The sequence below is a fragment of the Leptosomus discolor genome, chromosome 14 (genome assembly GCF_034619465.1).
Source record: "Leptosomus discolor isolate bLepDis1 chromosome 14, bLepDis1.hap2, whole genome shotgun sequence".
Taxonomy (NCBI): Eukaryota; Metazoa; Chordata; class Aves; order Leptosomiformes; family Leptosomidae; genus Leptosomus; species Leptosomus discolor.
In genome coordinates, this window is record NC_141404.1 from 17,933,920 (window position 1) to 18,222,277 (window position 288,358).

Genomic DNA, 288,358 nt, shown 5'->3' on the forward strand with positions numbered 1-288,358 from the left:
CTCCCAGCTCCACTCTTGGCTTTGCATTCCTGCTGTCCCTTTTGCATTGGAAAACAAACTCACTAAAAAACCCTCACAAAATCCCAGCCCTTTTCCTTCTGATCAGCCAAGTCACCAAATTTAATACAAGCAAGAGGACAGGAACTAGGAGCAGGGACAAACTACTGGAGGGAATGCAAGCTGCTGATTTTGACAGAAACCTACAGTTGCATCAGATTAAATGTAATGCGAAATTCCTGTGGTAGCACTCCTTGAGTGGGAAAGGTGTGACATGAGCATGTGTTCAGGTAGATAAACTTGCTGTCAAGGGAATGTGCTGCTCACACACACTGGAGGTCTCAAGACAGACTCATATATGTAAATGGACTCACCTTCTCACAGAGAGAGCATACTCTGGAGCTGTTCTCTGGGGTGACACATCAGCTCAGGGGCTGGGGACAGCCTTGCCCTGGCAATGAGTATTGATGGTGGCAGCCCTCCTGCCTGGGAGTCTGTTAGGAGGACCAGCCTGCTGCCTGTACTGAATCTGGCTAGTTTAATGTCAGTGCCACTTCTGGCCATCACCCCCTGGCATGGCAGAGTTGACATGCCCCTGGTTTGCTGCTGTCAGGCGTGTTACAGCAAAGCCAGGAAGCAGTCAGTTCAGACATCAAACTCAACATTGAGATTCACATGCAGACTGAATTCAGATTAAGCGTGCAATCTACCTGGAGTCATAAATGTTAGTGCAAACAGATGTCTGTGATAATTAATTAAATACTGCTGGTGAATTCGTAATAACTGAGACAGGCACAAAGTGCCATTATTCAATGTGCAAAACAGCACCTCTAGCAGCTGAGGGAAGGCTGTTGCATGACTGTTTGGCTGTGCCCATTGCAGTTCAAAAGCTGCTGGTGTTACATACGGGAGCAGAAAGTCTCCCTGCAGCGGCTCCCATCCAGCCCCCAGCCCTGCTGACCTCTGCTCCTGCACTGGCAGCACGTGAGCGGTGCCCCACCGAGGGCCACATCCTCCTCTGACTCATGTGAGACCTGTGGCCAAGGCTAGGTACACAAGGACCTCAGTGAGAAGGTTTAGTAACCTCACCGTGGGCTCCACATGGCCAAAGCAGTGGCCTGGGAAGTGCCATATCTAACAGCTTTATGCTTGTACTTTAGATCTTTCCTTAGAGAGATGCAGCGCTGGTTCCCCTCTCCTGTTTTCCACGAGCTAGACAATGGCAGTTACTCCCAGGCGTTTGGGACAGTGCATTTCAAGATTACAGTTCAAGGTGCTCAGGTTAATTCAAAACAAATTTTGCACTTACTGGTCTAACTGCTTTCAGGTTCAAACCCTTTCACTTTGATGACTATGATTGTTTGAATGCCAGTTTAGGTATCACTTTTAAAACTGCCGGTTTTAGATTGAAGCGGTGCTGAATCCTTCTCCAAACGAAGCTGCAGCCTTGGGGCAGGGGCTAAAAGCAGGGTGTGCAGGAGGGCTGTGGGCTGTACAATGAGGGGCTGTGGCAATGGAGACGGTGTACTGGACTGGGGCGCTTGTCTTGCTCTCCTCCCTCCCCAGGGCACCCCCAGGGTGCTCTTGGGACCAGATACTACTCAGGAACTTCTGGGGTGGGTACAAGCTTGGGGACAGTGTGAGGCTGTTGGGTCAGGGGCATTGTACAGTTGGGACAGGCACAGAGCACCAGCAGTGCTGGATGGACCCAAAGGAAGGGGCTACATCTGCCCTGGTATGCAGGGTCCTGTGTACAGCTTGGGGGTCGCAGCCCTCTGCATCTGGCATGCACATTTGTCTGAGAAGTTATCCTGTTGCTCTGGAGATGTCACGACGTTCCATGCTGGCCGTGGTCTGTACAGCTCCTCAGGCAGTGCTTGCTCACATGAACTCCAGGCTCTGGATTTCCACACAAGCAGCTCATCCTAAACTGAAGTAAAGGTGCCTCAATCCTGGCACACAACTTCAGGGCACTCCGTGGTGGATGATGCAAACAGCCAGGCAGCAGCTCCCTCTTTTCTGCTGAGGCTGGGGCATTCACAAGGGGTGCTGTAACGGTGAATTGTTCAACACAACAGCACCTCAGCTTTCAGGAGGAAAAAGGGAAAACCTTTGTTCCCTGTATTACTTCTAAAAATAATGGGAAGCAGCATACTTGAGAGAGGTAGGTAGCCCGTGGTCCTTCTGAGAAGTAGGCTATGAGTGGGTATATGTGTGTACCAGAACATAAAGGTGCCCTTCATCAGAAATGCAATCCCTACCTGCTCACAAGTGGAAGAGATCACATAAGATGTTTTCATTTGCAGTGTCCTAAAAATCCGTTCTGCCTTAACTGTCAGTCTTAAAAAAAATAATAAAAAGAATCCGTTGATATGAGTTGTTAGTTTTGTTAATACAGGGAATTGAGCTCATGTAATATGATTCATGAAGTTTTCTAAGGTATAAAAAATGCTACCACTCATCTAGTAATGACTAACAGCTTGACTGGCTGAAGATGAGCCATGCAATTTTCTCTCACTGCAAAATATTTTTCTTTGGGACTGTCTGTGCACTGTGTAGTTTCTGTAAGTGGCATGAGAGGAAGGGATGGGTTAATCTTTTCCAGCTGAAACCTCTCCGATGCCTGCAAATTCACTGGTGTTTGTATTTTTAATTAACAGCTCCACACAGAGACACAGTTTGGGATGGTCAGTGGGTGAGGAGGGGTACTACTTCTGAGCGTAACATAAATCATACGGTTTGCCTTTTTTTCTTGTCAGACTTAAAACTTAACTATTTTCTGCATGGTTCTTGTGTCATTTTCTCCACTGGGATGAAATAAAATAATTTCACGCGTAATAAAGAAATTCCTGGTCAGTTCTGTTCAGAGAGACCAGTGTCAGAAGCTTTAGAGCAAGATAAGTGAAAAGATGACATAACTTTTCAATAGCTATTTCAAAGACTTTTTTTCCCCTACTTAATCTTCAAAGACTTCTATTTTGTCACAACTGACATAGTTTTGATCACTGGTGTATCCACAATGCTCTCTGTACAGATTGTGGGCATTCAGAGGTGATAGGAGGTGGAGTCTATCCTTACTGACTTGGAGGCACTGGTCTCCTGCAAGGAAAACTGTGGTCTCCAGTATTTGCAGTATCCTCTTATGCACAGGTAAAATCAACAGGAGCCTGGCATTCAGTGTAAGCCTGACAACAATCAACAAAAACATCCAAACAAACAATCCCCCTTGCAACACCCCAGGAGGCATTTGATTGAAAGCAAGTGGTTTGGAGATTAATTTCTTAGAAATTTCTGAATGCAGAAAAAGCTTCACGCCTTTGAATACTAATTGGATGAAAATCTAGTGATTTATGTGTGTATTTGTGACAGGCAGTGATTGCCAGAGTGATGTACTGTGCTGCTGGGTGCCCAACGGACTGGTGCTGGCCTCACAAGATGGATTTTGTGTCTGATGTCGGCTCATCCCTCTTGGGCGAATGCTGCACACTCTGACTGCAGGTCACCAGTAGCTTTTCTGCGCTGTCCTGCCCCATCTGGTGTTGTAGGAACTCCTGTTACACCTGAGACCAGGGAATTTCAGTGCTTTCCCAGACTGTGTCTGAAACAGTTTCCCCATCCCATGAAACTGAGTGTTGGGCAAGTTCTCAGTGCTCAAATCCTGCACACCCCTGGGCCCCGTCTGCGGCCAGGCTGCCCAGGGGCGGGGAAGGCACGTGCTGCTGTGAGACACCCCGGGCATCACAGGAGAGCCATGACGGACAAAATCACCTGACTGCTCTCTCACAGCAAGCAGAGGTTGATCATGCTCTGTCGTAAGTGAGCTCAGATTCAACCTCTGCCTTTGAAAGTGAGCAAAGCCTACTCAGCCTTCCTTACAGCTATTCATCAAAACTTCAAAGAAGTAATATTTCTCCTGCAAGGTAGGGGCACAGCCTCGCATCCCTTTTTCCCTATTTACTTAAGGCAGTAAATCTTCATTTTCTTGGAGCTCCAGGAGCAATTTCTCATCTCCATATATCCCTGTTTATAAAGACGTTACTTATGCAGGCATCTCTTCTGCAAAATCTTTTCTGCCTCAAACTCGGTACGCTTCAAGCACGATATTCCCCTTTTAATGTACATCTTGTTTCCAGCCCAGCACCCTGCCTAGCCACAGGACTCTGCCTTCTGCTGCGGCTTCAGCCTTCTGCTGACAGCAGGTAATTTGCAACTTGTTCTCCTCCATGCAAAAGCAAAGCTGATCATCAGGTTCTTCCAACCCATCACCTCTTACCTGAGATAAAAGGCTTCTCCTTAACAAGGCAGTGCAGGAAACGTAGCAGAAGAGCAGCATATCACACGGCCAGACTTGTCGTGTTAGAGAAGAGTGTGATCCTCTCCTTTGGGACCTGTCATTCCATGTTACAGACCAGCCCAAGCAGCTGCAGGGCTCTCTCAGTATTCACTGTATTTAATGCAAAATTGTAGAACACTGAAGTCAGATGAAAACAGTCTGCCTAAAGTTACATGACCAACTGCAAGCTATCATAGCACGACGTGCTCTTACTGCGATGGTGGAGCAGCATTAGGCCAAACCTGAATGCTTCTGGCAATCCTGTCTGAGTTTTATTCAGAAATAATTTGGTAATACTCGTGGGACTGAAGAAACAAATATCCACTTACCCGTTGGCGTTTGCTGGGGGTATTTTCAGGCACCCTCTGAAGAGGCTGTTGAAAGATGCAGCAGGACAAAGGAGAGAGCTTGGGGTGCTGAGCGCTCCTGGGGGGCTGAGTGGCCTCAGCCCAGCAGCTCTGATGGGTGTTTCTGCCCTGGTTTGATTCCACACTTGCCTTGCACTAATTTGAGTTCAGTGACTTCACCAGGAGGCTTCCAAAATTATAAGTGTAAGAAAGAGGAAAATTTGACCCTGGCCATGATCACAGTAGAAATACTGGCACTTGTGTCTTACAGGGGAGGGGAGGAAAAAGAGGGGGAAAAGAGCAAAGACTGAGCAGACGTGCTGTCTATAGGCTACCTCTAATAGCGCAAGTGCTGGCAAAGCAAGGCATGAAGTTTTAATAGCGGTCAGACCTTAACAGGGTGAAGCCTGGTGGCTGTAGGCCTCACAGTAGCAGGGAGGCTTCACTTAGCTGACCTTTCCCCACTCAGGACTTCCCTAATTCTAGTCCAGGCGCTGCATTTGTCCAGCTCGTAGTCAGTCTTACGCCACGTTTGTCATTCTGGTCTTCAGACCTGAGAAGCCTGCAGGGAAGCGGGCAAGAGCCGTCAGCTCCATCCCCAGCTCGGGGCAGGCCTCAGGCAGGTGCTGCCCAGGAAGGGGCTTTGCTCTCCCTGCTCAGTTACTATTTTGGTACCTCCAGCTTTGCGAACCCTCCTCGCACGGGCTGGTTCTTGGACACGTTAAATGCCACCGTACTGTAAACACACCGACAAGTTCCTCAGGGCTCAGCTACATCAGTGAATGGCACAACTTGTAATTCAGCCTGTCGATAAGTGGGTGTGTTAATCAAGGGGAAAATCTGTGCAATTGGCTGATCTTGATTCCAATTAATTTTCCATTAACAGATTTCCTAAATCATTAGCAGAATGCCTACTTACAGATGATGCCAATAACTCTTTGGCACATATGGCCTTCCTGCTATCATGGGAGGGAGTGGGCTGGCTCAGTCAGAAGGGAGAACTTTGAGGATCCTGGTGCCTTTCTTAAAGTAAGGATTTTTACCTGACTATTTTATAGAGTGGTCTGCTTGCTGGAAGACCTGTGTCTTGATTGATCTCTTTGTAAAGGGAAATTTGGTTTTGCGTGATAAGAAGCAAAGCTTACAGTAGCATGTGTATTGTGAAGTTTGATAATTTTGATTTCTACCTGACATTATTGTAGCTCTATGGAAATCTGAAGAAGATCCTGTTCCATTTGTCTCCCTTGCTTTTTTTCCTAAATGGTGAGGACTTTTCACAGCATAAATACTGGGGCGGGGGGTGGGGTGGGGGGGGTGGTGAGTACTGTGAGTGAAGTGTATCTATCCTTTTCTATCCATCCTAAAAAATTCTTTGGGCTATGGAAAAGCAGTTTAGAGCTGTTAATAACTGGGGGTATTGATTAGGTAGCAGGGAGTCAAGATCCTGGCTTATGATCAGATCTCTAAAATGTGCAGCACTCAGTATGTCAGAGTAGGAAGAAAGTTTTATGATACTTGGGTATTTTAAAAGTTTTATTGTGCTTCAGGTTCCTGCTGTTTTGCAGTGCTCCACTGTTGAAGAGTTGCCTTAAATTCAAGCTACAAAATGGACACCTGCAGCTGAGAGGAAGTTTTAGGAGGTGAGACTTGCTGGGTAGGGACTGCAGGTTCAGACCATGAGCACGATGGCATAGCAAAAAGAGTTAATTTTCAAGGAATCTTTTCATAGTGCTGGGTATTTTTAAAAATACTGTCTTTAATATATTAGATTTCAGTTGGTAGAAAAAAGGTCTTTTTTTCTTCATGGGGGAGTTCCTGGTGCCTCTGAAGTCAGTGGGAATTCTGTTGCGGATGACAGCTGCTGGCCCATGATTTTATCCTTCAGCTTCCTGGTTTGCAGTGAGGCACCAGTGTTCACCTCTGCTCCTGGACAGTCCCATTTGGGCTGCTCTTGGCTTCTAGCTGTGCCACAGACCATTGAGTAAGGACTCTGCTATTGAAAAAGAAAACCCTTAGGACTAACCCAGTTAAGAATGGTATCTTCAGTTGTGGACACTTTATTCAGAGGCTCCATCTCAAAAGTCCTTGATGTCATTCTTGTCACTGAGGGTTGGTTCTGGTAAGAGTTATTATGCCTCTGTTTTCTACAGGTTTGTTGTCTCTTTCTACCTTGAAATCATGTCTGAGGTCTCTTGTTTTCTGGGTTTCTGGATGTGTGGCAGCCCCCGCTGTGCTGTAGTGACTGGGTACAGGCAGATCACAAGTCAACATGCAATGACTTAAATAGTCCTTTGACTTTATTATAAATGGCGGACTTCAGTTTAAATGTGATTCTCTTTCAGACTCGGATGCTTACGAGTGCAGTTTAGGCCCCTCGCAGTGCAGGCAGCTTTGCTAACGAACGCTGCCTTAACCAGCAGCCCTGGGAGCAGCCACTGAAGTAGGACCTAACGGATCAGTTACACAACCTTGGAATTTAAAACAGCAGCATGAGTAAGAAGGAAAAAAAAAACAAACCCACAGCACATAGTCTGACTGGGGGGAAGGAGAATAATTTTATTTTATAATTAAGCTACAAAGCAGGATGTCAGGCTTTATAAACTGAGTCCTGTTTCCCTAGACAAGCCAATTAATGTACATGGTTGGAATGATACATGTTTTAACAAGCAGCATGAAAAATATTGTGTTTCAAGTTAGGAAAGTAACACTCGAAGCCTTTAACATGCACAGTCAGCTAGATACAAAACGCCAACAAATCTATCTTAACAAGCTTTTAAAATGTATTTGGAGTAATAAGGAGAAAATATAGGAAGACTTATAAACACACATGAAAGTAATTTCAGCAGTTATAGATTGCGTAGCACAGTGAAAGCATTTTAGTTACTGAGCAGCAGTAAAATATGTTGGCTGTTTAATTTGTGCACAGTTTTATTTTATAGCATTTTGAAAGTTGCTTTTTGGCAGACAGAATACATAAGGATGTAGACTTATTGTAAGGCAGATGACTGACAAGAGAGCTCAAGTTGTCTTCAAGGTTAGAACTGTTGTAGGAGGATAAAGCTCCTGAGGATCTGGGATGTACGTGGCTGTGTCTATAATCAATTCCAGTTACGGATCCCGTCAGCAAAGGCATACTTGGATTCCTGCAGTTCAGTACCAGCTGTGTGTCAGGTGCTTTGCCAGGGCCTGATCCCAGCCTCGTGCTGGACAGCCTGCTCTTCATTCAGTGGACCTTAGATGGGGCCTGTAATGAGAAATTGTCTTTTTGCAAATGTGCTGAATCAAATGTAACAGGTTCCTCGTTGCTGTTTGTGAAATGACTGTGACTTCCTGCATATTCTTTTTAATCTAACCACCACACAGGAGTCCCAGAGCCCTTATGAGGTCTAGAAATTCATTACAGATAATTTTACAGTGGGTATCTTCAAGCGTAGCCCACTTTAAAAATAATGCACTTTGAATAGTATATAATAGTTCTTTACCCTGGCTGAGAAGTTTGGGGTCCACCCTTCCATCTGAGAAGCAAGTGCTTTTGACCATAAAAGCAGTAATTAGCAAGTCAATAACAAATGATATAGAAGTACTCGATCATGTATGGAGTCTGTGTAGCAACGTGGGCAGTAGTTATGTCTACTGCGTATTAGAAAAGTGAAAGATGACAGTAACGCTTAACTGGCTTCAAGTCTCAAGAGAGGAGGCATCAATCGGTAATAACTAAATGGCACTACAAATGGGCAAGAGCAGAACTTAAACTTTAATAGCCGAGCATGATGCTCTCTGCATGCTGTGAGGCTCATTTATGATGAATTTTCTCCTCCCCTACCCTAGCAATATCTGAGGAGAAGGCCTGAGCCAGGGTGTGCCCCTTTCACCTGCCTTCAAATCAGACGGAGGGCAGAGCTGAGCTCCTCTGAATCCAGCAGCCCTGGAAGTGCTGTGCCACGGCTGTTGCATTCTGTAACGAATGCTCAGCCATTTGGACTTGATATTGCCAGTGTTTCAACTTGGAAGGTGTTAGATCAGGGGTCGCAAATCTCATGCTCTCATTTGTTGCAAGTGTTAAGCTGTTGTTTCTCAACTGCTCCCAGCTATATGCATGTGATCAGCAGCTCTGATAAGCAGTATTGATTTTTAGGCTGTTCTTGGATGGGGTTCACATGTGACTCCCAGATACCATAGGCACAAGACAAGGAGTCCTGGGCAAGCTCTGTACTATCAAACCCCTGAAAGACTCTATTCAGTTGTGGTTTTAGTACTGTGCTAACGGCTAGTGAAAAGTTCTGCTCTACTCAAGATTAATAAGAGCTCTCAAAATAGCAGCCCAAAATTTACCTCTCTGTGGTTTGGTGCAATATCCTATGAATCAGTGGCGGTTAAGGCTGTTTCCATCTTTTTTTTTTTTTTTTTTTTTTTTTTTTCCCCTCCGTGAGATGAAAGTCCAGGGCCCCCACGCTTCTTAAGTAATAAAGTTTCACCAGCAGTTCCTCTCTGCATGCGGATGGAGGAACCGCCTTCCCCGAGTGGACAGCCAGTTTCCAGCCATCTCCAGGCCAAGTTAGGCAGTAGCATCTGGTTGTCATTACATAAAAGCAAATAGGCCTGTTTCTCCATCTCTCTTACATATGTTAATATAGCACAGCTGGACTCCAGAACGCGGAGGGAAGCTCTTTGCAGAAGTGTGAGACCAGAAATTTGCCACTTTGTCACGCACTGGTGGTGGGCAGGGTCAGTGCTACCGTTCCTCCCAGGGGTTAACCTGCTGCTGCAGCCGAAACCCGGCCTTGGACCCCACAGAAAACGCTCTGTATTGTTATTGCTGCTGACATGCACTGTTCAGATGGAGCAGAAAGCAGCCTTTTGTGAAAATTACTGAGGAGGGCTGCTGTTCCCATGCGGTTGCTCACCCCCATCACCCGGTATCTGGGTGTGCAGTGCTGGGAACCACCTGCAAAACAGCTCAGAGAGGCTTCCGAGCAGCACAGGTACCCTTCCCTGTCAACGTTTCGCCTTGGTTGCTTTCTCCGCTGCCTAACTGCTAGGTAAAAGAAGTACCACACCAAACTGCTACAGCCTCCATCTGTTCTCCGTTAAGCTCTAATCCCATAAACCAGCTCTGCGTGTGTTTAACGCTCAGCGTGGTCCAGTCATCTCGCTGAAGTTAAGGATCTGGATGTTCAGCCACGTGCAGGGCTTGTATGGGAATACCATCACAGAGCAAGCGGTGTAGGCAAGCTGCCACCTTTAAAGCCAGATTCGGTAAATATCCTTGCTGTGCTCTGGTCTGTGCTTCTTCCCAGCCCTTAACATCTACTGGTGTCTCCTGCTTATGTTCCCGTTTGAACCACAACGCACCAAGCCTGTGCCTGTTCTTGCACTAAAGGGAAAGTAACACGGAGGTGAGCTCGACTTCCAGGATACACAGAAACCTTAAATGTAACCTGACGTCCCTTGATGACAGTCCCTTAAATGCAACCTGAAAAAAAGGAAAACAGATCACTATTTCAGTTTAAGTTGGTAGCTTCATTTCTCTTATTTTCTACGTGTTTAATGTATCTCTACATTCAGAATTCCTCATGCAAATTATCACTGACTCTGTTTAACTCTGCTTAACTAATTGGTACTTATATATGCAAGATTAGTGATTAACTATATTAATATTATTGACCCCGTTTGCCTCTTAGTGCTATGTGGTTTTCCCAGGTGAATGCAATTAGTGTAATTAATTATCAAATAGCTATGTTCCTTTTATTCCGAACACTGTAACAATTACACACTGAGATCGGCACAAAATCCTCAATACATAATTCATTGTTTTGTGCTTTCCCCATAGAATCTGTGGGAGATTTGCTAGAAAACAGACACAAGTAGTTGTTACATAATGCATTTAAAGACCTATAAAAGTTTCATCCTTGAGGATTCACTGGGAATAGGATGGTTTGAATTTAACTTTTAATTGTATAGCTGAGAAATGAACTACAGATAAAGGGATGGTTACTGTAACTGGCACCGGACCAAAATAAATGTCAGACCCAGCTGTCCACAACCTTGAATACATGAATAACTTTATGCTCTTGGGTTGTTTAATTGGATTCTGTGGGACTGTGAATTTGAGTAAACTTATCCATGCATGGGTATCTTTTCAGGATCAGGCTGTTGCAAGTAGGCTCATTGTTGAATAGAAGAAAAAAATTCACAATGTCTGTAGACGAGGCCACACGTTTGACTCTGGGGGTGTCAGGTCTGCTCTTGCCCAGGGAGTGTTCTCGTCCATCCTGCACTGGTACCCAGGAATCCCACCTACCTGAGCATAGCTAACTCTGCCAGTGCTGAGTACTGTGGCCTTGGCATGTACTAGAACTGCAGTGTTAGAAGAAGAAATGATTTCTGTCCTTTCCAAGGCCAAATCTAAATGTAAATTGGCTTCTTCGGTTGAAGTAAAACGGGTGACAGGATAGGAAGCCTAGGTACTGGGTAGAGGTACTTGCCTCGCCGGCCATCCAAACCACCACGGGCCAGGTGCTGCATCACCTTACGTATCTTGTCCAAGCCCAGCCTGGACACTCATCCTGGTGCAGGGTGCCCCGTTCTTCGTCTGCTGCTGAGCGCAGAGGTCCAGTGCCGCGGGGGGAGGCTGTGCCCACAGCAGTGCAGAGCAGGAGTCAGGCCCTTTCTGTGCGTGCTCAGGCGCCTTCAGCTTTCCCACCTCCCAGTCAGGGACGCAACACACTTGGGGATTCAGGGGGATGCATATGAAGTGTGAATATGGCCTGTTTACCTCGGGTAAAAAGCTTTTTGACACACTGGGATTAAAAATGAGATGCATGCTGCAAGAGTTGCAGGTTTCATTTCCCCCTTTAAAAAGGCATAGGAGAGCAGACCAAAAGAAAAGGGTATGTTTGTGGAGAAAGATTGGCAAGAGTGAAGAGAGGTTGTGGGGTGTGCCCACAAAGCAGACTCCGAATTCACTTACCCCTGACAGCTGTGCCTGTCTGCAGAGGAAAATGCAACCAGGCAGTTTGCTCGGGGGGTTTCTCCACCTTTCCCGTTTACAAAGCATTGGAGCATGCTGGACAGGAATGCAAAACATCTCGATTTTTCTGTCTTTGTCTGCAGTAATTTGGATAAATTGGTTTACCCCTGTGTATCCAAGATTTTCTGTTAGTAAAACAGGGACAGTAACATGAATGTCCTTTTTGTAAAGAGCTTTGAGATTTATTTTTATTGCTGTGACAGTCTGGGATCTGAGCGCACAAACATACACAGTCTCGTGAAGCACAGTGTTTCTCTAAACTTAAATTACTGTTCTGAAGCGTGGGTTTAAATGACAAAACGGGGGAAGAGGCTCTCTTTATGAGCTCCGGCCTGTTCCCTCCCCAAACTCGTTTATTAAATCCTGAGCTCAGTGACTTGGGCCAGCCAGGCCTGCTCGCCGGGCTGCAGCGAACAACAACAGGCGCTTTCTGAAGGCTGGAATATGCCGGTGTCTGGGTCGGTTTTCCCTCTCGGGTCTTCTCCGGTCCTCGGCCCTTTCGGGTGTGGGCGCAAAGCGGCCGAGTACCGGCGAGCGGCGGCCTGCTTCTGGTCGCAGCGCGGGCACAGGCGGAGGGTGCGGCCCCGACAGGCTGCGAGCTGCCGGCCCGGAGCAGCGCTCACTGCTCGGGGACGGACCGGCGGGCGGGCGGGCGGACCCACCCACGCCGGTCCCGCGCGGGCCCCCGCCGCCCCAAGCCGGTGCTGCGGTGCCACCTGGCGGCGGGCGGCAGCCGTGGGCGCGCGCAGGCCGCCGGCCCAGCCCGGCACCCGCCGCCTCGCGGAGCGGGGGCGCTGTGTGCGCGCGCCAGGGCCGGCCCGGTTGGCCTCGGGGCGCGGGCGGCTGGTCGGGCCACGGGCGGGGCCGCTGCCGCGCCCCGCGCTCGCGGAGGGCGCCGTGGGTTCGCACTCGCGTGGCGCGCGCGCCAGCCGGGAATCGGTACGCGCGGGAGAGCGGTGCCCGCCCTCCGTTTCAGTCGCTCTGCTAGAGGTTCTCCGCGCGTGGTGCCCTGCTGCTGGGCTCGGCTTTCCGCGGCGGGTTTCGCTGGTCTGAGGTGGAAAGTAGCTGTTAAAAATGAGAAGGTGGAGAGGGAGGAAAAGGTCCAGAAAACACCCCAAAGTCTGGCGGTGACGGGTTGGGGTACAGTGAGCTGGACTGCTCCTGGCTGGGAAGCCCCAAAATACGGAGGGCTGGAGGAGGTTGTCAGAACGGTATTGCAATATATTCCGTATTGCCCCTGCGTTTGGGTTGGCAGGGATGAATAAGCCAAATTTTATCAGCAGAAGCGCATGAGAGAGTTCTGCGTGGAATTCTCCCTCGTTGTGGTACTTGATATGTGTTTTTTAGCAATAACATTTATTTGAATATGCGCTGGGCAGTCTTAAAACATCTCCACGTACCTGTGATGGATGCCTGACACAAATTAGGCCAGAGGATTTCAAGTTTTCATTCCGTTACTGCTCTTCTTGCCAGTTTGTACAGCTGAGAAATTGCGAACCATGAAGTCTGGCTTCCTAATACCCATAAACACATCCCGGGGCAGAGAGGATGATTCCAGGTCTGTCAACCTCGCACGTGGCCTTCATGATTCTAACTTCAGTTTTCTCTTTGTCAGAATCTGAACCGAGTAGAGCAATGAGCCAGTCTGTCTTTAACTGGTCCTTCTGATTATCAAAGATATCAACACAGGAAGGTAAAACTTCTTCCCCTAAATCAAGAGGATTTGCTGTCTGGCTGTCATGTCAAAATAACTCCAGAACAATATCTGGAGATACCACACCTCTCCTCTTTCAGTTGTATCACCTGGAATTTGCTCATTTGCTGAATTAAGGTTATTCAAGTCTTAGCTTGACCCACGGCTCTGGATTACGTAGGGTTTATACCGCTGCTCTTCAGTGGGATTTGCACGAGAAAAGATGATGTTCTCCACCCTCAAGTACTTTCATTTCTGCTTCTCCTTCAGAGGTTTTTTTAGCTTTTTGCAGTTCTAAGAATTGCTTTTCCTCTTTGTTGAGGGAAGGCTGTTGTCTTTGACAGCTGCCAAGGTACACATACTCTGTCACTCACAATAGCAAGTCACAACAACTAAAATTCTGGCTGCCTCTCTCAAAATAGGTTAGGTAGTTAGCAGACGCATTAACAGAGCCATTCCTTATAAATTATGATTAACTGAGCATGAATTATGAATTATAGTTCACATTTGGTGCTCAGCATGCAGCTTAAGAACACTCGTCACATGTGGTACTCTTCCATTTTCCAGAAGGAATTAAAGGATGTTTGTAGAGGAGAAGGAAGTATTTTGATGTTACTGTGACATAAATTGGAACAGCTCCACTGTTCAGTGATTTTTAGTCTGGATTTCATCCAGCATTACTCAAGGGATAATTTTACCCAATTTTTATTGCATTTCTTTCTTCAGATGTTGTTGCTGTTGTTGTTGTCATCATTCTTGTTGGTTTGTGGGTTGTTTGTCCTCCCTCCGCTCCCATTTCAAGTGAGTTGCTGATACTCGGCTTTGTGACTTCCCCTTTGTTCCTAGTCCATATCTGGTAGGGCAGGTCGATGACACTCTGCTCTGGGGATGGAGATCAGGTTGTGGGCTTTTCATCTGTTTTTTTTGAACCTGGCAGAAAATGAGAGCTTCAAAATCGATGTTATTTTACTGTAGCATTAACATAATGATAATGATGAAAGAACTATAGTGAGCACAGAAGAAAAACTAAAAATGTGATACACCGCATTAGGTGTAAATCAGGACAGGTATTTAGTCCCGCTTAAAAAAAAAAAAAGTCTTGGTAGGCAAACGTAACTACGAACTGGGACTGAAGACGTTCTGCTCTGGTGTTATGCTAATGTAAGATTTTTCAGCTGAGTTCTACACAGAAGAATTCTGACTAAATTCAGAAAAAAAATGTGGTCATTTAACCAAACTCACCCCAGTTTATGAATCCTCTCATCTCAATCCCACTCGGCTTATCCCTCCGGCACATCTCTCTGTGGTACCTCTGTCCTCTCTGCCCCACCTGTGACCTTCTGCTCCCAAGGCAGCTCCTTGTTGCACGGGGAATCCTGGTGGCAGAAACTAGATTGGTTGGGCCGGAGGCAAAAGCTGATTTAAGTCCAGTGACCTTTAATGGCCAGGTCCTGGGAGGGACTTTTAGACCCACACAAATGCTTTGACTGTGACCTAGCAGCGTCAGTTTATTCCAGCCTGAGGGGCTGGTCCAAACCCTTGTGGCAGTTTCACAGATTTACACTTCATTACACATTACAAATCACCTGTCATCTTTGGGATTTGTTCTCTCTTAATCTTTGTTATTATTAAAATAATCATCAACACTTACAGGTCCACAAGGGGATGAGGTGGGAGAGTTCTTCAAGTCACTGATTTCTTTTGGAAATAGTGCTGCCCTACACTTACTTGTACAAGTGAATCCACAGTCCTCATTAAAACGGCTGTAACTGCATGTGCAAATGTAAGTGGACGTTTGCCTACACCCTGGAGGTGCTCATACACAGGTCTTGAAACTTCTTTGTGAGCCTCATGGCTCTCCCATGGGATGTTCTCCCCTAGGATAATCATGACTTGGGTAACCAAATGCAAAGCACAAATTCTGGCAGTGAAACAAGTTGCAATAATCCATTTGTTAGGTAATTGTCAAGAGCGAATTCAGAAGACAGTGTAGTTTGCTTGCAGAAAACTCCTGATCAGAGAAAGTGATTATGCTTTGGAACTGGGGGGTTGTTGAAAATGGTTCACCCAGATCCCATATTTGTCCCTGGGCTGTCAGGTTGAATCTCTGGGTGGGGTCAGTATGGGGACCACGAAGCCAAAGGCTGTGATGGCAGCAGCATGGCTGCAGTTCTCTAGCCCACAGGAATTACAGGTGACACAACTGTTATGATGAATATTTTGAGCTGTAATTAAGTCTGTGAGTACTTTGACATTTTTGGCACCTTTACGCCCCATCAGTATCTACGTTTGACAGCTATTCCTCTAGTTAATGTTTCTGGCACAGATGATCTACAGAAGCATATTCCAGAGGCCCAGCAGAAGGCCTTACCAAAATAACCCTTGCTGCAATTGCCCAATGAAAGAGGCTACCATTGATCTGGCCATAGAGGGTTGATCGTCGGAGCTGGAGCTAAAGCTCTGGGGGTTGGGAGGGACAGTCACGCATTGGAGATGCTGGAAGACAGCTGAGACAGGGGGAGGAAAAACCCTGAAGACTTTTTTTTTTTTTTTTCTGGAAGTCTAAGTGAGCTAGATAGCCCCGTCCCACGGACATTTGCTTTCGTTTGAGACTGCCACAAATAAGTCACTGCACTGGTGTAACAGGGTTGTTTCTGGGACCAAAACTAGTATCTCCATACCATACCTTGTGTGCTGTGCAGACAGACACATCATTGAGATACAGCCCTGACAATGGTTGCTTTTACCTTCTTCGCAGTATCTTTGGATTCACTTAAATTAAGTTCCACCAGAGGAAGTAAGAGTTAAAGATTGTGTTCTGCTTAATACATACCTTTCAACTGAGAATATTGCTAAAGTTTACACTAAAAATTCCCATAGTAATCTAAATAAGCTCTTAGCCTTGAAATTGCTTAGCTTATTCACAGTGTGGACTTTTGCATCCATGCTTCATTTCCTCTAGACAACGTTATCGTTAACGTGTTGCCGAGTGCTCTCCCCTCGCTGTCCCCGCCCCCAGCTAGCTCACTAAATTGCCCCCAATTCCTACAGACAGGACTCTGACCAGAATACAAGGTCCCACCACAACCCACCAGCCTGAACAGATTGATTCCCATTTCAAGCGCATTGATTTTTGCGGCGCTCACTATAGTAACAGCATTCTGCTCTCCATGTTCTGTACCCTTGACTGATCAGTGTTAGTCTTCAGCTGGAAGCCTGGATGGCTCTCTGGTGTGAGCTGCAGCTCTATGTTCATTTAGAGCTTACAAGCCTGAGAAGTTTCAGCCTGAAATATGACAGTGACTTATTAGCAGCTCAAAAAGGAGGTTTGTCATGAAAATATGTAGGAAGCTGAGCAATTGCTGGATCAGGTGGATCTGCTGTGTCTCCAGCCACGTCTTCTTGTATTACAGTCCGCTGCAGTCATGCTGACTTCGGCAGTGAGAATCAGTATAAATGAGTGCTGTCTCCTGACCTGACATCACACCTAGCACAGCAAAAAAAGAGAAGTTTTAACTGCCTTGTATTACTCTACACCCTTAAGTACTGAATTAAAGCTTCTTCTAGGGCTTTCTGTCAGTCTTTTGGTCCGCAGATATTTTGCCTGGAAAAGTATCCTGTTCTCCCTCTGCATGTAGTAGGCTAAATGTATTTAGAGGCAAATATCTGCCAGAAGAATACAGGACATAAACCAGGAAATGCAGAATCACATTGACGTCGGAATGAAAAGATCCTATCGGTGAAGAATATTCAAAGAAGATACAAGGAAGGGTCATCTGGCTGTTACCCACAGATCCTCCTAGAGACATGTCTTGACAAGCCTAGAAAATAAATGTTATTTATTAGCTAAGGGTTAAGAGTACCATAGCAGGGGAAATGGGACATATTACATCAAATCTACATGTTTTAAAGGTCGTTATTGTGTAGAACATAAATATACATTAATAGAATTCTTGAAAGGGTGGAATCGGATCGCTCTGAAGTTCTCAGTGCCTACAAACCGGCAAGCCCTACCTATCAGTACTTAGTGCCACACTATTAACTTGTCCTACCTCATCATAATTTTATTAATATTTGTTTCTGTAACACTAATTTTAGTAGTTGTAACTTTAAGCATATGAACTAATCAGAGATTCTTTATAATTAAAGTAGAACATATCACTAAAAATTGTAATCTGTCTAGAACAACCTTTTTTCCTATATTCATAAATGAAAAAAAAAATCACAGGGATCATTTTTTGTAATGTTCCCTCAGCTTGCACAGACATGACTTGATTATGTCTTGGACCTTTTAAGGGGATTTTTTTTTCCCTAAACCTGCTTTGATTTGACCTGAAAAACTACAGGTGATGAAGATAATTCCCTAAGAGTGCTCTGTAGGTGTTCTGTAGGCTATTGCGATCACTGCTGCCAACCTTTCCTTAAGATGCCCAGCTGCAGTGTCAGCCAGCCTGTCCTGCTGACCTGGTCTGCCGTGCTGAACAACCTAGTCTCAAGTTTTTGTCTGAATTAGGAACAATGATCTTAATTCTCTTTTTATGTGAATAAACATTTTCAACCTCTGGAACCTTTCAGCGGAAAGGGTGTTCCTCTTACGCACACACACCCCCACACCCACACACACACCCCCTTTATTATTCCTTTCATTTTGTTTTGTTATACCTTTCAATTTATTCACTTCACCCACAGAGGATTCTGGTGCTGGATATAGTCTTCTGACAATGGCTGAGACAGTATCGAGTCAATATAACTTATTGTTCTTTAAATGCTCGAGGCACATCAAGGTCATATAAAACTCTCTTTATTTTGGCCAGGAGGAAGAAGGAAGATGGCCTGTGCCCACAAGACTTCTGCAATTTCTGTGTCTACTGTATTTGTCTGAACTTAGATTGGACATTTACTGCTGCTACATTTTCTTGCAAAGGGAGGATATACTACAGTACTTCATCTTCTCTCTGCTTGTGCTGGCTCTCGGGGGAAATTTGGTCTTTTTAGTATGCAGTTCAAACGCTGTCTGAAAAGGCGTCATGGTTTGGATAATAATGTTTCAAACAAATTTAATACACTGATTTCCTTGGGATGAAGATCAAGTATTGTTCCATCCAAGATGCACCTAAAGGGCAACTTGTTTGAGTTAAGTTTACTGAAACAGAAGTGACAGAATATCAATTTGTTTTCTAACTTCATGTCATATTTGAGGATCAAATAAGCAATTACATGAGAGTAAATTGGATTTATTTCAATATCAGATTTGCAGCCCACTTGTTGTTTTATTTGATTGAGATAAAATAGCCCTTCATTTTACAGTAAAAATGCTCAAATAGTATATTTCTTCCTTGGCTTCTTCAGAGCTTGTAGTTTCTCAGCCTTAAGTTGAAAACATTACCGATACATAACGTGTAACCAACTTACTTAACACTGGAAGCCTTCCGTGTATTAAGGTGATGAAGGTGACAAATAGTCCCAGATCTCTTTCTTTGCGATGAGGCGACTTGCAAACTGGTGCCAATGTATTCATGTCAACTTCTTCCGTCATTTGCATTTACCAAAACCCCAAATTTGAATGTAAAAATAGGACCTCACACAATGTATTTGCTTATTAGTCCATAGATGCAACCATGTGTAAATACAGGTAAAAATTATGTGACCCAAAAAGGGGACAATTTTATCTCTTGTTTTAGAAAATATGGCGTTTTCAGATTCTTCCCAGACTTTTCCAAATGTTCAGATGCCTGCAATTAATCCAAATTGTCCTACTTAAAGGAAGCAGATTTCAGCAGTCTCCTCTCTGTTGTTCATCAAAGAGCTTTTACTGTAATTTGGTTTGTTACTAGATACAATTTACACAAATGTTTCTGCTCCCTAGCACTATGCAAGGATCCGAGACAGCTCAAAGGATTACGGGAAGGAAACAGGTGGTTCACCTCTTGGCCTCCTGCTCAAGGTTAATGGTAACAGAATTGGTTCCTTCCTCTGCTTTCACCCACCACCTATTTTGCAAAATGTGTCAAATGAGACTCTTCCAATTCCATATGTTTTCTGAATCTGAATTAAATCCCATGGTGGGGAGGCAAAGACCATTTTGCTTTTGTTTTAGTTCATCTTAGACAGAATTATTTTGGAACATATTCTATTACAAATTACTTCTGTATCAAAAAGCACACTCTTTATCTAGAATTGTAACGCCCCTCTAGGCTAAACAGAATTTTGGTGAAATATGTGAAGCTCCTTGCCAAATCCCTGAGCCACTCTGAGTCAGTCCATTCTACACAAATCAAACTCATGCATTTATAATAAACATTAAAGAAACTCCAAACATGACAATTGAGGTTTTACCAGCCTGAAAATTATAGCACAACCATAATAACTGAAGTTCTGACAGCAATGAAACTGACATTTGGCCACCAAAAGCTGTATTCCATTGTACATTCTAATGGTTGTGATCACCATGAATTAGCGATACCAGTCCAGAAGTAGCCGCAGTGCGTGCAGGGTGCATGGAACAGCCAGGTATCTACCTGCAAAATAACAACTGTCAGCCAAAGGAACGATCTCGGTCAGTTAAAGGCTACATCAGTCTCCTAAAGGAGCTACTCAAAGCAGTTGCCTGCAAAGGCCTAGGCTGAAGCTCGTCAGTACTGCGGTATCTCCTACTGCCGTTGCCCGCTGGGGCAGTAACCGCAGTGCTTGCTCGTTGGGTGCTGCCAGCCTTTCAGAAACACTGACTTCACGTCTCCTTTTTCTGACAGATAAAGAATGCACTTTGCAAACGTTTCTTAAGCCATGATTTGGACCTTCTTATCCCAATTGTTTCTTTAGATCCTTTCAGTAAAATTGTACTGTTTATTAATATATATAGCTGTGAAAGTATTTTTCTAGCATCCTACCATTTGCAGTCAGGAAACGTTGAATTCATCTGTGTTTCCATGTGGAATTGGCAGGGCTCCTGTCCCTTTCGTTCACCCGCTAGCGTATTCTGTAGAATCATAGAACATTGGGTGGGAAGGGATCCTGAAAGTTTGTTTTGCCCTCAGGGAAAATCAGAAATGCTTAAGCCATTCCTGACAGCTTATTTGTCTAACCTGTTTTTGTGGAGACTTCCCAACCTCCCCAGATGATCTTACCAGTGCTTAGAAAGTTTTCCTAATGTCTTTCTAAATCTTTTTTTTGTTGCAGTTTTCTTGTCCTATCTTCATTTGGATTCAGAGAATTATTACCTTTCTCTTTGCAACAGTCTTACGTATATTTGAAGGCCATTAGCATATTTAGTAATATTTTGTCCAAGATGTATAATATATATTTTCATTTTTGCATCGCAGGACATGCAGTCAGATAGGCTGTGTCATAGAATTACCATCTCCAGGGTTACTCCGTGCTGCGTTAAGGATTTAAAGAGTTTGCCTGTTGGCTTTTAGCAAGAGGTGGTATAAAGGCAGATCAGATCAGGAACAGGCTGAGGATAAAGTTCCTGCTATTCTACCTTCTTGGGTGCCCAGTTGCTTCGGTTTATACGCTGTTAGCACGTTACTTCCCAGATGCAGGGACTGAGTAATTATGGCGTCTTTGCTGGTGGCAGCAGAAAGGATTAAAACCCAATCTTTTGCCCAGATCTGGTGACAGTGGGGAAGAGAGAGGAATGGAGATTAATTGGACTTCAGAGACAGTTCTTTGGTGTGCTGGCCCAGGCAATACTCTGTTCAGAGAGTGGAGGAACTGTACACAGTGAACAAGAGACTCGTCTTGAGACTTACCTTAATTATTATTTTTCTTGCCGGCATCTAATATTATTTAGCAAATGAAACTTCCCCCTCCCCCCTCCTTTTCCTGATGAAGCTATGGGTACGTCTCTTGACCACAGAAGGTAGGTCAGAGCCATCATTAGGGTCTACACCTGCCTAAGGGCTTGGCTTTTTCACTGTGTACCGATCTCTTCAGTTGCTGGAGCAGCTCACCAAAGCATGTTGTTTCATAAGTCGTGTGTGTCTTTATTGCCTTGTGTTGCCTTGGTCCTACCACCTTTCTTTTTCTGACTTCTCACCTTTCTTATCTCTTCAGCAATACCCCACAATTCATCAGCTGAACTATTCATCTATAAAAAAGAAGAAAAGCCATTTTGAGATTTTCGAAGCTATTTTGTCAACTTGAAATATTTTCATTATGTATTTATATGTACTAAGTGCAAATATATTATATGATTCTCTCTTCTAATGATTTATGGCCCTTTTGTGATATTGCATGTCAGTTTAAATTTGCACCACTACTGAAGATATCTGACAGTAAGCTGTAATTCTGACATGCAGTTACAGTGGTGTAAACAATATCTTGTCTTACTGGTAAAGAAAGGCAACCTCGGAAGCTCCTCTAAATGACTAACACGATAGTAGATGGGTATATATCCTGAGGTGCTGTAAAGAGTACAGGGCTTTTTGCTCCAACGGTTTTTGATAGTTCCCACGATACTTGTGCTTTTGTTGTCAGGTCTCAGTTATTGTGCTTGGTGGATGATGGTATTTCACAGTTAATCCAAAAGAGGAACCAAATTGCCAGAACCAAGCAGTGGCAAAGCTAGAGGGGTTCCTCCTTGTTCAGGGTACTGGGTTTAATTTCTCTGTAGTAAGACTAAGTACTTTTTTTTAGCCCTTTTGCACAATTATTTAGAAACCCAGGGAGAAGTTTCTCTTTTCATTCCTTTGTACTTCCTTCCCGATCCAGCTGTGTCAGAAGATGAGGTCACTATCCTCAACTTACTACTGCTCTGAAGGAGAGCAGTTTGTGAGGATGCTGTCTAATAGGCTTCTGACAGGCAAGTTTAAACAGTTTTTAAATGGGCAGTCTGAGCTATCTGGGACAAATTTGCTTGAAGAACTGTAGGAGTGTTCCTGTAAATGCATTCGGTAGAGGTATCTCCACCAGGGAGCGGTGACAAGTGGCTGGCATTGAGGATCTCTCCCACGAAGACAGCTGGGTGGGGAGATGATGTGTGTCTCCAGCCCAGTCCGCAGGCCAGCAGTGAGCGCCGCTGGCTGTGTCTTCAGGGGGGACTTGTCTGTGTATGAATGTTTTATCAGTCATACGCTCTCTCATCCATGCTGACTTTCTCAGTTTAGTGTTAACCTTTCCCTAAATACCTTAAACACAAGACCCCGTTATCCCTGCAGGAATTACAGTCTTACAAATAGTAATGGGGATTTACACCTGAGTTTAGTCCATCATAACTTTACCTTGCATCTTGAAACTTACTGTGCATCATCTGAATTACATTAACTTATCCTATGTGTGCTCTTAGCCTACGATAAACTTGGTGATTTCATTTCAGTCATGCAGTAATAAAAATAAAAACTAAATATACCAGATTATTTAAAGGCACTGTAACTGCTTCTAAATGAATACCCATCTATTGTTTGTAAGGAGATGACTTTGCTATTTGAACAAACACATTGAATTTGAAAATTAGAGGTAGGAGAGAGATGGGAAGAAGCACTTAAAACTGGTCTTTTCACTACAGTATGCCCAGCAAAAATGGATTAAGGACCTGCTCCCGAGTTGACAGTAGTGACTGTGATTCATACCAAATTTAAAATCTATATGATGTCTAGTTTAATCATGTTTAATTTTTGGTGAAATATTTTGTTTATAATGACACACATGCCAAATAAATAAATAAATGATAAACCAAGGTAGTCATGATAAAGGAAACATGAGAGTAAAATGACAAATTTGGTGGAAATGCAGTATTATGAATTTCACCTATATTTGATCTGCAAGTATCCATTGCATCTTGTGCTTCTATCTTTGGAATCCTTCCTCTGTATTTCAGAGCTCATATGGTAGAATGATTCATTTCATCATCATCAAATCAGGTAGCACTTGAGGCTGCTTAAGCAGTGCAGCGATTAGAGTCAGTGGGGTGACATCACCTTTCTGACACCTACAACACTTGGTACTGTACCATGTGAAACTGAGAAAACGCCTATGGCCATTCACCAGGTTATTTTGCCGTTTAAAATGCCCAAATTACTGTATCTGGCTAACAAGTGCCTATGTGTTGCGGTAGGGACCGACACCGACAAAAATATATGTAAGAAGGCAGCCTTTATTAAGTTACAAAATGCCAAGGTGGCTGAGATGGCACAGCAGAAAAAACATACCCTTTTATAACCTTTCTTATCTGTCCACCGGTTCATGCACTAAGGCTGCTAAAATGATTTGCTCAGTACCTCTGTCCATGCACCTCTATTCACATACTGATAGGCTGGAGCTACTACTGTATCTCCCACTTCATTCTCTTGCCGAATTTCAGCTCTGTGGTATTCACTTGTTTAGTCTCTTCTTGCTCAGTGTTTTATTACCTCCTCAAACCTGTTTACAACATTCTTCATCCACTTCTTTCATCATATTACGGGTATACTGGGATGCTGTTGAGGCCAATTTCATCTTCCTCAGTCAGGCTATCCCCGACACCTATGTTTCCATTCCATATACTATGTTAGCATTGCTTATGCAGCAAAGTTTACATCATCTTCAGAGAGACTTAAATTGGTTACATGCATTCAACGTCCATTGAAATTCAGTGGCATTTGAACACCAGATTCACTTGTGCACCTTTAAATACTTTAGCCTTAATTAGCAATAACTTTTACAATACTATTTAATCAACAAGTGATTCTCCATCCAGTCTGAATTTTTTTTTTCTAATCTCTTACTCTGTGTGTGAAATAAATGGAACTAATATCAATAGACCTATTAATCTGTTAATCTAGCTAGCTTTTGTGTTATCAATATGAGCCTGGCTTTCAAGCAGCTCCTTCTTTATGTTTTGCTTAGGGTTCTAGTATTTGTACTTAATGTCTTTGATGGATTAATGAGTAAAACCAAGCCTGTTGTGATATGCCTCTGGATCTATGTCTATTACAACTTTTCCTTGCGGCAAAGACGGTTCATAAGGTTTCAGAGGCACAGAGAGCAGTGAGATTATTTAATATGTACTTGGCTAGAATCTGCATTTCTTTGGAAGAAAGATTGGCTTTTCTCCAAGTATTAGCAAATTTGCTAGTTTAGAGTCGGGGGAGGCAAGGGAGATGCTAGCAAGCCATGGAGGACATAAGAAAAATATGTTGGACCCGAGACCCAGAAATACCAAAGGCTCAGAGCATGCTACAAGACTGGTTTTAGGGGAATGCTTACAAGCCCAGACACTCTGAATACTCATCAGCCTTTTGAAAAGGAAGGGTTAGAAATTTTTCACCAATGTGAAGTTAAGAGCTGATGCCCCTAGAGTCAGTCATTTATTGCAATCTCACTTGCATTGGTGTAAGTCAGGAGCAAGCACAGTGAAGTCCAAAGATACATGCTGCTGTAAGAGCAGAATCAGGCATCATTTCTACATGCTGTGGGATTTATTTGCTGTTCGGAATTTACAGTCATCTCTGACAATTGCTTCTTACAGCCCCAAAACCAAGTACATCCTACACTGAAGCACAGCAATAACAAGATTTGAATGTCATTAGGGGCTGCTCCTACATGTCTTGTATTGAAGCAGCTAAGTGTTTAACCCATGCATAGAGCTCCTATTATCTTTGTTTTTGAAATCTCAGTATAGATCACTTAACCACTCTGCAAGAAATCCCATGAGACACCAACAACAGCAGGGAACAAAGTCAGGCAAAAAGGATTGTATCTGCTAGAGCTTTTAAAACGTATTTTTCATACCAGTGCAGAGTCAACTTGAATTTTACTCCTAATATAGATTAACCTAAAACAGATTTCTGCAGAGCATGAGGCTGTAAGAGAATTTGACCAGATACTTGTTCACTGAAAAGCTCTGCCAATTATGTGCAGCAAAAAGGAGATATTAACGCATGAAATGCATAATATGCCTCCTCCTTCACAACACGGGGCTTAAAAAGAAATGTTACAGATCCTATTTGCATTTTCCATCTGTGCTCAGGTAAATCCAAGTCTTGAGATAAGAATCTGTTTCAGCGCAGTTCCTGTGGCAACATGAACTATCAGATTTGTGGGTTCAATTTCCAGGCAAGAATGTGGCCATTTGAGAGGTTTCAGTGTTGTATAGGGTCAGCTACAGTCTCATCAACAGTCGTGCAAATCTGGGGGACTGGGGTTGAAGAGGTAATAGAAGTGTGAGATCTACCTGTATATACCTGGCTGAGAAGAAACCTAGAGCCTCTCTGCTGGCTAACACAAAAATTACCTTATTCACTTAAATATGTTTTATGAATCATAACTGATCATTAACAAATGTATAGTACCCTGGCTTTTTACTTATGTTTTAATGCTTAGAACAGATGTCAGATTGACAGTACATCAAACAAATATCCTTCTTTGGTCACAGAAAAGTTATGTACTAAAAACGATGAAAAAGTCTGGGTTTTTTTCTCTGCCCTTAACTCAGTGACTTCGAAGGACTGACTTGAAGAGGCTCCTTCCAAAGGAAGACAGGGTCAGACTCCAGCTTCATCTTGGCATTCCTTCCGAGATTGCCAACAGATAATTGTAATGACCGCAGTTGCGTGCAAAGTGAGGTGGAGAGATTAAGGGTATGAAATGCAATCAGCCTATGCTACCAGCCAGCTGCAATCTACTCTTTTTATGAGTGTATTTGCAACAATGTTTTAGCGATAGTTTTACAAATTAAATGTAAGGCTATATATTAAAACAAACGGGCTTGCATGTGCATGTGTAAAATCTGTGTTAAGAGCTGGCTATATCCTGCTTCCTGGAGCAGCAACAGTGCTGGAGAACAGATTTGGGATCATGACTGTGCTGTGGAGCTGCCTGCACAGCAAATCAGAGCGTTTCCAGAGTACTCTCTCCATGATCTGCTTATGGACTATACTAGCTCTCTGTCCAGATGTCACCATGGGACTTGGATACAAACACATCTCTCATGAAATGTGAAGACGTTTACTGTTAGTCAAATGAATTACAGAAGCTCTTTTCCTAAGCAAAAACTTAGCAGGCCACTGCTAAGCAAGGAGAAACACGGGTGTTGACTCCCCCACCCTATTCTGCTCCTCTGAGGTTTTCTTTTGTAGGTCTGCAATGGAGGAAAGCGAATGTCTGCTCAGGTAAATGGGATAAGGTTTTGTTGAGCTGGGCAGTTTGTTTCCTAGTTTGGCCACAGGCAAAGCTCATCCAGAGACAGTAAGGGGTTGCATATGAATTTTCAAGAAAAAACACCTCACACCTACTACTGAAAAGTAACCCGAAAAATGTTTTTGAATATGCAGGTAGGAAAAGAACAACTTTAAAAAAACATACCATTATTTTACAAATACATGAAAAAACCAAGAGCCTAAGAAATCAATGTTGGTCAGTGGTTACATTCACTTTCAAGCCAAGTTTAGTTTCTGAGTATTTTTAAAATGATTTGCATGGCATCATTCTATAAGGCCTCAACTCATCAAAGCTGACAAGTATATGGTTTATTTGAAGCCCTTGCATATGGCACCAAATTCAATGGAATCATACATGTTGTTAAGTGCTTTTCTGGGTTGAGAACTAATTCTTTGAATTCCCAGGAATTTCCAGGTGCTTATTTAGGTCACAAGAGATATTTTATTATTATAAAATATTTTATTCTAATAGTTCTTCAGGAAAAGAAAAACCTAATGCAAAACTTTGCTTTCACTAATCATCAAGGAAGGTGGGTCCCAATGTTACACGAAACTGCAACTACATATTAGAAACCATTCTAGGGCAAAAGAGAGACATATATTGTAACAGTCACTTTACTGAGAATGTAGGTTGTATTGAACTGGATCATTTATGTGTTGCCAGAATTTACTACATGGTTCAGAATTAAAATTCACCGTAACGTAACATTTTGTTTGATCTTAAATGTGGCTTGCACATTGTATACAAGTAACTTGCTATATGAACTTCCTGAAGAATTTATTTTATACTGTAATTTAGTGTCTAAGACTTAGAGACAACAGGAGTATGTTTGAATTGTTTTAAGAGCATAGTGCAATCACTGTAGGGTCTACTTATTTTCCCTTTCACTGAATAGTATTTAGGTTTTTTTCTAAATCTTCACTGCCTTTACAAGGGAGGTAACACTATTCCTGGGGCAAACTATTGTAATTTCAGTTCCAACCCCTAATCTGTATTCTGTGAGCTAAGGTGTTTTACCCATGGCATCTATCTGTCTATTCAAAAATGCCTGTACACTTACATGCCTGAATTTTGCACATATAAACATTTAGCTATTTGAGTAATTTTGCAATATAGGACATGCATTATGCACCTATGGTGGGTTATGGGGGAGTGCATTATTTGAGTTCTGACATGAAAAGTGGATGTGTCCTGCGCATGATGTCACTGCCAGAACCGTTACCCTTCGTGGGTACCCTTTTTGGCCCTTCAGAGCAGAATGTTCTCCAGGCAATCAAGTTGTCAGACATGTGCCATATCCACAACTTAATAATAAATGGTTGGAAGGAAGCAGTAATTTCAGCATTGAGCTGTCATGGCAAGAACCCGTACTACCCAAAAGGCAGAACTACAGTCATGTAAGTATCTCCATCTTACCAGGCAGACCTGAAGGAAGTAGAAGCAGCAGGACTTAGTACCTTGTGTGTAATCTCCCTTAGTGAGACCACAGAGAACAAGCAAGCCACTACCTCCAGTGGCCCTTGCTGAAGAGTCAGTACATCTACAGTGCTCTTATGTGAGACAAATATCAGTTTTCAAAATGGACGGAGCCATGATGGTGGGCATGAAGCCACACTTTTTCCTTAAAGGTGGTTACAACAGTATGTGGTCTAACTTGGTCGTGTCTATACCTACGTAATTTGTGCAGCTGCAGGCATGCAAACCAGCAAGCAAACCACTGATTACATGTGCATGCCAGTGGTCACTACGTAGGAGCCACTGCTTGGGCATGGTCAGCAGCATGGCTGTGGAAATTGCAGGCCGCTGGCATGTTTTGTATGATGCTGGTGATGTGGACAGATTGGTTTACCAGCTCTTTTTCCTCCCAGTCCTTAAGTTAATCAAAGCAGAAATCATTATGAGGCCAAAACCATACATATGTAGATCATTTCAAGATACTTCTGCTGTCTGCTACTGCAAGACTGCTGTTAGTTAGCTAGCTCACGAGGATATTCCTCTGGCTCCTCAGTCTCTGTAGGGCTTCAAGAACCTGCCTTCTTGTCTGCAAATATAGGAACTTGTTCCCTAGAGGAGTATGTTTGCAAGATTCTCAATGAATGTTGCATCTTTTGGTCCTATTTATAGATAAAAGATGGTGCTTGAACCGTTAAAAATAAGAGTAATTCTCAAAGATTGTAAAGGAGGTATCACCTTTACCCAAATCTTCCCTGATTCAATACGAAGCGTTTACAGTGTGTTACCAGTTCTATGCATTCAAAAGCTATTAAAATGAGAAAACCTATAAACCTATAGTGTATGACGCAGTCATCTTTGCTGTACATGGACTAAAACCTTACTCTTCCGAAAACTGTATTTCTTTTAAGGCACATCAAATATCTTGTCTGAATACTTCCCTTTCTTTTAGCATCCAAATTATAGCCAAGCAGGTTTTGCACCTGCTTTTGTTAATGCCTATCTAAATATAGGAAGATTAATGACCATTATCAAGCTTGTTTGCTTAAATTTGTATAATTGTCTTTAGTTTATAATATCCTTGTTAAGCCTGTGGTGTTGACAGACCGATTTCAGAAGTAAACTGAAACACTTCTATGCTAACTCAGCTGCTAGGAACTGCAGCAGGAAATGCAGCCTACCTGTTATGCTCCTCTCTGCCAGGGGGAAACAGAATATTCAAACCCCCACCCTGGGCAACTTGGTCCAAGGATTTGGAGAATTTATGCAGAAGTTCAGCAAAATTTCACTGTCACGCTTGGGCATACAGTACCAGCTCCATCGAGCACACTGTTTTCTGTGGGACTGTCCACTGTGGTCAAAGGACACAAGTGCATCAGTGGCAGGCAAATGATGTGTTGAAGCTGCCAATACCGGGTTTGACATAATGTCATAAATAATGTTCCTTGACATTAAAAGTTGTATTAAATCAATTACCACAATGTTTATGAAGAACAGGCACACTATTTCATTAGATATTTTTATAGCAAGCTTTCATACAGATGAACTAAGAAGCTTAAGAATAAAATTCTGTCTTTAAAATAATGTATTTTTCAGTGTTAGGCCAAATGAAATATTGAAATCTTCTTTTAAAAGCTCGTCTCTTTTCTAATTGTTGTTTCTGCAGCAAACAATAGCGGTGTCTCAATAAAAGTTTATACATGTGGAAAATGTTGCAGGTGGCTAGTGGAAGGAATCTCTACATCTACTTTGCACTGGTATGTCACTGCAATAAATGTTGTCTAAAAAATTGTTGGTGTTATGAAAAACTGGCTAATTGTGCAAACACAGTCTACAGTGTCACTCTTCGTGAAAAAATCTTTTTTCTTCTCTTCCTCCCGATTTTCCTTTTTTGGGTACCACCTGTCTTTTTCCATCAAGTGGAAAGACACACACACAAAAAACCAAAACCGAGAATGAAAGCCAAGCCAAAGAAACCAGTTCCTTCTGCATCTAAACAAAGTGCTATTTGCAACAAGCAGTGGCTGCTTCTAACTTAGATAATCCAAAGTAGGTCACCTTCATGAGCCTTCCAGACTTTTCAACTTAGTAACTCAGAAGGATAATAATACAATTTTTAGTTAATGAGAGAACATCAGAAAAAAGAACTGCAGGAAGCTGTGAACTGCAGTATCTCCTTAGTGAAGACAGAATGCCACATGGCAAGAACAGATGGGTAATCCTTCGGTGATTATCCTCAACCACTGGCTGAAAGAAAAAGCTGTCACAACACCGAGGGCTGTATATAAAGTACATACACATGACATTTCCTCTCATTGGTACGGAAAGGTTATATATGCTATGAGACTATAAAGAAAAAGGGATGTTTTAATGTGATGGTGAAGGGAATAATTCTTCCATTTTCCTTCACTTTCTGAAGTAGAGCATATGCCGAGGTCCTGAACTAAATTTATCTCTCAGAAGGAAGAATTCATATATATTGCACATAGGTATTACGTATTTTATATTACTTGAACATAGAAGAGTACCTGCTTTTATTGTCTTTGACTATTCTGACCCAGAAGTGAAAAATAAGGATTATGTGTGTTGCTAATTGATAGATACTGTTACCAGAATGAAACACTGGTAATTTGGCGTTTGCGTATACATTCACACCTGAGTTTGCATTTGCAAACTATAAAGTGGCAAAATGGAACAAGAGTGGATTAAGAATGTCTTGCTGGAATCTCAAGTTTTACTAAACCACCAGAACTGAAGGCATTTCTTGCACACAATGACCACATCTCCATTGACTCTAGTTCTGCCAATACACGCTAAGAGAGAACCTGGCTTTTATAACTTATTTGGAGAGTAGCAGATGTAAAATGAGTACATAGCAAGGAATCCTGGGGTTTTGTTTGTTTATGAATAGGAGAGATAGAATAGTGAATATTTGTGGTACAGTATACCTGAGTGGTGACGAATGTGCATGTAAACCATAAAATGACTGAATTGGAGAACACACAGTAAGTTAATGATGGTGCTGTAGTTCCCAAAAAAATCAAGATACATTTCCCCTACCTTTAAAGTATAGCAGTACACCAGTGTTTAAAAACAAAAAGCAATGAGTTGGGAACTTGTTGCAGAGCAGACACTGAACTGTAGCCTGAGATGGTGAAATTCTCAAAGAGTAATTCCCTAACCCCTTTTGCTCTTTCAGACTTGATGTGTAGACCGGTAAGACTGCCAGCCTCCCAGGGAAAAGGTACGTCCTCCACATGGACAACGCTTCACTAAGATGATTAGGGGTGGTATGTCGTTCCGGCTAGTGATAGAAGAAAAAGGAAAAAAAATAATTTGCCACGTCAGAGGAGAAGCTCAAACCTCAGGAAGATACCTCTACCACTAGTGCAGATTACTCATAAAACACTGCTCATGATTGTGGCCTGTTTTCAACCTTTCTATTCCTAAGGTGCATTCCTTAGCCGCTATGATTTTTTGAAATCATAGGAATATATACAAATTTGCTAATTGTCCTGGATTCTTTGTAGATTTTCTTTTAAGATTGAGTATATTAGAGATACCTATCCTTAGACGAATCAGTTCATTCCAAGATATGCTTTTTTCCCCTTCACCCTGATAACACGTATCTGAAATCTAAATTTTGATGTGATAGGGATATGACTGTTTTTAAGAAAAATGCAAATCTTCACTCTGAAATAATTTAGTCTTTCACTGATTACAGAATGTGCTTCTAAACCGCCTGTGAGTCAGCCTGTGAGTTGGAGTTCAGATAAGCCTGTAGTGTTTGTTCACCAGATGGACCATAAGCTCTTCAAAGTAGAGGAAAGGATATTGCTTATTAACATTGCTCTCAACTTTACTTATTTCTTTGTACAATGTCTGGTTACTCGATTAAAATTTACACTGTATCTACACTGTAAGGAGGAGGAAATGTATTTTTATAACAGGATAGGTAAAGCTAGCAAACTAGATCAGAGTCAAAATGTTACTGGAATGGAGTATGGTTATTTTTTTACATCATTCTAAGTAGCCAAGATTGATACCCATCTCCTCTCAAACACATGAGGCTGAATTCACATACCTATGTAAAGTTAAAAAATATATTTAAGCCAATTATCTGTTAGGATTTTGGAGCAAATTAGCTAAGTCACATTAGTTATCCTTGCTTAAAACACCATCTCTTTGACAGCTGAGTACAACCGTGACAATACTTGTCTATTAAGAATCAAATCTGTTTTTTCTCTTATATATTTTATGCTAGATAGTGATAGTCTCACGTAATATGGGCCACATCAGGAATTTTCAGAGTGGTAACTCTCTCAAATGTCCTCTGTGTAAACAGTTTAAATATTTTCTGATGCAACATACCTCATTCGAGATGCCATTATTTATGAATGTGATAATAAGAAAAGTCTATGTTATGCTTTTAACGTTCATGTAATTTCTGATTTTAGTTTGTTTTTTGGATTTGTACAGTTCTGGTTTTCAGTTTTTGTGATTTTTTTTTTTCATCTTCAGATTCTCAAGAAGCTCAGCCTTGCCCTTTTTTACTTTCCAGTTTGAATCAGCACAGGAAAAAATTAGTTAATTTATCCTCCTTCTTACTTCTATTTGGCTGCTTTCTTTAGCAACAGATGAAGGATGTTTTGAGCAGTTAACGGTTATTGGTCATAGCATGCTTTAAAAATGAATGCCATACCTACTGCACTCTCCTTTCCAGATTTTACATAATCTCTATAAATACAGGGAAAGCAGGATTTTGTCAGAGAGGAAGCCTGCTCCTCTCCCCACTCTGCTTTTTCACTCAGTGCAGAAGTGTCTCATGCTGAGGCTCCCACCCATATACATGCAGGGCTGACTTTACACTGAAGACTCAGATCTTTATGGCCTATAAATTACTATGGTTTGGATACAAATCTTCTCTCCAGATGTGCTTTCAGTAGGACACATGTGAGACTGAGCATGCACCATTGTTCCTCACTGCCTTATCAGTCACAGTAATTATACAGAGATTAGGAAAATCCAGACATCTTCTGGTATAAAAATTGCCTCTGAAAATCTGGAGGAAATTTTCCAATAGGTCATAAAAATTTTAAGGAACATGGATCACAATTAGGTAATAATTATTGCTGTGCTCCTTTTATAGAGAGCAATGTTGCCTTGTATTAAAGCATTGCCTGGCTTGACTGTTGCTTTTAGGGCTTTTAGCTGTTTTAGGACATCTGTTTGAATGTGTCTCCCCTTTCATAATGAGGTACAGAGGATCAGAATCAGGTCCTGAGGTCTGTGGCACTTCAGAGCTCTTGGTGATTCGGCCTGTTCAAAGTCTGGTTTCTTCAGGCTCCTTGAGAACCTCCTGCCCTCCAAAAAAACCCCAAGGGACAGCTGCATGGGGCAACCACATGCTAAGACCACAACTTCCTTTTGAAGAGGAAGGCACTTAATCCCAAGTGGAAGACACTTCTGTCTAGTATTTGTCAGCAGATTTGCTTGAGTGTATTTATAATGGCCAATTATGACGGTTTGGAATAAAAATTATCCATCAGCTTCCCGAGCTGTGCAGACTCTGTCAGAATATTCAAGAACACTTTGAATCTTTTTTGCTTTTTTGTTCAAATAGCTCACTTTTTGCTGTACTGTGTCACCAGCAAATCCGATGCATGCGCAACTGGTGTGGAAGCCTGGCACTGTCAAAATTTGTTATCACGGGCTCTCTGCCCATAAAGAGCAGTTTGCCATCACCACAGATGGCAAAAATGGACGCTGTCCCATTGCATGAACAGAAGGTCAGCCAGCGGATGCTCGGCCTTCACACAGAAAGAAGCCTTTCCATGCTGACTTTCCTGGAAGTTACTAACGATGTATTTTGACCTCTCCATTTAGAGACACCTAGAAGCCAGAGATACTCTGACTGCGACCCTGTTCAAAACTGCATGTGTGTATTTGGGCCCGATTCAGATCTCACTACTCTGTACATGAGGAGTAACTGCATTGCATCGATGGTTTTACACCAGGACAGAGTTGCTACGAAGTGAGTATCCAACAGCGTCAGAGGACAGTACAGGAGCAAAGAGATCAGGAACCACCGTGTATGGAACACCACCTTGCTTTTTTTTCTTGAGGATATAAGAGGAGACTCACTGGAGTCTCAAAATTCATGTGTTAGGAACAACAGAATATTTATTTTCAAACATGACTCTTCCATCAGATCCATCCATCAGATGACAAGATTATTATTAAAAACTAGTTGTAGTATTAGAAAGCCTGTTTGTCCAATCATGCACATCTCTGTAAAGCTGAATACTTGCACAAAGCTTCTTACCACTAACCTGCTGCGTACTTCATCTGCTCCCGTAACTCTACAAGATACATCCTGTGAAATTTTATTTGTAGCCTCACTGGATCATGAGGAATATTCCCTTAATAAAGGATGCTTCTCAATCTTACTACTTGTCTCATTGTTCTTCAGAGCAGAAAGTAAAGCACTTCCAATGCAAACAGAATCCTGCTGGTCCGTGCAAATCCTACTTGGCTATCGTTTAGAAAAAGCAACTGTCCTTATCAGAAGATATTATTTTTCACCTTTGGATTTGGTTTGTAAAGTGGAAGTAGGCTTACAAAAAGAGGCACTGTGCGGGTAGATTAAAAAAACTCCCTACTTCACTACCATCATCAGATAACAAGATCTTTCAGATTAGAAAGCAAATAGTATGGGAGAAAAAGGCAACTGAAGTCATCCATTACGTAGACTTTCAGAGATGCTGGGCATTTAATTACAGTCACCTTGCGCCTATGCCTAGTACTTGCAAACCTCGCAGGGCTGTGGTGTTGCACCTTGCTCTTGTTCTCACTCCGCTGAGGCAAACGCTGCTAGTGACCCTTTTGCTTCAGAAAAAAAATCTCTTGGGGGATTCGGACCATTTTTGTCTGTGAAACGGTTTGCATGCATTCATGCCAGCGTCTTACATGGGGACTGCTGCTCGCCAGATGGGGGGAAACGACAGTGTCTTTAACGGCGTACCTATGCTGCAGGCAGTCGGACCAGTGGGCCGTTGCCAGGGCCCACCCAGGCAGAAGGCCCCGCGGAGGGAGCATCACACTCAGATCTACTTTGAGCAGAGTCAGAGCCTTGCAGAAGTAGACTGCCCGATAGCTACATTCCAGGGAAATTAACGAGTATACGTGGAGTTGTTGATAAGCTGTAGGAATTTGACGATTTACAGACAAAATTTTGTTTCATTAAGGTCAGCAAGCTGCGCTGCCTTTTTGCTGCAGCCATTTTTAACGCAACCGCTCGAAACGAAAAAGCCCCGTCTGAAAGGGCTGCAGGGCAGTTCGGCGCGAATTGGCTCCACGTCGGTTAAAACAAAAAATAGTAATAACAGAAAAAGGGCCGGGAACCAGCCTTGGCAGGGGAAGGGTCTGTCGGGCGGGAGCGGGGGAAGGCGGGAACCGGGTAAGGCGGGAACCGGGCGTGAAGTGACGGGCGCGAGGCGGCACCCTCGTGCCGCCTCGCGCCCGTCGCCTCACGCCCGGTTCCCGCCCGCCGGCGCGCGGCAGCCTTCCCTCAGAAGATGGCAGTCGCCGCCCGCGCCGGCCGCCCCCTCCCCTCTCCCGCCTTCCCGCCCGCCGTGAGGCGCGGAGCCGCCCCGCCCCGGCCCCTTTCCCTCACGCAGCGCCGGGGCTCTCCCGCCGGCCGGCGGCAGCAGCAGTCGCCGCTGCTGCTCCTCCTCCGTCTCCAGCCCACCCTCCTCCTCCTCCTCCTTCCTCTTCCTCCGCCAACCCCACCCCTCGCCCCGGGCTGGCCCGGCCGCGGGCTGCCGCGCCGCCAGGGCTGCCCGCCGGCTTTCCCCATCCCCACGCGCCGCGCACACCTCCTCCGCCCGCCCGCCCTCCCTCCTTCCCCACCTCCGCCCTCCTCCTGCTGACGTCTGGCTCTGCCCGGCTGAAAACTCCGTGCCGCGGCGGATGCGGCGGCTCTCGGGAGCGCGGCAGCAGCGAAGATGGTGGCCGCTCCGTGCGCCCGGCGGCTGGCGCGGCGCTCCCGCTCGGCGCTGGTGGCGGCGCTCACCGTGCTGCTCCTGCAGACCCTCCTCGTCTGGAATTTCACCTCCCTCGACGCCGGCGAGGAGCAGCGCGGCGGCGCCGCCGGCCGCGAGAAGCGAGACCGCGGCGGAGATCAGCAGGCGCACCCGCAGCGCCGTGGACCCTCCGCCCCGCACGGCAAGGCGATGGTAGGCGCGGGCGGGGGGCGGCGGGAGGGCGAGCGGCTGCGCCCCTGTCTCACGGCGGTTCCCTCCACTTCTGCGGAGGGGCGGCCCGGGAGGCGCGGGGAAGTTGAGGCGAGCAAGGCGCGGTCGCCGGGGGCTCGCGTCCCCCCGCCCGCCGTGGGTGCCTCCCGCCGCCGCGCAGGTGCCGCGGTGCGGGTCCGGCCCCGCCGCGTGGGCTCCCACCCGCGGCCGCGGTCCTGGCCGCCGGCACGGCCAGCGGCGGAGGGGCCGCGCGGCGGGAGCGCCCGGGGGCCGCGGCTGCAGCACCAGAAAATGCATCAGTGGGATCCTCTCCCCGGTGCCCCTTCGGCGCTGCCTGCCTCTGCAGCGGGCATTTCAGCACCCCCGAACTTCGCTGGAGAGCCGCCTACCCGATACGTTCCGAAGGGTTTATTTTACTGATACTTATTTTTTTCCACCTGAAAACCGCTCAAGCGCTATTCTTTATTGCACAGCTCTATCAGGCCCAGTAGGTGACAGGCAATGAAATGTAACGCGAAAATTTTATTAACTGCTGAAAACTCAAGGATACTGAAACTGTGACCTCTTGCCCGATCTCTTAGAATTTTCTTTTGCAAACTCCACGGTTTTCGTTGAAATGACTCGGGCCTGGAACCTCAAGGGGTTGCAGAGCTGGCCCTATTGCCAATTCCATTTCTGAATTTTCTGATAGGTGTGTGGAAAAGCAAATTAACAGTGTTCTTGCTCAATTAATACATGTTGGTGCGTATCACTGGTATGTAGCAGTCTTCAGCTCAGGAGAGGCTTCCTTTGGTTTTCATTTAATTCTTTTAGTAGTAGCCTTACGTTAAATAAGTGTTGCCTCTTAAAGTATGCATGCATATTTTTGTCCAGTTTTGTATTTCTGTTTACATCTTGAGAGAAAAAGCAAGAGCTTGGGGCTCAGAGATGACTTACCCTCATAAATGTCTGTGGGTGTTTCGGCCACGGAAAGGCTGCAGAGAACCATGCCCTGAGCACAAGTGCTCTGTCACTAACATTTGGGACAACTTTCCTGAAAGATAGTACATACCCATCCAGTGTGTGCTGTGCTTTCTAGATGTGAAAATTAAAATTCTTGGTTATTGGGTTCAATTTTAGTTTCTACACGTAATCTTATCTTGGTACTTGCTGTGTTCATAAATGTAACTATTCAGGCTCCACTGTTTTTCCTCCAGCACTCTGCCCTATCCCTCTTTTCCTGTCTGTCTAGTCTTTTATTCTTTTGTCTTTCATTCTGCTCCAGCTTTTTAGCTTCTTGGTCTCTTATGTGTGTGTTATCAAAGGTTGGGGGGTGCTGGTACCCAGGCAGGTGGGGGGCTGGGAGGGAGCAGCCTGCACCGGGGGCTCCAGCCCCACTGACCAGCTCACTGGGCTTTCTAGGAAATAATCTTCTTCTGTGGGCTCGAGGGCAGTGTCAGAACCAGTACCGTTAGCAGTTGTCCTACAGACTGTATCTGGTTTGTGCCCAGTGCGTCGGAACAAACACTGAGTTAAGGACCGAGAGCTCATTGTTTCTGTGCTGGCAACATGCGGACGTAGAATATGATGGCTTTGATGCTGGCCGTTGTGAATCATGCCTTTGCATACAGACTCGATCAAAGACCTAAAGATGCAGCACTGGGGTTCTGAGTAGAAAACGTGTTTTAAAACACATGCTGAGTGTACCTGTTTTCCCCTCATTATCTAAATGGCCGGTATGGATCACACTGGGTTGTCCCACAATATCTGACTTTGGTGTTAAAAAAACCCCACCAAAACAATGCTCAAAACAAGTGTCAGTGTGCCTGACAAAGTACTTTGTGAAGAGGTGATTTGGCAACACTTCTTCAAGCTGACTTTATGGTACTTGTGGCTTTGCTTAACCTGCACACTGGGAGGTGGCCGCCATCCTTTGTTACTTTGTCAGAATACAAAACCCCACACTTAAGTATCTATCTATTGATTAAAATGTATGCTTGGTGGAAAGGTGATAGGGAAATTGGATTGGTGCACGTTTCTGCCTTGACAGCCTCACAGCTTTCTTAAATTGGTAGGTGAAGTTCCCAGACACTCCCAGGATGCGAATGTTGATTTGTCTAACTGTGCCTACGTGGCCTGTCTCTGAGGCAGGTCCAGTTTTGATTTTGGATTCAATTCATGAGGAAAATCTCTGTTTAATGGAATTACACAATACAGAATCTGTGAAAGAAGATTTTTTTTTTTTTTCCCTGTTGCTTTGTTTCCACATTACAATGCAATTTCTGTCTCACCTGAGCAAAGTTGTTATCCTTCTCAATGTAAGTTTACTATCATTTGTGTATGTCAGATTGTTTTGCAGCAGTTGGAGAAGCTGGCTGGTGTGAATACAGTAGTCCCGTTATGTCCAAATGTCTTTGGGTTAAGCGCGTCTGAGAGCCCCTCCAAGGATTTTTTTCAAAGATTTCTCAGTCTTGCATTTTAACCAAAAGAGGGTATTACTTTTAATGTATCTTTGGTCTGTTAATGGAGTGGTGTGTTTAATATATATTTGAGGAGTATTTTCTCGAAAGGCTGCTAAATGTTTGTCTGTGATTTAGGCTTGATCACTTTTTTCACTGTGTAGAGTCTTTAACACATGGATGTCCTGCTAACTGCCTTTGTAAGAGCCTTTATACTAAATGGTTAGGCAAACCAGATTTTGGACACTTTGCAGAATGTAGTGCTTCTCAAACCTATGTCTGAAAGTTGCCATATGAGGTTACAGTGGTTTTATTTATTTTATGTTTTCTTTGTCTCTGACCTATGTACAAGACTGAAATGGTGGTATGCATTTTACCTTACTGAGAAGGGCATAAGTTGTAGTGTGAGGATTTGGTAATTTGTGTCTGTGGGAAAAGAAACGTAATCCTTTGAACCAGGTGTTTAAGAGGTATTTAGATTTTTATTAAATGCTGTCAGATACGTGTAATAAGCAATTTCATTTGGAAAATGAAATAACATAGTACCATAGTAAAAAATGTTGCCACTGTACCTGTGCATAATTGAATATGAATTGCCAGCTTGGCAGGAAGAAACAATTTTAAATTGAGCTGTTTTGCAAGGGAAAACATTCACTGTGCTGAATCCCCTGGCCAGCTTACATCTGGAGCTTTCATTACTCATAAGCAGTTTCCCGCAGTTGTTCCATATTTAATTAAACCAGCTTATAGATATCTTTGAAGAAGTATGAATTTTACCGGTAGCAGTGATTTCAGTGGGTGCTTGCAACCATGTATGATTTTTTTACAGCTGTTCAGCACCCTTTGCACAAGCTTTGTTCATTCAGCAAAACTCAAGTATCGAAATCATGGAAGAATTAAGCTACCTTCTGAGAATGGGTTGATTTTTATGTAAGGATCTCTGTCTTTGAAAAGTATCCAACAGCTTTTTGTGAAAATACCACAAGCATGCTGCTTAGTCTCAGACTTTTTTAGTGCAGCCTGCTAGCGATGGTGGAAGGAGCTTGTTGGTAGATGTTGTGCATTGAGAGCCCAAAGGGAAGGAGGAGGAATGGAAATCCCCGCTTCAGGGCTGCTGGTCATGAGCGGGATGCGAGAGAGAGCATCTGCCGTCATCTTACCTCATGCCCAGCGTTGCACTGAGAGGCAGTTGTGCGTCGCAGTGATGTGCTCGCGTTACCCAGCTGCCCTGGTAACGCCTTGGAATTAGGCGTTGAAGGCGAAGTCTGTGGGTACGTAATGCTCCTTCCAGCCTCGTGGCACTGTTGGGTTTTCGTTACTGCCCGTTTTACCATAAAGCAAAAACGCCAGTGCATTGTTACTGTGTCTGTTGAGTGAAATACAGCTCTTGCCTGCTGGTGTGGGATCAAAGCATTTCTTTAGTCTGAAATCTTGTGTATTCATTTTAAAGAAATGGCATGTTTCTTTCAGCATGAAGCTGTCAAAGGAACCGAACATAACTGTCGATAGCTCAAAATGTTCAGATCTGTAAAATGAGAAGAAAGTGCCGTGTATTTGGGGACAGTGAGGATTATCTGTTTTAATTCCAAGCAAAAGTTAAGCTAGGGAGGACAATCCTAGGGATCACTAGTGCCTCTTCTCCCTATTTTAATTTCTGTAGTGGGAAATGTGATACTACTTCTTCTCCTGGGAATGTGGAGAGTGAGGCTGGGTCCACTGCTCCTCTATGGGTTGGTCAGCTGAATGTGCTCAAGCAGATTGTATTTCTTCTTGCTTGTTCCTTCTGTCCATGTTCCTTCCTTGTCACATCCTGGTGATGCATGCTGAGCTCCACCAGATTAAGGATGCCAGAAGTTACTATAATGTGTGCCTAAACTCTGTAATACCTGTCGGTTACTGAAACTAGGAAAGGCGTCCAGCTGCTACTCTACTCAACACTAACAGTTATGAAAACTGTGATCAATTGTTGTAACCGAAGGCAAAGTAGCAGCAACTTTGTAATGCTGGAGAAAACTAGGGGAATCGTGCTGCAGAGAAAAGCTGGGAAACTTTACTTCGCTTTTTCTAAAGTCCATCCATCAAATATTTCCTGCACCTCTTCTGAATGCTTTCCCAAAGTAAGAACAGTGCAGAATTCACCCTGCATATCAAGCAGAAGCTTGGTGTTTTTTCAGGTTTGGAAACGAGGGGTTTCTTCTGAAGGGCGTTTGCCCCTCTAATGTTCAGATGCTGCAGGTGGATTCCCAGATCTGTTTTGCCAGAAACAAACACACAGCCCGGACCTACCCTCTGCCGAGCATCTGTGCGTTATCCCTGTGGGAGGTACTTCAGTGAGTGTCTGCACTGTGCACAGGCTTCACTGTAACACCTGCATTAAAGCATGGCTTTGCACTGGAGTGGTGGCAAGGCAGGCATTGAAGGAGAGAGCTTCTGCCTTGGGCAAGGAACTGGGCTACTGCTGGAAGACTCGCTGTAGTTGCTGGGAGTTCACTCTACGAAGCTGCACTTAAGCATAAAATAATCTATTAAACTCCAGAAAACAAAAGTTTTCAAGGGAAAAAAAAAAAAGAATTATTTCACCCCTACTTTATCCTTTTTGCTTAAGTCAGTGAACGTACACGTTCTGTATGTGATGACGCAACCAGATGGTACTTATTTAAACATTGTCCTCTCTAAGTGGCTTGTTGATGTAGACATGTGGTGTCAGTAATTTCATCTCTAAATACAAGAAATTAGGGGGAAAAAGGTTTTCAGAAAAATATGCAGACCTGAAAGGTGTAAGGGGGCTTAATGTGAGCTAATCGTTTATGTGTTAAACTTCAGTCCAGTGTGAATCAAGCTCTGGAAACTGGGTCCTCACTTGTTTTAGTATACCTGCTGGTCTCAGTGAAACAGCTTAGTTAAGGTACCTTAGGTCCTGGAAGAAATTAATGGCGTTGAGCTATTATGTGGCCAAAAATGATATATTTCTTACAGAATATGTCTATGGTACACACTTGACCGTTAAGTACAGTTTTGCTTGTTAATGGGAGCTTAATCACGTTGCAGTGCAGCTTTAATAACAATGGAAAAGGAGAACGGAGATAACTAAACATTTTGTAATGGGAAAGGGGGAGATAATACATCTGCAGCTAGAAGCTGCATAATGATTTTTACGAAGTCTTAGCACTTAACAAGGCACATGTTAATAAAACAAACACATCTTTTCAGTAACAGAGAACTAATGTATGCATTATTTAAGAAGAGTATTAGAACCAGATTAGATTGATGGACTCCTGCAGTGGTTACCTTGTTAAGCATCTTCTCTGTGGGGATGTGGGAAGGTATTATGTGAAATGGATCTGTGTTAATTGGTTATGCCATCGGAAGTCTTTTTCAGGCCACTGGTGTATTTTCGTTGTGTTGGTTTTTTATTCTTTAATGCATGATGGGATTTTGCAGATGTTCCTTTGAAATAGAAGCATTTTCATTTTTTAGCAAGAGAAGACCAGCTGTTATACAGGAGACACACAAATTCTATTTACTTTTTGTTAGCTATTGCAAAAAGGGTACTTTTTGGTGTAAAAGGCCCTCATTCCCTGCCATATCTCAGCTGTATTGAGAAATATTTTTCAAATTGTTTTTTCCCTTCAGCATTTATAGTCCATAGTATGTATTACAGCATCTTATTTGTGCTTGATAAAGGGACAGGAGTACAATGAAGGCATGATGTGAACTTAATTTGTAGGACCAGTCAAACTGTATAACCTTAAGGATTAATTTTAATCAATACTTCCTGATTTTTCTTTAGAGTGTTAAAATTAGGTCTGGCACTTCACTGAAGCTTTTACAGTGACTCTTTAAGTGGGATAAAATGTCCTGTATTTTTTCTTCTAATTTTGGCTGATGGGGCATCTGATTTCATCAGATGCAGGAGTATCCCTGCATGGATACTCACAGAGTGCATGAGTGCTGGCATATGTAACTGTTTGTATTAGTGCAGTTTATGAGGAGTAGCACTTTCAAGTGTTGGGAACCTCAGACCCTCTTCATTTTTATTTAAGTAATAGTAGGCCTTTGATGCTGTGCTACAGAGTACATGTTGAACAGGCGAGTGCTCAGTAGGAGCAGGGAAAGTCGGAGTCCTGGTTGCCTTCTTCCATCAGTCATCTCTTGATGTCTGTAAGAAAGCGTTTAGAGCCACATAGCTAGAAGTGATGTGTAGTTTTAGGGTTTTCAGTTATTTGCTGTCCAGACTCGTCCTCTTTGGCCTGATAATTGTGATTTGTTGTTTTCCTCCAGAGTAGCTGAGCTCTGGCAGGTTCCAGCTTTATTTGTTGCTTTCACGTTTGGTGCTGGTGACTATGGCTGTCCTCTTTCGAGCACTTAAGCCCAGGCTGAATCTCACAAACACTGGGGTGCTAAATTCAGACAGTCTAAGGCCTTCTAATGAATGGAGAGATGAGTGCCTCCAGAAGGCTTGAGGTCTGGATTTGCAAAAGCCTGCTCTTCTGCGCTGGTGAGGTGGGGGGGCTGTGGTAGTGATGCTCAGATAGCTGCCATTCTCGTTGTAGGAATCCGTTCCTTCACACGCCAGGTCTGGCATTTCTCTTCTTCAGTCTGCAAAGTGTGCTTAATTAACTTTCCATCTTTCACGGAAGTGGTGTGGGTTTGGAGTAATCAGTCCTTGTGAAATAGTTTGAGATCTTCCGCAAAGACTAGGACCAGCTTGTCAGCTGTCATGCATTGGCATAGCTCCATTAAAGTCAGTACAGACCAGCTGAGGATTCTGGACCCACAAATGTAATTATTGTTACAATAATAGCGTCAAACAAGTAATCATTATTTTTACTCTCTCTTTTCATTTCAAAATGAGAAAATGATTTCCTCTTGGATCAGTGAAAGTAATTTGCATTATGCACAATAATAGTCTACATGGAAATATAATTATTATTCATTTGTATGGCACCATCTGGGCACTAGAAGCTTTACAGACACATGTGAGGAAAGGTCCCTGCCTTGAAGAGCTTGTAGGTTGAATAGCAAGTATAGCTGCTAGCACTTGACAAGAGTCATGGGTGTAACTTTTGCAGTATTACCATCAGGGACCTGTTCAGCGTAGGACTTCCACAAACTCTTCTTCAGTTTTTCTTTCTGCTCACTGATCAGAATTTCTCTGTGATTGGCACTATACAGGCTGAGGGTAGGATGAGTCAAAGGACTGATTAGTGTGGATGGATCAAGAAAGAAGTCAGCAAGAGGCTAGTATTATAAATTGGCTGCCCAGCTGTTTTCAGGCATATGAAGGAGATTTCCAGGCTTCACTTGGAAGCAGACAATGATTGTCTTGATGCCTTGTGGATCTGTGCCCCCTATGGAGTTACTCCCAAGCTTTACATCAGGTACAGGACTGAATGGTTTACTGAGTTTGAGTATGGGCTAGGAGCGAAAGGACCAGGCTTTGTAATCGTGTGGATATAAAAATTGAGCAACATGTAACGTTGCCTAAACTCTTATATATGGTGTAACCTTGCTGAGTTCATCCTTTTATTTGAAGTGCCAAAAGAGTCAGTGCAGGTCACTTAAATCATGTGACTTCTTATTTTTAGAGATGATTAGAGGATTCCTCCAAGGGATGAACTGTTTATAGCATGTCTATAATTGGCGGCTTTTTTTTTTTTTGGTGGTAATGAAGTTAAACTTCACAATAAATGAATATCAGTTTAGTAAAAAAAGTTAGCTAAAAACGATTTCTCACTAGTATGTGGTTGACTCAGGTCAGATCTTGAATGCTTCTCACATATATCTTGTTTTCAAGCTACTGCTCTATTGCTGTTCTGTTATATTATTAGAGAGTAAGTGGGATGCTTATTTAAAACAATTCTACAAAGCTGAACAATGCTGCAAACTTTAGTTCTTGGATTTGGTTGAATGAGTCATGGGCACTCGTTTTTACTTCATACTGCAGCCTTTGCTTGTCCTTCAGATGCACTTTTTGGTTCAATTATGTTAGAGTCTTTTCTTAGAGCTGATGCTATTCGCTGACTTTTCTTTATGGTGAGTTTTAGATTTCAGGCTCTCTCAAATTCTGAGAGGTCTTCCGTTTTGTTCTTAAAACTCAGCCTGTTTGCAGTTAGCTTAGTTCTTTATAATTGCATTCTTTGATTCAGGAGGACACATGGTTGAGTCAAAACATCTTCTTTGAAGGAAAAAGCAATGGGGGTCATGGCTGTATTGACTAAAGTGAAGCGAGTTCCCTGAGACAGTATCAGGCCTATTGACCCTTACTTGGGAGATGAACAGACAAACCTGAAAAATGACATTTCCATGGCAAATTTTTGGTTCTTCAGAAATGTGCAGTCACGTGTCAGAGGCAAGTAGAGTCCCTGTGTCACGTGTTCTGTGTGTAATTTAGCTGGATGACAACTGGCCACCCTTGATGAAGAGCTCCACGGCTGCCAGGGTCATTAGTTATCTTTTTATCTGAGGAACTTTTTCCACAATCTTGCAGTGTACCTAGAGCTGTAACTAAATGGTTGTCTGCTAATTACAAAATTTTAAATTGGACTTCTGTGTACAAATGGACTGTTACGAGAGATCTGGACTGGGGTCATCTTGAGCAAGCAAGTGAAGAAAAAATAATCTGTTATCAAGCTAATGTTACCTGGTAGAAAAAAATACTCTCATGAAAAATAGTAACTTGTTGCCTGCAGAGGTCCACACTTGGGTAGCTGGAGATAAATCTAGGCACCTAATTACATTGACCTAGATGCCTACAGGCTTGCTTATGCACTTGAAATTTTCTGTGGGTGCCTGACACAGATGTTTAAATATGTAAATATGGATTCAGATAGCTACCTTAAGGCATCTAAGTTCAGCAACTTGGCCTACAGTACGTAAAACCCAGGGAAACAAGCAGAAGATGAGTAAGTGTAGTAAACAAAGCTGTTAGTGTGTATACACCAGGAGAATAATAATACTTTGCACAGCTACTGTGCCTCAAATTGCTTACATTTTGGCATTCACTTGAATTGAGTTTAGTCACTCAGTTGCATAAATAGAAACTTGGAGGTGCTGTCTTCTAGCAGCGTACATGGAGCGGTACCTCAGCTTTTTGGCAGTCTTACAAGAAAAGATGTGCAAGTCTTCAGTGCAATATTTTGATAAGTCATTGGTTCTTATTAAAATAATAATTATGGCGATAATTATAACTTAGTTGGCTCTGACTGAGCTGCTAACTGAGTAGGGGGCGGTGGGAGGAGGATTATGAAATATTCTCCTAAAACCATCTGAATCCTGCTCTTTTAGCTCTGTGCACACAGATGAGGACGTTCGTGTCTGCATTTCTGGCGTGTCGTGTGCCGGTACGTGGCAGTGCCTGTGTGCTGTGTGGCTCCCCATAGGAGGGAGCTGGAGATTCCCGTGCAGTCTGCCTTACAGGCTGATCATCATCCCTGTGTTCGTGTTTCTAATAACAGAGATATGATCAAAACAGGCGGTAGTATTTTACAGCAGTGATAAAATGGTGTAGTAAACTCATGGCTGTCTGGCTTTCTGTGGTTAGCTCTGTGACGTTTGCTGTGTCCGCGACTTCATAGCAAGATTATGCCCAGGTCAGGCCCTGATAGTATTGAAACCAAAGGAGTTTCCATTAGCAGGTAGCACTCTATCTATTGATGACACTTTCCTAAACCTTTCTAATCTAATTCAGTATTAAACATTTACACTAGCCAGGCTGCCACTGCATGACCTCCTGTGCTAAGTGACTACAAGGGATTAATGGCTATTAGAAAAAGATAGTCTCAAACATGCTCATTTTCTAGACAGTGTAAATAGTGATTTCCCCTCCTCACCCCCAAGCCCCAGTTATAAAATATGATATTTTTCTGTTTGGTTTCTTTTGAAGTTGAATTTTCTCACCCCTGGGTATCTAACAAAAGCAGACAGCACTTGACCATTGCCTGCCCCCCTTGTGTGAAGCTGCAGTGGGCATCTGGAGTGTGAGTTTTGGGATGCTTGCTCCCCTTGCTGAGGGCTTCAGCAAAATGCCTCATGAAATGGGCAGGAGAGTTCAGGTTTTAAATTGCAGGACAAGTTTCTGTATGGGGAAGAACAGAAAGTTAGAGGTAAAGTTCTGTGGGACCTCTGGGAGCACAACCAGTTTAAAAATTGGTTAAACCTAAATGCATTTGTGAAGCTTTCAGAGCACAGGCATTTTCCAGAAGTGAATCTCTTAACGAGTGCTCATTTTGAGGGGTAGTTGACGCAGAGAAAGAACAAGGTTTATTTGGTGTTTTGGGTAGGTTCATGTAGCCCGGGACTTTGGTTCTGCAGTTGCTGTGAGATCCATGGTTTTATGCACGTACTCCACACAGTAGAATTTGACCCACAGGTGTTTTATGTGAAAGTTAGGTTGTAGGGTTTGTTTGCCTTTGTACATCCAAATGTATAAGTAAAAAGTGCTTTGCTAGAGTTCAGACAAGTTTGACATGGTTATTTGAGGCAGTTTGGTTTTTGTCCATTTTAGTACCATCACCAGTCTGTCAGACTGACCGGTGATCTCATGCTGTCAGAATGTTACCCATAGGATATTTCATCCTATCGTCTAGAAGTTCTTCAGGGTTTTTCACTTTCTAGTTGTGCTAATACAAATTATCGGTAATTATCATATCAAGGACCCATAAATGAATGTAATTGTGGAGGAAAATAAGGGTCTCCCAGGTCAAATGGTTCTTCAAGGACTCTATATTGGGACAATGTGGACATATCAAGGACTGATGGAGCATTTTGTTGCTTTCAAGGTGTCACTGTAATTTTGTAATGAGGGTTCAACAGTTATGTACTATGCTCTAGATGCTTTCTATTTGTGGAGTGTGTGTCATTTGGAAGGGATAAGTGAAAGGAAGCCCTTGAATTTATCTGTCCTGATTCAACTTCTGGGTTGTGTTTCCGGTTTACTTACCAGACCTGGTGAGGCTTTGAGCGTAAGTCTGCCACCTAAACAAACCTCTTCAGTGCTTTGAAGCCTTTCATAGTCAATGAGCAAGGTGCTATTTGTTTTGCTTGTTAGTGAATGTCTGATTTTGTTGTTAGTTTTAACATAGTCTTGTGTATTAACTTCTTTCTCCTTCTTGAACAATCACTCCTGTTTCTGGAGTAGTTGCAGAGGCTGGTTCAAGCTCTGATTTGAAGTTGTTGCAAGCTACAGTGTTGACTTCAGTAGCTCAGCTGGGACTGTGTTGGTAGCACAGTTGCTTAGGAGGTGGATTAATGTAGTTGGAGAGGAAAATATTTCAGGTCTCTATTAGATGCTTGGTAAATAGTAACTCTGTTATGGAATGCTGTTTCTCCTTGGAATAACTTGGTGTGGTTTTGTTTTTCTTGCTTGCTGTCATTGGTAAGCTGTTTTCTTCCTAACTTGTAGTTGCCCAGTTTGAAAGACTTGTTTCCTCTTTGCTTAAAATAAACACTTCTGTTTCAGCATTCAGCATTCACCTATTTCACGCTTCCTGCAGACAGCAAAATGTGTCCTCAAATGTTTAAATCTGTTGCCATGGTTAGGATTGTAGTTTTGTCGTAACATAGGGACGCTATAGGAGTTCAAATCGTCTTTTTAGTAGAGGGTTGTGGTTTGGTGTTTTTTTGGTTTCCCCCCTGCCTGTTCACTAGGATAAAATGTGTTCAGGGCTTAATTTTGCAATTCTTAAGCAGAGGCATGTGTGCATACCTGTACTCCATAGTGGTCGAATATCTGAGAGTCTCGATGCCGATTAATATGAGTTGCCCATTTGGGTGATTTGGCCAGGATTTTCCAGACTGACTGTTGCTTTGAAATATTTTGCTTCGCAGTATCCAGTTTAAATGAGCCTAGGACTTGACAAGTCAACACTTTTATCAAGTTTGTGATCTTTCATTAGCCAGTCACTTTTGAAAATCTTTGCATTTAGTGCTAGTTCAGACTTTAGTCATTATCCTGTGTAAGCATGATGGGTGAGAGGTTATTGTACAGGACTAATTTTGAGACACCTTTGCTAACTAAATTTCACCTTTTTCAGCATACTCACGTTTGCTATAGGGTGGATACGTAGGTGTGCAAGAGCTCGAGTAATGCAGTACAATTGAGAATACCCTGTGGTTCTTCAGAGCCACTGAGGGTCTTCACTAGGAGCTGGAGTTCAGATTCAGATGTAAAATAAGGCAAGAGTAGTCTTACGAGTATGATTATGTAAGGGTTTTTTTATGTAGCTTTTTAATATTCATTTAAGTTTTTAAACTGAAAAGGGTCTTAAAATAAAGGTTGTTCTGTTGTCCAAAGTGTTTCATGGTATTAAAAAAAAAAAAAGGAAGTATTTCATAGCAACACTTCTTTAAATAGGTTTCATAAATATTGGTTCTGTAAAACCTAAACCGAATATAAATCTGATATGATTATTTCTGTTAAGCAGTAACTTAAAATCAAAGTAACATACAACATTCTTCTAACTTTTCATTCCTGTTCTATGTTCTGAATGGAGATTACCTGTGACAGGAGAGATTGATGGGGCTGGACAGGTACAACTAAAGTTCCTGCATGTTGCTGTTGGCAGTGGTGGAATTATTTAACAATCACTGTTCATTTTTAGTGTTTTTAGGAGTACTGAAACTTATAATTCAGGATTTTTTATTTTTAAAAGGCCCTTAGTATTCTGCTGGTCTTGTTGGGTCTCAAGTTGTGCAATGTTAATGATTTCATCCTGTGCTGAATTATTAAAGATGCTCATGCAGGAGGACTGCAGTCTGAGTTTTGCATTATGCTTGATGCATGGAAATACTATGTTGATGAAAGGTGTATTAAATCCATCTATGTTGCATGATATTTTACCTCTGATACTCTCAGTCAGCTTTTAAGAGGTCGTATGCTTCAATAAGTGTTTTCACTGTGGAATTCTTTGGGCCACCTTTGAAAGGAATGTGTGGGGTTTCTGAATGGGTTTAAAATACCCACTTTGCATTCAAGTGGATTACCTGTATTAGAATTTAATTTAAATGTATTGATCCCTACATAAGGAGGTATCCAAATTAGCTGTACATGGTGGTCTGCCTGGGGATCAGCCAATGTTAGGGTTGAACCGCAAACGTTTATGTTGAAGGACTGTGTTGTATTCTGATCAGCTTGTACAGTGTGTCAGCTTTAACAGTTGTTTAATGGTGATTTTAACAGTTGGACTCAATGATCTTAAGGGCCTTTTCAAACTGAAATGATTCTATGAGTCCAACTTTGATAAAAAATAAAACAATACCTCAGAGTCTAGAGGCTGTGTGGCAGCAACTGGATGTAGATTTAACTCCCAGCTTTACAGGATGCTGCTTGTGTGGCCACCTCATAGAGGAGGCAAATATGAGGCTGGCTGTCTCTGCTTCTTGTTAGTCAAACAGAAGGACTAAGTCACTGGATAGTGGACCTGGTTTGTGTGTACTACTTCCTGCAGAAGATGCACTGAGAGGTGATGTTTGCCAAATATCCTTGTCTGACATTTTATTTTGGTGGGGGAAAGGTGACTATCCTGGATAGACCAGTCAACCAAAGGAGTTTGAGGGTTTAAGGGGCATTCATAACCTGTTAGGTGACTCATGGGGGAATACAGAAGGGAAGGTGTATTCCAAGAAAAGCATAAGTTTTTTTTGGTTTGTTTTTTGTTTTTTGGTTTTTTGCCACAGTATCTGTTGGGGATTACTGTGATGTCCTGATTGCAGCTGCGATAGAGTTAATTTTCTTCCTAGTAGCTAGTTCAGTGCTGTTTCAGATTTAGTGTGTGAATACCGCTGTTAACACACTGATGTTTTAGTTGTTTCTAAGTAGCGTTTGTTCTAAGTTAAGGATTTTCCAGTTTCCCATGCTCTGCTGGCGAGCAGGTGCACAAGGAGCTGGGAGGGAGCATGGCCAGAACAGCTGACCCGAACTCGCCAAAGGGATATTCCACACCATAGGGTGTCATGCCCAGTATATAAACTGGGGGAGTAGGCCAGGAGGGTGGATTGTTGCTCGGGGACTGTCTGGACATTGGTCCGTTGGTGGTGACCAATTGCATTGTGCATCACTTGGCTTTTCTTGGGTTTCATGTCTCCCTCTTTCTGTTATATTCCTTTTCATTACTATTATTAGAATAATAATAATATTATTTTATTTTAGTTATTAAACTGTTGTTATCTCAACCCATGAGTTTTACTTCCCCCCCTCCCCCACCTTGATTCTCCTCCCCATTCTGCTGGAAGGGGGTGGTGTGAGCAAGCAGCTGTGTGGTGTGTAGTTGCTTGCTGGGGTTAAACCATGACACGTGACTGAGGAGTTTGTGTAGATGTACTTTGCTGTGATAAATTCTTATTCCAAAACCAGTGCAAAAAGCAGCTGTTTTATACAGCTTCTGTGTGTTAACTGTGTGCCCGTCGTAACCTTGTGCAGGTCTCCCAGAAGCAGACAAGTTCTCTTTGTTTCAGTTTGAGTCTTGAGTTTGTTTGAGCCAAAAATAAAAATGACTCTTGATAAAACAGTTGCCAGCCCTTATCCAACCCAGGTGGGTTGTGCTAGCCTCTTTCCTGCCACAACAGAAGAGACCCTCCTGCTTCAGCTGTCTGATAGACTCTGGTTTGGTGGAATGGATGGTCCAGGTCTGGTAAGTGGTAGTTACCACTTGCCAGTTAGATTTTGTTACTAGTGCTATGGGCTAGGGTTGTACCTCATTTGCCTCACAGCATCTATTTCTGTTTCAGAGCAGCTGGTAGGAGGGAACCCATTCTATCTTCTTTCTGCTACCTCTGTAATCAGGATAATTTTTCCATGAGCTGCACACATCTGTGGCCTAAAACCTGTGCTCAGCCTCGAGGTAGTCATTGGAAGGCAATGTTTCCCACAGCCTGGCGTTCACTTGCCATTAGTGGAAGCTTGTGCTGCTTCACTCTTGCGCATTTTATTTTTAAGGGTTCAACACTGATATTTATGAAGTCCTTTGGTTTGCACATACCAACATAAACATGAGTATCTTCTGAACATACCTCATGTATTGCAAACCTAGTATTTCTTGGAGGATTACTAGTCTCCCTAAGTAGTCCTTTTGTGTGTGTACAAAGGGAAAAAAAAAAACCAACACAAAAAGAAACCCAAAAACCTTTGGCTATTCCAGCTGCTGAGTTGTGAGCACTAAGTCCTTGAGAAGCTTTTCGATTATCCCTAATGCTCTAAAGCTAGCTGAATAAACAAAATGAACACAGATGTTTCCTCATGGTGATACAGTTCATAAGACTACACCACTAAAGGCATTACTCAGCTGCAACTTAAACTTCTGTGTACAGAAATCTGTTGACCAAACAATTCAGTCTTACTCAAGAAAACTTCCTGCAAAGTTGAACAGGCTTGCTAGATAATACTTTTTCTGTTAGCAGTTTATTAACCACTTAATGAATTACCCAGATGTGTTTAAATTAGCCAAAAAGCTGTTTTCTTGCCATGTGGAAATGCTGCGAGGACACTGCGATGTGCTGCTGAGGTTGTGCCTTGTTCCTAGAGGAGTGGGCTGAACCATGTGAACAGGCATTTGCCTGCAGTTCTGGGGAGTAGCTATCTGGTTTATACTTGAGTGAAAACAGAATCAAAATTGGTGCTGTACAGAAACCTTTACAGGTGTTTTAATTCCGGTTGAACTCTGATTGTGCCAATTTTAGCAATTTTGTAAGAAAATTTCTTCACACAACAAAAGAGGAACAACTATGAATTGGTTGCAGCCTGTATTTAGTAACAAAGCAACCCTTTTCTGATGCACTGATCAGGCTGCCTCCCTGCCCACTCTTTTTTCCACTTGTTTTACTTGTTTAGGCAATTTTTCCTGAGAATCTTTAGGTTTATAGACCAGAGTTTCATGTAGGTGCAAAGGGGAAGCCAGAAACAATGCCCAATTCTTCAGTAAACTTGAGCCCCAGTGGTGGATGTGCCCTGGGAGCAGAGGGTGCTTCCAAGATGCTCTGATCTTAGACAGCTTTTGCAGCTTGCCTAAAGATGAGGTCATGGTTTGTATAGTAGAGCAGGTATATGTTAAAGCTTTAAGGCAAGCTTGAGAAATGTGAGCACTTACACTGTGATTGTCACTATAGGACCTGCTATTGTGTTTAAAAAAAAAAAATTATAAAAAAGAAAGACTACTTTCTTGGTGCATGTGTGTGAGGACTTACAGTTTAATAATTATTTCAGAGTATGTTTTGGGGATTTTACAGATATTGATTGCTATTGGAATGAAGATAACGTTAGTCACCTAGCTCATGAATTGTTCGAAGCAACCTGTGTGGGATGTCATTATCTGAGAGCCGCTGATTTCTGTTACTGCTCTATTAACTCCTGACTCTTCTTGGTAACTCTGTTGTTGCTCTTATCCCCAACTCCCTTTTCGTTGAAAACTTACTCCTTTATTCCCACATCAGGCTGAGCTTGCTGTTGTCGCTGTTTCTGTTAGCCCAAGGCAGTGACACATGGAAACATTCAGCTGTGTGTTCAGTTGCTGCACTGTGACATGGCTGCTTCCCAGGGCCCACATATGTGACCAATTGTACAAGGCTGTCCAGCACTTTGCCAAAGTTGTATCAGAAATGCTGGAGGCTTGAACTTCAGCCACACCTCAACCCACACAATGCGTCTGATTGACCTGCAGGACAACTCATCACTGGTGCAGAGATGAACTTTCTGTTCCTCAGTGCGCCATGGAAACTTGGTTTCACGTCTATGTCTATGGTCCCTCTCTGCTGGCACCTTTTTTCTTTCTAAAGATCAGATTTTGCTGCTCTCCTTTTAATTTTTTATTCTCACTGATGTGTGTCTCTACTTCTGTTCCTCTCTCATTTTTCCGAACAAAGAACATTTCTTGTTTCTAAGCATTTGAGTAACACAGTCTTGTTCCCTTTTTGTAGAGATAGACCACCTTTGATGAATAGCATAAGCAAATGATTGTAGAAATTCACATTGTGCGCTTCTGGCATACTCTGTAGTGTCTTTGTAGCTGGTGTTTAGCGCTGGAAGTGCATCTCTGGCATGTAACTTATATTTGTCTAGCCGGAGACCTTGGCGAATGTTTCATGTTTGATATGAACCCACAGTCCTTTTAGATATTGAATAATATAAATAAGGACTTATGGACATGGGAAAGTGATGGCAAAATAAGTGAAGGTGTGAGTTTAAACCTTGGTAGTTTATGAGACACTAAGTCCCCATGTGGACACTTTGATTCCAAATGTTAGGGTACTGTTCCGAGAGTTTTGTCTCATCTGCTCCCAAAGCTGGCTAAGTTCGGCTGATAGGTGATTTTACCATGGTTGAAAGCCACCACATAGGAAGCAGATGAGGATTACTCTGGGCTGTTGACCCAAGTCCTGCGTATATGACTTGTTCCAAAATATCAGTAGTTTTGATCATTTATTCTTTATATAAATGAAGCAAAGACCAGTTAAAAGAAGTGTTTATCTTCAAACAAGTTGCTATTTTTAAGCACATTCTTCAAGAGTATTTTTAAACTAGTATTTACAGTAAGTTATGTTATTCATGAGAGAAACTGTGTGGTTTTTACTCTAAATCTAAGTTAAAAAAAAAAAAAATTTGTTATTTTTCTGTCTCTATTGTTTCTTCTTTGGATGACAGCTGGAGGGGTCAGAGGTGATAGGAACCAACAAAAACTAGTACTGGGAGACACTTCATGGCATATGTTGCGTTAACATGCGATTATTTCACTAGCTGCATCTGTAATGCAGCCTTTGCTTGCTTTGACTGATTTGTAATGTCTGACTCCTCGTTTGCATCCAATTTTGCACTGATGGCATTTTTGCGCCATGTTGACACTTGTTTCTGTGCAGAAAGGCAGTGCAAATTCTGTGCCAAACTTATTCAAAAGACCTTATCAAACCAAGTTATGGGGTAAAAACAGAGCAAATAATGCAAAGGAATTTGTCATGACTTTCCACTCCAAGGTGAATTTTTATCCTAAAGTAGAAAGTACCTTGGAAAGTCTGATCTGAAGTCACTGTACACAGAAGTGGAAATGTGAATAATGGGGGGGCACATCTTTTTCAGTCGGTTAGAAAAATCAGGTTTGATAATAATGGAGGCTGGAGGAAAATATATTGATGTGGCTATCACTGAAGTCCTGGGGTTCTAAGTAATGTGCTTCAGGAAATAGCTGCTCAATCCAAAGGCCTGTTGAGAGGGTGTAAGCACGCTTCTGAGGCTGTGAAAAGTCCAAAGTGTACTCTAAAGAAGCAGGATAAAACATGCACGCACTTTCCCCCCCCCCGTCTCCCTGAAAATTGCTTCTTTCGCATGTGTATGTTCTTTATGATACCAGCTGCTTTATGAGAAGGATCTTTCTGTGTTGCTTTTCAGTACTAGTAATAGGAGAAGGCTGGTAGTTACTCATATGGATGTTAAGAGCCAGTGGAAACAGCGTGTAGCGTATTTCTTACATTTTGTAGGTAGTGTTGTAAACTAAATTTCAGCTTTGGGTCAGTGTGTATCTTGTCAAAGAGCACTGCAGTTTGTGCCCTAGAGGGATGGCATAATATGGTATAAGGGGAAAATTCCAAGCGGTATTTGAAACAGCATATATGTTACTAACGGTAAAAGCAATTAAATGTGGAAGTGATTTCTTGGGAAGATGGTGAATTTTCTGATGTCGAAGTCTCTTAAATGAAGACTAGAGGCTCTAGGGTGACTAGAAGTTAGTGCAGGTATCACGGGGTAATGTTCTGTGGCCTCTGCCATGCTGGCCTTAGTGAGATGAGTCTGTGCAGGTGATGTGTTGAAAGGTCAAAGGGGAGACAGAGATGGTGGAGTCCAGGCTTTAGGTGTAATACTGTCCTTGGATACATCTGGACATTGACATGGATGTTCACACATATCACTGCAGGAGCTTTACCTGGTGCTAGTGTTTCTGTTAGCTAGGCTCAAGGACGCTGTGCTACTTGATATTTCTAATTTTTGCCTTTTCAAGATCACTTAGAGTTAAATTAAAATGAAAATTTCCACTGTGCTTTACTATGTAGTGTCCAGTGTGAATTTGCAACTCCTCTGAAGCTGGTGGAAAAATTCCCAATTGCTTTGGAGCAGTTAAGATTTCACCTTAAGGCTTGTTTTCTCCAGCTTTTGTCCTTTGAGCGATAAACTCCTGACAAAAGCTGTAAGACTTGAAATACTTAGTAGTGATTGGTAGTGACTGATTGCAGTCAGAGTCACTTTGAGCGTTTCACCAATTTGACTTCTGTTTTCTAAGCCCAGGTTGATGTTTTCTTTAACATTCCTTGCTCAAAATTGGGTTGAGTTTTGATTCACATTGCCAAAGAGGCATTACAAATTCTGTCCTTATCTAAAGCCGTGTGCCATGATGTGACATTTATACGATGGCAGATGCATGGACGTCCTGAGCTAATGTTTAGGGTTCTCTTGCCAATGCAAAGCATTTATGGATTTTTCTCCCTGCTTATGAACTGCACTTGTTCCAAACATGGCATAAGCAAATACATCTAGAATAAGTGTTTTTTCCCTGTGCCCCATTTATTGACAAAACAGCCAGCCTTACTCGAATATGCTTATACATACATATATATGTGTTTATATGCACACATTGCCCATGGCCTGTTCAAAAGCCTGTGGGAGGAGGTTTCTTGCAGTGTGAAAGTCAGAGATCAAAGGGTTAATGCTCTTCCTGAAAGGCAGTAGGGTGTTAGCCCATTCCAGTTACTGTATAAAAAGATTGATGCAGGACTTCAGTGCTGTATGAAGCAGCTTTAGAATCCCAGTGAATACTATGTTTTGTTGCATAGAGGAAGGCAAGGACACTACATCTGTGGAGAGCAAATCTTGAGGAAAAAAGAACTTCAACAGATAACAAGGTGTATTCATACATGGCTCAGGTATTTGTAGAGTACAGGCTGTACGCAGAGTTGTGCTACTGTGACAAACTACCTTTTTGATTCTTAACAAAATTGTTCCTATTAGTCTTTTGCAATACATCCAAAAGCTCTTGTCACATTTGATTTCAGGTTAAAGCTGTGCAAAGCCTTCAGGTTCTTTTTAAAGGAACATACTTAAATTTTCCTGCTCTTTTTAGATGAGAAGCATGTCTGTCTGCTACTTTTTTTTTCTTCTTGTAACTTTTCTTCTTGGTGATTGTAACAAAAACTGCCAACTAAATTTTATTTTGTGTTTGCAACATAACAAAGTACATCCTTGGCACAAATTCTATATAGCTGGAACAGAAAGCACAATAAAAGAAGGATTTGGAAAGGAAAGTAGCCTGTCTTTATCTAAAACACATGCTGATAATACGGTGACCTTTTTAACAGCATAGAAGGGTGATATCTTGTTACTTACTTGCAGTCTCCTTGGTTATTGAGGTTGTCAGTGGGATCCTACCCATGTCTTGCCAATTTCTCTGTGTGTGTTTGTGTCCCCGCCCCTCAGTGTTTTTATATGTGTGATCAGGAGTGTGGAGCATAAACAGTTCAGTTTCTGCAAAGGAAAATGAACTCTTGCTAATCTGCTAGAAGTTACTGGCAAAATAGGTTATAAAGAGGGGAAGATTACTACTGCGATGTAGTAATGAGCAATTCCATTCCAGAGCCATTGTCAGGACGCTGCTAGAGAAAGTAAGTTGTCGGGAAGTGAGGAGCAGCATCCTGCCATGATTAGGCGTTGTCTGAAAGATTATAGATAAATATTAAAAATAAATTATCTGGTTTTTATTGTTGCAAAACGTATGTTGAGGGTTTTTTCTGAGGTCAAAAACTTGGAATAAGTTTGTTAGCACTACTGAGAGAGAGGGACTGTGTGCACCTTGGTCCTTGTAACAGCTACTCACTCCTCATATGCCTGAGCCCACTCCAGAGAAACAACGTACCTTTAAACGTCTTACCATTAAAAATAGATACCGCACCGCTGCTTCCTGGCTTGCTCTCCACCTGGGCAGCTGTGCATCCAGGACTTCCTTAGCCCGAAGCAGTGGCCTCCTGCTGGGAGACAAGTGGGCAGCAGAGGTATGGGAGAGGGAGGCTTACTGGGGGCAAGCAGGAGGTTGGAGGAAATCCAGGGTGGAAAGGATGTAGTCTGTCTGTTGTGGTGAGCCTGGTAGTTTTATTCATATATGCTCCTGAAAAACCTGTGGATACTCTGACTTCTATTTATCTGTAGCGACTCAAGGGGATGCTCTTGCTCCTCTCCCTCTCTGGGTCTTGGACCTCGAGTCCCTGTTCCCTGCCAGCCATGTTCCCCAGCCCACATGCAGAACCAGCAGGTTGCCAGCCTGCTGCCCTCCTGATCCAGTTTTTCGATGCAAAGGATTGTTAGGTCTCTGCTTAAAATCCAGTTAAAAGTTAGGACTGTAGAAGCTCAGGAGGAGAGGAAAACGGGTTTGACTTTCAGTTTGTGCTTTTGCACAAGTAAAACCCCAGAAGGCCAAGCAGAAGGCCAAGCAGAAAAACAATCTCATTCCTTCTTGGGGCTACTTCTAACCTCTGCTTTGAAGATGTTGAAGTGGAGTTGTTCCTTCAGTTCCTAAAGAGTGATTATTCTAATACAGACCAGCAATTCAGTGCATCACCAAGATGATAACTTTTTTTAAAGCTGTATGAAAAAACTCTTTGACAAAGAAATAATTGATCCTCCTTTCTTGGCTTGCTTTTTTCCTCCAATTTTAAGAGATCTCAAGAATTGTTTTCCTTGTACATATGAGTTGCTTCTCAGTACCAGACGGGGCATGTTGTCATGAAGTATCCTCTTTGTAAGGAGTGCATGGAACATGTTATGGTTGAGCACACTCATATAACATGAGTGGTATATGGCAAAACTTGGTAACCTCAGCTGAGGTAATGACTAATCAGAAGTACCACCTCAGATGTAGGGACGTGATGCCAGTTAAAACCACACAGGAACTGATGCACAAAGTAACTCTTGTTTAGTTTTGATGTGCCTGTTGACATCTTTCTAGCTTGAAAAAATGAAAGGGCAGATATGAAAGCAAAACGTGACATACAAGGGCCTCAGAGCCTTCTTTTAGAAGTCAAATGTGCTTGCAGTTAGACAAGCGTGTTATTTTATGCCCGAAATTAAGTCCTTTAGAAAACCTCGAGAAATAACAAGATGACATAGCAAGGGAGGTGCTGACTTTGTTAGTTTATCTTTGTCATCTGGCAGTTTTTCAGCAGCTATCACTGTATGTATTATTTATTCACTATTTTAATAGTTCTTGCTGCCACCTTACTGTTGGTAGTGTCTTCTATAGAGTTTTAAACCGTATTTAAAACATAGTATCTTAGGGTAAGAATATATACTGAATTAATCACTATTCATGATAAAGCAGCCAAAGATGGATAAATTAACATTATGTTAATGCTCTCTAGATTTATAATTTCAAATTAATTCATAGCCTGAATTATTTTTTTATTACTAAAGCATCGATAACTTACTAAACCTTGGATTTCTGAGTTCTAGCAATAATTTCAAATTAATGTTACAAGTTGCAGTTCAGGCTCTCCAGTGAAGTTGTGAAATATCTCTGCAGTAACTTTATGTCAGTTAAATTAAATATAGAGTGATCCTTGTGCTTGATTCCTATAGAGAAGTGAACTTACACTTAAGCCTTGTGAGGAAGACTACATACGCCTGACTTCTGTTCTGCACAGTGCAAGAGTAGCTTTTTTCATTGTCCTATGTCTCCTCCTGAGTTCAGAGTATGTTACACTTTATTACTGGGAGTGGGAGAAAGGATCAGAAGACACTGGGAGACCTCTTGACTCTGCAGGGGTAATACTGGCTATAGGAGGACAAGACTTGTAAGTTTTACTCTTGCTGACCTTTTTTGTGGCCTTCACTGGGCTCTGTGCCTCTGTTTCTTTCTGCATTTAGTCTTTTGTCTCTACAAAAAGTTTTCTTTGAAGCAGGAATGTTATTTTACTATACGTTCAGCACAGAGGGGCCCCACTCACACCAGGGGTATTCAGGGGCTTTTGTGTTAACACATAATGATTGGTCTGTATTGTAAAAAAGGCAAAGTAAACAAACTAAGAGAGGAGAGTGTATGTGTTTCTGTTTTGAAGGCAGGTTTGTGCATAAATATCTGTTCAATTTAGGAAACTGAAGTGTATTATAAAAGAAATGCTTAGGTGTAGCTTTCCGCGCATTTAATTTTTTTTTTTTTTTTTTTTCCTCTTCCTCCCTGCATCTAAATTGTCCAGCAAAATGCCTCTTCCAAACCACTATTTTGCTATTTTAACATACCTAACTGGTCCCAGGACTTTTATGAAGCTATCATCATAGGCAAACTGCTTTCCTTCTATTCAAGCTTTTTGGTATTTTTTTGTAACTTGACTGCAAGACTCTTAGAACTTTATTGTTGTCTCCTGAAGTTGTGCTTTGTGTGTTTTGCCTTTGCATTCTTCTGTCAGATTTTCTTCAGAGCTCTATGTCATCCTATTTGTATCCATCTTTATAGAAATATTCTACAATATACTCTTTACTAGGAATTTTTGTTTCCCAGAAGATTGATTTACAGACATTGACTGGTACATGTTGCTGTTTGCTGCTGTCAGAAATGCAGTCATGTTAGAAACTGTGCAGCATTTTGTTGCCTAACTATGATGGTTAAACCAATCCTTGAACCGCAGGGATGGTAAACCTTTTAAAAATTGAAGTGTATCTCGTAGAGGCCTATTACTTTGTGAGAAAATAAATTACTTCTTTGTAACATTTTCTGTTAACATATTCATCTTTCAGCTTCCTGATTATTCATCAGCTTGTCAAATGCTTCCTATTGCCATTTATCCTTTTGTTTTAAATAACTCAGAAGTTTTGATTTTGCCGAATTTTCCTAGTTTGGAAGAGAACAAGTTTGGGAGCTCTGAAACAGTTGCTACAATACCAACCCCCAAGAAAGGCTGTGGTTTTCAATACTGACTCAAAGAAAAATTGGTTGGGAACACTATTTTTCTGTTAAATGCTGTTACATAAAATTCTCAGGGATCTCACATAAACATTTAATTCCTACAGCCAAAGCCCCGAGCAGATGCTTTATCTAACTCATTCAAAGTTAAAAAAAGAATTAGTACTCTCTTTGGAGTGAACGTGCAGGAGTTTGGAAAGTTGCTCTCTTAATGTGATTGATTTTTACTTCAAGGATAAACCTTTCCTTTAACACCTTAGTGCAAAGGTTCACACGCCTGCATGGAATAACTAAGTGTGCACATGATTTGAAAGTCTTCAGGAGGCAAAGGAACAGAGTGTTTCCAAACAAAAATTCCTGTTCTGTTTCTTCGGAGAGTGAGAGGCTTGGTGTGGACTCTGGGGGGGGAATCTTCTGGTAGGCTTTGTTTCAAGATAGTCAGATGGGTTTCCATGGAAGAAGTGTGCAGCTCTTACTCTGGGGACTCCTGACACGGTGGCTTGATCTGCATTTGGCCAGTTTTTTGCAGGCACTGCTTGGGATGTGATGCTTCAGTCATCTTGCAAAACCACAATAATAAATATTGGCTTATTCGCAGTGTCTCAGAAAAAACCCAACACTGTCAAAATTGTATCATTACAAAGCCCAGCGGCGCAGAATAGCAGTGGAGAGCCCATCAGTATTCCCCCCACGTGGACCTGCCTTGAACAGACCATGCTGATGGGCTCTGAATGAGCCCAACTGCCAGCCGCTGTTGGATGGCGCAGGGCTGCAAACGCTGCTGCTTGTGAGCTACAGCAGCGTGTGCCTAATAGCACGCTCGGTCGGGTCAGGAGGCAGCTTAAGGTGACATCCATCAGCAGCAGCTGTGCTGGTGCATTCTGCTGAGGCAGAATGGTGTTCTCAGAGCACATGCTGCAGGGAAAAAGGGGTGTTAAACAGTGTCTGCTGTGCTTGTGTGGGAGCGCAGAGAATGGAAGCTTTAAAAAATAATTTGCCTTTTTTCTGCCAAAATACTCTAGGCATAGCTGATGGAAAAAATAAATTAACTGGGCTTTGATAAGTATGTGGTTAGCCTCTGTCTCCATTGTATCTTTGTACTGGTGGAACATCTTAGAAGTTTTGCTAGTCTCATCCAAGGTAAACAGGTTGTGCGTCCTGCACACCTGCAGGTTTTATTTGTACTCTGAACATTGCAAGCAGTTTCTGTGTTAGAGTAATTAGTTGTAACAGGCTGTTGTTATGTTGGTATCGATTTCTCAGTTGCAGCAGGCTTGTGTGTAAGGTGATGGTCCAGAGATGTACTACTCTTGCTCCTTACTGTCTTGTTTGGAAATACTTCCAACGTTGCTTAGGTGCTTTTAAAATCTCTATTTCACACTGTATGGGTTGGTGTAAGAGGAGCCTTCCATGCTCCTACTTAGGTAACGAAAAGATGAACACCTAAATGTTACTAAATGACAAAGTAGGAGTTTTATTGGGTGTAGGGGAGCCATTCTGTGCTGGTACATTGCAGTTTCACCTGCCTGTTGAGAAAAGGATGGTTTTCTCATACAGTTTTTCATTGCAAATCTAATTCATGCATGGCTGGAAGTCTTGTGCAAAGGAATTGGAGGATTCCCTGAAGAAGATTATGACAAACAAAGCAGCAATATAGGTTATTGGATGTTTGTTACATGTTTGTAGGCCTCTTTTTTTTTTTTTTTTTTTTTTTTTTAAAAAAAAAAAAAGGGTATTTTAGAGGTGTTATGCAACTGCAGATTTTGAAACTCTGATCCGTTGGATAAGATAAGAGGCGTATCTTTAATGAAAGCTGTGTTGGAAACAGCTAGGACTATGTGTTTCCTAGTGCTTGAAATGATTGATGGAAGGAGATGAGCAGAAAAGTGAACAGCAGAGGATTATGTTTCAGGGCAGAGCTTAAGCTTTTGGGAAGAGGAAGATTTTATTTTTGCTGAAGTGCTTGTCATGGAGATGATGTTAGTGTGCGGTACTTCGCTATGCTCTGCCAGCCCCTGCAAAGCAGGTAGATGCTGAAGGAGATGAGGTCATATCTGTGCTTCCTGTAAAAGTCTTTCTCATCTTCCCTCTTTTAAACTTCTTATGTGATTTTTCTCATATCTCTACCTCTTCTTCTGTTTTCCTAATTGCTGCCTGGATGCTATCACTGTTCCTCGTTCTCTAACTGCTCTTTCTTTTTTTAAAAAAATTTTTTTTTTGCTTTTCCCCTGTAAATCCTAGCACTGTGTGTGCTGTACTCGCTGCTGTAGCGCTTCCTGTTCAGGGCTTCTGCGAGGAGCCTCAGCCCGGCTTTTGGTGAGTGCTCATAGCAACCCACCACTGAAGCACGGCCACGGTGGAGCCAGTTCCTCTTTTCTCTCGGCGCTGCACGGTGGCCACAGAACAGCACGGCTGTGAGCCACCCAGCTGGCATGTTTGTTCTCCTGCTGCTGGGGGAAGCTTGGAGTTTAGGAGTGTTACGGACAATGTGTCAGGCAAGTTACTGTCACGGACCTCTGGGAAGGTGAGACTCAAAAGCCTCGCTTCTGCCTTCCGGAGGGGCAACGTTTTCTACGGGGAGGTTTCCTCGTGGTTGTTGGCAAATAGAGTGAATTCTTGAAACTAGTAATTCTTGCATAAAGTAACTGCCAGTATTTTCAGAGGTAATAAAATCAGCCATAATCTGTGTCTCGGCCAGGGTCTCCTGTAAGGAATTTCACAGATAGAGTAGGTAGCGTAGAAGATCTGGCTATTTATTTATTTTTTTAACAGAGCAGTTGACATTGGAAAATGCTGTTTTGCTGAGAACAGCACACTTGGCATGTGTGAAAACTCCATGTAAGATTTTTAAGTAACTGGAGACCGGAAGAGGCACTACTGCATTGTCACCCTCTTAGCATTGTTGTCGTCCTTCGTTCTGTCCCGTTAGTTGCAATATAGTCTGAATAGACAGTACCTAGTAATAACTATACGTGAATAATGTGTGCATTGGACCGACAGAGTAGATTTTTTGATGTCCTTAAAGTGAGATGCATAGAAAACATTTAAGAAATTTTATCTGGAATTTTTGTAGAATGAAATTTAAATTTTTCAATTTGTTTTGTATTAAGAATTGCAGTTAATGCAAAGCATCTGACTTGGTTTGTGCTGGAAGATCCATTTTCTGTCCATGTCTGCAAACAATAGCTGAGCAGATACATACTTCAACTCTAACAGTAGTGAATGGAGTTTTATTTTATTATTTCACTATGTGGAAAGGCATAAGACAATGTCTGTGTTTTTACCAAATGGAAAGAATTTCATCAGGAAATATCTCCACTCCAAATATGTTCAGGTTTTCTTCAATCAATACAGTTATTCATGGGTTTTTGCTCCCAGCTCACTTGTGGCTATATTTAACATATGTCATTGTACTAGGCTACATCATTTTAAGAAAGCTTTTTATTGTTGTACAGATGTGTGTTGCAATGAGGCAGCGTTGTATACAGCCAGAGTGCTGTATAAATCTGTCTCCTGCTCCTGTAAACATGAGCAAAGTTGCTGTGTGTGTTGGGTTTTGCTGATGGTTGATGTCTGTTTTAAATTCTGGTAGTGGCTGAAGCCAGCTCAGCAGATCATCCTTGGAGTATGTTCAGCAGCTTCACAGCTTTGCATAAATAATTGTTCAGATGATCTGCATAGTTCGTGTAGTGCTGAAAATAATTTGCTTTTGATGATGATGAGGCCTACGGCATTATATATCCACTTGTGATGACGTGTCCTCTTAACAGAACAGATCCCCCCCCCTTAGGAATTTTGAGTCTTCTGGAATGAAATGACTACTTAATATTCAGTGCCTACTTTCTTTTAAAGGTCAACGGTTACACAGGCACAACAATTAGGAGCATCACTGCTGTTCTTATTGACAGGGATGGACAAACATTATATATGAAAAGCAAATAGTGTATTTTTTTCTTTCTTTCCCTCTCCTTCTCTCACCTGTTGCCTCCAGATGGTTTTCTGTTGAAATGTGCTGCTAGCCAGTAAAGTTATAAGATTTAAAGCAAAGTCTGCTCCCAAGCTGAGCTTTGGGATTTTTGGGGTAATATGTGGGACCAAATTCTTAGGGGTGCCAACTACCCATGGTTTTCAAGAACTTCAGTAAAGACTGAAGATCTCTGGCACCATCCAGAGGGCATTTGGCGCCTTTTAGTTAGGTCCCAGTTGAATATTTGTAAACGCTTGTCATTTTGAAGAGTCTATGACACTTAAGTGTATGGATACCATTAATTCTGAGTGAAGTTGGCTCCTTTTGAAAATCTCAACTGTGTGTCCTTCAGTGCTAACGTTGGGATCACCAGTTGCTTCTCACTTATGCCATGTTGGGATCCCCTAGTTTATAGCATGCATTTTCCCCCTTAGTAGCCTGCCAGCATTACTTGCAAGAAGTTTTACTGCTCCATTCTACAAAAAATTGCATTTAAACTAAAGAAAAAAACCCTATCTTTTGTATTGCATATTTGCTCAGAAAATGCTGTTATGCATGGGGTCTGGGGTGAACACCTAATTTACTCAGTTTAGGCTTGGGATAGATGTAAGTACTGTAGCACTCCGTGTTGTGTGCTTCCTGTGGCAAGGCGGGGGTATGAACACTGGCCAGCCACTCTGCGGCTGTTGTGAAGCGCTCAGGGGGCTGTGTGTTAAGAAATGCCATCAGAAGCTGCGAGGGTGTTTGTGGCTTTTCAAAGAGATGTTTGACACACATAGTTACCTCTGGAGTGAATATCAATTCAGAAAGCTGGGGCTGGTAGACATTTGATGGGTAGTAGTGGTATAAATTGGTTAATTTCCACACTGCTGTTTTAACAGGGTGCAGCTTACTAAGGCAGAGAGCATGGGCTGGCTGAAAAGCAGCTTTGATTACTACAGCGAAATTTCCATCTAACTGTAGGTAGGAATGAAGTTCATTTTTATTACGAACTTTTATCCCCCTACAGTTATGATGTAATAGGCCAACAGGGTGTTGTATTTATATTCATTTCAGGTGTCATCCCTTTAGGGCAAAGCCATATTACGTGATGTTGAAAACGAAGATAAATGCAGAGATTATCACAAAAGTAACTTTTGTCATTTCAGTTGCTCTGCTGCAGACTACAGATTGCAATTTGAGAAGAAAATGGGGTTGCAGCCTTTTTTGAAATGCTGTCACACCTGTTTTTGTGGTAACCCTTTGAACTTGGAAAGGAAGAGAGCCCTCAGGTGGAAGAGGTACCTCTTTGTCCCGTTATATTTTGCTGAGGTTGGGCTGTAGTATGAATTTGAGGTATCTCAATTTTTTGCCATCAAAGTGTTTTAGATTGGATTAAGTTAGAGTAATCCACTTCATAATAATGCTGGAAATCTGGTAAAATGACAGATCATGATTCTTTTGTTTGTTTGTTTCCTTTCCTTTCAAGGGAGTGTGTAATACCAGCAGTAGCAACAGCAAATACTTCAGAGATTGCAAGAGCAATAAGATTTTTCTTTGCTTTATTGCATTCGAAGCTTGCAGTAAACACTGTGGCAAAATTAAGACTCCTGCTTTTCTTTGACCTCAGTACAGGTGTAATGCCTTGTAAATGTGCATGAGTATGTTGCCACATCTGATGAGGAAACTGCTGCAGAAAGGTATGCCTGAGGCCTCGCAAAGGTTTGGTGCCAGATCTAGAATAAGAGATCAAGAACTTTTGACTACCTGAATCTGCCCTTATTTGTCTGGATCTATGCTTTCTTTTCATCAAGGACGACATGTATCTCTCCACACCATCCACAGGTAATGTCGCCTTTAGCCACTGCAGCAAGACTCAGCAGTTTTGAAAAAATCCCGGTTATTCACCAAGGGAATGAAAAATGTGTTGGAGCTGCAGGCTGTTAAAATTGTGATGCAAGGCTGTGGCCGAGTGTTGGAACACTGTCAGCAACTGATTTTGGGTGCATGCGTGCAGCATTCGTCTTAACCAAAACTGAGTCGTCTTTCACTTTCTGGTTGCAGTGCCTTGTGTCGCAGCCCGGCTCCCATCAGTGGGGCGGGTGAGGCAGCTGTAGCCTGTTGCTTGAGCTCTCCCACAGGAGAGTCTGCGGGATACAGCTGCAAAGAGGAACAAACCTGTTCTATAGGAGCGACTCAGTTCCTTGTGGTTTTAACTCAATTGCCTGAACTCTATTGTCTTAACCCTCCCCCCTCTTTTTTTAAATATACAGACTAGTCTGAAAGTGGAAGTATGACTTTAGTGCCTGAAGTGATATGGTTATTGCAATAAGGATTTCTCATTTTACTCAAATCACTGCTGGCCATACTGGGCATAAATTAAGCTCTGTGGTCAGTGCTGTGTAACCTCCCTGACATAAAAGGGTACATCAAGCAGAAGTATTTATGTACACCCTGCAAAATCCCAAACAAGTCCTCTCCTGCTAAGCACTCTGTGCAGGTTGGCTTAAGTTACTAACAACATTGATTATCCTTGTTATTTACTGATATGTAGGCAGGCAGTTGGTATAATTTTGTGATCTACACAATCCAAATTGTTCTTGGCCAGAATTTGTAATGACAGCGTATAAAGGTTTTTAAGGAGCACCTGCATGACCTTGGGCTGGCTTTATGGTTAAGGTGGCTGTGACAAGGGGTATCACTAGCTTCCAGCTGTTGGCTGCTGTTGGGAGGATATGAGTAAGAACATGTTAATTGATAGTCTGTGAGTAATCAACTTAGTCATGTTATTTTTGTATGAGGCAGACTAAAGAGCTGTTGCATTACATATTGAAGTGTAGGAGGGTTTTGCTTCTTTTTAGCTGGAGACCCTTTTAACCAGTTTTTGCTTTCAGAATACTCCATGGTGGCATGTCTCAGACTTCGGCCTCTTCTCATGCTCACACCTGACAGTTAAAAACACTTGTAAATTATGTTGCATGCCTAATATCACCATTTTCTGTTTTGCATCTGAATAAATGTTTTAAGCACTAGACCAAGCAGGATGCGGTAGCTCTTGATCTGCTGACTAGACTGGGTTTGCCCTTGGTCCCAGTGGAGCAGTGCAGAGTGCTTCTCCTTTGCCCCACCACACTGTGTGCCTCCTGCATCAGTGCAGATTGCTTCCACTCATGTCCATCTCCCTGCACTGCTCAAGAGCCACTGAGTATGTTGCTCTTTGCAACCGCTCTTCTTTGCAACATCTTCTTGTTGCAGAACTTGTCCTGGGCTTTGAGCAGCTGTGAGGTTGGTTGGTTTGGTTTTTTGTAACAACAGTCCTGTTTCTGGGCTCATCTGCAGTCATAGGGTGGAAGTATGTTTTTACTTTGTGGCTGCATGTAGGAACATAAAATCAAATGTCAGGATATGTGCTGCAGGAGAGACCAACAGTGAGAATGAGGCAGGTTCATGTGGTGTGGGGAGAGAAGCAGCAAAAAACTGTGTTGCCCAGTTGAACTTTTTTTTTTCCCCTCTGGAAAAATCCTTCTTCTTCACCAGTCTTGGAAGTGACATCCTCTAGCAAGCATAGTGATACCCAGATGATGGAGCTTTGTTCAGTTTGCAGTATGAGCAGAAGTTTATGGTTGCTTTACCTAGAAATTAAATAGTACTGCCACTGAACTTTGTTTCTGCAAACAGAATATTTATTACAGGAGGTTTTGAAACTTGCACTTAAATGTTTGCATTTATAAACTTTGAACTTAGCTTGGTATCGAGGCGAGATACTTTGAGATATAACCATGCTATTTGCTGGCAATCAAAGTCAGTTACGTAAATAATTAGCACAATAAAAAAGCCAAACCAGCAAAACAAATTAGTCAAATGTGTTTGCCACTGTGAATACATTATCTGGATGAAATTGTAACAGTGTCTGATGTTATGTCAGAAATATTTAAATATACAATTGTGCAAAATTTTAGGTCTGGTATGTGTTCAACATGCATCTGTTTTGTATTGTGAACTTGAATGGGCTTGGCTGTTTGTGTCTGTGTGTCCATTGGAAAGTGCTTGGAAAATACCATTCAGCGTCTTACATTTACACAAAAAGTGTTTTTGGCCTCCTAAAAATTGAAAAGCAAACACCTCAGTTGTTTAATGAAGCATAGCCAAAAGGGAAAAGTTTTGGCTAGTATTTTGTAAGAGCTATAGACAAAGTCTTGTGTAAACATAGTGAGACAATGTGGCAGATCTTCTGCTAGTGCCTCAGATGTAGCTCTGTCTCAGCTGCACTTGGAGCAGCTGAAGATTGGATCTCTCTATAACTGCTGACTTCAGGAGTCAGTACCAGCTTTCTTGGCCCTACAAGTGTTACTGCGTGGCGTTCAGTGAAATAATTTTTTTGTCCAAGAAAAAGAAGAGCAAGGCCCCATTGCTTTCATAACTGCTTTATTTAAAACTTAATAACCATTATTCATTTAATTTGGCCAACACATTTTTTAATAATCCCAAGTGTTAACATGTCACTCCAGGCTCTCGCAGGTGAGTGCAGTTTGACAAGGAGCCCTCTCTCTGCCCCTGCTTCTCTGGGACGCTGCCTGAGCAGTCTGTGCATTGGCAGGCACACTCAATGGGCTGCTTTCACCAAAGTGTAAAACTTGGCTGTAAGGCAGGTTTGGAAAGACACACTGCCTTGCTGTTGCACAAAGAAAATTGTTGCTCCTCAGGGAAATAGCAAAGTTAGCGCTCTGGTGCCAAATGTTATAGGATGCCGGCACAGCAAGTGTTTGCATTCTGAGAGATCTCTGCCTTGCCATTAACAAGGACTGATTGTGCAGGAGGAAAGCATTTGCTTTGCCTTCAAGACCTGTGCAGCAGTGAGCAGAATTGTCATTAGAGTCTATTAGAGTTTATTCATTGCCTGATACTTTTTTTTTTTTTCCTTAGACACCATCAGCTGGCATATACTTGGCTTTAAATTGGAAGGAATTAGTTTGTAATAGATTGTTGTAAAGTGATGTAATAATCTCCCTGTTCAGTAAAAGTCTGATTTATATGGCATTGTTTTCAACCTAGGATGTACATGTGAAAGGAAGAAGCATCCAAATTGCTCCTACATCCCATGCAGCATGAAAGTGCATTTTGGAGAAGTTAATGCTAAAAGCAAAGTTGCTGAGTAGTTAAATGTATTTATAATGTGTTAAGCATTTTACGAAATACCCTTTTTTGGCCGCTGAGTAGGTGATCAACCTATGTTACTGGATGTAGAGCTTTCTGTTAAAATTGCATTTTTATTTTTTCATAAGAAATCATGTTCAAGTCTGTCTTACTGCCTTAACAGAGTTTTTTGAAAGCACAAAGGGCCTTTTCTGGTGAATTCAGAGAAAGGTTTTTAAAGCTGCTGTGATGCAGAATAGGAAAGACAATAACCCAGTCCATCGGAATTTTTGTGAGAGCATCGGTTAGAAAAGCATCACGGTGTATCTCCAGATAGAAGGGGTGTGGAGAGCTTGAAATGCTCAGTTTCTACAGAGTAATGCTCTGAAATGGAGACTTCCGTACCTGTGGATCTAGATGGAACAAAGGACTGGAACTTCCTAATGGTAAAGAGGCATTTTGGGCTTACTGAGAGTAGTGCTGCAGCACATCAGCGTTTGAATGTATGTGTTTGAGTGTTAAGAAAGAATGATACTTCCTTTCTTCTGCAGTGCCTTTCTCCCCTGACTCTTGCTGAAGCACATTCCAGTGAAGTACTCATCAATTACATGTTTCATACCTTATCTTAAGGTATTTTTTTCTCCTCCTTAGTGATGTTTTCTCATCCTGCCCAGTTATGTGCAGATCTGTGCTGTAATTGGCAAGTAAAACTTTGTGAGTTCTATAACTTACATTATCAGCTCAGACTGGAACCTGTGATCAAATTAGTGGCAGGTGTTAGTTGCTAGAATTGTACCCAAGATTAATGGAGATCATTAACTTAGCAGATCTTACAACTGCAGTGTCTGGTTTAGAAAAATTACAGAAATTGAGGAATAGAGGTACTTTACATTTTCTCGCAGCGCCTGAGATATAAAATGTAGCAACTTTGAGTAGAATTAAATCTGCTCATACTAGCTTTGACGAAAATATTTTATGATAAATCAGTGTTACAAACTATAGCAGAGAGTTTATAGACTGTAGGATTCAGCACTCCACTCAAATATTTTTGTTGTGTTTGATGATTGAGTTCGACTCTTCATAGATTGTGTTTTGCGTTAGGAGATATAGCATATGTGTATCCCAGCCTGCAAAAAAAGGACTATACTTCCATATCCTGGCAGAGAGTTTTCCAGGATCATGTGGGAGTGTTTTCCATTTCTTTTTTCCCGTTTGACATACATGGTATGAATTCACACTCTTTTGCCCCTGTTTCCAAGGTACAACAGCTTATATGTACTTTGCTTTGAAATCTCCCTCTTTCACAAACTATCTGCTTGCTATGGGCGAATAAACCATAAGAAAAGGACTCATCCCCCTTGTAAAGCACTACAACATCTATTTGTTTATGGAGTGGGAGTAAGTCGGTGATTTTTCAGGTATACACACACATCCTTTCCATCTCCCGTTGTTAAATCCAACTCTGGATCTTTCATTACTTCCAGAAAACTGTGGCCAGGATTAATATGAGCCAGACCACCCTGGCCTCTGCTTCTGTTCTCCTGAGGTCAGTCTCCAGGTTTTAGCTGTTAATTACAGTACTTGGAGTCATCTTGCTTTAACATTGTAACTCCTTCTTTTTTAGGATTTTTATATATTACTTTTCCTCAGCTAGCAATCAAAAACTCAGAGGCTCATTTCCTTGCTTCCTTTTTCAGAAATGAGTTGTCTTTTTTTAGCTGAACTTGAGGATAAGGCCTATACATTACTATTTAACGATCCTGCTTACCACGTATTAAGGAAAGTCATGGAGTTTCTTAACCTTCAGTCTATTAAAACAGCTCTAAAGGGCTGTGCATTAATTACATTTCTGCTTCACCTAGTACAATGGTACTTCTTGCTTACTGAGAAAGCCCTGACTTCAGATAGCATGAGCTCCACTTCAGGTGCACAGGACAGGTTTTCTCCTGGTCGTTAAGGACTGAATGAATTCAGAGTACGTGTTTGGTTGCATTCAAAGACATCTGTTTAAAAAAAGCCAGACCGCTATTCTGATGATCATTTCTTTAGAAACATCCCCACCCTCCAAAAGTCAGATCTGGTGACTTCCACCTTTTTTTTGTCCAAATTAAAAACATACCCAACTCAGCCAGTCAAAATTCTTGGCTGATCTGGCATGAGTAGTGTTAGTTCATATTAAAGTAGACTTATGGTTTATTTCCCCTGAAATTTTCAGCTTCTTTTCGATCAAAGTAGTAACGAGACATTAAATGTTTTATTAAAAAAAAAAAGTGTATTAGTAGTCTTGAAAACAAAAGAAGCCGTTGCCTTAGAAAGAACTGAACACCCTTGATTTGATTGACAGATTTTGCTGTGGAAATTTTGTATTTTAAGTCATTCAGTAGAAAAAACTTTCTTGTTATCTCTGTAAAAGTATAATTACTCTAGGTGCTAGATAATGTTGAAAAACTGCATTATTTTTCAAGTTTAAGAATCTTGTCATTTATAGTTTGAGAGGTGTCTGAAATATGTTGCCTTTACTTAAAGGAACTGTTGTTCATGGAAGCTACCAACAGAATGAGTTGAGGTATCTTTCCTCTTAGATAAAACTGAATTTCTTATCTGCAGCCTGGCAGTCACCTGTCAGTTGCAGAATAGTTAGAATGAGCAACACCTTCCTTTGATTTTTAATACTTTTTTTATGAAACGCTTGCTTCTTGGATGATATTGCCATTAGCAAAGTGATGTTCAGTAAATTATCTGCCGTTCACAGAGCAACAGCGTTTATGCTTTAGATCAGTCATGATATCTTCAAGAAAAGATGATGTATGTGTAGCAATTTTGAGGTGGTGTTTGTTGTTTTGTTGGTTTTTTGTTTGTTTGGTTTGTGTTTTTTCTCTTTTCTTTCCCTTTTTTTTTTCTTTTTCCTTCCCCCCTAAGCTTGGATAATTAGTCTGCACTCATCTCCAAAAGTGCTGGGTTTGTTCCAGCAAGTAAGAAACTTCCTTATGCTTGGGTGACAACCTGCCTGCAACATCCCATTAGTTTACAGTTTCCATGTTAGTTTACTTTAATGTGTCACATCAGAAACTGAAGTACATATTCCTCAGTTTTATTAAAAAAAAAAAAAGTGATCACTTTCCCCAGATCCAGGCTGCCAATTCATGGTTCCCAAACAGTAAAAAACCCCCACGTTTTTCTCTGTGAGCGTCCCACAATAGTTACATGTAGTGCTTGGACAGTGAAAATTTCGCATGGTAGCTGAGAATAAATTGTTGTGCATGTAGGTATAGAGCAGCCCTGAGCCAGGAGTCATGTAATCATAACTCACGTAGTCCTTTTAATCCTTACTTTCTGGTAGCTCCTAGCCTTTCAAAAACAAAAATCAAACTATGAGAATAACCCAGTGACACTGAAATTCAGCCCAGAAGAGGGAGATTGCTAGATACAGAGCATGAAGCCTACTGGGAAATTTGCACTTGCTTGCTTGTTCCGTGGAAGATGCTCAAATACAGATGAGTGTCAGTAGAAATCTTCTTTGATAGTTTTCCATGATGATTTCCTGCTTCCACAAAATAAAATATAAGAGTTTGCTTTTTCCTTTGTGTTTTGTCCAGAGGGATGGCAGTCCAGGTAGCACAGTCAGTTATTTCTTTTCACCTGTTATGTGTCAGAAAGAAGAGCATGCGTGTGTATTAGCCTCCTCTCCTGTTAAAAATAATGCTCGATCTGGAGTGGAACATCTGAACATCTGAAATTCTGTCCTCTGGGAGTTTGGAATGAACTGACTTCATCCATCCTGCCTTTAGTTCTAGTCTGAGTTTTTCTGTGCAGCTAAGATGTGCACAGGATGTTTGGAACACTCTTGAAATTTGGGTAAGTCATTCTTGCTGTACTGTCATGTTTGTCATTTCTGCTGTAGTAATTCACTGTCCCAGATATCAGTGCTGACTTGCTGGCAGAAAGTGTACAGGGCCCATTTTTGTGGCCAAAAGGCATACTGAATGCCAGAGAAGCAAGGGCTCTGTGCCTTAATGTTCAGTGATACCATCTCAACGGATTTCTTGGCTATGAAGGAGTTCCTCTCTGAAACAATGACGTGCTGTCTGCATCCCCTCTGTCTGTATGCTGTTATGAATACCATGTGTTTTCTTTCACAAATTGAAAGGAAGTTGTAGTTTCACAAGGACCTACTTGCCTTTCATTCTGTAAGGAAGAAGATGGAATTCGTTTTGTTTGAGGTTTTTTGGTTTTTTTTTTTCATTACTGGGTCAGCTATTATATCATAAAAAGGATATGGCTGCAGTGATTAAGATGAATTAGCCAAAACATTTATCAAGCTACTAAAGCTATGAAATCATACAATTAGTTGTGAAGTGGCTAGAACAAGTTGGGCTTTCATCTCAATACTGTACAGATTTTTCATTCAGAGAACTAGAATAGAGAGTAGTTATAACTACAACAGAAACCTTGGGTGACCAGTGTATTTGTAAAGGTATATATTTGCACAAGCAAACTTTCAAAATTGAGAAATGCTGTGGGTAGTGGAATACGCTTCACTTTCAGAGGTGATTATGGAAACTGCATGCTGCACAGTTGTAATTGTATGTGCAAACAAGCGCTGTCCAGGCTCGGCAACTTACTGCTAGAGTGCTTAGCCCAAGACAGACTTAGAGAGGAGCTTTCTCTGATGGGATGTTCTACATTGTGTTTGTATTATTCCACAAAGATACAACCCTTAAAAATGCAGTCAAGTCAGTAGGAGACCAGAGAGAAATAGGTTCAATTTCAAATAGAAAATGAAAGCCAGTTTTAAATGTTTCTGCTCCAGTGATGTCCAACTATCTGTTGTAACACATATGTTATGCAAGAGCTTTGCATCTTAAAGCGGGATACTATGAGGTTTGATTACTGTAGTTTCAGGCTAAAGGCTGAGCCCTTGTGGCTAATTTGAATGCCTATTTTTGTATCGCACATGACTTGATGTTACGTGGAGGTAATATGCCTCTGTGTCAAAGTGTGTTGATATCCTCATGGCATGTCTTCTGCTCTCAGCATAACCTGAGAATATTGTAGCTCTGATCTACTTAAGCAGCTATTAGATTTATTTAGATGTGCTGTTACGGGATTTACAGAGAGCCTGTATTAGCCCTTAAATTCAGCCTTCAGCCTCCCTTAAACAAGATACTACAGAGGAAGACCTTTCAGTGCTGGATCCTGGATGCAACAATACTTGTTTATATGGTTTTTCAGGCTGCATTCAGAGATGCAAATTCAAATGATGATTTAATTGTTTACAAGTGAATGTTTTCTGCAGCATACAAAAGAGATATAAACTAATCCCAAAAGGCTTTTTGATATAACTTGAACAGATGATATCCTGACATTGTTATATATCCTGGTTTAAGGCGATGAATAATTAGCTATTTAAGTTTAAAAAAAAAAAATACCTTGAGAACTAGATGTCAGATGAAAAGCTGTCAGTAATTTGGAACAGCTTTGCATGTCAAGTTGATTATAGCAATGAATAAAAGGAATTACAGGAGAATGAACCATGCAGTGTGCAGTTTTTAACTTCAGTCTCCTCACAGTTTCTCCCATCTCATTCTCCAGATTCCTGGGGTGATTGTGATATTATCAAGCTGTGGAGTTCCCTTTCACAAAATCCTTCACTGTGGGCAACTCTTTCTTGCTATTTACTCCACTTCATCAATGTGCAGTCACTTGAAACTTTACATTCAAGGATTTCCCCCCTCCAGACCCAAGTGCCATTAATAGCATCTTTTGTCTGACTTCCTGAAATATGGAAAGCCACTTACTGCACAGCTTCAGTTCCAGGTGACTGCCTGGGACCAAGCAGCTCAGCTGAGGGCAGTGGGTTCTCTCCTGCATGTCTAGGAAGCTGCCATGTTTATCCTCTAGTAACAGAGGTTATTTTATGTTTTCCAGAGTGGACTGGATGGGCACATCCTCTGTGCAGTTAATAACAGAGCAGTTGCTAGGTCTGAACAGTTTGCAGGCTTAGTGGGATGGTACTATGTGAATTGTAATAGAGGGTTTTGGAGCCTTTTTAACAAGAGCATTAAATTGTTTTTGACGGTCTGAACCCTGCCTGTGGCTGTGCATAAAAGGGCACTATGGACATACAAGCTAATAAAGGTCTTAAAAATCTGGTTCATTTAAGCAGGTGGGACTGAATTAATGCTCTTTGAATTATTCAGCTTGAAAATAAAATTGTGCATCTGTATTAAAGTTAGATGGGCTGAATCTCCTGACACCTACACGTGTGGAAGCAGTTCTGACTGCAGTGCGGTGAATGGAGATGCTTTGGCAGGAATTGCAAGAGACTATTCATGCTCTTATATGAGCAGTCATCACCATGGCATCTGAAGGCCAGTGCAAAATGGAGCTGCTGTAGGACCATCCTGTGTCTAGATGACAATAGCTATTTACCAACACAGAATATCTGTCTTGATATGTTGAAGTGGCAGACTTCGCCTTTCTCCCATTGTCACCACTGTAGTGAGCCAAAGCAGTGATGGAAACCTGTTCCAGAAGAGGCAGCTGTGCTGTTTATGAAGAGGTGGCTTATAGAAGATAATTGTAGATGGTCTGACAGCAGTGATGCACAGGAGAAAGGGGGGAAAAAAGGAAAAGCTGGAAATTAAGGATGGGGATGAGAGGTTCCTCACTGACTGCTTCCCTGTACAGACAGTGAGTAGCAGTGAAATTGCACTGTGCTGGGTATTACTGCAACCTTTCTTTTGCCTGTGCCTGTTTCTTGCCATACCATTTAAATGCGTGGTGCGGAGCAAGACTTGTTCAAGAACGCTTTAAAATCGTTGGAATTGGGCATGTGTCCCGTTTTAGTACAACCATGTTGGCTTCAGCTGGTCAGTTGATCATGTGGGCATGTTTCACCTATGTTGGAAATAAATGATCATTTTGGGCTGCAGTAATTTTCACACTGATGCAGCATAAATGCAGTGGCAGTGCATAGCAGTATAGTGATACCAATGTGGTGTATACTAGTATAGTGATACAAAACCAGACTCTTACAGTGTATTACTAAGTATTTGGCTGTTTATGAGGGGCTTAATGGCATCACATGAATGGATTGGTAGCTAAATGAAGGATTGACTAAGCTAATCTCGGTGAGAATCCTCTTTAATGAGTTAATGAGGTGTTCCTATGGGCTCCCTGCACACACAGATGCTAATGAGAGTTTTTCCAACTTACCAAGTGATGAAACTTGGATCTGCATCGAGGCTGATAATAAAAATGATGGATAGGTTCTGTTGTTTGGGAAAAATGTTTTAGTTCTGGCATGAAACTGCAGAAGGGAGCCAAAACTACTGTTCTACCTGCATATTCTTTATCTTTTCCTGTAGTGTATTGGTTAAACCAAAGCCTGGTGCTAAACTCTTACTACTTCCAAAGCTGAAAATCAGCAGCTCTACTTAAAAAAAATTATTTATCTATTTCATCCTTTAAAGATCAGCATTACCAAATTCTGTGTTCAAAAATTTCCCAGGAAGACCCAGTTTTGGTTTTTTTTGTTGTGTTCTTTTGTTTTTTTTTTTCAGGGTTTTGTGTTTCGGTTTGGTTTTTTTTTGTGTGTGTGTGTTTTGGGTTTTTTGTTGGTTTGTTTTGTTTTGTTTTTCATTTTTTTCCTTTCTTAAAGGTTGGAATGTATTAAGTTTGTGCAGGGGAAGTGTCTGGTCCTACATTGATTTATCAGGGACGTTATTGCGTAAAACCAAAATTTTTTTAAGCTGTACCAGGGAAATGAAAAAAAAAAATCTTAGTGGGATTTAAGGCGTGTTATTTGTGGGGGTTGGATTGTTTGTTTTCTGGCTGTGCCTAAACAGGAGGTCTCACCCTTCTTGCTGTCAGTGGACTCCTGCATACCTGACATCTGCTAAAGACTAAATTTCTGCCATGCATCTCATTTGACTTGCAGGAAACAGAAAGTTATGTTTATTTACAGAGTAGCGAGTGGTGGGGGAGTTGTACAGCTCATAGGTCTGTGTGAGCGGGGCAAGGGGGATGGATGGGTGATGAGTGGCTGTGGCTGGAGCATGTCTGATCTACCTGCCAAGGATCTGGGGCAGTATCCTGTGCTGGACGTGTCCTCTTTACCTTAGGGCAGGCTTGCGTCCATCAGACACAATCTGGCTTTAATGCAATCTTCAGATTTTCTTAGCATGCTTTTTACCCTTGTTCCAGGTCATTAGTGAATTTGTTCAATATGACCTCCCCTCAGCTCAATACAGTGCCATTTATCATTCTCATTTGTTTACAGTCCTGCAGCCAGTTCTCAATTCCAGTGCTGTGCATTGGTCCTCCTCAAGTCTTTTTGAATTAATTTTTCAATTAGGATTTTGTGAGACACAGTATCAGATGTTGTCCTGAAAATCCAAAAACTATGACCTCCACTGTGTTCTTTTAATCCACTGTCTGTAACTATCAAAGAACAAATAAAGCAATTAAATTTGTCTGGCAGGCTTTATTCTGTATAAAGCTATACAGGCGGCTTCTCATTCTATTACCCTCAAGATTTTTAGCTGGATTTTCTTAACACGAAGCTGACTTACCCTTTTCCTTTTTTTTTTTTTTTTTTTTTTTTCTTTTTCCTTTCCCGTTTCCCCTCCTAAAGACCTAGGGCTGCGTTCCCAGCCACTTGCTGTCCTCAGTTTATTCTTTTGAAAGATCCTGTGCATGAGAATAGCAGGATGGAAGCACTCGGGACATTGAGCCAGGCTCTGTGCCAGGCTGCGCCCCTCTCTGGAGGGGCCCCGAGGGATTGCAGAAGGGTGCAAAATGGTGAAGAGCTGAACCTATGCTCACAGTGTTAAATGACTCCACAGCGTGGCTGTCACCAAACATCCATGCTTCACTCTGCTTTGAGACCAGGGATTGTGTGGGTGTCTTTTTCTCTGTGCAGTGCAAAATCTGGTAAAAATGTCCTTACTTTCTTTTGTTGTTGTTGGGGTTATGCAGACACCACTTAAACTGGCTACCACTGTATCTCTTTCTTTTCCGTGTATCTCTTTCTTTTCCACGTGGTTTCCAGCTCTATTACTTGTGATAGCTACAAGTGAAATGTGCAACTCTTCTGCTGACTGGCTGACTTCTGTTCACACTGTAGCAGTGCCTCACTCAGCTTTGAAACTCGTTGTGCTTGTCCTCTTAGGCTGTTCAGTTAAGTTTTGAACATGTTCCTTAGTGCAGGCTTTAATTTTCTTCTGGTAACTTACTTGTCTGTAAACTTCAAATGAGCCCGCTCTTTGAATTTGGTCACAGCCTTCCTGATGATTTTCTGCACCGTGTCCTGTTTCAGATAATATTCAAGCAGAGCGGTTTGAGATCGTTGTTGTAAGAGAAAACAACTGCAGTGGTTGTCAGCCAGGACAATTCTTTTTTCCTTTAAATGCTATGCTTGTACACTGAACCGAATTAGTGTCTCTCTCCATGTGCTTTTTTGTATGTAGCTTTTTATAACACTTGGTTACCCTATAAATATAGACTCCTCTAGCTCTATTAAAGTTGTGAAAATGTTGCATGTATTTTTTTTGTTTTTGCTTTTCTGTCACTAGGACTACAAATAACTCATATCCACGTGCCTGAATATAGTTATATTCAAAATCATACCCAGGCTATACCTCATGGGGTGCCCTCTTGAAGGCCTCCATGACAGCATCTGCTGGAAAAGTGGGCATGAAACTGCATTTCACAGCAGCAAGGAGCTGTGGGGCTTCCAGAGACAAGCTGGGGCATGAAGGGGGAAATGTCTGTTTCAGTATCATCTGGTATACTTTGCCATCTCTAAACAACCCAGTTATATTGATCCATTAAATTAGTATTCCCTATCTTTTTACACATTTGCATGTCATGCTGAAATTTGTTTGCTGCCTGAAACAAACTGTCTTGACTGTTAGGACAACTGAACAACACGGCAAAGCTACTGCTCCTGCCAGCTCTCAATAAATTATTAAAGAAAGCAGCACAGTTGACCCTTGCTCTGAATCAGTCAGATGTATCATTCTTAAGCACAGATTTGAAAAGTTGGTGTCGGAGCAGCTATACTGTATTAAAGTGTCAAGGCTGAAAGATAAGCCTGCCTGGAGTTAATAAGTTAAAACACTGACTATTATTGCAGGCTAAGGAATAGTAGGTCTTGCTGCAGTTGTTGTTCTGTAAATGACTGTATTCTTCTGTGAACCTCCTGTAGACCAGAAAACTTTTATCTTTGTGGAAAAGCAGGCAACTAGCAGATCTTAGATTGAACTGAGCTGCCCTTCAACTGCTGGATAACCATGCGATTGTTCATTTGGCAGAAGACACATATACTGTGCTGAAACCCCGCAGCTTTTTGGCTTTGAAGGAGCTACACCGATTTACTTTACTAGCCAAGGATTAGAGCAGTTTTTACCAAAGTCATTGGCTATTAAAGAGACTGCAGTTGTTTCTGGTGGTGAAATATTCAGAATTCGTGTGCAGAGGCATCAGGCACATCAGCTTTTTGACCAGAACAGTATGTTCTAGCAGTTGGTATGTACCTCATCAGCACAGAGGGGCTAGTCTTCACCAAACTATATCAAGCTACTCAAGGACTAAGTAGCTGTGAGATACTTGTTGTAATGTCTCAAGTCCTGCTGACTTGTTTCAAGTTAAGAAAACATGAAAGTACTGCCCTTTCCTACTAACTGCCCTGTGGCTGAGTAGAAATGACCTGGCAGCTCTGGCCTCTTCACATTTCTAATACTGTTGTCACAGGCTTAATATCCAAATGCTTTCTAATGCCCTTTCTTTCACGTGGAAGAGCTGTCTCTGTGTGACATGGGGGGGGGGGGCACGCTAAGCCTTTGCCACACTCAAGTATGTAGTGATAAATTTATGCACTATGCACTATTGTGCTATTTCTGTTCTCTTTACCATGGATTATCTTAACCCCTCTGTAATCCAGACAGAACTCCTGATGCACTTGGAAATGGAGCGGGGAGGAAAGCTGTAAGCATTCAGGGTCTCCAATTTTGCTGTTTTGTATTGAATGTTTGTATTGCAAATGGCGTCTCTGCAGAGTTCATAGTCTCTGTGGTTTTTGCTGTTTGTGCTGCTTTCCCCTTTCAGTAGGTTTCTTTCTATGGTTTGTTTCTTCCTGCCTGTGCTCCAGCCTTGGTCAATATCCTGGTCTTCCAGAGGATTACGAGTGGTCTCAATGTATTTATATTATTCTTATTTTTCCTTCATAGTATTTTTTGACCTGGGCCTCTCTCCTGGATGTGCTACAACTGAGGATAGTGAGAAGAGCTCAAAGTGTGCCGAATAAGAACCCAAATTCAGTGCCTGTATTGTCTACTTAAGGGTGTTGACCAAGATAGTACTTTTAAGGCGCTGATCATGAAATTATGTTTCTTAAATTTTAGTGAATGTCCTGGCTTAATCTACACTCACAGTCTTTGCAGTTTCTCAGCAGACTAGATGAGGAAATGGTCCTGCTCAAATGTGTTTTCCCCAATGGTTTGTTTTAGTTAGCATCAGTACTTCAATTTGGACACAAAAACACTTCGTTTGTCAAAATTAAGGGCAGGCAGAGGCCACGTGGGCTGATGTTGCTACTAAAGAACAGGTTCGTTAAGCTGTGTACTAGTGAGGCTATTAGTGAGCACACAAATTGCAGCTCAGTGGTTTGGAGCAGCCCCTGCACGTTCTGGCATGCCGAGAGCTTGCAGGAGCTGCAGGACCACCCAGCACGTTTGACTGGGCCTGTTCCACCTCCTTACACCACATCTTGTCACTGGCACTAGTTGAGAGAGGAGCCCCTAGGAAGTGTCTGCGTCTTCCTCGTGCTGGCTTTGATGTGAGAGTTCTCCCCTCTTCTGGGGCTTCAGTGTCGGTCAGTGCCATGCATGGGACTGACTGAGAGCAGGGCTGAGACCTGAGCTCGGGTCTGTACCAGGTGTAGCCACGGTGGCTGTCAGGCAGTTGAGAAGCAGCTATTGTCCTGCCCTGGCACTGCATGGCCGGCAATGGGGCTGTACTGTCACTGGGTGGCACGAGTCCCTGCTGCTGGAGAGAGGGAGCCAGCAAGCAGGCCTCAGCCTGGCCTTACTGGTTGTCCCAGGGGGTTCCTTCACACTAACTACATCTTTCGGTGTTTCTGCTCCTCAGAAGCTGTTGTCATTGCTTGCACGCTCCATCTCTCCTCTGCTGTCTTCTGTCTCTTCAAAGGACATAATAAGTGTCTGCGGCTCTTTGTCATATGAAAATTCGGGTGTGTGGCTTGCAGAACAGACAGGTTGGCTGCCCCTTTTCTGCACCATTAGTTCATGTAACGGGAAGTTGTACACGCTTCAGGCTTGGCTTCTGCCACCGCTTGCCCTGGCTGAAATCCTGCCTTCACTAAACGTTTGTTTCCAGACCATTGCAGCTGTAGTAAGTGGTGGAAAGATTGGTATATTGATAACACAGTGGTTTCTTCCTGAGAACTACTATTCATTCAGTGTTGGGGGTGGGCGGGAAATGGTGCAAATGTGCTAATTTCCAGTCTTGGCATTTCAAGATCAGTCATTCATTGAATAATTGTTCTTGATGCTTAGTAGGAAATATTCTCTATAGTCCTTTTCCTTTGTTCTAGTTGCCTTTTGGAGGAGGGAAAAAGAAGTCAAATAGTAGCTTTTACACCGGTGTACTAGAGCCTCCTGGATGCATGTTAAGATGTGTGGCAGAAATAATAAAATTATGATTTATGTGGTCTGTGATGACAAGCTGAGATTTTTATGGAATTGGTGTGTTTGCTTGAAAGGATCCTTTGCAGAGTGGTTACACCCTGGCTCTGAGTACATTAGTACTAGAGTCGTTCCCATCTTTTTCTCTTTATGCCAACACTCTTATGGAGCCTGTGAAGTGATGCTAAGACCAGAAAAATAAATAAAAAAGTCAGGCTAGTGCCACGCAGAGCAGCCTGGTAATGTTCACCCTTCTTACCCTTCCCCTTGAGTCAGTGCTCACAGACGTTGGTACAGCTTGTGATGGTGGGCAGAGTGATAAAAAGCAAATCTGCAAGAGCATTTTCGAGTTCTATTTTCTTGATATCTAAGTGACATCCTGTTGCGCAAGCCCTGCTCCTTAGAAAGTGCCTCAGCACATTGGAGATGTTGCTGCCATGACTTCTCTGCCTTGCAGTATGAGGACGTGAGCTGGGTGACTTTAGGATTGCCTGTACCCCTGCCTGGCAGCTCCTGCCCGGGCTAGCGGTACTGGTGCTGTTGTAAAGTCTCTCTTCCCCGAATAAGTCAGCTTGTACCTGTGAGCTAGCTGGTGGTGTAGGAGGCGGCTGTTAACGTGACTTTCATCTAAGAGTTACAATTAAGGTTACTGAACACTTCCTGTAATAAGGTGCTGGGTTTCGTGGCAGGGACATGCCGCACCCCCTCCATCTGCAGGGAGACTCTGTGCCTTGGTGCCCAGGGTGCTGCTCCGAGTGCTTGTGCCACTGATGTCCTTGCGCTGTGGGGGAGGTTACCTGACTTGTGTTCCCCTCGCTAGTGGAGAGATTGTCAGAAATGTGGGGAGACCAGGGCGTCCATTCCAATCCTGTGGGTTTTGGTTTTTTTGTTGATATGTTGTCTCTGTACAAACGTTTGAGCCGAATTTGAGCACAGGACAGAAACCACAGGCTGGCAGGCTAACAGACCCTGGGTCATGAAATGAGTCAGCAGAAGAGACAAAGCCACAGTGCCCTGGGATAGCTGTAGCCCTCAAGTGCAATTTGTAAAAACAGCACTGCCCACACAGGGAGCTGCTATTATGTGGTCCTGCCTTGCAGGCAACAGAGCTGTTGGAGAGGATGTGTGAAATGTCATTTTTAGGTGAATGTTTTGTGTCTTTGTCCAAAACTGTGGTTTTATGAGAAGAAGTATTTGGTGGTGGTGCTGGCATTTGTTACATGCCTCTTTACCCTGTCCCCAACTGCTGATTCTTCCTTCATGTCCTCCCCTTTCCGGCTTTGCTGGACACCCATCTGCTGTGCCAGCACAGTTCACCTTGCTTTGTGTCATCAGCTGGCTGAAGGAACTGGTTCAGCTGTAAAATGACACAAAACAAATAAATAAAATTTGAAAAGAGCATTTCAAGCTGGTTCAATTTCCCTGAGCAGGTCAGGGCCCGGCTGCACAAAAGGTGGGTGGAAAACCTTCTGTGGCACAAGTGCTGCAGTTCTGGGGCAAGGGCACCTGCAACTGGCACTGCTGCTGGGGAGCCACCACCCTGTGGCAAGCCACAGGCAGATTAGTGCTGCCTCCAAGGGTGGAGAGAAGTGACTAGAAACTGAGTGAAAATCAGCCCATCAAGCGGGAAAAAAAAAACAAACAAACTTTACAAGTTTTTCATCAAAGCTGAACAGAGCTGTGGGGGAACTGAAAACACTCAGTCCAGAAGTGATGGGAGGGGCAGCGTGCAGAGCGCTTGTCTGCAGGATTGGGCCCAGTGCAGCCAACAGCGCTCTGCTGAGTCCAAGCACTGGGCTTTCCTGCAGCCAGTCTTGGACCGTCACCAAAACTATGTGTGATTAGATTGAGTTCCTGTATTCAAACCTGAGGTCTCCTGAAGTCGTGCTAGAAAAACATTTTTTGTGGCATGGGAGAGAGACAAGTCTTGTGGTCAAGGTCCTAGACAGTGACTTGTGGATTTCTCTCATATTTCCTGTGTGACTTTGGAACAGTCGGTTTATTCGTCTGTACCTCAGTTGCTTTGAGTCTTCCCATTCTGTAGTTTTGTTTTGGAAAGGTTGCAGGGTCTGTGAAAAACAGCTATCTCTTTCCTGTATGTGTGTGAGACATTAACCCTTTATGAAAAATCTGATAACCAAACCCCAGACCAGAGCTGCTGTACTGAGTGTCACCTTTCAGTAGTAAACAGAGACTTACCCTGATCAATCTTTAAACATGATAAATGTGTCGTGCCGTTTATACAGCAATGTCATACTGTTTACACTCCAGTTGCACTAAAGATGTCATTTGATCACAAGCACTGGAGCTTAATGATTCATAGCACTTGAAAAATGGCAGTCTGAAATTTGAGATGGGATGATTGCCGACATCCCCGGGGTTTAGTTATAACAACTCCTGTGGTACTGTGGCAGGCTACTGGAACCTTGTAGAGTTTAAGTGGAACACATACAGACCAAGCAGAGCTTTGCTCAGAATGGTGCTAGTTTTTCTACTGTTTGTTCCTAAGCGTTTCCATGCATAGATGTGGATGAGCGATAACTTTGCTCTCTGACCCAGGCCTTTCATTAACAGCTGATAACCAGTGAGAGCAGGAGGTTGGACAAAGCAGAGAGGTTGTAACTTCAAAAAAAAAAAAAGTGCATACGTTCATCCCTCACACGTGGGCTGTTCCTGTGCACGTTACCGTACATAACCATGCATCAGGCCACACGAAGGAGCTGGAGAAGAGCAGTGGGTTTTACCCGAATGTAACATATTTATTTGGCACTAGTGATAGGTGGATAATTTTAAGGGCATGCCTCTTCCTGCAGTAAGAGTGAAAGCCTTTCTTTCAAGTTATTGACATTGAGCTCAAATTTTAAAACTATTTTTTGCAATTGAAAGCTGAATTTGACTATGTTTATGTCCTCCCTCCTTCTCTGCCCTCCTCAGCTTCCTCATTGTTGCACTTTGAAGAGGAGAATTGAGGTGTATTCTCTATGGTTCTGTTTTGGGGACCTTTAGGTCAGCTTTGAGAGCTGTGATGAGTGTGGTACCTGTAACTGCATGAGCGAAACTGAAAAGTAGAGCACTCAGTTGGGCACCAAGTGAAAGAAATAGCCTCTGTGCGAGGCAGAGGTGACATCCAGAAACACACCAGTGAAGTTCCTTCATCTTTGTTTCACGGTCAGTGAATGCTGAGAGGCAGCAATGTCGCACTGTTTGAACTGCTGCTGGGAGAAAGGGAAAAAAGCCCCAAACCTGCACCATCTCTAGCAGTTGTCCTGGTGCAAAGTGTGAGATGAGGAAGGAGACAATAACCTGTGTTGTACCTCCTTTTGCCCAAAAAAAGCTAAGCTTCATTTTTTGTCTCAGATAATTCAGAAGTGAACACAGGATGATGTGTATGAATGGTGTGTGTTTCTAATGACAGCAGAAACAGGTCCCCCCACAGTACTACAGTACAGGTTCCCTGCACAATGGCTGCAGTACAAGTTAATACAAGTAACCAGGGCCAAAATGAGGAGGAGTAAAATAAACAGGTAAAACTGTACCATCACAGTTTAATTGGCCCATGCTGATGCACCATGTTCCACATGGTGAAATAATGCTATTCAAAACCTGGGGTTTATTTGCAATTTTCTTTAGTCAAGACAGCTTTTGAAATTAATAATTTCCAAAGGAAATCTATTCTGTTCAACAAGCATTGGACTTTGTTTGTCTGGCTTTTAAATAGTCTGAAGCCTTATCTATTACAGGACTCCCCTGATCTTTCCAGGATGTTTTATACATACAGTAGCTGCTTCCTCTTATAGAAATAATGTCATTTGGAAGTGAACAGTACGTGCTGAAAAAGCTTTTGTCTGCAGTCAAATTGGCAATGACTGAGAAACTCCAGATGATCTCCCAAAGGGAAGTCTGTGCAGCTGGGCTGTTCTTTGTTACAGTAGTATTTTGCTCTTTCTGTTTAAACACATTTTGTATTCTATCTGCCACACACACCTGCCAGTATTGTGATCTTCCTGCTATGATATAAATATGAGTGGAACAATGTAGGACAATGTTGTGACCAAACTACATTGCTTAAGAGTCCAGCTGCAAAATTGATGGATTTATCCCTGCGAAGTCTGTAAGAGAAGAACTGTGAGTGCTGACGTCATTTGTCTTTAGAAATGTAAAGCCATCCAAGGACAAGATTCCTCTCGCCTCTTCTCTCACCTTCAGATGATTTCTGCCCCGCTCCCTCCCAGCTTAGCTGGTGAAATGGTATTTAGATTTCACTGAGGTTTCTCAGTCTCCTTCTCCGTCTTCACATCGTTTGGCCAGTTGTCAGATAGTATCTACTACATGTGTATAGTAATGGTACTCTGGTGTTAGAACATGTTGATGAAAGATTATGTTTAAGTTAGGCAGCATGACAGATAATCATGGACTTTTTTAGATGGGCACAGCATGCTGCTTGGCCTGTGACTTACTGAGTGGAGGAAAGATGTATCAGGGGTTTCGAGGCCGATTTCCTCCTTGACTTTTTTTTATTCTGGGTTTATAGCTTGCTTCTTCATTAGTATATTTACACTGAATATCGAACCAAAAGCTGCTTTATAAGCAGAATTAAAAGGAATGTGTAGTGTCTTGGAGCAAAGCCAGATTTTTTTTTTCATTATGTTCTGTGGTTTAGCCAAAGTGAGAATCACAATGACCTGAGTATCTGGAGATATCAAACCTCAAAATTAGTCTCAGGAGCTCGATAATCTGGCAGACAAGAATTTACTTTACTAAACTAAAGCTGTCTAATTTCAACAGATGTGATGGATTAAAGAGTGAGCATCATTGACCTGGTTCCACTCTTGTTAGGCTTTCCAGTTAAACAGGATGTTGTAGAAAGCGACACCTTGCAGAGTAATACCTGGACCAGCAGGACTGAGATTTTAAATGTCCCATATACTTTAAAAGATGTTCCTGTAAAGATTCTACTTGAGCACTAATCCCAGAACACTAATGATGGAGTCTCCTGTAGGGATGTTACTCTCTTTCTAACCTCTTAATTAACTGGCTAAATAGACAATTTTTGTGGTTTCGTGTTTAGAAGCTCTTTAATGAGGTTTGAATCCTCTGGCCAAGCCAAGTTAAGAGTTCAGATTTCAACACCAAGGAAGATGCCAGACTGCAGAAAATGCACGGTGCACTTGCACGTATAATGTGCAAAGCTGGAGAGAGGCATTCGTCAGGGTGAAATTTTAATGGAAAACAAAACAACCATGGCGTAACTGCAGCTGTTGGGAGGAAAAATTTTGACAAGGAGGTGGCCCACTCTATCATCATCAAGTCCTGGTGAACTTTCAGAAAAGGTTCTAATGCCTTGAAATTACAGGAGCACGAGCCAATTGTCAACCAAGAACGAAATGTTACAGAGCGTTAAATCAAAATGCAAGGGCCTTTGTGTGGCCTTGAGTTGTTCTGTGGCTAATCTGTCTCTGATACACTCTGGTTACTGCGATTTCTTTCATTCATCCAAATATTGTAGAGATCCTGTAATTTCTGTGCGATGGTAGGATTTCTGGAAAAGGAAGATCTCTTAAAAAAGAAATTGAAAAAAATCCTGTCATCCTTGTTCAAGCAGATGTGATTTTCCTAACATCGTTACTTTGGACCAATAATGGCTCAAAACACCTCCTTTTCCCCTATTCCAGAGTAATGGCTGTTTCTGTCTGCTCTTTTTGTAGATCGAACCTCCTAGTCCCTACACCAGCTTGGAGACTCAGGTTAGTACCACCCCACACACACTTCTTACAAGAGATTCACTGAAAGAGAGGGCTGATCTCTGGTTGCCCGCCATGTTTATGATATTTAAGCATGTTGGTGGCCCTGGAGAAGGTGCAGCTGTAACAAGGGTCGCAGTAGCTCCCAACATGACTGACTGGGCAAGGAGAGAACTGGACTTTCACAGGAAACAGTAGGTGCAGATGATGAGGAAGGGACCTGGCATACAGTTGGACAACAGCAAAAGTGACTTGTGTTTGTTAGAAGAGAGGATGCAGTCCTCAAGGCAGTGCAAGCATCCATTCATGGGATTCTAATTCCTTTTTGTACACTCAGCTTCCTAGCTTTTGTTATGATCCTGATGCTAGTGTATTACTCTAAAATACTGTTGTGCTGCTGATTTCCTCTTCAGACATTACAATGAATGGTAATGAATCTGTGGAGATGCCTGGCATCAGAAGGTCAAAGTGACAGAAGGGATTTTACATAGTCACTGATGCTTTGATTTGTGTTTTTTAACAAGGCAGCATCATTGATTTCTGTTCTCGCTGATCTCTGGGAGACAGCGAAGGCAATGGTACTTGCATACTGAAGATGAGTGTGTATTCAGAACACACATTTCCAATGTCCCTTAGTGACTGCATAAATATTTCTACCTTTATCTTCTGCTGGCCTTTCTCTGAGGGAAGCTTTTGACTGTTTTGTTATTTCTTTCAACAAGCCCATTATGTCTTTTATGGACCTCACTTTGGAGCCAAGCCTTTGTGAGTTGACACTGGTAGGGAAGGATCACCCAAAGATTGTTATACTCAGTGGCATTACAAAGTAGCATCAAAACACAGGTTATATAATAAAGTACTAATCTGTACATGATGCAGAACTAGACATATACCGTAATAATGAAGACTTATTTTATTACTGACTTAAAATAGCATAAGAACATCAGTGTTTGTCAGTGAAGGTACTAGGGAGAATACACATGTGAGTATGAGCAAGAGAATTTCACCCTTGGAGGAGAAGGAAGTGAAAGGGAGACCATCAGCTCCAGCTGGTACAGCTGCCAGCTGCAGCAGATTACTGGCTGAGGTGATGCCTTCAGCCCCAGCTTGCCACCTCCTTGTCCTGCCCTGCCAGTCTGCATCGTCCCTGACCTGCATGTCATTTGCTCCTCTGGCCCGTTACCTCCTTGCCAAGACTGTCAGCAGGTGTGACAGTCAGGCCAGGGGACTCCGAAAGTTGCTGTGTTTTCAAGGGGCCTTAGTATTTTGGGGGTCAGGGAGGGCATAAACACATTGCTTATGAATGATTAAGGTAGAAATTAAGTATATGGTTGTATGTGGTGATATTTATTTCAGTGTTACTGAAAGCCGTATCCACTTCTGAATCCATTTTCTGTAGAAAGCTGCTTACTTCTGACCTTGAAATAGATGAGGAGCGCCAAAACTAGCTTCTTATGGGCGATGCACTTATGTCCCAAAGCGTTCTCGACTGCTGGGGCCTGTTCAAATGTAGGAGCTGAGACCAGGAGATATCCTGGGGTGGGGAGGGAAGGGACTGTCTCTTTCCGAGAGGTCAAGTAAATCTGGGTATCACAGCTGAAGGTTTGGGTGTGACTTTGGTTTCTGGTGAAACCAGATTTCTCTTTAGGTGAAGTGGTCACAAGCATTTGGATTAGCAGTGGAAGTTGTTTTATACCTAGACTAAGAAGTTAGGAGTTTGAGACTTGGTCACAGTCTTAGCTGCAAGTGTCTCTGTTTTGTTTGCTATGAAAAAGCACTGTGAGAAAAATAAAACCAGCAGTTTTAACATTTTGCCGACTCTAACAGGTTGTTAACTAATATGGTTAATAAAGAATCCCCACATTTGCAGAAGTTTACCCACATGCTTTATTCTCCTCCTTTTTCTTTGAGGACAGATGGGAGCAGAGAGTAGCACTGCATTCATTTGAGACATGTTGAGTAGTAGACTGGTGAGCAGCTTCTCTGCTTTGGTGGTTTCCTGCACAATCTTGGGATGAATTGGCTCATTCAAGAATTTCTCTCCACTGCCCTCTGGTTTCCTGTCTCGGCTCTGATTTGGTTGGTATTTTGAATGTTGACATTTCAAACCCATGCAGTGTGTTGAAAGGGGGCTGTATTCTGGAGGCCTTCTCATGAGTTTTTCATATCATTTCCTCTCCTTTCCCTAATCTTCCAATCAGCTGTACAACTGTTGAAAATTTTACAGATATGGCTGCAAGTGATCCTCTAAAAGAGAGAATGGGTACTCTTCCAACTAGCTCAGCTTCAGCAGTCTCTTTGAATTCCCCTATAAAGATGTATTTTGGGTTGTGTGTAAGAGAACAAAGTATTTACTTGAGAACTAAGGAAGTGTTTTTGGCTGATACTATTCCAAGGAAAAAGTTTCTGCAAACAAATTATTTTTTGCACAATTCCCTCATGCTCTTCTGTCTTAGAGGCATATCAAAATACTTTGTTCAAATTGGACCTGCCAAATCGCACTCCTTATGTTATCAAATAGCAGTATGTTGGGGATTGGTCTGATTTGTTTATACCTACCTATGTTGGGACAGTGTGTCAAAAGATGATGCCATCAGGCAGTTCCTGTTCTCACTGTTCTTTTTTTGTAAGTGGGATCATATAATTCACAAACCACTATTCTTTAGCTTTTTCCCATGTTAAATGGTGTGTAACAAGTGTGAATCGTGTGATGTATAAATTTGGTGTGGCCGATTTAACAACTACTTTATCAGCTGTGTTCGAGGGAGTAGGATGTGGCAAATTTATTTGCACTGTATTGCAAAATAATACTCATCTAGGGTTCAACCCAGAAACTTGGTCTTTACTGTGTTGTAAAAAATATTTTGAAAAAAAAGACCCTCCCATCTCCTATCTCTAAATCTCACTGTACGCTAATGCCAAAACCAGATACCCCTAAGCATCCTTGAGGTGATTGATAAGGTCATGTTGTCAGGATTCTTTTGGTGGGTTCAGGTGTGTTTGTCTGCACTATCACACAAAGAGAAGTTGAGTGTAATTTGGATAGAATGAAGAAAATTAAGAGAGAATGAAAGCTGTTTTCAGCAGCTGAGATGGTAGTACATTACATCTGAAACAGCTATGATTCTGTTTGTGACTACTTTTCTTGCAATTTCTGAAGTTATCTCCATCAATGAGATTGTGACTGTTTGCATTTCACACTTAGCACCCTTCATTTCACAAAAATACCAGGAGTTAAATGTAATGGCTTCATCAGCAGTTAGCCCAGAGGTGAATTTTGGCCCAGTTTTTCTTTCTCTTGGAGCACTGGAGTTTGTTACCATCTTTCAGTCAGAGAGATCATTATCAGTCTCCTTCCAAAGCTGTAGCTTTGTGTCTGTTAAAAGTTGTGTGATGGGATGCTAGGAAGCCCTCTAAGGCCTTCTGATGTAGGACCACAGTATTGCAGGTGGCAGTGGAATGGGGCTCTGTGTGGGAGGTCAGAGGACTGAGTAATCAGTGCAGCAGTTGCAGTCCTTACCACTGCCTTCACCTGCAGGAGGTAAACCCTGACATGTGTTTTCCTTTCACCAGTGCCATCCCCAGCATGAGTGTGCTGCAGTGCTTGCCCCGAGAGCCGCTGTCTGAGGGGTGCCAGGCTAAGCCTGTGGCAGGCAGACGTGCACACTTGTGTCTGTGTGGTAAGCGGTTGGTTTTCCTCCGCTTAGAGGTAGCAGCATCTCTAAGCTTATGGCAATAATAATAAAAAAATAGAATTCTTCTTCTTCCGAGAATACAGAATAACATTTTTCCTTTGTTATTAGAAGTCAAAATATGAACTGATTTTTGCTGTGCAGTTTCCTGAAGTTGCTCTCACTGGGGTAGCTTCTGTCAGAGTAGCTGGTGGCTTGCAGCCTCCCTTTAAGGGATGGGTGCAGTTCCCAGGTGCTGCTGAAGTGTGAAACTTGGATATTGCTGAAATAACATGTGCACTCAGAATCCAAACACAAGAAGTGTGTGTAATGCATATGCCACACCAGGAGGATTTCAGCTGGAAAGTTACCTTAGCCAACAGTAGTCCCTGGTCCAGGGAGGATTATGTTGGCAGAGAGCCAGGGTGAAAGATGCTTTGAAGGCTTCTTCCCATGGAACACAAGTGCTCTCCCATGTTGGTGAAGTAAATATTGATGCCTGAGTACTGGCAGCAGTGTGCTTGTCATAATACAGCAAAACCAGACTGCTTTTTAATACCCTTCTGTAATTAGGATGTAACCTGCCTGCACTGTAGCAGCTCAATACCTCTTACCCGTGTCAGCCTCTTGTCTCTGAGAACAGCTCAGATGATGATCACTCCCAGAAAAAAATATGTATTTTAACAGAAGTGCCTTTAAAGAGACTAAGGGAGAAGACTGCTTGTTCCTGTCCTCTCTACCATTTAATTTATTTTTTTCTTTTAAAGCTAGGTCTTTTTGGACCAAAAATGCCCTACCATGGAGAGGGTTGTGTAAGGAACAAAAATTGTCACATTAAAATATATTTATTATCCTGTAATTCCTTTCTCTGAAATTGATCTGGATTAATTCAATAAAAGACTCGGAACTGAGGGTTCATGGTGTGCCACTCTGTTATGGATGTTGCTCTTCACCGTTAAGTGGCCACTTTGAACAGCAAAAACATACTCTTGGCACATTTTTTGCAAGTGCCTGGCAAGATGCCTTTGTCATCAGGTGCAAATCAAATAACTTCACTACCTATAGGACTCTCTAAATAATTGGTGTGCTTATTTGTTTGACCTTTAATTATTTCTTCTGTTCAACCCAGAAATTTAAAATTGTGACCCTCAGCTGTGGGTGCCAAGAGGGACTCAGGTCTGTCACCTGCCCGCATAGCCTGCAGGCAGGAGAGAGGCTACCGGGAGGCACACTGCTACCTGGAAAGCTCACGCACCTTTTAGCTGGTTCTTGTCTGGGAATGATGGGGTGCTGTCAGCCCTGCTGGGATCCAGAGCACAAGTATGGCGGCAGCAGCGGCAGCTGTACAAGTTGCCTCATCATGCACCTTAAAACGGCGGTGGTTGCCTTTGCAGGTAAGTGAGCGTTTTGCTCTTTGTGCACGGACTTGGTCAGCATCTGCTTCCCTGGGGGCTGCACAGCTGATCAGCTGATTTCACGTGAGTGCCACGTAATCAGCACTTCCCAGTAAGAGTAGGTAAGAATCGCAAACTTGAAGGTACTATATCCAGTACTAAAAGCAAACATTCATTGTGTTATTTGTTAGACTATCATATGGAAAAAAATAATTAAATAATTGGGAAACTGTTTTTTAAAAGAATGTGACTAAAAATAATACTCTGAATCTTTTGTGTCTCTGGTTTTGGATATGTTTGGGTTTACTTTCTGAGTCTTATGGTTACCTCACAAGGTAGAAATTTGGGAATTTTTCCAGTCGTAATCAGTATTCATGGAAAAAACCCCACAAATTCAGGAATCTTGGAGCCTGTAGAAAAAGCGTCTTGCAATTTTTGTGACAAGATGATTGTTATTGGAAACCATAAACACAGAGTCTTTAGTAAAATCAACTTGTGAACATAAAGTAAACTTCCAGGGTATTTAGCTTTTCAAAATGCAGATTAATATTTTTTTTCCAACTTGTCAGTTTGGGGGGTGAAGAGGGGGCATGCACCATTTCATAAGGTGCTAAGTGAGTAAAGAGCTGAAATGCTGATGGGATATGTGGCCATTGGGGAAAATTCTGCAATTTCTTGTGGTGGCTGTGCTCATTTTAATTGAGGATTTTGCAGTATGCTGTCAAGGCAAAGAGGAAACAGCACGTTTTCCTTCCTACTGAGAAACATGAAAATACAAGTAGAATTCATGGGTTTACCTCTGAAATCTTCATAATGCAGTCCCGGTAGAAACATCCAATGCAATCAAATTGCTGAGCTGTTACTGTCTGTTGATCAGATACACTGATTTTGACAAAGATAAGCCCAGAAACACAGCGGCTAGAAATGTCTCTGTTGTTAAATCACACAAGGAGAATTTAGGCCTTTGTTAAGAGAATGTGTCTTCCAAATGTGTCTGCCGAGGGGGTCTTTCTTGGGTATAGGTGGGAAATACTCTGCAGTATTAACTGGATATTATTTCCATTGAAGATACCTAGGTACAGTCTCCTGCAGCATTTTGGGAAGTTTTAACTTTTATTACGCACGCAGTCATTGCATCTGATTTGCCATGTATCTAGAGAGAGAAAGAAAGGAAGAGCATATGGCTTTGAACTCACATCTCTATCCCTTGTTTTCTCGATTATTTCTGTGAACAAAATCTGGGAAGTTTGGCATCGAAGGCCAGTGGAGTCCTTTGCAACAGTCTGTTTCATGAAGAGGGTACACACCGCATGTCACTTAAATTCCTTCCTACCAATGCTGTGAAACTTGAATTTTATGTGAAACTCCTTTTTTTAAAAAAAAGCCCTATATAAAGCTTTCTAACTTAGCTAGGAAAAAAACCCAAACACCTAGCTGTCAGCTCAGAGTGACCTGGGTGCTGTGTAATAATGTAATTCCTTTCTCTTGTTCTTTGGAGGATGTTTGATATTTTCAGCATGTTTTCAGTCCGCTTGGTGCTTGTAAAAGCTGTCTCTTGGACAGCACTGAGAATGAAATCTCTTTGAGAGGTACAGCCTGGGCAAACTTCCCAGACACAGCACATGTGGAAGGGAATTTCTGTGATGGACAGGATGGTATTTTTGACTCTTCTCTGAACTCTACATCCAGAGCTTGCTAAGCATCTTTGCTCTTACTTAATTGAGCCTGAACTACCGCTCCTATTCTCAGGATGTCAGCTGTGGGCTGGTGGTTTTTTGTTTGGGTTTTTTTTTTTCTGTTGTTCCCAGAAGTGCTTCTGACCTGTCCAGTGGGTTGTCTGTCCCTTTTAATACTCATTTGAGAAAATATTCTTGTCCTTTCTGGAAACAGGGAAGTTTCTAATTGTCCGTAAGTCCATTCATGCATGATGCAGCTTCAGGAACATGAGGTGCTCTTATGCAGTTATCTTAATTATGAATATTTTTAATAGTACACCTCCCAAGCTAAGATCTTAAAAAGATACGAGAATTGTGGGATTTCCTAGCAGAAGCTGATTTGCCAGTACCCATTTAATTTGCACAGCATTCAAAGTGCTTACCAGCAGTAGCTAGTTTTTGTGAAGTGTTTAGCCTCTGATGGAAACGGAATTCTAAAATTTAGTTCTGTGCTTGCCTGTTTTTATTGTATAGGACAAATTGGCCGAAGGGAAGATATGTACATTATGTTAATTATAATCAATTACCATCAGAACTAAACAGTTCATTATGACCCTGTCCCTGCTGTACAGTAAAGCTATTGTATGCTGTCATGCTCTGCACCTCAAATGACATCACAGAACAGGAAAGTTCTTGATTATTCCAGAATAATGGTAACAGGCCTAAGATTAATATTTGGTAGCATGAGGTCTGGCTGATTGCTTAAATAAAGCTCTATTGCAGAACTGTTCTGATAGCAAATAGAGAATTGTGCCAACAAACCAAAATATTCTGAGACTAATTTGGTATCTGTTCCATTCTTTAAATGAAATACATCTCCAAGTTGTTCCGATAAATATATCTAGAAATAAATACATACTTCATATCTCTCAGATTGCAAATGCTGTATGTTTGTGGTGGCTGCAATATTGCAGTGAGGGGCTGTTAAGAGTTTTACAGCTGTTTCCTTTCTCGTGTGCATCCCTTGCTGTCAGAACAGCAAGATAGGAGGAATTCACACATTATTTTCCAGTCAAATGTTAGGTAGCTCTCCATTCAACACCACCTAGGCTAAAATTAGAGAGCATGCTTAACTATAAGCACCCACTTAAGTGCAGCTGATTTCAGGGGGACTTTTCCTTGAAGTCCCACTATGTATCACACCTGCATTTCTTACCTGAAACCAAATTTCCATTTCAGTACTTTAAAATACGTTTTTATCTTTGGAGCCCTTTTACGTACAGTGGACTGGATCATCTGGTGAGTAATTCACTGTGCCGCTCCTGACTGAAGTGGAGCAGTGTCAGTTATCCTGACTGAAGAGGTGACTTACTGTATTCATGTGAGCAGTCAGTAAAATGCAGGTCAACTTGCTGGCCTGGCAAGTTGTCACCACTGTGACTGGTGCATAGTTGTGGAAGGTTGTGCCGCAGGCACAATGAAAAGCTACGTGCAGGCAACCAGTGTCTGTTGTTACTGCTTGGGTGGCATTCTCTGTGCAACATTTCTTGGGAGACATCTGGGATGCATTTCGCTTTGTGATTGGTTTGAAATTATACTGAAATGTGGGGTCTGGTTTTGGTTTATTTCATTTTCTGTAACAGCTACAGGTAAATCCAACTGAAAGGGCTTTTGTGATGCCGGTTTGTTTTGGTTTGAGGTTTTTTTCTTTCCCCCTGCAATTTTCTTTTCCTCTGGTTACGCTGGGATTAGACCTCAATGGCATAAATAGCTCTTGTGCAGCAAAGTGGTTTAAAGTGATAATTCCATTTTGACAGTGGTGAAGCATAGCACAGAAAATAAAAATGCACAAATAATTTATTAAAAAAATCAGGTAATAATTCGATAAATATAGACATGCACAGCTGTGTTTTGCATGCAGCATTTTTCTAGATGTAGTTACAATAATTTTGTAGCCAGGGCAACTTCAAAGTTGCTACATCCACTTTCATTTAACAGACTGATATTTTTCTGTTTTTGTAATTACCTATTCCTTCAAGTACTGAAGACCACAGTACAACGAGAACCTACTTCTAAAACTGTTGTTCTCGATTTACAGAAGTAGGATGAATTATGCAGAAGGTTCTTTGCTCGCATGCCTGGGCTGCTACACAGATCGCACATCCACTTTTTCACATTAACCTTCCTCTTCCTACGGCTGCCTTGTTTTACAGACTTGTTGATATAGCTGTACAGTCTCTGTAGTTTTGCCTTGTTGTCAGAGTTCGCTGGTATTGCTAGGAGAGGAAGTAACTGGGCTCTAGGCTGGCAATAAAAGTGTATTAGTAGCTGGTAAATCCAATGGAGATACGGAGGTAACATCTGTATCGCATGCTCCTGTGTTTTGTGTTGTGATTGGGAAAATGCCTGAAACGGGATAGATTGCAGTGCTGAAGCCAAGGGAAGATTTAAAAGAAAAAGACACAAATGTTTTATTGTCTTGACTTGCAACAATGTTTATTGCTGCTGTTGATGACAACACTGAGGCAGTGGGCTAATGAGTGACAGTCGGTTGGTTGTCACTCCCAAGGGTGCCAGCTGGACATACGAGGAAGTGATGGAAGTTGTCCGAAAACACTTTTCCATGGGAAATTAGGAAGTAAGCTGATAATCTTCGATTACTTGAAATCCCTATATTTGCTCTTCAGGAAAAAGAAACCAAAATTGTGACTTGCTGGTCTGGAACCTTGTTAATGCTGGTGGGAGCTGTGTGGTTCAGTGTCGTTTCTGTGACTGAAAATCTTGCGCTGGCCCAGGCCAAACAGGGCATTTTGGCCATGGAAATGGCATGTCTCATGCACACCAGCTGCTCTCACTCCCGTTCAGCACTTTTTCGTGGCATCCCAGTCATGATGACAGACAGGGGTGGCCCTGGCTGTGAACCATTGCATCTGGTCACGTAGGCAGCCCTGCACTCCTCTATCAGTTACGTTTCGACTGCATCCAGCCTCAGCAAGCTATGCATTAGATCATGTTATGTGAAGAGTCTGAGCATTTGGAAGTTGTGTCCAGTAATTGGCAGAGCATCTGAATTTGAGGCTTGCCTTTCAAAGCTAAAGCCAGACCCTGTATTATTGCCTAAGCTCCATGTATTGTGTGTGTGTACAGAGCTGACAGCCTCTGAACAGGATTAGCAAAATCTGTCATGCGGTGAAAATACCGAGAATGTGAGATTTCTGAATCTCACACCATTACAGCCCTCGGGCAGAGCCATAATGTGCCCTCTCTGGCTGTTTGGCATTCTCATCCCATCACCCCAGAGCGTTGCTTATGTCCATTCTCAGAGCAAAAACAAAACCAAAGACAAACACTCTGCCAAGACTAGCTTCTTTCTGTGAAAGGTGTGGGACTTTCTCCCATGGAGAGCACTTGCCTGAGAGGTGGGAGCCCCAGAAGGACTCCCTGCTTAGGCTGGGAGGGTGCAACCCCCCTGTGCTGGTGTCCTGGGGTGCCCTGGCCCCGCTGTCTTGTGCAGCCCAAGTGGGGCGGTGGGACTTTGGAGAGTGCAAGCTGTGCTGTCCCTCACAGGAAGGGTCAGTTCCCTGCTCCTTGTTGCAGGACTGTTTCTCTATTTTATTTGTGCTGCTAAACTGGAGAAAAAAATCTGCAGTTTGAAGATTCAAATCAAGATCAAAATAGCGATTGGGGAGCCTGTGGTGCTGGCTTCTGTTAAGTAGCAAGTGCCAGCTGCTGACACTCGTAATGAGTTAATAATTTGTATGCATTACAGCAAAGCCGAGCTTGAAGAGGAACTTCCAAGAAGGATTGTGCTACAAGCAGGTTTGATAAGCTTCTGGCTCTGCTTGGAGAGTCAGCTTTAAAACAATTGTAACCCTGAAACAGTTTTCTTCTTGCTGTTTATGTGTAATGTAATTTATTATACATATTATTCCATGACTTTACAGGAGCCAGAAAGAATTTTTATTGTTTCCCTGTTCCTGTGTCTTTTGGCATTTAATTGTACTTTATCCTACGTAGTAAATGTTACCTAACATTTGTAATTGCTTAGGATATGACTGTCTTCTAATGTTTGAGTTTACATACAGCAGACAAAATATTTCTAATAAATGCTGATAATATAATCATTATATTAGAAGAGCAAGCACTTACTGCCTGTAAAGTGACATTAAGTTCATCATTTGTAAATTATCTAAGTGCTAATTTGGTTGTGGCCTTCAACAGCGTTGGGTTTCGTAGTAGGCAGGAAACATGCAACATTTCATTGCTGCTTCCAGAGCACCTTTCTGGCAGCTTAGCTTTGAACTTCTGTTGGCACTTTTATCACGCTTCTTGGTAGTTCAACAAAGTGTCTTACAAAGGTCAAAAAGTTAGTCTTGACTAATAGTTTGGTAAACAAAAAAAAGGCAAAAAAGCAAAAGACAATTTAAATAACAAATCAGTGAAGCTTTATCAGTAAGTGCAAGATCAGGCACATGGTAACCTTTCCCAAGGACTGCTGCCTATTCCTTTGCCTGTGAAAACACAGAAGTGTAGCATAAAGGAGTAAATAAAGATCATTGGCTTTTTATTTTAGACAGCAAATTGATGACTGACATATTTTTCTCATTCATTGTTTTTTCTCCTGTCAAATAGCTTTGTGTTCTTCATAGCCCAGCCTTTCAAAACTGACACAGGCGTAAAACCATTGATGTTTGTTGTTTTATTTTTAAATTCTGGTGTGGAGCTTCAGTTAAAACACACCGGCGTCTCTGTTCCAGACTTCTTGTGACACCCTGTGCAGGAGTCCCTTTCTGACTCTTCTGGTTGTATGGCAGTTTGGTGGTCTGGGCCAGAAAGTGCTGGCGATGTGCAAGTGCTATTACTGCCAGTGATTTGGTTGTTTGTGTGGAAGATTTAGCTCGCGTGTAACTTGGCCATTCATAAGGAATGGTTTGATTCAGCACGGTGAGGTTTATTTAAAAGATACATGATAGATCTAATCAGGTTGTGCTGTGCAGGAGGAGCTGCCCTGCTTGCAGCTGGGGAGGTCTGCAGGTTTTCAGTGGGTGGAAGTTTGCTGGACAGAGATCCTCTGGGCTTCCTGTGGGAGGGCTGTGAATCCCAGCACAGTTCCAGCTCACCTGAGGCAAACCAATAGGCTTGGAAAATCCAAAAGCTTCAGGGAAACTAAAACTCAAATTAAACTCTTGTTTGATATCATACTCTGCAGTAGTGACCGTGAGGAGCTCTTCCACAGGAGAGTGTAAGTAGTCTACATATTTGACTAAGCATCTGGCCCCTGTCTCCATGGAATACAAAGGTTTTTTTGTGTAGCTGTTTCTTATGACAGCAGAAGGTGGAAGTCCAGGTTGTGTCCACTGCCTATAGGTCACCTCAAGTGACAGCGAAACACTGAGTAACTTCTGTGGAGGTAGCAGACCCTGTGTGGTGCCTGTGAATCCAGGGGTGTGCAGGCCTCGTTCATGTTATAGATTGTGTCTGTATATGTACTATATAGAAAAAAAATTAATATAAATTTCTCACCATTTTGTCTTGTACTAACATTGATATTTTTGGTAAATTCTGGTTCCAGCTTAGAAGCAACAGTTTTTCCCTGTACATTGTACACCACGATAGACACACCAAAGCTGTTCCTTTACTGTGCGGTGAAAGAAATTAGTAAAGACTTGTTTGGTTTTATTTTTACACAGAGTGTCAGTGTCATGACTGATCCATGGGTCTATGCCACTTTTGACCGTTACCTGAAAATTCACTCCGGAGGCCATGCTGTTAAAATATGAGAGCATTATTTCAAGTTACATTTACTCCAGAGGTAATTGGGAGGCTTTGGCATAGCGCCTAGTTTACACTAAGCCTGACACCAGAGGAAGTTAATCAAGAATTGTTGGTCCAAGGTGAATTCTTCCTCTGGTTTAGCTTGAATGACTTTCTACAGTAGACAGTCCTACATCTTGAGCTAATCTATTCAACTCCAGGATTAGGTTGTGTATTTTCAAAAGCATCATTTCCTTGAAGACACCCCTGAAAGAGCCAGCTAAGCCTGTCTGCTCCCTTATTCTGATTGCTGGGTGCAACCAAAAGCTGCAGCACCAAATATTGGCATAATTTGGAAAATGTCATCCGTTTACTGTGCTGAATTGTTCCATGTGAGGGAGTGCGAGCCTGAGGCTCCCCAGTGGGAGAGAGGATGTTGCAAAGAGTCCATCAAGGACCTGGGATGTCATGGCTGGCAATTTTCCTTTTTTATTGGGATCATCAAACACCTACACCCCCAAGATCTTAGCTGGTCATGAAAATACAGCATTAGCAAGCTTTGGAAGGTCATTCTGGGAAATTCAAGCTGTAGGGGGTCAACAGGGCTTGCCACTTGGCTGAGAGGGAGGTTTGCTGTCTAGCAGAGATGCCCTTTCCCCAAAATAATGTTTAGTTCTTTAAGTGTCCATGTACTTCTTCAAAACCTTCTTGCCCTCCCTTTTCACCTCCCGACATTACTGTTGTGGCTCTTGACAACGTACATTTTTTTTCTCTGCAATTTCATGTTCTTAATTAGGTTTTAACTTTTAGTTTCATGTTTTCCATTATCTGAATGATTTTCAAACTGAGATTTCTTTTGCTTAATGTCTGTCTTCCCTCTGTGGCAGTTTATTTTGTTCCGTATAGGTAAATGTGCTGGCTGGAGTAGAACACCTTCTTGATGTCCCTATTTCCATTATTGTCTGTTTTTATGATACTGTGTGTGTCGGAATAACAATTTTGAGGTCTGAAAATACAGTGGAAGCTAAATTCTGTCAGTGCCATTTGCTTGGAAAATGCAGTATTTTTCTATTCATATTCAAGATTTAGGCTGAAGTTAGACTGGTAGCTTGACTTTCTAGTTATGAAACTGTTGTTTTCACTAGATATTTTGAAATCTTGAATAACTGTATGTTTCACAAGGGAAATAATTTACAGAGCTGGGTAACAGCCCTTGCTCAGTAAAACACAAGAAGACTTGCAAGGTAGGCAGTTGCATCAATGTGAATGCTCACATGCTTTGAATTGAAGATGCTGTTTAAGTGTTTCCTTGAGTCTGGCCCTTGATGCAAAAACATTTGCTTATAATTTCAGAGAATTGGCTTTTGCTGTCTTAATAGGCTTTTTAATTATTTATTGGCAGTATGAAAGGGAGTGAATTTCAAAGATGCATGCACTTAAGTCAACACTTGCAAACAACTGCATTTAAAATGCCTGCTTCAGCTTTCAGTAGGGAAGAAGGATCCATTAGGCCAGTCACAATCACAGGAGTGCAAACGCTGTGCAAAGATGTACAGTGGAATTCCTAAAAATGCTGAAGAGTGTTTGCCAGAGTGCTTAAATGCATTTTGTTGCCTTTGAACGAGAGGGTCATAGAGCTGCATAGGAAAAGCTTTTCTTAGCAGTTACAAGTTTTAGAGATTTGAAGTGGTTTTTCACTTCAAAACAAAACATGATCTTTTGATATTTTCATAAAAGGTGAGCAGAAGATACTCCTTAAATTCAGTGCTGTGTTATGTGTTCATGTACCAGAGGAGTCCTAGAGGTTCAGACGTTCTCCCTGCTGACCTGCTGCGGAGCACGAGGCTGCGTGAATAATGGCAGTCACCAGGTAATACAAATTTCAGAGGTCTGATCTTTACCAGTCTTTGGAGCATAGTGGAAAGGCATCCCATTGACAGAGAAGTGGCAGGTGTGCTGCAAACTCCTGTCTTAGACATCCATATACCCCCCCGAAATTATTTGGAAATTAAAAAAAGGGAATGTTAGAGCAGGAATTGTATTTTCTGAGTCTCCTAGTTGTCATGTTTTTGCCATAAACCTCAACCTCAATCTTGCAATAGCAAAGATTGTATGTCTGCCCAAAGGACCAATCTGCCTCAGCCTGAGAAATATCAAAAGTGTGTATTTCACAGAGGGTCAGAGGTCTGGCTCAGAGGCTGGGCAGTAGAACAGAAGTGGTAGGTGGTATCTCTGTAAATGCAAGTGCCAGGTAATGTGACTGATAGCCAGAGGCAAAGTCTTACATTAAAAGTTTAATTAAAGAGTCTCAGGGAATATGCATCATCTGAATGTTGTAACGCTCAGTAGGAACTTTGAGTCAAAGCCAAAGGATAATAAGAATTAAACTACATTTTAACATGTGCATTACAAGGATTTATGTTCTTTGCTAGAGCTGAATAATGCATTACAGTAGTGCCGTAACTGGTGTTATATGTATGACCTATAAAATGTTGTGATCCTTTCCAGTATTTATTATTAAGTAAAAACCGAAGTATTTTTTTTTTCCAGTTATCCCACTTTCATAGTTTTTTCCAAGTTTAGAATTTGTTTTGGAACATAGCCTGGAATGAACAATTACACTAGCATCATTATTTTTGGGAAAATTTGCATAGCTTACTTCTACACAGTAGAAGTGTGGAATGGTACTAGATGTAGAAGGATAGCTATGAAGTGCTTTGCTCTTTTTTGCCAAAACTTCATTTAAGCGTGAGATAATTGTCTCTGGGGTTGAGAACAAACTTTTAATTTCAGAGCAAAATATGAAAGCTGCTTCTTCAGTTTTAGACTTCTGTTATGTGTTACCAGAGACTAGTAAAAGTAGTAGGAAACAATAAATAGCTTAAAATAAAGAATATCTCTTGTCGGTGTAATAAAGCTTATGTGCATCTAAGCAGGAAAGTGGACGAAGAGGAATCATCACAGTCATTGTCAATCACCATTTGATCAGGTGCAGGAGAAACAGTCACAGAGCGCTTGCAGCATCTTCAAGATCACACTGTGAGTGACTAGCCAAGTCACTAAGTTTGTTCATTAGACTTTTTGGTTCTCTTCTCCTGATACTATTACTTGACAGCCACTTCTCCTTGCAGCCCTTTATAAGGGAGATGTCTGCTTTACTGACTGCTGCTGTTGATTTCTAGGCAGCGTAGGGTGCTAAAATAATTTTTGAAGTTTGTCTTAGGTAAATGAGGTTAAAGAAATGGAGCTAAATGCAACAACTGATCCTAGCTCTGGCAATGTAGAGAATAAAAGATGACAGTTCAGGATGACTGGGCAAAATAGATGGTGAACTCACAGTCGAATCTGAGGCCTCTAGAGTTTAGGGTTTGAAAATCCTCTGCAAGTTTTGAAAATGTCACCAAACTCATGTACTAAGCTGAGGTAGGACTGTGATCGTTCATGTGCGTACCTGTCTATCTCTGTAGAAAGAACTGACACTTGGACAAGAGAGCGCTGCACTGGCAGACGATACAGCTGCACTGTCCTGGGCTTGTCCCCTGGTGGCAGAGGGTAATGGAGGGTTCTCAGGAGATGCTCCCCACCTGTCGCTGTGATGATATTTTCATAACAAAGGCCAACACAATGTTTGTAACATTTATGTGCCCAGGCTGGTTGTTTCTTGGATACCTGAGCATTTCCTACGAGGTACGATTGTGCTAAATGAGCTTTTCCCACAAGGACCTTTATTATAATTTTACTTTTCTTTTAATTAACATTGAGCCAGCCTTCCATACGGTTCCCATGACATGTGGCTAAAGCAGGACTGCTGTAAGACCTTATGTAAGTAGAAAAAGTGTATATTTTCCCTTTCTTTCATCTCTCTAATGATTTTTCCTAGCAGATATTCTGCCCTGTAGCCCAAACTTTCAAATGTTTACCAAAAACTTGGAAAGGCCTTGTCTTGGAAAACTTCCTCTTCATTATATGCCTTCCTCTGGATCATCTGGCAACACCACCCTGTCCCTTAAGCACTTCTCTTTAACGTGAGTGTTGCTGGTGCAGAGTGCAGTCTCCTGCTTTTTATTATTATTTGTTGTTGTTTGTTAAATATATTTACCTAATATATAATGCTAAAAATAGTTTTGCTTCAGAAGAAATGTGGTGCTTTTTCTGGTTTAGAGTCCTGGTGTAGCTGTGTTGTACCACATCATCTTCCTATAAGGTATACCCAGTTAGTGGGATCACTGACGATGAGTTAATACTAATTCTCCGCAAAGCTACATTAATACAAAATTTCTTGGCATTAGTTTTAAAATTTTAACAAGATCCCCTGTTATTTAACAAAGCATTAAGTACTTGTCCAGAAAGCCCCGTAACAACCTTCAGGCAGATTTCTAAACACCAAAACAAGCTTAAGGCAAGTAATTTGGTATTTCTGCATCACCCTTCATGTCTTATTCTTTGGGTTTGTTTGTTTTCTTACTGTTCTTGTGTGACTCAGAAGTATATAAGCAGATGCTAGCTAAGAGTAACATTATTATTTTTATTATCATCATTATAAAGTAAAGCTGTGTAAGTCTGTCTGGGTAACTGCACTTCTACTGTAGCTGATGCTGTGTTCTGAGCATAAGAAAGGGATACACTGATTGCTTTTCTGTAACTGGTGTCTTATAGCAGACAGAGTACCAGATAATCTTGGACAAGGCTTGATTCTACTTACATTTTTGCCCTAACTGGGCAGCTGGAAATTTATCTTGAACTTCTAGCTGTCACAGAATAGCTGCTATTTGTGCCAACTCTTCAGCCCTTCAGAGTCTTGGTGAAAGGGGTTTGAGCCTCATCTTACTCTTTAACAACGAGCTGAGGTGTCACTGGGTGCAATTCCACCTTTTCCACACAGGACTTCCAAATTTTTATGCCGGTGTTTAAATCTGAGCTCAGTTGTTTCTAGTGTTTACATGACATCTTGAACAATGATGCCTTTGGAAGGGACGTTGATGATTTGAGTAGCTCATCAGGCCCTCCAGTGACTAGTGTCCCACACTCTACGCGAAAGATAGCAAGCTGTGACGCAACTGCAGCACAAGACTGCATATCCAGCTTCAGCTAAATAATTTGCTGTGCGCTGTTTCTCTGTTTATGATTTGGTTTTAAAGGCCCTTTTAAGTGAAATTGGATACACTACAAAGTGTTGGTTTCATGTGTTTTATTTGCAGTTTAATCAGCGTGATCCAGCTGCCAGTGCAGGGGAAACCAGAGCTCGATTTTTAATTATCCCTGCTTTGCCTGAGTTAGGAATTCCCAGTAGTGCTGTCTGAGAAAAGATGCCAAAAACCGCATTGTTCTTTAATTAGCTGTTGTAATTGTTTCAGTCTAATCTCCATGATTAGCAGCACCATTAAATACAGCAGTAAGAATAGGCCTGCCCTCTTTGTGCTGCCCTAGTAAACACAATATTCTTACTTCTGGTAAGGGACATAATATAAAATCAATTAGAAGCCAAGTAGTGTTGATTGGAAAATGATAAAGAGCAGCTACCATGAAGTGCAGATTGCTTTGTAAAGTTGGTTTATAACCTTACTTCTGGGATGGCTTTATTGCCCAGTTTTGGGACAAAACACCAGAATAACAACCTCTGTTGCAGAGAAGCCTTTGGGGATCTTGCAGAGACTCCATCCTGCGTGAAGTCCTAATCCAAGCTTCAGAATAACCCTCGCTGTCACTAAGGTTAGTGCCAGTCCAGTTTTTAGGAGACAGTCGTTCTTACCAGTATGCAAGGCAGATGCATTGTCAAATACGAACAATAGCAGAATATTCCCCAAACAAATGAGTTTTTATTGTAAGTTTATCTGAGTTTTATTCTGAGACCCGAAGGTGCTCTGCAGGGGTACGTTTGTAGTGGGGAATTCTGCTTTGCAAGGAACATTTCTGCACAAGCATATGTGTTAGATCTGTTTCAGAACAGATTATGATATTTAGACATGTAAAGATACAGGAAAACTACTTCATGAAACAAGTACAACTCCCATGCCTGCTTTGGTGGTGCTGAGGTACCTGCTAAGGTAGCAGTTATTATCTCTAAATCCCTGAAAATACCTTTGTAAATTTGGCTTTAAGTATCATTGCATATGGGAAAAGTAGAACAATACTCTTGGAAAATGCAGACTTAAGGTAGGTCATGCAGTTTAAAGTGAGCATTCGTGAGTGTAAAATGAGCACTTCTAGAGAAATGTAATTGCTGTAGTAATGGTTGTAGTCACAGGCTGTGGAAATGTGAATATTTTGGCTGATGCTATATTTTTGTAAAGTCGTAGATACAACTTCTTCTGTCTTTTGATGACATCTGTCAGAGCCACTATGCTTCACTGTCACCAGCAGAACAGGCCGTTTAAGTTCAGGTTTTGTACGTCAGAATGCAGGTGTGGTAATGTAACAAGTTTGTGTGTGCGCGGCAAGGTTTTGGTAGCGGCGGGGTTACAGGGGTGGCTTCTGTATGAAGCTGCTAGAAGTTTCCCAATGTCGGATATAGCCAATGCCAGCCAGCTTTAAGATGGACCCACTGCTGGCCAAGGCCGAGCCCATCAGCAACGGTGGTTTCTCCTCTGTGATAATGTGTTTAAGAAAGGGAAAAAGTTATTGCGCAGCAGGAATTGCAGCGAGTGAGAGGAGTGAGAATATGTGAGAGAAACATCCTGCAGACACCAAGGTCAGCGAAGAAGGAGGGGGAGGAGATGCTCCAGGTGCCAGAGCAGCGATTCCCATGGCCGGTGGTGAAGACCATGGTGAAGCAGGCTGTCCCCCTGCAGCCCATGGGCAGTGGAGCAGATGACTGCCTACACCCCGTGGAGGGCCCCCACGCTGGAGTAGGTGGATACCTGAAGGAAGCTGTGACCCCATGGGAAGCCTGCACCGGAGCAGGCTCCTGGCAAGACCTGTGGCCCGTGGAGAGAGAGAAGCCCACGCTGGAGCAGGTTTGCTGCCAGAGACTCTATGAGGGGGGCCCACGCTGGAGCAGTCGGTTCCTGAAGGACAGCACCCCATGGAGGAGACCCACGCTGGAGCAGTTCATGAAGAACTGCAGCCCGTGGGAGGACTCATGCTGGAGAAGTCATGGAGGACTGTCTGCCATGAGAGGGACCCCACATTGGAGCAGGGGAAAGGTGTGAGCAGTCCTCCCCCTGAGGAGGAAGGAGCGGCAGGAACAGCAGGGTGATGAGCTGACCACAACCTCCATTCCTTGTCCCCCTGTGCTGTTTGGGGGGAGGAGGGAGAGAAATCAGGATCAAAGTTAACCCCAGGAAAGAAGGGAGGGGTGGGGGGGAAGGTGTTTTAAGATTTGGTTTTATTTCTCATTACTCTTCCCTCAGTTAATTGGTAATAAATTATATTTTCCTGAAGTCAAGTCTGTTTTGCCTGTGACGGTAAAAGTTGAGTGATCTCCCTGTCCTTATCTCAACCCCCAAAAGCCTGTTGTTGGTTGTTTTTTGTTTTTTTTTTTTTTCTCTCCCCTGTCTAGTTGAGGAGGGGGAGTGATAGAGTGGCTTTGGTGGGCACCTGGCATTTGGCCAGGGTCAACCCACCTCAGTCACAGACCTGGGAAATGCATCCGGGAAAGCTCAGGGGCTTGAAGAGTTTATTCTTAAGCCGTATGAAGTAAGGTGATGTTATCCTCATTAGGAGATCAGAGAAATCAAGTTTTGTTGCACCTAAAAACCAGATTTCCTGAGTTTAAACCCAGTGCTTTGGACAAAACAAAACAAAACAACAAAAAACCCCAAACCAAAAAAAAAACAAACAACCCCATAATCCAGCTGAACTTCCACAAAAGCAACTGTAATCATGGGTGACCTAATGAAAGAAGTGAGCTTTCATCTGTATCAGATTACTCTGTGTATATCAAGATTACTCTAGTTTACACATGTAAAAACTGATCATTTTCTTGTCAATGAAATTGAAAGAAATGGCACAATTTTTTGTTCAATGCTTTTAGTTATCTGAAGGGTTCTCCCTGATTTTTGGAAGGTTCAAATTAATACCTCCAAGCCAGTGTCTGATGCCTTGTTTGAGTAGCACTGCAGAGGAGTTAGTTGATGCAGGCTTACAGTAGAAATTCAGTTCAGTTAATCCCCTAAAAAAATCAGACTTTTGTACTTGTCCAATGAGAATTAAACTCAACTAAAATCTAAATGTATTTATTAGATTATTTCATTTGAAGATACATTGCATGAAAGACAAAAGCTACCTGTGCACTAAAACAAATCTTTTGTTACTGTGGAAATCACTGTGCAAGTGCTTAATATTGTGAAGCTTGATATTACCGAAATCTGAAACTGCCCATAGCAAAGGGCATTAAATTAGGTTTGGCTTTATATAACCCCTCTTATTCTTTCTGCCTATTGTATAGATATGGAAGGAGAGAGGAAGAATGTTATTTTTTTTTCCATTGGTTTATCTGTAATTTTCCAGTTTATAGACCTGATTGAAAGTAGAAAGAGGAAATAACCATATGCAATCCCAGTGACCTTAAAAACACGTGTAACCATCTTTGCTCTATCAAAACCAGCACTTGATAGATCCAATTTACTGCCAATTTCACTATTTGCTTTGCAGTAACAATATTAAAATTGATCAGTTGAAGTTGGTTCTGTACCTGGGAAGAACTGAAAGCTAAATACTGCATGGTGGTGACACAATCTTCCCATACCATTTATCATCCAGGGTTTCTTGTATTTTCTTTTCACAGTGGTGCAATACCTCAGCCTATTTATGAAAAACTTTTATGGTTCTGGTTGGTTTTCAGTCTGAAGATGGTAAGTTCCAACATGTGCGACCATTACTGTTGTACAGAGGACCATTTCTCCAAGCAGCCTGTCTGTCCAGTTGAACTTTACTGCTAACACAATCCAGCTACCAACAGACTTCTGCTGTTGTTGTGTTTCACGTAGAACTTAAGACACCTGGTAATGAGCCAGAATGCTGCTAGGTCTTGTATGATGTAGCAGCAAAGGGACACTGACTTACACTGTAAGGAGATACTAAGCAAGTTAAAATATTGAAATCAGAAAAGTTGAATCAACACAAGATGGAAAAGGTTGGACAATTAAGTCTGGTTTCTTTGCAAGAAGCAGTTACCGCTTTCAGTCACAGGAGGAGGCTGAACTAGGCGTTAGTTAGCTGACCGTTTATGTTTATGCTGAGGTGTAACCCTGGGAAGATTTGCTTAAATCATTGTAAATAAGCTGGGCTAGTTTTAGTGCTTCCACAGTTAAAACCGGAGGATTTTGGAATAGAGGAATTCTGAGATGGCAGTAAATGTGTGACCTGCTACAGCAGTTGGGTTTCTGGATGTGATTTCAGCCAGCATTTAGGAACCAGTGAATGACAGGCATTGTAGAGTCAGGATGTCTTCCTACCAGCCCTGCAATCACAGTAAATGGAACCAACTTGTTTTATTTTACTGCTTCTGACACAGTATGTTCATACTGTTTTGAATTCCCATAAGAGAAAATACAGACTTAGCAGACTACATGCTAAATATATGAAGTTCTCTGCACAAAAGCTGAAGGGAACTGTGTTAATTACTATGTTGCCTTCCTCCACTGCCAAAAATTGCTGATTTTGCTGTAAGTTGAAATGGTTGCAGCATTTTGTTAGCTTCGAAATTCAGGAAGTGTCTTGAAAACAACAACAAAAAAATGGGGCAGTTAGTAAGCTCAATACTCCTCATACCACTGGGGTGAGCTGAAAATGGGCAGAGAATTCCAAAGTACAGAAAACACAGCAGCATCAGATTTTTACATTAGTCATTTCACCTCAGAGGTAAGCCAAAACACTCTTCTCCTGATGGAAACTACTGTTCTTCCTTCTAAGGAGGAAAGATTTTTGACTATCCTAGTTTTCAGTTTGTCACACTTTACAGAATTTCTTTCATAAACCCCCTGAAATTTCTGATTGGAATGAATAGAGAGCAGCAGAGTACTGTTGTGCAGCTACGGGAATCTTAGCTTTTATAAATACTTAACGTATGAGACATAGATACATGATATGGTCAGTATAAATGCTCCCATTGTTGTAAATGTACATTAATTCTGCAGAACACTGCTAGAAACTGAAGTCGAAGTTGCCTAAAAGAAATGAAATGGAAGAGGCCAGCAAGCAGGTGTGTTCCTGGCAGGAATGACCCATGCTCCAAGTGGGAATTGCAAATTTGGGGCAGTGGGAGACAAATGCTGCCACACATCCCTTCTGCCAGTAAGTGCTCTCCGGTATTTGTCTGGCACCCTGCACCTCCTGGAGAGACCTCTTGGAAATAACCTTGGAGGGGTGGACTGGTACTGCATATGGATTTTTAATGTGTATGTGAAGTTAAGTAATTCTAATGTCTGTCAAGCTTACCAGCAACGCATCTAAACAGCGGGATTGTGAAACCTGCTTTATGTTCCGTGTAGAATCACCTGCAATGTCATTGCACTTGCATAATCCTGTCTTGTGGCCGTTATTAAAGAAAATGTGTTTCTGAACACGAATTTAAATAACTAATTACTATGCAAGCACTGATTGCATAAATGCTACAGAGGTCCTCCTGCTGCTTTCAGCAGTGGCTGATCCGATTGTGGGCCAAGGAGGGGGAGGTACCATCCTTGCAGCGGCTCTAGCAGCCTTGGCAGCCATGCAAGGAAACTCTCATTGCCTAATCTTGCTCTAGAAACAAGTGATATGCAGTAATTGGCCGCCTAAACTTTTTGCAACTGTTATTTTAAGATTTTTTTAGTTAGCAACCAAGAACATGAAACTTTCTGTTCCTTGCTTCTTGGGTTGCAGTGCAATTATGCCACTGATGTGCTCATTATAATTTGTCTCCAGTAATCCTTAGGGACTCCAGAGAGCTGCTTCCATTAGACTATTTTCAGGCTTTACCAACTATATCAACCAGCAGAATTTCTCTTTAGAGCTAAAACTGCGTTACAATCAAAGTATGTTTATTTTGAATCTCACACATGCACATCTTACTGTGGGACTCTCTGTGGAGCTGGTTGAAAAGTTAATACTTAGTTTTCTGTTTAAACAGGCATCACTTTGCTTGTTGTTTCATTGTGGGCTGCCATGAGCTGAGGGTGTGGAAGAGATGATTTCATCAGCCGCAGAGCCAGGTCCTTTCCCAGCCAGGGCGCACCCCACCCCTTCCAGTACAGAGAGCTCCTGCAGCTCTGAAATGCACAAGAGTCTTCCCAAATAAATATAATTCAGCCTTAAATTGTAGGAATGTCTGTGGCATTCTTGCTGGCAAAGTGCTTTATAGTGCTTTGTATCATGAAGTACCCCCAAAATTTTGGTGTATGTTTGAGAAAAGCCACTGCCTTCGAGAGCAAGCACATAATCTAAAGTGACTGAGGTCCCCAAGGCTCCCAGGTGGTGCCATTGCCATGTGAAGTGATGTGAGAGCCTGTCAGGCCACTCAGGAGGACTGGGAAAATTTTGACTTTCTTTCCTTTGTCACCATCACTGCCTATAAAACAATGGAATGAAATAAATGGAAATCAATTGACTCCATCCGAGCATTTTTCTGGTTTAAACTTGTTCTTTACTGAGCAGTACAGCTTCTCTGATTTACCAACTGAAGATCTGCCCTGACAGGGTAGGTTTTGTGTGGTTGTTTTTGGGTTTTTTTCCTGTACTTTATTTTTTAAACATAATTGCTGAATGTTGTGTGACTTTCTGAATTCTTGCAGGAGCAATCAAGGGACATTGAAGGCTTCTATGGGAAGCAGCAAACAAGCTTATTTTTAGAGAATTATGTTGAGAGTTACACTGAAAAGGTTCATGGTGAGATTGTTTTCCTGCAGTTAACAGGGGATGGTAACAAAACCCATGATTCTGAGACTGGTTCCTCAGAGCTGGCCTGGTTTTTGGACTCTCTCCCCTCCCAACAACACGCCATCTGTGCGGAGGTGCTGGGTGGGTGGCTGCGCCAGGCCGGCAAAGCTGGGCGCTTCCTGCAGCCGCAGCTGGGCTCTGCCCTCCATGAGCCACGGCTGGGCACTGAAAGCACCTCTGTACTCCCGCACAGGCCCTTTTTGTCTAGAGACCATCCCGAGACATCCAGGGCTCGCTCAGGGACCGCTTCGCAAGGCTACGCAGGGAGGATAACGATTGCACCATGCAGCTACTGCTGCGGGGCTGCAGCTGCAGACAGGGTGCTCTTTCAGCAGCTGTGTGACAGTCATGTTATTCTTTCAGAAAAAAACAGGACTCTAAACAAATCTTCAAGGTAGATCTGTGGAAGGATTTCTTTTCTATAATAATAATAAAAAAAAAAAATTAGCAGTGAACGTCATTTTTTAGTGGAGTCCAACAGTATCCTGTACCAAAGGAAACCTGTTTGGTCTCTGGTTTGCTACTAGTACTAAGAGATGTTTCTTTTTTAACTCCAAAAATATTTGCATTGATCTGTTCTGTGTTTTTACTTCAGCCACTTAATGACATACTAGATCTTAATATCATAAAATCCTGATTGCCCTCTTGCCTGCTTTGCTGTCACATCATGGTGGTTACAGTTTTGCCTCCTTCTTGGGTGACATACAGTTTCAGGTCCATCTCTGCTCAAAATATCAACTGCAAAGAGTATTTTGAAACCAATGAGAAAGAAGGGGTGAGGTAAAATTGGCAGACTGCTTATCAGGAGGATACAGAAATGAGTTCATATTTTATAGCCTGCATGGCCTCAATATGAAAGTTAAGATCTTTAACTAGGAGCATAAACCTGTTGTTACTCAGCATATTATCCTTTGGATGTATCACCTGATAGTGTCTTTTCTGGCCTTCTGGTAAGGGTGAAAGGCAAATACAGAAAATCCCAGTTCTTTAGGGGAAAAAAAAAAAGTGGTCTTCATTTTCCTGATCATCTCTATATCACATAAAGTAAGGCTGGAATAAAAGTTGGTTGGTTTTGGTTTTTTAATTAGGATTTTACTCATGTCTTTCTGCTAGTCAGAGTGGGGCTTTTTATAAATATTAAATCTGTTTCTCATTTATCTTCTTGTTTAAAAAGCCACTAAATTAGATGCTAAGAAATCACATAAGAGTTTACCCTTTATAGCTTGTGTATAAGCTATAGATTTGCTGAGGAGCTAGAACATGGGCAGAACCCACGGAAATGTGCCGGTGCTGAGCCACCAGGTTGTGTCCAGCTCCTGGGCTCATCTGGCACCACAGAAAGAGCTGGCTTTTTGACTATTGCTCTGTAGAGGCTGTTAAGAGTAACAGTAGCACATGAGTATAATTTTGATTAGTCAAACATACTAACTAGGAGAAATAGCACATGGGCAATTCTTTCTCCTCCAGGTTTTCCCACATCCCTCCTACTTAAGGAATGAAGTACATCTATCTCCTCCCCAGTTCTTGAACTTCATATCCTTGACCATCCTCCTTTCTGTGTATATTTATGTGAACAAATAAGGTAGAGAGGGTTTGGGAGGTACGGATCTCATAGACCAACTGTTTAAAACTTCAGTATGTGTTGGGACCTACTTGAGTCCCTGATTTGATTAATTCTTTTTCTATATTAGGAAACTTCTTCACATGGAAAAAGTCCCTATGTGGAGTTAAAAAGCATTTTTGTAATAGCTGATTTCTTAAAAACCTAGGACCTGCAAAACAAAAAACTGTCATTCATTAGCTCTAAGTGAGCCCTTGTGCTCCTTCAAATCGCAACAGGAATTCAGAGCTGTGCAAAATAGCATTTTACAGCTTGTCTCAGTTATTTCTCAATTTGTGTTATTCTTCTTGCATAGCAGACTACACATTTTAAATGATGCACATTCCTATCATTTCCAAAAGAAAATCTAAACAAAAAGAATTTCCCAGCTGACTCAATCCGACTGTGTGTTGCCATGCAGTTAGATTCTCCAGGATGGCAAACTGCTGCATTTTGCCATGCTAGTCCATGCCAGGAGTTTCACTGGCTTGTAAGGCCAGTCGTTCATATGAGCCTATGGAAGTTTCTGCAGGAAACTTAAAATCATCTACAAAGAGATAGTTCTTCAAAAAAGAAGGTTTCTGAAGATGGTGTCTACCTGTCAGCAGTGATCTGGCATGTCCTCGGAGGCCTTTGCTCAGAACTGTTCTGTGTGGGAGGGATGTGCACCGTGTGGGAGGAGTTTCCTGCCCCAAAGAGCTTGTAAGACCACTGGACAAGGGTTGTGATTGGAGATAGGAATGAAGATGTTAATGCGTTCCTGTCTGTATGTTTTTTTTGTAATAGCTACTAGGAGGATATCAGGTGAAGATAATCATCTTGACGAAGTGTGTAAATAATTCCTGGAAAATACCTCATTTTGATACTACTTTCTATTTAACCCATCTTAACCGTGTGGGGAAAATAACGTGAGTTCGCTGTGCTTTACATGAGAAATACGGCATTGTGTGTTTTCTGTTGTACTCCAGAAAGGTACAACTACTGAAATGTGCAGGCAGTTTTGCTGGAGGGCACGTGCGTGGGCTTCTGCCATAGCTGAGGAGGTGGCCAGCCTGTTCAGGCAGGTGGCTGCTGTAGCCACCAGTGCTTGCTGGCTAGCTAAATCGCAAAAGGCAGTGAGGAAACTTGGCGTGGGGGTTCCTTGAGCTAATGAAGGACTGGCTCTGAAGGAAACAGCAGTTGAGAATGACGACTGGCAGCAATTACCAGGTTTAGCTCAGGTATGCAGAGAGCACGCGGGGTGTGTCAGCGGCTGGACTGCCCGGTTGCAGTAACACATGTGCGTTACATGAGCTCAGTAGACACCCTGTCGACAGTTGCTCAGCCGACAGCGGGTGTTTCACATCTGTTGTCTGCATAATTTTTCTGCATGTGCTGTGACACTTACCGCTTGCTGGTCTCCAGCGCTTGTTGGGACCAAGCGATGTTGGCAACTAGGTAATTAAACAGTCCCTGACATAGTGTGACAGTTATCATTTATTTGCTGTCAGTTAGCTGTAGTCACTTCAAACTCATCTGAAGTTGTCTTCTGAAGGCCCTAACATACAGAAAAACATGATTTCCCTGCTTTCCTTTTCTTTCCTCTTATGTTTCTATCTTCTGTCACTTCTTTATGTGCATGTGTGGTTTTCTATTTCTTCACATCGCATTGAGCAACAGTATAGACCGCAATAACTCAGTGATGGCCATGAGCTATTGGAAAGCTGCTTGGTCCTGCTTTGTATGTCATTGAGTAACCAGTGTTACTTGACAAATCATTCCTTGCTGCAGAGGAGCAATCAAGATGGCAGGGACTGCTAGCTTCTGCTCAGTAGTTTATAAATCAATGGTGTTATCCAAGTACAGCAGTTGTATCTCTTATTATAGCAACATACATTTGCTTTACTGGTGGCTAAAATCAGCTGTGGACCATATGGGTGGCTTCTAAGCTCTTTCGGATTTGCTGAAGTACTGCTTGACGATCATGTACTCAAATGTCTGGCATCACAATGTCTATTATTTGACCTATAAAATCAGTGAAACACAAACTGTCAGCTGCCAGAACTCTACCAGAAAGACTTCATGACTTATCTAAATGTAATGTCAGTGCACATTCTCATTTCTAATTATATGGACTTCGCAAGTTGGTTGTGAAGCCTCCTTTATGCAAAACGAACTAAAAGCCCAAGTGAGATTTTGTTTAGATTTTCTAGACAGGGAATGTTGGTTATAGGAGTCCTGTTTTGATATTTATATAGGATGTCTTAACTGGAAAGTCTTTTGCCCACAGCTTTCCAAAACAGTTCAGGAAGGTATTTTGTTTTATTTTTTGGTGGAAATTATTTATTGCTTGTACTAATACTGAAATGCACTATATTTCAGTGGAGATGTGTTTTGTGGAGTATTTGGGATGAAAGATGCTGTATAAGCATTAGACACTTACGCATTTTAGTGAAAGCTGGCCACAGACTGCAGCAAGAACTCAGAGATAAATCATCCTTGTTTTCTCCTTTTGAATTTGCTGAATCTGCAGATTGAATTTGCTGCCTTCTGTTTTGCTTTAGATGAGCTGTAGTTTTCTCGTGGAAAATGCCTTCTGTTTCTCGTACAGGTCTGGACAACTGTCTCCCCTGTCTCTTGTCATTGTTTTTTTGGATTGTCACAATAGTAGGTCAGCCCTATTTAGTTAGATACCTACTGCTTCATGATTGTTCTACTTACAGTGCTGTACTACGATATTCATATGCCTCAGGCCTCACTCTGGATTGACTTGTGTCTGTGTCTAGCACAGTTTGCTGCTGTCTGAAGGAAATGCCTTCTGGCTGGAAGTGAGCTGCTGGAAAACCAGTGTGAACTGGTAGCCTCCCAGAGCTGCTGCTGGTCTGTGCAGGCTGCATAGAGCTGGTCATGTAACCGTCTCTCATCTGACTCTAATATTTTTGTTTTATTTGCTATTTTACGCACATACTAGTTTTAGCGGGATGAGCGTCAGCTGCATGATTACAGCTGCCCTCTCTTCAGAATAAAAAAAAATGACACCAAAAAGCCTTAGGCTTCTTTGGGAGCCCAGGCTTCGTCAGCAGCCATGAGTCACCATGAATTGCATGAATGTATGAGATAAAGCAAACGTGATGAATTTTTCTTTTTCCCCTAACCTTTTCTGAATAAGCAGCAGGAATTGCCTGTTTGTGCTTTAGCACCTTAAATTTCACTGGGGCATGAAAATCTTCTTGTAATTCTTAGACATAGTGTTCAAATACTCAGAAAGTGCCACATCAGCAGCTTTATCTGTTGCCATTGCAAAACAGAGTAATTTTTTTTTACATTTTAACTATTTGTTTGAATATCCAACTTCCTTTAACTGGATCAGCAAAGAGGATGCCTGTCAAAAAGGTTTTTAGGTTTTTTTCCTTCCACCCACTCCTTTGCTTATTTTGTTGTAAACCGGATTCTTCCTAAGAGAGGCTGAAAATTTATGAGGTTGCAATGAAGACAAACAGGCTTTTTCCAAGCTTTGCTTAAAAAGTTATTTGGTGCGTAAGTCTGTTGATATTTGAAAAAATATCAGGAAATGTCTAATATGTAAATGATATGTGAAATGTAAATACGTGAGTATGCATAATAATGACATCTGCTTTTTTTTTTTTTTTTTTGCTTAGGTATTCAGCATATGTAGTATATTTCAATTTCACAGTTTTATAAATATTTCCATTTTGTGTGCATCTTCATAAGGACTGTAATAGTACTTGAAAAGTAGGAGGAACATCTCCAGCGTCAATACGAGCCCATTTGAGGGAGTGATAATTCAAGAGCAACTGGGACCATGGTGTTGGAGATAGCGAACTAAAGGAAGGCAGAAAGTTGTGAAAACACTGTGTGCTCTTCCATGTCCAGTCTCCTGGCTGAAGGTCATTATCAGCAGGACAGGCAGAGACTTGCAGGGAGTCAAAAATTTGATTAAAATGTCTGGGAAAGTAACAAGGAATCCATTTTTATTTGCTTTCTGTGGTGACCTAAACCAGATTTTAGAGGGACAGAAAGCTTTTGGACTGGAGTAGCTTTATCCTGACTTTGAATTGCTTGATTAACTCTTCATTTTACACATGTGAAAATATTTCTGTTAAATAATATGTGCAGTCTGCATGCATTTTTGAATACCTCTTTCTTGTCTTTCCAAGACCGCTATCATGTATGTAGGAGGGAGATTGATTATTAAAACTTCTGTAAAGGTGGTCGACATAAACAATGAGATAGCATTATCGGGCAAGGAACATAACCTCAAACCATTTTCCCTGTAATAGGAAAAAAATACATGTTTCTTTGAACTTTGTGAACTGCCATATCCTTCTGTGGGGGTAATAAATGCCTGCTAGATCTGGCAGGTGCTTTGTTGCTGTAGTTAGCTGGCCTGCAGCACCGTGACGTACAAGGCTTTGGTTTAGGACGCTGTTAGCCTTTCCAGCGACTTCTGTTTTAATTTAGCCCCTGCCACCTTCATACCAACATCATGGTTGCAGCTGCAATACTGCTTAAATCTGCGCTTCGTGGCAACTGGGGGAGCCTGTGTCCTGCAGACCAGCACAGCCTGCAAATTCATTTCACGTGGCCTGTAGCCTGGTGGATGGAGGCTGTGTTGTTCCAGTGGGTGTCTCTGAGGTGTATTGCAGCATGCAGCCTGTGTATTTGGTAAGCCCTAGGAGCCCTCAGCAAAGCCAGGACTCCCATCCTCATTTCAGCTTTGCAGGGTGCAGGCTTGAAGCTTGCTCCAGTACTTTGACAACAGTGGAAATACAGCCATGCCCTGGGGTGTTAACTGCTAGAAATGTCAAGTCCGTGTTTTCATTTGTACTCAAATCACTTGCAGGTTGACCGCAAGCCTTCAGATCTAAACTGCTAAACTCATTGTGAAAATGTTATTTTATCTAGAACTTTGGAAAGAATAGTAAGAGTAGAAGAAAGCAAGTATTGGTGCCAATTTGTTGGGTCACTCTGAGAAAGAAGAGTAAGACTTTGAGCTAAAGGGTTATTAGGGAGAAACCTCAAAGTTTTGTTTGACGAATTTCATTGCAGACAAAGAACTAAAAAATACTGGTATCTTTTTTGACCCCTGTATGCCTCTTGGTGGTTTTGTTCAGCGAGTCTTGCAGGGCAGGGGTGTTGGGTCATGATGAGCTCCTGAACTGTGCCAGCACTGAGGCCTTCATGTTGGTGCAACTCTGCTGGTCCAGCGGTGCAAGTGGCAGCTGCACGTAGGTGGATGTAGTGTGAGGATGGATGGGGTGGGGAACTAGTGCAGTTGTCCTTTGCTTTGGTGTTCTGGTCCTCACGTGAAGCTGTGTTACAGCTTTAAGGCTGAAAAGGTTTTGGAGATTTCATCTGCTTTCACCAGCAAGCCGGCAGATGAGGAAGCCTGACTCATCTTGACAGCACTTCACAGAATCTGGCCGCTGTCCTAACTGGGAGTGGAACCTGACCCATGGCTATTTTTATGTTCCCTTATCTGTTTAGAAAAGAGTCTTTTGTTCCTTGTCTGACAGGTCTGCAGATCTGCAAAGGTAGGAACCTGAGCAAGGGCAGCAATCGGACAAAAAGTGAACTATTGAACACCAAAGCAGAAGCCAAGAGATGTGACAAGATTAAAAGACAAACACAAAGGGCATTGTATGAGCCGTAGATGGCATCTGGCAGGAAGGATGCGCAACAGAAAAGTTCAAGATCGGGTCAGAAATTACTATTTGAAGGAGATTGAGGGCTAAATAAGTGTTAAATAGACTTAATCCATAGTTCATTTCTTTAGACTGTCTGTGTTCTCTAGAGAATAATCTTATTATTTATGGAACTCCTCATTGTTTCTCGTTGTTTATACTATGTGCATTCTGATGAATGTGTGTAACTTTTGTTACATATATATTTACTTGTATTACATTTTAATAAGCTGTTTGCTTTATATTTTTCTTTCTTCTTGCCCGATTTTGTAAAATGCTAAGGATCTTGGAGGTCGGGGCTCTTAGTTTAACATTTCTTAAAGCTGACTATCTACCTTCACATTGGCATGTGCTGATGTCAGAGCCTGCACTTCCTTGACATAAGTTTTTACTGAAGATTTTTTTTCCCTCATAACTCCCTTTTGTGAGTCATGCGTTACTTGTGCTTTTGTACGTTTTGCCGTTAAGTCTGCTTGACCATTTTTGTATTATCAAGAGCTAAAATCTTTAGCCTCTGACAGTCTTTCAGAAATAAATAAATAAAATCTACCAGACACTTGAGACTGTACCATCATCTGCATGAGAGGTGGGTTGAATAGTCTGTTGTTGGCTTACTTGCCAACGCAGAATTGAACAAACAAAAAACAACAAAACAAAACCACCTTGTTTTCAGAATTCCTTCGAAATAGTGCTCCTAGACAAAGCATGGCACAGGATTTTCTAAGTCCAGAAAACTGTTTCAGCCTTGTTATTGTAGTGTTCCTTTTGCTTCATATTCTTTGTAATGAAAAGTGACAGTTGTTTTACATACTGGAAAATCTTGCATGATTGGTCTCAGTTCAATATCTGCAGGAGGAAATTAAGATTACAATACCCACACATTAATGACGAGGTTCCCTTGGCTTTTTAATGACATTTTACTTTAAATACAAAGACACTGTGTTGGTGAACAAGATCACTACAGTAAATCCTAATGATCATGATCAGATCATATTTGTATTCATATGATCTGTAATTAAAAGCTACTGCTTTGTAATAGCAATTAAAACATTCCGTGAGTAATTAATGCTGCTTCTTAAAGACTCTTTTTTGCACTTAATGAATGTTAGACTGACAGTCAAGAGGACTGGTGTTAAAACAATTTCCTGCAAATACTTGTCAAATTAGTTTTTTCATGTCACGTAGTTCCCTCACAGTTGGCAAGCTTGGCTCTGCCCTCTCCCTGCTCGTTGAGCTGTGTATCTGTGTTTACTGCTGTATGCGATGGGCAGGCCATTTCCTAGCTCAGACTCAATTTATATCAGACTTCATGTGTGGTTTTTGTCTGGTGTTGGATATTCTTCATTTCACCATTCTCCACTGCTCTGCCTCCCCATCTGCCCAGAAGAGCAGTGGAAGTAAATACACTTTTCTGCTTTCGTTATGACTACTTTGATTCAACTGCTGTCCTGTTAATACCTTGTTCCTATGGTGAAGGGCCCATGAGAGATCTCTACTCCTGTGGTGGATCCCATGTTCCTGGGACGTGTTCCAGTTTAGGTGCCTCCTTCTGCAGTGGATGGAGAGGTAGTGAGGAGATGAATTGCAGCACAGACACATCTCCAGCTGTTTTATTTGCTTTGAATTCCACCATTTTCCGCAGTCTCCACTATGTGCACTGTTCTCCACACGGCTTGCACGAATGTAACTGTAGAGAAGCTGGTGCACAGTCTGTGGCAAAAGTATTTTTGTGTAATAAAAGCAGTGGTGTAAAGAACAAGGGAAGGGGAAAGCTCACTCTTTGGCAAGTTTCTCATGAGATGTCATCCTGTTTTGTTAGTGGTTCTTTGCTAAGAGTGTTATTTTGGACATACTGAGAGGCAATTTCCATTTTGTAGATGTGTTTAGAGCTCCAGAAATTTGTCAGCCAGTTCGCCAAACATCTTTTAAAATATCTGGAGATACGTTTTACAAAAGCAATGATTCCTTATAGGAGATTACATTAAAATATGGGCATTGTATAGAATAATTAGCATAACAATCCAATTGCTCAGTACCGTTAAAAACATGTACTTAATCCACTTCTTTGCTTTCTGCCTATGCGTTTTTGTTAGTGATAAGTAATACTCTAGCTTTAAATTAAAAAAGGAAAAAAACCCTGTATTTTTCAGAAGTTGCTGTTTATGATTTAAAAAGCAGTTCGTGATTGGCATCTTTGAAGGGACCAAGGGCTGAATTGGTGTTGCTGCATCACCTGTAGAAGTGCAGTTCTGCAAGGTGAGAGACAGGTGGCTGGTGTGCTGTATCCGGCTGCATCTGCCAGTTGGGCACTAGGCACATACAGCCAGTCATGATGCTGGCCGTTGGAGCTTTGATGGCTGTGGATTGTAGCTGGTGATGTAGATTTGCTCTAAGTTCAGTCACTGACCCACCGATAAAGACTGTTAGGTATTTTCAGAGCAGGACAATGCTCTCATGTGCTGGATCTGCATGGGGACAATGTGGCTTGCTGGCAGCGAAAGGCTGACTTTCTCCTTTTCTGTTGACTTCTGGGTGGGGACTGCCAGAATTTCACCTTGATCTGTAAAACCTGCACTGAAGTAATGTACACGGGAACAGTCTTGTTGACTGTACAGAACAAAGGAATGTGTATTTATAGCTGTTGCATAAGGTTGTCATTCCTTCTCTCCATGGACAATTGATGGCAGATAAGATGAATAGGGTCTTTTTTTCAACCACTACTCCTGTCTTTCTGCAATATTCTGTGTCAACAGGGACTTTTGGCTAACTAGCACACATTTATTCATAAACAGGGAAGGAAAAAATAATTCAAGTGACTATTTATTTTAATCACTTCTCTGAAATTATCACAAACCACTTGTTTACTGGAAGCAGCCCAGCTCATGCATTGGGTCAAAGAGTTAAGGATGATAATGATCTTGTTGTTTTTTCCAAGGCATTCATTATCTCAGAGATTTGAACGCAAAGAGAAAATGTTGCCTAATAGATTCCTATGTCTGCTCTTTTTGAATTTCCTTGAGCAACTCTGTGAGCCAATAATAGCCCATGTACATTTTAACAGTCATTCCAAGTCTTTACTTCCAGAGGAATGTAAAATTTATTTGGGCATAAACTGAGAATCTGGGCCATAGACAGAGCCTAACATTTCTTCTTGATAAAGGCTTTTGCTGTTATAAAGGACAACACATGAATTAAACTAAGTCAAGATGACAGCTGATCCTTGGCTTTCATTGCATGCAAAATGCATCTTTTCACATCAGTGTTTACAGCAGTCTTCAGCTTGCATCAGTGTTTTTCAAATCTGCTTGGCTAACATAACTTGATGCTAATAAAGAATAATAAAGGGCAACAATTTCAGATCTGCTGACAATAATTAGTGGTCCTGCCTTTATAAGTGATAGGAACCTAGAGCTTGTTTTCCTAGAGGAGCCTCCTGTATCAGAAGTGCTGATCTCTGATACCACCACGCTCTGAATTACAATGTGATACCTGCTGGGAAAGCTCATCTCCGGCTGTTTGTTTCTTTCGTGGCAGGGGTTTTTTTCCCCTCCTTCCTGTTTGCTGTTAAGCTCATTGCTGGGCTGCATTGGTATTCCAGCCAGCACAGTCTCGAGTAAACATTTCTGTCCCATCGTTCTTGTGCAGCAGGGCCTGCCCAGCATGGGGCGGTGGGGAGGGAAGTGGGGAGGCAATAGCAGGGGAGCTGTTAAAACTCTGTGTTTTGGCATCTTTCCCATGCTTTTTCTCCTTAAACTCCCCAAAGTTCAAAAAGGGAATTATGTGCAACCTGTCACCACAAGAAGCTTTTCCGCACAAGTGTTGAAGCATCTGTGGGTTTTACAGGCAGCTTCCATGGGAAGCGATCTGTTGCCTGACAGATCTACACAAGAACCCAAAGCCCGGAAACTTGCTGAATTTGCTTCTTTCATAGCAGCATTATGTCACTGTGAGGCAGTAGGTAATCAGACAAAATAAGACGATAATAGTCTTTTTTCTTGGAAAGCACCAACCAAACGACCAAAGCCTGCAAACAGACAGTACTTTATCTGCGCTCATCATAAAAGGTGCACAGTGCGCGTTGGTATTGCTTCATGTAGAGCTGTTGATATATCCACCCTTACAAACCATGGATTAGAAACTGTTAGGTTCAAATCGTTAATGCAGATAGTTCCCTTAGGCTGATTTCTGGCAGTGCCCTCATCTTTGCAGCTTATGTATGCTAGATAAGACTTTAGAGAGAGATTTTCTTAATTTCGAACCCTTGAAAATACTACTCTGCTGAAGCATTATTGTTATGTTGGTAAATATATAGCATTATACTTGCCAGGTGTCACTTTGATATTTGGATTGGTTGACATAGTAAAAATACTAAGGAGAAATACATGTTTTGGAAGCTATACATAGCATGATGTATGCTCTGTCATCATACTGTCTCTGCAAATGAAACTGTATTCCAGCAGTCAGAAAATTCTCAAAACAAGGTTTCTTTCTAAAAGATGTATTACAGCAGTATGTACACCAAGGTCCTTGAGGAGGAATAAATATGCTTGTAAAAGAGAACTCTCCCGTGTATAAAAGACCAAATCCTGTCCTTCACACAAGGCTTGAAACATAAAAACAGAGGGGAAAGTGTGATCGAATTGCCTGTTGGCCCCATGAGAGAAAGCACTGCCGAATGTGTGGAGTCACTGACAGCTTGTCACTGTAAACAGAGTACTGACTGAAAGGTGTCTTTGCCTTTTCCCATATCACAGTGCTTGTTGGGAGTTGGAGTGCTGCAAAATCAAGAAAAAAAATCCAGATGACCAAAGAGTGAGTGGTTAGAAAGCCAAGTTCTGCTACCCATTTAATTCCAGTTAAGTGGAAATAATGCCACTGTTATGTATTGGTAGCATTATATTTCTACACTCAGCTTGTTTTGGACAAAGCCTTATGCTGTAGAAGACAACCTACCAAAATCTCAGGTGAATTTGATAAAATTCACACAATATCTATTTGTAGACCCAAATTTTAAATTTTCCATCTTAATTTACATTATTTTGTTGCTTTAGAATAGGTTGATATGGGGAAGATACAAACAAGAATTTCTTGACGGACAAGACCTGCTTTTCATTACTGTTTCTGTGTATGTCAGTAAATATTTTTTTTTGGTTTTTTTTACAAAGGAAATTCTACTACTGTAGAAGAGGCTGGTCCATCGAACCTTTAGGTGTGCAAGTTACAGGATGCTCAGGTTTGTGCTGCTGAAGCTAATCATGTGATTTTTCACATATTGCTTGTGGGTGAGGTCTGAGAGAGCGTATTGTGTGGAGCTGCTACCACATGCACACACTCCTCTGCTGATGACTGAGCAAGCAAATGACTGTAATACAGCCCAAAGCTGCTGTTTTGGTCAAATATTTAATTAGCACTTATTTGTGGTTTCCTCAGTGGCAGGTAGATCACTGGGAGAATGAGAGGGGATATTCTGGGAAAAGTGCTGAGGGATGCAAGTTGTTCACAGCCTGTATGGAGCAGGTTTTCATGGTAGGCATCCAAACCATAACTTTAGTTCGTTCAATATTTAGGAATGGTAAATGCCGCAGGTGGAGAGTTCGAATGGCGGATAAATGTGAGTATGTATTAGTATAACCAAGTGAGCGTGCGTTTGTAGTACTAGAAATAATAATAAAAAAAAATTAACCCTCAGTCAAGAATACATCTTGACAGTAATGCATGGACTCTGTTGGGCTTATGTGGAAGACAATTTTGACGTTGTAAGACAGACCAGGATCATATGATGGAGGACTGAGTATAAACTCCAAAACTTGCCCAAGAGTTAGGGAAGGCTTCAAAAGAGGCACTGGAGAGTGTTCTGAGCCAGGGCCTGAAGGAGGGTGTTGCTTATGCTGGTGTGTTCTCCTGTTGTACGGCGTTGTATAGCTGAGCATGTCCCTGCAAAAGCGTTGGGCTCACTGTCAGTAAAATGTGAGTAGCCATGTTGCAAAGTAAGACATTGCAAATTTGTTGCATGCGAGGAGTTACTGAGTTATGTGTCCGCCAAGAATGTAAAAGCCTAATAGGACTTGAATTTCCACATGCTTTCAGAAGAAGCTGGTATACTTCCTTAAGGTCGCTGGGGTAATGTTTATTTTGGATCACATGAAAAACTGCTGATTGCAAATAAACCTTTGGCATAGTTGTAAGGCCAGCGCTTGCCCTTAGAAAGAAGTGTTGTGATGTGGTAGCATAATGAAGTTAGTTAAAACAATGGAGTAAATTGTGATTTGAGTTTCCTGCATGGCATAGTCTATGAATAGCGGCTGGCTAAGTTAACATTATGCTGTGCTGTTGATCTAGTTCTGTCAGTTGAGGCTGTGTGTATGCTGGGATATGATCATTGACTGTGTGTGGAGTGATTCCTTGTTTCTGACATAATTGTAAGTGGGGAGTTATGGAAGTATGACCATTGTTAAATGCAGTGTAATTATAAATCACTGTTTTGACAGCACTGTGCTTAGAGCATGACTGAAAGGCTGTTATGTGGCTAAAGAAAGTAGGGCACTATACAATCTAGCGTTTGGCTCGCATGTAGTCAGCATGTTTAGTGCGGTACAGAAAAAGGTTTTGGTCTGCAAAATGAATATCCATTCAAGTAAGGGTGGAGGGCAGTTTCCTGGAAAACGTTTTGATGGCTTCTACTAATGCATATATTTTTCACAGTGTTTACTGGAGCCAATAAAATTAGAAGTTTTTGAACTTAAGGTGCATCTTTTTCTCATGTCGGAAATCTGTATGCTGCTACATCTCTTAACCGCAAATCTTTGTTGTATTTCGTCATGCTGTTAAAATGGCTCATTTGTATAGCTCTTAAGAATGTATTTGCAAGGACAGAGAATGCAGTACTGCATCAGGAACCCTTGCTGAGGCCAGGTCCCAGGCTGAGTTTTCAGGAAGGCAGAACTGCTGACAGGGGAGCTAAGGCGGCAGGTGGCAGAGACCATAATAATATCCTCTGGCCTTTTCAATTTGTGTTTTATTAATGTAACTTACTGATCATGCAGAAGAACCTCCTGTGAAGATATAAACTAGTATCTTGAAACTTCTTTTCCCGAGTTGCTTTGTCATGAGTCTGAAAGTCTGTCCTGTGGCCAAGAGGACAGGACACCTTCCAGGATTAACATCCACACCAAAGCTTTCAATTTACAGAGAAAAGGTAATTTTAAAAATAATCTCCTAGCATTGGCTGGTACACATCCATAAACCTGTAGGAATCATGGAAGTTTATATGTGCAGAAAATTTGGCTGTAGGATGCAAACCGTATGCAGTTCTGATGGGAGACAGAATTTCCCTGTTGCCCAGTGCAGGGCTGGTGTGAGAATTGTGCCAGCCTGCGCCTGGTTGTTGCTTTACCAGCACAGCGGGGACGGTTAAGACAGAGTTGCACAGAAAGCTGTGGAGTGACTCTGGAACAACTCGTGAGGATGGTGACCTTGAGGCAGTCCTTGGAGGAAGAAGGATAAAAGAGTCAGTCTTTCCACCATGCCATCTCTCTGTTCAGGGGAATGGGCAGGGGAGAGAAGAGTTGGTTAGAAGTAACCTGGCCTCCATGGCTAGAAATGAAATGGTAGAAGTGGAGTTTGTCTTTCACCATCAAGAAGTGGTGACAGCTTCACTGGGTCTGTACTAGCAAGTGTTGCAAATGCCCACTCATCTCACCCAGTCCATAGGGCCCCGGAGCAGTGCTCTACACTGGCATGAAAGGCTCTGTTTGGCTCATTTCGATTAGTAGATACAGGGTAATGTATTTGGGGCCCGTGATACAAACTTTGTGTTACCACATATCTAGCGCAGTATAACCATTGCTAACCTGTGCTCACCCTCCAGTGAGCACGCAAACTGAAGTGTTCATATTTGTCTTACCCAAAACGAGAGGAAACATGGAGGCCTTTCATTCCTGCGTGCTTGGTTCGAAGGCTTCTTGTAGTGCTGGGCAGGTGAAGAGAGATGTGAATGAATCTATTTCTTTTAGTATAGCTCATATTAATAGGCTTTGCTCTTCATGCTTGTAGTATTGTACTTCTGATTTAACAACATTTATCAGTAGAAGATCACTGCAGGGTCTTTGATGATTATAGTTCTTCAAGCTGATAGTCTGAGACTATTAAATAAGCTCAAATTACTTCCCATTTATTTGTGTTGTTTTTTCCCTCCAAGTAGCAAAATGTAATCCTGAAGTTCATTATTATTCTTTGCATTGTATTCATCTAAATAGATTTTCTACCTAATTAAGGCTGAATATGTTTGTGCTAAAGTGACCGTATTTTACAAGGATGTTTTCATTTGTATGTGGTGAGGGCGTCTTTGGTTTCTACCATCCATATTTTAATTACGTTTAATTTCTATAGCTGACAGAGATCCTATTGTGTGTCTCAGCAATTCACCCTGTGCAGCTCAAAATTGTTTAGAGTGGAATTGGAATAGGCCTCCAGATGAATTTAGTTGGAATCTAGTTAATAACAAGTCACTAGGAAGCAATTTCAAGTGTTTACTGCTGCTTTGAAAGATGTAAAGTGTATATTAGCAGAATTTTGGATGAAAGAAATAGAGATGAAAGTAGAGGAATCCAGTTCAGATTAGCCATGTTATTTTGTTATGGGGTAGGTCACTGAGAGGGGGAAGTAGGAAAAAAAATTGATGAACAGGTTGGCTGGTAATGGGTATTCAGTGTGGTTATTGCATCCATATTCTGAACATTCAAATGATTGAGCCTTATTCCTATACTTACTTTGTGTTATTTATTTATATACAGTCTCTCTGGGGCACTTTGTCAAATGATGAAGCAGTACAATTTGCTGATAAAAACACAGAACATCACATTTTCGTTTCAGTATTAGAATAAACATCAGGAAAAACAACTACGTAGATATACCACTCTTGATCTTACCTGCTGAACTCTCCCACACCCCAGAAGATGTCGTTGTGCAAGCCCAAGGCCCAGCCCCGTGAGATACAGGTGCTGTGCTTTGCCATCCCCTGGGTGAAGCCTTCTCAGGAAAGAGAGAGAATAGCACAACCAGCCCTACGCCTGTTGAAACGTTGTGGGGCATTAGTATCTGCTGCTACTCTACAAAACTGCATGTCTTTTCAAATGCTGTTTGAGGGTCCTGTTCAAGAACCATGAAGTGATTGACATTATATAAAAAGTGGCTTAGCCTTTTCTCAAGGGAAAGGTAATTTGACTTCTTTATAAGCTTTTTCATGTCTGAACTCTTTGTTGGAAGGCTTATAAGATCCATTTTCTCTTGGGAAGAACCTGTAGGAAAATAAACCTCCAGGGTATTTGTGAGCTTCCTCAGAAGCCCCGTTTTGCACTGTCAGGCCAGTCCTCCTCCATCTCTTTCCTACTTTTGTGGTGAATTCTGTTTAAAGATGTGGTTAAGCTGAAATGAATCCAGAAGACTTAATAATGCTGGTAAATGTTCCAGGGCAGTTGCTCACAGTGAACAGTCTTTTAAGGGTTTGTTTGCCTGGGAATGGACTGATGTGTCGTGTCTTGTAAGGGTTGGGTTCCTTTGCCTGCATCGAGCAGAGCTAACTGCACTCAAAGCAGAGGCAGAAACCATTAAAATATGTGTGTGCGGGTATATGTCTGTGTGCATATGTATGTATATGCAGGCAAAAAAGCCTGCCCGAACTCAGTTAGTGGTGATGTTACTGTTGGTGAGTTTGACTGGGAGGGACCTTTGCCAAGAGAAGGGCTGCATGTGTTAGTCTGGAGCCTGTTAATGAGATCAAGCATCATTTGAAAGGGTGCAATATGCATAAAGTGGGGGCAGTTGCTGGTTATAAATCAAGTTCTGTTACAGACTGAATAGATTTGACAAGTCTGTGGTGTCTTCCAGTCCTCCTGTGTAAGTACAAATTTTCCTGAGAAGTTTAAATTAGCAGAAAACAAAGTTGTCAATTTTTGAAATACTATGCATATATGCTTTCACAGCTCCCTCTAGCAGTATTCTGAACTTTTTAATAAACAGATGAACCTTTGAAATTACTGTTCGTACAGTATGACTGTTCATATGGTTACTGTGCTAAGCTGGAGCAAATGTGAAAATCTGTTTGGGCTCTTGAGGGGTGCAATATTGTTTTACTCCCTAATCTAAATCACTCTGAAAGTAAGTCACATGTAAGCAAGAAACAGAAAAATGGTTTTGAGGAAAGCAGCCAAAGTCTTGAAGCTGTTTTCATTCTATTTCAAACCAGACGTCTTTCCTTAATGTACAAATGTTATGTATGCAAAAAAGGAGTCAAAAAAAAAAAAAGCAACTTCTATTAATGATATTTTTACGATGTTGGATGTAGTGTTTTGGAACATACTGCTGAAGTTGATATTAAAAAAAATAATGGTAACATTTTTGGAACGGAAAAATGATCCTCCAAATAATCACTTACCAATGCAGATGTTCCAGTGTGGGATCCCCTATGTCTGCGCAGTTTGTGGTGATCCATCTGTTACTCTGGGTCCTTGAAATGCAGCTGTAAAAATGTGGGCTAGTGGTGCCTGTAAGTATTTGTTAGCACTGAATCCTGAAGGACTTATGCTTTTCAAAGTATCAGAATCCCCCTTTTAATCCAAATGATAGTTTTTTCCTCATAATCTTTTTACATAACAGAAAGGACTGTATTTGAAACAATTACATCTTTCTTCTTTACCAGCTTGCAAGTTAAAAGTCAATAACTTTGTTTTCACCTTTTGTATCTCCCTCTTTAATGTCAGGCATAAAGTAACTTAATGTATTACTCACAAAATGTTTCTCACAAGTTTTCTGCCACTGACAAGTGAAATACAATGTACTTATTACAGCAAAACAGAAAAACATATGGAAAAAAATCTAACTACATTAACATCTGCTGCCTTTTTTCCATCTGCTCTCTTTGGCCGTGCCTTTGTCTAAACCTGCCAAAAGTACTAAGTCTTCCACGGGTCTCATGGCACGTCAACCATGTCTTTGACTAAAGTTCGCAATTTCTTGTTCATTTTGGTGGCACAGCAGAATGTCTGCCTCCCTGAGGCTGTATGACGACTTCAAGCAGAGCAATGGTTATTTTGTACTTTGAAATATGTGGCTGTGATAGGACAAGCAAGAACAGGATGAGTACTCTATCTGGAGTTGATTTTGTAATGGCAGGGTCCTACCCTAACTGGGAAAACACCTTCTTTGACCCAGCAGCCTTCTGAGCTGTTGAAACAAGTGTCTGGAGGATGTCAAAATCTGTGCCATTGAGCACATGAGATGATACCTGCCGTGGTGCTCAGCCTCTGGACCACGGTGAACTGCAGCACACAAGTGAGGTGCCTGAAGCTCCTGCAGAGCCAGCAGTGTGTCAGCCCCGCACGCTTGATCATCCTGGGGAATGGCTTACGTGCTGTGACCGTGAGAATGGAGAGAGGATCTAACCCATTCTCCTGCCTTGCTCAGCAATTCTTTGCTGTGATTTTTTTCTTTTCATTGCTATTTATTATTCTGACGGTGAACATCCTTCTGTATGCATCTAGCAGAAGAGTGAGTGTTTGGACAATTCCAGGCAAATGCCCTGTAGTTTTACTTTGCAGTGATAGAGAAAGATGTTTTTTCTTGGACTCTTGCAGAAAAGGAGAATAGAGCAAAGCTGCTTCCCATGATGGCCTCGGGAATCAGCTGTGGGCTGAAGTTGCCATGCTCCTTTGTTTGGCAGCCTGCAGCTTCCCATGGAATGGGTAGTCTGAAAAGGTTTCTTTGGCCATGTGCTAAGGGAGACAGGCACCCAGCTGTTCAAAAAAGGGGATGAGATTGGGTTTTTGAGCCCACTGGAGCATGAGGAGTATTTATCATTTCTGCTCTTGTTCTGAAAACCACAGTGTAATTTTTGTAGTCCTGCTGGGGGGGAAAGGTTTTGATTTCAACTAAGAAGTGGCCTCAAATACACAAAGTTTAGAGCAGAAAGAAAAAGGATTTAATCCAGGAGCAGCCCTTGCCTGTAGATACACCATCCTCTGACTCCTCTAGCAATTTGGAAGGTATCATTATTGAATAATTAACAAGCATTACGAAATCATATGTCACAGAGGTGTAATTAATATTGAATAGAAACTTGTTTTAATTTTTAATTATCTTCTCATAATGCTGTTTAAATTCTTCTTGGTCACAGGACAGGTAAAATAGATGGTCCTGTAAAAACTGACCAGGTCGCTTCGAGGCTTTGACATGTGAGGCAGGTTTTGAAGCTGTTCATCGCCTCCTCGAGCTGTGAACTGGTTTGGAGCCTGCAGCGGCACAGCTCACCCTCCCTGTCTGCACCAGCTCCAGGCGCTTGTTTTGTCTCAGATGTGCGTGATCCTGCATGACTACCCAGTGATTGTGTATTTTCACATGTGATCAATAATTATTAGGTATTTTATTATGTGACAAGAGAAGAAAAATATCTGGTTTTTTATAGTACAGGGGTTTGATTTATACCTGGCCTTCAAGGCCAGCATGACCAGTACTTTGTATTTAGAGAAAAGTCTGTGTGTTTTATTGTTGCTCAGTGTGTTGCACATGCGTATTTTTTGTTTGTTTTGCTGTGTCTTTAAGGTACCAAGCTTTGCCAGGGGAAGAACATGAGAATATGTTGTCTATACAAAAAGACAGAAAATCTCTTCATGCTGAGGAGAAAATCAGTTGTGTCAGATAAACTGAAACTGTGAACATTTGCCATTCAGGGCTTGATTGCACGTGGTCCATCCGTGTAGTATTTATAAGACTTCCTTGATACAGAAATCATATAATGAATAACTTTTCCTGAGAAAGGAGCATGTTCTTACTGTCAGGAGGAAATGCTCTGCACAATACAATGAACACCTTTCAGAGGGAAATGCAAGCTCTTACTGTGTGCCTTTGTGAACTGATTAGGGTTTTCTTTAACTTTCCTTACAAAGCCTCTACAAAAGGAACCATCTAGTGACACTGTATTTCCGCAGGCTTGTAGCGGGTGATGCTGGAGCCGTGCTTGCCAACATGGTATGGGTTCTTGCCCTTGGATTTGGTGTCTAGAGTTGGGCCTCTCAGCCACACAAAGTCTCCATGTCCTTGCTGTGTGCAGAGCTGGTGTGCATCAGGCCTCTCATGTTTATGTCTCTGTTGATTTGTATGCACATTAGGTTGTCTCTTTGAAAGCAGATTTGAAATTGGTCTGGTGTTGGCTTTTTGTATATTGCAAAAATTACCCGTCATACTGCCCAATCCTGGCTGTTGGTGGAGGCACCCCTTCCAAGGTCAGTCTGAAAGGGCAAATTGGTTCCTAATGGCTTTGTAGCGTGTTCTAGCCTTACAGCGGGATACCCCACAGAGAATGTGCTGGCTTATTGGAGTTTTCCTGTGGTCAGTATTGCAGCCATAGTCTTTCACCTCCTGCCTTTAGGACTCAGGATAGAGAATTGTACCTGAAAGATTATGTGAGAATTTGTGACCTAGATTTTCTAAACTGGGCAAACCCAAATGCAAATTTATACTTGAATGTACTTAACTTGGAGGCAAGTATACATGACAGACGCAAGTGAAAAATGTGTGGAGAGGGGCATTCTGTAGGTAAGTAGACTGCCTGACTGGGCAAGTGTGTGTTGTACTTGCAAAGCCTTTGACAGTGGTAACAGCCTGTCATTAAAATCCATTTGTCTCATTACAGATGGGTGTACAGTTCATCCAAATTCTCTGTATTTGTGCTAGGTACAGTGAGCGGCAGCTGCTGTTGGGTCTGTAGTAGGTGACAGCATCAATTTGTTCCGTGGTCTTCTCAGCAGATCGCAAAGGCTCTACCTGTGTCTCCGCAGGAACCCAGGCTTTCTCTCTTCAGATAGATGGGACTTTGAGTTCAATCAAGCTCACAGTACCTGAGCCCCAGACCCTCAATCACCATAGATACAGCAGCTGATATACCAAAGAGCACACATTTTGTGTGACAGATTTTAATAAAATACATTAAAGGTGGAGTTTGGAGAATTACAACCCGTGCGTTCAACAAGGAGCAGAATTTGGAACAGAATTCAAACTCCCTTGTTACATGCAGTGGCTCTGAGTTTAAAATGTTATTTTTGCATTAATGGTATTTTATTATTTTTAGCATCAGTGGCAATCAGTGTGTAATTGGCAATGATCTTATGCACACTCCTGGGTACAGACTGTTCTTTCCCAGTTTGGGAGTATTTGCTTGTTACTGCTGAATTGCAGCGTGTACACACGCAGAAGAGGCTCCACAGTCATTAAAATTCTCCTTGCCAGGACTCTTACTATTGAGTACTCAGCAGTTAACCTCTCCATGTTATCTTCTGAGAACTAGATAAAGTTAGGACTGAAAATTTCTGTTTCTGGAAATCTTCTCTTAGGCCTGTGTTCTGTGATAGATATCCACGGTGTCACAACTGAGCTTTGAAATACAGTGCTACAAAGTGATGAAAAACTTCCAAAGGTTTGTTTATAAAGGCTGTGAACAGAGTTGGCTTTTGAAATGTAGGAAAAAATACTTTGACCTGATCCTGCGCTTCTCTGCGAGAGTAGAATGGCTTTCATTGGTGTCAGCAGCAGGAGTGGGTCATTACTGAGCTACAAACATGACCTCCCATGGGAAGGGTGCACCATTGTCACTGTTAGACCTGAAGAGAGGCTGTGTCACTCTGGGGCTGCTGGAGAAGTACACCTAGGATCACACAGAAGAGGAGTGTTTTGCCAGGAGTGTCATGGAAGCACAGTTGAAATACATGCTCTTGTGCAGCATGTGTTGTGTTTGAGACCTGTAATATTGGGTAATTTTTGTAGGGTAGCCTCACAAATGAGCTGGCTTTGGATAGAGACTCTTCTGATCTATGTCCGTTCTAAAGAGAATTGCTCTACTGCAAAGACCAAAATGGTGCTTTCCATAATAACACTTTTTGTGTGTTCTGTGGATGAGATTAAGTCTATACAACAATAAAAAATAGCAGTGTCAGGTGTTGGTTTGAAAATACCGCTTTCATCTTTGACTATGGATACGTACAGGCTATATTTACAAGTTCTCTGCTTCTAATTTGGTCCTGGTATAACCTTCCATTTTTTCAGTGTATTTAATGTGATTTGCAAACACAGAGATAAGAAGGTGCTACTAATAAAAGCTAGACTAAAGTTGAAAAAGATGGTGTTTGAAACTGTGAACCTGCTGATGCATGTCCCGTGGTACTGCCAGAACCAGGAAAGCCTGGTTTCAAGATCATCTTTCTCCAGGATGACTTTGTCCTGACTTGAATGTTTGAGACATCCATGGCAAATACAGACTGCAATTAATCAGGCACTGTAAAAATTAAATATTGCAGAGCAAGTAAAACCCATCCTCATGTAGCCAGCTGAAAACCACATGTGCTGCTTTTGTTTGTACCCCTGAAGTTCACAAATGAACACAATTTACGGTCAGCAGCTGCTGCTCTTTTAAGCTCGGAGTGCTGAGCTTCATTTCCCCTGCACTGCAAACATGTGTATGTTTGGCTGTCACATATGGATCCTGTCTTGAAATCATTACGCAGCCCTAAAAATCACTCTCAGCTTTGGTGAAAGTTACCGTGAGAGAGAAATGCAGATTAAAGGTGGAAGGAGATTTCTGGTTTTGTGGTATTCAACACTTGCATCAACAGGTGTGGGATCGTGTGAAGCCGGAATTTGACTGTCCAACTGTGGTGTTTGTTACACGTCCTTATTTTTCAGTGTATATATCTATAGCTCTTGGCTGGTACAGTTGTTCTACAGACTGTGCTTTATTTTTAGCCCTTGTTGCTCCCAAAGAGATGTTTCCACAGACATCGTGTGTCCTCTGTGGTCGTTTTATGGTGTTCACTGTCCCTGCGGGCCGGGAAGAGTTACAGCTGAGCTTCGTTTTGTGTCTGCTTTTGGAGCATTCAGTATCCTTTTGTCTTTTTCATTCCAGTATGTAAACTTGGAAAAGCATTTCCCAGAGGGAGGGCAAAGCACTTGAAGGAGGAAAACAGTTTAAAGAGGTGAATCTTACACCAGTAAACCTGCTGTTTACTTTGCTTTTTCCTCCTGAGGTTTCAGCACAGCTTTCTGCTGCTCTCTGGAAGCTGGGTACGTTGGGTGGGAACATTCTGCTCGAACACCCGGAGCTGCAGCTCCCGCTGGTCCGTGGGAGCTGCACGGCTTGACCGGCCCCTCTGGGACACAAGGGTGGTAATACGGAGAGCAAAGATCCCAACTGAATCAGCACATAAGTATCATGTCAGATATTGTTTGAAACAGGAATGGGCCCAAACCTCATCCTTTGAGGCTTTTTCAAGCTACAGAGAGGTGTGGATGGGGTGGGAGGGTGGAACATGGGGCAGGGCTGTGCCTGTGCACTGCTCGGGCCATGGAAGCGTCTGTGCCTGTTGCTCTGGTTCAGGCCAACGTCTCATCTGTGGGTAATAAGAATTACCACAAAAAACTGACAACAGTGAACATCTCTCTCTTCCTTTCCCCTTTATCAACTTGCCATTTCTGTACAGATTAGGATTTAATTCTTTTTAATCTTAAAGAGAAAAATTGTTTAGCAAGAGTCAGACTGTGAGAGGGAATGTTGCCAAGATACACAGAAATATCCTATCACAGTATCGCCTTTAGAGACCTTGGAAAGAATTGAATGGAGAAGACAGATTTTTAGGGGTTTTTTTTCCCCTATAGTTGCAGCTAGGTATTTTTGCCCTAAGTTGCAGCATGAGAGAATGCTCCAGTTACAGATAAAAAGTACTTTTAACTGTATTAACGATAAAAACTAACAATAGGGATTCTTTGCATTACTGTGGAGTGGTGTCCCTGTAGCTCTCTGCACACTGCTGCTGTTGAAATGCAAAAAACGAAGTTCACATTTGCTCTTTCGTAGTTTCCTTCATATTTCACTGCTTAATCTGTTGAAGTTTAAGGACTACTTACAAAGAATAGCTTAGGCTGTGTTTGGGATATATAATAACATCTTGGATGCCTCTTGTATTTTAAGTTTTGTGTAACTGGGGGACCAAACAGTTGAAAGGGACAAGGGGAAGCCCTGGGTGACCCGCTGTGGTTATGGATTCCACCACCCACACAGATTTACCTCAACCCTTTTGTGTCTCTTTTAGTTATTCTCATTTATCCATCCAAATATCTGCACCTTCAGATAGCTCTGTGTGTTCCTGCGTATGTTGTAGGGCTAGTAGAATGTCCTGCTGTCAAAAAGGGAGCAGTATGTATGTGTTAAAGGGTAATTGCTGCATGTTTGTTCTGATTCTTTGTGATCACTTTAATATAGCTGTATGTATATACATAGCCATATATATGTACACAAGAGTGCAGGGCATCTTGCATTTAGTTATTTGATGAGGGAAAAAAGGTGAATTCCAGCACCAGCTTAGAGGAAATGTGACAGCACAGCAGTTAAAGTTTCTGAGATATTTTCCATATACAAATCGTAAGATCCAAGTGCATTAAAATAAAGCAAGTCAAAACATACAAGTGGCATAACTAAGCTGAGGTTTTTGGGTTGGCTGAACAAAAATGGGAACAAGACAGCTATCAAACATCTGAAGTCTTAGAGCAGCGGAACCTCAGTGGAGGTGTTTTGGATATGATGTTAAAAAGCTTTAGGTTTGTCTTGCTCTATTTACAGTTTGCTGCTGGATTGAGAGGGATCTTTTCATTTGAACGTACACTGGAGATACAGGCTAAGTGAAGGGAGCTGGGCTCTGAAAATAATTAGGGCCTTATTTTAGTTTCGTCATTCACAGGAATGAGAGCTGTCTTGAAACTGTTTTTTGTTTGTTTTGTTTTCTCTTTGGTGTCCAAAGAAGAGCAATGACACTGGTGAAGGGTCTGGAGCACAAGTCTTACAAGGAGCAGCTGAGGGAACTGGGGCTATTTAGCCTGGGGAAAAGGAGGCTCAGGGGAGACCTTATTGCTCTCAACAACTACCTGAGAGGAGGGTGTAGTGAGGTGGGGGTTGGTCTCTTCTCCCAAGTAACAAGTGGTAAGACAAGAGGAAATGACCTCAAGTTTGGTGGCGCCAGGGGAGGTTTAGAGTGGATGACTGGATATTGGGAAAAATTTCTTCACGTAAAGGGTTGTCAAGCACTGGAACAGGCTGCCCAGGAAAGTGGTGGAGTCACCATCCCTGAAGGTATTTAAAAGACGTGTAGATGTGGTGCTTAGGGACATGGTTTAGTGATGGACTTGGCAGTGCTAATTAATAGTTGGACTCAATGATCCTGAAGGTCTTCTTCAATCTAAATGGTTCTATGATTCTGTAAAAATACTATTCTTTTTTTCTCCTTAAAAGAAAAATGCAGAAAAAATAATTTGATTTAAAAATTAGAAAGATAACAATCTCTCCAAACTAGAAATATTTTGTTTGCAAAATGTTTGGTGTTTGGTTTGCATGTTTGGGTTTTGGGGTTTTTTTAAACATCTCTGCATTCCATTGTGTCTGATAGCTAAAGCTACTTGTGAGCTGGAGATATTCATGGAGAATCGCTTCAGTCACTCATAGAACCACATCTTCTAATTAGCAAACTATTCAAATATTTCTCATTGCTGAGCTGCAGAGGTCAAAGTGATACTGACTCCCTGCATGGCCTTGGATAAGTCATTATCTGCCTCTCCTTCCTCTGCAAAACCTGACTGTTAAATAGTTCCTTGCAGAAGAGGTGTGAGAAACAATTAGCTAATGCTGGTAAAATGTTTTGAAAACAAAATGTGGTTCATAGGTGCTAGGAGTGGCTCCCATCAGTCATCATTAGCTGATGCTGTCATTTACCAGCCTCTGATTTTTGGTTGTTGGGTCTTTTTCTAGTGGAAAGAAAACAGGACAGACTCAAAAAGTCCATCAATATTTATACTCCTGTCTTCAGGTATTTTAATAATAATTCCCCATTGATTTCATCTACTGTTGATCATTTTAATAAGTGGAGATACTTCATCTTCCATGGTCTAAAAATTGTCCCCCACTAGCCTGAGGACTAATTTCTGTGGTCTGATAGCCACTCCTGGCTTTCAGACAGGTTGCCATTTGATCATAATATACACATATAAATGCCTCTTAGTTTTGTTCTAGTCTCTCACATCCTCCCTAGAGCAGATACCCATGTTCTCTGTTGCCTCTAGGATCCCTGGCATAGTCCTTCTTTTTCTTTGGTGTTGTAAACTTGCTCTGCTGTGGATGGGCTAGGATGAATTCCCATGGTAATAGGTGGAGGTGGGGGTGAAATTGTAAAGCAAAGCGTTATTCTACATCAGACAAATACTTTACATGGTCTATGCCTTTTTCTTTATATGATATATTTTAAATGTTGCGATGTTATGGTTTGTGTATTTATCAAAGTGCACCCAATGTGGAGGTGAGGAACATGGTTGTTAGGAGCTGATGTCTGAGCCTGGCTCTGACCCTCCTGGAGAGCCTGAGTGTCTGCAGCTGCTCGCCCTTTCATGTAGGGCTTGTTGCTGCCACAGCTTCCCACCTGCAGCAAGGCTGCAGTGCACTCTGTGGAAAACTTCTCCAAAGTTGTATTATGTAGAAACTCAAAAAACCCCAGAATTACGAAGGGTTTGGTTTGTAGCAAAGTTGCTTCACTGAAAGAAAGCTTGGGCTGTGAAGTTGTGTAGTGCTTTCTGCAGAGGAACAGGGCAGTTCCTGGGATACCAAACTATAGTCCTTCACAAGGAGTGAAGGAAAGCATTGAAGGACCTGCTCTCGCTCCATTGAAACCTGTGTTGGTTTTTCCATTGATTTTTAATGATGTCAAAGTGAAGTCTCTGTTTAATAATTGCTCACAAACCTGTGTAAGATTTCCCTGCTTCATCTGAGATGGGGATTGGACTCTGGCTTGGTGATGAAGGGGGTGCAGGTTGCACCTACTTAGGCCGCTCGGAGGCCTCTCTCAGATCTGTCTTTCTGTTATGAACCCTAACATGGGTTTTTGCAGTGTGTTGGATTGTGATTGATTTATGTTTTCATGTAAGAAATTCTTGTAATGCATGGACTGTTACTATTTTTAGTAAGATGAATATAATTTTTCTCCCCATTTATAGGATGGCTATTTTTCCCACCGACCGAAAGAGAAAATGCGAACAGACAGCAATAATGAAAATTCAGTCCCCAAGGACTTTGAAAATATTGATAACAGTAACTTTGCTCCCAGGACTCAGAGGCAAAAACACCAGTCTGAGCTGGTGAAAAAACCCCTTAGCAAGCAAAAGGAGCACTTGAGAAAGAAACTGGAAGAGGAGAAGACAAAGGAGAACTTGCTGCTGGGGAAGAACTCCAATGAGGTGGTGCAATTCAGTGATCACCCTGAAAAAAACAGCAGCAGCAGCAACAATTTGAAGGAAATTCACAAGTCTGCCAAACAGCATCATTTAAAAAAAAGTGGAAACAGCTCCCCTGAACTGAGATATGACCAACCACCAAAGTGCGAGGTAACAGGCAAAGAGGCAATCTCAGCCATGTCCCGCTCTAAATCTAAGCAGTGTCGGCAGGAGATCACAGAGGTGTATTGTCAGCACAAGCATGGAAAGCTGATGCCGGAGAAGGTGACACGTTTCTGTACGCTGGAGGGTAAGTTGGTAGATGGTGAAGGAGAAATAGCACAATATGTTGGGGGAAGGATTCTATGTAATTGAAATGGCCTTCTGATGACAAATTGACTTTATTGTGAGAATGTAGAAAGTACTTAGTCTGTGAAAATGAGGGAGGATGTTTTAAACAGGTATTTATATGGATGTCACAAGATCTTTGGTAGATTCCTATAGAACTTCTTTTCACTTCCACCAGATTTTTATTACACTATGTAATCTAGGTATTCAGCTGCTACTGCTGTTTCTTTTAGTTCTTAATCTACAGACACAGAGAAGTGTAGTCTAAGTCTTGTTATTCTGTATAGGAGTTGCATGCTTTTTGGGGACTGGGGAACAGCCATGGTGAATTTTGATGCCTTATGCTAACTGGTAGATGAGTAGCATTGCCGTTATGGCCTTATGGCTGTTTTTCTGGCATAATGAAGTCCTAGCCAATAACCAGGACTGCTAAGCATTTTGATAACCCAGATAATTATCAAGAAGTATAATTGAAAAAAAAATTTTAAAGTATGGGAAAAAAATGCAATTTTGTGGCTCACTTCTGTTTTTAATGTTCTTCAGTCAGCAAAAGTAATTCCAGAATCACCATTGGAGAGAGTCAGTTACCTCTGCTAGCCTAAGCCAAACTTTGATTTGTTGCTTTTGGTTTCTCCATGCAGTCAGATACAGGAGGTATCTCTCAGCTTGCTGTTGGTTTGCATGTGAGAGCTGACCTTTTCCTACTTTGCAATTGCTTCGTGTACCGCTATTCATTTAGCTGTAAGTTTCCCAAAGAGTAAAGTGCTTTTTTTTTTAATAAAAAAACATTGATCATTTGGTCAAAGTAGGTATTGATCAAGGAACAGCATTATCTGCAACAGCACTTTTTTATACAGCACTCCAAAGTCCCCATCCTTTAATTGGTGCTTCAGCCCATGCATGTAAGGATATGCCAATGTCTTTGAGCTGAAAGTGCAGAGGGACTTTCACAAACAAGAGAATAGGTCTTGCTTTGAGATGGTACAGTAAACATGGTGAGCCATGGGGATTAGGGGATGTTTACTTTCTTTCATTAGAAATTTTTAGTTAAATCCTCTGACCCCCATGGCTTACCTGTTTATTGCGCTATCGGAAAGTAGTGGTTACTGTTGGGTGGTTTCAGTGTGGGAGGGAGGGGTATCTATCTTGCTGTTGCCTAAATTAGGAGACTAAACTCCCTGTACAGACAGTGGAAAAAAGGAGCCGCCTCAGAGGATGCTTACAAACAAGAGCATCTTTCTGTAAGACAAAGCTTAGGTTTTTGATTCAGGTGGTGCATGTTACCAGGATGAATGGTGTGAGCACCCCATTTCCCACGCCAGTGCATCTGTGACTGCTTTGTTTTGGTTTGTTTTTTACCATGTCTCTTATGGTGTTTTTTGTCACTTTCTTATCATGGTAATACTCAAAACCATTAAGCCAGTTGGACAGACGTTGGAGATAAAGAATTAATGGAGCAGGCGGAAGACTTGGTATTGAGGGGGGAAGCAGGGAGAGGGACAGCAAAGGCAGCAGAAGTTGAAGGGAGGATAAAAGAACAGTAGAGAGGTAAGAACTGTGCAAAACCAGACATCAGTGACAGGCTGAGCATCACAGAGTACCCCCCGGGTCCCTCTGAGGTCCCGTTGGGGTACCACTGGTGGAATCCACTTTGACAATCATGTGCCTGGTATCATTCCCTCTTCTGACAGGAGGGTCAGCTCTGGTCTATGAGAGAGCTGATGGAGGTCAGCAGAAACTGTCCTACGCTTTTTGAGATCAAGGAGCTATCACAGTAATGTCATCAATACCTTGTGTAGAGTAAATCCATCACACACACAAATATACAAGTGATATCCTGGAGAGAGCTGGAAGATGTGTTGTCATTAATGTGGGCACACACTGCATCTCTGTGTGATTTTGCACACATCTATGATTCCATCCCCTGCCTGGTAGTCTGTCTCCCAGAGATGCAGAGTGACTTTCCAGAAGTTCTAAATAACTACCATTCTTAAAAAAAAGCCTTCTCAAGAAATAATTTTTGCATCTTTTATAAACACAGAATTTATTTTATATGCCCAGCAGTCAGGATAGAACTGCAGAACCAAGAATGGTGTCACCTTTTACACTTGAAGCCTTTCAGCACATATGTACATTGCACATAATGCTTCCTTTGTAATAAGACGTAGTAAAAGGTCCAAGAAAACTGGGAGATACAAACATGACTAGAGAAATGGAAAAGTTGTCCAAATGCAGTTTTATTGTAAAACACACTTGAGTTTAGTCACAACTCATGAGGTATGGATATATACTACATTAAAAAATTAAGTGTAGATAGACTGTGGCTGCAATTTTTAAGTTTGCAGGGCTGGAGTTTCATTTAGATTTTTATTTTAGGGAATGATGCTTGTTTAAAAAGAATAATTGGGGGATGTTTAAACTTACCTAGATAGATCCTTGTGGAAAATACTGACTTTTCTTTGCTTCAAGGTTATTTCCTCCTGCCCATGCTGACAGCTGAAGTTAACCACTCCAACAGCCAGATTTCCTTGACAGAAAATCTGAACATCCAGTGTTACATACAGGCTTGCTCTAGAGCAGATCTGGGAGCTTTGCTGTGGCAAAGTGATAAAGCAGCAGCATGTTGAATGGGACATGAGTTGCTTATAGAGGAGGCACCAGTGCACAAGGAGATTGGGACATCAGCCCTGTGGAGGAGATCCAGACTTTGAAGTCACTTCTCAAATGTCTGAATACAGGTCTAAGACAGACATGTAGGAACCCTGAAACTGAAGGTGCCCAATGCCTACCAGAAGGCCTTATGTATATATTTCTTGGTAGGTCCCTTAACTTTTACAGCCCTGTAAAGATATATTGCCTGAGTTTGTGTGTTGTGGTCTCAGATCTCTCCACTGCAGAACACAAATACTGCTATTGTTCACTCACAGACTGGCTCTATCCCTCATCAAGGGTCTCTTCATCAACTCCAGAGGTCCTTTAAAGAAGCTGAACTTAGTTAGGAGATGTCTGTGAAGCACTGGCTATCAGCTTTTGGGGATATAAGACATCCCATCGTTAGGATTGCTGGTAAGAGTAGGTCTGGGTAGACGTCTTGCCACTTTATGCATCAAAAAATCTATATGCCGTTTGTCAGCAGAAGTCAGACATCCGGGGGCTGAGTCTGTGTATTCAGCATGTGAGTGCTATTCCATTCAGTTTGGTTTGAAAAAAGGTTTCCTGTCTGTTTTCAGCAGAGCTGTGAAGTATAAATATTTATGCATTGGAGCAGCACACTCATCTGTTATCCCAACATATAAAAGTGTTCCCAGTGCTGTGGTTTCCATTGAGATGTCATCCAGCATTTAATCCCTTTGGATCCTGTCTCAGCTGATCAAAACCGCAAAGTTGCTAAGTGTACCTATCAATCATGGGCATGATTCCATCCAGCTGGATTGTCATAAATGTTAAGTGATGCACTCACTTGAGTGGTTATCAATGGGAACAGAATCCTACAAGTTGTTTCTTTTTTAAGTGTTTTGTTGTTTCTAAAGGCAACAGGCAAAAGAAGTTGAATGTAACTATCTTCAGTGAATAAAAGTAAGAATTGTTAAAACCAAGACCATCATGTTTACTACCTGTTTGATGTGAAGGTGTTATTTCCATGAGAACAGGAGGACATGGGCTACAGTCGCCCTAAGGATGTTACAGAGAGACAGCACTGCTGAAGCAGCAAAACAGGACACAGCAACTTCGCCAGTTACCTGACTTGCAAAGCATGTGAGCTGGCATTTCCCAACAAGCCAGTCCTGAAAACAGGGCACAAACACTACAGAACAGGGGATTGGTGTCAAAGGCTTTAGGTGCAGCCTTATCCAAAGTCATTGCTGAGATCAGGGCAACAGTTCATTCAGACGGGAAAGTCACCGTTCGTTCAGAAGAGAATGTTTGGGGTTTGTAGAAGCCTGTTTTGAGGGGAAATGCAATCAATGAAAGGGAAAAAGTAGGTTCAGCATGAGATTAGATGAGGAAAGGGCAAATCCAGTCCTGTGCATGTTGGGGAGAGGGTAAAGGGAGACACCCCTTTAGAGATTCATTTGTTCTCGGGAGACAGGATATTGGAGATCAGCAACCTGTGGACAATGTGGCAGATTGTTTCCTTGCTGGGGCCATCTCCAGGCTGGTCTTAATAAAGGCCAGACTAGAGGCACTGGTTCCCCTGGTGTGCCAGCCTCCCTTCTGCTCACCAAAGCTGTTGGTGAACCTGGACCAGCTGCCTGCCTTCCTTATCCATCATCATACAGATCCCTCCTTTTGTGCAGAGGTACTGGGAAGAAGCAGAAGTTTCAATGTGAATTCTTGGCTCTAAAATAATCTTCGCTGTACCTGGATAAACTCAACTTTGGCAAAGCCCAAGTGACCTGATCTGTGCCACATTTCCCCTAGCAGAATCCCTTATTACCATGGGCAGGAGTACAGTTTAGAACGGCCACTGTGACCCTGGCTGCTGAGATTGCTGCCCAGATTATTGGGCAGGAATGCAATTACAGTTACATAATTCCACATTTCAATGTGCGTATTCAAAATTGTGACTTCTACTTGCAGTCTTCCTTCTGCGATGGAAGAAAACCAGCTTCTGACCCACTGGCTGGATTCAGTCCCTGGATTCTCTGCTTTTCACTCCCACGTGGAATGCAGCAGTTTGTAGATCTGCTCTGAATCCCTTGCCTTGCAAGTTTGCTGGATGTGCAGGACAGTTCCTTCTTAGTCATTGGTACCAGGTCCATGAGTCATCACAGGCATGGTGCCAAGCGGTATCTGCATCAGCTGTCTGGGCCAGTTCTCTAGGCTGCCATATCCTCAGGGGGGACTCTGGCCTAATCCTTGCTATTAATTACCTGGCTGGATTTTGCTTCACCCAGATCTATGGCCCTAGATAGACCAAAAGTATGTAACAGGTTTTTTTGAAGGGTGTTTTCTAAGATGTAGTTCTGGCAAAAGAAAAGTCCCTGGGAAAGCAGAGAGCCTCCAGTGAGCCTGGTTTATTTCCCCTTGGCTCTTCTGTTGTCTTTTCTTAGTTTATAAATCAAACAGGTTTTCTGCTACCTTCATCCCTGTGGGGTAAACCCAACTCATAAATAAAGCAGAAAAATAACCAAGCTACCCTCGTTCCACATAATTCATCAGCCCTGAAAGAGTTCTTTGCAGATTAGACTGCTTTCTCCCTGGTTGCTTATTGATAATGCTGCTCTGGCACATTGAAGCAAGAGTTTTCAGTTTCTTACAAGCTGCTGAGAAGAAAATTTTCCATTTCATTTTAGAAAACACAGCCTTCCTTTAGTTTTAAAACTGAGAGAAAAGGGCTCTGGAGCTCTATTTACTGAGTAATACGCACCGGTAGTAGCAATCTGCATGTCTATAGTGTTTTCGTCTGACTACTTCAAAGCACTCAACAGGAAGAGGTATGATTTGCAGGAAGGGAGAGGATAAGCCACTAAGATGCCAAATACTTACGGGTTAGAGCAGAGCAGTTCTTCAAGGCATAGAAATAAAAGGATCCTCTATATAATTTTAAAAGAATGGGAGCTGTAACTAAGCAAATACAGAATTTCATCCGCTCAATATGCACGTGTATGCACACAGTGACAGATTAAATGCATGGCTTTGTTTAGCTTTCACATTTTTGGGAATGCATTTTTGGACTCATTGGGTTTGATCTAAAGATTATTGAACCCCAAATTTTTCTTTTTCTCCTGGTTTCAGGATTCAAATGACGTTGCTGCTGCTGCTGCTTTTCTGTATGTTTAGTCTTTTAGTGTGACAAAAATTACTGTAGTGAGCTATACATAGGTTAAGGAGTATGTAAGAGCCACTGCACGTGCAGCCCAGACAGCATTTTAATTTGCTGCATCACAGATGACTCTCGTTGCAATAAATTTGCTGTGTGTAGACTAATTGCAAAATAACCTTAATTGAGTAGTTATCAGTGAACAACATCCTGTGGAACAAAACTGCTTACAATTAATAGCATTTAAGCCATACACTGGTATGCTGCAGAACGCTAAGATGTGATTACACTGTGTACAGAGATTGTGTTCTGTTCTGGAAACCATGTTTCCAGTACTTCTTTCATTATAAAGGGCGGTTTCAAGATTCAGTACTTGCATTTTAGGCAAAATGAGTTTATGAAATGTGGTGTGTCTCTCCTTTCCCCTTATATGTGTAAAGGAGAACCAACTCTGATAAAATCAGTGATGCTGTGGCACTGTAAGGAGAGAAAAATGAGATCTCAGGAAGAGTGTATGTTGCCAATGATTCTCAGATTAACTGTTATTATGGCCACATGTGCAAGTTTGGATAGTTAAAATTAATGTGTAAGTGATGAAAAGATGCTTTATTGTTTTGGCTGAAGATGGACCTTACCTCATTGTATCTATGAGGACTGGAGTATATCATTTATGTGATGAAAATGCATGTAGATGCTAGAACCGAAAGTGCACATAAGCCCCTGTCACCAGACTGGATGTGCAGGCAGGTGTGTCCCACTGTAGGGCTGCCTGAGTTACTGTTGGGTGACCAGTGCACTCTGGTCATTTGAAGGAAGTCCTGAGGCAGTCTTGATATAAGAGCTGCTGAAACGCTTCCCCCTGCTCACAGCTGAGTTCTTCCCTGGGCAGAGGGCCAAATGAATGAATTATCCTTAGAAACTGGATCTGGCCAGAGGGTCAGAAACTGGACAAGTTTCTTTGCAGAAGGAAAATCGTGTACGCCTTGTAAGGGAGCTGGAATTGCTAGAAATGTCCTTGTGGCATCCCAAAACAGGGTGACTTTTGACACCTCCCTGCATCTCTGGGGACAGCTGCAGTGTAGAGGACAGGAGACTGGTGTTTCCCGGGGATGGGTGAGCTTGCGGTGTTGCAGAGCTGAGGGGTTCTTCTCAGAAAAATAAGTCCATTATGACCCAGGCTGGCTCTGTCAGCGCTGTCTTGTGTAGTTTCAGCTTTAGTTTTAGAAATTCAGTGAGGGGAAAACTGTGTTGGGTGTCTGTGCCAATTAATCCTTTAATTTAAATACAGACAGTTCCTGTCTAGATTATCCTCAAGTTTAGAAGTGGGAGAATGAAATCAGACTGATGTTGCTCTGTTTTTTCCATGTGATGCTACTGTCTGGTCATGTGTTTTCCACGTTAGGCCTGTCTGGTCACCTGTGGATCTGGTGGCTGCAGAGTTGCTCCCTGACAGGCCAGGGCAGCAGACTTGCAGAAAAACAACTTGACAAATGGCATCTTAAGGAAATGCCGAGAGCAATGCATGACACAAAGAACGGAGGGCAAAAGGGCTGGAAAATTTATGGTCAGCAGCCCTAGTTCTCACCAAGCCTCTGTTTTGGAAAATGATACCGTTTTATGGAGCATTAAAGGGGGAGCACGGCCAAGCGTGGGAGAGGATAATGGCGAAGTATGTCCTCACTGCAAACCTCCTGGGAAGAGAGCACAAGGGTAGCAGAAGCTCAGTGAATATTTTGATAAAGATTACTGTGTATGTACTGAGATGAAAGAAAAGTACTTAAGTAATCACCAATGCTTCACAGTGATCCTGAAACGTGCGGACAGTGTTGGGGGAGAGAGTCAACTATAGCTAGAGAAAATTATTTGTACAGTTGGTACAGTGGTAGAAGCTGGGGAAGAAACAAGTGGAAAAAAAAAAAAAAAAAAAAAAAAAAGGAAAAAAACCCCAACCTCGAAACAAAACCATCAAACCCAACCTCTGCCTAAAGGAAAACTTGAGCTGTGTTGGCAGTCATAGGGTTTTTTTTCATATAAAGTAGGTGTTGGACCTCCGGAGTGGACTCATGACAGTGACTTTAGTAGACAGACCTTTAAGAGGAAACATGGCATCTAATTCTCTTATTTTTATTCAATTCTAAACAAGCAGCTGTGTGATACAAATGCACAGTAGTACTGAACTGAGTTTGAGTTAATGTTGCACAAGCAGCCTTAATGTTATATTCTTTTCTAATTTGGCTTTGCAACCGTGACAGAACTCTGTTAGAGTGTCATTGTTATGTACTAATTGTGAGCAGGCAACGGCAACTTGTAGATTTGCTTTTTCATTCAAGACTAAAACATCATCAAGGACACAAGGAGATTTTTGGGGCTGACTCACTAGAAATTCAGCCCTGCCTTTCTAAGTGTTGCATTTCTCTAAGTACCATTACATAGCAAATCAGTACTCTGTTTTCACAGGAATCTACAGCTGATTGTTTTGAGATTGGGGAAGTGTCATGTCCCAGAAATCCCATGCTAGCTGCAGCTCAAGGCTGCTACAGTTTGGTTTGAAGTCAGTGGCACTTACTGTATTACTTTTATAATAACTGGGGGGAAGAGTCTTGACACTTAATTTCCTCATCCTGAGCTGGCGCAAAGAATTTTCCTCTTTTGTGGCTTCTTGGAACAGACGCCTTAACTATTTACAGAGCTTGCTACAGGATTAAGTATATAGTTGAAGGGAATGCACCACTTTTCAGACAGGTTTTTGAAAGAGTACGTTCATTTGATGTCTTTCAGGAGTCGCTGGGCTTTATGAGACCACTGACTGTTTTGTAATGTCTTTCCTTGGAAACGAGGAAGCGTTGTTTAACAGATCTACTCTGAATTAAAATGCCAGCAGTCTAGGCATGAAGCGAATCTTACAGGACATTAATGCCATTTTAAGACTCCAAACCATAATTTAGTTGTTTCTGTTGCAGATATTTCCTATGCAGAAGGAGGTTTTAAAACATCAGTCTTCTTTCTCCCTTGATAATCATGACTTCTATAGAAAAAGTGAATGACAAGAATCTGTAGCTGAGCAACCTTGGAAAAGATTTTGAAATTGCTCAATGTATATTTAGTCTTCCAAATAAACGCTCATCTTTGATAGTTTGAGAGCATGTTAGAAGTGAATAGCCCTGATTCCCCACTCACGGTATTTTAACATCCATGATATGTCACTGATTTATCATCTAGTTGTGTCAAAGAAGTTATTCCTGATTGGCACCTTTGTAAGGAAGAACAGAGTACTCCCAGCTCCCAGTATCTACTTCTGTCACCATTAGTCGAATGCACGTTAAATTCTGAAGTATTCTATTTTAAGTTTTACTGTAAATTAAGATACTGGTTTTAAAGTCCTGGCCTTACTGAAAGGTCCATGGCAAAAGTCCACCATTTTCCTTCTCTAGTTTTCTCATCAACCTCCAGGGAGGCCAAAGAATTTTTCACTCTTTTCTCCTAGAGCTTGCTGAAACTGAATCATCACTACCATCTCTTGTGTTTGGTGCTTACCTGTCTGTCTTCTTCCAGTGGATGTCACTGTAAGAATGGTGGGAGATTTAAGTGAAAAACCAGAACTATACTGCAGGAAAATCGTTATCTGTTAACTCAAACTCTGTGGATTACTGAAAATAATTTGAACAGCGATTGTATGTGCTTTCAAATTGTGAAATTCGTAGGATTTGTTCTGCAGGACTGAATCACTTGTTGCCTTTTGAAACAGAATTTCTCCATATTGCAGTTCTTGTGATAAAAGTCTTCTACAGGCACTGCTGCCAGGAGAGCATTGGCTGTACTCCAGTGACTGCATTCCCCTGGCACACTAAGTTTTCTTATGCTGCTACAACTTTTCTGGGCTTTAGAAGTTTTGGAGAAAGGCCCTTCTGCCTCCTAACGATGTGCTCTGTGTAGACTGAGGAAAATGGGTACATTTAGGTTGTCAGTGGGTGGTACATACTGAGCTGGTTGGTAAGCCTATAAAGGCTTGGTTCAGACTTGGGTTCAAGTTTCCTATTCATCATTACTGCATGTACACGCCGGTTGTGTTTTGGAGGGACCATGTTGTTCTCCACAGGCAGTGAAATTCAGTGAGAAGTTCAGCTTCACACATTTTTATTAACAGCAGTATGGATACCACCTTTGAGTTATGCCAGGAGTTTAGAGGAAAAAACGCCTGTGTCCTCATGAATCAAAAGCTTTTATTTAGTCATTGCTCTCCTTACCTTGCATTATTCCCTGAGGAATCACTGCTCTGGCAAATGAAGATGAGGACACTCTTGTGACCTCTATCATGCTGATGGTTTGAGGGCCAGCTTTGTGAGTTTGAATTTGAAATTTTTATGATACTGATAATATCGCATCATCTTTGTGTGGATCAGCTTAAGAAGCTCATCTACACGCTCATCTGCCACTTTCTTGCTAATTCCTCCACCGTGCATTTGCTTACTTTAATGACCAGTTGTCCGTGGGGAATGATAGTCTGCAACAATTGTAGGTCTTGTCAGGGAACACCACAAAAAAACTGTCTGTGGAAAGGATCTTTTTCTATAAATGTTGAAACCTCACTACTCCACTGAAGTTCAAGGCAGCTCTATGTGTAACTATAATATAGTTGCTTGTATCATTCTCTTTGTTGCAAGCTGATTGCTTCTCTTTTGTGGAGACTTTCTTGCCAAAACTAATGGTGAAGTGTTTTGTTGAAGTCTTGATTAATCTATATAACTCATTAAAAGTTGTAAGAGAAAATATTGCTGGTGAGAATGCACCTTTGTTTCTGACCGGCTGTAAATAGCAGTTTGAGCAGTCTCGCTGCTTACTCACCTGTGTTTTTTAATTGGAAATGAAGGTTTCATCCAGCCAATGGGTGTTACTGTGCAGTGGAGTATTTTAAACCGTGCTACTTTTAGACTGAAAGCTTCTGTGTATGCGGTGTGTAGCTGTGCTGCATAATATTGTTGAGCTTGACAGTAGCATGACTAAACACAATCATACATTTTCATGTTCTCCATCTATTTGAGGGCTGTGAATCATTCTGGGCAGTTTACTGAATAGTAGGGAGAAAAAGGGAAATTTAAAAGAGGAATTTGCTGCAATATATATTTTACCCATTTGTACTTTCTCTTTTGCATGGGACCTAGGTGTAGGTGCTCTGAAAGAATTTCACTAATATATCTGTAAGTCTCTGAACAGGGTTGAGTATCTATCCCAAAGTCATTCTCTCTGTCTGAGGAAGAGTCACATTCTTTGGTCACTTATTCAAAGGCATTGTAAGGAATATACTCCCTTACAGAAGGGAGAGCTGGACAGGAGAACCCAGCCTGGCTCGGTTGCTCATCTTACCAGAGTAAGCAAATGACTAATGAGAGGTGTGGCTGAAATTAATTGTGAATAGAGCTACTGAGATTGGTTGTAAATAAGACTTCTACATAACACACACTGGAATTGCCAAGCCACAGTAGAGGGAGGCTACGTGGAGCTGATGTTTTTGTAAATAATTCTACTGTTTTCTGCCAGGTGATGAACACAAAACCAAGCTTCCCATGAAGTGTTAAAAGCAAAGTGGGCAGGAGGTTTAACTGATGTATATTGCACTAGTTTTGACGACCTCACTTAAATGATGTCTTATTTCAGTAACTTTATTTAGTAACCTTTATCAATGCACCTTAAAATGTCTCTTTGCACTTCCATCTCTGTAATTTTAAGATCACCGAGGAAAAACAAGACAATTTTGTTCCTACAGGAGCAAGCAAAAATCAAGAAAATAAGACTTATTCAGGGCTGGGGATTCTTGTCTTACTAGTCAGTGGAAGTGTGTCGTCCAGAGCAAAGCACATCCATCTAGTATTTTGTGAATAAGAACAGTTTTATGGTGGTTCTGGTTCTGAAAATCAGAATTCTACCAGCAGTTCCCTGAAAAGCAAATGAGAAAATCACTTCTGTCAGGCTTCCAAGGAATACTATGAGGAGGCTTCAGACATCTCTGGCATTCTTCATCTAGTCAGCAAAAAGGAAATCTGTTCAAAATGGTCCACGTCTGGATCTCCTTAATGAGGAATCCCGTTAGATTCCGCTTCATTGTTTAAAATGAAAAGGCTGCAATTAACGCACAAGTTCCCATGTTTTCATCTCTCTCCATCATTTATGGCCATTTGTAGGCATAATTTGCCAAACATGCCGATGGAATCATCTTTGTGTTTTTGCTTTCTGTTGTTGAAGACTGCAAAAATTTAGGAAAGAAATAAGAATGATATTAGAGAACCCAAGTGCAAGCTTGAAATGGCTCAGAGAGTTCTACTGGAATCCATCCATGCAGAAGTCTCATTTAGAAGAAGAATATTAAAAAAAAGATTCTCTTGTTCTCTTGTTGTCCCTATGATGAAAGAATATTTTTTCAAAGGCTGTTTATTGTATTATCACCAGGGAATGTGATTACTCAGAGAAGGCATTAGAGAGCTCCCAACTAAAGAGGGATGGCAAGAAAACGCTCCGTTGTGCCATATCATAAGCCAACGTAAGTGCTAACTAGAAAGTAACCCCTGGACTAGGGCTGTGGAAACTTGGGTTTCATTCCTTGATGTGTTACAGACTTGTTGGGACATCTCAGACTACTCATGCCATATACAGACCAGGGATAACAAGTATTTAACTACATTGCAAATATATGCAGAGGAAGAATGGTGTGTGGTGACATTGACGTTAGTTTGGTATTTAAGCGGATTTTAAATCCCGTTTATCAAGAGACTTGAAAATAATTTTGTTGTAAAATAATAACAACATTTTCTGAGTCCCCTAAAGGAGTTTACTGAACAAAAGTATCTTTCAGGAGGAAAATGGTAACCACGTTTCTCTGAAGTCACTTAATTTAAGCACTAAAATTGGTCCCTGAAAAACCCTGGTGTTTTGTAGGGAGTGTGAGGGCAAGCAAGAGAGCAGTCAGCTGTAGGTCCAGTCTGACTTACTGTGCTCACAATGAATTTATTAACACGTCACTGGCGGCAGTTCTCCAGCTTTGCACCATGGTGATGCACAAACATGAAATCGGAGGAAAGGTTTTCTGCCATGTTTCCCCTCCATTTTTGGTTGTTTGGCTCAGCAGCTTCAGCCTGGCACAGGAACTTGTGTGTGCTGGCTGCTGGTTGATGGCTACTGTAACAGGGGTCAGTTGTGCAGTGTATCAATTGATTGCTTCTGCATTAGAGACCTGGGGAAAGCACAATAGTAGCTTCCTCTCTTGATCTTGTAGCTATTAGTAAGTCTGATATTTTTGTGCCAAAACGAATCCATTCCCTTTGTTTCAGGGTGGCTAGGAAGGGAACTGTGTTTTCAATTATCATATATTTCAAAGACTGCCCAGTGCTGTATTAGTTTCCACCGTAAATTTCCTAAGGTAAAGTGACAAATTTTTCATTATGAATCAGCTATCCATGAAAGATTGGATTTAGGTCGGAATGTATTACCCTACGGAACTGAAGCCAATATTTAACATAATGTCAGCTGTCTTGATATTAGAGAATTTTAATGGCTATGCAATTTTATTCAATGATGAAGTTATTTCGGTTGTGTAGTATATGTCTAGGCAATTTGATGTACAGAGCCTTGAGATGAAAATTGGATAAACATGGAAAATGGTGATTGATTGGTGGAAGGTTGCAATAATGTCTGCCTTGATATACCTTTTATTGTTAAATTATTTATCTAATGCAATCTCCTACACTTTTATGAGTCTTTAAGTTGGCATTAAATCGATGTTTAAATCTTCACAGTCAGAAAGTCCTCATAACTCAAACTGATAAATATCTTCTAACGTATCAGGAGGAATAATGATCCGTCTCAATATCTAAAAGTAGGAAAGATATTATTCTTCCTATTTGCTATGAATCCCTGTAGAAGGACTGAGCCATAAACTGGAAGAATTAAGATTAGGAGACAGAAAGAAATATTAGAAAGAAAACGTATGGTAGTAGTTTGGAGAATTGAGAGTAAATTCTGTTTGCTTTGAAAGATGGGTAAAAATTTTCACCAGAACTGAGCCTGAATAGGGGGAGTGGACATTCACATGCTGACTGTCCTCAGAGGGCACACACAAAGCCTTCCAGAGGTCTGTGGGTGGCTCGTTCTGGAGGCACAGAGAAGAGAAGGGCCACAATTACTTGTCTGCCAAGACGTATCGAGCACCTACTCCAGGTGACTAAACCTACCTTTGATTGATTTGTGCTCAGGGTACAGAATGCACATGGTGGATCAGTGGAATAGAAACGTGTGGCTTTGGAAGAGCTGGGAACAAAACCACAGTATGGTATTTGCATTTGTCCCTTGGAGCTAGTGAATAAAACATCCCATGCAAATGGCCATCAAAACAGCCCGTGTACTGTGAAGCCTTGGTCCACTTGTGCTCTGCCCTGCACATCCTCTCGCTGATGTTCTCTTGCCTAAATACAGATTAATAATTTGTATTGCATTGTCCAAAAACCAGTATAGATATTTTGGTTTTTCCTCATCTACCAAGTGTGATATGGCAAGGGCCTGGATTATTTGTCTAGAAGGCAGATAATAGATCAGTAAGCACAGCTGAAGCTGCCCTTTTGCTATCTGTGTACCAGTTTAAACACTGGACAGAAATATTAAGCATGGTCAATAGGCAAAAATAAAAAAAAAATCTTCATCAGATGATAACTAAACCTAGTGAAGAGTGAGTGGGAAGCACGAGTTCCTTTCTGCCTTAAAGGCGGCAATATTGTTTAGCACTGATGCTGGAATATTCTTTGAATAGTCTTTTTTGTCTTTTGAGGTGGAGATGGAAAAATTATCCCATGGATAAACAGGATCTTCAAAGGAGTTTTCAATTTTCAAGCATTACAAATTTATTTAAAACTTGTATCTAAAACTATCCAGCTGCAATAGCACAAACCTGCCCTAAATAAACCTTCAAATCTTCCTGACTTTGTGCAGAATTAAAGCAGAATATGAAAACCTTGCATCATACCTGAATAATACATTTCAAAGCTGATGAATTGCATAAATCTTGAGTAGAAATAATTGTGATTTGACAATTTCTTCTCATTATCTTAGTTGAGAACTGAAAATGATAGTTGTTAGCTCGCCTAAATTGGTGTAGCTTCATTTGGATAAAGCAATGAACCTAACTGACCCTGCAGCTTTTCTAAAATGCCATCATCTTCCTTTTGAACAGCATTTGCTTATGCTGAGGCAAAAACGCAGAAAATCCTACGTTTCTCCAGATTAATTGGATTAAGCTAGACTGGAAGTTGTGTAATACTACACAGTAGGCATTTAGCATCCCTAAAACTTCAAGCTTCGAAGAGCAGTTTTCCCAGCAGTTCAGGCTCCCTACCTGGGTTTCTTTATTGCTTTGAACATGCAGACATACTTTTATGATTCATAATCATCCATAAAGAAATTAAATTGTTATTTAAAATGCTCTGTTGGGAAGGCTCAGTCATTATTAATTAATAATGCATCAGTAAAGCAACAAAAAGGCAGGTAAAGATGCAGTTAGAGATATTGGCTGGATCTCTCTCTACCTTTAAAAATGTGTTTGTGTCTTGTTTCCCCAGAGTTAGCTTGTCAGTGTCCATTGCCTCTGGGTTCACCTCTTTCATACTCCAGGCACTTTCTTTAGACAATAATGACTTCTGCATGAATATGTCCATAATTAAAAGTAAATCAGAATGCGTGTTAGCGTGCTGGTGTGGGTTAAGAGGTATAAACTGACTTTTAATATGAATTCAGTGCCAGAAACCTGTCAGGAACATGTGAGAAGAGAACACAAAAGCACTCAGTAATATCTTTGAAATGCACACAATTTAAGGCTAAGTATAAAATGAAAAAAAAACCCAACAAACAAAATCTGCTTTGAACTGCTAAAGAGAATTAGCAATTGAAGTGTATACTTTGACTGACTACTGAGGTTTATAGACAACAGTGTTGCCACTTTAGTGCAATGAAAGTCAGTGCAGACCTGGTGTAAGTGGGTTAGAGTTAGACCAGCTGAATGCTGCTGCTTTTTAAGAGAAAGGATGAACTATTTGGAGATTTCCTGTACCCACTGCTGGCTCAGAGTTGAGCTCTGTTTAGCAATATTTTGCTCACTTTTTACCTTCATGCTGATTACTGCATTTGCAATGTGTCCTATTTTTGTGTGGTAATTGGTAATCTGGAAAATTTACTTGGTGTGCGAGATTTAGTATTGGTTCCTGCTGTCATGCTGACAGTGAATTAGCTTTTCGGACTGTATCATATATTCTCAGCAGGCACAGGTGTAATTAAAATGAGCACATGTTGGGTTTCATATTAACACTCAAATCACCTTTGGCAAAAGGTCTCTGTGTTCTTTTGGGATTATACACTAGGACAATTATAGTAACAGGTGTAATTGTTATTTTTAAATACTTCTTCATTTAACATATTAACCCTTTCCATAGTGGTTGACTTTTGGATTTGGAGAGTGATTTTGTTCTAATAAAAACATTGCCAGCAAACAGACATTCTATTTCAGATGTCTTCAACTCTATGAAAGTTGTCCTGTTGAACGGTAAGCATTTGGTGTCATAAGAGGTTGAATTAGTTTACATAGAGTGTTGTTCCAGCAAGTAAAGTGGGTTTATGTTAAGGAAAAGATGGTACTTGCTGTGACAGTAAGGTCAGGGTGGTAAGCAAACTACTTTTTTTTTTTTCTTTACCTATTCTAAAATAATATTCTGAACTATTCTAAAAGATTTCCTTCTGAGGAAATTTCTTGAAGTAGTGTCTTAGAGGTATGTTTTCTCTGGGTTTCTTCTTTTATCACTGAACTTTTGTGGTAAAGTTAAAATCTTCCTCCAGTTGATGATAAGCAGTACTATTAAATTGAATGTAAATGTAAAAAGGGAAGGGATTGTTTAACATGAATAAACTGGAATAGTTAAACAGTAGCCTGGCTTTGACAGGAAATACGGTGCTTTCTTCTTAACCTTAAGAATTAGGTGCAGTGTTTTCAATAACCAGCCCCTGAGTAGTCAGTGAGATCTGCGCACTGCAGTTTGTTTTATCCAGTGCCAGCCTGCTTGTCTATGTTTTGAAGTGAATGCATGTTGGTGTCTGGGTGATGCTCTGAGTCATATGGTTTATTTTTATGTAGTCCTGCAAGGAGCAAGGGGTTGGACTCAATGATCCTTATGGGTCCCTTCCAACTCAAGATATTGTATGATTCTATAATGTGAAAAGACTTTTTTCTGTCTCTAGAAATAAATACTCAAACTGATTAAATATGAAGACAATTCAACTGCGTGTTTTAAAGCAAGGTTACAACAAAGCTAGTTGTGAAAGGAGTCTCACAGAAGAAAAGGAGAGAGTGAGTGGTGTGTGTATGGATAAGCAGTTCGCCTTCTAGCAATACGGTCTTGGAAACTAATATGAAGAGATTTTTCATCATTCTTCTAATGTCGAAGTACAGGTCCTGGAAGGGAAATTATATTTGAAGGAAATTGCAGCTCAGCCGTGTTTGATTCTTTTAGCTAGAATGGGGGATTGTTAAGGAAGCTCAAAGTTAATCTGCATTTATATAGATCAAGAATTGTTCAGAGCTGGAACATGAGCAGACTGAGCAGAATTTGGTTCAGTTATGCTAGTTCTCTTTTGATACTAATTTTACATTGTTGATTCTCCATTGATTTCAGGTGGGTGACTCCTGCTACATAGCAGGAGATGGACTGAAATGATTTCAGCAGATGAACTGGAAAGAACTATGTTACTACTACTCATTAACTAACTCCTCGCCTTAAAAAGTACTATCTATCCTTAGCTACAACTAAAAAGCCCCAAAGATTATTTTTAACTTTTAAGCTGTTGGAAGGATGAGTTTCCTGATAGTCCACAGCCACACAGAAGTGTTTGCAGCAGCAGCTGCAATAGCAATTGGAGACCTTGCTAGAACTGGAGACCTCAATGATTCCTGATTCTCCAGTGCTGTGATTTTGTACCTTTCTATACTTGAGATGCTAGCATTAGGATCCTTTTTGATCCTACCCTTGCAGATAGTGAATTATATAACTATTTTTGCAATAAATGTGTGGGACTTTTTCCTTGTCTCTCTTCCCCACTCTTCTCCTCATCCTCCTCTTCCTGAGAATGCTCAAAGTATTAACTGGAGGAGGACTGGCTTAACCTACCCTACATGCTGATTTAGTTGCTGCCACTCAGGTGCTCGGTGTCTGAGGGCTGCAAAGCACTTGTTCTTCAGTCCAGCAGTGTGCAGTTAATGGCAAGCCTTAACCAACTGACAGCCAGGGAGCCTTTCAGTTGCTCCTGCTATGCTCTGCCAATACTTCTTATTTTTCCTGGACTCTTTTTTTAAATAAATGTGTCATTTTACAATCTGTGAGATGTTTCTTGTGTTTCACACTTTTTCATCTCCTAAATCAGTTTTGCTTAGCAGTTTTGCTGCGAGTTGATTTTTATGTCCTAGTGTGCCATAAAAGCCGGGTTGTGAATGAATTTGCTTAGTTTGGGGCTCCTTCTTTTTTAGAGGAGGAGGAAACAAATTACATCTGAACACAAGGGTTTTTTCTTTTGCCTTTTATTTTTTAAGCCTCCCCATGTGATAGGGGTGGTCAAATAGCTTGTGTATGAGTGGGCGGGTAGCAAGAAAAAACCCACAATTATATTGGAAGCCAATGCTACAGAATTACATGTAGAGCTTCAAAGCATTTTTTAGCACTCACTTTACCTAATTAAAATACATAACTACTTGGACATGTGCCCTGTCTCATAGTATGCTGCACCGTTCATTTATTCTAGAGATCCACAGTAATACATCATGGTCACTTCTGCCAAACTCCCCAAATTCAGTGTTGTGGGATAAGCTGCGCACAAGCAGAGCCTCCCTGAAGCCAAGGTCCTTCTAAAACCTTGCTAGCACATGGGTGGCAGTGTTGGAAGGGCAGGATCAGGTCCCAGCCTCAGTAAATGGCAAATGCCTGGTGCCAAATTTAGTGCTTCTGACTGCTGTCGTGGAGAGCTGCAGGATGGGAAGCCAGACTCTGAGGAGCGAGCTAAAATAACTTTAGAAATAATACCCATTAAATTTTTTCTCTGTAAAAGGTCAGCGTGATTTTTTTTTTTTAAACATTGCACAGATACTCATCTTTTGTGGTATAGAGCAGACTCTTCTACAAGTAACTGTTTAAGCAGCTCCTTGACATCCAAGGGCGTCATTGCCCTGTTAAAACCTGAGAGAAATTTATAACTCTGGTTTATGAATTATAGTATAATTACAAGAATGTATTTCACATACAAATTCTCCCCAGATGCTTTTAACAGCAGCCAGTAACTTTAGTCAATGAAGTGACATTTTCTGCACATTGTGGGTTTTTTTTTTTTTACAATAAAACTGAAGTGTCTAGTGAAATACAGAAAAATCACTTTATTTTGCTTTTGTTGAACATTTTCTATTGCCAGCAATTTGATTTTCCTTTGTTTTCCTCTAGTGGTATGTTAATAGGATCCTATGGAGTAATAGAGTGAAAGTCCTTTATTTTAGCAAGACTATGCTGATTCTTTCTATACTTTGCCCATAAATGGAAGTGTGAATATGCATCCTTGTGAAAAACAATCCAAATAATTTTCATGATACCATTTCAAAAATCAAGCTCAGTTAACAAGAAGTAATTTGCTCCTTGCTTGCAAGAGCATTGTATTGGGAATTGTTGTCCCTATCGGTTTAAAGCAATGCATGTTAAAAGGCCAGCATACTCACCTGCTAAGGCTGTAGTCCACTCACTAGTGATGTTTCTAAGTAACTGATATTCAAGTGGGATATGGGGAGTTAAAATTATGTCTTCAGCTTCTCTTGCATATTTAATTGTATATATTTATTAGTCTCTCTTCTGTGTGGCAAGCTTGCTTTTGACATTGCTGGGAATGCTCCCCTGACAAATTTATTAGGGCACACGTGTTTGCTGCTAATGCAGCTTGCAGGACTGGAGTCAGCCTGTTTGAGGGCAGGGTTTGGGTTTAGTTGCAGCGGAGGGTGGAGAGCAGTTAGCACAGAACTGATCACAATGAAGCGTGGAATTCAAGATACAATTTTCAAGGCACCCTAATTGGATTAGAGGGATTGTATTAAAGATATGTTGGCTATGAAATGTTTATAGAGGATTAATGCCCAGTGATTTTTTCTTCTTAAAGCATCTTTGCTAATCCCTCTTGATCAGAAGCAGCTTCTGGAAAGCATTCCAGCCAGGAAGAAGAGCCCAGCCTTATCTTTCCCGTCTCCAGGAAGAGAGATGTAGGTTGTAATACATAGTGCACAGATCAGAATTCAGCATTTTAATTAGATCCAGAGTACTGAGTGCCACTAGTGCTTGTTTTTTCTAAAAATGCACATATTTATCTTCTGAATGTTTTCCATCTTAATGAAGATTTTGCAGTATAAGGGTGGCCTGCGCAAGAATTAACATCCATCCATTTCTCCTATGTTTTGACCAGTCCATATATGTTAAAATCTAGCTAAAGTAGAGCAGTGTTATTTGTTATTCAAATGCTGTTGTAACTTAGCATACCATGTGAGTAATCTTTCGAAGTTTGCCCATGGAACCGCTGTTAATTGCTTACAGTAGAATCTATTTGCTGTTGAAAATGTCACAATATAATGTGTGTTGCACTCCTCTGTCTGACAAGTAAAATACTAAGAGAAGATTGGTCCTGTTTTTCTTCTGTGTTAAGTAAAATTATTCACACTCATTCTTTAAGTAGTAGGCATGGTAGCAGGCTTTCTTGAAATAGAATAACTGATCAATGATAAAGTAATTCATGTATTATTATTCAGATGTACAAATAAGAAGTACTTTATATAGAGAGTGTGAGGTAGACATGATAAGGCTGCGTACTTCTCTAGAAATTTAAATTACAGAGATTTAGCTCCTTTAATGCACTTAATACAGAGAAAAGTAAAATGATCATATAGACTAATGTCAACATTAAGGGAAGGCATGGATCTTTGAAAAGTATTTAGTGCTATAGTTCCTGTCTGCTTCAGTGTAGTTCCCACTTCTGCTTCATCAAAAGGACTTTGTCACCTGAGGAGCCTTTAAGCAGTGGGTTACAAGCTGGGGAACTTTAAGCAGGGAGGCTGGAAGTGTGCTGGTCTTGCTGGGAGTACCAGCTGAGCTGAGCCTTGTGATCTACAGAGCTAGAAGTGAATCTGCTAACACTGGAGCTAATGCCCCTGTATCGTGCTGGTTTTGCTGACCAGAGATAACCAGAAATCACGGGTGCTACAGGGGAAAGCCTACAGAAACGGAATGGCCCCGCTTCTCCTTCTCTCTTTCTTGGGAGGAGATTTACTATGGGTCATTTGGGAAAACATTGCTCACCAGTATCCTTTGATATAAAGGGTATTTGACAATAGTTACGTGTCAGCAGACATACTGAAAAACATATACTCTGAATGCAGAAACTGCATTTGTTTCTGTGGGAAGCTGGTCTTTTAGGTGTGACGTTTTAGTTTAAATACTTCAATTCCAATTATTTCTTAACTAACCCACCAGTATGTATACATACAGAAGGCATAAATATATTTATGGTACATACACATACATAAATCTGATGTCTCATGCACCTTTTATTGCCACAGTGTGAGATTTTTAGAAGCACTCAGCTGTGTCCCAGCCCTGCAGCTTTTGACATCCATGAAGCTTAATGCAAAGGGATACAGAGGAAGCAAAGCCTGGCAGCTTTGGAGTGAATCTGCCCAGACATGTGCTATTTAATTTTTCTCTGTCTTGTGACGCTATTGAGAAATCCCTATTAATTTCTCTTGCAGTGCAATTAGTGTCAGCTAAAACATAACCCTAAACTTTTATATTTTACAACACAGGGACACAAGGCACAGGTATGTGGGTTTGTTTTTGATTTTGTTAGTGTCAGTCTTTATTCTTGGTACCTAACTAGACCTTTTCAAACTAGCTAGGTAAAATACCTGTGAAAGTCTTGACTTTTTTGGTCTGTTTCCAACATTATGTTCGTAATTATCTTGGGCACCGAATAAAGGCAGTCTCTGTCTTTCCAATTTTGCATTCAAAAAATAGGAGAAGGATGTAATGGAAATCTCAAAGGAAGAATTAATTTCAAGTTAGCAGACCAGATCCTCGTATAGTATAAATTAACTTGGACCTGGCCTTACACCAACTGATTATAATGATTAACTGTTAATTTCTTAAGAATATCTGGGGAAAAGATACTTTACATAGGACTTGAAAGATGACAGCGCAGTAGAACAGAATGAAAAGACATTGATCAGGCAGGTAGCAAACATGCTTTTTTCTACCTGTTCCTTTCTTAGTAGTCTCAGCAGTACATAAATATCTCCTGGGAGGTTATGTGAAGTAGTGACTTATTTTGACTATGTAATTGCTTATGTTTTCCCTCCTTATTGATCATTCGTGCTGTGAGCATGACAGGAAGAAATAGAGTAAAGGTTACGAATGTGCCAATCTCCAAACACACTGCAAAACACTGAAACAGGCACTGGAATCACCAAAGGCTGTTTCAAATGCTAATTTGAGGCATGAGCCTTGATAGAGCTCTATTGCTATTATGCTTGGGATTTGTTATGTTGATATTGTTACTTTCTTGTTTAATGTATGCCTTGATTGCTCTGTAATAACTGGTTGGCTTTCAAGTTCCTGTTCCTTGAAGGATTAAACTTGCTGATGATTTGAGGTAGAAGAGAAAGTCTGAAGTGAAATAAGGATATTTTGCATGTTTTCTTCTTGTCCTGCACAAGAAATCTAAAGGCTTCTCCAGCAGGGAACAGAGTGAAGTGCTTCAGTGCAGAGAGCTTCGGCCCATTGTTGGTTTTGGCATGAATGGCAGTGAGCCTGTCGTTGGTATCCAAGTTGGGATGTAATCCATCTGCAGCAAGAGGACTGGCATCCTCTGGTGTGTAATTCAGGCCACCTAAATCAGTAGTTGATTGTCTAATTTAGGGCAAACTGCAGGACCTGGGAGCACCTCTGGGCTGCCATCACCCATGTCCCCAGGCAGTACTGAACCAGAAGGAGACTTATGTACATACGGTCCACCACTATTGCCTGAGAGAAACCTGAGTCTGTCAGCAGAAAGGAGCCTTGTAAAGGAGCCTTGTTGCCAGTCTGGCCAATTCTGCTTCTGTTGCCATTATTTGAACAGCCTCTGGAGAGCCCTGCTGTCTCCACGGACTGTTTGGAAAGGTGTTAAATTAGGCACCTAAATTATGAATCTCACCACTGTCACTGATCAAAGGGGCAGGGGACTGCAGGCAGCTTGATCACCAGCAGCCCTGGTGGGGACTCTCCAGAAGCAATGTGCTGGTGGCCAGTAGCATGCACCAGCTAAACAAGCTGTCCAGAGGAACTGGGTAACTCCCAACATTGTGGTGCTGTTTTTGTAGAAGCTAGAGTGCTGTTGGCATGGCTGTAGCTGTGTCCAGAAAATGCAAATAGTGGATGAGGTTTTATAAATGCTTCAGTTTGGGTTTCTGTCATCAATTTGCTTGGGAGTGGTGGGATGACTTATTTCATCTGACAAATTCCTGTTCTCATCAGTTTGGGACTGTTGAAAGGAGCATCCTTAGCAACAATCAGTGGTCGGTAAGATATCTAAACACATGCCTCATCTCAACCCTTCACTACTTTTTTTCTTTCTGTAACCTCTCCCCTCCGAAGGAGCACAAGGTTTCCCAGACAGTAGTCACTCTGCTGGTGGGAGTCAGCTCTTGGGCCACAAGACCTGAATGAAATGTTGTGCCCTGCAGGGAGCTCACTGGGAGAGAAGGGTCACTCTCCGCATTAAGAAACCTTCACACCTTATGTGTTAGCCATAAAAAACAGGACGGCTTTTTTTTCTTTTGTCTTGAGTGTATAATCACAGAAATGGTGCCTTCAGGAATTACTCCTGATTTCGGTGATTAGATGCGTAGTCTCCACCAGTTTCGGCTCTGAGCTGGGTGTCCCCTTCTGAATGGGCTGCTGGTTAGTCCCAAGAGCCAAGCTGGAAAAATCTCTCTCTTATTAGAGCATTTTCTTAGGGCTGTGATGGTACAGGTACCTGTAAATAGCAGTCTGTCTTTTTTTTTTTTTTTTTGGTTTCTAAGGGCGTTACTTTGCAGATGTTAAGTGGAACTGGTGTATAAGGTGTGAGAGGAGTGAATAGTCTTTGCAAGGAATATTTGTGCCTGTTGTTGGATCTGCTTTATATTACCTCTCTGAAGTCCAGGAATATCACTGGATGTAGTAAAAATAACCTAATGCTCACTTAGAAGGCATTTTGTATTCACCCTGATAACACTGATGTGATGCACTAATTGGCTGTTATGATAAATATTATTATTAGGAAATTCATTCTAATTCAACCTTAATTAATTTACTGTTGCTTTTGAGTGTTATTTATTTATTCATGAGAGTCAGTGGGAAAAGGGAGAAAATGCTTGGCTAACGCACTCCAGCAAAACTACAAATAATTGAGATTTGTCTCCCAGGAATGCTGCCGTTTTTGTAATTAGAATAGTCAGAAAAGCAAGCTTGTTACTGAGATTATTGGCTTGCCTAGATAAGTATCATAGTAAATCAAGTTCGGTGTGTGTTGCAAGTGTGGTATAGCAGTATCTAATAATCAGTTGGTCATTTGCAAATCATAAAAATGGTTTCAGTAACTACTCGAGACTGACTGCAAGACAGAACAAAGATTTTGTTTGAAATATGGCAGGCTGCTTCGAACCAAACACTCCCTGGTTTTGTTTGAAATTTAGTGGTTATAAATGTGCTGTTGCAGCACACACATGTCCACACGTACACATAACCTGAAGTCCTGTACTGAGATTGATTTTGAACAGTCTGGTGTTATCCCAACTGCTTTCACAGATTTTGTGATACAAAAGATTTCTGTGTTTGTTCTCAGGGTTCTTACGTTTCTTCATGTACAATGAATCCTTCAGATCACGGGAAAAAGATCCACAAAGTTTTCTGATACAAAGTGTCTTTCTGGATTTGCTTAACAGATGATACCTGCTGCAGTGATTCTTGAGTGAGTCTTGGAAGTGACACATGCAGCACAAATGTTAAATAGCCATAACAGAAGAATGACAAAGCTGGGGTGGAAATGTTTTCTTTCAAATTCCCAAACAGAAAATTATGTCCCCAACCCTCACCCCCACCCCCACCTTGGGAAAAGATAGAAAGAATTCATCTTGTTATGATCCAGCTGTGAATATGAAACAGTTCTACATGTGTTCCTTCTTTGGTGCACTTTATTTTTCTGTTCATAGACAAGGTAGAAATCTCTCCAGCACAGGGGTTTGCAGCAAAACTCACCTAAATCTGTAATGACAGTGAGTTTCCCTTTTTATATGGAATTCTGCAGGGATGCACAGCTGCTTATCAGTTCACAGACTCACTGTAGAGAAACTTCCAGTGATCTTCTGATGGGAATTGTCCAGCTGTAAGGCAGAGGCTCTTCTCCTCTGACTGGCCTAAGTTTATACTGTCACCCTCTGAAATGATTAAAGCAGACTCAAAATGCCCGCATCAACAGGCCCTTTGTTCCAAGCCAGGGCTTCTGCTCGGCATGGAAAGAACATTACTGAGATCTGTCTCTTAATGTTAAATGGACTAGTCGTTGAGCGCTTATAAATTATGTCTTGCTGCTTCCCGCCTACCTTGCATTGATTTTTGCTTACAGGTTATTTGATCATATGAACTTACAGAGGATCATAAGTTGCTTCTATAATTCATGGTAGAGTCTGAGAATGAAAAATACCGGAGTGGGGTTGTTAAGATAAAACGTTACTGCAACAAAAATTGAATATCCACTTTTCAACAGCAACATGGTTTCTGAATTTTATCCAAAGTGCTCAGTGCTAACTCACAGATAGAAAGTATGGGTAAGAGCGATTTTAAGGAAATCTATGGAACACAACTAGCAACATTTCATTCTGTAAACCATAAGCATCCCTCTAAAATCCCTGTGCCCTGGGGACAGTTGCACAGATCATCGTGGCTGATTTCAGCTCTCCTACATTGCTAAGCAAATTAAAACCCACTAAGAGAAGCCACATGTATGACTGGTCATGTTAATTATCTTCATCAGGAGCTTAGTTTGTTTTGGTGAAACCCAGCACCGATTTGAGCTGAGCAGTGGATGTGCTCGGTTCAGCTGGCACACAAAAGTGCTGAACATGAGCAGTTCATGCCGCTTCTTAGAGGCGCGGGAAAGCAGGCGATGGCCTTGCAGTGAGCAGGATGCACCTGCGATACAGAGCTCGGTGTGGCCGGTTGGTTGTCAGCATACATATTGACCAAAACTGCACATGCTGCTCAGCCCACTTTTTGGTGAATACCCTTATTTGCCAGAGAGGTTTTCTACACTGTGAATAGACCAGTGGGCATTTTACATATAAACAGCAATAGTAATTAAAAAAAAAAAAAATCAACAGTGCTCACCTAAAATCTTTTTTTTCACTAAAGATGTACGGAAGGGCCACCATGGAAACAAATTAATCGTTTCTGAGACTGGAGGTGAAAATTGGCATCCCAAAGTTGGGATTAATGTTGCTAAAGATAGTTTTCTAGGTTCTGGCATAGGAAAAATTGCTTTTTCATCTAAGTATGATTAACACATGCTGTGCTTCAGGAGTTACCTTGCCTGTGCAAGGTGTCTTTGCTGGAGGGTACTGTGGGAAGACAGAACATTTCCTCTATATAGCCTAATGGAAAATGAGGCACTTGCTGTAATAGATCATTGGACATTAACTCCAGCAAGAGTTCTGGATAAGTCTAGATAAATGTTGCTTTTGTGAAGCCCTCAGACAAAGACTTCGCATCAGGTCCTGATGGCTCACCGGTAAATTGCTCAGTGAAGTTTTTTGTTGTTTTTATATAACTCCAACTACTTCTATTACTAGGTTTATTACAAAAATTGGGTTTTCTGAATGAAGGAATGTATTTATTTTTTTTCAGTCTTGTCACCATTTGAACAAAGCAAAACTGTTTTTGCTCTAACCAAAATGGAAAGCATTTTCAGATTAAATCCAAGCCTGGAAATTTTCAACCTGCTGTGTTGTTACGAGTTGTGAGCAATTGAAAAGAAGGAGTTTATAGTGGAAACCTGAGCTCAGCAACTACCACTCTGCTGGCTGTTGCAGAAATGGTCCTGCTGAAGGGAATGGGGCTGCTCCTGTGAGTTTAAGTAGGGACTGCAGAGCTCTGCCTCTTTGGAGTGATTATGGCTAGTACTCCCACTATAATGACAGGGCTTCTGATTGCATTTATGGATGTAATAGCAGTAAATAGTGTGCTGAACTATACAGCAATAAGTCTTCTGATGTCCTCTACCCATTGATTCATGCTATCAAGGTAGAGTATGTACACACAGCTGTGTTCAGATGAAGTCAGCAGCATCCAGGTATCTGTTGAACTGGCAGGACAATACCGAGCGGAGAACAGAAGTTGATGGATTCATTTACAAAAAATAATATGGCTCACAAAATTAATTTAAAAATTACTTCGTGCTGCTAGAGAAGTCTGATGGTCTCATTAATTAGCAAGAGTAGTAAAAGATTAGCAGGTTGGGTCTGAGTTATATTGGTGGATGATTGAGCATAGAGTGGCACCATGGCAAATATGAAAATGATTGCACTGTGTTTATTATTCTGGCATTTAGTAAAACTGCAATAGTTGAAGATTAAACTCTTAATTATGAGTACTGATTTCTCTGGGCTCTAGAAAGCGCAAGTTGAAATTGCACTAGAGCTGAGATTCTCCTGTTGCCTGCAAAAATAGGTACAGGTTTTCCTGCTAGCGCACGTTGATGTCAGTCCTGTCACGCTTTGAGCCGGAAGCCAGAAGGGCAACTTTCACTTTTCTCAATAAGTTTCTGAAAGGCATTTGGTCGCAGAGCAAAAGTTTTGTTTTCAGTGTAGGATAGCAAAATAAATACACTTTGATACAAGGGCTAGAAAATGTTTGTTATGAGCGGGGTGAGCACTGCCACTTCTGTTGAAGTTCCATGTGGCAGTTTCTCTGAAGCAGGGCAGCTTGAGAAGTCACTCTTCTATCCACCGTTTCCACTGCATAATGAAACGGCAAACTTTGAGGAAGTTTGAGACAAGTCCAGCTGTTTCCAGGCCAGAGCTACTGTGTTGCCTGTGCCAGTTGGCCATAATGAGGACACTCCATTCACTCTCACCACTCATTTCTATGTGCAAAGCTATTTCAGAGGCTAGAGCTGTGCTCCCAAGATGTAACTGTAACATAATATTCTTCACAGTTTTTGTTTTACCTTGTATTAACATTGTGGGCTTTTTATTACATTTTATAATGTAATTTTATGCTTGAGTTATCCTAGAAAAAGGGGATTCCCTAAATATGTAGGCAAGTTCACTCGACAGGCAATGCAACAGTCCGGGAAGCTCTCTGGGTGAGCTGGGGTTCAGCTGCAGTCCCACTGAGGCTCTTCAGAAGAGAGGTATCCAAGTGACCAGTGCAGGAGAAGATAGGAATTCTCCTGTGTTGGCTTGACTCATTTTCCTTGGAAAGGCGCATGGAGAGGTGACACGTGTGAGTGCAGGGAGTGCTGCAGAGGAGTGAAGCTGCCTGTGACTCCTCTGTACCTGGTGGGCGAAGAGGAGAAAAGTGAACAGAGGTGAAAATGTTGTCAAGGGCTCTTTGGCACCAAGGAGAGAAAGGTGATCTTGGCAGCTGCCTTCTGTTGGACTGAAGTCGCTGAGGGTGGAGGGCACTTGAATGAGCACCCTGAGTGAGCTTTAGTGCATGTGGCAAATGGCAATGTAGTGGTGGCACTGAAGCAGCTATCAAATGCAAATACTGTCTTAAAATTCTTTTGGATTTTAATCATTGCTGAATGGTACAATGTTAAGTGAAATCATCTGATGCATCTTCTGTGTCTTCTGTCCAGAAGGGGATGCGTTTCTACGTGAGAGGCAGGCCATTAATACGCAGGCATTAACACGATGTGCAAGACTTTGGTATGTACAAGTTTTATAGAAATGCAGCGGCTAGAGCCATTCAATCTTGACATGATTCATAGAGCTCTGAAGTCCTACTGTGTTTTTTAGCAAGCAGACACTGAATTGAATGTTTCCTGCCAATTTCACCTTATTTGCAAACTAGGATGGTTCTTTATCAGTGGAGCAGTCCACAAAACAGAGGGTGCTAATCAGCCACAGGCTAAAACCAGGGAAGCAACAGTATAGAGCAGAAGTAGCAGATATTCTGACAGATGGAAAAAATACAACATTCTAACCTTTGTGAAATTCCAGGCAGCCAAGAATAGGATTAGATTAAAAAAGCCATGATAGTATACAGGTGGAAAATGGGACTATAAAAATCTAGACCTAAAAGAGAAGGAAGGAAGGAGCACGTGGAAATAGAGGTTAGAGTAGGAAAATAGCAGAGAGGAAAATAAGTCACTGCAGGAATTTATTAGAGAAACCTGACGAAGTGAGGTGGCATTTCAGGTAAAATTTGCGTGGATTTTGTTCTCAGTAATTGCTAGATAAATAATAGTGTGGGTATTGAAAGCAAGTTAGTTTAAAATAAAAGACCCACAATATGGCTATTTTAAACTCCCCTCACCTTCTGAGTATCATTACAGAAAACCACTAATTTCAGAAGAGAGGTATCCAAAATTTTAATGAAAACCACTAAAAATATTTCAATCTATTGATGGGACATCATCAGCTTCAAATCAAAGCAGTTTAAAAGAAAAATGGGTTGTTTTGGTAATTGCCTTTCATGCCCCTGTCAGTTCTCCTTGCAAGCATGCTTTCTTTCTTTCAGAGTCCTTTTCTGTCCCTTTCGCTGTGCAAAAGCCCTAAGCACACAGATTGGGAAGCTCATCAGAACTGAGCATAGGCAAATGGCCATAATAAACAAACTGAAAATGATAGAATAAATGAAATTTAAGCTTTTTAAAAAATTTTTAATGCCGTTCATCTGAGTCTTACTGAATTAGTGGTGGAGGGTTGTTGATGTGCCATTTAAAGTTAAGAGTGACTCATGGGGCTAGGAATTTCCTGATGGACAGTCTGAATACAACTGAGGGCAATAAAGTTGGATTAATTTATGAGCAGTACTACTGCAGATAGATGTTCCTTGAGGGGATAGACAGAGGTAAGGGTCTTTTACATGCGGCAGCGAGCCTCTGGGACTTTGTAGGCTCTTTAATGTACAGTATCTATGTATATTCCTGGATAGGCACATAGCTGCCCTTTAGCCCTTTATGTAGTCCAGCAAAGAGCCTTATTCTGGAGGCTGGGTACACCTTTTAGGCATACAACTTTCCTGGACCTCCAGGATGGAAAAAACAGATTCTGACTTAAAGCAAGTGTGTTAGGGAAGCACTGCTGGGGAGGAGAAACTTGAAGGGAGGGTTATGGGAGATATTGAAACCATCCCTTTCTAGGATGTGCTGCTCCCATTGCAGCAGGATCGCTCTCTTGTGGTTGTCTAAAAGGAGTATTTCAATTACTCAAGGGCAGTTCAGTAAAATCAAGGGGATCAAATTGTTTTGGTGACCTGAAACAGTGCTCTATTCGTCTGTTTTTCCTGAGTTCATGCTACTCACTTTAGGAGAAGGTACAACAAGAAGGATTAGGCAGAAGCCTTTTTTCTATGTCCGACTTTTATTTTGTAATTGATACATTTAAACAAAGCAAGCTGTTGGTATTGTTTACTTTTATCAACATATGTTTCCACTTTCGAAAACCTGGGAAAAAGTATCTTTCCCTCTCGCTTATTCTTTCTTCACACTTGGCAAATATCATCTTTCTTGTTCCTTGTATGAAATCAAAGAGACACGAGCATGTTTTTTTTAATAACTGTAGGAGAAGTTTTGGAAGGCACAGTGGACTTCATGGCTGTACTCCCGCTGCCTGATAACTGTGCCCAGGTGCAGCCTCAAGTTTGTGCTGTAACCTAGTACAAGCCTATTGTGTCCCCACTGTCTGCAAAAGGAGTCTTGAAATGGTGGGTATGTGGAGGTGGGAGGAGAATGGGAGCATCCCAAAAGGCACTGGTGCAGAAACTGGGTACGGGTTATCCAGATACTCTCCTTGGTGTTTTTAGGAAGAAACAGAGGATCCATGAGAAGATGAAAAGAGGATGGGTGAGGGTCAGGGTTTCACATTTTCAAGCCTGAGGGTTTCATTAGCTGTTAGAAGATCCACCTCTCATACTCACAGGTTTACTGAGGGTCTTTTTCTGAATTCCTTCGAATTCAAGTCAGTTAGGAAATTCTAACCTCTAATAGTGTGAATGTCTGCCCTGGACACCTGGAATCAACTAACTCACTTCATTGGCTCACGAGGCTTTTGTTGGGAAGGTAGGGAAAAAGCAGATTTTCTGATGAGGAGGAAAAACATAAAGGTGATTAGTAGTTACTATAAAAGAGTGTAAAACCTAATTCTGTTGTTTTCCTGGTAGGACAGTGGAGACACCACTTTCAAACAAAGCAAGTTAAAATCTGTCCCACCTGTGGTTGCTAGCCTGGCTGGGGAGTTTTGTTGAGCTGGCTATTTATTGAGAACATAGGTGTGCATTGAGTTTGAAGTATCCTGTTTGGCCAAAGCATTGTGTATGGTTGAAGGCACGTGTGTTAACATTCTCGCACATGATTGCAGCTGCTGCTTTTAGCTGGTTCAGCTCATGCATGGCTATTTCCAAGCCTTTGCTTGTAGTGGAAAGCGAACATTTGAGTCCTGCCCGTTTTCACATGCATTTCCGAAAATTAAATGAGTATTTTCAGTATAATCAGAAATTCAGACTTTTTGAGATTGTCAAATTGATTCACCTTTTAGAGGAAATAAACCAAAGGAACAACTCAGATCTCAGCACTTTGAAAAATTGTACCGGGGGTGGGGTGGATGGGACTAAGTAATTTTTGAGACAGTGATATTAAAAAAGAAAAAAAAAGTTAAAATATGCAAGAGGAAAATTGGGTCAAGAGGGGTTTTTTGAGCTTTGAGGCACTTTCCTTCCTTGTTCTTCTTATAGTCAAAATTTCAGCTTCTTCCTAAATCATTTTTGTTGAGGAAGGACCTTATAAGGTCAGAGCACTCAAGGGGTTGTTTAACTGAAGAGTCAATGTCAGTTTTTGGATAAAATTGTATTTTTCTTACATTGTGTTGAGGTTTTTGTGTTGAAGAGCTGTTATACAGACCAAAACGAAAGCACTTAAAATTCCTGAGTAAAAATTTCCTTCCAGCTCTTCAGTTAATCAGTACATCCTGTCTTAACCTTACACTGCAATGTTTGCTTTAGAAAATGGAGACCTGAAATTCCTCCATTAAAATAAAAATGAACATAACTTTTAAATAGGATTGCAAGACCCCCTCTTCTACATGAAAAAGTGAAGATACACGGGTTGTCATTTAAGTGTTCCAGGGTACATCTGCTGTTACAAACGGTATCAGTCAAGATAATCCTCAGCAGCTATCAAGTAGCAGAGTTTCACCAGCTTCTCAGCAGAGCTGTGCTGATCATGAGACCAGCATCTTTTGATAAATGGGGGCTTTCATTTCTAGGGGACCTGGGGAGAAGTTGGCCTTGGCATTTTTTGAATACTTTGAACAGTGCTTAGAAACTTTGAGGTGATTCCTTTGAAGATGCACATATGCTACCCAGGTAGAGAGCTTGGTTTGACTCATAAACATTTGGGTAGTTATCTGTGTTCGTGCAGCCTTGTCCAGGCTGAGGCACACAGCCAGGGCTGCATGGGGAAGGCTGGCATGGCTGCTGCCCGTGAGGCCATGGCCCTGTACGATAATGGAGGAGAGGGGTACGATCTTGATGGCATGCAGGCTGGCACCCCTCGTGAGTTCTTGCTTCTCCTTAGGAACTGCTTTTGAAGAAAGAGCTGAGGTGAAATGTGTACTGCACCCTGCACCCCTGCCCTGTGGATACACTCAGAGATGTCCTGTGTTTTGTTTTTGACAGGAAAAGCCAACAACAATGTACAGTGGGATGAGGACTCCGTAGAATACATGCCAGCCAACCCAGTCAGGATCGCATTTGTCTTGGTTGTTCATGGCAGAGCTTCTCGGCAGCTCCAACGCATGTTTAAGGCTATTTACCATAAAGACCATTTTTATTACATTCATGTTGACAAGGTAATATATCACTGGTTATAAATTGCCTGTCTTGCCATCTGTCAGTCTACCCATGTTTGTCATCTTCTTCATCTTCTCTTTACCTCTGCTGCATAGAGTGCATGTCACTTTTTGTCTGTCCATCTGTTATATGTTTGAAGCCTCTTTTTCTTTTTTTTTTCTTGTTATCTTCTCTATGTAACAGTCTTCATTACTCCTTATAAGTCTATAAGTATCTATCCATGTCTGTCTGTTGTACATATAGTTAACAGTAATTGATAAGTTGATGCAGAGTGACAATAGTGGCCTACTGGATGGAGAGCTGACCTGAGGTGCTTTGGGCAAGCTACTGCACACTGTGAAAGGGAGGTAGTAACAGTCGCCTCCTTTATGAAAGCACTTCGTGATCTACTGATGACAAATGATAAATAAGAGCTAGTTACGTGATTAGTGATTACTGTAGTTGTAATAAAAAGAATTAAACAGGAGTCTGTGTACATTTCCAAATTAGAGTTTAGCAAAAGAAGGTTGTGCACTAAGTGAGGGAAAAGCAGTGGCAATGCTCAGTGAGTCAAGAAGTCGAGTTGGTGGTTAGTGAATACAGGGACGGATAATTTTGGACAGAGTAACTTGAATGTATTACTTTTTTCTCCTGTAAAGAGATCCAATTACTTGCACCGGCAAGTGCTCCAGTTTGCCAACCAGTACCCAAATGTGAGAGTCACTTCTTGGAGAATGGCAACTATATGGGGAGGAGCAAGTCTTCTGTCCACCTACCTGCAGACCATGAGGGACTTAATGGAGATGAATGACTGGCCATGGGATTTCTTCATTAACCTCAGTGCTGCCGACTACCCAATCAGGTACAGTATTTTAAGAATGTACATGTTTTGTTCCTAAAGGAAATACATATTGAAGGATATAAGGGATGAAATGTCCAAGCTGTGCAGCAAGAAGCAGAGGTCAGAGGGCCAGTTTCTTCTGTCTTACAGCAGAAGACTCCTCTTGGCAAGGCTGGTGTCTGACAGCCACACTTTAGCCAAGGAGACAATCACGCTACTGTACCCCGTGTGTCTGACACTTACCTAGGAGGGACTGCGGCTGTCAGCAGGCTAGAAGCACTGGTTCTTCACTTCCACTGAGGAAGCAGGGGCTGCTCTATTTAGTCATTATTTCCAGCAAGGGACGCCTGCAAGAGAGGATGAGTAAAGTAGCAGGAAGTACTGGAGCTCAGGAAACGGATCCCAGGCATGGAGAGATTCCTTCCTCCTAGGGCTCTGATCAACAGTTTGATTTGATGTCTCAGAAAGTGTTGAAGGTATGAATATAAATTCAGTGAAGGTAATGTTCTCCTCTTCCTTTTTTTAGTACTTGTTCTGCAGAGGATAATGATAGTCAAAGTGACAAATAAGTTGCTAGGAGTCAATTATATCTTCAGCACCAACTGTTGCCTGAATATCTTTATTCAGAAGGCATCAGGCAAAGAGCTTTACACACCACCACATGACAAGGGTCATGAAGTTAAGTGAAATTATATTCTTTCTGGATTTACATAACCCAGGCCCCACAGTTCCATTCTGTAAGGCTTACTTACATGGTGCAAAAATAGATACTCTCTTTAAAAAAAAAACAAACAAACAAACAAAAAAAACCCCACAAACATGAAAGAACCAACCCCCCCAAAAAAACAAGTGTCCCTAAACCATTGGTTTTAGACTAAGAATTACCAAGAAGAGGGAAAGAGGAAATTCTCCTTGTGACTTCTGTTTCACTGTATGTTGAAATGAATTGATGAAAGGGGAAGTAACCTTCTTGGGTGATTTTCTGATGAGTGATGACATACATGCTTTTAATACTCATAGAAAAGAAATATATTAGATGCTTTCACTGCGTTTTGCTGATTAGGTTTCAACAAGATCTCTCTCTTAAGTATCGATCCCTTCCTGAAGCTGCTACTCGGACAGAAATCCCCACTGAAGTGAAAAATGGAAATAACTATGAGCATATCCCTTAGGAAGGATTTTTGTGAGAACTAAAAAAGGTTTTCTTGCTGGTGCCTGTTTCTAAACACTATCAGTGAAATGCAACAGATTTTGGGGAGAAAATTTAGGGAAGAGCACAAGAGTCACAGAGGTTGCATTGATATTGGAACATGGGGGGTTGAATTAAGAAAACACCATATTTCACATTGCATCAAATTTAAACACTTTTGGTGTCCAACAGGAAGAGACTTAACAATTTTGGCACATTATCTGGCTTGTAAGGGAGAGTATGTAGTTCTCTGTATATCTCTTGAGTTGTGGGAAAAGCTAGCTTGTCGTTCCTGATCGTTCACTTTCCTGGTGAGAAGTGCTGCACTGATGATAGAAAGTAGACTGTTGCAAGACCATAAAGGAATAGGAAGGTGATGGCACTTCAAAACAAGTAAGATAAATTGTAGGAAAATAATTGCTGGAGGTCTAGTATAATTATAGGCTAGTTCCAGCATGTGTATCCAGCTATCCTTCTGTGGTGTTGCATCCATTCTAAACATCTTGTCGTGCTTAGGCCGTGACCTGTGGCAGTCTCAAATGGTCTTAGTTCCCTGTGGAATAAGTTAAATCACAAGGCCAAATGGGATCAGTCCCTTATAGACATGGCCATAAACAATCACAGATTTGTTGAGTAGACTGTAGTCAGTTTGGTGTTAATGGATTCTTTGTAATAATGCTGTGGTGTCTTGCAGTCATTCAAACTGTGAACAAGTGCCATTCAGCTGGAAGAATTCCAGGCACTCTTTTCTTCATAGGGGAAATTCTCGAAGGTCATGCTTCTCCATTGCAGCCGCTGTCAGAGCTGCACGGTGGGCTCTCGGCAGCCAAGCAGGCATCGGAAGTGCTTGCTTCCTTTTCTGTCAAAGTATTCTATTACCAGAACTGATGGAAATGTGCTTCCTCTCCACACCATGCACTTCAACAAAAAGTAAAAAGCCTTTTTCAGTACTACAACTTTAATGGCAGTGACTTATAGGTACTGTTAAATTTTTTTGAATATGGAATATTACAGCTATAAACCCTGGAAAACGTTATCTCATCAAATATATATGTAAGTCCATTTCATTTTCATAGTGGAGATGCTATAAATTAATATTCTTTATAATCTTTAGGAAGGCACTACCTCTCTGCATACCCCATAGAGAGCTGATTGTTTTTCCAGGAAATAGTAAATAGGGTGTTTGAGGGTTTTTTTCCTTCTCTCAGACTTCATGCCATGGTTTGTCAGATAATGGGCTAGGGGCAGTTTACACTTCTCTCACTGGTTAGTCATATTGCCGTGGTTTTTGCTAGGTTTCCCTGCATAAGAACATATGAATTTCGTGGATTAATAATTTTTATCCAGAGCTGCTTCACATTAAGCTTTTGATTCCCATCTGCCATTCCATCTGTAACACTGAAACCTTTACTAACTTCTCTTCTGATAATAAAAGCTAATCCAGCCTTATAAACCAGAAGAACACACTCAGCATGTGGGGTTAATACTATATGATGAAGCCTAAATCTGTCTGGGGAGCAGTCTGGTATGTTCATAGGCTACATTACAATTGCTAGGAGCCCTTCATCCTTCAGAAGAGACATCCAGAAGCAGATGTCAAGGATCATACTCTATAAAGACAGTGGGAAAAAAATATTGGAACCATTCATTTTGGGAGGAAAACAATTAAAAATGTGTAAAATAAAACATATGGAAGCCAGGAAAATTCAGATACCTTGTTATTCTTCCTCATGTCTTAATGTTTAGTTTGGGAAGCGGAGTCTGTAGGTCCAGCATCTAGCACAAAGGAGGTCCTAATCCATGTGCTTCTAGTTGTTACTGCAGTAGAAATTGCTGGCAAACAGACTCTGGACATAAGGGTGCCTCCAACAAAAATACCGTGTTTCCCTTTGGTCATGAAGCAATATGCTATTTATTGGCCTACATGAAATGATGTGGTGCATTATCCAACCTTGTCTCCATTCAGCTCCATTAAACATTCCCAGCAGGAAAACAAGGGGTGAAATGGCTAAAGACAAACCTTTACAAGCGACTCCGAGGTGGGAGATTGTGTAGCTGTCCCTCCTTTTGCTCCAGGATTGTGAATTAAAAAAGGGCACACGCCTTCAGGGTTCTCAAGAAATCATCTGTCACAGTCATTGCATTTGTAAAGAAATGAAAGAAACCAGCACCTTCCTTCCTTTTCCTTAACTTGTTTAATTTTAGTGGAATTTTTCAATTATTTAAAGTCTTTTCTTTTGAGAGCCTCTTTTGAAACTCTGTGGGAAAGCTACTGATGTCTTTAACCTCTTACTTTACATGGGTATCTATTTGCATTATTTATTGTCTCTGACAAACAGCATCAGGTAGTCAACCTTATGTTCAGGGACTGAAATTTCACTCCCAACAAGGTGAACTATGGTAGAGCATCTATTGATGCTGAATGTTTAATGTGCGTTGCAGGAGTCCTTGGATAATGTGGCAGGTGAAGTGTTGCACCACTTAAATTAAGAAGTTTAATGAGATCGTTTAACAGTGAATGTCATGTCAGTGCTTACCTGGCCACAAAGCTTGTATAAAGAATAAACATAATGAAACATTTGAACTATTTATAATTTACAGTAAATCACTGAGCCTCAATCACCAAAGGGATCACCAAATCTAATTGCCAGCTAATGCTTGGTCTTTAATAAAGGTCAAGCAGAATTAGTAGCAGAAGCTTGGGGAATGCTTCAGAATAGTAAGAAAATAGAGTGGCTTATTGATGGAGCCAGGAATTCAGATACGACTACATTTTCAATTAGGAGCAATCACGTATAACAAAGGAACTTAAAAGAAACCAGTGAAGCTACTTGTGTTTTGCTGTTTGGCACTATTTTAGGGTAAAGGTTGCATAGCCATATTTTCCATAAAAGCCTGTGTTGTGAAGACTCAGTCAAAAGAGACACATTCAGTAGAGGTTTTGGTCTGGAACTTGAATGGAAATGTGTATCATAATACAAATAGCACCTGGGGAAGGGTGGGTACAGACTCCAGGGAGTAAATGGGATGATCTGACTGGGACTGGTCCTTTAAACAGGTGCCAATTTGCTGTAATTCATGGAGATCATATTTTGTCAGTCAGAATCACACTCAGAAATTAAGAAAAATGAGCTAGCAAAGAACTATTGACTGACCTGCTCTTGTTTCTTTGTGTTGTCCTCTGATGGTTGAGGTAACAATGTCAATGCTAAATAGCAATATTAATCTAAAGATTTAAATGCTCCTTTAGAAACTTGAGGGATGCCCTTTGAAGTAGGTGAACTGTTTTCTCAGGTTGGTATTTCCAGCCCAATCAGCCAGCAGCAGACAGGCAGTTTGACTGTCAGTCCTGCATTTCCTCCAGCAGACCCACACTCCTGACTCTTTAGGAGAGTTGTTAACAAAGATAACCACCCAAAATCAACAGTTTTATTTGAACTCCTGCCAAATCCGAATGTGGTAGACAGCTAGTAGTCGTAAAACTGTCCTTTCACTCATCTATCGTCTTCACAACTTTCATCTCTAGTAACTTAGCATGGCCAGGTCCTGCACTGGGGCTATACTGGGACTGCTACCTTTGGACATTAGGAAAGGAAACTGAAAACCAAATGGCTGTGAGGAAAATTAATTATTTAAGATTCTTCTCCTCTGTGAGCAGCCAGATGAAGTATTGGTTAATACAAAACCAAAATGGTGACTTCTGAATGAAGTCCCTGGGCAGAAAAGTGTTTGCCAAGAGTGAAAAGGTGGGAATGGAGGGAATAGGTCTTCAGGTTTTCATTCTGGTGGCAGGTGGAAATAATTATAACCAACAGGCTTTAGAAAGAAGTTCAGCCTTTGGGAAAAAATGCCTCAGCACTCTGTCAAGTTATTTTTCAGGTGCCAGAACTACCTGGGAGAACAGCAATTTCCTTGTTTCAGCAACTGCCTAGATTAATCCCCTGCAAAACATGGGTGACTACCTGCCACGCCATATAAATTACATCAGGAGTGATTTTTGCTCTGTCAAATTTACCATGACCTGGTCAGTTGACCAAAAGCAGATGACTGGGAGATAAGAGTGAGAGAATACAGTTTCCATGGACTGAGTAAACCCAGACTCGAGCTTTCCATCTGCTTTGGCAAAACTTCTCGGCTTTTGCAATGTGCAGGCTTGAAATGCAATATTGGAAATGCAGGAAAATTTTTCTTAGAACGGAAACAAAGAACTTGGCTTTCATATACAGCACTCTAGCTTTATGAGAAATGTCTGAGACCCAGTTGTGCCCTCTTGATGGTTATGAATTTAGAAATCCCAAAGCCAGCAGGGCTGATGGAAGCTGCATAATGGCAAATAGGATCACTAAAACCATTGGCTCAAAAGGCACTTGGACCCTCTCTTTTTCTGACTTTTCATCAATTTGACTTAACGATTCTATGTCTCACTGAGATTCAGACTTCAGAGCTGTGTCTTACAGATATTTCCTTCCTGGCAGTATGTAAGCTGGTGCTGGATGTGAAAGCCTGTATAAAGGATACTGACTTTTCAGGGCCGAATTTGACCTTACACCCCATATGAAGCCACCTGTTGCAATGCTGCTCTGAAATTAAGGCTGTTCCACTAGAATAATGTACCAGGCACTAGGCAAATAATACAGCATTCTTTAAAGTGCCCTTTTGAATCTTATCCTGAACTGAAGCGCTGGTAAATCATATCTGTACATCTAGATGGGAGTACAGTGCAGGTAGCTTTTGCAGTACAACATCTGTTAAGATGCCAGCGCCTGAGGTTTTTATCTCAGTATTGTCGCTGACATTGTATGCGGTTTTGTTTGTTCAGAATATCTTTATCTGGCAAGCCAGACGTCAATCCACTCTTAATGCTTCATGGCGAATCTTTTTTCCTGTCCAAAAAGGAAGTTTATCAGTGGTTTTCTTGAATCTGCATTCTCTGAGAATTTCAATTGTGCTTCTTTCTTAAATCCCTCAAATAACCTTTTCTCCTCCTCTTTCCTCACTTTGCCAGCACATTTCCTTGAGACTTATATACATTTTGAAAATTATCTTTTTGGTTTGCTGTCCATTTCCCTGTTAAATTATCAGTGGTTGGCAAAGCAGTGGTTTTGCACATGGTCACAAATGGGTGGGGTGAAATTTTGAAGTTATTATGGCTTAAGAATTTTATTTACATCTGGTGTTAACATAATATTTTCTTCAGCCTGGCAAATGTTAGTGATGGGAGGCCCACCCTTTCTCTGTGCAGCCACAGCAGCTGAGATTACTCTTTCTCCACCTCCTCTCCTGGGTTTAAGGCTATAAAGCAGCTTTTACTTTTGGAGAATTCTGACATCTGCAGCTCTTAATAATTTCATTGGAGATTTAGTACTTCTGAAATGTTCTCCATAGCAGCCACAGTCTGGCAACAGAAATAAATGCACCTCAATTTGGAGACTTGTTTGGCTATCCAGGCATCTCTACAGTGTATGCAGATTAAAGAAGCATCAATAAAGCACATTTTTAGAATAGCAATATTACTCAAAGTACCCTTGTATTTGGTGGCAAGTTATCTTGTTGATTACAGTGCTAAACATTCAGCCCTTTGTCTCTTCCTATGTGAACTGAAGCATCTGAGACAGTGTCTGAGACCAGTCAGAGGACCACGGGGCAGATGAAAGCCCCAGATGCCAAGCTTTACAGTTTGATGGGCATTGCAACATCTGAGCACTTGCTGGGCTGCCTGGCTGGTATCCTATTCTCTTCTGTCTTGGCTCTGGGGCTGCTCACAGGGAGGTTCTCCAGCAAAGAGCCAAAGGGTTTTCATCTGTTTGCCATTTGCTTTCTGGATGCAATTTGATTTTACTTATTTATGACTGGGAAAAAAAGTCTATCTCCTAAAGGAGAGTTAAATGCCAGGCTTCACTGGATACCGTTCAGCCTGATCTATAAACAATGATAGTACAAATGTTGTGATAATGTGCACCTTTCATTCCTAGGCAACACAGTTAGGTCTTTTGTCTTCAGGATGCTAGAATAGTATCTAGAATAGTATTTTTGTAGGGGTAACTGATCTGTTGGGGCTGAGGACAGCATTGAGCAGCATGAGGAGTCTTGCCAGCTCAGCTATTTCTCCTTCACAGCTCCAGGGTTATTTATGAAACCTATTTTTTCACTTACAGCTTGTCTTTGTGGACATATAGTCAGGGGTAGCTAAGTCAAAAGAAGGGTCCTTTATGCAGAATGGCCCTTGTACTTTAAATCCATGGTTAGCAAAATTCCCTACTAGCTGTCCATACCGGCAAGCCCTTCCCATGGTACTCAGCTGCTCATTACATTCCTGGTGAAGGAGCTCCAGTGGGGTTTGAGAGTGTAGTAGGATAGTGGGATGTTGGTCGTTAGGGAAGCCCCAGGTGTGACTTTCTCTTCTATGCACTCTCCTGCAGCTTTGCTTCAAGTGGCTTTTACTCTGTGGATTTAATTGTGAGGTACCTGGATAACAGAAGCTGCAGAGAAACAGGTCCTTGTGGTTTTACGTGGGTCTTTTGAGCAGAAGCTCTTTAAACTGTCTTCAGCTGGGTTTTGGGGTTTGGTTGCTGGGGTTTTTTTTTTTTAGAAAGTTCGATAAAACCATTATCAAATTCTAAAAGCTAAAACTTCTTGAAAGAGGGAAACATTCCTATTATAGCATTGCATTTTAAACACGCTTTCCCTTTGTGGCTTCACTGAGTTCTCTCAGGAAATTAAAAATCTGTTGAAATTGCCATTAAGATACTTCTTTGTTTAGATTTCAGATGCCACTTACATTAAAACAGCTGCAAAATAATATCTGGTGGTAGTTCAAAGTGAAGGTGAAACAACATGTGCTATTATACCTTTCCCAAGTCACTTAAATATCTGCGAGCCAAAGGGCCATTAAAGGGTAAGCAGAAATGTTGTTCTGATGCCATCTTTTAGTGGTGATATTGAAATAGAAAGAAGAGGAGTAGCTGAATAGGTTAACTTTTTTCCTCCAAAATAGGGCTAAAATTTAGGAGTTGAGTGGTATTTGATGTTAAAGATTTTTCAACCAATTTGTACGTAAATTCTGGTCTTGTCTTGATATTAAATGATGCACTTTGACATTTTTTTTTATTCAGGATCACTGCATGTGAATGAGCTGAAGGGCTGATTTGAATGAAATACTTTGCAACAGAGTTAAAGCTGCTTTGGAACAAATATTTTTTAAAAAACTCTTCTGTATTATATGTAAAATGCAGTAGTAACCCACTGTGGTTACAGAGCAAGGGTGGCACGAGGGTACAGTCCCAGCTGCCTCTTCCTTTTACTCTGATCCAGTGGAAACCCCTTTTTCCCCAGAGTCATGGTGCAAGGTAAGAGCCAGCTTGCTACCAGCTGCCTCGCTCTTTGGGATTTATGGGGAGTGCTGATGGGAAATACTGTATTAACTTCTATGAAAAACCTTGTACAGAGGCAGCCAGTGTTGCTCTGTCTGCCTGCTGCTGTCACTCAGTGAGGTCCATGAGACCTTGCCACATGCTGATGCTCCAGTCCACAGGCTCCAGGTGCTGTGTGATGGATGAGGATGGTTGCAGGACTGAGGTGGGAAGCACAAGGCTGAGATCTTCCAGTGTGCTCCCTTACATGGGAGTTGCTTAAGAGGCTCCTTCACCTTCATTCTTTTCTGCAGGGACCAAACCCCACTTCATCAGTCTGTAAATGCTGCAGAAGAGGCCTGGCTCAGCTCTCTCATCACTGTAGACTGAAAGCAATACCTGTGTGCATGTTCAGTGCTGCAGAGCTTTGGTGGATCAGAAGGAAGTAGGGCACCTCTGTGCATGCTTTGTCCTTTGGGATGCGCTGCAGAATGTGGCTCTTTCGCCCAAGGTTTTGTTTGTTTTGGTTTTTTTTCAATAGTACTGACTAGTGCCAACTAGTCAAAAAGTCAAAACTTCAGCTGTTGTGGAAGCTTTGACCTGAAAATTCAAGACCTGCATTTTGCTGTGCAATCTGAGGTCAAATTAGTGGCTAGTTGGCTTTTACAGTTGCACCTTATTACAGTTGAATACTTCATTTCTGCTCATCTTACTGTTAGTTGCAATACATTTCTATGGTATTTCTAGTAGGTACTGAGTACCCTTAACTATGTTCGTGGCTGTGCTTTTGTAGTTCCAGGCTGACCGGAGGGGATGAGGCCCTAAAGAGTTAATTGTAGCACACATTCTACCCTGCTGTACGCTGTTCAACTATATCCATCATTCAGCATTACTTGATGAACCAGCTGTAGGCATAAGCATCCCTAACCTTTAGTCAGGATAATTGCACTCTTTGCCACATTAGGAACTGGTAAGTCTGTGTGTCAAGAGATACTAGTTCTGGGTATTACCACAAAGTGCCTGGAGGACCTCCAGGTTTGTGATCCGTTGCAACCTGGGAGAGGAGAGGCAGCCAGGATGTCGCTCCAGGTCACCTCCTGTCTGTTAGGCAGTAGGGCTTGGCAGAGTCAGGAGATCAGCTGGTGACAGACTGCCTAACTTAAAATTCACATGCCTTTTTTAATAGTCTTTTCTTGAGTTGAAGTGAACCACTGGTTCTCTTGTGATCTTGTGATTAAATAAGACTGTATTGCTTGCAGCTCTGTTGGGCAGTGAGTGGGAACACCAGCCTCCCACCCTCCCAGTTGTCTTTCTCGTCAGCCCCAGTTACGTCAGTTAATGGATCTATAAATTCCCTTTGTAGTTTTCTCTCTCAGACATCCTCTCTGGCACATGTTTGTGCCCCTCATCCCAGTGCTGTTTTCTTCACTGACTTACTCCAAAACAGTGCCAACGAAGAGTAGGGCAGGTCATCAGCTGGCCAAAAATGTCAAAAGATGGTTATTGCTCAACCCAAATAAAGGTAACAAAATGTGACCTTCTGTTGTTAAAACCAATTAAGTTTCCTTCCATCAACTCTCAGTTCATTATCCCTTTCACCCCCCAGGCCCTGTTCTTCCATCTTTTCAGGCTTGGTGCAGAATTAATGTTAAATCCCATTAGCCTGACCCCGTTTTCCCCATTTTGCCTTCTAGTCCTTTGAATTGATGTGCTCCGACAGGTTGATTCAGCAGCTCAGGGATCAAAGGGAGTGGCAGGCCCACGAGGAGCTTTGGGAAGGGCCTGGTTTACTCTGATTCGCTTTACTTTTAAATGAGGTTTGTGAAAGGGCCTTAGTAGCGGGTCTCGCCGGGAGCAGGAGGGGCTCTTGGCTGCATCCCTGATGTAGAGAGCACCACATAGCCCCTCTGCTAGTGGATGAGTGTGTGTTCCCTCAGAAGGACCATCTGCTTTCAGAGCAATGTGAGACTATGTTGACCACTTTTGGTCTAGGTTTATGCTGCAAATTAAGCAGGGAGATAGCAAGACCCAATACCAACATCGAGTGACTAAGCTGTATGTTGTGGCCTCTCAGAAAGGGCTTTCCTGCTCCCTTCTCCAGCAGTGGGACGGTGGTCTCAGGTTTCCTGCTGCTTGCAAGCTTAGCATGAGTGCTTTGTATTTCTTTATTGACGTGAAGGGTTGGGTAGGCGCTGCGCTGTGTGGCAGCAGGGAATGTGCCTGGTGAGCTTTGCAGAAGGTGCTGGACCCTTGCATTTGGGAGCATCCCTGCCACGCTTTCACCTGCGTGGAGCCAGGAGGTGGCCCTGCAAAGAGGGGCTGTGGTGGGGTGGCTTCAGCACTGAGCCAAGCGTTTGGGGAGGAACGTTTTCACTCGAGTCCTGCAGTGTATCAGTCTTCAGTGTTTTGCCAGGCATGTGCTGATTTTGAAAGTGATGTGGGGAAGATATGACTGAATGGCTCTTATTTCCTGATGTAACAAATGGGTGAGGGTGGAGTGATGGGGTGAATCACAGCCCATGGGGAGCACACAGTGCAAGAGCGAGTTACGTTTCAGAAACTGAGAAATGACCAAAATTTAACATTTGAGCTGGAAAAGTGGCACCTTAGCAACTGTATCCTGAAAAGCAAAGATTTCTCATGAGTCTTAAGTTGCAAGACTGTTTTGGCTGATTGAGGAACACAAAGCCCACAGTGATGGACTTTAAATCTGAGGTGGATCTGCTGTGTGAATCCATCCCTGGCATGCAGCCTGGCCTAGCATGATGCTTGTAGATGGGTCACCCTCATGTAATCCTTTTGCATGTGACGGTGAGGATCCTAGCCCCAAGGTGAGATGTCTCAGGAGGGAAGTGCCTCCTGAAGGGCATTTATTCACAGATGCCAGAGGGTCTCCACTCTAGCTGGACAGCAGTATCACACCCCCAGACTGACAGACTCCACGATCTGCAGCAAAGCTCTGCAAGGATGAGCGGATGGAGAAGGCGGCGGTGTTAATACTGCTTGTGACTGAGTTTACTTCACATAAAACATTCTCTAGGTCTCTTTCTTCCCACTTTCTTGTAAGAAAGTGAGCATTTTTTATTATTATTCAACCTAATGAGCAAATATTATTTTCGTATCAACTTGTACAAATAAAATTCCAGATGGATGCGGGAATGTATAAATTCAATGAAGTGAACAGTTGCTTTAAATCTATGCTCATATTTAATTTTAATTTCTTCTCTTATACACAAAAGTATTGGTAATTTAATTTTGGAGATGGTGAAGAAAATACTGAATATAATATATGCCATGTAAAATATACACAGTATAAACAAACAAAAAGATCCTGTTCAGCCCAATATCTAGATTTTTTTCTTTTAACCGAAGTCTCACTAATTTGAGTGATGGACTTGATCATTTCTGCAGCTCACTCCACTTGCTTATTTAATCAGTGATTATTGTTTTCATTGAAATGGTGTATATCGTATAGGCAGATGAGGTTCTACGTGAATATTCAACAGCACGCAAACACTGAAAAAAACGAAAAGCAGGGAGCATGGTTCTGTACTAAATAAAACCCCAGTGCTTTGAAAAACGTAAAAATCTATCATGTTTAGTTTTAATAATTAAATATCCTTGGGTATTAAAAGCTGGTTAGGCAAGTATTTCACTACTTTTGGTTTGGTTTGGTTTTTAGATGTTTTTTAGCAAATATTTTAAGTGGGCTCAGTTCTTCTGTTGAGATGGGCTAGTCATGTCTATCTTAACTCTTTGTAGTGCTGCATCCTTACAAATAATATCCTAGCATTGACAGGAGGATGGCTTGTGGTTTAGTCCATCAGGAGTTTGTGTTAGCTTGCTAAAGGTGGTCGTTTCCTATATTGATCTCTGCATTGATGCAGTTGATTAGTAATAGAATGGCTTGTTACTGTAATAACAGGTAAAGGCAACTTTGTGAAAAGTGAGTTATCTTGGCAGATACAGTTCAGCAGCTGTTAGAAGTCATGTAGTAACAGTCAGCAATTACATTTTCTGCCACTCTGGCATATTAATGAATGGGCCTTATGGAAACACGGTGGTTCAGGAATCTTTCCTGTGGAGAATTACCTACTACGAAACATATAAGCAAGGAAAAACATAGCAGTTCTCAGACTCATAGGAAGACAGTGCTAATTTTTGTCTTTTAACATGCTATCCACACATGCTAACAACATACCTTCACAGCCTAATCAGCCCAGCCTCTAAACTGGGAAACACCACAAAAATTTTGTTGCAATTTCCCATAGCCCATTCCAAGAACACAGAGCCAAGTTTATGGTCTGGCTTATGCTAGCGTAAACTGAGTGTACTGCACTGATTTTGGAGCATTACAGATAGGAAAACAGAATGAAGTGCAGTCTTTTGCAAAGGGCTTTATCAGCTGAAAAAATGATAGAAAAAAAGTATTTTTTCATTGATTAAAGGAATTATGAGAGGAAACTTGTCTTGCTATTGAGGGTACTAAGAATATTAGTATTTTAAGGAACAAAATAATGGTTAATTTGTGTACTACTTTCTTCCAACATGCACCTGATAGCATAATGGGCAGAAAGTGCGTTTACCAATCTTTCTGTCTTTCCACAAGTTATTTTTTCTGGTGGGAGAAAACCCATATTGTCATAAAAGTTATTAAATAGGAATATGCTGAAAAGAGAAAATAACACCTGAGACATTGGGGTTTTTTTCCTTGCAGGGTTAAAATTAAGTAAATAACATCATTAAATTCAGGCATTCTGGGCATGAATACTCTTTAAACATGCACCTCAATGTGAATAGCAACATGGCTTAAAGCTGTGTAGCTAACCTGTTCAGGTACACTGCTTCCTGCTCACTATCAAAATGGTCATTTGCATCAACACTCAACTTCCTTATAGATGGAAATGTGAAGTATGATAGGCCTTTGACAGTGTAATATTAAAATAGCCTTTCTGCACTGAATTTCAGCAGATAGCTTGTGTTCATTACTTTTTCCCTCTGCATTCAATCACTTCATACAGCCTTAGTAGAAAAAGAGTAAAAACATTCAGACTTGGACTCATTGATGTCATCTACCTAACCAATGCAGTTTTATCATGAAAATCACAATTCTTTCCTTTTACCCTAGCCACAGCTACCTTGGAAAGTTGCTGACTAAAGCATTAGTGGCAGTTATTAGTGGAAGGTCAGCTAAATTGTCTGGGAACATTGGCTTCATTGTACTTTGTCTGAACCCATCTGGCTATGTGTGACAGGTTTCCCACAAACTTCTTCACAGTATGTGCAAGCTCACCTGCTCCTGCGTGCACTGATGCTTCTGCTCCCTTCGTATCATTAGTTTGGGAAGAATTCATTTTGAACCAGAGTGATGACTGTTGTTGGCTTGTCTTCTGAAAGTCTGCTGTGTGGCATGGAGAGTAAATATGGACAAGAACAAGTAATTGATTATGCTGCTCAGGGGAGAGCGGAGTTGAGCTGAGCTGTAGCATTACTGCCGAGGATCCTGGCTGGGCTCGGGAGCAGCAGCTGTGCCCCTCTGTCTTGGTTTGAAAGACAGGTGTCTGCGGAGGAAGGCAGGAGCCTCCCTTGAAATGGAAAATGCAACCCCCTTCCCTCCAAATTATTATAATTTTGAAATTAACGGGCCTTCAGGCAAAGATATGGGGAATAGGAATAACAATTCTTTACATATATATATATATATATATATATATATATATATATATATATATAAAACATAAGGCAGGAAAAAAAAAACCCACTGGTTTACACTGACAGAGTCAGGAATACAACCTGACACCCTGTTAGGGTGGCAGTAGCAGTCCGATAAAATGCTGGCTGCAGTCCTCCTGAAGGGATGGATGTAGTTCTGTTGAAGCAGCGATCAGGTAAAAGGGTCTGGTCTTCCCCCGAAGGTCCAGTGGTAGGTAGGTAGCTCTTGTCCTCTGGAACTCCAGTGGGGGGAAAAACTCCTCTGGGAATCCAGTGGAAGAAGGCTGCTCGGGTGTTTTTGATCTCAGTTTTTATTTAGCATGGAATGCTTGGCTCCTTCCCCCCGGGCGGAGCATCTCACAATGGGATGGGGAGTCGTGAGGCAGTTCCTTGATGGGCCATTAACAGGAGATAGCCCAGGAGCGAGTTATCGATGGGTCAGGCGATAAGGCCTTGTTGTGCCCATTGACAGGAGATAGTCCAGAGGGGGGAGGCAGGGAGCACCGCCCCACCTGGTCTCAACAGCTCCTGGAGATGGTAATAGAATACTTTTTTTTGAGCACATTTTACACTGTAACCTAGGACACCCTCCATAGGCCCCCCCTCGGACCTGAGTCAGACACCTTCCACTCTACTGCTGGAGAATGTTGCAACGGCAAGAGAGACCCAAAATACATATACGGTTTATCCCTTATGTGCCTGTTAATCACAGCGGGGGTGATAATGTTTAACCATTGACTTTTGCAGAGAACAAAAATTAAACCAGAAGGTTGTATGTTAGGCTATTTTTTTCAATTTGCAGATTTTTGTTGGTGGGATCAAAAGCCAAAAAAGGCTGGAAACGAGCTATAGAAGTGCCAGGGCCAAGATAAACAGACTAAAATATGGCTAAACAAATTGCTTGTACTCCAGGCAGACACAGACTGAAGTGGGGAGCAGGCAAACATGGCAGCTCTCTCTCTTAAATAGCTTTCACAACGTTGTCTCTCTTTTTTTTTTTTTTAATGTCCACGAACAGAAACTTCTGCTTATGAATATGAAATGCGCCAATGCCAAAACAAAATCTGATTACTTAAGGTTGGCACTTTAGTTTAGGAGAGCCAACTTGTGTTTGGAGCTGCAATAATGCTGAGTAAGCATCAAAACTTTGGATTACTTATCCAAAAATGCTAAACATTTTGGATCAGGCTATAATTTGAAGTGTCTAAACCCCACGTTGCTGTATTTTCTCTTCAACAATCTACATTATTTTAATTTCCCAATATGAATAATGGGAATGCCAGCAAGGCTTGATAAACAGTTTTTGCCAGCATTGATAAAAATGAGCTTTCTTCCATACATGCAGTTCAGCTAAACTGACATATCTTGTGAATGTAGTGGGAAAGGAATTTTGCTTTATTACAATATATACCTTCAACAAATTTTCTAGCCCTTATCTAAGTTAGACACACATCTCTGCGTTTTCTTAAAAATATTTGTTGGAAATATGCAATTATAGGCCTTTTTAGCAAAGGCTATCTGTCAGGCACTCAAGCTCTGGACTAGCAAGACGGGAAAAAAAATACCAGTGGTGATGTGCTGATCATTCATAGACTTAAGTAGAGAAATAAATAGGAAATTGTTTAACAAATCAGGATGAAACATTTCCTTCCTTTCTAGCAGAACACCTCTGAGTTGAATGCATCAACACCAAGTTATTTAGGGAATAGTTCATCCTGCATGTAGCTGGTTTTCTTTGATTATTTCCATGTGTGCCAGGTTCTGTGCAGTTGCACATTTGGAGGGAGCTTCGGAAGCTCTTGTTATTCAAGTGTTTCTTCAGTACATTCGTTGTTGATAAGCGTGCATATAATCTAGGCTTAGTGATTGCGTAAAATTAATCTTGTGAAAGAACTACTTTAAATAACGCATTTTATAATTTTACTGTAAAATACATAGGTTTCTTTAAAATTGGGGGGGACGACAACAGCTGCATATGGCACGGTGTTACAGCATAGTGTTTTTCTTATTTCTTCACTTTTTATTGCAGCAGTAGGTATGCTCAGAAAAATTCACAGACAAGTGTGTTCCTAAGTCAGGTCAGAGGTATTCCCAGGACTGAGGGGATTTTTTAAAAATGTTTTGTAAACATCGGTGTTTTAAGTCTCAAACCATGGGTGAGTTGGGTGATACATCTGTGAGGTGGACAAACTGAGATACAACTGGGTTGACCTCCCTGGAAAAGTCTCCTTAATAAGTTGTTTGTGTGCCTAAGAGATCTAAGATTAGTTAAAGGTCAGCTCTCTGGTCTTAATTTTGTGTGTAATCATTGCACATGCTGCTTCCTAACACATGGACTTATAGACCCTTACCCATAAAGTAATTCATGAGAATATAGTGTGAAAGTCACATTGTTTCAGAAGAGTTACAAATATGCTACAGTTAAGCACATGCTGCTAAGTGCTTTACTGGATCAGAGACCCAGTGACTGCACTGTAGTATGGCGTGTTTGATAAGATCCTGGATCATTTAAATGCTTGTGTTGAAATTGCACTATAAAATAATTGGAAATTGAGTAGATAACTTTATGCCTAGCAAATAGCTAAAGAAAGTCAAAAGCAACAAGTTAAAAAGTTTTAATGAGTGCATGTGGTGAGTATTTTATTATCATAAAAGCTGTAGGGTTTATTAGCTGATACAAGGCTGGAGTTTTTCATTAGCCAAAGGCGTTTCAGGGTTTCATGGGATACAGCTGGAAAATATTCCAAACAAATGAATATTCTATTTTAAAAGAATAATGAGATGTTGAGGGTTTTTATAAGCTCCAAATTTTGCTAAACCAATATCTCTAATTAGATGAAGAAACTCTCTATAGAGGCTTTGCATCAACGGCTGTGCACATAGCAAATGTTTTAAGCATTTACATATCAAATACTGCTGGCAGCATTTTGGCTGCAGTCCAGAGCTGTAGATAGTTTTAATCACATTTGTTTATTAATCCTTGGTGGAATTCTCTTATACAGTCTCTTTAGGATTTTCGTTTAAGCATGTGCTGCTGCTTGTCAGTAGTGGGCTTATTTATTTATTTTATGAATGCCATCTGAAGCCTTGCATTTATAGAACATAGGTTGCAGAGTGACTGAGGAAGCAGGCGATAGAGTACATTCTTTTTCTCTCAGATCTCCTTTGTACCCAAGCATTTATGTACTCTCACTAGGAAGAGGTTTATTTAGCAGTGTGGCATTTAAAGAAGACTTTCACTCTTTTGTGACTGTGTTAGTTCTTTTCCATAGGAAACAGACAATGGTTGAATGGGAAGCAGTAATTGAAAGTACAGGAAAGATGATTGTATTGCTAATAAAATATCTAGAGAGTCATACAACACTGGCAGGGCTGCACTGAGAGTAGCTGCATCCCGTAAGATGACTGATCAGTACCTGGAGCATCAAAATGCAGAAAGCTAATGCTTTGAAGTACACGGGTGCGACTTCCCAGCCCAGATGGCAGTGCTGTTGCTGGAGCAGAACTCTAATCTCTCAAGTACTCGAGCAAGCTGAGCTGCTAAGGCAATAGTTTTCTTCCATTATCTCGTTCCTCTGTTAAACCTGACTCGAAAGGCAAAACAAAGCATTTAAGACAACGCTGTTGTAAAATCAGAGGTGTTAACAGTCACCTAGAGCCTTCCACATGCAGTTAGCCTCTGAAATCATATCTGTTGTTTGCATTTTTATGGTACATTTTACGAATGACTGCTGTTGTGGGAATTGGCTTCTCTGAGAAACGCCTGCCATGCTAATATTTGTTCTATGATAGATAGTGAGGGCTAAATATAGCCTTCCCCTTTCTTTGCATTTTTAGATGGCAGAGTTTTTTTCTTGATACAGCCAGGGTCAGGCTCCTCTGAGCCTCCCCTTGCACTAAATTGCCTTTAGGGAGAGAGGAGGAGTTGGGACCATCAGTGAGAGGGTCAGGCTGCATATCCAGGGTCTGAAAGCTGAACCCTACCATGAGAGGTTTTTACCTGTACTGTTGTGCTGCATTTGTGTGGTTGGCCATCTTGCTATGAATATTTCCTTCAGAAGAGGTCCTGTAGGTTTTTGCTTTTTTCTACTGAATCATTCCAGTGTTATATTCTTTTGTTAGGTTACCTGTGCACACTGTGCACACACACCCACACGTGTGCTAGCTGGCATGACGGAAGGGCCAGTATGGATCAGGGTCTCTTACTGGAGTAGGGAGATCCCACCCAGCTTCACTGCCGAGCACTGCCTTGTCCCCAGCAGACGCGGGAGCAAAGCTTTCAGAGTGCACCAAACGCTATGCAGGTGTAGGTGGGAATTTGCAATAATTCTTCCCTGGTTCCTCGATTGCTGTCCTCCCTCTGCACCTTGCCGGGATACAGGGCTGCTGGCAGCTGCAGAAGCTGGTGAGCTGGTCTGAACATGTGCGTAAGAGGGAGAGGGCAGCAGGGCAGGATAGCCCCAGGCTAGAAATAGTTGGAGAAGGAACTATTTGCCACAGGGGTCTTGGCAGTGATGGCATGTCCTGATACTTTGCAATAATGTGTTAAGTAAGATTAAATTAATCATTTATTGAAATCAATGAGCTTAATCATAATTATTAGAATTTATTGAAAAGAAGGTAGCAAAATCAAAGGCACTCAGCTCTTCCAGGCTCTTGTGTGCACATCTGCATGTTTAACCATGGAGTGGTAGCATGCTTAACTCAGAGTAGAGGAGTTTGCCCCATAATTCCAGTTTTCTATTTCTAGACAGTCCCTAGAGAAGTTTCTTGGCAGAGAGCTGCCGGGGTTGCTGCACAGCTGGGCTCCATAGGGCTGTGCCTTTGCACAGTCACAGTGATCTTGGGAAAGAAAACTGGAGTGGAGTCAGGTGGGTATGGGTGGAAATACCAAAGCTTTGGGCACTGGGAGAACTTATAACAGTTTAGACTTACCTCTTCTGACCGTATATTTGCCTTCATCATCCTTGCTTCAGGGGCCCTTCATGGCTGCTTCAAACCACATTGGCCTCCTTGCCCTACTCTCCCAAACACTTTCCCCCTTATGTTTGTTACTTTGGGGTTTTTGTCTGTTCAGCTGCTTCCCTGATACTCACCTACCTCTCCAGCACTCTGCACCACAGCAAGTAATAACTATATTACACCAAAAGCAAGTGTACAGCCCAGCGTGGAGGTGTACATGTCGGTGTCTGGTGAGACCTGCTGCCTGAGTCCAGGAGCTGCCCTCAGAGCCCAGATACTGGTGTCGCATCACAGCATCAACGTGGTCGCTGCAGTGCAACTGTTTCAGTTCAGCACTTCAGTATCGTTCTTCCAGGGAATACAGCCTTTGTCTTTGCAAAATATAGTAGATATATGAAAAAAATCTGAGCTGTGGCTGCAGAAGTGTTGTGAGCAAAACTGTAGGTGCTGGTGTGTGCTCAGTTGCAAGGACTCTCAGGTTCCATGATTGCTGGTCACTGTAGCTAACAACTATTATGCACTTACCTAACTGCAGTGGGATGGTTTGCTGGGAGAAAGTTGGGCAGCTTGTAGAAGCTCCAGTCCTGCTGTTGCCTGTCATCTCAGTAATGCTGTGTGGTTAACATAGCAATTACTTACTGTGACCAGTGCTGTGAATTGTCACAACCCAGGCACACTTACGTTTCTTTTGCTGGGAGTGTGTCAGTAGACAGGGTAATGAAAAGTTCCTTTTGTCCCAGGTATGTAGCAATTTTTTTTACCCAACAGATTAGAAAATGCATAAGAATAAAAACCCTTCTACATGTTAAGATTACAACAGTGACAAAAGCACTAAAGGCAAAAATAACATTCAAATCAGATTAGTGCTTGGGGAGAGAAGCTGCAGAAGCCAAGATGCTGTTGCTTTCAGCAGGCTTTGCCCTTCACTTACGGAGAAGTGCGGAACCAGGACTGAGGGGGTCTGTTTTAAACAATTTTAAAGCCACATCTTAATTGCCTGGCTCTAGTTTTTCGTATTCCAACATTGTAATTTACAAGTAACCACATTTGAGATTAAAGTGAGTTACAGCTGCCTGGAAGGGGTAGCAGAATCCATTTCTCAGTGCCGATGTTTGCAAGTGAGAGCAGGCATACAGGAAAAGAGAAGAAAAGAAAATGCCAGAAAATAGTGATTAAAAATGGAGTTTAGTCTGGGTTCAGCTTAGCAGCTGTATCCGTAGCCCATGCTTGTGCATGTAATTCAGGATAAGTTCATGACAGACTTTTAAGTTGAGAAACTGTGGAGTATTCCTGGTGAATGAAGTGCTGAGAAGGACCTGGCAAGAGCCAGTGCACTGAAAGCCGTCCCTTCCCCGGCACTGCTAATGAGGCAGGGCTGAAGACAATGAAATTGTCTGTAGAAGTCTAAAGCCTGGTGAGACCATAGGAGAGATTTCCATGGATTTCGTTAGATTTTGTCTCAAACCTTGAGCCAGTAACAAAAAAAAATCTCCAGTACGAGGGCTTCTTTCCAAGCAGAAACATGTCTAAAAGCATTTATTTATCCTTAACTTTTCTGATAGGTCAGAAAGTTAAGTGACAAGGAGACAGAGAGAGATGATCTATACTTTGTATGCAGATGCACTGAAGCCCCTAGCACTTTTCATGAAGTTTGAAACAAGATTACCCAGTCTGGTCCTTGATAAAGGAAGTAGTTTATAAACCCAGTCCAGGGATTTACCTGAAATGAGGACATTTTTTGAAGACCTCACTGGTTAGTTCCCTTGAAGCAGATGGCAAGCTGAACCTTCCTACCTCTGACCTCACCTGCTGAAGCAGAAGAGAAACAAAAAGAGATTTTTGGCAGTGCTGCTTCTGCTGCAGCATCGTTGTGGGTAGGCTCTGGAGTTTGGGCTGGGTTTCAGTTAAGTTGGTGGCTTTTTGGGTTGCAGCAATCTCTGGTCTCCAGGAGGTTTATCTTACTGTGACTGCTCCCTGTTGTAACCAGCAGAGTCTTCTCTCTCTCTCTCTGCAGAGCAGCAGCCTGCTCTGTGTCTGAGCAACCGCCGGTTCCCAGTCCAGGCTGCAGGGGGAAAACCCCAGGGTCTACGCTGGGGCAGGCAGACCAACACCAGCATGTCTGAAATACCCCTCTGGAGAGGGGCACCAGGCTCTCGCCATGCAGGGGCAGCCTATGCAGTACCAAACTGGCAGAGTCCAGACAACAGAGCAGTTGCTGTTTCCTTCATCTTATTGCTACACAGAATCAAACTATCTTGTTTCTGTACCTGTGTACTGCCAAAAGTTTCTGAACTTTTGATCTGACTTAGCCAAATTGTTGTGCAGTTGTATAAGTTTTGACATATGAATAGTCCCATTGAAGTCACTGCTATTCCTTATATCCTTCAAGTTGCCCATATGTTCAAGTACCTTGCTGAGACAAGGACATTTATATTAGCCTTCACCGTCTTCCAAAAGTAACAATTGCTTGTTTTCCTTTTCTCAGATTCTTCAAAGACTTTCTGAATCTATTTTCACAGCTGTAAACTAAGGGCATCTCTGCTCTTTGCTTGGATTAGTCAACAGGACTTGGAGGGTTTGCTTAAAACCAGCAAGCCCAGCACTGCTTTTTGTTCTCCATGGTGTTCGGCTGTGGTTGTGTGCAGGGACGCACTCGTACCACTTCCTGGGCAGACCTGACAGTGCATTCGGACAATGCAAACACGAAGTCAGCGTTTCTCTTTCCAGTTTTCCATTTCAGTCCCCAGTGCATATTCCATATTCTGCTGAAATTACTGCAACGCTCAGCATATATGTGCTTAGCGAGTGCCTGGTTAGCCTGCTCACACCCTGTGACACTAATCCCAGGACAGGGGCTGCTCGTGAGAAAGCACTAGTAGCAGACTTTGCTTTGCTTTGGCAATGTCTTCTGAGTTCCCTTCTTGCTATAGCATTCACCTTTCTCTTCCTCAGACCTGTAACTCTAATCTTGACCCTAACCCTGGGCTCAGTCACATCCCTAGGTTGAGCAGTGCTGCGGACTGAGTCACCAGCAGCCCTGGAGCTGCTTTTGCAGCCTCTGGAGCCCCCCCAGCTGCCTGTCCAAGTGCTCCCATCCTTTGAGCCCGATGCCATGGGAGACTTGACTGAGTTTAGCTGTGTGGGATCTCAGCAGGCAGGCACAGTGCGCTGCCTCTGCTGCCTCTATCCCCTCTTGCTGCAGGAGGGAAGCAGCAGGACCTTATTGAGGTGACCTCAGTGAAGTTCTGGTGGAAATGGACCCCTCTGTCCCAGCTGGCAGAACTCCCCTTGCTTAGCACCAAATCTACATCATTCAAGTAAAAACCACTGTGTTTCCCCATCAGTCTTCTTCATTTGTGATGTTCTCATGGGCGCCCTCCACACACACGAGCTTTCTTCATGCTTTGAGTTCACTTGAGGATTAGTTTCCCATTTCTCTCTGTGTGCTGCACACCTGATAACTGCACTCAGCCTCCCTACTCTTACATCGCTCTCCCTCCCTGAATGGCACAGGTAACCAGCTGACTAATCCTCTCCTGGTGCCTCGCCCTCTGATTGAGTTTAATAACAAAAGGAAATAAAAGTGGGAGCTATGTGGATGCATCCTTCAGCTCCAGCCTCACACACCAACTGTGGAAAGACTTTTTCCTCGATCGCTAGTCAAGCTGTGTTACACACTAAGGAAACTGATAGGAATGTCATTTGTGTATTCCTGTGTTTTACTCAGTAGCATGAACTACTCTCCCTATCCCCATGACTTTTAAATTTCATTCTTAGGAAGGAAATACTGGAAATATGTTGCACTTGTTGCTTCCTGTTACACTATGATGGTTAGTAAAAGATTTTGTGCCAGATTTATGCTCAGTGAATTATCCCTGCAATTCATGGAGCTATAGCAGAATTTAATTTGGCGGTGGGGAGTTGATGTTGCTCCCAGTGATGCCTTCAGCTGAAAATCTCAGCTTTCCATTGCCTTACTTAGAGAAGAAATAGGCCCATGTCTTCAGTATTTCTCAGAAGGAGTGCCAGAGGCATTGTAAATAGATGGTGCCAGAGGCACTGCGATGATGTAGAGACTCTGGTGCCACTGTACGTGAAGTGTGGTAGCAATCTGTGCCAGAGGCATTTAGGAAATATACCCCTGAAGGCAGTTTTCTGAAAGGTGAGGAGGACTTTAGCAACTGCTTTAGCATCTGTGGCATGTTCAGTACCTTTGATTTTCTTTTTAATGTCATGTGGTGGAATAATTCAGAGGTGATGTATAGCATCCTCATGATATTGGGGCCAGAAGAAGCCATTTGAATGAAAGCTTAATAGAAACTCAGTGTGCTCCCATGCTGAGCACAGAATTCATTGACCGCATAAATCTAAATGTCAAATAACTAGAAAGTTTTACCAAATGGAAATGTGATGTTTTATTTCCATGTTGTCAACACATGAAAAGAAGCATACTTAACTGACAAAGAGTAAAACTCTGTGTAAGTTCTTTAAAAAAAAAAGAAAGTTAAAAGTAGGACCAAGATGCCACCAATGTTTTCAAGAAGTGAGAAAATGTCAATTATTGATTATTTTGAGAGCTAAACATGATGTGGGCATTTGTAAGCATTATCTAGAAGGTGAGAAGTATTGAAAAGTTTGTATGGCCCCAAGCCCTGAGTCCAAATACGCTTGGTAGAGCACTGCTGAATAGCAAAATACAGGTTGGTGAACAATCTAGAAATGATGAAGTTCTGTTGAGTAGTGTGGATTGTTAATTCAGTTGATTTGATTTTTATCCTTTAAGGAAATTAAAGCTCAAGCACTTCCAAACTTGGTTATATTTCTAAAGATCATCTTTGCGTGCCAGCATTTGCCTAGAAACTCACCCGAAGATGTCAGCCATTGGAACCATTTCATGTGGAAGCATTGCTAAGTAAATTCACTAAATGCCTATTCATCCCAGTAAGATGGAGAATCACTGGAGCAGCAAATGTGAAAATCTGCACAGCTTACTGTACAGAAAGCAGTTTTCTGAGGTTGCCAAATTGAGATGCAGAGTCTGACCCTGGGAGGTATTACAGCTCACATGAGTGAGCATAGAAGGAGGGTCTCAGGCTCCTACAGCCTGGTCATTCAGGCTGGTTGATAGGCAGATACTTCATTTGGTCCAGATAAAAATCAATAAGATTATGAAGATAGTTTACTAGGCTGATAACATTTCCAAGCTGTTGCAGTCTGACCCCAGAAATTAAACACATTTTGTACAGGACTCTGGTTTAACTTGGTTTTCTGTGGCTTATAATAATGAAATGCTTTCAAGATACAGTACTACTGACAGCTGTTTTATCTTTAGTTTTTCTGCCATCAACTCCACTACAGACCATTGCTTAAATGATGTTCTATCTATAATGTTGTGGTTTTGAATGGAACTCAGGAGATGAAGATCTTTTTAATATGATTTATTCAGTTTCCCTAAATATGTTGACCTAGATAAATAGAGAACATTTTTGCTCTATTGTTAAAGAAATAACAGGCCACAAAAGCTGTCAAGCGTAAATACATTGTTGGACATATCAGCTAAAATTTTGAAAATACTGGTGTCAGATTGCCAGTCATATTAATTGGAATTAACCTTCTAAATTCTTTTGTTCCTGTTAATTATATTGGCACTTTGATAGCCCAGTTTTCTTGCTTTATGCATGCCAACCTTGGCCTCTTCTCTGTTACAAGAATGAAAACAAATAAAATGCCAATAGATACTTAACCCAACTCCCTAGGAAAGTTCTAGCAAAGCATGTAAAATGGGACTATCAATGCAGTCATCTCACAGCTGGATTTTCATACTTAAAAAGTGCTGAGCAGTATTACTTAATACCTACTCTGTTACAATGCTTAAAACATCTGCCAAGAGTTGATAGGATATTCATTAAGATGTAATATAGCTGTGCTTCTTTCCAAGTACGCTTTCCTGAGTAGAGGGAGGCAGTGAAGTTTAGCAGCAGGATGGAAGATTTTTCAGCAACTGCCTCCTTCAAAGAGTCTGCGGATGGTCCCCAAATGAGAACAATAAGTATATAAATTGCTCTAGACATAGTATTTTTCACAGCATAATTTGTGCATCTTTTGTTCTTTCTCTTGCAGGACAAATGACCAGCTAGTAGCATTCCTGTCCAGATATCGTGATATGAACTTCTTGAAATCACATGGGAGAGACAACGCAAGGTAAGCTGGCCATTTCTGCAGCATATTTTAACTATGGCACTGAGAGTTTTTGCATAGCGATGGCTTTCCAGCATTGTCTGAGTGAAGAAATCCCTAGTCCAGGAAAGAAATGCGAATGAGGAGTAAGCCCTCTCCTGAGGACAGTTGTTTATTGGTCCAGAATGGCTTCTCCCCAAAGTCAGTTTGCAAAGATGCTTTTGTGGGGAGGGAGACATTAAGCAGACTGATGCTTGCTCCCTCCTTGGGGCTTGGCACAGATGATGTTTCGGGAGTAAGTGGTAATTGCCCTGCACGACAACACTTCCCTGCCCCAGTCGGTCCCAGCCACATTGGTGACCACGACCTGCACTAGCTGGGGTCTGCAGCAAAGCCTTGTGCAAGCACAGTATCTCTGCAAGGTGCAGGAGCCTGTACCAGCCTGCACATGCTAGCAAGGGTGAGGATGGTGGCTGGAGGGTGATCATGATCTGCTACAATTTTGAAGTCCGTGGATCATCAGCACATTCTCTTCATCCACCCTATGCAGGTCTCGGGGAGAAGAGAATGCGCTGTGTTTCCTACAATGCATCAGCAGTACTTACAGCTTTGTGGTTTGAGGGAGCAGCAGTGACCAAAGATTTGTCTTTGGTTTCCAAAGATTTAAACAGCTTCTGCAAGTAGAAGATCTTTCCCATCCGATTGCAGCGATCCCCTTTTCCTCCTTACTCATAGTTTTGCTTTTCCTCTTTATTGCTAGTTTTGTACCATAGCAGTCTTGCAACAGTTCCAGCAACTCCATATGCTGAGTCCCAGTGACTTTGCACCTAAAAATATTTCTTTATTCTGCTTGCATCACCAGGTCATCTCTGCTGTAAAATGTCAAGCGTACTGTAAGGCTGGGTTCAGACAGAGTACATAGAGAATGTGATACACCGAGTCGCATGTTCAGCACAGTGGGTGGGTAGAATAACACACAGGTGTCTCTCACTTCTTGACTGCTCTTGCTCTTGTTGCTAGATTTATCAGTTCTGTTCCTGTTTAAAAGAAGTCCTCACGAGCATTCATCTTGTGCACACAGAAATTCTATAGCCGGTAGTAAAAAATAATACTGTGAGAAATAATATTTAAATCCAAGTCAACAGTTTTCACAGGAGTCTCTCTGGTTTGGGAAATGCAGAGTGTCAGAGTGATTGGCAGGCCCAGCTCTAGCTGGCAATAGTGATTGACAGCAGAGTTAAGGTAGAAAAGGGAAGAGAAATGGCCAGGGAAAAGCAGTCAGTCTCTTATGCCTTTTTTGCTCTTCTGGTGCACCTGATTCTTCTCAAATTCCCTGAGCTGGATAAGGAAAATAACTAATGAATTGTGGCATGTCTGTATCAAGCTGGTTCAAACATGCCAACCTCAGCTGGGTTAGAACAATTTAAATAAATTAAACACACTAATCTGGTATTAATTTAATAATAAAATGAGCTAATGTGCCACTTGTCCTCCCCTCACAGGAATTACAACCCATTTATTAGTTCAATGGTTCCCTTTGACTGTATAAACAGCTAAATACCTTTTAGCCTATTACAACATGTCACTGTGTTCCTTTTTTTTCTCCTGGATTTCTACCATAAATTCTCTGCGCATCAGGGAACATGATGTGGGACGCAAGTGCAGATTTGCCGCCCCCATCCGCTGTGGTTGTGTAGTCCTTGAGTCCTGTAAGTGCTCCCACTGCTGACCACTGGATGAATGGATCCTTTCACGTCGCCCCTTGGCAGCTCACCAAAATTTCCATCAGGGAGATAGAGTGGGTCCCATCCTCCTGCGTAGCCCAGATAACTGCAGAGACAGGACTCAAGCCAGCAGCTGTGGAAGCCTCTGAGTAATATTGGTGTTTGGTAAAAATTCATTCCATTGGTGTCCAAAGCTGATGAAAAAGCAGTTAGCCCTCTGTTTCTATGGCTGGTGAATTCCCAGCTCTACATCCACCTGCTGAGAGAGAAATTGTATCTAATGTGAAGATCTCTAGCCTGATCTTTCAGGTTTAGTGTTTCAGTAACTCAGTCTTGTCTAAACCGGTAAATATACCATCTGCTCTGCCCATTTGACACACAATTTCCAATTGACTTTCATTTTACACCCAAGGTGTGTAAGCTGTCGTCATGCTGTAGTTAGAATGATGAAATCCTCTGGGCTAAAATACCTTGTATAAGCATGGGCAGGTGAGACAAGATCGAAGGCCCATCTAGGCTGTCACCCTGTGTGCTGCTGCCCACATCCGATGCCCCCAGAGGAGCAGAAGAGATGAGTAGTGGTGTTTCCTTACAATATTCTCCCAGTCTCCTGTCACCTTTGCTTGGGGAATTTCCACAGCCAGACTTGGTGACTTGCTCATTTAAGAGTAAGGGATGATTATTTTTTTCTATTAGTTTTTCCACTTACTTTTTAAATTTTGCTGTTTGCTTTGCCTTATCACAGCCCTGTGGAAAAGAAATATCCCATGGGGTGAATGGTATGGCCAAGAGCTTGTTAAGGTCTAGAAGAGAAGCAACAGCCTCAAGGTTTAGCAACAAAAATTTTAAAAAAAAGAAAAAAGACAAAAAAAAACACAACACAAACAAAAACAACCCAAAAGACAGCTTTTGGAAAGGATTTAGGACACAGGCCAATCTCCAAGTTATTGGGCAATAGGAGAAAACTCCCTTGGGACATCCTATCTCAAAACAAAACTGGAACAGGATTTTCTGTTTAAAATGGCTAGTTGAAGCCATGATAAGGGAGAGGACACTGTACTAGACTGACTGCTGCCCCAATTTTAATGTTCCAAGGCGTCTTTGTCAAAACATGTGAACTGATAAGACAGGAGCTCAGCATTTAAATATTACTGAAAGCAATGTATAAGCCTTACTTTTCATTTGTGGATGAATAATAGTTCCTAAACAATAAGCTTTTCAACTAAGTCTGCCTTGTAAACAACTGGAAACTCTGAATTTTAAGTCATCATAGTCTTTGGATCGTATAATGGACAGAGAAAGATTAAAAGTGCCATCTTAAAACTGAAATACTTATACAGCTCAATTACAATGTACTTTGTATTCAAGCCATGTTCACAATCAGTACTTGTTTTACTGCCAAATAAGGAGAGAAACCAGGCTTCCTTTTATAGAGTGGAGTTTTCTTTTAGTTATGCCAAAGTCATTAAAAATTGCATCGCTCTGATTTTCCTTTAGTGGCTTCAGAAAAGAGAATGGATGTGCAAATGGCTCCTTAACTCAGCTTGGAGAAGCATTATATCCTTAGAGAGACGGATGTATGAAATGAAATTGCATACGGTGGCTGGAGTCGTTACATAGTACTTAGTGGGCAACACTTACATTTTCTTCTCTTTTCAGTGTCTTAGGCTATTAAAAGCAGAAGAATAACCCGGTAGTTGTATAAGCTATTACAGTTCGGAACACCCAGAAGATTTGGGTTTATAATACATCTGGCTGATGTATTATAAAATATAAAGACAGTCAAATGTGACATCTTCAATGGCAGGCAGGAAGAAGTTGGGGTTTTTTTATAGAAACCTTGCCACAGTAGTCATTTGGGAAGCAGTGTAAACATGCAGTGAAGGCTGGGTGATGTTACATCTTAGAGGAATCTGGAGCTCGTAGGCAGAACACAAACAGCTAAAGAAAAGGCTATTAAATGTTTGTTATGTATCTGAGTCCTTTTTTGTGCTTTTTTTCTTTTTTCTCCTCATTAATGCTGTTCTTCGCAGTTGTGTTGTCCCCTTTCTGGTTCCTGGGTTCCAGATACTTTTAGAGGTGTTGCTGAACTGTATGGCTTTTGGTAAGGAACATGGCTAGCCCATTCCAGTTCTCAGAGGTTGGAGAGACCTTAACTCCCAAAGGGCTGGAGCATGTTCCCAAAATCTCCACCTCTTTCAGCCCAGTTCTGCTGATGCGTATCTGTTTCATCACCTTTTCAGACATGCCTTTTTTCCACTGTGGCACATGCTGTTCATTGGTGCTGTGTAGACTGGGTTGATGGCTTGGTGGTCAGTTCAAAAATGGATCACACGGTAAATGCTGTTGTGAATTGTGTTGGTGAATTGCCCAGCAAGTACCCAAATACTAGGGAAAAAAATTGATATATTGTCCTTGCTGTTGGAATAGTTTAACCACTTAGTCCCCAGCAGAGCTTACCTCTCTGCTCATGTGAAATATTTGGTGGCTCATTTGGCTCGAATTTCCCTCAGGCATACTTCTTTTTGTTAATCTTTTTAAACACTTCAGTATTCTGAAGCACACGGACTAAGAAGATCTATTTTTTGCTTGTAAGTAGTTCAGCCCAACAGTTGCATGTGAACTGTAGCAACTGCAATAGCAACATGCATCTTCTATGCAAAGAGGTGGCACTTAAAAATTTTAGACATTACAGCTAACTTTCAAATGTTCCTTAATGCTCTATGATAAGCATAAAGGAAGCCATAAAGCCTTTACTGCTTCAGCTTGACAATTTGCCTCCTTGTAGGGCTTTTATTTCTGCTCGGTTTTGGAAAACAATGCTGTGGTGGGTTGACCCTGGCCAAAATGCCAGGTGCCCACCAATGCCATTCTATCACTCCCTCTCCTTAACTGGACAGGAGAGAGGAGAGAAAAAAAAAAAAAAACAACAGGCTTGTGGGGGTTGAGATAAGGACAGGGAGATCACTCAGCATTTACCGTCACAGGCAAAACAGACTCAACTGAAAGGGAATGTAATTTATTACAAATTAACTCAGAGAGGAGTAATGAGAAATAAAACCAAATCTTAAAACACCTTCCCCCCACCCCTCCCTCCTTTCCCGGGCATAACTTTGATCCCGATTTTCCTCCCTCCTCCCCCCAGCGGCACCAGGAGAAAACAGGGAATGGGGGTTGGGATCAGTTCATCACACTGTTGTTTTCTGCCTCTCCTTCCTCCTCAGGGGAAGGACTCCTCACACGTTTCCCCTGCTCCAATGTGGGGTCCCCCTCACAGGAGAAAGTCCTCCATGACTTCTCCAACGTGAGTCTTCCCATGGATTCAGTCCTTCATGAACTGCTCCAACGTGGGTCTCCTCCATGGGGTGCTGTCCTTCAGGAACCGACTGCTCCAGCGTGGGCCCCCCTCATAGAGTCTCTGGCAGCAAACCTGCTCCAACGTGGGCTTCTCTCTCTCCACGGGCCACAGGTCCTGCCAGGAGCCTGCTCTGGTGCAGGCTTCCCATGGGGTCACAGCTTCCTTCAGGTATCCACCTACTCCGGTGTGGGGGCCCTCCACGGGGTGTAGGCAGTCATCTGCCCCACCGCCCATGGGCTGCAGGGGGACAGCCTGCCTCACCGTGGTCTTCACCACCGGCCATGGGAATCGCTGCTCTGGCACCTGGAGCATCTCCTCCCCCTCCTTCTTCGCTGACCTTGGTGTCTGCAGGATGTTTCTCTCACATATTCTCACTCCTCTCACTCGCTGCAATTACTGCTGCACAACGACTTTTTTCACTCTCTTACATACGTTACCACAGAGGCGAAAAACGCTGTCGCTCATTGGCTCGGCCTTGGCCAGCGGTGGGTCCATCTTAAAGCCGGCTGACATTGGCTGTATCTGACATAGGGGAAACTTCTAGCAGATTCATACAGAAGCCACCCCTGTAACTCCCCCCCGCTACCAAAACCTTGCCACGCAGACCCATTACATATGCTAAGTTGTCGATGCAAAGAAAATCAAAAATAGGTTGAAGATGATAGGATGATGCAGTAACAACAGCCATATGTCTTGACATGGGACAAACTGGGATGTTTTTTGGTCTTGGTAGAGTATACAGGCGAGACCATCCACCAGTTCAGGAAGGTGCAACAAGTGAGGTTTGAAGTAGCCACAACTTACGGTGCAGGGCAGGAATTAGGAAGGAGGCAAAAACTGAGGTACCACTGAAGTAATCAGAAATCTTATTGCTATGTGACAACATTTAGCTGCACACTTCATTTTCAGTGGTATAAATGATAACATTTGTGTCCTTTCATCTGAGGTCCTGAGACATTGTATAAAATAATTTTGGCAGGGAACATTCTTTTAAGTTGGACAGATGTTGTTGGCCCTGTTTTACCTACAGGTCAATAGCCCGATTTGGTAGCTTGAAAAATCTGTATAGAAGTGACTCACACTTGCCCTCAATCACTTGGAAAGTTTGAATCCCCATTTCCTTTTCTTTCTTCAGTCTAGTATGCAGATCGTGAGATGTTAAGCACAGTAGAAACATCCAGTAAGATGCTATTGAGGTGGACACCTGGGTGTCCTCTGCACCTCCTGTTCCTTTGCATTGCTGGTGGGCACTGCAGCAGGGGTGATCTACTGGTGCTGGTAGAAACGGTAGAGTGTGCTGTAGCTGCTCCAGCAGCAGCATCACATAGATGAGATGGCTTCAAGCTCAGCTGCTCAGGCCTAGCAGTGTTCCCGGATCAGATACTGCTCAGCCATGTAGGTGTTGGGAAGAAGAGGAGGTGAGGGGACAAGAAATCTTCTAGAGAAGATGTTTATTGGAGATAAACAGATGGCAAAATGCCAGGTTTCATATCATTGAGTCTGTGGTGAATTCATGCTACATCTCTGCATACTATAATTTCCAGATTTTGCCTTCTTTTGCTTATTTTATATGGAAAGAAACAAAATCATTTGAATTGTGGCCTCCCTGATTGTGAGAGGAAGCCACTACATTTTTCTCATTGTAAAAGCCGTTCCAGTGTTTCTTAAAAGATAGCATAAGTGAACAGTGGTGGAAAGAAACCCACAGGAAAGTCTTTGAAAGTCTCAGGAGGGACCGTATGGAACTGTTGGCAAAACAAGGCAATTCCTGGTAGAGTCATAACTGCAAAAAATAGACTCTGCAAGATGCCTATAATTAAAAACAATTTTAGAGGTTTTTTTTTATTTTTTGGTCACTTGAAGAGTTCACTCCCTGACCTGCAACATTAAAATATTGAGAAGCATTAAGGCTTTTTAAGACTTCCTCTGAAAGAGAGATTTCCAGATGTTTCAAACCAGTGGAAGTTAACACTTAGGGAAAGGTGGACAAGAAGAAAGAATAATGAGGAATTTCTTCTAAACATAATGCAAAGATGTGATGTGACTAAAGCATTAAATGGATATACTGAGAAAATTACATATGAAGCAATGAAAGAAGCAGAAACAAATTATATAAAGTATGAGGCACCTATTGTAAAGCTTGAAAAATCTAATTATATCCATGTAGAAGTGGAATAATGACCAGATAAAATGTATGTATTCATCAGCTTTCAACAGCATCTCTTGTAGGATACACTAAATGCCATGGACGTTCGGTTGCCATTGGTTGAGAAGGGCCACATTTAATGTAATATTTCAAAGTAGACTTGTAACTTGAAAGAGCCAGTCAAAACACTGAACTATTTTTGCTACACTGTAAATGAACTAAACCTTATGTTGTCCAGCATTTGTGGCAGCAGACCGGTTGTCTGCCCCAGATTTACTTGCACACTGATCATAAAACTGTTTAAACATACATTGGAAACAACTGTGGTACTGTGGACCATCAGAAAATTCTTCCAGTAGAGCAGCTTGGTCTCACGATGACTTGCAGCCCAGCTCCTAGAGACCCACAGAAATTGCAGGAACAAACGTCTGTAACTGCGTCTCTCAGTGCTGACTTATTTTTTGTGGCTGTCTCACCTGTGTTTTCTGCTCTGGATTCAATCCCTGTCCTCCTGAGGTCGGAGCCCATGCTGTTATCACCAAGGGGCAGCTGGTGATCCCATGGTGCGAGGTTGGCCACCCCTCCATTCACATGCCAGCCATGCTCTGCTGCTCCACGAGGTCTGGTGCCCTCCTCTGTTGTAGGGCACATAGAGATATGAATTAAAAACACTAATCATATTTTAAAAGTAAGATTTCCCTATGTTCCTTGTTAACTTCTGAGCCTTTAGCACAGTGGGCAAAGCTACTAAAAGCATTTCAGTGTATGTGCTTACTTACAGGGTTGGGTTTTGCATGTGAAATAAGCCAAATCTTTCTATAGAACTCCAGTCAAGAGGGAAATTGTTTATGGTATTGTTGATATTTGTTCATGTATTGTCATTAAAGCTTAGGGGATTGTTAGGATAGTATTGTGTTTATAATATTTTCTTCAGAGTAAGGGAATTAAAGAAAGTTAAGAAGAATTCTGCTTTTGACCTCATAACATTTGTGCTCAGGATGCTACAGTTTAAACACATTGAAAAGCAGGTTATGATTTTTATTTCTCCCTCTCTTTTCTTCCACTATCTATACTGAGAGTTTTTTCATAACCTTTTGAAACAGCAGGAAATGTGCATTCTGCGCTTCCTGTGTGCTGCCTGTCATACCAGCAGAAAATCTTCCTCATCTTGACAGACTAAGTAGGTGCTATTTCTTTTTGACCTTGTTCCCCTTTTCGAGCTTCAACTCCATTTTTGGAGTAGGGGGTCAACCCTAGAGGCTTTCGACACGACACCAAGAGGTCTTGGGAAACATACTGCAAGATGGTGTCTTTAGAGAAACTGATGTTTTATCTGGCACAGTATAGACATTGTGCTTAAATAGCCAATTGTTAATTATTTTAGGTTTTCTCAAGTGCTGTGTAATCCTTCATAGAATAGAGATACTCATGGAAATGGGGTGAAGTCAGGATTGTGTCTCAGTCAACTGGAAATTCATCACGTACTCAATGGAGGCCAGGATTTTTGGCCTGCAGCGGGCAGGGAGTGAAACTGCTCTGTGCACGTTTGGGTTTTATGAACTTGCTTATTACAAAGAATTATCGAGTGATTGGTTTATGGAAATATATTGTAGCCTAGAGATTGCTCACACATTACTTGTTGCAACTGTTCCACTCAAGATTGTTGAATTACTGTTCTGTGCTTTCTACTTGGTCACCTGAATTGCAAGTTACTGTTTTATGCTTCCTGACTGATTGACTTCAGTAAGCGTTTCCAAGGTGGCTGCGCATACACTGCTGGCAAGAGCTTTTCATATTTGTCATCCATAAAAATATTTACTTGACTCTTCCCACCAAAATTGGCTGACGACTTCAAATTTTTCTCTAAAGGGAGTTAGAAGAGGAACAGATAGAGTCAAAGCAATGTGCAGAGTTTGTCCATATACATTAAGAAGAACTTGGATGTGGTGCTGGTGGAGTTCCAAGATCTGAAGAACCTTGCTTTGACATTGACTTTCAACTTGTGATGAATTGTTTTGCTGATGTATTGTTAACTTTTATTCACCGTTCTTACTCTTGTATAGTGAGCAATGATTATGAGGTCCTGGTAGGTGCACCTGGTTAACAGTGAAATGTTGATAGGAGGTTTTCTGGGCAAGAGGCCAGAAACAGGAAACATTTAGGAAGAAATTTTTTAACCGTAAAAAATATATTCTTTCCAGACAAAAACATTTTAGTGGCAAAGTTGCAGGTAAATAATGTTTAGCAGTCTGATAGCCTCTGACACTTAAGAAAGTTGTATTCGTTCATAGACTTTGGAAAACAGAAAACTCTCTGTTTTACATACTACGTATGTGTGAGCATTGAGGAGCAGGGATCTTCGAGTTGCTGTGGTATGCAGTGTCACTTGGAGAAAACTATCCAAAAGGGTGATACTTGATTGTGACATTTTTGTTGATATTAAGTAGCTGTACGACTATTTGTTAGAAGTTAAAACACTTCATAAGGAGAGCTGAGCTATGTGTTTGTGTTGTAGGAACGTGTGCTAAACATCTTACAAATGCTTTATATGTTATACAATCCTAGAGTCTCATCTGAAATGCATTTATAAATATTTAAATACACTACAAAGTAAGAGGAGTTCCCTAAGGTGGATTGCAATCTTGAGCTGTCTGGACAGTTAGCTATCTGTACTCAGTGTGACAGACCACGTGCTGCAGGCAGTAGGTTTTTTTAACAAAGTACAAAAGTAACCATCCGGAACCGTGTAAACCTTGAGGCTGCATCCACTTACAGTCAGGGCGCAAACGGCACCTTCCGTGCATGTAGGTTGCCTGATCACTGAGCTCAGCTGGCAAGACACGTTCATATTATGCTGTTTGCTGCTTACTTGCAAGTGTACTCCAGGCTTCTCAAAATTGGAGGCTCTTTTGGAAGATTTAAATTTGATTAAGGGTAAGCATAAAATGTCTTAGATGGAGTGTTCTATGAAATAAAGTAAAATGGCATACTTTTTCTTAACCCTCGTTTTATTTTAATTTTATTTTCTCCTGATTGACTCTCTTTTCTTATCATCATTATTTTCCTCCTGTTGTTTGTTTTAGATCAGGAGAAATGTTAAGTGTCTTCATCTGATGGCAATCTCCATTGTGTTTGGCTAAGCATACCTTGGTGCAATTGTATGTCGTTGTCCTGGCAAATACATTTGCAGTTGTCAGAGGTTTGCCAGTCTTACCTGAAGTTCAGGGTGCCAGGAAGCACCTGAATTTTTCCATGTTGACTAAGATTAATGAAATGCTATTGCTAATCCATTTTTCTACTTTAATTTGGGAGTTATCTGCTAGGTGTCCCATAAAACCCAAGAAAGAAGGACTTGAGGGGAAATCACCATTTTTTTCATTTCATTGCTCGCTCTGAAGCTTGGCATGCCTTCATAAAGTGCACTGGTTTGGTATTACATTAAGCATAACCAGAAACTAATCAAATACAGCATTAGACTAGAGATAAATCAGCAGGGTCATGCTTTTGCCCTCCATCTTCTTATCTTTCTTTTCAGAAGTGGCTGCTGTAAGGATTGTTGGATGGCTAGTCAAGAATCTTTATGAACTGTTTGTAGTGTTTGAGGGGTTTTGATTTCTTGAAAAGGTCTATGTGGCATACAAATAGCACCTTTCCCTTTCCCTCAGGCAATATCCAATACGCTTAGAGTAAGTTCTTGCCTCCCTGAGTGCCAAAATCACTATTGCTGGAGTAGCAAGGAGCATCAGTCATCCTAGAAGAGAGTCTAGAGGGAAAAAAAGCCTCATGCGCCTTTTCCACTTTGATTGCAGTTCAGTTTTCTGTGTGCCAGCAGTACAGCCTAGGCTTGCTAGGGCAACCCACTGCCTCCTCGGGCAGGATCATTTAGCTTCTAGCAAATCTAGAATATACTTCCTCTTGTCTTCCAAGGAACATAAATGGATAGCAAGCAATTGTCCAATGGAGAACTGTGTCTTCAAAGCCCCTTGTATAAATTATTGCTTCACAGATAAAAGGAAATTACCTGCTATGCTAATGCGTTGTTCTGTTTCGGTGTAATGATTGTGTTTGAAGTAGGCCCAGTAAGGGTGAGCCTTCTGAGAAATGCCTTCTTCCTATTCAGTTGTTACTGGTATTTAAAAACTGATATGATATTTCTAGGAAAGTTTCAAGAAGCTTTAGCAAAAGGGTCATCTCTTTACAGGTCTCCAAAGGTGTTACTGCTCTTCATTTGAGCTACACTGCCTTGCTGGAGGATGAATGCTTGGAAAGTACATTTAATTTTCTTCTAATAACCTTGTATAGGATTTTAGGACTGAGATTTGTTGTGAAAACACTCGTGCTCCCAAGAATTGTCTTATTTTACTCCAAATGCCGAGATTTGCTTTTCCAAGCCATTATCTCAGAAAAAGTCATAGAACTGTGTATGTACACAAAAAAGGAGCCTGTCAACTATTTGGAAAACGTGAAGCTGTGGGTGTAGGTTTGCTGGACTTTCTCAGCTGGAGTGTGGCCGTACTCTTCTATTGCCAGTTTCAGACAAAAAGGCTGAAGTTACATAACTGAGCTTTCTGGTATTAGTTAGCTGTAAGCCGTATCGTGTAGTAGAGGCTGAGGGAGTCTGTAAGTTGAGGGGTTTTTGAAATGGTCAGCATGGGTTTTTTGGTTTGAGGGTTTCTATTGCAGTCAGAGAAACTTCTATTTGAAAATGAGAATAAAGGGTGATAAATTGGTAGAGACAGCTGTTGAAAGAAATGATTTCATGGAAAAGAACTTTACATTCCTATCTAAATATGGTCGATAAAATTCTATTATTTTCTTAAAAGAATTAACTCAAATGAGCATTTAGTTTTGAGGGAAATAAATAAATGACCAAACTTTCAGGCACATTAATATTTGATTTGGAGATAACTGCATAAATATTGAATTTGAAGATTACATTCCAGAGCACTGCATTAAAATTGCAAGACTTTTCTATTATCCTTCATAATGGAACATGAAATTAGAAACTTGTTCATGGAAAGAAAAATTTCTCCACTCTCATCTACACATTTTCTGCATGGTTGTGTTAACAGAGGAGCTCTCGTTCTCATACTGTGAGAAGAGACATAGCTATCAGTAGGACATAGACCCTGAAGTCATTTACGGTCCTTTTGAAAATTAATATGCACCATTTCATAATTGCATCTCAGTTCTTTGATTGGTATGGCACAAAACTTTAACCAGGGAGTTAGCCTGTGGGGTTAACACTCACATTTCTGGATGCAGGAGTCCAGAAAGCTTTGGTGTTGTTCCTTAACTTTTATTTCTTTTCCACTTCCTTCAGTTGCATCTATTTGAGGACCACTGAAATGTCTTCTTGACTTCCTAATCCAAAAACATTTCTAAGAATGCTGGTGTGGCTCTGTGTGATTCAGGAAGGAAACACAGGTCTTGTGGTCATGCTCACTGTAGGTGCCACAGCTCTTGTTAGCCTGCTGTTCATCCGGTGAGATCTGTGGTCTTGTGGATGCTAGTTACTGTAACGGTCTGGTTAGGTAGCATTTATTATTGCTCAGAATGTGTGGGATGTATGCAACCCAGCAGCTCACCATTATTAACAGTGCTCAGCACCCCTTGTGAAGGCAAGTGCTAATTCATGGCTGCCCTGCTTCCCTTTCTGGGAAATAATACTGAAAATGGAATAACAAATAGAAACCTGGATCAGACAGTCTCAAAATATGTGTGGGCATCTGGTCCAAAGTGTTTTCAAACATAGATTGATTTTCCAGCTCTTTTTTCCTTCTTACATTGGGCTCAAATAATTCATTTCCATAACTTTACAGTTTTGCAGTTGCTCCTCTTATTCATGGTTCAGTAATAACAAAACATTTTTCCCCATAGACTTGGAAATGGAACAAACATTCTCATTTTACAGCAAGGAGCAATGCAATTGTATTTCTTCCAGATTAACTATACCCCAATAGAAAAATCTGTGGAATAATAACATAGGAGAAAATTGGTCATTTTACCTTTATGTACAGTTTGCTATTTTTCAAAAACTGCATTTTTTTCGAGACAGAAGCCTATCACACAGATTGTGTTTCGTTCCTGTTCATGTTATGGTTCTTCTGCAGTGGTTTGTTAAGAATTAACGAGCATTATGGATTTTTATGCCATACAGGTCTGTAACTTGCACAGTTCTGTTTTAGGACAGCAGAAGGTATAAATGATGTTTAAAAGCAATCTGTTGATCTTTGCCTCTATAACTGAACATATAACTGATTAATCATTTATTAAACCTCTCAACTTTATTTATGAGTGGAACAGAAATAGAAACAAGTGACCTTTTTATCCTTTTTTATTTAGGAAAGTAGCTTCTTTCTTTATAGAGCTAGTGATGATAACAAAATACAAATTAACTTTTAACAACTGCTTTTGTATTCCCTCAGATTTATCAGAAAACAAGGACTGGATCGGCTTTTCCTGGAATGCGATACCCACATGTGGCGCCTGGGGGACCGGAGGATCCCAGAAGGAATTGCAGTCGATGGAGGGTCAGACTGGTTTCTCCTGAACAGGAAGTTTGTGGAGTACGTCACTTTTTCTAATGATGATCTGGTAACAAAGATGAAGAGGTTTTACTCTTACACGTTGCTTCCTGCTGAGGTATGTGAACTCAAAGCAATCCCTCTCTGTGTTCAAAACTGCAACGTCTGTGGGGCTTCGCCTGATTTTGGTGGGCTTTGGATCATCCCACAGTGGGTAATGAGAATTTTACTCCCATGACAAGTAAATCTTTTCGTGTTAAAACAACTTTTGCAGTCATTTAGTTGCTTTGTTTGTTTGTGGGACTTTTTTGCAAGAAGTGGCTTTGTTTCTTACTTTTAAGCCTATTTATCTGTTACTGAGCTACCAAAAATCCAGCTGGCCTTTGCTTGCAAATTGTTCCTCCACAAAGCCTTTGAAGGCTATTAGAGATGGCGAATTGTCTTCATAAGTAGCTTTCCTTGCTGTTATCCATCCCTTTTCTTTTAAAATAAAACCCCTACAAACAAAGGTTTATTGTTCTGTTCAAAACTCAGCTAGAAGGCATAGTCACAAATCATTTAGATCACTCAGGAATCGCTCTGGCTACAAGTGATGCAGAAAGGGAGTGCACACCAGGATGGGTTTTCATCTAGCATGCAGCAGTGTGTCAGGGAGATGTGCATTATCTACAAATAAAGCACAGAGCCTGGCGGGTTGTCAGGCTGTGCTACGCCTGCCTCAGCAGGTACATTGCTGCCTTGGCTTGTCAGGCTCTGCTCCTAGGTTATGTAGCATGCAGCCATCCCAAGGAAGACCTGATGACTTCTTTGAAATGATAACTTCCTTCCTCGCTAGTGGCCCCTGAAAATTTTGAGGGATTGATGAGACTGACCTTGTAAATCTAGGCTTATTAGCTTGCAGTGTAGTGTAGCGATTGTCATCTTTTGATAGGGGTTTATTATTCCACACACATGTTGAATAATCTTGCTTTAATCCCATTTCTGTTAAAAATCACCTTTTCTCTCAGCTCTGATAACCTTTTCATCCATTATCTAGGAGAAATTTCTGTATCATTATAAAAGGACACAGGGCAATGGGTAATTGGGTAGGGTTTTTTTTTTCCTCTCGCTTGAATGAGAATGGATGCCTTTATGGGTTTAACTAAACAGTTCAAGCATAAAATCCATATTCACTGGGCTGTCATTTAACATTAAAAAGGGTAGGGGGATTATTTGGGGGCCAGCCATGCTAATATTATGCTGGTTATTTATAGGTCTTACCACTGCTGATTTTAAAGAGAAGTCACTGCTCCAAAAATTGTCTCTCACAGGGCTAAATTTGATCATATTCCATAGCTTCTTTCTATAAGGTTTTCTTTGCAAGATACGTAGCAGGTTTCTTAAAATCACCCTGCCTTCACTGACCTGTTAACCTACTATATCAGTCCCCATTATACATGATTTATGTAACAGCTGATATTATGATGATATAATTAGGATAGCCCAATAGGAATTCCTTGCTGCCTTGAGTCAGCAAATAAAGACTTGTGATTTCAGACGTAATTGCAGGAGGCAGAATGCCCTTCTGGTGCCTGGGGTGAACTCTATATTTCAGAACAAGGCCATTCAACTAGCAATGCGTTTCAGAGTGCTAGAGATAAGAGACACCCACAGAAGAGCTGTCTGAGGCTCTATTTTTTTCATAGTAACCGGAGTGATAGTGAAGGTTTGAGAATTGTCTTAGGAAACAACTTGAGATATATCATTAACACATTGCTGGGGAAAATAGTCCTAGATCTGTTTGACCAAAGAGTAACTTACAGAAGAGAAACAATGGGATTTTCTTTAATTGCTCATACAGCTGAAATAAAAATAAAATAATTGCTAGCACTGGTGATTTTCCTGGAGTCTTTGGACTCCCAATGCCCAAAGCTGGTCATTGCAGAAGTGCAATTATTCTGTGCCAGGCTATTGTAGTAAGGCCTCAACTGTATGTTATTACAGTTTTACTGAGTTGTGATTTTTTTCATGCTCTATGGAATGCATGCATGAAGAGTGCTTTTCCAATATGACAGAACAGTAGAGCTTGTTAATTCTGTCATTTCGAAAGAAAATAAGTCACCTGCATTAGGTCCAGGCCTATGGGCTGAAGTGAAGGAGAAAATGGAAGCCTGAGGAGCTGAATGTACTGACTTGCTCTGTCTTTTCTTGCAGTCCTTCTTTCACACTGTTCTGGAAAATAGCCCGTACTGTGAGTCCATGGTGGACAACAACTTGCGCATCACAAACTGGAACCGTAAACTCGGTTGCAAGTGTCAGTACAAGCACATTGTTGACTGGTGTGGCTGTTCACCTAACGACTTCAAACCAGCAGACTTCCACCGATTCCAGGTAACTGAAGCAGTCTCTTCTCTGATACTCACAAAGAAGGTTTTCCCCTGCTGCTGGAGTGTGGAGAGCTATCTGGCTGCATGTCTGCAGCAGGCAGTGGGAAGGGAAGTTTTACCCCGTCAAGCAAGGTAGAGAAAGAGGTGTGAGGAAGCTCTGCTCTTAATTTCAGGAGAATAAAAGATTGGTTCTCCTGTGTGTTGGCCCTTGAGACTTACTACTGTGTGGTAAGGTCACAACACAGCTTTTTGGACTACTTGGCATTGGTAGATCTGCTGCACTAGAAAGGAGGGAAGCTTGACACATCTGTCACTGTACCGATATTACCAATATTACTTGATAACTCTTGTGAATTTATTGCAGAGGGTTTTTTCCGAAGTTCCATCTCAGGTGCTTTCATGATTTCATGAAGCTCACGGCTTTCATTGTTAAGCAATGTTTTTCATCTTTGAAAAAAGCTTAAAAGTTGACTAGAGTGCCTGCTAGAGGGTTACATAGCACAGGGTGAATCGGTTTTTGTGATTATATTCATCAGCATGATTATATTTAAGTTTATCTTGTGGTTTTGGGAGTCACGAGGTTTTGATCACTCAGGCTTGGCAGGACTGCCTTGAGAAGTTTAAGCAGTTCTTTTGTGATACAGTTTCCTCACAGCAGACATGAGAGCAAATCCTTGTTCTCAAGGGTGCACTCGGTCTCAAGACTGTATCTGGCCTGTGTATCTTCTATTAAGATTGAACAACTGCTTGTTTCAAGGTCACCAGATTTGCAATTCCGTCCCTGCAGCTCCTCGGGGTTCCCTGCATAAAGCATGTTTGTTCAGGCTTTGTGTGGGATGGGGAATGTGTTACCCTGCAGCACAAAAATGATGACTGCTCTGAAACAGAGATCTTTTCTTTATTGTAATGTGCTGCTTACCAGGCGCAGTTGAAGTCAGTGACACAGGCACTCACAAAAGAGCAAATGAGACATTATCTAAGAGAGGCTCTGCTGCCCCAAACACCAGTCCCAGGAAAGTCTCCAGAACAGAATAAATGACAAGTCTGGAGAGGCTGACCTGCTCCAGGCTGAGAAAACAACCCATAATGACATTTCAGAAAACAGTCAGGTAAACTGCGCTGCAAGGGAAAGTTCAAAACTCTAATAGATGTAAAGGCAACTTCTGACACTTGCCTGATAAGAGACCCCCTCAGATGAACACACAGCACCAGAAGGCTTGCTCATGGTTCCCACAGAGGCACAAAGCAAGCTGCAGAGGAGGAGATCAGAGAGCCCACAGTATGCACCGTCTCAGAGTAAAACTGAGCATCCTCAAAAGAATTTTTCAACCATCTGGGGCACTTTTGAACTCCTCGGCACCTCAGAATCTATGCTCAAATATGAGCAAGGCAAAACAAAGGCTTTTTAAAAGTTAATGGTAGTTGAGTGGCATATAAACCAGTAGCATACCCAAGCTTGTGTCAAGTGCAGAGGAAAAAATCTGTACAGGACTGGTCAGAAGCTGAGAAACCTCAGCCCACAGGTGGCATCTCTCCCAGGGTTCTCTTACCACCTTATAGCAGCAAATCCATACATGCAAAATGCTGCTCTGCCTCTTCTGAGCCCATGTGCCACAGGACACTTTGCTCCCTGCTTGACCACTAATAAGACGTGCCAGTGCTGTGCCGTCTCCAGGCTAACATGGTGATTTAGAGAACATTCTTCACCCTTCTGGCACTTGGAGAGCCTTCCAGAGCAAGGCAGCAGGGGGTGGCTGTTGGTATGAAGGGGTTGGCACACCTACATTTTCGCTGAGTAATTGTGTAGTTTTTATCTGAATCTTAACGACAAATGGTCACAAAGGTCACTTTTTAAGTCACCTTTACCATGGGGAGAACCAGTTCATGTCCTCAACCCCAACCCATTGCTTAGGACAAAGTGTCATGGCTGAAAATGGGAACTCACTGCAGTGGGTTTTTTTCTTTCCTATCACCACAGCAGACTGCCAGGCCAACTTTCTTTGCCCGCAAATTTGAAGCTGTAGTGAACCAAGAGATCATTGGCCAGTTGGACTACTACTTGTACGGTAACTACCCGTCTGGCACACCTGGCCTCCGGTCGTACTGGGAGAACGTGTACGATGAGCCGGACGGCGTGCACACCCTCAGCGACGTTGCCCTCACCATGTACCACGCGTTCTCCCGCTTGGGCCTGCGGAGAGCTGAGACTTCATTCCATGCTGCTGGGGACAACAGCTGCCGGTTAGTCTGAGTCTGTCTTTCTTTCTCTGGGTGTTTCAGGGGACACAGACTGGACTGCTGAGCGCTGGCGGAGATTCATCCACTTGGCTGTGCTGGCTGGAGCATATTGTCACAAATAGGGCTAGGCAGCTGCAAGTGTACAGCACTTGTTTCCAGGGGTATTTATGCCCGTAATAAAGCATTGGTTATTCAGGGTTGACATTATGTGACCTGTTTGCTGCACTTTTAAGGAGCAGCTCTCCAGCCTGATCAAGACTGACAGGATCCAGTTGGGCAGTGCTACCCCCACTGCTGCGTTTTCTTGATTAATTTCAGCAAGTGTATTATACCCGCAGCTCCTAAACCCTCCGTGTGATTGCAGCAGAGGTCATGTTCACCTCTGTTAGGCTTACCAAAAGCAGAGGACAGGATTTCAGAATTAATCTGAACACAGGCAGGTTAATGGTCCTTGCTTGTTTGTTCCCCTGGGTGCATACATGGAGTACAAAGGACTACTTACTCAAGCTGAGCTTGCCTGCTTGGTACAGCTGTCTATGCCAAAAGTGTTGCAACTGGTGGGATCCATTAGCATCAAATAAATAAATTGTATGTATGAATTAATATATATGTAGCACATAAAAGTCCTTATTTTTTAAAGAGGAGCCCCCCCCTATATTCTAGTTTCCTTTTTCATCTATAAGGCTAGCAAAGAAGAGGGATTTGAAGGAAGAATTCCTGGAGTTAGGCTTGCACAGAAAAAGCTCTCTTCATGGTAGATGTTTGCTGCCTGCAAACACATCTGAAGCTGTTTACGTTCAAAGCAGAGAGGTTTCATCTTTTAAAGTCTTACTTTACAGTCTCTTACTTCCTTCTTCAGAATGTATTTTTTGGACCCTGCCTTTTTTTATACTAATAGAAAACACATACAGCCTAAGTCAGCAAATAATGAAGACGCTGCTTGTGCTTTGACAGATGGGCTTTGCCCCTCTTATGTTCTCAAGAGGGAACTGAATGTGCCTTGACCTTCTTAGTTAGTCATGGAAGTGCTGAGCAGTGTCCCATTTAGAAAGATATGGCAATAAGTGATCCAGATTCCTATTACAGCTTTACCAGTAAAGGTTACCGGTGCAAAGCAATAAAAGATCAATAACAATTAGGTAGAAATAATCACTAGTAGCATGCCTTCCTTATATGAAATAAAGGCAGACCTAAAGAAGTCCTGGGTCATTTGTCCTGGAGAGTGAAGCCAGCAGAGAGGTTGGGAGCTATGTATGACCAGTACTGAAATAATTTGACAATTACTTTTGTGCTTATTCCTTTTGCCAGTGTTCTGATGATGATTTATGTCAATAATCAATTTCATTTCTGGGGAGCTTTTCATTGCACAGGAACTCAAGGTGCTTTTCAGGCTTGCTCAGATTATAGATAGGGAAGCCATGTCATCCACCGCTGATTGCAGCTGTCTCCGGGATAAAGTATGGCCCCTTTACAGTGTGCTTGAGCCTCCCGAAGCAGTGCAGGGAGGAATTGCAAACAGTGACATGGATGGGAGGCTTCATTTTCGTACCTACTTGAGCCCCCTCAAAACGCTGTGAGTCAGCGTCCAATTTAAATCGCAGAAAGGAGGATAATCCTCAAGTTTATTATTCACATCTCTTCTCTCTTGATACTATGTTGTTTTTCTAGGTGTATGCATACACTTCCTCTTTCCCCCTCATGATTTTGCATGTCTCTTAACACGGTAATGGCAGGGATATATTTGGGCTGAGCACCTCGACAGTATTCTCTCTGCTGTTGGGGCTAACAGCAGCACGAAGTTAGCTCATACTGCAGTCACCACCCCAGCTCATTTCACACTGCTGCAGGCACTGTGAGGAAAGCCTCTACCACTTCAGATCACATTTGGAGTCAATCCCATGCTGCCACCCGCAGCGGCCCAGGAGGCTTTTATAAGAGAAGCTGCCTTGCACACTTCTCTAACAAGGGCTAGCTCAGCCTCAGAAAGCCGTGCCCCCTGCAGACTGCTCTGGTACCAAATTAGATTGCATATCAGCCTCTTCAGTGGAAGCAACATTAATGTGTGATTGAGATTTAATTTATCTCTCTATCTCTAGGCATTTTTACTCACTGCTGCCAAGAGACAATTTACTCAGACTATTTCAAGGATATTGTAAATATTTGCTGCTGCACACATATAAAACAGGAGGCCTTAGTACTCAGAACAGAAGTGAGATTGTTGCTGGTATTGGCTGTGTAGCTTTACTGTGTTTTTGCTCAGTCCATCAGTGCTGGCCCTGTTTGTACCCTGTCTTCTTATGTTTACTTCTCAAGATCTGGAGACTTCCTTTTGGGTGTTGCTGGTTTCATGTAATGGAAGGTCCTTCTTTGTTAGGTCCTCCTTGTGCTTATGTGTAGAGATGTAATAACTAGCATGAGGAGTCAAACTTAGCTGACTTGGCTGGAAAGGTGTGATGATACTGTTTGGTTTTAAGTGTGTTTCAAACACACTTGTTTCACAGTTAATGGCAGTGCTGTAAAGTAGCAAAATATTTTATTCTAGAGCAATGAATAACATGTTTCTCGTTATTTATGCATTCATATGTACACAAACACCATTACAGATGTTTCTGAGACAGTTGCAGAAAATTGACTATAAATTTCAATTATTTGAAACCATGACTACAATGTCTTTAAATCTGAACTGTAACTGAAGGCTTCCACATTCTCCCAATGAGAGGTTTTTCCTGTTTGTTTGACCTTTTTTAACTTTATTTTTGAGTAAAAAATCCACAGAAAAAAAGCAACCTTACGTTTTTAAGGAATGTGAAGTTTATTTCCTAAAATAAAGAAGACCTGAAATGGGGACCGGGTCCTGGTGTCCTTTGCAGCAGTGCCACCCTACCGAGCACTGCCCTTGGGGAATCGGTTGGGGATGAGATGTATCTCTAGGGAAAGGAGCGGGGCATCAGCGTGCCCGTGCCCGGCCTCGCAGCACCCTCTGCTGTCCCCAGCCTGCTGCTGTCCCACAGCGAGCGAGGGAGGCGCTGCCATTGCCAGGCGTCTGTAGGGACTAACCCTGCTGAAGGCAAAAAAAGGACACCTGATTTGGAGCAATAGATGCATTTCTTGAACATCGTTTGTCCTAGCAAACACTGCTGCAGCCTAACAATGTATATCTCAGAATAAGTAGTAAGGGAAGGGAGTTTTCTGACATGCAGAGGTATCTCCTAAGGAGCTTACAGCTGTGAATGTGTTCTAAATGAGCGTATATTCTTAGTAACATTTTTTATGTTTCAGGGTAATCGGAACAGCCTAAGAATATTTGATAATGAGTCATGAACACATTTGAAATCTCTTAATGTACAGTAGTGAATTTTCTCGTTGAAATAAATGCTTCTTAAGCCATTAGCTCCAAGTAAATGGAGATTTCATGTCTCTCTTGTGTAACTGATAAGCGTGTGCATGTGCTGTTTTACAGATACTACCCCATGGGCCATCCAGTTTCCATCCACCTTTACTTCCTTGCTGACCGTTTCCAAGGCTTCCTGATCAGACACCACGCAACCAATCTGGCTGTCAGTAAGCTGGAAACTTTGGAAACGTGGGTGATGCCAAAGAAAGTCTTTAAGATCGCAAGTCCACCAAGCGATTTTGGAAGATTACAGTTCTCAGAGGTAAGTATTCATAGCCACCCATGCCAAATGTCAGGAGCCTCTGGAAAGATTGCATACTAATTCAGCAGCCTTTGGAAATTGTATTTCCATGTAATTTTTAGGTGAGAGTGGCATTCTAGCATACTGCCATCCTCTTCATTGAAGGAGATACTGTTGCCAGTTCAGATCTGTGATTAACCTTTACGTTACTCCAAGTGTCTTCGCTCCCGCATGTTTTAAGAACAAACTGAAGGCATTTACTATTGTGAAAGGGGCTCACTAACATAGAAGTTTTGTGATTGTGATTGTTGTGAGCCCTGTGAGAGATACCTGGGGAAAATTCCATGGTTTTGCAGCTGCAGATGTGAACAGGGATGTGGTAAGCGTTCCTCTCAAGGGTTTGCTGAAAAAAAAAAAACCATAAAATGAGATAGCCAGGCACCAATGCCACATGTGAGCAGGATATTGATGTTGTAACAAGAAAGAGAAAATTATCACAGCAGTGGCTGAGATTTCCCACAAATCCTGTTATTTGTTCTAGGAATTTGTCTCAGGATCTGACATAAAGTGTAAAAAATGTACGCTAAAATATATCAGGAAAGTTGTCCACTAATAGAACCTGACGTCTGTGCTGTTTTAAAGATGTAACCATCTGAGCAGTTAATTTCATGATTTTTCTTGTTAAGCCACAAATTTCAATCAAGGTATAAAATAGATAGAACAAATGTGTTCCAGTCATTATGGCCAAGTCCATAAATTACCATCTTCTTGAGCAATTAAGAAATGCCTGGGTAGGATTCAGTGTTTTGGTGTGCATGGCAAATCCACGACACTAATGTGCCATTAAAGAGATGGATGGAAAGTGTGTTTCATTTATCAATGTGTCTGATGGTAGGCTTGCCATTTCATGCAATGATAAATGGTCATACAGGCTTTAATTCTTGTGATTTTTAGGAGTATTCTGCTTTTTAGTTGGTATTTTTAATCTCACTTTTGTCCTGATGCCTGCTCTGGGTCCTTCTTTTGAAAGCAACCGGGCTGGCAGCAGGAAGAGTTTTTTCTAATTGTGTGATGAAAAGAAATACACTGATCTCAGTGTTCTAGAACTGAAACAAGAATATATCTGACTTCATTGCAGTTTAGGGAGGAAACAAACCTGGGACAAGAACTTATTTGCTGGCCACTTGCCAGGTCCCCCCTGGCACCAGTGCACCTTTTTTTCCCCAAAACTCGCCCTGCAGCAAGCAAGACCCTGATGGATGGATGTCCTGCAGCAGCAGTGCCCAGTGTCAGCTGACAGGGGAAGTGGTGGCATGTTGGTGGCCTCTTCGCTGCACTGTGCCCACAGCTCTGCAGAGTGTGTTGTCCTGCAGGGAGGATCCCCAGATCCCATGGGACTAATGAGCTGATCTTCATGGCCTCATAAACCACAGCTGGTGTGTAAGCAGCCCTGTAGGAGCTGCTGCTGCAGTGAAGCCATGTGAGTGCAAAGCATGGGAAGGATTTAATCACTGGTGAGCTTTTTTCAGATTAAGGAAACAGGTTTTTTTCTATTTGAAAAGAGTTTTGGTGGCTGCTTACTTGTTTTCATTATTTTTTCTCACCTAGACTCTTTAATTGTCCTCTCCTGTCATAGATGATTAATATTTTAAAAGACCAGAAGATACAAAGTAAATCATTTAATCATTTCTTAATTGTTTATTTTACTTTCTGCCTTCTCTTGGCCTGCAGGCATCTCTGCCTCTGAGCCAAATTATTCTCTCAGTTACCCTGGTATAAATCCAGCATTAACTTCTTCAGCTTCAGTGTGGCTGGAAAGCCTCTGATCTGCTGCCGCTTATTAAAATGCCACTTCTTTGTCAAAGTCCAGCAACTGTAAAACAAACTTAGCAGTTCAGCTACAATGAGGGCATCTACGTTCACAGGTTAAGCACCAGAAAAGAAAATTAAGATTTGTGCTTATTGGGAGATATAACTGCTGGTTCTTCAACAACTTCCACCCCATGATCTGGCAGAAATATAAAACTCAATGGGGCCTTTCTAACTGGGAGCTTTCTTCCCTCTCCCAGCTCACACCAACAGGGCCAGCAGGAAGAGGACAAATACACTGCATTAAGTCTGCTCCAGGTGTATTTGTGACCCTGATGCACAACTGAAATTGCAGCAGAGACGATAAGATCTCTCCAGTCAGCCCTTCCTGCCCTCTGCTCCCTTGCTTTGCTCCTCAGACTGTGCTTCCCAACTAGCAGATTTTGCCGTACACCATGTAAAGACAAGTGGAAAAAAATCAGCTGGTTGAACTGCCTAACAGCCGGGGGGTTAATGATAGTGTTTCAATGGCACATGGCTCCTGCACTCAGTCTTGGGCTGAGTAAAATGAAATAAACTTACAGGAAATCCGAGAGAGGTGATTTCCAAGCATGAAGCTCCCACACCTCCTAAAATTGGCTTGTGCACATGCACACAGTGTGTATCCTACCAGCCTGGGTTCGTGACAATTTTTACATGGAGGGCAGAAGACTGATTTGCTGTGCAGCACTAAAAGTCTCAGCTCGCTGTATATCAGTTGAACACTAAGTTCATTTCTGGTCTTGTTAAGGCTTGTGATTCATCACAGAGAATAAAATAAACTAGGTGGCAGGCAATTAGTGTGCATTGTGTGAACCTAATGGTCCTGTTTGTGGTGAGCAATGAGACACAAACCCATAATCAAGGCATAATTTATCTTGGGAAAATTTTATCTTGGGACTAAACAGAGATAGAAACAGGAGTTTTAAGCCAATGAGACTTCTGGCTTTCCAAATGTACCCCGTGCACAGTGCCTGCTCTTGAAGCCCAAAATCATTGTGATTAAAATAATGATGTGGAAAATGTCAGTTTCTGTGCCACATCCCTTCATAATTTATCAGATATTCATTACTGCTTGATTCCATCCCATACTCTGTGTAATCTGTTTGAAAGTGAAAGCCTACTTAAAATGTTTTAAGGAACTATGAAAAATAGTATAGGACTGTAATATCTCTTGGCCTGTAAAATCAGACATCACAGTACTGGGAACTCAGCTGTGTAGAGTTCAAGGGAGGAGGTATAAACCTCCAGATAGTGCTTTTAAGTAAAATTCCCTTTAAAATACTGTGCTTCTAAAACCAGCTTGTACTATAAGCTGTGCAGTATGTCCCCCATCTGGAAACTGGACATAAAGGGCAGATCCTGTAAACAGATGCATGCAGCTCCCTGCCTTTCCCTTCCCAAAGGTGCCTGTGGTGCACAACCCCAAGTGGTGTCAGCACCTTGTCTTGATCTAAGCCCTGGCGTGCAGGGTGCCAGGTGCCTTGCCTTGCTCTGTGCAGTGTTTTCTTCTTGTTCTTGTGCTGTTGTTTTTGTGGACCTGCACACCCTGACAGTGGTGTGATGGGCTCTCATGGGAAGCAATTGCCACCAGCATGAGAGTTGTCCCTTCCTCCCCTCTTCTCTTGCCCTTTGACTGCAACTTGGTTTACATTAGGGAACCCAGTAACATGCCAGCACGAAGCTTAACAACCAGACAACAATTTTGTTATAATTTTTCCCCAAAACCTACTTTCACTCTTCTACAGACCACTCTAATAAGCCTTTACACGTGTGAAGACATCTCAACATCTTTTGTGCAACCTGGTGTTGAGCAGTGTCACCTGACAGTTGGAGCAAGGGCATTGTAACTTCCTGATGTCTTTTCCGAGGGATGAGAGACTAAAGAGAGGGAAATAGTTGGATGTTGCAGATGAATGTTTAATTTTTGAGGATGAAGTAAGCTTTCTTTAAGGAGTTCTTCAGTAAGAAGTATCAAGTGTGGTGGAAAGAGCTTCCTTATAGGCTTTTCTTTGCCCAGGAGGGTGTAGATTTGTTTTGCATGTTGTGGCTTTGTTATTTCCAGATCCCTTGAGCTCCAGTAGGTGTGACATGGCCGCACGCGGTGAAGGCTGGCGGAGTAAATAATAAGATCTGCTCAGGAAATTTTCTTTCTCAGCTTATTTCCTTACGTATTCAGTTGGTCTTGTCAAGAAAGTACGCACTGACAGCTCCTCGAGGCAGTCGATGCTTGGGTCTGATATCTGGGCTATGCTGTCCAGTTTGATTAGCTGGTGTGCTAGGTGAAATAGCTCTGAAATACCAGCGAGTCTGTTGTGTTGATTGCAGAGCAGTGGAAGGCTCATTTTGTCTCATATTCTGCAATGTCATAGTCTGGTAGGAGGAATTCATATGATGACAGATGGATTTAGGATGGTAGGGTTTTATTCTACTGGCCTTGTAGCTTTTTGCTTGCAGTCCTCCTGTAATTTGTCTGCCAACCACAGTGATTTATTTAGAAGGGACTGGGGACTGGACAGTTTCCAGTACAGGTATCAGTGGTAGTAGGCATCAGGTAATTGTTATGTTTTATGGATTTGCTCATGAAATGAGATGAAATCCAGAAGAAAAATCTCTGAAGCAGATGAGCTACAGTTACTATTCTTTCAAGAAAGCAGGTTCAGACCATGCCCATGTGAGGTGAAGATTAGGAATAAGGACAGTTCTGTGTTGGGGAAATCTTCAATATCCACAGATGCTGAAAGAGGGGATCCTGTCTCTGGGTGCATAGGCCTCCAGAGACTGCTTGAGAGGATCCCATGGTTTCTGTATAGGGAGAAAATCAACTCTTCTGTCATCTACAGCGTTTGTTTGGAGATTAAGGCCGAAAAAGACCTGAGGGAGTATGAGGGATTTTAGTACCAGGCTGGCCAAAACATCTGTGTGTCTCTCCAAGGAATGACATCAGATGTCTGCTTGCCAAAAGGAGCCAAGGGGTTCTCCTGTTCTTCACATCAGATGGAGTCCCTCAAATCTTTTTGTGTTTGATTTTGATCACTTTTGATTTGAGATCATGGGAACTGGACCTCATGGAACAAGCAAGGTGGGCTCTTCCTTCAAAAGCAAATATACAGCTTTCAATACTGCAGTCCACCAGGTTTTGTTCTCAAGAATTGATGGAAGTGGTTCATTAATGGTCAGCCTCATAAACACATGCTAGATTTAGTGCTGGGATAGTAAGTCTTTCAGTTGGCTTAAGATGGCCAGTTACTACGTTTTCATGCAATCTGTTCAGATGGGCGTATTTTTAGTAGTGTACAAGTGTTAATGGCAACAGCTGCTAAGTGTGTATCATCCCGTGAGTTATGGGTGAACCATTAAAATTCATATAAAGAGCATTGAAATATGAAAGCTGCTAAAAAAAAGAATAATAGTATTTACACTAGATTGTGAATCAGCTGTTTTACTGTTAGTGAATAAATAAAAAAGCAAAGTCACTATTGTGACAGTAAGAAAAGAGTTTACCAGAAATAATTTCCCACATAAGGCAAGGAGACAGCATTTTGTGGACAGATTGTAGTAAAGGACCTGATGTGACTTGCCCTAAAGTCAGCAAAAGCCTCTTCCTTGGTCTCAGCAGTTACTGGGTAGGTCTCTACTGCAGGGTCTGACTCTCAAATGTATGATACATTTTCACGACCCAGGAGATGATGGGTTGTATTTTATTCTATGCATAGCCTGTGTTCAGTCACTAGGCTTGCTACTTTATTGACTGCTTCCATGTGGAGGAAATTGGAGAGCTGCTATAGCCTGTTGTGTCACTCTTAAGGAAAGAACACCTTTCTATCAATCAAAAGTGGACAATTGGACCAAAAAAACAAGCCTTGCATTCAAGGTTGTCTCGCAGTTTGTGTACACATTATGGTCTCAGGTTGTGTTGCCATCAGCCTTTCTGTGTTTGCATAATTCATGTTATTAAAGAAATGTGATTTGTATGTCTTGAGAGCCTTTATTTGACGTAAGGGTCTTAAATGCTTACAGAGATGATGTTAGCAGCAATGTGGTCTTTGATTTCAGATTGGCACCGAATGGGACGCCAAGGAAAGGCTTTTCCGGAATTTTGGAGGACTCCTCGGGCCGACAGATGAGCCAGTTGGCATGCAGAAATGGGGAAAAGGCCCCAACGTCACCGTTACTGTCATTTGGGTGGATCCTGTTAATGTAATTGCCGCAACATATGATATTCTTATTGAATCCAGTGCTGAATTTACTCATTACAAACCACCTTTGAATTTGCCCCTGCGACCCGGTGTCTGGACAATAAAAATTCTACACCACTGGGTACAGGTAGCTGAAACCAAATTCCTTGTTACTCCTCTCACCTTCTCTAATCGGCAGCCTATCAAACAAGGTAAGTTTTATTATTTGGTACAGGAATAATACAGTTATTGTGTTGATATTCACTGTAGATGCTGCTGTTAAAAACAAAGTAGCACTGTATTGGAAAAGGAGAAAAGAAAGGAATTTTATAGATACTAAATCAGTAAAAATTGTTGCACTAGACAAGCAGAACTGTCTGTATCCAGTCCTTAAACACAGCCACTTTGAAGAAAAGGCTATTTGTATCTTTAAAATATGCACAGTTCAGAATCCAGAGAACTTCAGACTCTCAATAATCTAACAGCTATCGTAAAAGCCATCGCTTAGAAAGAAAAATGGACCTTTCTCTGCCTCTTTTCCATCACATTTGCTCAAAAAGAGTTACAGATGTTTAAACTGTTATCTTGACAAAGTCTATGTGTTTAACAATAAAAGCATTAATACGCAAAATGGTGAATTAGACAAAATTGCCCTAGGCCAGAGCTCATCTGATGTATTGTCAGGTCCAGGCATTCGCTCTCGCCTGATATCTGCCAAAACCTTCTCAGTACACGCCAAGCAGTCGTGTTAGAGAAACAGCTATGGATCCGGCGATCCCAGTAAGTACGCTCAGACCCACGCTGACATTTTTTAGAAAGAAAGCATTTTCTTCCCTGCCGCAGCAGCCCTGAGCTGTGCAAATACAGAGGACATTCTCGCACTGCCGGTGTCTACAGGCTCCCAGCAGCAGTTTGCACTGGCAGCGGCATTATTTGAGCACTCGAGTCTTCAGCCAGTGCCGAGGACATGGGGCTGGGAGAAAAGAGAACATTTTGTAGCCACACCTGTTTTCTTATTCAAGTAAGATCAAAACGAGTTTGTTGCTATGAATATCTTTACCATTCTTAACATGCTCAAGTGCTTCCATCTGCCCAGTATTAATATTCATAACTTTAGACATCTTAAATTTGCTAGATACATGAACGATCCTATTAAGTTTTCAGAAGTTCTTCTTCCTGACCATGCAGCAAATAAATGGAGTCAGGCATTTACCTTCCAGCGTAACATGCTGCTTCTGTAATGCAAACACCACCAGAAAACTGCTGAGAGCTAATGCAGCCCCTTATCTTGCTCAACAGGAGCTTGATTCTACACATTTCTCAGCAGAAGAGCTAACTTACTGATTTCTTCTTCTGACATTTGGTGGCATCATTTCTTAAGCAGAAACTAAACCACCAACAACCTGCTGCTGTTATTAGCTAATAGGCAATGATAAATTGTAAAGAAACACCGTGTATAGAAGGAATATATTTTTAAAGTTTGAGGCAACCTACTTCTAAATGCAACTGTCTCCTGGAAATTAATGAATTCTGTGTTCTTTGGTAATTTAACAGTTAAGGCATAAATTGGATGGAAAATGTGGCATGTAGCCAGCAACGTTGCTGCTTTTCCCTATAATATGAGAGCCCGGTGGACAGTTAAGTGTATCTCAGACTTCAACCATGAGTCCACACTTTATGGTGTAAAGGCAGAACTCCCTCTGGTCCAAACTGAATCTGGAATAATTCCACTGAAGTTACGGAGTTACTCCATATTGCCTGGTGATACCCTGAGAGAAGATCTCGCTCATATGTATTGTTAAAGAGCCCTGTTTATTCATATGGTAACTAGAATCTACTATAGGAATGAAATATAAAGCTTGGGAACAATACTATTGAGGAAAAAAGCCTCAGGAGTGATTTGCTACTGATGATGTGATGTATAATCCCCCAGATGTCTGAGGCATGAAGGTAAAGAAGAAAATTAATTACAGGGGCAGATAATGACACTCCACTGTAGTTAGAATTGTATTTACAATGCAAATTCCTGTTGTTTGGGTTTTTTAAGGCTTTCTGTCTCAGTGACGCTATTGTGTTCTGTGCAGGCAACTGTCATTTAGCTTTGATTTCCAGCTTTTGTCAGTTTGTCACCACTTTATTATTTAAATATATTTTTCTCTGCCAAATAATGGCATTACGAGAGTATGACAGAAGAATTAGAACTTCTAAAAGAACAGTCTCTGTTACTGTTGTAAACAATGCAAAAGCTGCCAAAAATCTTCTAAAATGAAGGAATAGTATTATTGTCTTGTCTCAACACTGAAAATAAAACATACATCAGACTTAGCCAGGAGTTGACAGCAGAAGAGGGGAATATGTTTTATTAGGGATTTCTTTAAAATTTTGTTCTTCCAGCCATCCTCCTTCACCCCCACTCATCCCACCCCACCTCACCCCCAAAAACAGAGAGAAAACAAAAAAAAAGCTGTAGCTCCTGTCATAAGGATTACCCTGGAAAGTAATTTGCTACTCCAGAAGCTTTTTGAATGAGTGATGCATTTCATACCACTTTGCATGTCATTGCTTGATAATGATTCAGCCCCCTCTGTCTCATATACTCCAGATGTAAATCTGGAGTCTGCGTAGTTACATACATAAAAATCTGTCCATGGTCTTGTGTGTAATTTCTTTGTGTCATTCTAAAAGCCGTTTGCACAAATCTGGCAGCAGTGCAGCAGCCACTGAAATCTTGTTATCTCGAGAGCATGGATGTGACAACAATCACTGTATTTCCTAAATCATTACTTATCTACACATCACTTCAGCCTGGAGCACAAGGAAAAGTTGCTTTTGGTTTCGCAGCATCACGAAGGGAGCCACTTGCTCCTCATTTGAATAATCACAGTAAAACTTGTCCGTTCCTGTATCATGACTCTCAAAATTGATTATTACAATTCAAAATGAAAAAATTAATCATGGGACGGCTACCAGCAAAATGTTTTCTTTAGCAGTTTATAAAAACAGCATATGCAGCTGATTTATTCATTCTGTTCTGTGCATGCAAGTAAAACCATAAAGGGAAATCAAGAGCAGGTGTTTTCTTTGATACTGTGTTCAGGTGTACATAACTGACAGAATGTAAATAGTTTTAAAAACACAGATTCATTAACCTTTTTAAAACCTGAATCTATAAGAGATCAGATCTTACATGGAATTACTGAGTATGCTGGGAGGTTTGGGGTATTTCCACTGTAAATGAGGCTCCCAAAGCTATTGCAGTGGAAAGTCTAGAATCAAATGTTATTTATTCTTTCTTGCCGCTCTTCCCCTTCCAGTCATCCAAATCTGTGTCTATTTTCTCTGGTATGAGTTGTGTCACAGATCAGCTCTGCCTTGAGCAGATCCTCTGGCTCAGGAGTGCCTTCAAGTGTTTGCCTGGTTGGAAAAAGAAAAAAAAGAAAAGAAAAGGAAAATTAAGTGAATTTGTGAGTTAAATCATTTGGAGAAATCAGATTCACTTGCTTTGCCAGTCTCTCCTTTCCCCTATGTCCTACACAGCCAGATTCTGTTTTATTCTTCTTCTAAATGGCAATTTTGAGTTTCTCACCATATGGCTGAGTGCGTTAAAGCCAAGAACTCTGTGCTTATTGTAAGGACGTGGGAGGGCTGCCAAGGACCAGCAGGATGCCCTAGGATTAAATTGTGCCAAGACAGAGAGGGAATGTAACGTGAAGGAGACAAAACAGGGAGAAGATCAGTAGAAGATCTGTAGCAATGATAGTAAGACAGGAATGGGAGTTTCTTGCTGTCTGCTTTAGGCAGCTTCAATTTAAGTGCAGCTCGGAGACTTTGCCAGCTGTCCACATCCCCTGCATAGGGACTGGAAAGGCAGAGGCAATCAACGGGTATAATTCAGAGCATTTAGCCAGCAGTTCACAAATGTAATCCAAGCTACCAAGTAGATTTCAGTTCCTAAGAAAACAGCAAATTCAGTAGAGGTTAGCTCTGATCCCCATCATCCTGCTTTCCCACCCTTCCATGCTCTACAAAGTCCATGTGAAGCAGTCATGCCAAATGTGATCACACACGTCTCCCAGGGGCACGAAGAGGGGCAGAGAAAGAGCCAAAGCAATTTAATTTTTAGATTTTAGTTTCTATTCATGGCAAAGTTTCCACAGCGATCTCTCAGCTGGAGCGATGATAATGAGTTAATGTATAGCACCCGTGCCGTTAAGGCTAAATAGGTTACTGTGAGCCGGTGGGCAGATTTTCTTCTGGGGCAGAAAGAGCCCCAGACATCAAGCACATACTAAACACTAGATTGAAAATAAATAAATAAGTGAATAAATAAAATGTTTATTCCATGTTTGGTTCCTAGTTTGAGTGCATGCCCCGGACATGGGGCTTCTGGTCTCTGATGCTCCACAATGGGATGGGGAGCCTTAAATGCCAGCTCATGGTCCCTGTACCCTCTAACTGCAGCCACCTATTTCAAAAGCTTGACGGCATTAGCAGACATACTGCGGCACATGCATGCATCTCAAAGACCTTTTAACCTAATCCATATTTATAGATCATCTTAATTAAGTATATACTGGGAAACCTTTGTTTTGCCGTTGGTTGTTTGCAGTGGCTCAATCAATTCTAATTGCATCTCTACAGATTATAAAGTGGGTGGCAACTTGTGTCAGAACTGCTGTGATTTCTTTAAATTAACCAGAGGTAACATGACATGTTCTTGATAAACACTGTAATAGCAGCAGGCAAGCGCATGACTGCAGAAGAGTAGACATGCCCTGGAATCGTCATTCTGAGAAAAACCCTGAAGACAGGGATTTGCTTCGAAATTTAGTTCAGATCCAGTTGACAAGGAGTCGATTAGCTTCACAATGAGCCAATGCAGCACTGTCTTGTTTGCTGCAAGAGAAAACAAACAAAATGTCAATAAAAAATTACCTCTTTGCCAGAGGGTTTCAACACAATTCAAGTAAAGAAATAAAGCTGTACATTCTGTGTTGCTTTAAAAAAAAACCACAGGTCTAGCGCCTTAATGTGTACCAAGGTAACCACACTTTTCATTCCTTAGCCCACTCTCTGCCTAAACTCATTTGCTTTTTCTGTAAAACGAAGAACAAACCCACACAAAAATGCTGAAATCCCAGCCTGTGCGGCTGACTATAGGCTGTGTATTTAGTCCAAAGAAGTTATACCAAGAAAAGTCAGTTGGGAAATGAAGTGCCCTCCCAGAGTGAAAAGCAAACAAAAATGGGGGACAAAAATAACTAATTTTTTTAAAGCTCTAATTTAGAGTCATTTTGCATTGATACATGTCCTCCTGAAGTCAAAGGGCTATTTGAATGTGTTTGCTGGCAAAAAAATCTGGCTTAATGTCTGCTATTCAGCTAGTTTTGAATTGGTTGCTCTAACTGTACAGATTTAAATGTCTAAATGCCCATCTCATAGGGGCAAGCCTTACATTCCTCGTTATTTTTTCGTGAGCAAGGACTGAGGTGTCAGTGTTTTAAAAGCATGCCCAGTAGCTGCAGCTTCTTACACAGTATTTCAGGGCTTGGGATCCGCACTGTCTCTCTCCTGTCGCAGCACAGTAAGTTACAGAGTCATGGTTATCTCTCTTTCATTCTTCCTTTAATGCAAAGAGGAATAGCCCACATCTATCATAGCTTGGATGAGAGTCATCCTCCTCAGTTTCATCTGGGAACTTCCCAACAAAGACTTGGAGGCTTCAGGAGAGGTTTCTGGGTTGAATCATCAGCATTTCCTATTCATTAGTATACATAGCTCTGCACTGAGACTGCTGTTACCCAGCTCTTTCTTTACAGGACATGTAGACACCTAACTTGGGGTCTTTGCTCTGCTGTGGGACCAGACAATCCCCTACCACTACCATGTCAGGGTTTCATCATGTGTCTCACATCGGAGAAGCACATTTTCACTGTGGGCAGCGGTAGCCCTTAACACACTGAAAAACATAGTGTTTTGTTCCCTTTAGTACTGTCCTCAGCAGTCTTTTCTTTTCCTATCTGCAGATATTTGTGTGTAGCTTTCCAAAAAAGTTTATCTTCAGTCCCGTTACGCACCATCCCTGTTGTGCCTGCCGGCACGCCCTCGCAGTGCAGCCAGTTCCCGAGCAGAGCGTGGCAGTCACTCAGTGGTGCCGAAGGAAACGGCTGTGTGTTGGTGTGAGACACACAGCATGTCCGACACAATTACAGCAATAGCAGAGTGGAGAAATTTGAATGTGTTGAAGAGGCTGAGGTTCTCTCCTTTATTTTGGCAAAAGCAGTCCACTGATCTTAAGCAACAACGGTCACAGATTCAGAGAAAAAATTATCTCCTGCTGCATCACCAAGCACTGGGTGCTACAGTTTCTGTAGTTTTCATTCCTTCCAGTCCTGATCATCCACCAAGTCCTGAAGCCTGGGACAAGTGCAAGGCTGAGCCAGAGACAAGAGCAAGTTCTATTTCATCCTGTTATTTGTGTGAAAAAAGGTCTCTCTTGTTCTGTCCACTAAACACATGCACACCAGGCTTTAATTCAGCAAGCTCTCTGAATTGCCCGTTTCAATCAGATGATCCTGCTAGTAATGCCAACTCTTATTTGTTTTGGGATTTTTACTTAGAATGTTCCTGTTTAATTAATATGTTGACAAACAGTCTTCTGTGTTTAATTGCTTCCAAAGGAGGAAATTTAATCATGTGTGCTTGTTCTGTTTCTTAAACTGCAGTGCTCTGGCAGAGCACACTTCTGACACATGTGCATGGAATAATCTCATTTTGGCTAGAGATTATTGTGGATATCTACCATTTAAATAAAAAGAGGGATTTAGATGAACAGTTAAGTGATGTGTAATGGTGCTGGGGATGTGCAGACCTAATTTAATTGGAAATTTGAAATAATGGACTTGCACAGTGTTTGACAAAGACTTTGCAAATGTAACAGCAAAGCTCCAATTAAATGTCCCTTTTCCCTCTAAATAAATGTACTGATTTATTGCCAGTGCCTGAGATACTGTCCTCTGCATGGAAGAAAGGACTCAGTGTCAGGCTGCAGCACAAGGACATGTGGAAGGAATTGTAGCCATGAATATGTAATTCCTGGCCTCTAAACGTTATCTGAGTGTGGTGGCTTTCCTAGCCTGGAGCCCCCTGAATGGGCCCATTTTCTGTTCTGGACAGTGTGTGTGTTGGCAGAGCTAAACGTACCCTCTGTGCTGCAGGAGCGAGGATGCTAGGGAGGTCAGCTGAGAAGAGAAAGAAATGGCTGCAAATTTACTCCCAAGAGGCACTCAGTGAACGTTTTTGGAGGGTCCAGTTCTGATTTTGTGAGCAGCACCTTGGTGCACTCACAGACCTTAAGTCAGCCAGCCGGTCTGACAAGGGTGATCTGACCCACAGTGGCCAATTCAAGGTCTTTGAAGGATTTATCAATGTTTTATCAATTTTTGACAATGATTTTTACTGCAATAATACAGATTTGGGGCAACGTACTGCATGTTGCTGAGGTTCTGTAAGGAAAGCAACTACAATGCAAAGTGTCATTAGGAAATATTTGTGATCTGTTATTCGTCACAAGAGCTTGAAATGTCATTGTCATGAGAGAATATTTTCCCAGTGGGACTGGAGCATTTCCAGAAATGATGCTGGGGCTACACGTATTTCGTAATGGGTCCAGTCTGTCCAAGGCTGTGGTAGTGTCCTTCCAGTACCAGGAAAGGCACCACCCAGTTTTTGGAGGCAGATCGAACTAACAAATGTGACTTTTCAACGGCAGGGCAAGGTTCATCAGTTTAGAGGAAAAAAACAGGCTAAGGTCCTGGCTCTTCCTCCTAAACCGGTCAATGATAGCACCTGAAGGTCTGACAAAGGTTGGCAGCTTTCTCACACCAAGCGTCCCTGATTTGGGACTGTTTCCTAATTTCAAAGCGCAGCCTTCTCTGGGTGTCCACAGGGGTAACTTCAGCTGCATGGGTCTTGTCTCTCAGTCTGCTTCTGCAGCAAATGAGGCAAAATTAGCTTCTCCTGAATGCAAATTGGATTTCTCCCGAGAAGGGGCTGCATGTTGATCAGGCTCCAGATACAGACAGGAGCCCATAGCTGGGACACCCTTGACGCTGGGCCTGCCTTTTTGTTGTGCTGTGCAGAGCAGCTCTGTGTCATGGCTGGGCGTCCTGCAGCTCTGGGGATACCGGTTGTGCGTGATGATAATAAGGACGATGCTGCTTTCAGCCTCAGTGCTTCGCCCTGCTAACACAGCACTTGCAGGCTGAGCATCATGGTGAGCGGAGCTTGTAGTGGTGAGCACGAGGAGCTGAAGAGCTGAGCACAGCCGGTCGTCCTCAGGATGCAGCGTGTCCTCAATGCTGCGGAAACGGACGATAGCACACCGCTAACTTTTGCCTTTTTGTTTGCTGTACCCTTAGATCACGAAGGTTTTTCTTTTTTTTTAACACACTAACTTTTGGGTTTATTTCTGCATTTCCAGAGGAAGCGATGAAGTATCACAGTGGGCCTCCAAAGAATGCATACATGGAGCAGAGCTTCCAGGGCTTGAACCCCGTCCTGAACATCCCCATCAGTGCCACCCGCCTGGACCAGGCCAAGAGGAATGCAGGGCTCGTGGGCGCCCAGCTGGAAGCCTGGGTGGACTCTCTGGTCGGCAGCGTCTGGTCAGCCGTGGACATCTGCAGCACCGGCCCCACCGCCTGTCCAGTCATGCAGGGCTGTACTCAGACAGCCTGGAGCTCCCTGAGCCCGGACCCTAAATCTGAGCTGGGCCCTGTCAAACCTGACGGTCGCTTGAGGTAGCATCTGGTACGCTCTCCTCCAGCATAGATTTTTTAAAAGGGAATTTAACCTTGCTCATATGTGAATCTTGCACCAGATTTCAGAAACCTAAGGGAACATTATACTTTTTTGTTACTTATTGCAATATAATTAATTTGAAAAAAAAAAAAAAAAAAAGTTCTGACAAGGCCTTTGGCACTGCCCTCTCCATCAGCTCTGTCAGGAGCAGCTTTGGTCATCCCGCTGCCTCTGCGGGTTTCTAAACACCAGCAGCAAGCCATGGAGAAGGCAGTGAAGGAGCAGCTGCTGAAAGTGTTTTTTAAGAATAAATTTGTTCGTACCTCTGGTGTTTCATAGGCTTTCATTACTTTGCTACGATTAATTAATCACAGCAAAATTCCCTCCACTCACGCTTCCTGGGGATGTTGGTTACTGCAGGCTAGAGCCTGTATGGCCACATTACCTTGCAGAACGTGAAATAATTACGGTACACCCAAACTTTTTTCTTTTTTAAATAACACAAAGTAGTTCTGGACTCAGCTAATGTCTGTTGTCCTAGTTAGAGGAAACGAGCAAAAGCAGAAATTTTCAGATTATTTTCCAGAGATTTTTTAGACTAATTTAATTATAAACTCTAAATGGAACCAGTGTTTTGCTATATTAGTCTTTTATGTCTCATGCAGTCGTGTTCTGGGTCTGGGTACTAAGAATATTAATTTAAAGAACAAAGAAGCATTTTGGATTTCAGCCCTTTCAGATCTGCAGGTTTTTTTCTAAGCCCACTGGTACCTAAGCATTTTCGCAGACTTCCAGTACAGCAAGTGTGTATGTGCAGGCTGGGGTGGGTTGTGACGTGTCTGCTCACACCCCTTGCTGATTTTACTCATGAGCAGAGTTTTTTCCTCAGGCAGTGGAGTTACACAAAACCAGTAAAACGGTAGAATTGCGACCTGAATCTGCAACACCACCTTTCTTCCCTAATTTGAGTAGTGGCTGGTAAGTCTTAACACTAATTCCCTCCCTTGATCTCAGATCTGCCAGCTCTTCATGAAGAAGGGTCCTTCTAGGCTTGTGCAGGGCATCTGGAAGGCTGTGCAGGACATGGGTTCCTGACCAAAGCCAAGAGCTGAAGGAGAGCAAGGCCATGTTTCTCAGTGCTTTTACTTTATTCTGCTGACAAACTACCTTTGCCTATCTTCAGACTTTCTAGCAGGCTGCATCCTGTTTTAAATAGGCATGTTTTGCATCATTTTAAGCTGCATTTTCTACAGTAGAAAAAATATTCATTTACATTCCAAGAACTTTTTAAAATATAGGGTTTATATGCAAATTCATCTCCAACTAATGCAATTTATATTAGCATAAAACATGCACTTTGTTGTTGTTGCTTGTGATAATCTCTTGTTAACAACATAACCCGAAAAGGCTATTAAAAGCTATTGAGTTAATTAGGAAAAAAATCCTGTTGATGTAATAAGGGTATCTGTTTACTATTCTGTGTGTACGGCTAACTTTCTGCTGATGAGAGTTAAGCGTCCACATCAGGAGGGAAACAGACCCTTAAATCATTCCATAATCACATCTCACAGAAAGGTTGAATTCCCTTTTAAACCACAGTTGCAAGATGACTGTAACACACAGATCCCAGTGGCTTGTAGTATCTCTCTCCGTAGTATTGGTTTAAAGCTACTCGCAGTTTGCTTTGGACTTGGAATCGCGGTGTCAGCTGTGCTGGCATTAAGGCAGAGCATTGAAATGTTTATCTGGCACAAAAATGGATGCATAGAAGGAACAATTTAGGTATTTATTATTTATGTTTTAGTCAATGACTAATTAGTAGGTGCTGCTTTTGCAGCTTGAACATTATGTTATCTTACTAACTGAAGCTGCCTTTATTAAGAAAAGGCCTTCCTCCCCTCACACCTCCCTTTCTTTTTTTGCCTTGATTTTGTCAGTCACGAGAGACATAGGTTTAGGACAGCTTGTAGCAGTGAGAGCTGGTTGAAATATTTCAGTCAAGATAACGTTCCAGCTTTTCGGCCAGCTCTAGAGTCAAGCGTGTTTAAAACCAGTGTTGCCAACAGGTTGTATAATAGAAACACAATGTTATTACTTATTCAGTAGGGGTTTTTAACAGTGCTTGTTTTTAATCTAACATTCCTTCGTGAAGTTCAAATTTTCTGGGGACCTGCAATCCTCACTGTGAAATCCAGGGCTTCAGTCACACTGATGCAATGGCAACTGCACAGTTCAAGCTCTGCAGATTAAATGAAGACCATCATATTTAGGGCACACAGTATAACTCATTAACGATCCTAGTCAGTGATTGTCCTCGGTAAGACTACCAGAGTAGTCACAGAATCTTCAGTCCGTCTTGCACATAAGCATATGTATAAGGGTGCGCCCACACACACGCATGCAGATAACTTGGTTTTTAAATTTGCTACCTTTTTTATTCTTAAGCAGGAACGTTTTTAAGTACTTTGTTGGTGAGTTTTCGTTGCTAACTAGACCAAGCAGAAGGTGGCAACAATCCCATCTTTTGTGATTAGAAGAAAATCTGCCATTTTTATAGTTTAAAATGTAAGGTGCAAATTATTTTGGTTTAGTACAAAAAGGGAAAGAAAACAAATGGTTGCTGATATATCTATTTACATTATAGGCTAGGTTTAAAATATCTCAAAAGAAAATGTATATTAGTTTATTTTCTGAAAGACAAAAAGCACCTACAAAAAGAAGTTTTGTAGCAAGCTGGCAATCCCAGAGCTGCTGTTAAAACAGATGATACAAAACTGAAGTGACTGATCCTGCAGTCCTTTCTTGAGCAAAACTTCCATGGAATGCTAATGCTGAGTAAGGACTTCAGAGTCAAGTCTGGCATAAATGGTGTGACAGTATGCTGTGAGTAAATACTGTCTGCGTTTGAAGTCATCGAAGGATGAGCTGCCATCTTTGGAACATCTTCTGGGGGCAATGTCAGGTTTTGGACCTAAGTGACAACCTCTACTATAGCTATTAATAATACGCAGACACAGATACGTGAGTTATGTATGGGACACTGTGTCTGAGTTACAAAGTCCTGTAGTTGTGAAGAAAAACCATGGAAAGCAAGAGTCTGCATCAGGGATCAGAGCTTGCTCCAAGCTGATGCTCTGGTAGAGCTGCTAAGACTGACGTCCTGCTTAGTGGCTTTTCTGGTTCTGAAATGGCAGGCAGCTGGAGCCTGTGGTGAGTATTATGTTGTTAGAAGAGAATAACGTCACAGATCTTACATTTGGTGAAAAGGAGAATTCAGAGCAGGGACCCACAGTTCATACAAAACAAGCAAGTTGTGCATCTTCATTTGAATGTGCAAGTGTTATTTTCCAAGCACACTGGCTGGTCCTTGCTGAATTGGACTCCACTTGAAAGCCAGTTTTGATTAAAATCCCTTTCTGTGGGAGAGGGGTGTATTTCCAAATGCACACATTTGTCCTCTGTGTGTAATGCTTTGCTTATTTCAATTCCCTGCCCATTCTGCACGACAGCCATGTAACACTTCTGTGATCAGTCAGTATTACACAGAAAGGGAATGTGGCAAAATGCAGATGTGATTTAATGACTTTTGTCCAAAGTCAGTCTTAGCGTTATGCACACCTGTTTATGTGGTAGCATTAAACCTTGAGACCAATAGAAATAGCTCAAATGACAGTTTATTTTCAGATTTAGAAGATGCTTTCTCTGATGACAATCTGACATTGAGTAATAATATTTGTATTTTTATTTTTTGATATTCAAGGGTTTTTTAGAATTGAAATTATGTCTTCAGTTTTTGTGCTCTCGGCAAACAGAGAATTTTAACAATTCCTTCATGGTAGCAAGTGTTATACAAGAAAGTCCCTCTGTATCTCTGTTGTTAAGCCTTCATTATTGCTAAGCCTAGAGATACAGGGGTGTGCACTCGTGTGTTACAAATGACTTTCCTAGGTGTTGGCTTCACTGCAAAATGCACGTGCAGATATTTAACAGCATATTAACAGTGATCCTGCAGCACCTTCGAAAGGACCAACTAATGTGTATTCACCTTCTGCCCATCTTCTACAGCACTAATTGCAATACTAATGAAGTCTCCATCACTCTTAGCTACGATTATAGTGAACAGAGTGATGAAGTCAGTGAATCAGAACTGGGCTATTCTAAACCTGACCAAAGGGAGAGATGAAGGGTAAAGAAGATGCTGAAACTTTGCAAAAGTTTGACACAATTGTGTGGCAACAAAACTTCGAACAAACTGGATGCCTTCAGCACTGCAATGCTGAGAAATGCTGATGCTGTGAGATCTCAGCTTTGACTTCCCAGATAAAAAGAAAACAAGATCCAGATTTTTATTGTGGCCAGGCAATGAGGACCAACTTTCCGTTGATTTCCCTAGTTCTCTTTCATCGCAGCTGTCAAAGAACTACCAGCTTGCCGCCAGCTATCACACCCTCCTCGTTGTCTTCCCAGTCCCAAAGCTTCAGGACTTGGCCGTGTGAAACCTTGGCCAACTCCACACTTTCTGGTGAGCAGGTTTTGTACTTGTGCGAGCCAAATCCCTTAGGCTTCTTCAAATACCTTAGCTGCAAATCAGACAAGTTTGCTTTTCAGAGCAGCCTTCAGTCAGCTCAGTGCTAACACACATGAAGGAATTGGTAAAAGTGATAGCAGTTATCTTGTCCCGATTATCAGGCATGGGTATTTAATATATGTCATAGTAGGTTTGATTATTTCAGCAACAGAGTAAGACCAACCTGGTAGAAAATGGCTAGTGGCGTTTCCCGCTGGCCTTTGCTTCACTCTGGTTGTGAAAAGATAATGATCCATGTGTGCTTTTATTTCAACCATTCAAGGCCTCCAGGGTAGTCTTAAGGATTCTTAGGACATTACATTAAACCCATATTAAATGGCAATTGAAAATGTCATGTAAAAAAGTCTTTCCAGACCAAACCCTCAGCCTTCTGCCAAGACAGCTCCAGGGCTGATGCCTACAGACAGGGTAGGAGCGATGTGGCGTTGGAGGGACAGGACACTGCCCTTTTAGGGGCCCAGCAGGAGTTACTGAGCGCAGGAGTACCTGCTGCAGAGCCCCTGCTGAGGGCAGTTGCTGCTGCAGCCAGGCACAGTGGAGCCAAACAAATGTGAATTAGGGTTAAGGGCAGCAAGGAAGAATTTGTAGGGAATACCTTTTTTCCTGTAGACTCTTCAAGAGCAAGCAAATGCTCTGATTTGTAACTCCCTTCGAAGGTGTAGAGTAGAAGAGATTGGCCTTTGAAAACCTTCACCACCACCATCACAGTAAGGGAAGGAAGAATCAGGCTGAGAGCATTTAAAATTAAGGCAACGATTTTACAGCCCGTGTTACCCAGGACCATGGTAGCATTAGGCTGTCTCCAGTTAAGTGTGGCATTGGCAGTGATTAACCCTCACTGTGTGATACTGCAGGTACCGTGTTGATTTTGTTCCTTTGTACTAACAGTAGCGTGTAGATCACTCTGCTCTTTGCTTCTGCCTTGGTTACCTTCTTTTGCTCATGGGTGCTATCACAGCTGCTACCTCACTGTGTCTGCAAACACGTTTACCTGATAACAACAAAAAAAGGTACCAGAAATCTCCTTGAACTGAATGTACAATCTATGCAAATTCTCTTTCTACTTTGTTAAAACCTAGAAGTATTACTTGTAACCTTGCCAAATAAACAGCAAGATACTGTACAGGTGCCTCTGATAACAGAGTGACAATTCTAGGCGCGGTTCATTGCGCTGCATTTGTATATTGTAATGACTTGACTTGTCTTTGGTTCTGTTGTAATTAACACCCTCGACTGAGAAGATAGCAATCTCTTGCTAGGGAAGCACCTTCAGTTTGTTGGGAATATTCTAGAGGAGGATGTCTGTGGCATTTCATTTTATTTTCCTGCTTAGACCCAAAAGAAGGCACAGACCTGCTGGCCAAAATTAGGATGTTGTTTCAGATTTTCTTTGGGTGAATCCTATCAGCTTTGGATCGCTCGGTGTCTGTTCCCATTGTGGCATCCAGTGTGTTGCCCCTTAAAGAAAGCCTTACTTTCATCCTTTCTAAGTGTGGCCTTAAACCGTGTTAAGAAGTTTGGTGTTGTCTGTGTCTTGCTCACTTTTTCTGTTTGTTGTGGAATGAATAAAAGGCACCTTGAGATTTCTGTTACAGCTCAGTTGTGTTGCTGTCAGCTTACACTTCACCAATACAATAGAAATTGCTTACAAATGCAGTCTTTAACAGAAGAAAATTACCTTGCCTTTGGGCAAAAGGAAGCTCAGACGTTTGTATAGACTTTAGGAAATTATGAGCTCTGTCCTTTGCAACTCACTGTAGATAAGGAAGGTTGATTTAATTAGCCACAAAGTACAAACTTAAGAATTTTTAATTTATCTTCAGACTATAACAGGACAGAGTGCTCCAGACATATTCTGGACTAATTTCACTCATTTTGACAAGACATAGCATTCCTTTCAGGTTTGAACTGGTAGCTGGGAGAAGATACATCCTCTTAATGGTACGGTCTGAAAATCTGAAGAATGTCAGCATGTGGGGGCCAGATTTTGAGTGATGGTTGGGAATCTTAACAGTGCCCTTAGAAGACAGAGAAGCCTGGTTGTATCTTCGAAGTCACAAATGCATTTCCAAAAATCTGGCTTTTGGAGCTTCATCCAAAGGTTTGTCAATGATGTCAGCAGAAACCAAGGACTTCTGCTAAGGCGTTTATATGTTGGGTTTCTTTACCTTTCTCCATGAGAACTGTCGTGTTTCAGTAGCGCCAATATTCCCAGCAGGCTGCAGTCCTTTTAGGAATCCCAGATCTTACCCTGTTTTGGTATTCAGATGTGCATACAACCCAAAGGGAACTGAAAAGGGTTTACATAGAAAACAAGATTTGTGAAACAAAAAGAAGTAATTCAAGTTAATGAAATGACTTTTCTGACTTTGTCATTTTGGTTTTTGTTTTGGGTTGATTGGATTTTTGTATTGCCCAACATAGTCCATAAGTTATTCCTATTCTGTCATTTTCAAAGACTGGTGGTAATATAGTTTTAAGAAATAACTATTTTGTTATAGATCATAATATGCACAAAATTGTACAGAAATATTTTGTAAGCTATTGAGTAAGAAAAAAGAAAACCATGTATATACAGCAAAGTTTAAAAAAATAATTGGAAATTCAAATGGAACACACGGAAAGATGTAGATATTTTGCTATTTATTTAAAGGAGTATTTTATGAGATATTGCAATGTCTTAAATTGACCAGTAATCAAAGTTCAAAGTCAGAATGCTTTTCTTGTAGTAGAATGTGATTTTCAGCAATTATTGCACTACCCGGTTTTGCACCCTTTTGTCTTTCATTTAGCAGAAAACGATGTGCCTTAGCTATATTCTTTGTCAATGGGAGTTTGGTTTTTTGTCCAACAAAGCAAATTTTTTTGCAGAAAAAGAAATGGATGTATTAAATACTGTATTATACCAAAAACACTGCAGTTGTATATAAATGCTTTCTGTCATACTGTGTTTTCAGATGCAGAATTTTAAAATAAAAAAAAAAAAAAAAAGGCTGTCTTTAGGAACAGGTGTGTACCTGGTATTATTTTCAACCCCACTGATGTACGTCTTTATTTAAAAGAACTTTGCTGCTTGGTGATGTTTAGGAAGAAAAGTAGGACTAAGCACTACTGATCTGTGATCCCGGTGCTGGTGCCAATACGCTGCCCGGTCACTCATTTCTCCGCCGTAGCAATTATGAGGGGGAACATTCACAGACACCTCTGCAAAATCAATTTTTTGATTGCCAAGATGGCCGCTCGCAGGGCCTGCAGCCTGACAAGGGGTGCTGCCGCCAGCAGCAGCGTTGGGAGATGGGCCCGACTCCACCGGGCTCCCAGCGCTGCCTGCACTGTGGGATCCAGAGGCACGTCCGAGCTTTTGGGGACAAGTGCTCCTAGTTTTCAAACTCAGATGGCTGCTTTTGGGCCAGATTCTCCCTGCCTTTTCCAAATATATCAAGGAGTGGTAGGCAGAGGGGGCAGAAGGGATTAACAAGGAGCTTGACTTAGGTCTCTTTTCTGAAGACCATTGACTATGAGGAGTGTTGGAGCAGTTTCTTCCATGCATCCCCAAAGTGTGCATCATCACAAAGAGAAAGGACTTGGTCATGGGCTTACGAATAAGCAGCTGGGTGCAGAAAAGGGAATTAAAGTTGGCTGGTTACAAGGTCAGCAAAATACGTGTCCTTTGCCTTTACTGGAAGGATGAGCGCAGACAGACACGTCTCTTCTATAGTTCCACTGGTGGGTTACGGACCCAAAGCGGCCATTGCCTAATGTTCACCCAATATGAGCACTTAAATTTGTTTTCTTACCCACAGGCTCCACTCTAAGCACTGATTTCCTAGAGCTGCTTCCATAGATGTGATGGGGAAAACCAGTTAAATTCACCTACAAGTGGGTGATTGGTTTCTTTAGCACCATCCTCATGACGTATTGCAGGTTTCTCTCCTAGTGCTGCTTGTTTGATGTGGGATGCTTAAAACAAAAACAAAACAAAAAACAACCCTCCTTGACAACCTTCCAAAAGTCTTTGACACCACCAGGAGTCTGCGTGACTTTTTCATGCACCCCCAAGCAGTACTGCAGGTTCTCTTGGCAGCCAGAGCTGCTTTTGATCTTGTGTTTTCCTTCACCTGCTGTTCAGGAATTGCACTTTTTTGGCACTTAGATGCAATGAGATCTGTTTGAACAGAGAAAGGAACATGGTGCTAATATTTTAGTCCTGGCACAAAGAAAAGATTTTCTGTGGAGGAGAAAAAGGAAAAAAAAAAAAAGAAAAGAAAAAAGGTCTGCTCTCAGTTTTGAAGCCTGGTTTTATTTATAGAAGGTATAAGAAGTATGCTGCTTTTGTGCTGGTTTGTTCCTCATCCAGCTGCTAATACTCATGGTGTATTAAAAGAAAATCTCAACCTTTGTTTTAATTATCTCCAAATGTGTCATTGGCCACTACTTTAAAGAAAAGGGAAAAAAAAAAAAAAAATCAAGCCACCAGGTGCTCAAGTGTTTTGTTTTCTTCGTGGCCTTCAGCTAGAATCTGCACGCTCTTTGAGGTTACACACAAAAATCCCGATGCATCACGGAAAGGTCTGAGCTGTCTACAGCACCACGCTGGCTTGAAAGCCTATGCAGTGCTCTCTGCTTGAGATGATAGCGTCATCACATTTTTGCATCTGCCATGCCTAATCTGTCTTGATTGTAATTAATATTTATAGAGTGTAGAACATGGTTAATTCACAGGAATGACACAGAGCTTACTGCTGAGCAGTTTGCCAACAGGAAGGCACAGTAAACCAAGTGCAACAGGAACGAGATCTTTAATTGCCTTGACAATAGGGATTTCGCTTCAGTGCCCAGATAGTTGACATTTCCTCATTCGTTACAAAAGACTCTGTAGCCTGTTTTCTAAAATCAAAATGTTAGTAATCTGAGGCATCACAAATGCAAACAGTTGTAAATCTTTGCTGTCTATTTATGCTTGAAAAGTGGGACATTCATGAGGTTCTACCAGGCTTAAAAAACAGACATGGACAGCAATTTTTCATTCTTTTCTGAAAGATTATCTTGGCTAGTCTGGTGCAAAATCAGTGCTTCAGCATGGTTTATTCCTTCACCTGGCTGCCCTTGGCCGGAAGCCCTCACTTGCAGGTCTGTGAAACAGGGCACAGCTGAGACACCAATTGCTGAGGACGGGCTGAACCTGGAGTTGGGGGACATGGGGGCAACCAAGTTCATCCACTGAGTGGCCTGGCATCGATTGCCAAACACCAGTTTGTTCTGGGCAGCTTTCGATCAAAGTGGTTTCATGCCAGGATCCTAATTTCATGGGCAAGGAGTTTTAGGTTCATTTATTAATAGTATTAACACAGTCCAAAATTGTGCTGTGTTTTGCAGATTTTAAGCCTGATCCAGCCTCTAGTTGCCACACTCTTCTAGAAAAATGCCTTTAGCTTCAGCTAAAGTGTAATGAAAATGCACGGTTGCTGTGCACCAGTAACTACGCCGTCCTGGGGAAGCATTTGGATCCACAGCATTTGTGAATCTAGAAGCAAAGCTGCCCGCTGCAGCAGTGTGACCCCTGCTGGGTCTTCTGTCAGGCTGCTTGAATGGAAACGAAAAGACATTTGCAATGCAGCAGGAATATGACACGGGTTTGGGTGCCCAGATACTTAAGGTGTAAACCAGACATTTGTGCCTAATCTGCCGATGTAATTTATAAGATGTAAACTGCTTGTTTCTTCTTGCCATGAAATATCCCTCACATTCCTCTGTGCTGGTTCCAGGCTGCCAGTGCTCCCTCCACCTCTGAATTATCTCCAGCAAAACACGCCAAAGCCGTCAGCCGCCCAGTCAGCTGCGTTGCTGCGTCCACAGCCCGACCCAGTCCCTGCTGATGTCCATCGTCTCGGGCATGGCAGCCACTGGCAGAGCGCAGGGCAGCACCAGAGGAGCGGAGCCTCCCAGACAAACAGAAACCTCATGAAACTTGTCCACCAGCAGTGCAGAGTTCCAGTAGTGGCAGCTCACATTAATTATAGACCATTTATAAAATATGCATTTGACTTCAGGAAGACATAGGCCAAATGTAATATGTACATATGAATATACAAACACACATATTATATATAAAAATACATATGTATGTCCGTGTGTATATATAGATGTAAAATCAGGACTGCAGAATAATTCTGGTCGGCAGGACTCTGGGGAGGTCACCTGAGCCAGTGCCCTGCTTGAAGCCAGGCCAGCTTAGGCTGAAACACGGGCCATGTACTCTCTTCCATCTTAGACCATACAGGCTGGATGCCCATGTCCCACTGGAGCCCTGGCCCAACCCCAGCCCGCCCCAGGACAGGGATGGGGCTGACACCCACACACCACTCGCCAGCACCGGACAATGCTGTGCAAAGGTGGAAGTACAAGGAATTTCCAAGCACGTCTGGTTGGCCTCTGCCTCAAAAACAGCCTGCACAGCCACTGCAGCCCTTCGCAGGGCTCTGGGCTGTTTTGGGGCTGCCCCAAGTCTACCAGTTCATCCTTTTTTGTCTTTGACAGCTGCAGCAGCGGGGAGAAGAAGAGCCCTGCACTGCCACAACGCTGTGCAGTCACGGTCAGAGGGAGGAGGAGAACAGCCCATATGCCAAACTTGCACAGCGGACAGCTGCTGAAGAAAGTTGTTTCAAACAGCTTTTTTCTTTTTGTTGTTGGTTTGGTTCGGGTTTTTTTATGTTTTGGTGGTGGTGTCGGGTTTTTTTTTAAATTCACAGCCTGGACACTGGGTCAGTCTGTTTGGGGTCCAAGGAGTCCCTTGGGTTTACAAGCCTCTCCCAGCCACAGCAAGAGACAGTGTAGACCTCCCAGACAGCTCTGCAAAAGTCAATAATAACTAACAATAATGGTACAGATAGGTTGTATTCAGTCCCTGTGCGTCTGGATGATGTCAAGATTTGAGACATTGAAGCCCTGTGCTACATGAGCCACTTCTTTCAGGCTCTATTTGTATTATCTCCACTGCCTGTAAGTTATCCTAGAGTTGGCAGCATGGCTACGATGGAGCAACCTCTTCCCAAGGTATTTTATGTATAGCTTTCAAGTAGGAACAGTATTTCACTTGTATAAATGAGTTAAAATAATTTACTCCTTTTAGTCTTCTTCTGTAATTGTGGGTTGGTTTTTTTTTTTTTTTCCCTAACTAGGACTTGCATAATAATAAAAGAGATTTGACTAGAAACATAAAGCACATTTTAATGCTATCTCATTTATGAAAGTCTATCACTGGATACATATGGCAAGGAAATGAAAGTATTCTTATAACAGATTAATAGCCGAGATCAAATATTTCACTTTCTAATAGAGTCCGCCTATATGTGCTTTTAATTCCTTGCTAAATTTGAATTTAAAAGGGCCTTTTTTTGTGCATTGAAAGCAAGCCACTGCCTGCCACATCATCCCTGCTTTTCCATTACTGCTCACTGATGGTTTGCATTTATTAGCAGACAACGACTCCAGCCCTGGCCTTCAGAGGAAGAAATGACTTTTTGCCTCCAGGAAAAAAAGAAAAAGTGATGTGAGCTAATTTCCAGCAGCCCGGCCACAGCAGGATCTGCCAAGCCAGGGGGCTCGGGGGCAGATGGGAGTCCTCAGGGAGCAACAGCGCAGGGGACCACCCTGGCCCCACGCTGTGCCATCACGGAGCAGGGGATGCGGCCAAGCCTTGCCCACGGGTTTGGAGGTGAGGTGGGCACATCGCTGGCACTGCCGTCATGCGCACGTAAAGGAGTTTGCCGCCACCTGACGCAACCTCCACATCTCCTCCTGGATACCTTTTTAATAATCTTGCTCCAAGCTGCTGGTCCTTAAGACAGCTTTGCATAGAGTATCATATAAAAGCAAGGTTGAGGGCCCTGCTCCCATGCAGGCAGCTGGTTTTGCAGGGCAGCAGCACGACCCGGCGCCACGGCGCTCCTGGCTGGCATGCTTGGTTTGTGCGTGCGCCAGCCGGCCCCCCTGGCGCGGGGGGCAGCATCCGCACCCAGAACGAGTGAAGGGCTTTGCCAGCCCTGCCTCCAGGCGGGGTCATCCCAGCAGCCTCCCATCACAGTGCTTGAGAAGTGATTTATAGACTGAGCCAAGGTAACGGGCTGGGACAGTGTAACTGGGACGTGCAGTACGGGGAGCAGTACTGCAGAGACCTTAACACCTGCCAGATGATTAATGCAATGGCTGAATGTATTTAAAGGCATGCACTTGCCTTCCAAAATTCCCTGTTTGGAAGACTTTTCTCTCTGATTTAGTCTTTCTGGCTATTGAGCTGACAAGTCCTTAACCTGAGGTCCACCAGACCACCACCTCCCATTCCCCTGGTCTCTCCTTCAGGGTGCCAGCACTCAGCCACTTGCTGGGTCTGAATTGCACCATGGTCTCTTTCTTTTACGAGGGTAGATAAGTGCTGACTTAATTTGTTCATTCATTTGATTAATTAAGATAAATTAAACTGGTATCAATATAATAATACATCAAGAATTAACATTGAGGGAAAACTTTTTATTTAGTATGCCTTAGCATGTGTGGGACAGTACCAAAGTGAGCTGAATGCTGTGTATCCAGTCAGTGAAATGACACTGATTTGTACCAGCTGGCTCTGGATCCAGCCTCAACAGCAAAAATTCCCTTTCCCCCCTCCCCCACATTCGACTGGCCTTGAAGATGTTATAAAACAAACCAAGAAGTATCAACAGGAGACTAACACAGCAGCAACGCTCTGGGTTTATTTTTAGCCCAGCTCCTCGCCTGGTGCGGCTCGGTTCATGCCTGATGTGCGTCACACAGAACTGAAGGACTTTGAAAGCAGCACTGCCATAATTGAACCCAGAAATCTCCCCAAGCCCCCCTTTCTCATCCTTATTAATGGCAGATCGAGAGGCTGCCTATCCAGGGAAAGGGGCAGCAGGACATGTACTCTTCAACCCTCAGAGGATATTTGGGGGGAACCTTAAACCACCTGAGTTTGAAGTGCTGCCTGCCTCACCCGCACCCTGGGCATGGATATGAGCAGCGATGGTCAGCTGGACACACTTAACAACCTATTTACCCTTAAATCAGGGGTGGCTGCAGAGCTGAGCCACCACCCAGTTCCACTGCTGGGAGCTTTGCAGCCCACCAGCCCATCCCAAATCACCTCTGCACTGTCACCTCACTTGGCTGCTTAGTGTCTCCAGGCTGATTAATTATAGAAAAGACAGGGCAAAATGAGAAATTGTGAAGCAGCAATTTGATTCTGCATCTGGGCTTTAATTTTGGTATGTGAGCATCCCCATGCACATATGTGAGATGCATTTTAGAAATTCGGTGTTAATGATTTTCATTTTCAGGCTGCGGAGCAAGGCTGGCACTGCTGGTGGGAACCAGCAGTGTTTCCTTCCTGGGCTCCAAGTGCCTCAAGTCTTGGTGTCCAGAGAGCCCAGGCAGTGCCACATGTGAGGCAATGACCGCATCTGAAAGTCTGAATTAGTCATGGTAAATAAATAACTTCAAAACAAGAGCTGACTAAGAGCTACAGTTCACGTTACAGCAATATTTTTAAGTCTTAAGAATTTCCTTTTCTCTGCTTCAATCTGGATAAAAAGTGTTATTAACCCCAAAGACTGCTGCTCTCACACAAGCAGGCTGGGGGTTTTTTTTCTATACTTGCCTAACATTCTGGCTCACTTGCTGACCACCCTTGACTTCCTTTTCTCACTCTAATTCTTTTAGGATTTTTTTTTGATGGATTGAGCTGAATCAGCAACAAAAAAACTCTACCTGTTTAAAAATATATTGAAATAACCCCTAAATTGTTGTAAAAAGAGAAGCTGAGCCTGGCCACTTTCTATGTCCGTATTATATTGCAGTATAGGTTGCGTCTTCTGTAAATTCATCCATGTTTTCTAGTGCAGTTCCTCAGAAAGCTGAGCATTATCCAGCGCCTCCCACAGAAAACCACCAATCATTATTGCAACCCCCCCACTGGACAGCCCCTGTGCTCTGCAGGGTGATGGCCCACACACCCTGGAGCATGTGGGGTCCTGCCTTGGTCTTGCTGGGCCTGGATGGGGCTGAACGAGCAGTTTGGATCAGCCTGGTGCTATCACAGCCAAGGAAAGACAGGAAAGACTTATTCCTCCTGTGACAGGAGGTGGGGAGCACAGCCCCTGGGAAGTGGAGTGGAAGACTTGGCGCACTTTGTCTCAGCTGACCCCTGCAATTTGTTGCTAAAAGAGTCCATAAAGTGATGGCCATTGCAGTGCATCAAAATCCACGTGTGGTTATGCAGTACCAGGGCTGTGTGTGGACACGCAGATGCTGCATGTGTGAAACGCACCCGCAGCACGTGCTGGGTGTGATGAGGGGATTTCTGCTGCCACCAAAAGCAGCTCTGCCTCCCAAGGGGTGTAGAGTCTGCATTGACTTAGTTCTTCTTTTGGTCCCAATCCCAAACAAGCTCAATATTTGTTTGCAATGAAGCACTCCCTGCTTTGCCAGTGGTTCTCCTCCCACAATTAGCAGTAGGACTAGTTCGGGTGAGTTACATTGCGGGTATGTTTAAGGGATTTTTTTCTGACATGCTGGAAGACCTGCAGTGCCATTGAGGAGACCCCATCCATGCAAGGGGCTGGTGTCAGCACGGGGCCAGCAGAGGGCTCCAGACCAAGCCTTGAAGGTCTTGTCTAATGAGGGGTGGGGGAAATATGAGCCACAATCGCTTAAAGGCAAATAAAACCAACTCAGGTGCATGATAAAAGCAGAGCATAGTCTGTAAATCTGGGGGATTTCTGTTTCATTTTGTTTTGTTTTTCTCTAATTCCTAATTGTTAATCTCTGGGGACTCAGTGCAGTAAGGTGACGTAGGGTGGATGGGCTCAGCCTTTGGTGGGTGAGGGTTTAGACCCCCTCTTGTGCAGGTGCTGAATGACTTTGTATGACACCAAATTCTCCATGTGACATTTCTGACTGTGTTGGGACAAACGCTTTCACTTACCTCAGCCCCTCAGTGATGTGTAATACCAAGGAATCCCACTTTCTTCTGCATTTCAGCAAAACTGGGGCTGGAATTACCCAGAGTCCTGGGTTTTAACACATGCCTTTTAGCAAAACTTCAATACTCTGGTGAGAACACTCCCTCCTGAGACAGGTTTCATCAGGAGCTTGGGAGTTTTGCTTACTATATGACTTTTGAACTATTATAAAAAAGCACAGTTGAGTGACAGCGCTGTCAAGCTCCAAACCTAACTGGGAAATCAGAACGTGATGCTGACAGATGTTTCTGAAGGCTGCCCACCTCCCTTTGCTAGCTGGGGACCCCAAGCTGCACTCCTAAAGCCAGAGGCCAGGGCTGGTGCACCAACAGCAAGGCTAAGCCCCATAAAAATCCTCCTTGGTCTGTTGGGACCTCGAGCTGCATCTGGCACCTGGTATTGAGCGCAGCCCTGCTGAGCCTCAGGCTGCTGCATCTGACGTGGCCAAGGCTCAGGGTTGTCCCACCGCCTGTGGCTCCCATGCAAACCCCTGAGAGACCTTTGCGTGGCTTCCTTGTGGTGAGTAATGCTCACCACAGGCCTCACTCTCGCTTCAATGTGCTTAACCAAATCAGATAGTCCCAGCTCATCTTTACGTGGACATATCTTACCCCTGAGCCCATAGTGAGTCCTGGCAAAAATTACAGCATTGTTTTCGTTTTGCTTCATACTAAAGGAAATCTCATGTGTGCTGACTTTCCGATTCCGTCTTTTTGGAGGTGTTTTGTCCCCCATCCATCACTGTATGGCAAGGGTGGTGAAATATGCCTATCCACACAGCAGCGCACCTCTCCATGCATACAACTTTCCAGGGAAGGCTCTTTTCTTCTCCCTTAGGTTTGATGCGTCAACAGTTACTGCATCTGCACTCTATGTTATTATTCAGACTGCATTATTTGGAAGGTGGCACACAGTTGTAGGCAAGGGCGCTTGGGCTCAGAGCTGCTGCTGGCCCAGAAAGCACAGTCCTGAAGCCGGTGAGAGGGTATGGTGCACACCTTTGCACTGGTATCTCTGAAACAGTGACAGGCCTTTGGGTGACATTTGTGTCACACAAGAAAAACCATCAGCAAATCTCTCTGCTGTCTGAATGGGGCTGGCTGTTTAGTGGGACAGTCGTTTCACATGGGCTCTCCATTGCAGGGCAGCCTCCCGGCCTTTCCTCTTGCAGAAGAGCTCAAACATCCACTGTCTGACCCATGGAGCAGCCAAACGGCACCATGAAGGCTACCATCTCCCCTTCTCTAAAGCATCATAAAGACTTGCAGTGAATTAGGTGGAAAGTAGTGTGGTCATTCCCTGACCTTTTCCCCTAATTGGGGGGGGGGAAACTCTACTCTAGTTGAGAGCGTACTCTGCTGAGTAAAGTGGGGCTCTTGGATTCATACCTTGCCTTTTATAAAGCACCTATCTGAAGGACAACCAACAGACAGAAAAAAATGAAGTGTAACATGTTGTATCTTACTGTTCTTGGACGGTAACAAAATGCTTTTTACCGTAAAAGCCATTTTCATTATCTGAGCTTTCATCTGATATTAATGGCCCACCCTGGAGAATTATAAATTTGGCTGGATTATAAGCACCAAACTCGTGGATGTTGGTGCACATGCAGAGCTTTACTGACATCAGTCAGCAGCGCTATCTCGTCTGGTACGAAGCCTTCCCACCTGGGGCCAAGGGTTTAAGAAACAGGCGTTCAGCACTGGGCACTGAAATGCACAGTTAATCACTTATAGATGTCTGTGCTTTATTCAGAGTTGGGTCTGTTTACCTTCGATCTAAATTTTAAGATACAGATCAGTGGATAAAGATGAAGGGCTCTGCCATCCCAGGCCAATTGTAGGTCATGTCCACAGCTTCCTACGGCTGTTTTATTTCTAACGATTTTCAATGTTGCATTTATATGCCAACAAATGTGCAGTTTAAAAACATTTTCCAAGTGCAAGCCTGTGCAGTGGTTCCCTCATGTGGCCCCTGTACTATGGTATTGTGTCTTCACCGCTGTCTACAGAGGCACCTGCATTCATTTAGCTGGGCAGAAATGTAACCTTAGAAAATTAAGTTACTTACAAAGAAGCTGAAAGATGATGTGCAGGTTTAGGCAATGCTGTTTCTCCAGGTTTGTCCCATCCTTTCTCCTGGTCTTGCACTTTGAGCCTCATTCCTCTACTAACACACTAGGAGCTTTATCAAGACCTTTAATATGAGGATTCACAGGTTAAACCCAACGGATGCCCATGCAACCCCTCCTCACTGCAAGTCGCCGGCTGACCTGCAGCTTGCAACACACTGGGAGTCCATCCATTCTCATTTGCTCAGAGTGTTACACCAGCCCTTCTGCTTCTCCTGGTTGCAGCTTGTTACACAAATACTGAATATCCAGTTAGGTTGCCCCAGCACATGGAGTGATTTTGGGTTTTTCTCCCACTGGAGACACAATGGCTATTGTTAGCAGGATGCAGCTAGCAGGGGAAAGAGCAGCCACTCTCCTGCAGCGGCTTCTTTCTTTGGCTCTTTGCACCAGGAGGAGTCTGCCCCACCCCCACCCCCCTCCCCGGGATATGCATGTTGTGTTGGGTCTGACAGGAGACTGGCATAAAAGTCACATCTAATGAGAAATAAATGGCTGGCTTTCCAAGGAATTCTTATATTCAATTGATCAGCTCCTCAGGAGATTGCCATCATGCTACCCCCAGTCCTGTTTGAGGTTTTGGCCCTAAAAATGTTTGCATGAAAGCACCAGTGATTCCCAGCCTGATTGTTGGTTGCAGTCACTAAATGACAAGGGAGGAAAACCCATTCCTCTGTGGTAGGTTTCTACTGGGTAGCAATATGGGTGAGAGAGAGACATTCATGTCCGGCATGAGCTTGAGAAGAGAGGTGTCAGTACTGCAATGCCCCAAGAGAAGAAAGGGGTAGATCATTTCTGATCACACGCAGTCTGCGACTCCTGTCAGCGAGCGCTCGATGTGCAAGGCAGGGGACACAGGGGGCTGCAAGCCTTGAAGCATGATGGCCACAGGGGTGGTACATCACAGGCAGTAACAAGTATCTCCTGGCAGGATGGCAAAGCAGAGACCTGGGAGCTTCCCCAAACCTCGTGGCAGATGGAGAAATAATTTCAAGATCACTCATTTTCCAGTCTCATTCCCCGCCTGCTGCATCATTCCCTGCCTGTTTGCATAAGGCACAAGGACTGTTTTCAAAAGGCAATTTGGTTTTATTAGTGACAAAAAGATAAACAAACACCCTGAACTCTTTCGTTCCGTGTGGAAATACCTTTGATTCAAAATCTTTCTATTTATGGGCATAGTCAAAATAAAGTTTCCCAAAGAAGAATGATATTTTCTGCATTTTTCCCCCAGTAGCCTCAGGGCTGAGTGCCTGCTGGGGTGGGGGAATATAGGAGATGGAGAATAGATGCTGCCCTTGGAGCCCTGCTCTGTCCAAGGTCTCAGCCCTGCTCCGTGCACACACCAGGACTCCTTTAGAGAGTATAAATCTGTCTTTTCCATTATAGAGCACCTGTACGGTCTCAGGGGCTGAGAAACAGCCCCTAAGATCAGCAGTGTCCCTGAAGCTCCCCAAAATGCTGTTGGGGGCTGCACAGGGCAGGAAAAAAGGATTTATTTTTTTTTCTGTGAGCTGGTGATTGTGGATGTTTTAGTTCCCTTGATCAAACCTCACCAGAGAATTTCTGCTTCCACATCTAACTCTGCTGGTCTCCCTTACCAGTATATGTTTTGTAGGCAGATATGTTTGTAGTAAAGCAGCAGTGAACCCATTTATCTAATGTTTTTCTTATTACAGAAAGTATTTTTGTTTGGAGGATGGAGAAAAAAATTAGTCCAATTTATACTAATGCTTTCAATTTTGAATAAAAGGGATGGAATAAACATATGAAGAAATACTGACAATTTACATTCCCCAGTGAATCACGAGGTTTTCCCATCCAGGAACAGGACTTGGCTCAGCACCATTTTATAAGGAGTTAACCAACATTTAAAGGCTCATTGTTTGAAAACAGCCCAAAAAACCCAACAACTTCCATGGCTTGGTTTTCTCAAGTACTACTTAACTGCATGCTCTTCAGCGACCAGACCTGCCTTTCACATACATCGTGGGAAGCCACAAAGAGCTGTGGCTTTTCCAAGCTGTACTTCTGGGGGAAAATAAGGCTGTTTTCCTGTAAACTATTATCATGAAGCAAATGGATCTGCTTTCCCCAAGGCAAGTCTGACTTCTCTCCAGGATCAGTGACAGTTGCTCTGAGACTTGCTTTTGCCAAACACTGAGCTTGGGGGGCTCACCGACCCCACTGACCAGGAATCTGGGATAATGTTCATGTGTTTATGTAGTACTTGTGATTAGTGTTGTTCAGCTCCAGCACATCTCTGCTTTTCAGCCTTGAGAACACTACAGGAGCACGTTCTTTCCTCAGCTACAATGGGCAACATCTCAGCCTTTAAACTCGCTGCTGGGTTTTAAGGTAAATTCCCTTGGAATCTAGTTTAATGTCTGTATTAAGGAAGGATCGCAGAGTCACAGAATCACAGAATGGTTTGGGTTGAAAGGGACCTTAAAGCTCATCCAGTTCCAACCCCCGTGCCACAGCAGGGACACCTTCCACTAGACCAGGCTGCTCAAAGCCCCATCCAGCCTGGCCTTGAACACCACCAGGGAGGGGGCAGCCACAGCTGCTCTGGGGAACCTGTGTCTCACCACCCTCACAGTGAAGAATCCCTTCCTAATATCTAGTCTCCCCTCTTTCAGTTTGAAACCATTACCCCTCGTCCTATCCCCACACTCCCTGACCAAGAGTCCCTCCCCACCTTTCCTGCAGCCCCCTTTCAGCACTGCAAGGCCGCTATAAGGTCTCCCCAGAGCCTTCTCTTCTCCAGGCTGAACACCCCAACTCTCTCAGCCTGTCCTCACAGGGGAGGTGCTCCAGCCCCTGATCCTCTTCATGGCCTCCTCTGGACCCGCTCGAGCAGGTCCACATCTTTCTTGTGCTGGGGACCCCAGGGCTGAATGCAGCGCTGCTCGTGGGGTCTCCTCAGAGCACAGGGGCAGAATCCCCTCCCTTGACCTGCTGGCCACGCTTCTTTTGATGCAGCCCAGGATGTGATTTGGTTTCTGGGCTGTGAGCACGCATTGCTGGGTCATATTCAGTTTTTCAGCCACCAGCAGCCCCAAGTCCTTCTCCACAGGGCTACTCTTGATCCAGTCACCACCCAGCCTGTATCTGTGCTTGGGATTGCCCCAACCCAGGTGCAGGACCTTGCACTTGGCCTTGTTGAACTTCATGAGGTTTTCACAGGCCCACCTCCCCAGACTGGCCTCCCTTCCCTCCAGCGTGATGACCGCACCACACAGCTTGGTGTCATTGGCAACTTGCTGAGGATGCACTCAATGCCACTGTCCATGTCGCTGACAAAGATGTTACTCAGCACCAGTCCCAGTGCCAACTTCTGCGGATAAACGACCAAAAAAACCCCAACCACAACCCGAACACCATTTTAATTTCAATCTGACAAAAAAAATAATCCTGTTTGATCCCAAAAGAGAAGTGTTGACTGTTTATTTTCCCATTTTTTCTTTCAGCCCCAGGGTAACTTGGGGAAATGTCTTGTGCTTCTCCATTTAACCATTAAACTGAAAGATCAGTCTGATCTATATCCTATCAGAACATCTGAGCCATGAGAGTCTTTCCTCAACTCCAGTGGGCTTAGGATCAAGCCTTGTATATCTCAGCAATTTATGTCCTGCTTTGCTGGTGCTGTACAGTTCTTTCCTCCTCATGATGGGGAAAGTATATATCCTTTACAATGCAATAACGCCTTTGTCTGATAAAGCAATAAATAACAGGGGATTTAACAATATGTGGCCTCTCTGTGTGCCCTGCAGGTTTAGACCTTGATGTGAATATTTATGCACTTGATTTATTGCCTGGGTCTTCTGCCATTTTGAGGAACTCCCACCACAGGAGGATGAATTTTCTTAACATATTGTCCTGTGCATCTGTTATCCTAGTGGCATGTGGAGTAATTTGCAGGGCTGCAGCACAAAGCAGCAATGCAACATGAACACAACTTAGTAGCCATAATCATATAGAAACCCCACAAACAGCTAAATGCCAAGAGAGCGTAAGATAAGTTGCACTGAACAAGGGTTCAAAACAGGGAAAAAGAAGTAAATTATGTCCTTTTTAAAGAATTGAAGATCTAGTTAGCAATTCTTAGCTGTGTATGGATTAGCAGGTTATACTGATTTCTAAGATGGGGAAAAGTCCCCAAAGAAAGGAAGGGCAGAAGGGAGGAGCAACATTTCCAACTCCGCTGTGCAGACAGTAATTACTATTGCCACATGCACTGCAGCTGCACCGGGGACACATCCAAGCCAGATGCCAGTGCTGACCCAAATGCTTGGCAAGTATCGGTGTGGGAGGGAACTATTAATGATCCTGATTGATAAGAAGTCAACCAATACTGAATTCACAGCAGCTGCAATGTACCAGGTAGGCAGGCATAACCTAAATGCACCAAATGTTACTGTACAATGTACTGTACATGTGTACAGAAGGAGATAGACTTTGCTGTAAGGGTGTGATCAGCTAAATAAGCACAATAAACCTTAAAGGATGGCAGGAAAGAAGGGCAGAGTCACAAAATGCAAGGCAGAGCTGGGAGCAGGACCTGGGATTCCAGTCATAACCCCATGGCGCAGCTTCTGCAACCCTGTGAGCTTCTCCCAGCAGAAGCAGCAAACCCTCACAGGCTCCATCCCAGCACCATGTGCCACGGCAGCACAGAGCCTCGGGCAAGCCCCTGAGGGCTGCTCTGCTTCCACCACCACAGGACATACAGACCCCAAGAGCAACAGCCTCTCTTCCGCAGCTGAATCCCCCTGCCAAGAGCTTCATTCCATATATTTATATGTAGATGTATTTCTTAGTCTCCAGACTCCAAATACCTACACATACACTGTGTATATAGTGTGGTATATATCTATATACATACATGTACATATAGAGAGTGGAATAAAGCCCTAGACCAAAACAGGGAGCAAAGCAGCTTACTATATGTCTGCTTTGAAGGAATGGGACCCCTAAAAGGCACATGAGAGTTTTATTACCCTATACAAGAGCAAATCTGAATGCTTCCAGGCAATCTTATTAAAAGCAGACACTCAAGCTTCACAAAAAAACACAAAAATTAAACTGCTCCATGTGGTGCACAAACATAAACGAGCTGGAAAATAAAGCCACTCCAACCTCTGGGCATGTGGTAACTTCCCAAACTCAACACAGCTAAAACCAAGTTTCCAGCAGAAGGGCGACCTAAAACAGCTCTGACTCCAGGGAAATAAGTTGTCTCTTTCCATTGGCTTCAGAGAGGGAATCATCTTGCTCTTTTCGAGTGCAGGTCTGCACCAACAGCTGTGTGAGCGCTGGTTTTTAGCAAACCTGTGCATGAAGCACAGGGCTTTGCAGGTACACACAGATGACTAACATTCAGCGGAGCTTGTGTATGCAAATAGCAGCGTTCCTGCTGAGCTACATGCCCAATTAGTACATATAATCGTGAATAGATATTATCTAGGTTTCTGATGTCTTTGACCAGCTAAATGCCTTCATACAAACTTGTCTAACTGAATATGTGAGTAGCTCCACTGAGGCCCAGGTCTGTGTGTGTTTAATGGCTTCAGGATTTGTGGAGCTTAATGCAAGCAACCCAGGGAAGATAAGGTTTATCTTTAACTTCAGCATAAGCTATAGGGGTGTTATTGTACAGAGCCACACAGGACATGCATTTCCTTTATGATGCAGAGGGCCTAAAAAGACAGATGTAATGAGAAAAGGAAGCAACGCAACATTTCTACCAGAGGATATCACAAAGCTAAGCTAGTCCTTACAGCCCTGTGAAAACCTGCTGGCCCCAGAACGTTATGCAAAGAGCATTGCCACTGCATTTGCCCGCATTTAGTATGTTAGCTGCACATTTTTCACACAGTTCTGCTGAAGTCCTACAATATGAGCAACTGGTGCCTGTTTTACTGACCTTTGTGCTGAGATTTTGTGTCCTTGGAGTAACGGAGTTGTGTTAACGTCAGCAAGGAGTTTCAGATGAAAAGAGCTTTTCTAGCATAGTTCTGTTAGAGTAGGTCCTTGATAGCTGCATGTGTCCCTTCCTGCAAATGAGAGCTGTGAGTGGCAGTGGGATCCCTCTGACTCGCAAAGCAGCCCCACACTGACAGGAAGCACGTTCAGAGCAAACACACAGCCCATGACATATAAATACCCCTACTGTACAGACACACAGAAAGACTGTCCATGATGGTTGTATTCATAGCATAACAGAAAAGGACACTGGAGGGCAAATGTGAAGCTGTACTCAGCGAGCAAGAACAGAGGAGGGACAAAATTTAGCCTTTCTTCTGGCTGCATGCATCCTGGTGGGGCACAGGCAGCTCTGAATGAACATGTTCAACAAAGCCCAGAAAGCAGCACAGCAGATCAGGAGAGGACTTGGGACATGAAGATAAAAACTTGTCATGTACTTTTTCCCTCCTAAAAGCAGACGTGGGGTAATGAGCAAACACGTCTGAGTGCAGGAATGCCCCTTTGTCTGACCTTCAAGCCCCAGCTTTGCGCTCTCCTACCCTGATGGTGGGTGTTCGGGTTTTGCCCCAACATACCTGTAGAAATCATGCGCATGCAGTTACCCAGGAGTTTCACGTTACTGCCACTGGTAACAATTCTCTACGCAATATGTTGTGGAAAAGACACACAGATGCCCTCAAAGCATGTTTTTCTCTGCCCTGTGGATAGCTTCTTTTTTTTTAATAATTTTCTTGAGATAACTGGGACATCAAATTATTTTGAAGTTGTTCTCAAAGGTATATAGATACTTCATTTTTTTGCTGACAGGTTTAATTATTCAGTGCTGCTGTAGCACTAGATGAAATATAATCACAGGAAAAGGCTCCTAACACCACAAATAATAGCCAATTGTGAGGATGGCATGTTAAAATCAGCAGTGAAAAACAGCTTATACTCTCTGACCTCTACCCAATCAAATCCTACTGTTGCCATAGTTGCTAATTCTAGAAAGAGTGTTATTTCTCTTAGCTGAGAGTCACTTGTGAGAGAAAAGGAAAATACTGCCTTTCTTTGAATCTCTTCTGTGGTCCCATGTCATTATATCTTATCAGTGGACTGATTTCTCATTTACAATACAGAACTATTAAAAAAGGTAATTTGCTGTTGTACACACTTGACATACATTTCCCATTTCCTCCCATGAAGACACAGTGACTTTTCCACATCTTGAAAATTTTTGTGAAATAAAACCAAACTCAAACTAGAGTGTGGTGCGGGCAATGGACATTCCTCAGAAGAATGGAACCATCAAGGTACATGCTCTTGGTGAGCAGCCCCACAGCTGCAAATATCAAACCCACAGTGCTGTAAAAAAAGTCTATCACTCTCTGATAGAAGGACGCATTAATGCAGCAAAAATTGCTGTAGCTGTCTGGCAGAGGCAGCTGGCTACTCCTGGGATAGCATCCTCACATTTTGTCCTCTGCTTATCTCCCAGGAGGCTCAAAAGTAGGACCAGATATGCTTCTTGATCTCCCCGGTGACAGGGAAGGGATAATTCAACGTCATGGTGTTTTCTTTTCTTTCCCCTACACTGGGAAGAGGAAAAGGGGTTTGTTTAAGCCGTTGGGTCATCGCCCAGACACCAAGAGCTGCAGTCCTTTTCTCTGCGTAAGACAAGTCCTTGCGAGATGTTCACTCGCCTGTGGGGAAAGGCCGTTTCTGGCAGCGGGGTGGTCAGTGCCAGCCCTCTGTACCAGCGACACAGACTTGCTGTGCCTATCCCAAACCCCAGCTGCTGTCAGAGGGGCTCTTGCTGGTGGGAGAAGCGATGTCAGAACAGGCTGCCACTGTGACTTTTCTTCAGTCATGGAAAAAAGTGTCAAAATGGCTGCCAGAGTTGTATCTGCCTTTCTTTTCTTTTTTTTTTTTTTTGATGGTGCTACTCAAAGGCACAAAGAGCACGAGGGGTGTACCCGAGATCTGTGCTGATAAAAAATCTGTCCCTTAAAACCAGTCCTCAATGGTTACGTCTCTCCAGGCACATCAGTGCCTTTCAGTCTAGGCTGGAGGGAGGTTGACAAGAGTCATCCCAGAGTGTCTGGTCTGATAAACAAAACCACCTGGATGGCAATGAAAGTCTAATTAAAGCTTCACTTGAGGGACAGCTCCTTATGCCTCACACTAGGGAGTATTTTTTCCCATGAGTAGCACTGTAAAAGACGTGAATTACAGCAGCGCAACAGAGTGCTTGAGCAGTTTGCAAAACCTTGTCCCGGTTTTTCAGACTCCTGTCCCCCCTCACTGGTGTTCCCCCCACAGAGCAGACCTGGCAGAGCTCCCCCAAGCAGCCCTGCACCTGCCTTCTCCAGAGCAAGCATTGCTCCACCAGCCCAGCAGATGCTCGTGGAGACACCTGATAGCATAGATCAGGTTTTGCAACATCTCAAGGCCTCCAGTGTCTTGTCCCCCACCTGCCCATTCCTCCAGAAGCTACAAATTGCATCTGAAGTTGCAGGAATTTTTGCCACCAAACATAAAACTCACATTTCTTTACCACTTATGGGAGCTTAAGAAAAATAAACTTCAACATTTCTTGCATTTGGGACAAAGCTTTTCAAGCCATCTGAGCTTTTCTGACTGGTTTCTGAGATTTTCCTTCGCTTCTTTAAAACATGTGTTGGAAGGCAGAAAATCTAGCCCAGAGCCTTGGGGTGCTGCACCCGGGGGGGACCGAACTCCTCTGAAACGACTCTGAAGTTTAAAAGCGACCCGTGTCGAGAAAGTGCATCAAAGCTCAAACGTGAGTGGGAAAATGTTGCTAAATGCTCCTAAAAGCTTTCTGAAATTGGGTATGACAGAACCAGTGGCAGAACCTTTGTCTACAACCAAGCAGATATAATGAGTAAGGTCAGAGAGGACTGAGCTGGTTGAAAGGAAAAGGGCATCACCTTGACTGGCAGCGATGCAGGGCCTTATGGCATCCAAGCTGTTCCCCTGTTTGTCCATAAATATTTTTTAAAGTGATTTTCATTATGGGAGCAGCTAGAAGGCCAGGCTGAAAAATAATTAATCTAAGGAAGAATGGAAAGAAGAACGTGGTGAGGAGGAGGACCTTGCCAGTTCCCTTGGTTGAAATGTGCAGTCGGGTTCTTCTTGTCTGGCAAAACTCAAAAATACTGGCTGGGAAATGTACCTCGTTAAGAAAAGAAGGAAGAGTAAGAGTAAGTAATTAAGGTCCACATTATCCTTTGAGCCTGGCATCTGCTTAAATTAGCTCGTTTGATCTCTGTTTTCTCCTTTAATCTGAGTAGTTTTGGAAGAGTTATTACAGGACATGGGTCTCTGTTCTGGTTTACCTTTTGGCCCTACTGTTTATCCAATTAATTTATTTGTTGTGTATTTTAAATTCCTTTGTCTGCTTTTACCAATTTTCCCTCCATGGGAGTCTGGTATTTCTGCCCGTGCTCTTAGCTTCCTTCCCACACAATGCGTTTAGGTCTGGGTATAAATTTATTTATTTTTTTAGTAAAGGGATTTCCAAGGATTTTTTTAAGATTGAAATGGTTATATCATGGCCAGAGGACAAAGTCAGCCAAGATGCCCTGCAGAGCTAGAACCCAGGGCAATACAGGGCAGGTATCAGCTCTCTTTGCTCTCCCCAGCTCCCTCCCTGCTCTGACTCAGGTCCCTGCACCCCGTAGCTCACCCAGATTTCTGTTTTCCCCTCCCAGCTCTGCAGATTCATTGGAAGCCTAGATAATTTTAGGGCTGGCAGAAGGCAATAAAATGTGCCCAAAAGCCAAGTTTTCCACCCATTCTGATTTGCACTGTGTCACCAGAGAGAACTGTGCCTTAGGGAGGGTTGGGTAGGTGCCTGCACACATCGGTTTCCACACAGGTAATACATTCAGACAGTGTTCAGCCCTGTTTGGATTATTTGAAAGCATGGCAATTTTCACTTCCCAGGTGCCAGAGGTCACTTTTTGGAAGAAAAAAAAACAGTCTAAGAATTCAAGAGCGGCAGCCTTGTGCTCTGCACCAAAAATCCTTCTCTTTCACCATCCCGCTGATTGCTTTGTGGAAAAGGTCTCTCAAAGCCAGACACATTATCAAAGTTAAAATTAGGTCCATTGAATTTTATTGGTAATTTTCTACTTTGTTAGCCATTTCATATTGCCTATTAACACTTGTTTTTAATGTATTGTTATCACTCATCACAAAAGGCTAATCCTATTAGTAATTTCATATTGTATTACAGAAAACAAACAAGAAGGCTGAGGTGATTCCTCACTCTGCCATTTTCATACATTTATAGACAGCATATTTCTCCCTGCACACTCGCAGCCAGTGCTGCCCAAAAGGACAAGTTCAAGGCATGGTTGGAAGGAGTCATGTAAAACATGCTGGGATGTGTGAAAATGAGAGGAGATGAGCTCTTTGCAGGCAGAGCAGTAAGATGCTCTTTTATGTACAGGAGCATCCTATTGAATCTAATCAAAAGTCGTGTTTTCTCTTAGGAATTTACAAAAAAAACTAAATATTGCCAACCGCTAATACTACCATACTTAAGATTGATTTTTAACTTAAAATACAAACAGATTAAAATTAGTGAAATCACTAATGAAATATTTATGGATGCCTAATTGATCTATCCCCTACTAAATACTGTAAGACATTTTCTACAAGAGACATTCATGCTTGTGGATAGGTTACAAAATACACTGAATGTAGTATTTGAAATGGAAGCATAATACTCCTGCTCATTATGAGTAGAGAACATAGGTCAGATTTTTGGATATATATATTCATGATCTCTAAACTCATCTTTTCGCTTCTTTTTTGGTTTTTGTTTTTGTTTTTTTTCACCCTAGAATTCGTTATAGGATATAGAACAGTAACATCAAAAGATGAAAATTAGTGATAATCTCTCCAAGAGCAGACTGTGCTGCTCAGGATTGGAACTGGTACCTCCTCATGCTACATGTACTGTGTTGTACCCTGTGTTAGTAAATAGGTACGTAACACTAAAATGCATGAAGAATTTACTATGATATACTGCAGTATCTCACCAAAAAAAGGCCCAAATGTTTGTCCTACGCAGCAGAGCAAGATTCACCTTGCTGGTGTACTTGCATTCAGAATTTTTAGGTTTCATAATCCTGTTTTTGCTTTCACATCTGGGACCACATTAATGTAGCTTCCATTTAATCTAGGGACTAACAAGAGAAAGAGAAGGGGTATTCCTTCTGCATAGTGGCTATGAAATTACCCTTATCCTTTGATATATTAAAATTGAAGTGCTGTAAATTTCTGTTGTCATGGAGATATTTTCCATGTCACTCCATGATTGGCCATCTGAATTCACTTTCCTTTGGGTTTTCCAGTCTAATTAACTGTTATATTTTTGCCAGCAGAGAGAAAAAACCCACATGAATGGGTTTTGGTCTGCGATTGCATCCCTTATGGAGCAAATTTCATTTCTGTATACTATTAAAGGCAAAATGCATAAGCATGGCTTGTATTTATAGTGCAGAAAATGCAGTAATGCTCAGGCAGGAGCCAAGCGTTATCAGGTTTGAACACACAGCTGTTATTTATATCTCCATAATAAAAAGCAGTGCAACCCTGGTTAAGACTACACGTTCCACGTTACCAACACAGTGCAAGGTGACGATGGGACTGCGATGGCAGGCAAAGGCAAGCAAGCGCGGGGGCTGCCGGTGCGGCAGGCAGCAGGCAGCAGCAAACTTGGGCACAGCACGACCTTCATTCACTGCAGCCAGCTGAGATCTCAAACTGCACCGAAACGATGGCACTACCTACACCAGTGGCACTTCTGACATATACAGACAAATTCAGGATTGAGGCAACAGAAAAGGATCTCTGCACAGGGTCCAAAGCAGACTTGTGTCAATGACAAAAATACTGTGTGTACTTGCACCTTTGTTTTCCTTGCTCTTGCGTTGCTGGGTTCTCCAAAATTTATTTTAGAGTTCAAGGATGACCAAGCCTGTCAGATTTGGAGAGTGGGCAGGAGCAACCTCACTCATTTAAGTTTATATCCCCAGGAAATTTCGGGCTACCTGTGTCCTTCCAAGCACCAGGCAAAATAAGATGGTCAGGTGCCATGTGAAGAAAATGCCTGGTAGTGCAGGTTCATCCTACCCACTCCCTATTGATATGGTTGATAATAAATTCAAAGCTAATTTATCTGCTGCTGTACGGTCTGTAACACGGACAGGCCTTGAGATCAGCTTCCCTTATGCTTTTCAAATTAAAGCTTCTTTGATGTGCTTCTCTTCCTGCCTTTGAACATTTAGAGTCCATTGGCAACGAACTGAATGATTTGGTACTAAATAGACTCCCTCTCCTTCCCCCCAAGAGAATTAGCATCAGGTCTTAATTTACTAATGGAGTATAGACATCCATTAACGTAGTAATTAATTCAGTGCTAAAGTGCCTGTAAGACGGAATCACGCTGAGTGCATGGGGAAAAAAATTACAAGTGACGTCTTCCCAGTGAGCATCACAGGGCTTGGGTGGAAAAGTTAATTTAACAAATAAATAATGGTGTGCTTTATTCCTCATCTGCAGCTCTGTGTCTAATTACAGCGTTTGACAAAAATCCTATACTCTATTCTGAATTTTTGGATTGGGGTCCACTTTTTTCCATCTTTTAGAAATTAAACATGGAGGCAGTTTGCACCAGTGTAAACAACTGCAGCTCCCTCTGAGTTTGGCAGAGCATTGCCAGCAGTGTGGCAGGGTGCTGGCTCTTGTCCCAGCTAATGAACCACGCCAAGAAACAAGGAGCCTCCAGAATCAACCCAAGCAGCTATTGCATCTCAGCCACAACAATGACATGGATGATTTTGTGCATATACCACCCTTTCGATAACTTACATCAACGTCTTCCAAAAGCAGCCTGTCCTGCAGCCTCTGGGCTAGAAGCACATTTCACTGCTCCCTCTAGATCTGCCTTTGGAGTTGCAGGTGAAGGAAATGGTTTCCAGTGCCTGGGAATATGTCCTCAGCTTCTCCAATCCTCACGATCGCTCCTACAGAGTGAAGCTAAGTATTTGTCGCACTAGAATGCAACTGCTTTTGTTGGTATTTTAAAAAGACAGGACGGGTGTCCCTCATGTTTCAGATTCCTTCTGCTGATTGAAATTAGCTGCCTTCCTGAAAATAATTGCTGCCAGTGGCAATTATGACAATTAAAATGTTTACTAACAGTTTGCAATGCCCAGACTAAGTTAGGCATCATGTGCCAGGTCATGAATGAACTTAATTAGACATCATTTAGAAGTATGTCTTGGTTCATAAATTAAACACCTTTCCAGGCCTGTTCATTTGCAAGCTGTCCATTGCATTCAAATGAGAAAGACACCGTGAATGATGAAGCACCACAAAGCAATCAGAAATTTTTTTAAATGCTAGATTACCCATTTTAGGAACACACCAGACAACTTAAATAAACACACCAAATTAATGAGGCATAACAATTACGTGAGTTTAGGGCCAGCTAACATTAGCTTTCGAATGGATTTCATGCAGTAGAGTTTCATTCGGATGAAGAAGCTGGGCTGCAGAGGATACCGCAACCTGGAAAAAAACTGCACCAGGTTATTATTGCCAGGTTTGTGGGTGCTCTTGGTGTGTATATATATATATATATATATATATACACACCAAGACCATATATGGCTTTTATCTTCACTTGTGCTTCAATTCAGAAGAGCACAAACATGCTTTAGCCCTGCACAAGATTACAGTAAAGTGATTATTGTTCCTAACTGGCAAAATGTTGCAGGCGGTGACTGCGTACTACAGTTTGATTTTACCAATAGGGCAATGATTTCATAAAGGATCCTCATCCTACCCTTCTACACTTGATATGAAGGGATGATGTGTGTACTTCAGTTTCCATGTTATCTGTGATGTTCCTTGACTACTCAAGCAGGATTAAGGAATTACGTAGAGATAGGGATACAAGCAACTAAGTTATCTGCTGATGGTTTATTGTGTATACAAAGCAACATCAGTTGTGTTACGCCTTGTTCAGTCCCGGCATTGATCACAAAGTGACACTCCAGATGTGTAAATAGCTTATCTGCAACAGGGAAAAGGTTTCATGAGCTGAGAAGTTTTATGTTTGTCCAGTGCCAGTTGAACGGTGCAGCTGCCTCCAAGCCACACTGTGAGCACGTCCTGGTTTGCTCTCAGCATAAATCCTTCATGAATGTCTTTGCCTTCAAGTCCATGCTTCCTTTTAAAAATGGGCAAAGGGGTTGCATGTGGTGTGGGCTTGTAGGTGTACAGAATAGATGTGAATACACTATTTGGATGGGGATGGAGAATCTTTATTACCGTGCACCTTGGCATGGTGAGCATCATTTGTTCAAGAGATTTAGTTACAGCCTTACCCAGAGAATATGGTCTCATGGGCTTTAGACAAGGTATTTCAAACAGGACCATGTTGTTTTCTTCTCTGAGGATGACTCTTGGAGCTGGCACTGGGCTGCTTCACCTCACTGCCTGTGGCACATTGCCCTGGAAAGCCAAGGGCAGGCACCAGTCTCCCCAGCCGAGCCGCAGCCGCTCATAGTGCAGCTTTCTATTCCAGACGCCAGCAGCATTTCCAGTGATAGCGAGGTGCCCTCGTCTCCTAGTTATCAATCGCTGAGTGTCATCCAACAGCAGGGGACCTCATACGTCTACACTTTAATTCTGTGCTATAACAAAAGTAGCTCAGCTCCCAAGAACGCATTTGACTTCAAAGCTCTGGTGCTCCACGTGTGACATACATACATCGGATTAGAAATCCATTTGTCAGTCAGAGCTAGTAATGGTGCTCGCTGCAGAGAACATTATCTTTGTCAGGAGCTGGCACATCATGAATATGCATGCGAGAGGGTGAGCATGCTTGGTACAAATGTATTTACATTAGATGGGCTCCGACAAGGACTTAATGTTCTAAATGGAAGTATCTGTGATAACCTCAGAGCCTGGCGCTACAGAGACGTGTTTTCCGTAAATAGATGTGGAACAAGATCTGCTGCTGCTTTTTTTGCCCATGTCTGCTTCTGGATCAGGCCCTCAGATATTTTTTGAGAAGTTAAATAAACATTAAAGGCATTAGAAGCATTTTGAAATTTGGTGTCTTGGCGTTTCTCTCTAATTCTGCCACTGAAAAGATGAAGATGGTGTTTTCTTTCAAAGCACAGCTTCTTCAGTTGGAAAGAATGGATCAAAGGAGATCAGAGATGGCTGATGCCTATAAATATCATGCTCAAATTTGCTGCATACAGAAAGTAACTGCATGTAGACTGGAGCTGTGTTTATTCCTAATGCTACTGACAGCTGCAGCTGGGCTGGCACAGAGCCGAGCAGGGAAATCTCCCCCGAGGCTTTTGCCTCTGCAGTTTTAACAGGCTATTCTGGCGCAATTATTGAGTATCTAGTAAATAATTTTTAAGAGGCCTTATTCAGGCTTGAGCCAGCTACGCTTAGCACTCTCTTTTTTTTCTTCCAATCAATTGTCCATAAAGTTGTAAGCTGATTTTTATCTTTCTAACATGCTTATCTTGTGTTAATGGGGCAGGGGGTAGAGGAAATTAAAAACTCAGAGAAGATGATGACACCATGACAGCCAAAAAGAAGTCTCTTCATACTTTTTAAAGTCCATTCATGGTTGAGAGAGAAGTGAATAGCCTAGACAGAAACGTGAGACACCTCTCTAGATGCTTGGCTGGATGTTATATTCACACAGCTTATCAATCGGTGTGATTCATACAGTGTACGTCAATCTCCACATGTGCAAGAAGTCATCACACACCGTACCAGTAAATAAGCATGTGCACTCATCGCCCATGAGCCCTCCAGCCCAGCTGCAGCCAGCCCTGCTCCTGTCCTGCTTGTCCAAGGGCACCTGGCTTGTCTGAGGGCACCCAGCCATGCACGAGCTCCAATCCTGAGAAGAAATGCCCCAAAACACCCATAAACACAGCACTGTGTTACGTAAACATTCAGTTCACTCCAGCCTGAGATCTGGGGTGGCGAAAGCACAAGTCTCCATAACTGTGCTCCTGACACAGCAGTGAAACCCAGTTTTATATCCACCAGTGCCTAAGCCAGAAAGGTGACTCTCTTACCACAACAGAGGAATGTTTACCCTGCAGCAGCTAGTTATTCCGCAACCTGCAGAAATCAGTAAAGTCACTTTCTTTGGCCTTTGATCCCTGTTTAACAACGTATCATTTTTAAACCTTGAGCCTCAAAGGCCAAAATTCACCCAAAAAATATCCTATTTGCAAAGCTTTGACAATCACCTTCAAACTGTGACAGCATGATCAGAGGGGTCGGAGACCCTTCTCTGGGGGTCATCAGTATTCTCATGATATTCAGTTACACCAGTGGTACAAGGGGCCGTGGTCCAGAGCAGAGCACAAAGGGAAGAAGGACACATCTTCTCAGCGAGTCCTAAACCACATAGCAACATTTCACCATCTGCCCTCTGCAAACTATGAACAACTATCAAACATAAGCCAGAAGTAAAAGACCCGTGAAGTTTAAAAATCTCCCAAAAAAGCTTTTCCCCCACTTCAAGGCCAAGGAAAACAAGCTGGCCTCGCAGCATGCGGTGGAGAGGAGAACAGAGACAAAAAAAAGATGCCCTAATTAGAGCAAAATTCAATAAGCCGTAGGCTTGTTTTAAGATGAAAATGCTACCATTTTTTTTGCAGAAGTGACCTTACTTTTGCCTCGAGGATTAATACAAAGCACAGCAGCATTTGCAGTCAATGTTTTCAGTGGAATTGCCCAAAAGCATACTGGCTTTTTGGGTCAGGTTGGAGTTTTCTCACAGAGGTTTTGATTCATTTTCTTCCATTTTCTTTAACTGTCTATTAGCTCTGCATAGCTCACCATGCTCATCTCAGCACCCAGCCTTTGTGGCTCCCAAATATCCTGTAAACAGCCATTAAGACCCACAGCTCCCTGTGGGGATAGTGGAAACATTGCTCCCTTCCAGGCACAGCACCAAAGCTGCAAGGGGCAGCTGTGCCATGCCGCAGAGGCAGAGTCAGGACTAAATCAGATTTAAGTCAGACATTTATTTCTCTTCAGACCTGGCTGCTGCATATGACAGTAGCTAATTTAGCCACACCTGAATTGGGTATAATTAGCTGAGTATATGAGATAGTATTCAATATATTATTATGTGAATAGGATGATAATTTTCCTATGGGGTTGCATAACATAGCAGGATGAGGAGGTGCAAATCTGTACTTCCAGCTCTCATTTGCCAGCTCAATATTAATATAATGACTTCATATATTATATGTTATATACCTATTCTATTAATATCTGTATTAATGCAATAAGAATACTAATAATATTTGCAATTAGGAACCCTCAGGACTCGCATAACCATATGCCTCTCTCCTTCCTAAGGACCCATCCATCCACCATGATGTGACCATGGGCACAATCTGGCACATCATCAAAGTGCCTGAGGTGGCTGTGTGAGCTGTTATACCAGAATTTCACCTGTTTCTCTGCAGCCCCATTCTGCTCAAGTTCACAGAGTTGTCCAAAAATCCCACTCCTTTACTCTGGGCTATGCTTTCATGATCACACACTGATGATGAAAGAAGTTTTCTCATCAAGCATAGCTTAGGATGCTCTGCTCTGCCATTTGTGTGAAGGGTCTCTTTCCTAACAGTATTTAACAGTGTATGGTGTAAAGTGCTTGGCAGTATCTTAAACATGAAAGGAATTATTTACAGCACACTTCTACATTATTTCAATAGCCACATTCTGTATTATTTTCAATAGCCACAGTCTCTGTCCAACACTGGCTTCATAGGCAGGATGCTGCCTGCATTATCAATGCAAGGTGTGATTCTCTCAAATCTCACTGCCACTGGTGTAGCCAAGAGGGGTGCAACTCTTGCCCACGTTCAAAAAGCATTAGTACAACCGGCTGTGGCTGGCAGATGACCTGGACACCAAATGTCTCTGGCAGTCCAACAGAGCCATGGCAGTGCTTACGATCCTGTGTTTGCTGTCAGTGATCGGGATAGTGGCAGTATGGGTGCCTCACTGCTCATATTTCCTAGTGCCTCCATAAAGTTTAGTTCCTAACATGTTGTCAGACTTCAGGCAGGTGAGGCTGCCACTGTGCCACAGTGGAACCAGGGAGGAGCACCTCAAAGCTCAGACCACTAAGCAAAACAGCCACTCTGGGCATCCCCAAAAAGTCACTGAAGGACCTGCTTGTGGTGACACAAATAGCAAGTGTTGGAGTAAGAAAAAAAAAAACCAACAAACAAACTCAAAATCTATGACAATATTTCAGGAGCAATTGAGCAGACTGAAGCTCTTACCAGGGTTCATATTTTTTTCAGGTATGAAAGTCCATTTGAAGGGAAGGTCAGAGACTTTTTTCCCTCTCAAGTTTTCTATTATGTATTATTCACAATTTCATGTGATAGTGTCTATGAGAAATGCACACCTTCCAGCAACTAATAGAAAATCCAGATAATGAAGACTGCAGCTCCTGATAAAAAAATCTTCAGGAATGAATTAGCCCTAGACAGTATTATTCTCCACTTTTAAATTTATACTTATATAGAAGGAAAAAAAGCTGGCTGACTTGCAAAATCATAGATCCACTACAAATTACAAGCCATGAAATACTGTACCTTGAAGGTGAAAGTCGGACCATTTTTAATGTAAGATAAGGGCCACATATCTTTGTTTTACCTGCCCAGACGTGTTTTTGTAATAGAGTAGCCTGGTGTAACAACATTTCTTATTTCAGCTGTCCATTTGTCACAGTGGGTTTTCTTCCTGGTGTAGTAGCACAGAAAAAGACCAGGACTGGGAACTTTACATCTCTGTTCTTTGTTCCTGTCTGTAATTCTTAGATTTTCATGTTTCCTGGTACTACATGAATCCCAACAAATGGATTTTCTCCTTTGAGGTTGTGCAGTTCATTTCTCCAGACAAAGTGCAGAAACCTCTGTGCTTGACAGATAACTGGGAGCTGTTCTGGCATCCTCAGGGCCAGATGCAAAAGACGGCCTGAAGAGCAGCTGCAGGATGATCTTCCAGTGGGCAGTGCCCAGCGGGCTGGAAGTGGCACGCTCCAGTTCAGAAACAGTACATGGGGGTCAGCCTTCTCTGTGGCCACTGACATGAGAGAATGCAGGAGGAGAAAGCTTTTTGCTAAGGCTTTTTGCGGGCACATCACAGAATTGTGTCAGCATCCCATTTGTAACGTGTGGCACATCATCTCTGCTGGCTCCAAATGCAAAACCTTTCTGCATTGCTTGCAGTTATGCACACATGTAAGACAAGACACCTTCATCAATGAAAAAGTCTCTTAGACATCAGAAGAAAAAAAATCTCAGGTTCCTGACTATGAGATATATTCTGAATTGCTTCTGTGACTTTCCAGAAGAAGGATCTGGAGGTATGATTTGCTTTCTCCCATCTTACCATACTTCCATGCAAAAGAGAGTCCATATATGTTCATTAAACCTTGCTTCTGCAGTCTTTGGTCAGCTTTGCCAAAGATTAGGGTCCGGGCACCAGAGCTATAGGTAGTAGAGGCTATAGGGTCCTCTGCATCCATTGTAGTCCCCTAAAAGCTCATCCTGCCAGAGGCACATGTGCCTGTTCACCCTCTCTTTCACCTACTGAAAGAGCTGGAACAGCAAAATGCTCTCCACTGACCTTCCAGAGGGACTGAGGATGGAGAAGAAATAGATGCCTCTGGAAATCTAACCTTAATACTCAATGTTTCACAGCCCCCAAGCAGTCCACACATTTCTGTAATGCCCTTTGCTGTGAGTTTTTTCTGTGTAAAACATTTTCAAATTCTCCTAGAGACAAGCAGAAGCCAAATTTCTGTTTCAGCCCCTCTGCCAGAGTTCATTCTCTGGGTCACTGTCATTCCTCACTAATCTAATAAATTTTCCAAGCCGATTAATTCAGGCTTCTGGTAACAAGTGGTTGTACTACGAGTGTGCTGGGATTCAACACCAGGCACTCGCTCCTCCTGTGTGGGAGCCTCAGCTGGCAGCAGCACATAGCTGGAGGCTGAGGAGGTACTACAAGCAGAGACAAAATACTGCTGCTATCTAGCACTACAAAGCCAGACTCAGATAGTGTGTTGTCCCTTGGAGGTATAGAGATGAAAAAACTAAGATGAGAAGAACTTAAATATTTCATCACAGACTTTGCTCCATTTTGTTCTTCATTTACATTAGTAACACACACTTTTAAATTGGGAAAAAATAATAAAAAAGTGTATTCCTTGGTTGTTGTCTTGTTAATTCTTGGGATGTCAAAGAGCACCTACTTCCACCTCCTACATCCCAGGAGCAATGAATAAGGATCACCTAAATGGGTCTCCACTGGGAATGACTGTGTCCACAGAGCTCCTCCATCAGCCACAGGCCATGTGCAGATATATTACCTTGGGATTCAAAGCCAGGCTTCTCTGTAGACACAAACGACTGCAGCCTACATCCTGAACGAGTGCCTTTATGTGTTAAAGCAGCAGATGGTCTTTCAGACACATCTGAATACTTCACCTGCTGCAAGACAGAGATGGGACGAGCACACATCTTGGCACTGCCACGGAGACCTCCAGCCCAGTCACAGCCAGGGCGTCACAAGGCACTTGGCATGGCAGCCTTAGGGGAGGGAGAGGGGTGGTGGGGCCAGAAAGGAAAGGATGGAAAAATCATAGTTAATCATGTTAACTGGGAAAGGAGCTGCTTTAAAGAGGAATTCTTTTCTTTTGCAGAGGAAGATTGGGAAAGAATTAGAAATGGGAAGTCAAACTAATTATTTAATGTTATTATAGATCATATTATGCTATTATAGCTTATTCTATAAAAAACTCAATCTCTCATTTGGAATCAGTGCCTGAAGTGGCAGTGTACTGTGTGTTTACGCCACCTTTCTAAACGATCCTGAGGCTCAAGGGGAAAATACTGTCTCCAAACAGCTTTTCAAAATACTGTTGTATGATTGGAGCTTCAAAGGGTAACCTGCAGCAGTTAGCTGAATGCTTGACCAGTAGAAACTCCAAGACTATTCCGGTGAGAACAGAAAATATCAAAACCCCCTTTGCAGAGCAGAAGACTCTGGAGGAGGGCTCAGTAGCTTGGACCAGGGAGGACCATTCAAAAGTTAGTATCAGCTGGTTATTTATGACCATTTTTAGCGTCTCACTGAAATCTCCCTGTAGTGTTTGTTTTCAGGGTTCCTGAGCTCTCTCCCACTGCAGCACCATGCCCAGAGCAGAGTTTGACACTTAAAATTACCTGCCTCAAGCAGAGGGCTGAAGATGGTGACCTCCAGAGGTGCCTTTTGGCCTCTGTTATTTTATGATTTTGGGAAAAATCAACTTGCTCTCAGTGAATCTAACACTGGGATTTTTGAAGGGATGTGAGAGTTATGTTGCCACACCCCAAAGAACTGTGAAGGCATTTTGGTTCCTAAATCCCGTACGCTCTAGCAGTTCCAGGGACATTTCTTAAAGGTCAGTGTTATTTCTTCTTTAGCCCAAATGATCACATACCTGTTCAAGCAAAAGTTAGAAATCCTGCTGCTCAGTGACCGGGAACCAGCCTGAATACTCTTATCAGTCTCTTTTAGTGCCACAAACGTGTTGCTAATTGCAAAAGCAATACAACTAAAAGTGCTAAATGGAGATTATTCTCGCTGAAATGCCATTGTGCTTGATGAAGTCATCTGCAGGAGCTAAAGCCTCGATTAATTTTTCTAACTTCTGTTCAGAGTGCAGCATAAGAAGGCTGAAGCCTCACATTGGTGTTCAAAAATAACGGCAGCACAAGGGACTTCCTCTTCCCACCTAGGGGCAACACTTTTGTAACTGCTGCAGGTAACCACCAGCGGATTCACAGGAGGAACACAGAGGGACATGAGCCACAGGACAGGAGTTGCTGTCTTTGCTGACCAATGTTGTCAGCATCATGTTTGAGGCGTAGCTGCTGCTTCAGCCGGTATCGTGGATGGGTAGCCAACGCTTGTGCTGTACGAGCCGGAAGGTGGAAGACTGAGCAGCTAAAGAGCTTAATGAGATGATCTCCCCGAGTGCTGGAAACAGCATCACACAAGCATTTGCCACAGTGTAAGGAGGGTAATGTGGCTTTTCAAACAAATCCATCTCACACTAGGATCAACTTGTGTGTTGCATGCACATGAAATCAGAGCAGGGGGAGACTATCGGCTTGCACCAGCTGGGGATTTGCTTAATCTGGAACGTCAAATGAAAACAGCCACTGACACAACAGATCAAAAGGTCCAATAAAGTGACACAAACTCATGCTTTTTCCCTTTTTCTGACATCACATTTTTCAGGGGAACAGTCTGCAGAAAGAGGCCTGCAGCTGCCAGACACCCTGTACAGCTGGCAGGAGGTGCTCACGTAAGTGGCTACAGCCTGGGTGGTGCTTCCCCAGCACCCAGAGCCTGGCAAGACAAACGTGGCTGCCAAAACTGAATGGAAAGAGCAGAGTCATGTGGTGCATTAAAGAGCAAAGTATAAAGGCAAAACAAAATGCTTTCCCTATACTCATTTTACCTCTAAGGGGGTACAGGGCCCTGGCAAGTCACCTCGTTCAAACGTAGCATGCTCAGATGGTGCACAGTCATGTCAAAAGTGCCAAATAATCCAGGAACAGGAAAGTAAAAACCATTTTCAAAGTAATTTTTTAATTACATCACATATATTTTTGAGTCTTCAGATCACCCTGGGAAGATAGGTTACAAACCACAATTTCTTCCCATTGCCACTTTCTGCACTTAACCCACTCACGTAGGGGAAAAGCACCCGCAGTAAAGCAGCTCATGTAGTGCGTGCTGTGGGCATGTACTCCACTGGAGAATGTCACAATGTTCTCATGAAGGTTTTCTGGTAAGTATATGAGTCATTTTTTAGTGGTTTTTAGTTTTAAGGTAGCATGGCTCAATATTCAAGTAATAGTTGGTATCTCCTGTGACTGAAACATGAACAGCAGTTGTTAATGTGTGTTATGAAATAGGAATTGCTATTTAAATTCACTCAGAAGCCACGTGTTAGCAACACCACCCAGTTCAAGGAAGCATTTGAGTGTAGAGCTGACTGAAAATGAGTGGTTTTGGTTTGTTTTTGTTTTTGTTTTTTTTTAAGAATATGACCATTTCCCCTGAACTTGTAGAAGCAAAATGTCCTTGTTGTGGAATAAAAGCACCACCTTGGGAATCAGAAAATACCGGTTCAGTTTTGCACTCTGTCCAGGCTCACTGTATGCTCTCTAACAAGTACTTTAACCTCTGTTTCCATTTTCATGCATGAAATCAAGCTAATTATCTTGTCTTTTCACCCTCTGTTACTTTTAATCTCTCTGATGTAGGGACTGTCTCAAAGTATATTATTTGTTTAGTGTGATACAGTACTGGTGAGTTCTGCAGTGCAATGGGCACCTTCAGCTCCCACTAACTTCAAGGTGCGCAAACCCACAGTGGCTCTTTCCAGGACTTCAACTTCTAGATTCTCTGGTTGCCCAGAGAGGTGGTAGATGCCCCATCCCTGGAAACATTCAAGGTCAAGTGGGATGGGGCTTTGAGCAACCTGATCTAGTTGAAGATGTCTCTGCTCAGTGCAGTGGGGTTGGACTAGATGACCTTTAAATGTCCCTTCCAACCCCAACTATTCTATGATTCTATGACTTGCTCAGAGACTGTCTCAGCTGGAGTCTTCTCACCCCACTAAGATGTTTCTGTTGCTCTTACCCAAAGAAGGAAAAACCGCATGTTTACAAAACCTAGAAAAGGTAAAAAATTGTACAAGGTATTCTCCAAAGCTGAACAAACACTTAAAACTTCTGCAAGAAAGCATGTGGTCTTAATGTAGAAAATGATCGACACAGTGCATTTCCCATGAAAAGCCTTCGTATTCTGCAAGAGAGATTACAAGCCCAAAAGTTCAGTGCTTAGTGTTTGCGTGAATACTCTATAAACACACATATAACCCTAAAATTCATGCCTTTTGAAGAGCACTGTACAAGAATTTCTAGGGTGAGCTAACAATTTCCATAATCCCAAATCACTTCTTCCACTAGGAGTGAAAGCTGCCCATCACATTAAAGGGTCCTGTCCCTTCAGAAACACTGTCAGCAGAACGGCCACAAACTGATAGATTAATCCATCTGAATATAATCAGAATTGGCATAAACCTTTCTTCAGCCTGTTACTATGCAAGCTAGAGCCCAACCTTTCCACGTGCTCCAGGGCATATATTTGACTCTGGTTTTATGTTTGCACACTGTCCCAGCCGCCGTCTGGGCCAGGGCCAAACCTCCCCCAGGTTCACGGATGGGTTTTGGGCCAGAAGCAAATGTGCTGAATTACTGTGGAAGTCTGATCTTGAGGGATTTCCAGGGAGGCTGGAAGCAGAAAGAATGAAGATTTAATGAGAGTTTCTGCCTACTTCAGACTTTCACCCTCGTATTTGAAAAGTGAATGAGGTAAAATCATTTGGAAAAAAAAAAAAATAATATGCATGACACTTTCTCTCCTTTCCTTTTAACGAGTCCTGTAGCTTTCCTCATTTCAAAACCACATTTTGTTCCATTTTCTCACAGAGACACTTCCCCTCCTGGCTCTCCTCAGCCCTTTCCATAGATTGTCCGAGCCCACCACTCCCTCCTTCCTCTTTACCCCTTTCAATCTGGTTAAATTTGCTTTTTCCCCACGTGGCACAGATAATTTCAAAACCAGCCCTTCCTCACCTTTTCATATTATCACTCTCCAGTTATTTTCAAAACTCATTCAAAACCCGGGTTTTGCCATGATTTTAACTATTCTGCTTTTCTTATTTTTATGTGGGGTTTTTCCCCACCGATAAGCACTTTGCAGTGCTACTAGTATGACAAACATCAGACACACAGCTGAGCTGTGTTGTGCAATAGTGTCCAGGCTGAGACTCACCCACATGTTGAGAATAATCCTCAACAGGTTGGTCTGGGGGCTCCAGCTCCCTGCTTATGGGCGTGCACCCAGAAGGCAGCCGGACGGCAGCATATAGTCCATTTTCCCTGTTCCTGACTTTTTTTTCTCCATGAATTGATGTCAGTAATGAATCTAGGGACTGGCTCCATGTAATCCAGAGTCTTTTCTGTCCATTTGGACTAGACATAAAGACACTTGTATTTTCCCATAAAGATTACCTTCCTTCTTTTGAAGGTAGCCCCTTTAAGAACACCACACTGAGTTATTTCATATCCTACTAATCAGGACCTCATCTGCTCAAAAACTGAAAACAACTACTACAAAGGTATAACTAAAACCTCAGAGAAATACACCCAGAAGGAGCACAGCTAATGAAAATAAAATTTCAGGAGGGACAAACCAACAAATGCTGGGAAAAGATGTGACCATAGGAATACAGAGAAGAAAAGAAACCCTAGACCTCATTTTCTGATATTATAAGGTTATGAGTGAAGTAACTTGGCACAACTTTCTGGAATGAGCAATGAGACAGGCTGAAAAAGACTTTGCTGTGGTCTCACTGACACAAACACTAAGATTTCAGCAGATGAACAAAAAAATAGAAAGCGGGAGGTGGTGTGTCACAGAAGATGAAGAAAAATATCTGACCACTTCTTATTTTTATTCAAACAACACAGAAAAGATACATCACACAGACATCCCCTGGGACAGCGATACACCCTACTGAACCCGCTGGCATTACAGCATGAGCTGGCTTAGCCTTTGTTTCGCCCCCTGGAAAGATGAGGCTGACCAAAGCTCTCCAACCCAGCTGTCTCCTCACCAGTAACAGAAAGTGCAGACATCCAGTGTGAGTCATTTACAAGGCTGATGTAATAGCCTGGAGAGATTCCCATGTCTTTCCTGATGGAGACCTAAGAATACCCACTTCCATAGGATTATTCCAGAGTTGTTCTTGGAGGGACAAAAAAGGTTCAAACTAGACAGGAGAGTCTATTAGGGCTAAAATTATTCATGCACGCAACATGTTCAGGGACTTCTGGGCTTTGCATGGACACAGCATCAGACTGTGAGCAGGCAGGCAACTGCTAACTTGCTAACTGGGATGAGGGACACGAAGAGGAGGGCATAGGCAGCTTGTGCTATTCGGTGTCTGCGCTGGCCCAGCACCTGCTAAAAATGAGGAGATGGTGTACCATTGGTGTGGTTGGGGTGCTCTCATGTTTTCATAAGTTTTGTTTCTGTAAGAGCACCTGTTGTGGCTGGGGCTGTGCACATGCAGATTCATGGAGGCAGTTAATCCAGAGGGGGTCGCTACCCAAAGAGAAGAGGGGAGAAAAGTCAAGGGTAGAGGCAGGTAGATGGAAGACTACAAAGAACTGACAAGGTGATGCATTAATTAATGTGACAGCAAGTATTTTCTTCACAGAAGCAGCCCAAGTACTGTCAGGGTTGGGGTTTTTTTGCGGAGAACAAGCCAACTAGAGATTGAACAGTCTTTAGAGAACAATTGCTTGCAACAGCACATAATTTTTGGAGAAATACACACCAATAGTCCCTGGAGGACCAGGAAAAACCTGGGCGGTACTGTTGGATTAAAAGTTTCATGTTGAAATATGAAAGAGTTCAGTCCTGGGAAAAAAGGTTGCAAATGCCTGTCTTAGCTCTTAGATTATTCCTTGGTGAAGGGGGGAAATACACGATGTTCATGATGGAACTGAAATGGACCAAGTCCCACTCCCCCCACAGTGCACACACACACCCCCACTGCAGCATGCTGCACGCAGGGTGTCAGGCTGTCCTGCTCAGTGATGGGTACAGTGACAATAAATGCCATGAGATGAGGTAGTTTGTAAACAACCTTACAAAGCCCACAAACTGCTGTAGTTACTGTACAGACTGATGTTAGTGTGACTATGTAATTTAAACCTCATTCTTACCCTTAACCAGAGAATTCAACAAAATTTAAAAAAAAAAAAAACAAACATGAAAAGTAAACCTCTGCCAAAATTAAAACTTGCAAACAAAAGTTATCAGACTTTCAAGCCAAATTCAAGCACGCAGTAAGCAGATAGCTTGAAGTCTAGGTGCTTTATGAAGCCAGGGAAACTCAAAGGTATAATGGGACTGTGGGAACGTTTTATCTGGGGCATTTCATCCGAGCGCATTTCATCCCCACTCCACGGCTGCCTATGCTGTGCCAGCTGGCAGCTGAATCGCAGCAGCCCTGCAGCCCCGCTGCTGCTCCTCCCCAAAGCCCGTGCTGCTGCCAGACAGACAGACCCAGCCTCCCTCACCCAGCCAAAAGCTACAGGCAGCATGGCACAGCCTCCATGGGGTCTGTGGAGCCAGGGAGCAGGGAGGGAACGGACAGTGTGGCACAGATACTGCTCCTTGACTGCAGAGCTGGACCAGGGTGGGGGTCATGTCACAGGGGATGCCTGCCAGCAAGCTGGCTGCTCCCATCACTGGTAACGTAGACACAATGTGTCCTTCACTGTACATAGCAGCTTGTTAGTGACTTTCACATCAGTGAGACACCCTGAGCAAGGGCGGAACTCGGGAGAAAATCAGTGGGAAAGCCACAGAGAAAGCCCAGGGAGCAATACCTCTACTTGGAAGGAACAAAGAATTACTGACGGATTACTATCTCATGGCTCTTACTTAAAGATTTAGAAAACTTGGAAGCACTCAAGTGAAACTGGGCTGTGAATAGGTTGCCTCACTTAGGAAGGTGAGGTGACTTTTTGCACCAGGTAGCTTAAAGTAAAGCATTCAGAAAGGTAGTTGAAAGGGTTATGGGGTTCTCTTATGTTGCTGTATATTTTCCAGCAAAGTTTCTCTGTGCCTTTCCTACATTAAATACAAGAAGCCAAAGAAACAAATGCCCTGCCCATCTGTGTCTCACATCACACCCTTCACAGAAACATAGGAATTGGTATTTTCCCTTTCAAACATCCACAAAGGGCTACCAAACAATTCAGAACACTCCTCCATCAGTCACCACCAAGTCAGGTAGACCCCTCTGACTGCTCATTTCCCGATACTGAGACCAACATTTGCTGTCTGAATTGCTTCCAAGTAGTCATCAGGAGTTTCAGAATCTACCACTTCCTTTGAGGCTATTTCAAGGCAATCCTGCAAAGTTTAGAAATTGAGACTATATCATGAAGTAGCAATTACTTGGTAATTCTGGGAAAGAATCATTGCAGGAAGCACCTTCAAAACTAGAGGCAGTGATCTCATGACTAGGCATAGGTGAATCTTCAAGTGCTATAAAATGCCCTTTGGGTAATTTTCCCACGGGTCAGTAGGCTTCAGCCTTGAGAATTGCTATGAAATGGTAAGTAGGTCCCACCCAGTAAATGTGAACAAGCAGACAGTACCCCAACAGGAGAGCAATAAGGTTGTTTGAGATGCCTCCTAGTTAGGCAGGTTTCCAGGTATGAAATTCAGGAGTGTAGTTTTCCTCCCAGCCATGCTTTAGTTAGCAGTGTAATTCTGTGCCATCTCAGCACCAGCGGGCTCTTTCCATGTGTCTTTCTTGGGAGCCTAAGAAATAGTTAAATATCTGCGAGAGAAGGATGCCATCAGCAAGGGGCTGACACCTGCCCTTCAATATGCATGTCCTGCTCCCACTGTCAAGGTAAATCAATGTTTAATGCAATGGCCTTGACAGAGTGCTGTTAATAAAGATGCAGACAGCAAACAACAAAAACATCTGAAATAGCAAGGCCATGTCACATAGCTTGCTCTTCAGGGATCTGAGATATTTTGCAGTGAATTTATGACAAGCATTTAAAAAATTTATAAATAAGGGCCCAATCCTGGATCTCTATCTCAGGTAATGTTCTTCACCTCCCACCACATCTCAGGGTAGCATGGAAAGCAGAAGACACATAGACACCCATTTGTCCTGGCAACTAGTGCATGAAGGAAAGGGGAGCAGTGCTACGGGACCCTGGTGTCCCTGCACCCTACTTCTGGCACTGGCAGTGCTTGGCTGCATGTGGAGGACTTCACCTGGCTGGTGTGGGACAGGTGGGAATGACCTTACTTATATCACATATCTCTGTCTTTTGCACGGTTACCTTCTAGAATAAGTTACCATTTGCAATTGGCCTTCCTATTAGAATATTTGTCAAATATAGAAGCAAAAAACTATACAGCAAAAGACTGAGTGGTAGTTTATGCAGGTATAAATATCCAAAGCAGTAGGAGCTTTTGAACCTTTAAATCAGTAAGGGGATTTGTGCTCAGGATTTCAGCTTGGTTTGCAGAAAACCTCTTCAAATAGTGCTTACTAAAAAGCCTGATTTGGGACAGTAAAAATGTGTGTGCAGAACAAAGCCAAGCAGCTCTGAGCTGAGCTGCACACAGATAGGAATCGATGGAACAGCGTGTAGCTGGCCTGGGCAATTCCGGAACCAGGCAACATCAGGGGTGACTGCAATCTCATGGTCTTCTGCTCAATCAGGATGAGGCTCTGACCCCACAAACAACAAGTTCTGGACTATACATCTCCTATGTCTCCCTCTTCCCATTAATTTCTTCTCTCTGCCTCAACCTCTCTCTCTCCTATGCACTCTGAAAGCCACAAGTACCTCTAACAACACAGCCCTGCCTCAGATTCACATCTCTACTTTAAAAGGCACCTCTTCCATGAATCATATTAATCTCCCCAACAGTAAGTTTTGCACTAAATCCCTGAATTGAATTATCTGACTCTTGTCCAGGCCAGACAAGCCCACAGGCCTACAAGCTTATCAATGCAAGCAACACAGCTAATTCTTTGCCTTGTAGGCACCATGCACTTTAAGGAGTTTATTAATATTGATAAATAATAAGGTTTTATTCTCTGTATTAAGAATAAAAAACCTCCAAAGATTTTTTTCAGTTCAGGGATTTATCCAGACATCTGGATGCTCATTTGCAGCTTCTCCAGATTTTCTTGGCCAGTACGCTGTGCTGGAAATCATGATATTTCCAGTGGATTTTTGGTTTTTATCCAATTGGATATACTGCAAGAGGAGTTTTTCCTCCCAGCCTTCCAGAACTTCTAGTTCATGTGCTGGCTGGAATCAGCGTATAAAGAGGGGCATAAAAAGAAAATCTTGATTAAGAAAAGCTGAGGAAATGTTTGTACTTCAAAGGTATCTTTTCAGCTTGGGGTGATGGTTCTAATTAGTTTCTAATGAAGCAAAGCTGATGAAGCCTTACTTTGTATGATTCTTTAGATGACCATTCATAAAAGACTAGGACACTGAGGAGGCAAGATCTAGGCCTGGGCCAAGCTTGTGTTTATGATCAGTTAGTGTGTCTGCTGGGTATCTCGATTACCCAGTATTGAATTAGAGATGGATTATTATATCAGTTTCTGAGCCTTTCTATTTTCCAGCCTCTAGTTCTCTCTCAAGGACGCCTGCCGGGACTGCTTTTGCCACCTATTTTGTGACATCAGTGGAAGGCAAGGAGAAGATGACTGCTCTGATCTCAGTGGCATTTTTTTCTTATGCCACCCTCCAGCGAAAGGATGGAGGGAAGCAGATGAATGGAAAAGGAGGAAAGTATGGTGATGGGAGGGCAAGGCAGAGATCAGAAACACTCGTGACAACTAAAGGGACAGGAAAAGGAGGAGGAGACTGAGGAGATACGGTCTGAGATAATGGAAAAGTCCCCAAACACATGACCTCCTTTCTCCAAAATCAGCTTAAAACTGGAAAGATACAGCAAAAGATAAAGGACCAAATCCAAACAGGAGATGGTAGGGAAAAAAAAGCAGGGCAAAACTGTAGGAGCAAGGGAAACACCATGCCGAAGTAGAAAAAAAAAAAGGGGCCATTTGGTGAGGAGGTGTGTCTGCTCCTATAGAGGAGACACAACCTACACTGTTGGCTTGGTAGCACCCCAAAGTGACCAGTTACCAAAAGCAGTAAGCAGGTCAACTTTAGCACAGCCACAGCAATTCAATAGCAGAACCCCAATGGAAGTTGTTCTTCTGTACACCAATTTGACTTCCAGGAAATCTGCTCTTGGTGGACTTATTAAAAACAGTATTCCAGGAAAACAGAGTTCATGCACTTGGAAGAATTTTGCATTATATTTCATTTCATCAGCATGTGATGAACCAACAGCAGGTTTCAACTAATGTTGGCTCTGAAACCATCAATGAACTTATCAGCAAATCTGGGACACAAAGCATGGAGCACACATTCAAGGTCACCAACAGGTGACATTGCAGACAAAGGCAGATTACTTATCCTGCTGTGGCCTGACACGTCTGTTGTGGCACCTGCTTTCAATGGCTGTTCACCCACAGCAGCTCAGGGAACGCTGCTGTTGTTAATAAGAGTAACTGAATGCAGCGTAATTTCTTTGAAAGCAATGCCTGTCAGAGTCATCTAGGGAAAGCAGGGATACTTGTCTACGAAGGGACGGATTTTCCTTGTGAAGCACAGGGAGCAGAAGGCAGGCAGAACATTTGTTAGTGCTGGTGGTTGTTGTGAAGTCTGCTCTACACTGAAAGGCAATAGTGGTTAAATGCTATTTCCTATAAATCATAAAACCTCTGAAACTTTAGCTGAGAATCATTCACAACATGTTTAAGACTTCCAAAGCCATCAGAGCAAACCAGAATTCATTAAGAGAGAAAATAAGATTGTAATTAATTAACTTATTGAAATTATGAATCAAGGACTACACAGGAAAGGCTATGCATCACTTTGCAATTTATTCAGTTAATAAAATAACTGGGCAGAAATATTTGCATTAATAATTGCACTAGAAAGTGCTGATCACAATGTTTAATAAAACCAAACTGTTAATTCTACAAACTCTACTTTAAGTCTGAGACATATGCACAAAAAGCTCCACTGGTATAAAGGGAGGTTTGGGGCCGTGCCTTTAGTTATTAAAACAAACCCTTTCTCTAAAGCACTCTGACACCCCATCAGAGGAACAGTTGGAAACTTACCCATGTTATGCCTCTTCCTGTCTCCTACAGAGGGTTCAGGACAAGAGGATTTTTGTGACAATTCCTAAGGGCAGCTTACAACCAACAAGAAGAACCTGGGACTGCAGCAGCCAACAGCCAACCCTTACAATTCCTGGATATAATTAAACTTGTTAGCACCTCCTGATAAAGAGCAGTTTCCACAGGCACCAACCAAACCTCACAGAGAGCCCTCAGCTGTGTCTTAGCTCAGGAACTTGACCTGGCCCCATGGGAGCTGGGCTTTGGGGGACATTTGCACCAGCAGCCCTGGAGGTATCTTGGCCGCCAGGTCCAAGCCCTCTCCTGCTGTGCATATCAGCTGTCTTTTCCTTGGCACCCTCATTGCAACTCTAATCCAGTCCCTGGGCTGAGATTTATGGGAGGGGAAGGCAAGAGCCATCTGGCCAAAAAGCAGCCCTTACTGCAATTTGGCAGCCCCCTCCCAGCCCACTCTCCTGCACTTACTGACTTCAGTTTCCTTGGATCTTGAACCCAGTGTAAGCTCTCATGATTTTTCTGTGTTCAAGATCTGAATGTTTTACCAAGTTGTTAAAGACACATTTCGCTCTGGACATATGGAAACACAAGATCCAGACTAATTGTCACTTTCTGGCCAAGTGAAGGTTCTTATACTTTGCCTAAAACATCTTAATTTTATTTTGACTCTGCTATTTATCTAGTTTTATGTCTCTACTACTTCTGCTTTTCACTGATTTGGGACTTTTTGACTTTGTGGATAAGAGTAGCAGAACAACAGCTGCACTGAGTCGTGAGGTCTCTCAAACTCCTTCAAATCAGAATAATTTAATTCAGCCATTTGATACGAATGCAAGGTTATTAATATGCCAAGTACAGTGCTTCATTGCATCAACCTTTTCCCTAGTTGCAGACATACTTTATAAGCAATAGACCTGTAAGGTTTTGTTTGGCGACACCGAGATGTAGTTTTTGCCCTTTTGTCTTTCCTGCTTCTTTTTCCCCCATAGATCTATTTGCTAAAATAAATTGAAATTGGGTAAAAGAATATAAGGCACAATTTATACTAGATATATCTGCAATTACTAACTCTGAATTAAACATATCCCTTCATGAATAATGAAGCAGAAATAGGCCAGAGGAAAAATGAGATAAGATCTTCAATCCATGTATTTTTAATTGCTTCATTATCTAAAATTTGGTATGAATAGCAGTGGATACAGTTTGCTGTTAATGCACAAAAAGAAATGAGAATTTTCAACCAAATCACAAAAGGCTATCAAAAATTAATTTTGTGTGCTGTGATCATTGAAAATGTAAGTGATTTTGTGGCAGAGTGACATAAAAAATACCATTTATATGCTAATAATGAACAAGTCATATTTTTTCATTTTGATGCAAAATAAATTTTATTTTCATTTTAATGAACTGTAATGAATTATAAGCTGTTTCTTTTTATCTTTAGGTAAAAGCTGGGGGAAAGATAATGGAAGGTTGACAAAAAGACTGTCCCTGAATGAAAATAGGATGGAGCAGAGCATGACCCTTGTTTTGACCTGTTAAACTCTGTTGCTGACATTGCAGTCCACGGTTAAAGGCTGCCTTTTAGACCTGAGGTGTGCACTGCAGCGGATGAGCTCCAGGAACACACCCCATCATAGGGCAAAAGAGAGAAAATCATCCACACTAGGTGGAGGAACACAAACTTTATTTTATACAAGCCTGAGTAGCCTCAGAAGGAGGTCTGCCATCTACTCATCCACCTAGACGAGGCAGCTGTAAGCTTAGGGAGAACTTCTGTAACTATGGATAAAAGCATCTAGCATCACAAGGTACACTAGATATATTTGCAGTCCCTAACTCTGAATTAAACATGTTCCTTCATAAATAATGGAGCTAAAAAAGGCCAGAGGTACTAAGGAAACTGATCCAAAGCATATTAAAGCCAATGAAATGTCTCACATTGATGCATAACATATTAATAAATAATTATGGGATGGAGGGGGGTTGCGGCAATTCCTAGAAACACGAGGCACAGTCACGATCTTTATCATTTCAGTTGCTGCACACAATGCAAGAGATAGTCCTGTCCTAAAGGCATTACAATGTAAGGATAAGGCAAGAGATAACTAGTTGGATAAGAGTGGTGTAGAGAACCCAAACAAGCCATGAGATTATTGTGCTAAGCAATTATGTGCAGCAGTCTCAGCATAGCAGCTGCTCCAACACTTCTGAAACAGTCAAGCGGATACCAACACCAGCTGAAATCAA

The 288,358-nt window shown here is 42.2% G+C and overlaps 1 protein-coding gene across 3 annotated transcripts; it reads left to right on the forward strand.

The window, feature by feature from the left end:
* Nucleotides 1–35,995: 35,995 nt before the first annotated feature.
* XYLT1 (xylosyltransferase 1) lies at nt 35,996–236,357 on the forward strand. Of its 3 annotated transcripts, XM_086472989.1 has the most exons (15): nt 35,996–36,243; nt 36,305–36,343; nt 36,405–36,456; nt 46,068–46,088; nt 88,094–88,132; nt 139,814–140,339; nt 173,150–173,322; nt 173,962–174,164; nt 199,476–199,556; nt 213,189–213,405; nt 215,481–215,657; nt 217,632–217,894; nt 221,352–221,547; nt 227,431–227,764; nt 236,035–236,357. In XM_086472989.1, the coding sequence occupies exons 1-15, from the start codon at nt 35,996–35,998 to the stop codon at nt 236,355–236,357; spliced, it is 2,892 nt and encodes a 963-aa protein (XP_086329115.1). The 3 variants fall into 3 exon arrangements, with proteins under 3 accessions (XP_086329115.1, XP_086329116.1, XP_086329117.1); XM_086472990.1 differs by lacking the exons at nt 36,305–36,343; nt 36,405–36,456; nt 46,068–46,088 and having other exon boundaries at nt 35,996–36,226; XM_086472991.1 differs by lacking the exons at nt 36,305–36,343; nt 36,405–36,456; nt 46,068–46,088; nt 88,094–88,132 and having other exon boundaries at nt 35,996–36,226.
* The last annotated feature ends 52,001 nt before the right edge of the window (nt 236,358–288,358 follow it).

Coding starts and splice junctions, on each gene's coding strand:
- XYLT1 (XM_086472989.1), top strand. CDS start 35,996: ATGGTGGCCGCTCCGTGCGCCCGGCGGCTGGCGCGGCGCTCCCGCTCG. Junction 36,457..46,067: donor GGCTCCCACCCGCGGCCGCG/GTCCTGGCCGCC, acceptor TCCCCATAGGAG/GGAGCTGGAGATTCCCGTGC. Junction 199,557..213,188: donor CATGGGAGAGACAACGCAAG/GTAAGCTGGCCA, acceptor GTATTCCCTCAG/ATTTATCAGAAAACAAGGAC.